At 38.9% G+C, this 288358-nt stretch overlaps 6 protein-coding genes and 2 pseudogenes across 10 annotated transcripts; 6 read left to right on the forward strand and 2 right to left on the reverse strand.

Annotated features, from left to right (window-relative positions):
- Window positions 1-10113: 10113 nt before the first annotated feature.
- On the forward strand, window positions 10114-12690 carry LOC149024479 (L-type lectin-domain containing receptor kinase IX.1-like; annotated as a pseudogene).
- Window positions 12691-27589: 14899 nt separating this feature from the next.
- Window positions 27590-30123, forward strand: LOC149024480 (L-type lectin-domain containing receptor kinase IX.1 pseudogene; annotated as a pseudogene).
- Window positions 30124-35307: 5184 nt separating this feature from the next.
- LOC149024481 (uncharacterized) lies at window positions 35308-47227 on the reverse strand. Its single transcript, XM_089144707.1, has 2 exons — window positions 46504-47227; window positions 35308-36285 (listed from the first exon to the last, which is right to left on the reverse strand). The coding sequence occupies exon 1, from the start codon at window positions 46672-46674 to the stop codon at window positions 46528-46530; it is 147 nt and encodes a 48-aa protein (XP_089000833.1). The 5' UTR covers window positions 46675-47227; the 3' UTR covers window positions 35308-36285; window positions 46504-46527.
- Window positions 47228-65147: 17920 nt separating this feature from the next.
- Window positions 65148-90485, forward strand: LOC149024482 (binding protein). Of its 2 annotated transcripts, XM_089144709.1 has the most exons (17): window positions 65148-65322; window positions 65425-65741; window positions 65832-65992; window positions 66086-66162; window positions 66277-67271; window positions 67397-67588; window positions 70703-71368; window positions 71519-71695; window positions 71853-71920; window positions 71989-72211; window positions 72299-72398; window positions 72475-72590; window positions 72674-72731; window positions 79144-79295; window positions 79489-79690; window positions 89750-89926; window positions 90006-90485. In XM_089144709.1, exons 1-17 carry the CDS (start codon window positions 65190-65192, stop codon window positions 90101-90103), a joined length of 3912 nt encoding a protein of 1303 aa, XP_089000835.1. In that variant the 5' UTR covers window positions 65148-65189; the 3' UTR covers window positions 90104-90485. The 2 variants fall into 2 exon arrangements, with proteins under 2 accessions (XP_089000835.1, XP_089000834.1); XM_089144708.1 differs by having other exon boundaries at window positions 66086-67271.
- Window positions 90486-103389: 12904 nt separating this feature from the next.
- On the forward strand, window positions 103390-118526 carry LOC149024483 (arogenate dehydrogenase 2, chloroplastic-like). Of its 2 annotated transcripts, XM_089144711.1 has the most exons (3): window positions 103390-103606; window positions 103766-104880; window positions 118244-118526. In XM_089144711.1, the coding sequence occupies exon 2, from the start codon at window positions 103775-103777 to the stop codon at window positions 104861-104863; it is 1089 nt and encodes a 362-aa protein (XP_089000837.1). In that variant the 5' UTR covers window positions 103390-103606; window positions 103766-103774; the 3' UTR covers window positions 104864-104880; window positions 118244-118526. The 2 variants fall into 2 exon arrangements, with proteins under 2 accessions (XP_089000837.1, XP_089000836.1); XM_089144710.1 differs by lacking the exon at window positions 118244-118526 and having other exon boundaries at window positions 103766-107961.
- A 4957-nt stretch (window positions 118527-123483) lies between these two features.
- On the forward strand, window positions 123484-164247 carry LOC149024484 (F-box protein At3g54460-like). Of its 3 annotated transcripts, none has more exons than XM_089144712.1 (9): window positions 123484-124185; window positions 141893-144481; window positions 144568-144781; window positions 144871-145161; window positions 145252-145311; window positions 145401-145531; window positions 145756-145870; window positions 146112-146260; window positions 163937-164247. In XM_089144712.1, exons 1-8 carry the CDS (start codon window positions 123620-123622, stop codon window positions 146256-146258), a joined length of 4113 nt encoding a protein of 1370 aa, XP_089000838.1. In that variant the 5' UTR covers window positions 123484-123619; the 3' UTR covers window positions 146259-146260; window positions 163937-164247. The 3 variants fall into 3 exon arrangements, with proteins under 3 accessions (XP_089000838.1, XP_089000839.1, XP_089000840.1); XM_089144713.1 differs by lacking the exon at window positions 163937-164247 and adding an exon at window positions 163717-163914; XM_089144714.1 differs by lacking the exon at window positions 163937-164247 and adding an exon at window positions 163757-163914.
- A 2177-nt stretch (window positions 164248-166424) lies between these two features.
- Window positions 166425-209330, forward strand: LOC149024485 (pyruvate kinase 2, cytosolic-like). The gene is made up of 16 exons (XM_089144715.1): window positions 166425-166635; window positions 167567-167663; window positions 167757-167854; window positions 176208-176363; window positions 176470-176547; window positions 176646-176777; window positions 183914-183994; window positions 187635-187703; window positions 187818-187907; window positions 189884-190028; window positions 190128-190216; window positions 207565-207660; window positions 207742-207809; window positions 207919-208018; window positions 208173-208229; window positions 208576-209330. The coding sequence occupies exons 1-16, from the start codon at window positions 166570-166572 to the stop codon at window positions 208726-208728; spliced, it is 1575 nt and encodes a 524-aa protein (XP_089000841.1). The 5' UTR covers window positions 166425-166569; the 3' UTR covers window positions 208729-209330.
- Window positions 209331-239610: 30280 nt separating this feature from the next.
- LOC149024486 (iron-sulfur cluster assembly SufBD family protein ABCI8, chloroplastic-like) lies at window positions 239611-243021 on the reverse strand. The gene is made up of 2 exons (XM_089144716.1): window positions 241524-243021; window positions 239611-239885 (listed from the first exon to the last, which is right to left on the reverse strand). Exons 1-2 carry the CDS (start codon window positions 242955-242957, stop codon window positions 239667-239669), a joined length of 1653 nt encoding a protein of 550 aa, XP_089000842.1. The 5' UTR covers window positions 242958-243021; the 3' UTR covers window positions 239611-239666.
- Between the last annotated feature and the right edge of the window lie 45337 nt (window positions 243022-288358).

The raw sequence follows: 288358 nt of genomic DNA on the forward strand, positions 1-288358 counted from the left end.
ACCTGTGGGCCCCATGTATTTGTGTGGTTGGGAAGCCGTCGGGGAACAGTCTGTGCTCCCCGACGGGGTGAGGATCCGGACTCGTGGGGAGGGGGGCAGGGACAGGGGCAGAAGCACAACAATTCTCTACCCCTGCTGGTAAAAGGGACAGAGGATCGGACCTCCATCATATATTTAGATGGAACTCCACTCTGATTCACCTTATTAGTACTCAAAACTTCCCCCTCCTTCCTAGATGGGTGGTAGAGGGCCGTAAAGAGAGCACATTCTTCTACCTCTGCTGGTAGAGGAGTAGAGGTTCTAAACTCAATGAGAGCCGTGTTTAGTTATAGTTTACATGCTTGATTAGAAAAGTCACTTGATTAGACATCAAGCTTTTCTCTTATTTGTAAATATTTATCACCTTAATTATTAATACTGTAGTTCCTTGCGAGTCAAGGTACAGGAAGAAAATTGTATTCTCCTCACGCTTTTCAATGACATACTTAGGAAGAAGTACACATGTGATTCACTCTATCAATGCTCAAAGATAGGTCCCTCTCCTATGAGTGGTGGAGATTCGTGAAGGGAAAATAAAGTCAATGAGAGAAGTCTTTGGTTATAGAATTCAAGTACTTGAATGGAAGAATCACGTGATCAAACATGACTCTCTTTTTCTTATTTTGTAAGTATTCACCATTTTATTAATACTACAATTCCAAGTGAACCGGGGGAAGGAAATTTTTTAATCTTATCTAATTGTGAGGTTGATAAAATTCCATACACAAATGGGAGGGATGAAACACGTAATGAAAAATTGGAAATATCCAAGATCCCCACTTATTTAATTTAGAGCAAATTGCACTAACACCTCAAAATTGGGCAAATTCCACCGGCACCCCAAAAAATGTTTTTTTTTTTTTAGGGATCTTTTTTGAATTGAAAGAAAATAAACAATGATTTAACGGTTTTCAGTGATAAATTGGATTAATGTATCTAATGAAAATTCAATTTTGGGGTGTCTGTTTTTTCAAATATAAAGTGGTTAGTGCTTTAAGGCCTCCATTTTGGGATGCCAGTGCAATTTGCTCTTTAATTTATATTCAAAAGTAGAAGAAAAATGGAAATTCAGCCGGCATCATATTTGATTCTTCCTTTGAAGGAAATCTTCCAATGAGTGCCTAATCAGTTATAGGATTCAATCATTTGTAATATTATAATATAAAGTCATCCATTAGATGTATCTTAGTCCTTGGATTAGAATATTGCATGTGGTTGATTCTTGTATTTTAATTTTGCAAATTGATAGCTTTATATTAAGGAGTTGAGATTATTACATACATCACAAGGAGTGTCAAACATGTGACTTTCGGGTTCACTTGAGGCTGGATTTCTCTGAGGGTAATTGTTGGCACTGTCTTTGGATGAAATCCTAGTTCATCCGAAAAACTTGTATCGAATCCTGGTTCAATGTTTAATGCTTATTTAAAGGGGGGGGAAACCCATAAATCTAAGTTCACACTTAGACAAGAAGGTGAATTCATTTCATTGTCCCCCAACGGAATAGATCTCCCATTTGTGAATCCGGGCGATCATGTACCAAAATGGCTCTTTTTGGATGAATTCTCATTCTCAAGCTTTAAATAAATAAGTACAAGAAAATAAATTATTGAATGAAAAATAAGTTTGGTGTCAAAATAAAAATTGTTAGAAAATAATAGTAAGAAAGTGAAAAAATAAAGAAAAAGTATGCCTTTTATAAAAGAATGTGTATTGACTATTTTACCCTCATCTTAACTATAAAATTTTAAGTAAACTTGTGTATAAATGAAGAAAATGAAATTCTTACCTTAATCCAAAATAGACAAAAAGTCTATTATAGATTTTGGAGGTTTTTCTATTATTTTAAATAAAAATAAAACTGATAATAGATTCCAAACAATTTAAAATAATGAAAAATTCTCATAATTGAGAATGATAATTGATACAAAAAAGAGCCTAAGAAGTGTTGATCATTATCGATTGAGCAATTGATCGATGGTGTAAAAGTTAGAAATGTAGAGAGAGAGAGAGAGAGAGAAGCGGCAACAAAAATGGATCTCTTACTCACACTTAGGTCCAAGCTAAGTTGATGTTTTAGTTGAGTCTTTTCGTGTTATGAAAGAGTTACTGACGTGTAACCATTAGGTTGTGCGAACTATTACATTTATCATAGGAAACGCCAAACCTGTAATTTCTTCATTAAAAGGTGTCGATCATTACCGATTCAGAAACCTTTCAATGATATACTAAGTCCTATAATTCATGGAGTACTTATTAGAAAACCCTCCAAGAGAGGATCCAAATTGATCCTATAACTGATCAGTTCTAGAATGAGTCATCCACTTGATTAAAGAATCAAAGTTAGGAACATATGGGTCTAGTCCAAAAGAATTTTACTGTCCCCACTGAAAAAGTAGAGAAATGGATGACAATAATAATAAGTGATGTTGGGAGAGGGAGGACCACAGGGAAAGGACCCGGCCAGTTTAATCCAACCTAATAACCACCAAACGACAAGAATCGATTGAAGTTATAAAAGAAGGCCATGAAAGATGTTTGGAATGATAGTAAAGGCTTTAGGAAAGTTGACTTTGCTGTAAATTAAATCTGAGTAAGATTCCTCTTTAATTTGCAATGAACCACATATCACAAAAGATACGTGGGACCACTTTTCCCACTCTATCTGAAATATTACATTCCACCCAACCATATTATTTTTCATTAATTTAAAATTTCAAATCCTTGAATTTCCATGTCTTGACCCACAAGAGGGGGACTAGGTGTTTGGGGTATGGTGGTGTCTGTTGTCCACTTGTGGATGTACTGTCACGTGAATTTCATTAATTTTCAGCCGCTCAAAACACCATATGCACATTTCACGAACTTAAGTGAAATAAAATCAAATTTTCTTTCAAATGAACTTGATGCGTCCAAAATTTGCTCAGCCCTTAGATCTCCTGAGAATAACCTGCAAAACAAAGCGTCAGATGTGGCCCGACCGCTGGGGTCGGGAGTCCACCTCCGAAGGCTAAGTCAGTTGATGAACTTAATTATCACAAACGATTCTGCTAGAACACAGAGCTAAGGAATGAATAACTGGAATACGATTCAGATAGTAAGCATCTGAGTGTTTTCATCCGTTCTCACCTTGTGAATAGGTGATGTCTTATATAGAGTGTACCTTCGAATCTTCTTCGTTGGATGTATTTGAACCTTCTTCGAATATATGTGAAATTACATTCCACCCAACCATATTATTTTTTATTTATTTCAAATTTCAAATCCTTGAATTTCCATGTCTGGACCCACAAGAGGGGGATTAGGTGTTTGGGGGTATGCTGGTGTATTTGACGTGGTGGTGTCTGTTGTCCACTTGTGGATGTACTGTCACATGAATTTCATTAATTTTCAACCGCTCAAAACACCATATGCACATTTCACGAACTTAAGTGAAATAAAATCGAGTTTTCTTTCAAATGAACCAAATCATGTTTTGAGTAGTTAGTTAGGATTGAATGAAATTTATGTAACATGCATCCAACAGTAGGCATCACAGGCACTACCATGTTAGACGTCTTCATAAACTGCTTCGCAACTCCGGCATAGCCCCTGCTATCATCGCTTAGAGCATACTAGACATAGAAATTTAAATTTATAATGTATTAATTAGTAATTAAGATAAACACCGAATAAAAAGGGTCAAACTAATCTCTTTTATCTAGTTTCAGGATGAGTTGGTTTTACATGTAAAAGAATATCTCTAAAATTCCTACAAACTATATTTTACATGTAAATTTTCTCTACAATTTTCTTACTTTCAATATTACTTTTGGCATTCATAAAAACTTTGCAAATTTTCAATGTTAGTTTGTTTAAGGTAGAAAAATACTAACAATTTTTTTTTCAATATATATTGTAAAATTAATTATATAAAATTTTATTAAAATAAATTTGAATTGACAGTTGATCTTGCTTGTTTAGGAAAACAGGTAACGTAGACTACACACGATTTTTTACATTGTTGTGTTTTCACACACGGGAACAAAAACTATGAAGGAATATAAACGATCCAAAATAGTTAAAAGAATCAAAACCTCATACTTTGGGTTGAAACAGATATCAACATAGAGGGAATAAAAACTATGATCAGGTCTCCTTTATCAGCAGATCGAAGAGTTTCTCTATATCATCATTATTGTCGTCATCATCATCATTATGGTCATTATTATGAGAAGTAATTCACAATAACCATGGCTAATTTCCTCAATTTATGAACATAGTTATCATCAGAGTTACTAACCTACTTTAATACCCCAATATTGGGCTCACGGTTCGCTAAATGACTTGTAAAGTACGAGATTCTCCCACTTGATCTCAATATTTTTCAGTGTGGTTATCTGTAACACCCGTAACTAAAGCATAGGGGTAGTCTTGGCATTTTGTATTGATATTCAAATAATTACCGTTAAAGGCCAAACTGGTATGGGATTAACATAGTTACTATAATTTATTAGCTAAATGGTTAACAATCACCTTAAATAAAGAAAGAGGTGCAGGGTTCAATGCCTCATAGCTATATAAATTATATTACACATTTTGATATTGTTTTAACCCCATCCGGATTTACTTTAGAATTTAGGGGATTTCATGCGTGGAAGTCATAAACATCGCATAAATAAAAGAATGATTAAATGATAAAGAAAATATTGCATAAATAGGGAATAAAAAACAAATCAAATATTGCATGAGAGAGAAGATATGTAATCAAATAAAAAGAAGAATCCAATATTGAGAGAAACTAAGTATGTGAATATAAGGAAAACGTGGGAATTTAGGAGGAGATGGTTGATGGAATCGTGGAGTTATGAGGATGTAATATTGAGGAGAGAGAAATGAATGGTAAGAGGAGGGAATATTGAGAGGAGAGAGAAATTGATGGTGAAAGAAACGTGGAGTTTAAGAGGATTTAGGTGTAGTTTAGGAAGAGACAATCTTGAGGAATATTGAGGGGAGAGAAGAAAGATGATGAGAACATGGTATATTAAAGAAGAGAATTGAGAGCCTATATTGGTTAAGCAAGAATAGAGAAGAAAAACAAGGGTGCAAAGAAAAGAAAAATATAATTTAGAGCGTTAGAATGCCCTCTATCTAAGGGTGATATTCTTTTTGTGATTTCTCCACGGTAAGTACAATCTTCATACTTTCAACATATTATTGTTTTCTTTTTCTACAATCTGATTTTTAGTTTTACGTGACTTCTTAGTGATTGATTCTTTTCTTGAATTTATAACTTATATTGATTATGAATACGTTTTATATGATGTTTGATTTACATAGTTTATTAGTATATGATTTATTTCTTTGATTTAATAATTTGATTTTGAGTATGAATACGTTTTAGATTTTGTCTATCTTGATTTATTAGTATCTTGTCTTTGAGTATATAAATATGTATTCTTTTAGATTATATTTTATGAAATTATTATGATCTATCAATAATTAATCTCTCCCTTGAATTTATTAATCTTTTCTATAAACATGAATGTATATTTAGATTTGTGTTTTATTGAGTTATTTTATGCATCGATTTTATAATGGACTATATCCAAAATTCATCATTTTCATATGATCTTGCATTGTTTGCATATGATTTATCAAGACATGTCATGATCATATTAGCATTATGTGTGATGTTGAGTTAGTAGATGTTTTGGATGAGAATGTATGTTAAGGCTGTATAACGCGCGCATGCCATGTAACGGCATGGAACATACATTGATTCTAAAACATTTGGTTAAGGTAGATGGATGTTGAGCTGTGTAACGCGCGCATGCCATGTAACGGCATGGGACATCCGATCTACCTTAGACCATGTATGCATGTGAGATGGTAGTTGTATTTTTGGATGAGAATGTATGTTAAGGCTGTGTAACGCGCGCAAGCCATGTAACGGCATGGAACATATATTGAGTTTGGAAACATTTGGGTTAGGGTAGAAGGATGTTGGGTTGTGTAACGCGCGCAGGCCATGTAACGGCATGGTGACATCCTATCGACCCTAGATCAATGAGGGTGTAATTTATTTCTATCATTTTGGCATCATTTAGTCTCATTTATATCATTGGGCATGTCATGACTTCATTTTCTCATTTATACATGTTAGTTAATTTTATTTGTATAAGATTCTATTTAATTAAATATTAAATATAAAAAGAAAGGAAACTATTGATATTTGTTAGGTTGTACTTGCTAAGTTTCTTCCCGAAACTTACCTCTTACTTCTACAGATGATGGACTTGATCAGAGGGATGATGGATATTCGGAGTATGAAGAACAAGATCATGTCTACTACATCTCTTAGGATAGATAAATATTGAAATTTCCTATTAATTGTAAATCTTGGATTCTAGACCTTTACTTGGATTTCATTAAAATTATGAGACAATTCATGAAAGCATTTTGATTTATATTTGAATATTTTTCGCTGCGATCATTTGTAGTTTTGGTGGATTTTATTATTCACATTGTCTGTGGAAACCCTCTTAGTGTATTTTGGTTCACTACCTAAGTAACGTCGATCATTGATCAATGACGACTTTCTCCTTACATGGAGATTGGGGCATTACATTATCATATCATATCCACATTCTATTCAATAGATAAAATAAATAAATAAATAAAAATAAAAAACATGAATCATGGCGACAAGTCCTCTTAGAAGAAGTATTATCTTCCATATATTACAATGCATTTTCCACTTAACCTGCTCATATGACTTAATGAATAAATCCTATGTTTATTCAAGGTCCAACAATAATTGTTTGTTCTTAATAATGATATGTACACTTAAATTGAAAAAAAACATCAAAATGAACAAGTGTTTCATTAAAATTCATTCATATAAAGAAATCATATTATGAAACCAAGTCCCATTTTAGCTACATGATCCTTAACATTCTTTAGTGGCATGCCTTTAGTTAAGGGATCAACTATCATCAATTCAATGCTAACGTGTTCAATGACCACTATGTTTCCCTTAACTCATTCATTTATGGTTAGATATTTAATGTCGATGTGTTTGCATTGACTACTACTCTTATTATTCTTAGCCAGGAAAATAGCAGTCGAATTATCACAAAATATCTTCAGTGACTTAGAGATAGAATCTACAATTTTAAGCCCACAAAATATACCATGCGAGGAAGCCTTAAAAAAAAAACAAATGCAAACTCCATAGAGGATGTTGCTGTCAAAGTCTACTTGTCACCTAGGTTTAAAGTATCCCACGATACCATACGATACTAGTCGATACGTATCCATATTTGACCCAACTGATACGATACATCTCGATATGTCTCTCCATTGAATTAAACTAAAATACATTAGCCAGAACGATATAATACAGAATACAGGATGATACGTCTCTTAAAATCACCTGACCGATACAATACTCGATACTGATACTGTAATATGTAACAGGAGTTAGCAGGGGCAGTATGGTCTTTTTCATGTAATAGGATAGCTTGTCTTATTATTATGTTTTGAGGGCAATAGGGTAATTGCATACCTTATTAGAGGATATGTATTTGGGGTTTTGAGGATCTCATCTCATTCGCACGATATCACTCTCTCTCCTCTCTATTTTGCTCTCTGGTTATTGCTCTCGGTCTCTGCTGGTTCTTCATCTGTTGTTGAGGGTTTCGGTTAGCCCTGATGTGTTCTTGGTGATGATTCTTTGCTCTTGTACAAGGCTGAAGCAGTGTATACTGTTTGGTGCGTGTAAAGGCTTCGGTATTTGATGCTCTTGGATTCACGCAGGAGATACTTGAAGCTCTGGTTGCATCTTGATTCAGGTGTGGTTGTTCCATTGTTTCGGTTGTTATCTCTAGTCTTTGTATAGAGTTTTGTCACTGTTTAGGGCTGTAACCTTCCTCTGTTATTTGAAGATTGCATATGCTTGGTGAGAGCATATCTCATCCTTGGATGTAGGTCTCTCTGACCGAACCAAGTAAACCTTGTGTTGTGTGTGTGTGATTCCTTCTTCTCTTCTATTGTGATTGATTATTCCGCTGCGTTAGGTTAGTTTCCTTAACAGATACTTTAAACCTTGCTTGTCACTTCTCTATGACATGGCTCGGCCAACGAGCATAATGTCAATTTATGAGAATTAACACAATCAGCAATATTCAAATCACAGTAAGTGACTACCTCTAGATTGTCAGTCCATCTATACATAAGCATGTGATCTTTAGTACCTTGAGGTGCCTGATCAACTTCTTTGTAGCTTTCTAATGGTCTATACTAGGGTTACTCTGATATTTTCCCAACATTCCCAAAATGAAAACAATGTCAGATCTAGTGCAAACTTGAGCATACATCGAGCTTCCAACTATAGAGGCATATGAAATGTTGATCATTTGTTCTCTTTCTAGATTATTCTTTGGGCATTGATTCGAAGTTAACTTGTCACCCTTTATAATGGGTGCAACAATTGGAAAACAATTAATTCTTCATTTTCAAAATCTCTCTAATATTTTCTTGATACAGGTTTCTTGAGATAGATCTGAAATCCCTCCAGATTTATCCTATGAATCTTAATGCCAATGACATAAAAAAGCCTCACCCATATCTTTCATGTCAAAATTCTTAGAAATTGAATTGTTTAACCTCATTTAGAAACCCTTTATCATTGGCTGCAAGTAAAATATCATCCACATATAGCAGCACGAGGAAACAATTTACATTATGTAATAGAGTTCACCTCTAGCGTTCTGTTGAACAAGCAGCTCAAGCAGTTCTAGGGGCCATCGATTGATTGGGGGCAATGGTGAATCTCTTGTGGCGATTGCATGAACCTGGCCAAGTAGAAATCCCCACAAAACATGGTGGTCGAATATGCATTCATTCCCTGAACTATGAGTGAAGTTCCAATAAGTCATTAGTTAACCCTGGAGCTAACCATGCATGGTATTTGATGTCCACCTTTTATCATCTGCTTTACCAATTGAGAATCTGAGCAGAGGTAGGTTCAAATGATGTATTAATTTGATGGCAGATTGCCAGGGATAGTCCATATGGGATTCCTCTCAGCTCCATATATATATACGAAGGAATTAGTTGGGTCAATTGTACCTTATATATGACTCTGCCATCGCTATTTCCACTAATAAACTGTTAATTAATCTGATCATGCATGTATTAATGAATATATATATGTGAATAGTTACTACTAACTAAGAGTAAAATCGTATAATCTAAGGGATGGAAAAGTGATAGTTTGCAAAGTGCAAGTTTTGGAGCTTGCAATGGTTGAAACATAAGGTTCATAACTCAATTATATATCTTGTATTTTCTATTGCAAATATTTTATTATGATATTTTTTTTTCTACATGCCGTATGCATCTTTGACTATTTCTCTTTGGAATTTAATATTTCTATGAAGCTATATTTATAATTACTTAGTAATTAAAATAAACACCAAAACATGAAATAACATTCTTTGACTTAGCAGTAGGCAAGGTCAAACTAATCTCTTTTATCTAGTATAAGATGAGGTAAACTTTCTCTAAAATTTTGTTTACTTTCAATATTACTTTTTGGCATTCATAAAACCTTTGAAACTTTTCAATGTTGGTTTGTTAAAGGTAGAAAAATACCATCAAATTTTTTTTCTTCAATATATTGTAAAAATTAATTACATAAAATTCTATTAAAATAAATTTGTATTAACAGTTGATCTTCCTTGTTTAGAATAAACATTGTTGTGTTTTCACACAGAGGGAACAAAAACTATAATCTTTCATTTATGAGGAAGGTGCGGTGGGTTCAGATCTCATTTCAATTATATATATGTTCAGGTGTCTCTATATTAACAGAAGAGTTTCATCATAAACATCATCGTTATCATCGTTGTCATCATTATCAATACATGCCTTCTGTTTTTCAGCATGAGTCTTGGAAATTAATAAAAGCTATGAAAAAAAATAATTATTCTGATGCATGCAATTTTTTTGTTGGGTTGAAACACGTACGAGATGTTCCTTTCCCATATGAACCTGGAAGCTTGATCGATTTGATCCTAGTTATTAGATATGAATTTTTCTACAGAGAATTTAATTGGTGCCTACATGAACAAGCATAAATGGTTCAATGTACTAAAAAGAAATCAAAACCTCCTGTTTAGCTCTTTCTCATATCAACCAGGCCTTCTTTGTCCTCCAAATTTCTGTTTTCTTTTTCTTCAGATCAACCCATGCTCTAAATTCAACTCCTTCAGTTTCACCGCCAGTTTCCAATCAAACACAGAATTTCGAGGGAGATGCTCATGTATCTGGTAACATCATTCAACTCACCAGAAACCAAGCCAATATTTACAATTATGGTCGACCAACATATGCTCAACCAGTTCAGATATGGGATTCAACCACAGGTATGTTAGCAGATATCAACACTCATTGCACCTTCCTCATAAATGGAACCATTGCTAATGGTCTTGCCTTCCTCTTCACTTACCATCCAATTTTCAGCAGGTGGCTTCCTTGGTCTTATTTCTCCGTCCACTGGTAGATTCATTGCTACGGAATTTGATGCTTATCAGAATTCCTGGGATCCAAGCAACCATCATGTGGGGCATGAACCTCGGTTCCATCATATATATCTAATAAAACTATTAACTGCATGGAACACTACCATGACAAATAAAGTAGCTAATGCTTACCTTACCTATAATGCTAGAACAGTGATGCTGAGTCTCTATTTAACTTATGCTGCAAATTCAGTATTTTGCGTAGATCTGTAAATGGATAGCCAAAATCTGCCTCTGAATTCACATTCGCATTCGTATTTGTATTCGGATTCGGATAATTGCTTATCGGATTGGAAAATATTCGGATAGAGTAAAGTATTCAACATTTTTTCTTCTCTAAAAATGGATGATAATCGGATATCCATAAAGTTCCGAATTTGAATTCGAATACCTTCTCTAAATTTTTGGAAGATTCGAATTAGGATTCAGATGGTGATTTTGCTATTCGGATTTGGATACTAGTGTATCAAAGCCGAATCTCATCCGTTCACAAGTCTAACTTAGTGGGCAGACTACCCTTAGTAAGACTATTAATCTGGCTGATTATTTACCAAAGTGGGTTACAGTTGGTTTTTCAAGCTGGCACAGGCAACTCGAATGAGACACAAAAACATTTACTCTTGGCAAGGAAATCATCACCACCACCACCATTACCATCATCTCATACGAACAGGTTGATAGACGGGATTGTTTTCGATCGGTTCAGTTTTCTTGATTATTGGGTTGATTCTTGCTTATTGGTATCGGTGGAGGAAGGCCAAAGAAGGGAAACAAGAAAGTGATATGGCCGTCGATTTGGCCATGGAAGAAGAGTACGTTTGAGAAGGTAACAGGACCTGGGAAGTTCTCCTATCATGAATTAGTCAAGGCAACAGAAAACTTCAGTGCTACAAGGACGCAGGAGAGGGAGGCTTTGGAGGTGTTTAATTATAAAGGCCATTTGACTTGAGTGATTTAGAATCAAGAAGGATTCTAAACAGGGCGTGAAGGAGTACGTATCAGAGATAAAGATCGTTAGTCAATTAAGACATCGGAATCTGGTTCAACGTGTCGGTCGGTGCAATGAAAGAGGCGATCTTCCACTAGTTTATGAGTACTTGGAGAATGCAGGCCTTGATTTCCATATCTTCCGTGGAACAATGGTGAATTTAACTTGGGCAATTAGGTACAAGATTGTTCATGGATTGGCTTCGGCATTGCTTTATCTACATGAAGAATATTGGGAACAATGTTTGGTTCATCGCGATATCAAATCCAGTAATGTGATGTTGGATTCCAACTTCTTTCCCAAGCTTGGAGATTTTGGGCTAGCCAGGCTAGTAGACCATCAACTGGGGTCACAAACAACAGTCTTGGCTGGCGCCATGGGTTACATGCATAGCCCCTGAGTGTGTCACATCGAGCAAGGCAAGTAAAGAATCAGATGTCCATAGCTTCGGAGTTGTTTTGGAAATTGGTTGTGGAGGGAATATTGATATCTGTCGATCGATCCCGATGTGACCACCCAACGTTATAAATAGGTAAACAGATATCTGTTTAACACAAGATTCTTCAGTTTATTCAAACCTAAGATATACAGATAGGAATACAGCACGAGAAGAAAACAAGAAAATATGTTGTTTTGGAAATTGGTTGTGGAAGAAGGGCTGTTGAACACAAGGAGGAAACAAGCAAGGTAGCCCTAGCTTGTAGCTTGGGTTTGGGAGCTCTATGGCAGTGGAAGGCTTCTTGAAGGAGCTAATCCAAGATTGGAAATGAATTTTGATGAGAAACAAATGGAGAGATTGTTGGTTGTTGGGTTAATTATTGGTGTGCACACCTTGACCCTAATTTATGCCCATCAATCATGCAAGCTATCAATGTTCTAAGTTTTGAAACTGAGATGCCTAATCTTCCTTCAAAGATGTCTATGCCTTCATACTTCTCTCCTTTGAACTCATCTCCATTCTCTGTTGTATCATCCAACCATACTGCTACAACCGATATTTTGGTGAGAGAACATCAAACACAGAATTCAACTACTACCTGCACTACCAATGATTCATCCATGCAAACCATGTCTAATAAGAGAACCAACATATAACAGCAAAGATAATTAGGATATTGTGCACTAAATAACGTACTTCAATCCGTTTCTCATCTGTACATCCTTAATTGTTGAGAATGATTTTGGCAAAGCTGTGTGCACTTTCTTTACCAAACAAAAACTGCCAAAATGTGTGAACAATAGCTTCCTCACGCTTCTTCCAGAAATGACAGGTGCATCCTCGATCGATAAGTTCAAACAAATGGAGGTCTCATTCTTCATTAATGGAGTTTTTGAAGTGGTGGAGAGAGAAATCGCAATGGATCAATTTGAAGGCTGTGTGGCTACAAAGGGCTATTCTTATTCCTTATTTCCTAAGGTTAGAAAGTTGTTCAAGAAGGTATGATGGAGGTCAATGGTCAGTTGTTTGATTGATTCAGTGGAAATAATCAGCCATCATGAGATATTAATTCAAGGCAAAGAACATATTACCAAGCAGCTATGAAAATGCCAAATTACTAGGTTTAAACCTGAAGTTGTTGAGTTCAAGTATGCCACCAGAGGTTTTCTGGGTAAGGCCACCAGAAAGGTGGGCTAAGCTAAATGTTGATGGGAGCTCGCTTGGCAATCCAGAGAGGTTGCGGCAGAAGAATTTTTCAGGATTCATCTACAACAGTGAAGAGGGTATTTCGAGTGCTTTTAGGGGTAATGACAAATTTGAAGCTAAGTATAATGCATTGGTGCAAGGTCTTGAATGGGCAAATGAGTTGGGTACAGGGTATATTACTAAATTGTGGGTTGAGTGTAATTCTGTGGTAGGGGTCGTCCTGACTCAAAAGGCTACACTGTTGTGATTCGTAAGGTACTAGTGGTGGGATCTCCAGGCATACCAAATCTGGATCATCAACCCGTCAGGGGAGGACAGTTTTACCACCACAAATTCGGTGGGACCTGTTACGGTTAGTCCCACATTGGTGCCTTACAAGCACTGACGTGGACTGATATACCTTGGCAAATCCCCACTTGGTAAGCCGGTTTTGCAGGTGGTGTGGAGCCAAAGTTCGTATCATTGGTCCGACCTGCCAGATGGCTTACTCGGTCCAACCCCTGAGTCCTGCATTTATGGTGGTAAAGCCATCGGGGAGCACAGACCGACGGATATCCAGACTCTACTTTATGGGTACTCTAGTGGAAAATAACACTGTCACATCAAACAAATGATGTGACAGACTATATATCTGGCAACTTCTGTGACACAAGAACGGGTGGGTGGCAAGCTGCAATATACCATATGGCCTCATTCAAGCTAGATGGAATTACACAAGGACGTGGTAGGTCCTCCTAGGTTTAAATTCTGATACATGGTTGTGAGTAGATGAGTGCTCCTTCATATTTGTATTCTCAAAGTTGGTTACTCATGTATGTATACCTTTTTTCACTTCTCTTTTTAATGAAAGTGACTTTTTAGGGAGAGGTTATATATAAAATTGAGTGTGCTAATAATACGTTATTATATAGATATTCCAGACGTTCTAATTACTTCACTCAACTTGCAATTAACTATATTATGGTTTTCACAACTAACATCAGAATATCATTGATTGTGTTATTATAGCACCAAAATGTGCATGCAACTAAATTAGTATATATAATTCAATTAACAAAGACATGTAAAGAATGCAAATCTCTTGTACCGCAAGCACAGTCGTCACACGCACAACAAGGATCAATTTGCACGCGCCACGAGTATATCCTCAGAGGAGCTTTTATATAATTAATATAGAAGGGGGCTTTGTTAGATAGACATAATAAGATAAACATCCGCAAATTTGTTACTTTTAAATTATGTTGGTATCTTAAGCTAACTAAACCTCTAATGCCCATAAACGCAGTAATCACGCTACAATAAAAAGATCAACAAATTTGGTAGCTTTAAATCATGTTTTACAATCACAAATTTCAAAGTTAAAATAGGAAAATTTTACATTAAGGTCCTTTTAGTCTCTAAAATTATGTCTCAGTCCAGCTGAAACTAATATTAGGTGTTACTATGAGACATAAAATAATCATAATATATCTTTCTTAAATAAAAAATAAGATTACAATTTTACTCCGAATACCCTACTCTTAAATAAGGACACAAATGGGTGAAAGGATTACCTATCTTCTTCCTTCACCTCACTAGAAATCTCGCCCACCTTGTTGGAAATCACTCACTATAAAAATAAAATTAGAAAACAGCAACAAAGACCTCATCTTCCTAAAAGTCTTCCACACCACCCCAAATTAGGTTTTCCTTTTCCTTTTCCTTTCTAGCTCAACAAAGACCTCATCTTGCTAAAAGTCTTCCACACCACCCCAAATTAGGTTTTCCTTTTCCTTTTCCTTTCTAGCTCTCTTCTCCAAAATCCATCATTAATGAACCAGTTCATGGGGATCTCCGAAAGAGAGACAACATCTGGAATCATTCCAATTTCCTCCTTTGAGCTGAGATCTTCTTTTCTTAAGCAAAATCCCACAACTCCCTAACAACTTCTTTCCATGAATCTGGCCTAAACAAAGAAATCAAAATAAGGCCGAAAGAGACAGAAAGAGACAGAAGGAAGAACTGACAAACAAGACCATCCAGAAATCTGGTTGAAAACTAAAATGAGAAGAAATTAAGGTAAAAAATTATGTTCTTCTCGCATAAGTAGCAGAAGCTAAGGAAATTTTCTGAAGCGTGACCAATTGGAGAAGTTTTTCCCTCCTCAAAGCAGAAGCCCAAGTTTCTCCTTCCTCAAAGTAGAAGCCCATTAGCTCCACAGCTTTAGAGCAATAAACCACTATGCAAACATTTGGGGCAATTTTTGGTTTTTTCAATAACTTTGAATGCAAATAAAATCCAAAAGAATGAACTTCTGCTTTTGGATCCCATCAAGTAACTCACAGCCTTTATGAATTCTAGGTAAGGTTTGGATACTCGTGTTTTTGTTGTGCTGCTACCCTCGGAGGCTCAATGGAGAACTCAGAGGAGATGGGTTTTACTGAGATTGTGGAGAAATTTTCTTCCTCTTCATAAAAAAACTAAACTAAAAGGAGGAAATTGGACTGATTTCTTCTTTGTGACCTCCTCCATTTCTCCACCGTTTCTTGTCTCCCTAAGCTCTTTGTTGTGAAACCCCTTAAAATCCTAACCTAACAAACCTTCATCTCAAATCCACGAACCAGTAGTGCCAATAGAAGGCAGTTGTCGGCCATTAAAGTTGAAGCCATGGGTCCGAAAGTTGAATCTTTGGACACAACGATAATGGAGATGACTGGACTACCATATTGGACTATTAAGAGGAGAGAGAAAGTTAACATGCATGGGTTAAAAAGGCGATTTTAGCATGCACGGAAACCAATGCAAAAGGTCCCCCAATGTCAATGTCAAGTATACCCTTGAGTCAAGCATGTTTAGAGGTTTCTGCCCTCCGAAGCCTACCAAAAATCGTATTCGTATGAAGAAGCTATAGAGCCAGTCTCCCGAGGGCAGTTGAGCAAAATGACTGACTACCCCCACCTAAAAAACGGTATTTTCAGTTTTCAAGTCTAGAAACCCTATTTTATTGTTCATACATGAATTGTTTATGTTCTTTAGAGGCTGAGAGATTGCGAGCGGAGAAAACTTTGGATTTAGTAAAATCTTTACACATTTGGCAATGTCGAAGTGTGAATCATATGGATAATCGCGTGTTGAGGTAAAGAAACCTCTACAACCCTCTTTGCAACCATTCTTGTGAGATATTTAAGATGATTATATGCAATGATGATGGTGATTGTAGTAATTTGTTTAAAATGAATGGTTGTTTACGTTTCCCATTGAGTCTTCAACCCCAATTGGTGATAGATTGTGTTATTCTTTCATTTGAAATAGATTCATCATCTCTGAGATGCCTGCGGGCAGGACTCTTTTAACCAAATTAGGGCTTTTTAGTTGGAGAGTTGTTTGGGTGTTTGGAATGTGTTTTTGGGACAACACTACTGTTTCATTGAAGTCCTAAATGTTTGGGTTTCAAAATAGGGCAAGAAGAGGCCTTTTGGTTCACAACCAACGGGGCGGTCAATAAAGGTAGGCTGCCCGTGGTCAACCGGCTCTTACCAACCGGCCCTTGCTTGGGTACACGTTTTTAGTCCAATTGGTGTTTAGTTTTATCCCCAACTTGAACCTAATTTAATCTAAAAGTTTTCTAGGGTTCTTTCAGCTTGTTAGCACTATGAATAGTGGATTTCCTTGGATTCTTGAAGATCATTTTGTCATTGATAGGTGAGGAATACTTCATCATGTATTTGTGTATTTGGCTCAAGTTCTATTTCATTATATTATAAACGTTGTGTGCATTCTTATGATTGGTATGGTAGGACTTTGCACGTTTAGATCGTAACATGACTTTATATGTTTATGTCATTTATTATTCAATTCATTTCATAATATGATTGTGAATGTGATGTGTTGAAAATTAGATGGTAAGTCATTACTTATATATCAACCTGGGATTGTGGGTTCACCCATTGCCCCTAGTGGCTTTGGATACATTTAGTCATTTATATGCATTATATTTTAGTGTCTAGACTCATGGATAGATTACTTTTTGCATGCTACTACCCATTCGGAATGGGTATTGAAGTTGAGTGACCTATGATAGTAATGGCTAGGTCCTATATGCTTTCAAAAGAGGTATCTAATCCGTGAGGAGGCATAGGTGTCACACCCCACCCAGCCGGATCCGGTCATACCCGAATACCCGTGGGGGTGATACACCACAAGATTTAGGTTCAGTGACAATTCCACACAAAACATGATATAGCATAATTAAATGGACAAGAATAAATCAAGTTTATCATATTAAGTTATCAAAACCGAAATAATGGTTAAAATCATCCATTACTTCAAAATAAAAGTATAAGATCAGAGTTTTGTAATGAAAAGAGAGTAATTTTATTTGCAGCGAAAAAATAAACTAAACTAGTTCTCTAATGGAATCCATACGGACATTAAGCTCCAAGTGCGTCCACTTCTTCTTCAGTCACTCCTTCAAAAAGATGTGTCGGCAACGAATCTTCCATTTGGAAAGAGTCCTCATAACCTGCAGTATATTCTAATAGAAAAAGACATATAAAAGGAATGAGTTCAACAGAACACAGTGAGGTCAACTCAACATCATATCATACATTCATTCACAAGATTCCACGCCACACATATAACATGAATATCGATAACGTAATTAATGACAATGATATGATATATGAATGATTATGCTCCTAACTCTATCATGAAGTCTCTATGGTAGACACGCATTAAATCACACACCAGTCTTCTTTGGGCGGTCTCATCACTCTTCCCTCACGGCACTCAAGCACATCTGTTGGGTTCTCCGCGGTTGTTGGGTAAAGTCCTGTCAAGCCATGGTTGGGGATTAGGTCACCACTCTCTCACATCACCATTGGTATAAGATTTGGCGCATGTCAAGGATAATCCTAGGCCCAATGCAAGGTCATACAGTCTCGTATTGCATATGGTCTGGATATCTCCCCTCACGCCTAGTGCTCTGTTGGTTCAATACTTTCCCACCTATGAATGGAATCCTCAAAGGGAGGCATCTGTTGGACCACATTCATTAACCCAGTGGTCACCCACATATAATGGACAGGATGATCTCCATGTCCTCTCACGGGTCATTTCACCGGTCTTGAGCATCCATGAGACTTTATCTATTATATGCAACCCTACCTCTCTATGACGATAGTGGGCCTGCTTGACACACAGGACCCAGCCACTAGCATCATGGATTAACCGGCTTCAATACCCCTACCGAAAGGGTAGTAGTACTTATGAGGTCACCTAACCAAACACTTCTAGACATGCCCTAAATATGTAAATCAGTAATCGGGAAAGAGCTAAGGACACCATAGGAATGCCTCCCATACCGCCTTCTCTGGTATCCTATGGCAAAAATGCCAAAAGGGCATTCCCCATTCCCAACCACAATATAAGCAATCATATAATGTCACTAGGGCAATAGGTGAACCCACAACCCTAGTTTGCAACATGAAATAGAATGAAAAATTTAATTCAATATCATCCATATATTTTTATATCAATAATTTAGGATTTAACCAGAAAAACTCAATCCATACAATCTCATACATTCTCATATCAATATTCAAAGATATTAAAAAATAGAAGATATAATCACAAGATAATACTAAAAGCAAGTCAAGATATTAATAATAAAAATTACTTAATATAACTAAACATGCAAGATAAGGTTAAGTATATTCCTCACCTTTTACTTTGTTCTTTTCTCCAATGATCAGTAATTCATTCTCACAAATTAGTGATTAAAGATATATTAACCTATTCATGCAAAAGAAATAATTATCACAATTCGAGCCAATTTGGGTTTCAAAGGATATCTTAAAATCTTCCCACGAAAATCTAAATCTGAAAAACTAGGTTAAAAAGGGTAGTTCTCAACCTCACTAGTGAATGGTCTCTAATTCGCCACCAATTTAAAGTCTATAATGAAGCAAAACTTTGGGAAAGTCTAATTGGCAACAAAAGTATCCTACGGGTACCTTCAATTTGATTAAATTTGACCCATCTCAAAAAGCCCCAAATTTGGGTCTCATAAATCACCCGTGGGTGACCTAGAGAGTCAAAATGCATAAACCTTAGCACGGGATCTTACCATTACTCCCATACTCAAGGGAAACATTAATATAAGAAAAGATAAGCATCTAGGATACCTATCATTATTCCCTTTCATAGATCCCTCAAAAGAAGAGAAGAGAAATTACTCCCATAAACTAGGATGTGACATTAATACAAGAAGGGAAACCATCCAAGATACCTAACAACCTTCCCTTTCAAGATCTCCACGAAAGAAGAGAAGATAAACTCTCGCCATTAAAGAGAAGGGTTAAAGAAAACTAACCTTTCCTAGTGATTCTGCGAAGATTCGGATCATAAAAACCTTCGAAAGGATAGAAATCGCTCCTCTCATACGTTTTTCCTTTTCTCCAAAGCCTCCACCTCTTTCTAGCCTCCACAAATGCGTTTACGGATGAGATAAAATATAAATAGGGTTTAAAATTTTAAAATTCCAATTTTGCCCCTAAATAGAAAATGGGGTGGGGGTTGGTTCACCCAAACGGCTCAAAGTTCTGGTCCATGGTTGGACCCCCAAACGAACTTTGATTTGATGATTTTTGGCTCGTTGGAAAGGTCTTTTGACGATCTCCGATTTGATATCTTATTCGCATCAATCGGATTCTCCATCATTGACCTATGGACATTTCAAGATCACCATTTTTACACTATCGTGATTAATCTTCTCTCTTCACTTAACTTAAACTCTAGGAGAGTTTTTGAGTCAATATAAGGGTCATCTACCAACATTGGTTCCATTTCCAATCCTTTGGGGTTGACTTGAATGGTCCACGATTGTTGCCGAATCAAGGCCCAAGTTCTCGGTCTTAAAACCATGGGTTAAAGGGGTAGAAATCCAGGGGATTTCACAATAGGCCCACTGTTATCATGCAATGGTAAGGTTGCATATGTGGAAGGTTTGGGCTCATGGTCGTCTAATAGAGGTAGCCAGTCCGTGAGGAGACACGAAAGCGTTTTCCAAAGCATATGTAAATGACCATAGGGTAATAGAATGTAATCCAACAAAAGTAGCCAATCTGTGAGGAATAACATTCCTAGGTGGAGAAGGATGTGCGGACCAACAGGGTACTAGGCATGAGGAAATGTATTCGGACCACATGTAGTATGACACGTAGTTGACCTTGCATTGGGCTAGACTTATCCCTGACACACGTTAGTACTCATACCAATGGTGTGGTTAGAGAGTGGTGACCTAATCCCTCAACCATAACGGGATCCCAACAAAGGTGGCCAGTTCGTGAGGGATCAGAGTGACAAGACTTCCAAGAGCAGGCTATTGTTACAACAACGTGTATCCACCATAGAGACTAGCACTTGCTAGAGTATAGGAGCATACCTGCACAGATACATTAATCCATTTCATTTACATTCATATTTCATATATGGTACATGTATTGGATGCACAATATGTGATCTTGTTGACTTTATTGAGTTCTGTGGAACTCATTCCTCAAAGATATATTTTCTCTAAACTCTTTTAGGGCCTGTTTGGTTACTTGAGTCTGTAGATTTCAAAAATTTAAAGATTTCAAATCTACAGACTTCAAATCTCTAGAGTCATGGTTCGTAAAATTAATTGTTTGGTTAGTTTGAATTTTTGGAATGAAATTTCTAGATTTATCCTAAAAAAATATTTATTGAATTATGGTTCAAATCTTTAACGCTTTGATAGTATGAGTGAAATCTCTGGATTTCACCTCATACCCATAAATCTACAGATTCATGTTTTTAGTGTATAAATGTGAATCTCTAGATTTCATGAATCTAGAGATTCACACAACCAAACAGGTAAAAATCTCCCATTTGTGAATCCAGAGACTTGAAATCTCTGGATTCGCGTAACCAAACAGGCCCTTACAAGTTATAAGGACTCCATCATTTCGGAGTATACATCACCAATCGAGCCTTATGACATCCCGGCGGGCGAAGATGTGAAGACCCATGGAGACACATGACAATGCTTGGACTACTCATACGGTGTTCAACCTTTTGATTGTCGTTTGATTATTTTAGAGATGTGGCAAAGTTTGACTGAGATTGTGTGACTCTCATCGGGAAATTGAAGGATTATACTAAATACTCTTAAACCTTTTTGTAACAATATTAATACTTTTGTTGTTAAACATTAACCTTTCTTTTAAACTTTGATTTATAACTTTCATTATCTTTTGAGGATGACTGTAATAACTTTGCTATTTGATACCTTTTTTATTCATGTGCTCTTTGGATTAATGCTATGTTATATTGTGTGGTTATGGATTGGCATTGAACCTAGATCCTATAGTATATATCACCTCCACAGGTATTTAGGTAAGTCCGAATTTGGCTGGGGGGTGAAATTTGCTAACCCTAGCCCTCTAGGGTGGCGGCCAAAGAGTGGGGAGGAGAGGAAACAATAAGGGAGACAAAATCTTTGGTAGCCAGAGGAAGATATTATTCTAGAATTGCATGAGAGGATTTGGAGACAAAATTGGGCTAGGTCTTTGTCTCGACCTCCCATAAGACGACATAGGGATGGGATCGAGAGTAGGCTCAAAGAAAGGAGGGGGCATCTCTATGCAAGGATAGTGGCCAGAAGTACCATAGGTAGTATAATGGGGGCCTTCTAGTCAAATTGAATCTCTTGTGCGAAATCAAAATTAGATTCTTCCCTGACTAAAATCATAGAAGAAAGGGGAGATTTTGCTAAAACTTCAATGCAGACACATGTGAATGAGAGTTGATCCCTAGCTTAAGTTCTTACATCCAAGGAAAACAAATACCAAGCACGGAGCTTACAAGACTCAACTTCTCTAAGCACCAATAGTGGAGGGGGAGCCCTGGGAAGGAAAACCAGAGGCGGCAGGGAGGACAAATCTACATTGGTGAGCTACAACTCACAATGCCATTGTCGGAGAAAAATGGATTTTCTCCCCACCATCCAAGGATCTCTTTCGAGGACCTTTCTTTTATCATCTTCGACCAAGAATTTGAACAAGAAGAAAACCACGATTCAAAATGAATGTTTCCATCCCTCTAGAAGGGTTCCATTGCTTGGACATGGAGGAGCTTACAATATGGAAGAGGGGTGTAAAGTCGAGGAAGTGGCCCACTATGTAGTTGCTCCGAAGAGAGATCTCAACATCAAGATGCTGCTGACAAAAAACAACAAGATGGTCGTTGACCATCGAGGTGGGGATAAGGCGAAGGGGGAGGCTAGCACAAGGGTTTGAAGTGGAGGAGGCAAAGAGTGGGACTAAGATGGAGGTTGGGAAGGCTGAGTAGGGGGAGTGGATGTGAAATCCCTCACAACCCTAACCCGAAAATCTATATTGTAGGTCCAGAAAGCTGAAGTGAAGGAAGAAGACAGCTATATGCCATCCAAATTGAAATCATTGGATCTAACTTTGAACCAATGGAACTAGACGATGATGATGCTATGATAGAAACATTGTCGGATTCTGAAGAAGATCTAGCTTAAATGATGACGGACTTGGTAGATGGACTAAAGAATATTGATGACACAATTGGAGGTTCCGAAAAAGCAGGTAAGACCCTTATAGAACTTGGAAAAGGACCCAAGAGGAAGATAGAGCTTTCAGGGACCAAATTCAATTTTTGACCAAAGAGGTATAGGTTGGTAGCTTGCTTTGGTCGCCCCAAGCGACCAACCAGTACCAGGGCAGATTTGTCACTTTTTGAAAATTAGGTTTCCAAAGCCCTATTTAATCAGTTTTCGTTCTAATTCATGTCATTTTGTCATAAGGCGGTCAAAGAATGCTAGAGGCACTCTAGAACTCTCTATCCAAGGCCAAAGAAGATTTCCAAGTATCCGTGAAGTTTTTCGCTCAACGAATCTTCTTTTTCTTCAAGGTTAGCGATAACTCTCTTTCTTCTAGTTTTATATTCTCTTATTGATTCTTCCTATTGGAGAGATCATGAAGAAGGTCTTAAGCTACTGTAATAACCAACTCTTCTACTCTCTTTCTTCTAGTTCTATATTCTCTTATTGATTCTTTCTTTCTCATAAGCCTACACCATAGAGATTGAAGGTATGTAGTTCCCATACTTTTTTTGCCAACAAGGTCAAATTCAAATTCATTCTCTGCAAGCTTTTCAAATTCAGACATCCTTCTCTTTTAGAAGAGCAAATGGTACTCTAGTTAATTGTATGCACTAAGGATTTCTCTTTAGATGACCAGAAGATATTTATATTCATGGCATAAATAGATTGAAGGATCGAAGAAGGGAGTTTGAAGCAACTCATGTAGTGAAATGGCATTGTAAAAGATGAAGATTGAATAAGAACAGATTACCTGCAGTGCTCTTCCAAGACTGCAGTCTAGAGTTTACTCGTTAGATTAGCTTTTCGCAATGTTGTTGTCCCAACTTACAACTGATGAGTGGAATTCTCAGATAGATGTCTAGTTCTGAAGTTAGAGTGATATGATACCTTGAAACTAAGATGAAGTTTGAGCTAGGGCTGAAGTGCTCTCGTTTTTTGATAATTGATTTGTTGACCCAAATATATGCAATAAGTTTGAATAATGGACAGAAATTGAGAAGCTTCATAAGGGGTAGCTGCACCAAATAGGGTTAAATTGTCGGCACAAGCTAGATGATATAATCTTTCACCACCCTTGAAGAGAGTTATGCCTTTGACTTTCTTAGATGTAAGAGCACAATCCAAATATGAAGAAAGAGTCAAAGAACTAAGGCACAAAGGACAAATGTATAAGAAGATAAATATATATAAGGAGAGAAAAAGTCCCTATGTTGGTTAGTTAGGTAAAACTAAAGTTGATTTTAGTTAGTTTTATTAATTGAAATGTTGTGATTATTTTTGTAAAAGGAAACCTAAAAGTAGCTAATCATGTAATTTTCCTTTAAATCTGTTGTGTGTTTGACTCTATTTGTGTTGGGAAAAAATATGAATATATGACAACCTTTGGAAGGAAAGATTGTTGCTTTGTTTGTTTGTAGTTTTTTGTTCTGTTCATTTCTAGATTCTTTTTTATCAATTTTCAAATAAATAAAAAAACAGTTTGTTGCTCACTCTTTATTTTATATTCTGATCACGTAGATCCATCATGAATGACACCATTCTATAACACTTTTAACAAGTTGTAATTTACAACAAATAGATGATAAGGCTACAGCTTTTTTATTTTATATCCTTAAGGTTTCCCCCCCAAAAATCCCATCAAAAAAAATTTCCTGTCCTTCATGTCTGGATTCACTTTTACACAACGGAATAGTTTACAAGCAAAGAACCATAACTAAATAATTTTTAGGATAAATCAGAAATTCATTCAAAAAATTCAAGCTAACCAAACAGTTAATTTTATGAACCATGACTTTAGAGATTTGGTATGATTTGAATTCTTTTTGACAGCCAAAAGCCCTAAGAAAATCCCTTGTGTAAAAAATTACTAAGTTGTAATTTACAACAAATAGATGCTAAGGCTACAAGTTGTAATTTTTTTTATATTTTATATTCCTTAAGAAAATCCCTCTTGTAAAAAATTACAAGTTGTAATTTACAACAAATAGATTAAGGCTACAAGTTGTAATTTTCTTTAGTTTATATTCCTTAAGAAAATCCCTCATGTAAAAGATTACAAGTTGTAATTTTTTTTGGTAAGAATTACAAGTTGTAATTTACAACAAATAGATGCTAAGGCTGGCCTGCTGGGGCCAATATTTCAACTGAAAATATCATCACCACGGAAATTTGATTTCTATCCCCTAGAAGAAAAAAAAATTTAAAATAATAATATACCATCTTTATGAAAAATAAAATGAACTTTCAATTTATAAAAAAAATCAATTTAACCATTGACTTGCACTTTCAGGAACAAGTTGATGCAGAATTCCAAAATTAGGGTAAAGAGATGGAGAGAGGACGATTGAAAATGATCAGCTGCATAAGAAAGCAGTCATACAGCTCTATTTTCACACTCTGGGAACAAAATATCAAGGTCTGGGAACAAAAGATCTGTTTGCACTAAGGATTTCTCTTAGGATGACCATAAGAAATTTCTATTCATGGCATCAACAGATTGAAGGACCAAAGAAGGGAGTTTGAAGTAACACAGGTAGTGACATGGCATTGTCAAAGATGAAGATTGAAAAAGAATAGCTAGTTCACCTGCAGTGCTCAAGATATTGCTCTTCCAAGATTGCAATGTTGTTTTCTCAATTTACCACTAATGAGTGGAATTCTCAGATAGATGTCTAGTTCTGAAGTTGGAGTGATATGATACATTGAAGAGAGTAGTCTTTTAACTGAGGATGAAGTTTGAGGGCTGAAGTGCGCTCTTGTTTTTTGATAATTGATTTGCTGATCGAATATACACAATAAATTTGAATAATGGACTGAAATTGAGAAGTTTCATGAGGGGTAGCTTCACCAAATAGGGTTAAGTCGTCGGCAAAAGCTAGATGACTTAATCTTTCACCTCCCTTGTAGGGATTATGCCTTTGATATTCTTAGATGTAAAAGTACGATCCAAATATGAAGAGAGAACTTAGGCACAAAGGAGGACAAATATATAAGAAAATAAATATATGCATGAAGAGAGAAAAAATCATTGTTTTGGTTTGTAATGTAATCCTAAAGTTGATTTTAGCTAGTTTTATTAATTGAAATGTTGAGTCACTACTTTTATAAAGGAAAACCTTCAAGTAGCTCATGTAATTTTCCTTCGAATCTGTTGTGTGCTTGACTCCATTTATGTTGGAATATGACAACCTTTGTTCGTTTGTCGAATCTTGCTTTGTTCGTTTCTAGATTATTTATATCTTTTTTTCAAATAAAAAGAAAAGCGGCTTGTTGCTCGCTTTTTATTTTGTATCCCGATCATGTGGATCCATCATGAATGACACCGTTCCGTGACACTTTTAGCAACACCTTAAGAAAATCCCTAGTGTAAAAGGTTTTTTTTTTTAGATGTAAGAGCAAGATCTTAATATCAATAGAGAACTTAGGTACAATGGACAAATATATAAGAAAATAAATATATAAGGAGAGGGAGAAAAAAAATCACTGTTTTGGTTAGTTATGTAAACCTAAGGTTGATTTTAGTTAGTTCAATTAATTGAAATGTTGAGTGACTACTTTTGTAAAGGAAAACCTAAAAGTAGCTAATCATATAATTTTCCTTTGAATTTATTGTGTGTTTGACTTCATTTATGTTGGAATGGGACAACCTTTGGAAGGAAAGATTGTTGCTTTGTTCGTTTCTCGATTCTTGTTTTGTACGTTTCTAGATTCTTTATATCCTTTTTTCAAATAAAAAGAAAAATAGTTTGTTGCTAGCTCTTTATTTTATATCCCGATCATGTGGATCCATAATGAATGACACCGTTCCGTGACACTTTTAGCAGCACCTTAAGAAAATCCCTAGTGTAAAAGGCTTTTTTTTTTTACATGTAAGAGCGCGATCTTTATATGAAGAGAGAACTTAGGCACAATGGACAAATATATAAGAACGTAAACATAAATATATAAGGAGAGCGAGGGGGGGGGGAAATCACCGTTTTGGTTAGTTAGGTAAACCTAAGGTTGATTTTAGTTAGTTTAATTAATTGAAATGTTGAGTGATTACTTTTATAAAGAAAAACCTAAAAGTAGCTAATCATATAATTTTCCTTCGAATTTGTTGTGTTTGACCTCATTTATGTTGGGAAAAAATATACATATATGACAACCTATTAAAGGAAAGATTGTTGTTTTGTTTGTAGATTCTTGCTTTGTTTGTTTCAAGATTCTTTTATATCCTTTTTCAAATGAAAAAAAAAAAAAAGCAATTTGTTGCTCAGCTCTTTATTTTTATATCAAATGACATCGTACCATAACACTTATAGCAGCTCATTAAGAAAATCCCTCGTTACAAGTTGTAATTTACAACAAAAATGTTAAGGCTGGGGACCAGTATTTCAACTGAAAATATCATCACCAGGGAAGTTTGATTTCTGTCCCAAAAAAAAAAAAAAAAAGTAAAATAATAATAGCATCTTTATGAAAAATAAAATGAAATTTTAACTTATAAAAACTCAATTATGAGTTAACCGTTGACTTAGACTTTAAGGAACAAGTTGATGCAGAGAACAATTCAAAATTAGACGTGAAGAGATAGAGAGAGGACGATTAAAAATGATCTGCCGCGTAAGAAAGCAATCATACAGCCAGCTCTGTGTTCATACTTCACACTCTGGGGACAAACTATGAAATAAAAAATTATTCTGACGACTCGGCTTTTTGTTGGGTTGAAACATGGATGTTCCTTCCCCAATTGAATCTGCAAGTTGGACTTGATCAACTCAAAAGTTGGATTTGATCAAAGTAACTAGATTTGAGTCTATCCAAAGACAATTACTTGCCTGCACAACACATAAATGGTTCAAAGCATTAAAAAGAAATCAAAAACTCTAGGTCCAGGTCTAGCTCTCTTCATCAAGAGAAGTATTTCTTCTTCTCATCATCAGTTCAGGCCTACTTCTGCTCTCAACATGAATCCTCAAGGCCTTGTTCTCCTTCAAATTTTTGTTTTCTTCTTCTTCTTCTTTAGATCAACCCATGCTCTAAACTCAACTTCATTCAATTTCACCAGTTTCCAATCAAACACAGTTGATGTCAATTTCGAGGGTGATGCACACGTATCTGGGAACATCCTTCAACTCACCAAAAAACAAGACAATATTAGCAATTATGGTCGAGCAACATATGCTCAACCAGTTCAGATATGGGATTCAACCACAAATAAGTTGGCAGATATCAACACTCACTGCAGCTACCTTATAGATGGTGGTACCGTTGCTAATGGTCTTGCCTTCTTCTTCGCTGCCAATGGATCAACTGCTCCTCCAAATTCAACAGGTGGGTTACTTGGTCTAGTTTCTAATTCCAATGTTTCTGGAAGTAAATTTATTGCTATGGAATATGATACTTATCAGGATTCCTGGGATCCAAGCAACCATCATGTGGGCATGAACCTCGGTTCCATCATTTCTGATCAAACTGTTAACTGGAACGCTACCATGACAAATAAGGTGGCTAATGCTTGGCTTACCTATAATGCAAGTACACTGTTGTTGAGTCTCTATTTGACCTATGCTGTAAATCCAGTTTTCAGTGGGCAGACTACTCTTACTAAGACTATTAATCTAATGGATTATTTACCAGAATGGGTTACAATTGGGTTTACAGCTGGTACAAGCACCTCCAATGAGACACAAAACATTTACTCATGGCAATTCTCCTCCAGCTTCAACACTGCGGTCAGATCATCATCTTCATCATCGAATAACACTGGATTGATAGCAGGGATTGTTGTCAGTTCAGTTTTCTTGATTGTTGGATTGATTCTTGCTTATTATTATGGGTGGGGGAAGGCCAAAAAAGGGAAACACGAAAGTGATGTGGTCTTTGACTTGGCCATGGAAGAACAATTTGAAAAGGGTACAGGGCCTCGGAAGTTCTCATATAATGAACTAGTCAAGGCAACAGAGAACTTCAATGATAAAAGGAAGCTAGGAGAGGGAGGTTTTGGAAGTGTTTATCAGGGCTTTTTGAGTGAATTGAATGAGAACGTGGCAGTCAAGAGAATCAGCAAGAGCTCTAAACAAGGTGTGAAGGAGTACGTATCAGAGATAAAGGTCATTAGCCGACTGAGACATCGCAATCTGGTTCAACTTGTTGGTTGGTGCCATGAACGAGGCGATCTCCTACTAGTTTACGAGTACATGGAGAATGCAAGCCTTGATTTTCATATCTTCCGTGGAACAATGGTGAATTTAATTTGGTCAATTAGGTACAAGATTGTCAGTGGATTGGCTTCTGCATTGCTTTATCTACATGAAGAATGGGAAGAATGCGTGGTTCATCGTGATATCAAATCCAGTAATGTGATGTTGGATTCAAATTTCAATGCCAAGCTTGGAGATTTCGGGTTAGCCAGGCTTGTAGACCATCAGTTGGGTTCACAAACAACAGTCTTGGCTGGCACCATGGGTTACATGGCCCCTGAGTGTGTCACCACTGGCAAAGCAAGCAAAGAATCAGATGTTTATAGCTTCGGAGTCGTTGCTTTGGAAATTGCTTGTGGAAGAAAGGTTGTTGAACCCAAGGAGGAATCAAGTAAAGTAGCCCTTGTAGCTTGGGTATGGGAGCTCTATGGCAGTGGAAGGCTTCTTGAAGCAGCTGATCCAAAACTGGAAATGGATTATGATGAGAAACAAATGGAGAGATTGTTGATTGTTGGGTTATGGTGTGCTCACCTTGACCCCAATTTACGCGCATCGATCAGACAAGCGATTAATGTTCTCAGTTTCGAAACTGAGATGCCCAATCTTCCCTCAAAGATGTCTATGCCTTCATACTTCTCTCCTTTGATCAACTCATTTCCATTCTCTATTGTGTCATCCGACGCTACTACAACAAGTGCTGCTGGGACAGAACAGTATACGACTAGTACCTGCACTACTACTGATTCATCCATGCAAACCAAGTCTTCTTTTGCTTCTTCAACCGGATCTGTTTCAACTGTCATGCATGCTTACAAGAAAATCAACATGTAAAAGAGTTCCCAATTATAACAGTGTATTTTATGATATTTTATTATTTATGTCTGAGATTCAAGTGATCTATTGTAGTTCATTTCCTTTCTCATCTGTATGCACTTCAATTAGATTTTTCATTCTATGCCACTTATTTGCTTGTGTTTGTCTGAAATTCTCAATTGGGCTTCTTTGTACAACCTTTTAGACTTTTTTTTGGTGCTAATGAAGTTATGGGTACTAATACTGCAGTGTCAAAAAAGTCAAATTTTAATATATATATATATATATGTTTCTTGATAGATAGTTTTATACTTAACTTGCAATAGAAAAAAATAAATCTACTTGTTGGTTATTTAATGTTTCGGGTTTGGTATATTCTGATCTCACCAACTATTTAAACTTTTTAAATAATATACCTTGTGGTCAGAAATTTGGTGCTGGATTTGAAAGCGTCAGAAATGTGGTGCTGGATTTGAAAGTCAATCCTACATAAACTCGCCTTTCTTATCATCTTGTCCGTTGAAATTCCCCAGCTTCTCTCTTAAGGGTCTCCTTAATTACTATAAGCTTTCTTTAATAAATATCTTCTCCATCTAGTAGAGCATATATAAATATCTTCTCCATCTAGTAGATGTTTGTCTATATATAGGTGATGGGAAGGAAAGTCGGGCTCCTATGTGATCGACGTATTCCATTAAAGCTTAAACAAAAATTCTATAGTACCGTCATTTGACCAACTATGATGTACGATGCAGAGTGTTGGGCGGTTAAAAAGAATCATATAGATAAACTTGGTGTAGCAAAAATGAAAATGCTAAGATGGATGAATAGCAAAACTAGGAAGGATAAGATAAGAAATGATCATATTAGAGTTGGTCTGGGAGTTGCTCTCATAAGTGATAAACTTTGGAAAAGTCGTTTGAGGTGGCACGGCCACGCTCAACGAAAACCTATAAATGCCCCTATACGGAGAAGTGATATAATCCAAATTGAAGGGACTAAAAGAGCTAGGGGTAGACCTAAGATAACGTTAAGAGAAGTGGTGAGAAAGGATATGCATAGATTAGGCCTTGTATATAGCATGGCATCAAACAGAACTGATTGGAAAGCAAGAATCCATGTAGCCGACCCCATTTAGTTGAGACAATGCTTATTGTTGTTGTTGTTGTTGTTGTTGTATGAGAAGGCTATAGTGTCCCATCAAATAGATAAGTTCTTAAACTTAATTATAATTCACTAGCAATCACTGAGAAGGGGTTGAATCAGTGATTATCTTCTTTCAACCTTCTTCACAAACTCTTGGTAGCTATTGTAATACCTGGAATTAATTACAAGTCATGCACACACCGTAGCTAGACTTCAAGGTTTTACCTAGGTATGTATTTCCATTCTGTAATACATCTCAAATAATATATATATATATATATATATATATATATATATATATATATCAAATATATATTTGGTATCTATAAATTTAAACCAATACGCACAACACCTGATATACATGGTCCTATAAATTGTCGGCTTTGTGACTTAAAGGTTTTACCCAGGTATGTATTCCCACTCTGCAACACATCTCATATATATATATATATATATATATATGGTAAGTATAAATTTAAACCAATACACACAACACCTGATATATACATGGTTCTATAAATTGCCGACATCTACAAAGCAATGCCATAAAAGGTTGTGTATTTACTCAAAAGTTTATGGCACTTACACTCAAGTTTACTCAACACAAATCTGAGAAGTCATTAAAAATGTTTACACAAATAGCATCTACCAGCTAAGGACAGCAAATCTCAATATTTAGCATTCACTAAATACAAACACACTACGATAATCTTAAGAGAAGTGGTGAGAAATGACATGCATAGATTGGGCTTTGTACCTAGTATGGCCTCAAATAGAGATGATTGGAAGGCAAGAATCCATGTAGCCGACCTGATTTAGTTGGTATAAGGCTTTTTCTTGTTGTTGTAAATACAAAGACACTAACAATAGGATTCTACCATTCTAGGCTTATGGCAATGCCTTACACTTGCAATAGGTTTTTTTTTCCTGGTCAACAACATAAAAATTTCATTAATTAAAAGCATCTAAAGACAAAGGCTTGGAGAAGAACAAGTTTGGGGAAACAACAAAAAAAAAGGTGGAATGCCCCACCAACGTCTAGAGAGTTTAAAAGGTTTAGCTCCCTGAGCTAGATAATCAGAAAAGCTATTTCTAGACCTATATATGTAAGCAAATCTAATATGTGTGAAATCCAACGCAATTGTCCTAATTTTAGATATAGGGCTTAAACACCTTATTCAAGAGAGGTACTAAGATAAGACCTTGAAGAGCTTGAATGGCCGGTTTGAAATTCGAGCTAAGATGCACTTTCAAAATTCTCAAACCTTTTGTCAAAAGGAAACCATCCCTAATTGCCTCCAATTCAATCAAAGTTGTGATGAGCCTTCATTTCCAATACATTGGGCTGCCACGAAAACCTATTGAGCATCCCACAAAATGCATCCTTTGCCACCAAATAAAGATCTAGAATCCCATGATCCATCGACAAAAAGATAAAATAACTCCAAATCATCATCCATGCTTTCCACTCTATGCAAAGGGTATGTTGCCCTAGTGTCCCCATGAGAAGTATTAGTACAAAAATATTGAATTTATGCACATAAAGTATGAAAATATGTGAGTGTATGTCCTATGGAAGGATCACTTCCATTAAAAAGAATGGAATTTCTAGGGGCCGGTGGGTAATTTTTTAAAAAAAATTTTTTGGCCCTCTCTTTTGGTAGGGAGGAAAAAGGAGGGGGGGTGGGGTAAAAAAAAAAATTTTTCCCCCCCCCTCTTACAGCAACCCACCAAAAAAAAACTAATTAAACAACCCCTAAACACCAACAAAAAAAAAATATATTAAAAAAAAAAAAAAAAAAAAAAAATAAATTAATTTATCTAACAACCACTTCACCATCAAACACCAAACTAATTTATATTATAAAAAAAAAAAAAAAAAAATATATAAAAAAAAAAAATCCCCTACCCCAAAAAAAAAACAAATAAAACAAAAAAAAAAAAAAAAAAATTATTTAAAAAAACAATTTATAACATAAAAAAAAAAAAAAAAAAACTAGATTTCCAAATACACCACATAAGAGAGCTCCACACTTGATCTAAATAATTCAAATTCTCACATTCTTTAAATTTATTAGATATAAAATATATCCAATCATGAAGGGATTCACCACGGAAATCTGAAACATCAAGCCTAAGAGGAGACATTCTCCAACACTCTTTTGCCTGAGAACAAAATAGTAAAGCATGACCAAAATTTTCAACATTCTTATCACATATAAGACACAATGGTGTTTAAACACTCTTTCTATGCAAAAAGAGAGTTTCCTATAGCAAGCGCCTCATAAGATGTTCTCCACAAGAAGTGCTTAATCTTTGGCAAGGTAGGAATATTCAAAATTCTGTGCCAACAAAAAGATGGTGATGATGATGAAGATATATTACCTTGGAAGTCAGACATTGCCAAACACTGGTAGTAGGCTAATTTACCTTGAAAGTTCATTGCTTTGATTTGTACCACATCCATGTATTCATAGTATTGGGGGAGAGGATGGGAATTGTTAGAATAGCAGCAACCTCCAAGTGAGAAAACAACAGGCCAATAAGTCTCTTTTCCAGTGAAGATTCGGCCAATTAATCAAATCATGCATGAGTGAAGGCCCATTGGCTTGTGGGGGGCTGGATATGTATTTAAAAGGAAGAGAGGGAACCCATTGGTCATGACAAATGTGAATATATAAGCCATTGCCAACCTGTCTAATCAAACCATGTCTTAACACAGCTCTACCCATTAAAACACTTCTCCAACCCCAAGAGCAATGTGACAGTGATTAAAGCTCCAAGATGGATTTGCCTTTTAGATATTTGGCAGACGTTACTTGGGTTCATAGAGAGGCTGGATTAGTCAAGAGTCTCCAACTTTGTTAGGTTAATAGGTCTATTAATATAAACCATGTATCTCAATATTAACAGAGATATAGGATACGGTAAAGAGAATCTTACCACCCTTTCTCTGTTATGACCCTAAAAGATACCAGAGTTCACTAGAACATTCAACTCCAACCTCGATGGAAAGATTTGAGCTTTCTTTTTTCTTTTTCTTTCCTTTTTTTTTTTTTTTTTTTTTTTTTTTTTTTGGGGGGGGGGGGGGTGTAGAAATTTGAGCTGTCAATTATGTATAATTCTTATGGGTGAGTCACAGATTTCACAATTTAACTTTCTCTTGGGTATTTTCAGAATTATTAAGAATGCATATCAGCTAATCCAGTGTGTGCCGGTCTTCAGTTGGTCCCATCAACCTCAAACTAATACCACTATGATAGAGGATCCTTTCAATTCGACATCAGTGTTCTCAGTCAATTCTGTGAGTGTATCTACTCAAGCAATGGCTTGGCACTCCTAGGATACTACCCAATGCTGCAAGCAGGGAGTTGAGAAAACTCGATTGCTTTCATTCCCTCTAAGGTGCTCAATATGTTTGCGTTAATTGTTCTTTGTTCTTTCTTCGTTCTTCTTCTGCTTGACAATTAACGAAAGAAATATGCAAAGGATTACCTTGAATGTTTTTTGCACTCCCTTATGAATTGGGGTACATAATGACCGGAGGAAAGGCTCAGGGAACGTTGTGGGTTGCACAGAGGCGCTTGCTGTTGTGGATATAAGGGAAGATTCAAACATGGAGAATAATGCAAGGGAACTTCGAGGGTTTTGAAGGCTTTGTCGTTTATGGAGGAACAATGCCATGGGGAGATTGTTGTGCATGGGATTTGCAAGTTTAGGTTGGCAAAGAAGATTTGAAGAGATGGAGGGTAGTGAGGTGGGAGTGCAAGGGTGAACACAATGATCCAAGAAACGGGGGAGGTGGAAGGGTGAAATGGGAAAATTATGGAGGAACCCTGTTTGGGTAATTTAGCAAACCCTAAACCCAATATAGTAATCGAACAGTTCTGGAAGGGAAAAGTTGATTTTATGACATTGGATCCTCAAAACTATGGGGCACAAGCAAAATCCGAGGGGGCAATTTCCTACAAAACCTTACTTCAATCATTTTTAATGAAAGGCTGTTTCAATGCTTTAACCTCAAACTACCCCAACCATTGTGCAATGGCCCACCCCTATTCTCAAAATTATCATCCCTTTGAAAACAATATTGCATCTCATTTTACAGATCGACAACATTGCAAAGAGAATCATCTCACCTCATCTCATACATTTTCTGCAACTTGCCTGTTACCACACACACTTGCAGTGAATACCTAATGTCAGATACTTTTGACAGTCACAAAGGAGGTGAGGAGCTCAAAAGAACCATGAATTCAGAAAAATATAGCCTCTCTTAGCATCAGAAGTTGAAGTTAATGGAATTATTCTTAAAAGATATGCAAGATCAACCAGTCCAGGAGGCATAAAGCAACCAATTACTCATAATGTGGCATCTGAATCATCCAAATCTCTCGTTAACAGTTTAGTAAACAAGAATTTGTAGCAGATCAATAGCATGGCTGACTCCCTGGCTCGGAAAGCTCTCTCCTGTGCAGGCAGGACTGAGTGGAATCCAACTTCTTCATGGTTGTCTGAACCTGTAGAATCCATGCTGCATCCCCATTTGAATACTGAATGAACAGTTTTGTACCAAAAAAACAAGAATCCATAACTCTTATAGTACTTGCATAAACAAGACATTTTACAAGGTAACTGGGAAGACATTGAACAAGATTTAGCGTGGCCGGAGGCAAATCTTCTATCTGGAAAAGATGCCAAGGTACCAAGTAAACATTTTCTCTCAAGAACCACAAGATACTAATACAAGGATCAGCTAATAAATCCAATTAATTTGTTCCAACACGATACAATCCCATGTCTTTGATTATGGTACTAATCAACTTGAATCTGTTTGCTTCTTTCATTGAACACGGAAAAACTGACAACGTAGAGAACAGTAGATTAACCACAACAACTTGACTAGATTAATCACAAGCCTGATCGCAATAGATCTTAACACACTTGTTTGCTTCTTGCTTCTCCAAGTGACAAAATCACCACTAATTAAGAATCTGTGGTAGACCTCCTATCACCATCAGTTCCAGCCCAATCTGCATTGTAGTATCTAACAAAATTAACATGGCTATGGGATTAATCCGTTTGCTTGGAACCCCTTCAGATACCTTAATATCTTTACATGCTTCCTCCCCATGGGTCTTCTTGGTCACTCCACAAAATGACTAACTCAAGGCAGTGAAGGAGGGCCTAATTGCTTAGGCAATTGAGTGCATGTGTTATTTTTTACTTCCCGTCTTCCTTGACACTATTCGGTATGTTACAAGATATACCTTATATCATCAAAATCAACATTAAGCCACATCAAGTCATCAAAAAGTTTTAAATGAAAAAGAGACATCAAGCCATCATGAACATTAAGCTACATCAAGTCATCAAAAACCAAAATAGAAACTAGAAGAAAAAATTAAGTGAAGAAGCAAGGTATTGGAAGTTGAAACCGAAACATGCATTTGGTTTATACTGTAATTGCAAATGATTGTTGTCCTGGTATACCTAGTCTCATATTTGGTTTATACAACTCTTGGAAAATATAATGTTATCTATGAGTAATTAAAACTGCTGTCCATTTAGAGAAATGTTCTTGTAGCTTGTCAGATCAATGATTTTACTTATAAAAGAATAAAACCAGTTTCCAACAAATCCAAAATTGCTATATTCTGATTTATATTGAAGAAATTATATTCCAGTCAAACGTTCTTTGGTGTGCATAATGCTGTTTAAAATCACCTTCACCTTGAGCCAAGACACGATTCACAACTTGGAACTGTAGCAATTGGATAAATGATAGGCTATAGTGCCAATGGATAGGGGAAAGGTCATCAGAAGTACTAGTGGCAGCAATAAATGGTAGTGTAATTCAGGTAATGGAGTTCAGCTTGGTCAAGCCACCCCCAAACCAATTGTCCTCCTTTGCCAGAAAATCCTGAGAACACAGTAAGGGAAGAAAATACCAGAACAGATGAAAGATTTAGCAAATTGAGTTACAGAAAACAGACCCAACAATACGGCAGCACATTAAGGACAAAGGGCAAGTGTCATAAATGGGATTGGACTAGGAGAACCATGGCCAATTACATTGGTGGAGGATCCATTAGCAAGAATTACTGCCAGGGGATTACAAAGCTTTGAAAATGAAGAAAACAAATCTGACTTATCATATCATATGAGTTGATGCACTTGAATAAATCATCCAAGCAGAGGAAGTAGGAAGTAAAAAAAAGAGGATTACCTGTGGGGGGAAGTAGATCCGGACGAAGAACAGCCCATCAGCCTATGGATGTCCGAAGATTTTGAAAAAGTAAAAAGCTCTTTGATTGTAATCATCTCTACACACAGGACCCATGAAAAAATTCCAGACAAGGAGGCAATATACTAGTCAGCAGAAAATACTAGTGCATTATTACCACCAAACAACAGTACTAAATAACTGGGAGAGCCACTCTGGTCAACCATGTTTATCAGAATATGAATCAATAGCACAGGATGATTGGGCTTCCCACAATGAGTATCGTCTAGTGGGCTGGTCACCTTTTTTACGCCTATACTACCCCCACTACACTGAGAACCTCCCCATGAGTCGTGAACTATCCCAGTGAAATTAGAACTTCGGCCATGATTAAAAGAAGTGCAGGAATTGTTCCAAATTACTACTCAGAGACTGCTGAATGTTTAGCTCCTCTTTCATCCCCCCAAAAAGCAAATTACCCATTCAATGACCTGTTCCCCTGCCTTTTTCCTTTTCTTTCTTTTTTTTTTTTTTTTTGGGGGGGGGGGGGGGGGGGAGATGATTACCAGTAAATCATAAATAAGGGAGATTCTTCTCTTGGGGAGGAGTTCCATTTCAAGTTAACCCATACTCCTTTGACAGTGGTTCTGGAACATAACATTGGATGCAATAGCAGGTCAATACTGTTCCACAACCATATGACTAAATTTCTCAAGCAGCCATTCAATGTCAACTCACACTCCTTTGACAATGGTTCTGGAACATAACATTGGATGCAATAGCAGGTCAATACTATTCCACAACCATATGACTATATTTCTCAAGCAGCCACTCCATGTAGAATTATGAATCATAAATGACAAGAAGCCTTTTCCCAACTAAGTGGGTCTGCTAGAATTTTGAATCAGAAAGTTCTCCCAAATAAGTAGGAGGTTCAGATCAGATATGATTCGATTTCACATCATGCCTCCACCCTCGTAAAATTTATTTCAATTATGGATATTGTTCATCCTCTCTGCTGTGACTTTCTGTCTTTATGTTCATAACTAATTTTCTCTGTTGTGACTTTCTGTCTTTATGTTAATAACTAATTTAACTTTGTTTCTGTTTAGGTTTATAATGCTATGTTTCCCTGCATTTACCTTTCATTACATGCTCAATCTCAACCCTTAGTTTGATTTCTCTATTGATTCTGCCCTTCTTTTTGGAGATAGCTGTCAATAGGAAAACATGTATGCTTGAAATGTTATAGTGCTTGGTGGCTTATTACTAAACAATGTCTATCACACAAATTAGGAAATTCAATCCTGAGTCATTGTCTGTATGTGAAACAAATTGCAGAACTCATGCATTGTTTTCTCTACTTGGACTGACCTCTTCTTATCATTATATTGCTTATATTGTCAGTGAAGAGGCTAAGGTGCAAAAGGAAGGCCTTTAGGCTTTGGGATTAGCTTAGCTTTCTTTTACTAGTATCAGCATTAAGAGTCATTTCATTAGCCTTCATTGCAATGACCCCACATATGGTGATTGGTTTCTCATATATGTTTATTCTCTATCAGTTCACTTTTTTATCTTTGTGGTGAAATTCCCTAGCCCATTCCAACCTTAAAAGCTGCACGTTTGATCAATCTCCTTGCTGTATTAACTTCCCTGCCTTGCAAATTCCTCCTTATTGGAGACTTCAATGAAGTTTTAAACCCATTGAAGAAAATGGGAAGTCCCCCATTTCATCCTTCTCTAGCAGCTCAGCATCTACTTGATGTTATTTGCATCTTTTTTCTGAAGAAAATTAATGGTTCTTTCTTTACATGGACTGGTAGACAAAAGCTTCTTGGACTAATTAAGGGAAGTCTTGACATTGCTTCTCTGGATTAGGTAGCATGTTTCCTGTTGCCTCCCTAAGAAAACTGCATGCCTTAGGATTGAACAATTCCATTTTGTTTAGACTCTCTATGGACACTAAAAATTGGCCACAGCCGCTGACAATAATGACATGGTCAAACACAAAACGGGTACTGATCTTTCTTGGACATCCCATTCCTCCTGTAACCCGGGAATCACCCACAGGAGTCCTGAAAACAAAAATCAGGATTTTCAAAACCCTAAAAGTGTAATCATAACTCGAGTACTCAAGACCAGATATTTGTGGGGGCCATGGGATGGGCCCTAACCTAGGTGGCAACTCTGAACCATCTTCACATTCCCCCCCCCCGGCGGCGTTTCAGGAGTCATTATGTATAATCAAGAATGCATTAACACACTATTACAACCAGATCACATGATGCCAATGTTAAGAGTGGCAATAAAGGTGTGATGACCAAAGGAGGGACCAAACAAGGGATGCAAACTCTCCTCTTGGATAAAATCTCCCTCTCACCGGGCCCTGATGGCTGGGCACCCCGTAGTCCAAATCCCCACACTCTCATGTTTCTCAACCTTCACTTAGAAAACTCTTTCATCATCTAGAGGTGTGGACCCACCACCCAGATTCTTTATCACTTTGTACTTCTTATGTGCATACTTTGGGCTCATCGCTTGATCATTATATTTCTTGGTACTCCCTCAGTAAGTCCAAAGAAGCTTAGGAATTAAGCGTATCAAGGATATGAATGTGGCAGGATGAAACAGGTAACAGCAGACGGAGAGAGGGGTGATACGCGAAAAGAGACCCGAGGAGAGGACCAGGCAACAAAGAAAGAGGGAAGAGGAGAGGCCCAAAGAAAAATAGGGGGATGAAGGGAGAGGCACCGGGCAGGACGGCGACCATAAAGCAAGGAAAAATAGGACGGCACCAGCAGAGCGGGCGAGGGGGCGAAAAGAACAAGAAAACCGGAGCAGAAAGGGATGCAAGATGGATGAGGGCAAACAGGAGGAAAGAAGAAAACAAAGGGGCGGGAGGCCCCAGGAAAGCCAGAAAGTGGAGGGGCACGGCCCGCAACGGAACCAAAAGCCCAGACGGAGAAGTGATATAACCAAAGAGGAACGAAGAGCAGGGGAGACCAAGAAACCTAGAAGAGGGGGGAAAGGTATGATAGCAGGCCGATCTAGCATGGCCTCGAATAGTTGGAGGGCAGAATTTGAGCACCCATTTAGTTGGGACAAGGCTTATTGTTGTTGTTGTTGTTGTAAGGATATGAATGTGGCAAGGATTCTTCTGCAAGTTTGGTGGGTTGCTTCTTGTAAGGAGAGTCTCTGGGTTTAATTAGGTTTAGTCCAGGTACTTCAAAAATGATTCTACTAGGACAACCCAACCAATCCAAAATTGCTTTTAGATGTGGAGGAAAAATCTCAAGTACAGAAACATACCGAAGTCTAGTACCCAGTATTTTATTGGTAACAGCAGGTCAACTAACTTACAGCTGGATAACTGGCAACCAATGGATCTGCTACTGCAACAATTTGGAAAGAGGATTCCTTATCATGCTGGGACCATTCAATTTGCTAAGGTGAAAACTATTGTGTGACAAGGTAATTAGACATCAGGAGCCATGGTGTATTCTAAGATAGAAAATGTGTGGAGGGAGTTACCCCTTGTACCTAGGCTTTATGACTTTCAGGAAGATATGATTGCATGAAAAGCTACAACAAATAGACAATTCACTACTAAATCTGTTTAGAATTTGGTCCAAAATCAAGCAGGAAGCAGGGCACCAATCAGTTTTTTGGTTGGGGGCATTCCAAAGAATGCCTGTACAACATGAAGAGGTTTATGGATGCACTACCAACAAAAGGCTAGCTCATTAGATGATGGATACACGTAAGCCCTAACTGTGTTTTTTGCCAGGTAGATGTAGAGCCCCCTAGAGTAGAGATCGCACGTTTTTGAGTGTCCTTTCCCTATGATGATGTGGTGAGAGATCCCAAGATGCTTAACCCAATGACAGCTGCTTCAGAGAACTAATTGAATGTATAGGAAGCCTTGCTAAAGAGGTGGGCCAACTTCATGTGATGAGCAAACCTACAATCTGCTATATCTGTTGGGAGAGAAACAGAGAAACAAGAGAAACTTCAAAATTCTGCAAATCGTTGAGGCTGTCAAATTCGAAGTGACTACTAAGTGTTTGGTGATAAAAATCGTAGCTGATTCAGGTAAGAGAAGCAATTTCTGGTAAATACTTGGGGTGGCACTGTAAAGTGGCAGACTCCCATCCTAAGATCCTGCTTTTGGGCTAGGCCACCACAAGCTATGATAGCTCTGCATTGTGATAGGAGCATCTCTAGAGATGCTGTTTCCTATGGCAGCATCACCAGAGATTATAATGGGGAAGTAATTGTTTGCATTCGCTGGTAAATGGGAAACCCAATTGGTTCTGCACATTGATATGATGGCAATTTGGAGAAAAGTAACCTTTGCCTTGAGAGGTATCTGAATCAGATGCCCATTAGGTCAGCCTCACTGTTAGCTATTGAGAATTCAAACAGAAAAATCATGGGCCCAAGGAATATCCAGGTAATGGAAAGTAAGATCTTGAACCTCATAAAACCAGCTTTGTAGAGGAAATATGATACATGTTTGGAGGCAAACCAATAGACCAGTTGACTACATGGCAAGCTGGGAAACTGGATGAGGGGAGGTCATGCTAGAGCATGGTTGTCAAAGCGTCCACTTAGGCGTCTAGGCCCAATTTTGGGTCAAGGCGACCTGGTGTCACTTTGTCACCTAGGTGACGCCTCGTCGCCTTGGTTTTCATTGCCCTTTGTCACCTCACCTCACCTTGTCACCTTGACAACCATGTGCTAGAGGCATCAGAATTCTCAGAGAACTTACAAGGTTCGAGGCTGGATGATAGGATAGGGGTTACCTATTATAGAGAGTGATGTAATTGCTGTACTGAGGGTGCAAGGGTGCAGTCCTTGCTTTTCCCCTCACAGCTGGTCCTGTGAGATGAGGTAGGGGTAGACTTCTTTCATATTGTATTTCCTACTGAATATTATACTGCAAATCTACCTAATAAAATATGTAAATACTCAGATAATGATTCCTTGATTCTCAAATTGGCAAACTTTGCCAGACTTCATTAAGTTTGGAATTAGTTGGTCCAGCCAGATTGACATAGATTGAATCTCATCTCTCAGTATTCCAAGCTTAAGGAGGACACTCTAGACTAGATAATCTCTTTGTGCATCCCATAGTAAATGGATTTTTGAGGCTGAAGAGACCTTTTTGTTACAAAAATCAAGACATTTCTACATTAGTGATATAGATAGAAACACCAGCATCTACAATTCTACATCTAAGATTAACCTGTGAAAAAGAAGAACAGGTCTTAATCCTCAATGATGATTTTAATCTCCCTAAAAGAATGGAGAATGCTTTTGCTTCTCACTTGAGTAGACATATACATTGAGATCCCTGGACCCCAATTTTATGGAATGCTTATTTAATTCAACGATTTGTGACTGTGAGGGGTCTCATTCCTCCCTTTGCAATATCCTTGAGATGGACAAAAAAATTAAAAGATATTTTTTCTTCAAGAAAATTATATGTACACCTCTAGACTAACTAAAAGTTACATCTGCTGCCCCAGGAAAAAATTCAACTACAAATGTACCCTTGAAAGCTGACACTGTTAGCTTTGAAATTAGAAAGACTGAAAAACCCATGCTAACCCTTCTAATATTAGTTGAAATGACCCAACTACCTCTACTATTTTTTTGGTTAATTGAAAAGAGGGAATTAGACAGTAATTATTAGTTGAAATGACCTAACCACCCTTCATGGTCTTACACATCTCTGCTGTCCAGGGTTTGAAGACAGACCCTAATATTTCTGCTCTAATTGATCTGCTAATGATGAGAGATGAGCAGCAAGGCTCCCATCAAAGCACTGGATCATTCACAAAGCCCTTCCTCTATTCCTTTGTTTCAATGCAGGGTCAAAGCTGCATTTCATCCACTGAAGAAATCATTGGATAGATGGGCTGCTCCTCCCTTCTCCTCCATGTTCTGAAAGGGTCTCTTGAAAGTAACAAAATCCCTTTCTCAGAGATGAGTATTTCTATTATTTCTTTTTGAGATTCGCTGATGTGTGTGGTTTTAAATTATAGTGAGTTACATTTGAGATTTTTAGTTGTTTAGTTTATAACTGAAGGTTACATTTTGATTTCTCTGTTTTAAATTCTAAATATAAAAAATGTCACAGTATTTAAACTCAGTCCAGGTCAGCTTTTGTTTGCTGATTTCTGTGTCTTATGAACTCTAAAGTCTCTTACGTCCGAAAACCATTTATCCAATCCTAAACACTAAGATTTTGGAACCTTCTGCAATCAAGATTACTCATGGCAGATTTCAATATAAACCAGCCTGTTGGATCGATCCAATTCATGGTTTCTAAACCGAGAATGTCACATAATCAACAAACTAAAATAATGCAAGGAAAACAAGATAGAGAAATCTTAGTTTATTTAATCTTCGATGAATGTTGTGCTGATGCCATTGTCTATGGATCTGGTGCTGATTTTCTTATGGATTTGATAATTCATTTGACAGATTTCATAGGCATGGATTTGAAGGCCTAGGCAAAAGATAAGATCCAAAAGCTAGAGCTAAGTGTGTAGATCGAGGTGTTATGATATCAAGTGGTAGGATAGCAGGTGTAGGATAACCGGTGAAGGGGAAGAAGAACAGAGGAGAGAACTAGCAGCCTGACAGCTTCTAAAGGGAGGATAATTTTGGGTCTCTAAAATATCCTTTGGGAAGGTAATCACAAGGGAGGGGTAAAAGGGATAGTTTATTAGATACTTTATAGGGATAATATCATCAATTAACCCCAGGAGTTAAACAGTAGGGGTATGCTTGTAATTGAAGTTCGGGGGTAGTAGTGACTTTCAACAAGTCCATGGAGTGTATACATAATTAACTCTTCTTTTGCCTTCTTTTTTTATTTTTTTGTTTTTCTCCTTCTTTTTCTTTTCAACTGGGTCCCTAATGGTTCCAGTAATAGATAATTTTCAAGTTGCTTTTACCAAAAAAACTCTGTAATCTCATTCATTTAGAAAGCCCAGGTTACAATTCTATATCAAAGATTAACCTATAAAAAAGAACAACAAGTTTTCAAAATTAATGATGATTTTAATGATCCTAGAAGCATTGCTTCGTCTTGTGCTTCTCACTTACACCCTATATACCACACCCAATCCTCTTGACCCAACTTTTGTAGAATGCTATTCAGTAGTTTGACTATGAGGAGTCTCGTTATACAGAATCTAGATCAATAACCAACCAATAGAAAGGATTGAAGAGTAGCAAGGAAAGGAGAAAACGGAGGGAACACTAATCCACAACAGACTCAGCTTTGTCTATCACAGTTATACTCCATATATTTATAAGAAAGTAAATAGACCCCTAGTAGGAACACTACTAATAGTCAAAGAACAATAGGAAAATCAAGACTTAAAGCAAGACTTAACTACTAACTGAACCAACTCATAAAATGATAGGGATCCCCTTTATCATGACAGCCACTAACCCACTAATGTATTGCAGGATTATTAGCCTAAGGTACCTATCTGAATAGCATACATGTCACCCTATATGTGTCACCCTCACCCTAAATAGCACAAACTTGCTATAAGGCAACAATTCTCATAGTTCAGCTTTACTCCACCCAACAGCTTGCTGTATTTGTGCCCTAGTTAATCTACAGCTAAGGAAGCAACAGCATAGAAGTATTCGGTATTAAAGTATCAGTGTAATCCACTTGCTGGATCTGTACCCTAGTTGATATGCAACCAGGGAACCACCAGCATAGAATTTTGGATACTAATATATCAGTTTATTTCACACAATGTTAGGTATGGACATCTAGATAGGTTTAGCACCAATTTTCTCACATATCACCTACACACTTGTTGTGAACTTAGCACATAAAGTCAGTTATATAAATTCTAGTTGATGTGCTTTTCCTAGACAGCACATTTACACAATATGTGCCATGAACCAGAACATGGTATTGTCGAAGGCTTGGGCAGTATTTCTGATCTGTGCTATTATGTCCAGTATCTCCACTCATCATTTGAAAGTTTAAAGCATTGCCTCTAGATAGTCGATCAGAAGTTTTAGAGGTAAACAGGGAACTTATATAAAGAACATTAACAGAGTTCAAGGTCAATCAACAGCATGATATATTTAGTGTGAAACACGTAAGGAAACAAATCACCCATCAGAAATTGAACGAGTAGAGGAAAAACAAGGTCACAATTCTCAAGTATAGGCTCAAAGACCATAAAGGTCCTATGTCTACCACATTATTGAATTTAAGTGTATACTGCTGCTAGATTTTACATTTTTTTTATCTAATCAAATCTAGTAATGAACCATGGATTATGTTATCTATCTTATCTATCTTATCTATCTTATCCCTCCTCTCCGTGAAGCTGGGACAAGGCTGCGTACATTATCATCTACCCCAGATTCTGCAGGGAAGAAACATCATGTGGTGCTAAGAATGCCCTTCTTTTTTCAACCAAAATATTTCAGTAGACACCAAGGAATGGTGATCTAGGGGAGCCCAGTCCACTTCCTCATTCTAAGCACTAATTCCAAGTCAAAATTTATAAGCGCTAATTCAAAGTCAAAATTTATCTCCTTCCTGATAAGCCAGTTGTAAGGGCAGGGGGTGTATTGGCAAAAGTTAATGACTGATTGTATTAAGTGAATACTGCTGCTATGTTGGATATCCTTTTTTATTCCTCACTAAATTTAGCAATGGACAACTGAGATATTTTACACGTCTTTGTAAACACCAGACGTTAGGAACAAAGGAAAGCCCAATCCATTGCCTCTTCCTAACCAGTAATTCTTTATGTCACAAGGTTTATCTCGTTTCTACATCTCTATTCAACTTGATGATTATGGAAATAAATAGCAAGAAACGTTCCTCACTTCCTCAAGAAATCTAGGAAGGGAAGGGAGTAAATTGGAACTTCCTCAACAAATCGTATGCACTATGCAAGCACAGTGTGATTCATCATTCAAGTCGATCATTCATACCGAAACTCTTGTTGACTCTCGAGAATCAACATAGATGGGATTTCTAAGGAAAATATAGCAAAAATTTAAAAGGATCCCAATACAAAATCAACAGAAAAACCCATAAACAGAAATGAGAGAATTTAACGATTGAACATGAAATAGTCAATTTCGAGCCCAAGACATCCATCGGATAACGAGTAAAGAACACATGAACCCAGAAGAAAAACTCGATTGCAGAATCAACTTCAATGGAAAACCTAGAGGGAAAATGTATCCAACAACGAACCTGAATTATAAATTATGAAGGGTTTTAGCCAACATGGAAAGGACCGACATCCCCGCTTCGAAGAGCACGAGCAATCTCATCGGCAACAGATAAACAGGAAGAGACCCAACCTCTCAAAACCAACATCACCAAGTTGGCTAACCAGAGAGTCATGCTCCATGGTAGTGCCATTCTTATCCTTCACTTTGCCAATGATTCTTCTTCAGCTACCATTAAAAATCACTACGCAATTATATTTGCTCGAGGGTGAAAAAGCACATCAAGATCAATCACATATGCAAAAAACAGTATTTGAAAAGGGGTGGCATCAATCAACTGGTTGGATTGACTGTTGGGGGAGGGAGATGAAACCGATGATCGTTGAGGGTCAGTAATTAAACCAAAGAAAGTTGTACAGGTGGATCTAAATCCTATTTGTTAAAGTAATCCACACCCCCAAAGCATTGTCATTCACCTTCCAAGTGTACGTAGATACAAAATTGTAGGTGAGCGTCGGCGTGCGCTGGCAATGCATGCCCGCGTCAGCCCTGAGAAACGTTGCATCTTTCAACACGAGAATGCGAGAATCTTAACGAAATTGGTGATTCTCCCAATTTAACGAAAATTCATAGTGCAAAAAAGTCCGCTTATTTGGGGCGCAATCGAGATTCACGTGAAAACATCTCAGCTTCCTTTTTAAATAAAATCAAGATTCGCTTTGCCAGTTGGAAGGCTTCAACCTTACTTTCACTGGCCGAGAAATTCTTATTAAATCCATTCTTCAACCCAATATTCCTCTTTCAAATAGGGTGATTCATATTCTCCCTCTTACTTTGTGTAAACAAATTGATTCCCTTTACCTAAAATTTTGGCTTTGATAATTTATTTAAAAAGAAAATGAACCTCATTTCCTGGGGATAAGTGTTACAAACCAAAACACCAAGGTGGTATAGATTTTTGGAAAATGGAGGATATAAACACTGTTCTCCTACTCAAACAGGTTGGAGGCTAATCAGCAACCCGAATTCTCTATGGGGTAAAACTTTGATGGCCAAATACTTCCCACATTGCAGTATTTTTTAACCCCAAAGTGAGAGAAAAAAGAAAAAAAAAAAGAGATGGGGGAGGATTTTGGCCTTAAAGAAGCTTATGCAGTATTATTTCAAGTCTAGAAAGTATGGTAAGAAGCCAAGTGGGTAATGATAAGAATACTTCTTTCTGGTTTAATCCCTAGTTGCCCAATACAAAAAGTGTTATCAAAGAATATCCCAACACTGAGATATGAACCCCAAACACTACGGTTCAGAGATGGTTATCAACATTCAAACCAACAAGAAGTATCTTTCCAACTTTAACCTTTCAAATTCCTTATGATATATGGGTGTCTCTTCTTTTAGCAAATGGCGAGTTCTTTGCCAAGTTGGTGGGACATGTGCTAATAAAAAACAAATACCCCACAACTTACAACACTTTAACTCCATGGTGGAAATTTTTTTGGAAACTACCACTCCATCCAAAATTTAAACATTTCCTTTGTCGTTTTGTGAATGCAAGGTTACTAGTTAGATCTATTTTATCTTAATGGCCAGAGGTGCACAATATTTGTGAACTGTGCGGAAATAAGGTAGAGACTCTCTAGCATGTATTCATACCATACGAATGAACGAAGAGAATCTGGGTTGCGGGACCGCTAGGACTCATAATGGATCTCTTTTCCCAAGAGTCGATCTTGCATCTATGCAACGCCTTTTCTTTAACTTTGGTCTTCATGGACAACCCAATGGTTTTTTTCTATATTTGTCATAAAATGCTATTTTATTTGGAGGAAAAGAAACTTGGTGATGTTCACCAAACATAAACCCAACCCACACATGGTGTTAATTAATATCAATAAATGACTGAGAAACTTAACAAAACACCTCATGCATTACCAAAAATATGTTTTTGTAAATTTCAACATTACTTAACCACAAACCACTCACCCTTACTATTATGTGTAGGGGCCTATAACAAACTCCTAAATAGTACAGGTTGGAGTGCGGGGCTGATAGAAGATGGAAAGGTTGAATTTATTCTTACCAGTACACTAGATTATGGCAAGACCACGGAAGCAATGCTAATGGCAATCTTGGAAGAACTTCAACAATGCACAAAGAAGAACAAACATTCTCGAGCAATTTGGTTCATAGAATAGGAAGCTACAACCCAATTAACAATATCATATTGGCCGCTTCATCTAATTCCAACACTAGTGGATCTCAAGACAAAATTAACCTCCATCACTTTTTGTAATTTTGAATCCCCAACTCTCCTTAGTATCTTTACTAAGTTGCTTTAGAAGCAACTTATAACTATGGACCTAGCAATACTCCTAACCATAGTAAGTATTCTACTAGTTATGCAGACATGGACATCCGATGTATTTGTTCTAATAGCTATTAATATCTACTTTCTTTTTCCTATAAAAAAAATATAAAAAAATAAAAAACTCAAAACCAAGGTAGGAAGTGTCAACAAGATTTAACCTTTTGCTAGTTCTCGAAACCATAGAAAAAAAAAATCGAGGGAAACTCAAGTTTTGACCAGTGAAAATGGGCAACTTAGGTGAAAACATGGGAAATTTTGATGAAACTTCATGCAAGTTTCGACATCAAGTTTTGACACGTTTTAGGGAGTATTTGGGATGGAGTTCGGATCGTCTCCCCCGACAGCTATCGATCACGAATTACAAGGGGGGCTCACAGGGTTAGGGTGATGGGATTTATTTATTTTTAATGTTTTATTATTTTGTCCTTGTGGGGCCCACATAATTTGTTATTGTAACGCCGTCGGGAGAGCATAGAGTGCTCCCCTTTAAGGGGAAATGATCCACACTCTTTGGGGTGGGACTTTGCATTTAAGCTAATTAGAGCATAAAGAACACATTGGCACATGCATTTCACCAAAAAAAATCAATGTAGATATGTCATTCAATATACATATATAACATCAATGTAGAGTTGTCTGAGAAGTATATTATAAAACTTAATTACTTAAGTACATAACATTCAATATATAATTTTTAAGCTCAAAACATCAAATACAAAGTAACTGACAATAAAAGGGAAGTACAATTCAATGCCAAAAGGAGTGCCTCCATGGATCCATCCCTTGAGCTGAGTAGTACTGTGTCTGTAATATCCTCTCCTTCGACCAACAAATATAGACATCTCATGACATGTTATGCCTATAGTTGTCAAGGTAATCGACAATTGCAGCTCTATAAATCTGGTCATCAACATGCCTAAGATAACCAGTCTGAGAAAATACACAATTTGGATAGAGAAGTCTGATGAGGGGGTATTGGTCATGGTATTTGGGGAAACATAAAAGAAACTAAAAATAAAAAATTTGGAGAAACCACGAAACTTGTAGGAAAATGTCCTAGGTTTCAACAAAATTTCCCAGGTTTCCATAAAATTTCTCAAGTTTCTTTCGATTTTTTTCTTATAAACCAGGTTTCGTTTCAAGGTTTTTCTTATAAACCAGGTTTTTTCCTAAACTTGGGATTTTTTTTTCCAGTCCCCCAAAGTTTCGTTTCAAAGTTTCAAAAATGCAAAATTTCCATAGTTTCACCAGATTCTGTACGATGGCCAAAACCAATGAATCGGCCAAGATTTCGTCAACAATTCGTCCCACAAATAGAAAATTCACATCCACCATTTGATCCGTCCATTAAAATCTGATCCATCCATAACAAAAGAATGCTTCAACTATAAATAGCACCTGTCGGGCTTTGCGGTCTCTGGAGCAGGGTTCTTTGTTTCGACGACCTCAACAATGAAAAATTGGCAATCCTGGGAAGCTTAGGAGGCCCACTGGTGAGTGTAATGTTGACGGAGTCTAAGATTTCAAGATATTGAAGGCAGGCATTAATGATACTAGCGGCCTAAAGAAGCTGTTGCATGCTAGTAGCTTTCTTGGCGGTTTCAATATCAGCTTCGATGAGCGACTTCTTGGTTTTGCTTTGTAGTGAATTCGTCAATTCTATTTTTAATCGATGAGACAACGATTCCAAGCTTCCAACGAAGATTTAGATTTCGAAGCTTCTTTCTTTGCATCTCCTTCCAATGACTGTGATCCTTTCCGCAGTTGCAGCGGCAACGTTGCCGTCAAGGTAAAAGATGGGGCATTTTCCTGGGACAATGATGGTAATGAAGTGTGAGAATTAGAATGAAAGAGAGAGATACCAGCAAGGTTTTGCGAAGTTTCAGCCATTTTCGCTGGTATTTTGCCGGTTCACCTGAAAATTGCCGATTTTTTGGCTACTTTGTTTTATTTCGTACCCTATCGAACCAGGCTAATTTTGCCTAGTTTCGAGCAAAATTCGCCGAAACTTCCTACCATGCTCATAACTGTCTTTTTTTTTTTTTTTTTTTTTCCTCCTCTCCAAAACATACGCATTTTGAATTGGATTAGGATTGCACTAGTAATGCTTTGTTTTTTCCCAAGTTTTGTACACAGTGCCCACCATTATTAGGGTGAAACTAGTGATCATCCACTATAATGCTCTAAATTACACGGCATCCACTCTCAAAATTACAATTTATCCACAGTGAAGATTTTTTTGTTAAGTGATAGATTAAATGACCTAAATGCCCTTACTCCCATTTAACTCATTTTAAATTTAAATTCAAATTATCCAAATTAAAGGGCAATAACCCGCAATTTAGTTGACTAAGTTGATAAAATTTTACCATCAGTTGGGTTTTTCTGTAACTAGTTTTAGGGTTTATGCTCAAACCGTAGATGAAGAAGAAGACATTGTTCTGCACTTCTTGGGTTCTCAAAACAACAAAAAAGACATAGCAAGGAAGGAAAAAGAAGGTTTTGAAATTTCCATCTTTAACTTAATTTATCATCTCAACATAGCCCAAGTAGTAGAAGGATTGAAAACAGGGGAAGTATGGCAAGGAAGAAGAAAGGAAAGATATATGTCGGGGTCATATTTGTGTTTTGAATTTCTTATCAATGGTCAGACGAGGCAACGGCAATTCAAATTTGTAGAGGCCTTACATGGCTATCATTTAGTTTCCAGAATTCCCTGCTCCACTAGATCTCAAACCCTTTTTGTATGTTAGGGCAATTCTTGCCAGAGTAGAGAAACCAATTGAACCAAGCCATTGATATGGCATGGCAAACCCATTTTGAATAAAGTATTTGATTAATTGTTTTCAAAATCAAAATCTATACAGAAATCTCATCAGTAGTAGAAGTTATAATTAGAATATTTGATTAAATATATATTAGGGTTTCGATCATTGTTGCTCTGACTCCACCGACCGCAAGGTTCCAGCTACGAGAAAAATTATCAAGCACCATGGGCCTCTTCTACAGGAGGCAATGGGGGTGGGATCGATGATTTGACGACTGTTCCCTCTGTAAAGTGGATATAAAGCGACGGCTCTTCGAGTAAAATTGATATATATTGGACCTTTCCTTCGCTAAAGACAGTCCCATGTTTGTCTTCTTCTTCTCCTAATCCCTTTTACCACCTGTTACGTCTAGAACTTCTTCGAGAGCCGGATAGGTGAATGATCTCTTGGAGGCTTCTCCAACCGAATAAGAATAGCTAAGATGCCTGCACTCACAAAGATAACAAGAACGGACCGGCCAAGTCTTGGCCGGGGAACTGCCTCCGACGCCCAAGTTAGTCTAGGCAACAATAGAAGACCTTGAGAGAGTTCTCAAGGCGTAATGAATAATCATAAGATCAATCTCCTACCTTTCTCCTTGTAGGATGAGGGTTTATATAGAAGATACATGGAGGCAGCGTCTCCTCAAATTTCGCATATTCAGTTGAAGAGTGGGTGAGATATCTTAGGAATCATGTTCCCTTCTTTGGCGGGGCTGATAGAGCCGTTATTCGCTTATTCACCTCCCCAATTCTCGGAACGGATATGTTGAATAGTTATCTGTAACTAACTCCTTTGACTTGGTCTTCTTCAATGTCACTCTTGAACTTAGTTTGGAAGGCCTTCTTGAACTTACTTCAAATATGGTTCTCAAAGGAATAATACACACCTACCCGAGTGGGTGTGTGTTTTCTCCCGAGGCACCCCCCAGCTTCCTAAAGGGAGGGAACACACCTACCCGAGTGGGTGGTTGTGTTCCTCCCGAAGGGGCTCTTTGAGTCTCTCATGAGAGTGGGAGCACATCTACCCGAGTGGATGGGTGTGTTTCTCCCAAGGGGGCTCTATAAGTCTCTCGTAGGGAGACCTCTCGGGCTACATATTCTCCACAACACCACCTATGTTCCATAATTTGTCCCTAATTTTGGTGTGGTGCCTTGTCGTCTCGCTGATGAGCAAGTTGATTTTGGTTCCATAAAGGTGGTTTCTGTAAAAAATTGAAACCCATGCCATTTTGAGCCTTGAGAAGGTAGTTCTTGAAGCATTCAGCCTTCAGAGAAATGGGTTCTTAAGTATTTTTTTTTCTTCCAAATTCTCTAGTTTGTTTGGGTTTAGTCTCTATTGCTAAGGAAAGATCAAATTGTGACTGATACTCAGTAAAATTAGAGAAGAAGTCAAAGAAAAACGGTGGTCGTGGTGTTAGGATGAGATTTCCCTTCATGTATTGGTGAGAAATTTCCCTTCTTGTGCACTTCAACCGTATACAGTTCGTCTCTATTCGACTTTTCCCTTCCATGGACATCTATGATCTCTGTCAACCATACGCTTTGACTGAAATCAAAATCAATTAAAAAAATGAGGAAGAAAAATAAAAGAATTTGAACTGTACTTTTTTCTTTTTTCGGGGGGGGGGTGGAACCTGAACTGTGCACCTCAACCAAGAACAGTTCAGCTTTAAAATGGTATGCAAAATTCATAAAGGAAACCCAACCAAACTATGCACCTCAACCAAGAACATTTCAGCTTTAAAATTGTCACACCACACCCAACTAGTATTAGACTTACTCAAATATACATGGAGGTGATCCATAACTACAGAGTCTAGGTTCACGGCTAATCCATAACCACGTAATGCACAATAACACAATCAAAGGAGCAAGCATTTAAAAGGTATCAAATATAGGTTATTACCATTATCCAAGATTAATTTCAAAGTTAAAATCAAGGTAAAATTCAGAGTTATAGTTAATACAATAGAAGTCTCAAAGTAATATTTATTAAAATGTTTTAAAAGGGTAATCCTTCAATTTCCTAAATCATAGTAATGTAACCCCAATCAAACTCCACGATATCCCTAAAAAATACCACACAGTGATCAAAACAGTTGGACACTGCAAGAACAGTCCAAGCATAAACACAAATCGCCATGGGTCTCCATCTCCTCGCTTGTTGGTGCATTGTACTGCTCCGGCGGCACTGGGTACTCCTAGATGATAGTGTCCTGCTAATCTTTATAAGAGTCTAAAATAAATATTTCCACACGAGATGAGTTCCAACAAACTCAGTGAAGTCAACAACATCATATACCATGCATTTAACACATGTAAGTTTTATTAAATGCAAATGCAAATGCATAAATGTAATGTAAATGTGAGTATGCTCCTATGAGTCTAACCATGCTAGTCTCGATAGGTAAACACGCAGAGCACCAACCTCCTTTGGGAAGTCTCACACAAACCCCAATAGCTCCAACCAAATTGGGTGTCATGACCGAGGTATAGGGATAACAGTTTCAATCATCGACCATGGCTAGGGAATAGGGCCACACTCTCTCACCACGGCCATTGGCATGAGATCTAGCACGTGTCATGGAACTTCCTAGCCCAATGCAAATAGTCATCTACATAATCATGACATGCTATATTTAGATATCCTTCCTATGGCACCAATCAACTTGATCCGATATCCCCTCACCTATCTAAGAAAGGTCGCATCCTATAGCACCAACTATCTCAGCCTACACCTGGTTTAACCCTATGATCATCCATATGCAATGGGCCATGCCATATCATATAGCTCCAACCAACTCGGACTACCCCACCCTAATCCATATGCAACCCTACCATGAATGACGCATGGTTTATTGTGTCTCCTCACCTACTATAATAGCATTGTTGGGTGACCACACCCAGCACCACTATCATGAGTCACTCAGCTTCAATACCTTTATTGAAAGGGTGATGGCATGATATGGGTTTCTAGCCATACATCTAGACACATAGATAATATGCAACATAAAGAGTATATATGAAATGCAAGGTACCATGAGAAATGGGCAAACCCACACCTTTGGATAGAATATGCATGTATGCATTATTCTCCCATTCCCATCATATCATCATCATCATAATTGTAATGAAGTAGATAACAAAATACTAAACATAATTGAAATCCGTGTTACTACCCTTGCATGCATGCCCTACAACAAAGTCATACAACTCACAACAAGCACAATAACTATAAGACAGAACATGAATTAAACACATGATAATATAAGATTGTTTGCCTCAGCTGTCGTGATGTTAATACTCTCTAAGAGAACTAAAACATGAACAATTAGAAAGTCAAAAGATCACCTAAGAACTAACAAAATCACTTAAAGTAGTTTGATTACAAGTTAGAACCAAATCGAGCAAAGACCGGACATTGAACAATGTCACCTGATTGGACCCAGGGAGGGCCAGTCGGTCAAGCTGACCAAGACGGTTCGACCGCCGCCCTATGGCTATGAACAGATTTGGTATTGTCTTGCTCATTCAAAACCCAAACTTTTGGGGCTTCAATGGAATGGTGACAATGCCCCAAAAACACCTTCCAAACTCCCAACCAAGTCTCCAACTAAAAAACCCGAAATGGGTTAACAAAGAGTTACCTGTGGGTGTCTGTGAGATGTTTGATCATTCTCAAATGGAGGAAATAATACCAATCAACACACAATGGGGTTTGGAAACATGTTAGGAACTTCAATAGGCATTCAATAGCATTTAACTAACTCAACTACTCACATTTATCATTATCAATACCAACATCCATCTTAAATAACTCAAAGAAATAGATGAAAGAGGGTTTCCTTACCTCCACACGCGATGATCTTCGTGATTTGCGCTTTGGCACGCCCAAACCCCCAATGATTTGACACAACACCAAGCTTTTCTCTTCTCCCAAGCTCTTAGCCTCCAAAGAACATAAAATATTTGTTTGTGAGATAAAAGAACAATAAAATATGGTCTCAAAACCCAAAATCCCGAAATTGCCTTTTTTGAGTAGGGGGCGGTCAATTAGTTGGATCAACTGCCCAAGAGAGACCGCCCCCAAGACTTCTTCATCCAAATGTGGTTTCCCTTGGGCTTTAGAAGGTAGATACGTTTAAACATGCTTGACTCAATGGTATAGTTTACCTTGGCATTGAGATCTTCTAGCCTTGGTTTTCGTGCGTGCCAAAATCAACTTTTAACGTATCTAGGTTGACTTTTTCTCTCCTTCCAAAATCAAATATGCTAGCCAAGTCATCTCCTTCATTATCCATGTCCATGGGTTCAACTTCTGGATCCATGACCTCGACTTGGATGGCCACAGTTGCCTTCTACTGGCACTCCAGGTTTGTGGACTTGGAATGAAAGCTTCTCGAGTTAGGATTCTAAGGGATTTCACATCCTCCCCCCTATAAAAAATTTCATCCTCAAAATTTGACATACCTGAGGCCCCAAAAAGATAGGGGAACTTTACTCGCATTTCATCCTCTTTCTCCCACAATGGTTCTTCAAAAGTGTGATCCTTCCATTGAATCTTCACTAGTGGTATGATTCGATTCCAAAGTTGCTTGTCCTTGTGGTCCAAAATTTCAACAAGTTCTCCTTCATAAGTCAAGTCCGCACTCAAACCTATGGGCTCTAGCGGTAGGAGTTGTCCTGGGTTCTCTATGCATTGCCAAAGCATAAAAACGTGAAACAAATAATGCACACCAGATAAAGCTAAAAGAAGTGCTAACCGATATGCAACTAGTCCCACCTTCTCTAGAATCTCAAATGGGCTAATGTATCTTGGACTAAACTTCCCTTTGATATTAAACCTCATCACACGCTTCATTGGCGATACCTTCAAGAAACCTACTTGAAATTCAAGATCTATCCTTCTCTTGTTTGTATAGGACTTATGTCTAGATTGAGCTGTCTTGATTCTATCCTTAATCAAATCAACCATAACTCCTGTAGCTTCTAACAACTCAAGGCCCAAATATCTACACTCTCCAGATTCATTCCAATACAAAGGAATCCTAGATGTTTGTCCATACAAAGCCTTGAACGGTGCCATCCTGATGATGGACTAGTAACTATTATTATAGGCGAACTCTACCAATGTTAGGTGCCCATCCCAATCTCTGCCCATATCAACCACACATGCATGAAGCATATCTTTGAAAATCTGAATTTGTCCTCTCTCAGATTGTCCATTAGCCTATGGATGATGAGCAGTGCTCAAATTCAACTGAGTAACCAAAGCTTTCTGCAAACTATTTCAAAAATCTCAAAGTAAACCTCAAATCTCTATCTGATATAATGCTCATTGGCAAATCATGTAGTCTCACTACATTTTCCACATATAATCTTGCCAAATTATCCATGGTGAAGATAATCTTCATCGGTATGAAGTGCGTCGACTTCATCAACCTATCCACAATTACCCACACAACATCATTTTCTTTGTTAGTCCAAGGCAAACCTGTGACAAAGTCCATCGTGATGTCTTCTCACTTCCAACTAGCACAGGGAGTGGTTGCAAAAGACCTGCAGGTGGTTGTCTAATAGTTTTCGCCCGTTGACAAATTCCATACTTAGCTACAAAATCTTCAACATCGCTCTTCAAACCTATCCACCAATAATTCTCCTTCAAATCCTTGTATATCTTGGTCCTACCTAAGTGTACAGTGGACATGGAGTGAGGTGCCTCTCCCAAAATCTCCTTCCTAAGCTCTTCATTAACTGGCACACACAACCTTCCCCTATACATCAGAGCATTATCCATAGACAAAGAAAAATCTAGCACCTCTAGTAGATCTAACGAAATGTTCTTAATCTTCTCCTTCAAAACTGGATCCCAATACTGCAAGGTGATGATTCTATCTCACAATGTCAGTCTCACTGACAAGACTACAAGAATCAAATCAGAACCTTCTGGTACAATCTCCAACTCTAACTCCATAATGGAGTTCAACATAGGTTTACTGAGGGTTGTAAGATCAATCACTTCACGGATGCTCTTCCTACTTAGTGCATCCACAACCACATTTATTTTCTCCGAGTGATATTGAATATCATAGTTATAATCCTTCATTAGCACCAACCACTGACATTGTCTCATATTCAACTCCTTCTGGTTGAAGAAGTACTTAAAGCTCTTGTGGTCGGTGAATATGGTTATCCTTTTTCCGTATTGATAATGTTGCCATATCTTCAAAGCAAAGACCACGGCTGCCAACTCAACGTCATGAGTAGGGTAATTATGCTCATACTCCTTAAGCTGTCGCGATGCATAAGCAACCACCTTTCCATGTTGCATCAACACACACCCTAGACTAATCTTCAATCCATCAACACAACCTCTCCATTGAGAAGTGAGGTTCTCAACCATTCCACTAACCCCTCCATTGGCTGCTGCAAACATTTTCTTTCTTTAAACTTTGATGATTAATTGAATAACTTTGGATAATGATTTAACTTTAAATTCTCGGATGACTGTAATCGTATTTGATAATTTGATCATTATAACTTTGAATCTTTATACTTTAATTTACTCTTGTCCTTTGATTATGCTATGTTGTATGGTGGTATGGATTTGACCATGAACCTTGGTCCTGTAGTGTATCACCCCCACGGGCATTCGGGTATATGACCGGATCTGGCTTGGTGGGGTGTGACAAGTTCTGCATGAATAGTCCAAACATGCCCACATGTCATCGTGCACATCATCACTGCCATAATCCGTATCTCGTAGGCATTGGTGGCCAGCGTCTCACAAGCTTGAGGCACTGAGGCATCCTATTCTGTAACACAATCTAAAAACATATGTTCCACAAGGGATGAGTTCCACAAAACTCAGCAAGACAATCAACATTATATATCCACATATTTAAGAACATGATAAACTCATATGTAATTGCAATGAAATGTAGTGATGCACCTAAACTCTAACCAATTCAAGTCTCTAACTAGGTAGACATGCATTAAGTTATGCCATTAGACTCCTATAGTAGTCTCACACAAACCCTAATGGCTTTGACCGAACTGGGCATCACAACCAAGGTATAGGGATACCAGTCCTCTTTTCGATCATGGCTGAGGATTTGGGCCACACTCTCTCACCACGACCATTAACATGAGAACTGCTGCATGTCAGGGAAATGCCTAACCCAATGCAAAATCACTTACTTAATTACATCGTTCTAGGCTCAGATACCTCCTCTATGACATCAACCAACTCGATTCAGTATCCTTTCCTATCTAAGGTTAATGCATCCTACGACACCAACCAACTTCTCTTTGGCTTTGTTTTTGGGTTTCCAATGACTTCAAGATTACCCAAAGGTTCTCAAAACCTTCCCCAAAAATGGTTTAGCACTATAAATAGTACTAAATCTCAAATCTACCAAATAATTAAATAGATTATAATCTAGGTATTTTCCAAAATCTTCCCATGAAGGAAAATTCAACAACTTAAGAGTGATTGGAGAATCACTCATATTATTATATCCATTCAGGGTTAAGGTTCCTTGATTGAATGGATCTTCCCTCGTTGATTTCTTTCGTCAATAATATCAAAAGTGATCAATCAAATAGTTGGAAGAGTAACTTACCTTAAATTTTGAGAAACAAAACTTGGATCACTTTCGGATCAGTTACGCAACTTCCTCCTCTGACAAGTACTGGAGTTCTCTGATGGCTGGGTAATAAAATACTACATTTTAGGGTGAAAATGACTTTAAATAGGTGTCCACAAACTCCAAACCCGAATTTTCCCTTTTCCACCAGTGGGCACTAGGTGGTCACTCGGGGCAACCCCACCCAATTGACGCGGCCCCAAAATTACACCAGCGGCCGGGGTTCTTAGGCTGGTTGCTCCGTAGCACTGTCTTACCACTTTGCACACACCATTGAAGGGTCTTACCTGAACTTGAGAACCTTCCAAATGCATCATCTATGAGCTCTTTATCCGCCTTCATAGTCCATCCATGTTCGTGCCAGATCTTCTTCTGAAACTCAGTAAAATACCCGACTCTTCATCCTCATCATCCATTTCCATTGGTTCTGGTTCCAATCCAATGGTCTCTACTTTGATGACCCACAAATGTCTTCTAATAGCATTCTGAGTTTCCAAACCTACAAAATGGGTCTCCCGTTAGGATCCTAGGGGATTTCACAGTTATGCTCCCTTTTCCAAAAGGGTTACAAAAAATTTATGCTGCGAATTTTCTTAGTTAAGTGATACCTTTGCTATTAAATATTTTTAAGAGTCTTGATTTAGTTTTTGACATACACCATGCATTTTGATGGTTCTTTTGTAAATTTTTATGAAAACCAAGGATTTCTTCTACTTCTCTTTAACTCAATAAAGATAGTTTGGAGGGAAGATCTAGCCCTCAGATTAGAAAAGGGACCGTGTTCAACCACCACAATTATAGATTTCTATAGCAACTTATTCCAATTGGAGGGTATAGATAGTGATGCACTTGACTAGGTATTGAATTCGGTGGATGCTTTTGGTTACTTCGAAAAGAATGATAGACTTTGTTTTATACCAAGTTTGGAGGAAGTTTGAAATATCCTTTTTGTAATGTGCCCCCTCAAGTCTCCAGATCCCAAGGGGTTTCCTCCAGCCTTCTTCAAACACCAGTGGAACATCATTCATTTGATCTATATGCCCTGGCATGTTGGCATGTGAATTCTTCAAATTTGGATCCATAGCTCCTCTTCTGAATGAAATTTTGATCTGCCTTGCCCCTAAGGTATCGCATTTAGAGATGGCTAACAAATTCTGCTTTATTGCCTTGTGCAATGTGGTGCAAGGTCATGACTAAAATTTTAGCTTCTCATTTCCGCAACATCCTTCAAGAGATTATTTGTCACACCCCACCCGCCGGTCTCGGTTACTCGCCCGATAAACCATGGGTGCGAACTGTCACAGTATCCATGGTCTTACCCATCAATAATAATAAATGCAAGAAATAGATAACAAGAGCAAGAGCAAGTTCAAATAATTAATCAAAAAGATTACAGGAGCCCAAATACTCTAATAAAAGAATCAAAGAAAGAATCAAATCAAAGTAATCAAGTTCAAGAATTAACAAGTTTAGCGGAAATAATAAAATAAACTAAATTATTTTCTTTCCAGAAGACTTTTTTAAAGCTAGAGTCTTCTCCTTTAAAACAACAAGATAAGGAGTTCTACAATTCTTCACCAGGGACTTTTCAAAATGCCTGACGATCTGCCTTCTCCGGCCATCAATGGGTGCTATAAGCGCACTCCAAGCATCCGCAGGAAGCTTCATGGACCACAACTCCGTCTCCCACTGACGATGCCACATCCTCTTCATATAAGAAGTTGGACCCATGTAGAACTTCTCCGGTTTCTGATGACGTGCTACCATCTGTACAATATAATATAACATACAAAGAAAGGAATGAGTTCTGACGAACTCAGTAAGGATAACGCATTTCTCATACATATGTCGACATATCCAACAATGCATATATGAAATGAATGATATGCAATAATATGAATGCTACTAAGACCTAACTATGCAAGTCTCTAGACAGTTGACATGCTTTAAGATATAACACCAGCCCTCCTCTGGGTAGGTCTAGTCACTCTGATCCCTCACGGACTGGTTACCTCTATTGGGATCCCGGGTAAAGGGGTTAAGTCCTCACCAGTAGTCCATGGTTGGGGTTTAAGTCAACACTCTCTTACCACAAACATTGGTATCATACCCCACCCGCCGGTCTCGGTTATCCGCCCGACAACCCATGGGAGTGAAACGTCACAGGATCCACAGTCTTACCCATCAATAATAATAAACACAAGTATAGACAATCAAGAGCAAGAATAAGTTTTCACCCAAAAAAAAGAGCAAGAATAAGTACAATAATTAATAAAAAGGTTACAGGAGTCCAAATACTCCAATAAATATCCAAGAAGGAATCAAAGGAAAGAGTCAAGAATCAAATGTAGTATTGAGTTTAGCGGAAGCAAAATAAATAAAATAAAAAATCCTCTTTCCGGTTTTCTTTTCTAAATCTAAAAATTGGTTTTCTAAATTAGCAAGTAAAGGGGGTCCTCCAATCTTTCTCCATACGATCATCAAAATCGCAACAATCTGCTTCCATCGGCCATCAATGGGTGCTATAAGCGCACACCAAGCATTTTCAGGAGGCTTCATGCTTTGCAAGTTCATGTATCATTGTTTGTGCCACATCGGCTTCATACGAGGAGGCTCTTTCATACAAATCATCTCTAACTTCTGATGTTGTGCCGCCATTTGTACACTCATATAATAAATACAATGAAAGAAATGAGTTCTGATGAACTCAGTAAAGAACAGACAATTCTCATATATATGTCAATACAATCCATGAATGCATATATGAAATGATATGGATGGTATGCAGAAATATGAATGCTACTAAGATCTAACTATGCAAGTCTCTAACAGTTGGCATGCTTTAAAATATACACCAACCCTCCTCTGGGTAGGTCTAGTCATTCTGATCCAGCAAGGATAGTTACCTCTGTAGGGATCCTGGGCAAGGGGTAAGTCCACACCTGGCTCTCAAACCATGGTTGGGGTTAAGTCAACACTCTCTGACCACGACCATTGGCAATGAGTACTGGCGCATGTCGGGGTTTCTAGTCCAATGCAAGTCATAACGGTAACATACTATATGAAGTCCAGATACTTCCCCTATGGCACCAACCAACTCGGTTCAGTATCCTTCGCAACCTAGGAGTGAGAACCCTCACGGACTGGCTATCGCTGTTGGACTCCACTCCTTAACCCTATGGTCATCCACATATTATTGGGGCGGATGCTCTCATGACTCCTCACGACACCCGGTCCGCTCCTTGGACGTCCATGAGCCCAACTCTACCATTGCATGACCAATAGTGGACCACTAAGTCTCCGCACAGGACTGGCTACCGCTATAGGATGAAACAGAGTCACATCACCATTGTCACGGGTCACCCGGCTTCAATTCCCTTGCCGAAAGGGTAATAGCATGTGGGGTACCTAGTCATGCAATTCTAGACTCTCCTAGGTATGTCATCCAGTAATCATGATAGTGCTAGAGGCATTAGTGAGCATGTGTCCCATACCACAGCCCTTTAATATCTCCAGCCAAGATATCCCAATGGAATACCCCGTCCATCACAACTACACTACATCACTCTTTATCATACCATAAACAGTTGTGCAATATCATAAAAGATAAAGTACATAAAAGAACATTTCAAACTGCAAGTATACAATAAGATTCACATGCTTTATACAATTATAGCAAGATACATAATTAAAGAATAGTAATTAGAACAGCTGATTCATCATGTATATGTAATTGCATATAAATAAGAATGCATGTCCTTAATTGTAATTTAGTAGAAGTCCTTTAAATTGCAATCCAAACACAATTATAAAACTTTAAGTAGAAACAGAGGACACCTATATGCAGGGTTACAAGAATGTATAAGAGTCAAGAGTCAAAACAAATCCAAAATCAAACTTACACAGTCACTGGAAACCAGCCAGTTGCTTGTGCCGATCGCTTAGGGGTTGGCTCTAATATAATTTGTTTGCAAAGGTGGGGTGGTAAAAAAAAACATGTGGGCCCCATGTGTAGTGGGGTGAGGGAGAAGGAAAGAAAAGAAAAGGGTTTTGTGGAAAAGTTATAGTGGTGGGTCCCACTTTTTACTTTTTCAAACTTTACCACAAAATTCCACCAAATTTGTGGGGTTTTAAAAAACCTTGGGGTGGAAAAGTTGGGCTGCCATCTCATCAGACAAATTTCCTTGGTTCAAGAAAGCTTGTCTCTCATTTTCCCACCCAAGCAACCAAACAATATACATTTTTAAGAAAAGTAGAAAAAGTTTGTTTTTTTCAAGCATTTTCCCACCCGACCTTTATTCCAACAAACATACGCAGCCTAAATGTTTTAAAGTTGGTAAACTTAGTATTCCAAATTCCAACAAATAATGGTACTCTTGGGTCACAAGAATGATATCAATCATTTTTCAATATTTTTTTAAGAGAATACTCATCTATTTTGTGTATAAACATAATTTTATTAAGAAAATAAATCATCTATTTTGTTTCCTAGGAGTCTAGGTCCATGGAAAAGAAAATTTTCAATCTATATGGTTGGATGCTTGACATATGACTCGTTTAAACACAAAATCTTCTTTTTTAAAGGAAAGTTTCAAACCTGTAGGAATCCAAATATTTCTATCCTTTTATTAGTAAGAGGATTTTGTGTTTAGATCAAACACTCGTCAATCATCTAACCATGTGGATTGAAAATTTTCTTTTTCATACAGGTAGAGGATCCAAACTCGTTTACTGCATATTACAATATAAAGTTTGCCAAGCATTATGACTGAAGTTAATGTCATGGCTATTAAGGGTATCAACGATTGGGTTGGGTCGAGCTAGCCTTGAACCCTAAACCCACCTTAAAGAGTGAAATTGAAACCCAAGTCTTACTTACCCCTAACCTTGATAGGGTTTCTCTAACCTCAGACTGCCTTGATAATGGTTAACCCATTATACATTTTAGACGATCACATTATTTACAAACAAAGACATGGTTACTCTAAATCATAAGCTATTTACAAAAAAACAATATCTCCTTTACTTACCAGTTACTTGAAGCCTCTTACAATATTACATTGTGGTTGTTTGGAAAAGTGAAGATCCAAGACTTGGGAGAAATGGAAAATAAGACCTAGAATCTCTTGAGTGACACTTGGAGGCAAGGTTTAAAGTATCTCACGATACAAAACGATACTTGCCGATACGCCTCCATATTTGACCCAACCGATACGATACATCTCGATATGTCTCTCCATTGAATTGCACTAAAATACATTAGCCAGAACGATACAATACTAGATACAGGACGATACGTCTCTTAAAATCACCAGACCGATACGATACTTGATACCGATACTTAAAACCTTGCTTGGAGGTATAGAGTTGAAAAGCATATACCACTATTAACGTGGGAATGTGAGGTTTGTGGAAATATATTTAAGTGGGATACTCATTGAGGGATATTCAATATTTACTTAGTACTTACAAAAAAAGGAATACTCGATTTGCTTAAAGCCGATTTAGATATAATTTTAATTAAGTTAAACTAACACAAGGTTAGGTTGGCCCGAGGGCTAAACCCGAACTTGACCCAACCCTCAGAGCTACTTATTTTATAATCCAAGCCCGTTTTTCGGGTTGAAAAATTGGACTCGGATCAGGCCGGGCTCAAGGAGGGTTTAGGCCGTTTCGGGCCAACAAGATTTTATTGACACCCCTGATCCGCTGTCGGCTTGAATCGAATCGGATCCCGATTCCTTGAGCCGTGCTAGAAGCGGATTCCCGCTTTTCTCACTTTTGACAACATTTGAATTGTTAGAACTAAAGAAAACAAGTACCTCATTTCTAACCTCCATGTAAGCTCTGCACTTTATCTTTGTCTCTCTCTCTCCCCGTCCATGGCTCCTGTTTTCATTTTCCCGCCAAATCTTCGAGACCTTGAAACAGATTGCGATGACGACCGTCTCTCCGTTCAAACTCCAGTCGACATAAGCTCACTTCGTCCTTCTGAACTTGAAGAGTTCGTTAAAGGTCAGTTTGTTTCAGATCTCATCTTCCTCAGTATCTACCCGCCTAAAACCCTAAGAGAACATGTTTGATTGTTCTAATTTTCTTTTGATTTTATTTAAACAGGCGTTTCTTTCGACCTATCCGACAAGGAGTTGTTCTGCGTTGAGGAACAAGAAGTATTTGACCGAGTGTATTCTCTTGTCAGGAATTTCTCTCTTCTCACACCGCCCTGCAAATTGAATCTGGTAGAGAGTCTCCGATCTAATTTCAGTGTTCTTCTTCCCAATGTTGATTCACTCTCAAGAGCCCCTCAGGATGATATACCTCTTGTTGACCGTATCGCCTCTCATCGCAATGCTTTCAAAATCTACACGTTCTTTCTACTCCATATTGTACTCTCTGTGGAGTCTAACCAAAACCCCAGTAACCACAGTTCAAAGGTGAGTTTTTATTTATTTATTTTTATTGAATTCCGTTGTGTGGTTTACGGTGATAACATCTTTTACTAGTTCTCTGGATTCTGGATTTAGGCTGCAGCAAGTAGTCGAAAGAAAAATTCTACACCTTCGTGGAATTGGGAACCACAGCGAGTTCGTATTGTTGGTCTAATTGCTAATTCACTGGAGATCAACCTCGGGTTGCTCTTTGGATCAACAGATCCCGATGATAATTATCTTTCTTTTGTTGTCAAGTAGGTTGACTAGTTTATCTTAGTACATATGTTGTGTGTATTTAATTCTTTTTGACTGTCTTATTTTGATTTGTCTATCATGGATTTATGTAGAGTTACGTTCTCCATGTTTGAAAATGTGGCACTGTTGAAGGACTCAAATACCAAAGATGCTCTTTGTCGTATTATTGGTACCTGTGCAACTAAATACCATTATACTGCACAATCATGTGCTTCAATCCTGAACCTCATCCACAAATGTGATTTTGTTGTAACTCATATGGCTGAAACTGTTGCTGGGGCAGAGAAGAAGTATGCTGATGGTAGCTTAGCGGTTTCTCTCATCAGGGAGATAGGGCGGACGAACCCAAAAGACTATGCTAGGGACACTGTTGGGGCAGAGAACATTGGGCGTTTCCTAGTAGAACTTGCTGACGAGCTGCCAAAGTTAATGTCAACAAACATAGGAATCTTGATCCCTCATTTTGGTGGAGAATCTTATAAGATAAGGAATGCTCTTGTAGGAGTGTTGGGAAAGTTGGTTGCTAAGGCATTTAAGGATGTTGAGGGTGAAGTAAGTTCCAAGTCTACTAGGCTGCGTACCAAGCAAGCTATGTTAGAAATCTTGCTTGAACGGTGTCGTGATGTCTCAGCCTACACCAGGAGTCGAGTGCTTCAGGTATGGGCTGAGCTATGCGAGGATCATGCTGTTTCCATTGGTTTGTGGAATGAAGTTGCTGTGATTGCTGCTGGGCGGTTGGAGGACAAGAGTGCAATTGTTCGAAAATCTGCATTGCACTTACTTATTATGATGTTGCAGCATAACCCATTTGGGCCACAACTCCGTATTCTCTCCTTTGAGGCTACATTAGAGAAGTATAAGGATAGGTTACGAGAGCTGGAGCCAGCTGTTCCTGTTGAAAGTGTATTGGATGGGTTACCATCTGATAATGATGCTGGTGAAGCAGATGGTGAGATTGATCAAGCAAATGCTGAGGGGGAGGCTGCCAAGCAGCAAGAGAGTGTCTCTGATAGTTGTTTACCTCATGTTGAAGATGGTAATATCCAGGATCCTTCAGTGCTAGATGTTGGGAACTTGGAACAGACAAGGGCCCTAGTTGCTTCACTAGAGGCAGGACTGAGGTTCTCAAAATGTATATCAGCAACAATGCCAACTCTTGTCCAATTGATGGCTTCTTCTTCTTCCACTGATGTTGAGAACACAATCCTTTTGCTCATGAGGTGCAGACAGTTCCAAATTGATGGTTCAGAAGCTTGTCTGCGCAAGATGTTGCCTTTGGTAATGCCTATGACTTTGGTTACATTTGTTACTTGACTTGGATTTTTGTACGGTAATGGTGGTTTTTCTATGTTACCTAGTTGGAGCATTGCCAAACAGCTTAATACATATTTTTCTTTATTCAGGTATTTTCACAGGATAAATCCATATGTGAAGCTGTGGAGAGTGCATTTATTACCATATACATAAAGAAAAGCCCCAGTGAAACTGCAAAGAATCTGTTGAAACTTGCAGTTGATTCAAGTATTGGTGATCTTGCGGCATTGGAGTTACTAGTTGATGCTTTGGTGGCCAAAGGTGATATCTCTAATAGCACGGTATGTTCCTTTCATCTTTGGATTAGTTTTTGTTTCCCCCTATAGGAATCCTTTTCTTTTACTTTCTTGACTTCAGAATTAGTAACTAATATTTTTCATTGATTTAAGCAAAATCAAGTTCTTTTCTCTACTCTTACGTGGATTTCATGTGATTATTGTTACATATTTTTTATATGCTACAGTTATTACCTTCTTGTCTAATGCGATCCCATAAATGAGTTGGTATTGTGAGCTAGGCTATGTAACAAGCGGGAATCTTGATTGGCTTGCTTAATGGAAATTTCTGCTGTATGTGAAAATTTAGAATTATTCGTTAGTTGTTCCGTTGTATTGGGATTGCCCTTTTCTAGATAGAGTGGGGTTAACCCTTGAAAATTTAAGCAAAACTAAATACCTAAAAATTTTACCTTCTGATGGCCATGTACTATGCAATCGTAAGATCTATCATTTGTTGATCCGAAAGTGTATTGTTACAGCCAAGCATTTCTCATATCATTCTGAGTCTAATAGTCAAATTACTTTCTTCCTTGAAATTGCTAAATTCATTTGAGGTCTTGAATTATTAACTCTGATACCTTTATAGTACACAAAAGTGCCATTTCATTTGTCATATAATTTGACTATGAGAAAGAAAAGCTGAATAAACACAATTCTGGACAGGATCAAAATTATCTAGATTTTTACTTTGAAATTATTAAGTTCAAGTGTAACTTGCCATCTAGGATTGTGGAGCCAATGCTACCATGGCGCAAGGTACTTTTTTGAGTTTTTATCTCTGGTTGGTAACTTCACTCCTATTTAATCATATGAGGAAGAAACAAAAAAACTGTGTTTCTTGCGTATTTGCTACATTTGTATTAAGACAGAATCAGGGTCATATATTAGTTTGGGTATCTACTTGAAGCACCTTATACTTTATAAGTTTATAGGGAATTTTCAGTTGTATTTGCTATTTGACTGATTTTGAAGACTACAACCATTCAACACTAAGAGAGATTTGAAGCAAATCAATTGGTAATATTTGGATACACAATAGATAAAAATAATGGCAGTTATCAGCCAGTGAGTACTCTGAAGTCTGACAGTCCTCCAGGGTGAAGAATATCTCAATGCTTACCGTAATTGCTGTCCTTTCTTCCAACAAGTGCTCAAGAGCTCTTTTGTACCATAAAGTTAATGGCTTCATGTTCTTGAAAAACTTAGTTTTGCTTCTTTTTCTGACAGAAATGCTTATTTCTGAGCTTTAGTTTAGGCTAAGGTTTTATTCTTTTTTTGAAGCTTGTATTTAGATAGGGATGGACTTAGGTTTTCTATTTTTATTTTAAATGATTACAAGATTTTGGTCTTTATTTTGTAGAACTCTAACTAAGTAGGTGTTTTGTTTACTCTGGTTGTCTCACAGCAATTAAGCACAAAGCATGTTGGTTTTTAACTGCAAATGGCAGTATGTCTTGGCACAGGGCATTGAATTGAAAATGCTCCCTACTGACTTGAATGCTACTTTTATGTTCAGTAACCATTTAGGTTTGCTTCCAAAAATGATATTTTGATGCTTTTAATTCTTGAACATTTCTGTAAAACAAAAGTAAAATAGTATAAATAAATAATTTACAACAGAATTAAATTAAGTTTAAAACAGACTATTATAAAATCTAATGCAAGATATGACTTTAAACTTGAAATGTATAAAGAAAAGAGAGTAGTTTGTTTTCTGTATCTCCAGTGTAAGGTTTTCTGGACTGCAACTGCTGGAGTGCGTCTATAAGTGTCATGAGAACCGTCCAATTCAGTGAAATGGCACTTCTTTTTCTTGGATCTTCCCCATTTATTCTGCAACTATGGCAGATTTAGCTTTGCCTCTTGAATATTGGTATTCTCTTTGTAAGTCCAGTGCTTGAGAGTACTTCCTTTCACATTCACGTTCATTCTCCAACACTTCCATGTTCAGGTTTCAAAGGTTTCTTATTTGATGGTTTTTAAGCTTTGAGGTTTCACGAATTTAGGGTTTGGAGTTTCATTGAATTTAATGTTTTTCGGGTTTAATGAAGTATTTTCAACGATTTCTCTGGAGAGGAGAAAGAAGCGCAAGCAGACGGATTGCCAAACAATGATAAGAGGAAAAGATAACTGGCTGTTGGCCAACTAATGTTGCCAATGGAAAGTTGCAGATAAGATGAGGCGAATAGGGTGAAAAAATACATTAGGGATGCAGAGGTTGAAACTAGGAAAAGGAGCACTCCAATTAAATCAAGAGATTCCTCTCAGGGTCATGCTGTTCAAAAAATCCATCCATTCAGTGCCATCTATGCTTCATTTCATGACTAAAATAAAATATTTCAACCTTTTTCTCTAAAGCAAAATGGATAGTATGACTAAATGTTTTCCATTTGCCCCTGGTGCATGGAAAAGAAATGCTATTAAGTTGCTAGGGTAATTCATAACCCTAGCTACATGAATTTTTGGCTCTTATTCAATAAAGTGATTCGAATGTATAATGGGAACTGCAAATTTAACAAATTCGATTAACTTTGATTTGTGATTTGTAAGTTTTGTGTGTGAATTCAAAAATATGATAAAGATAGATATACTTGATTTACTATTGCTCAAAAGTGGTTTTTTCCCCCATCCCCTTCCTGGGTAATATCAAGTTATATCCTCAGAAGAGAAACTTAAATATAATTATTGCCTCATATGATATTTGTGTAGTAGTCATTCTTAGTTCATGTATTGAAAATGCATGCTTGTGAAGCTTACACTTCTCAGAGTAGAAGGCTTCATGTTAGTATTATATACGGAAGAACTTGACCAATTTTCATTCTGTAGGATGCTGGTAACATGAAGTGTTTAAGGAGGCATTACCAATTTGCATATAGTTGTTATGAGCTGTATATTTCATTTTGTGGTACTCGTCAATATCATGAGTTTTTGCTTCATTCTTTCGTCTTGCTACCAAAGAGTTGCCTGGAATGAGTAATGACTAGCTTTCTAGATTGTGGATGTTGAGATAACCATGCAATGATAATTCTTGATAAATCATCTGTTGTGTTCTTGTGCATTTGAATCAGACGTCCTTCATGTGGTGTTCTCTCTCTTCCTTTTTTCTTCTTCCACCAGATATCAGCCTTGTGGGATTTTTTTAGCTTTAATGTGAGTGGAGTCACAGCAGAGCAAAGCCGTGGAGCATTGTCACTCCTGTGTATGGCGGCCAAATCTTCTTCTAGTATTCTTGGTTCCCACCTTCAGGATATTATTGATATTGGGTTTGGTCGTCGGGCAAAAGAAGATCCTCTGCTTGCCAGAACTGCATGCCTTGCCCTTCAAAGATTGTCTGAGAATGACAAGGAAAAGCTTTTGTCAACTAGTGGAGGCCGAGTATTCGGTACTTTACAAAGTTTAGTCACTGGTTTTTGGTTGCCAGAAGGCATATGGTACTCTTTTGCAGATAAGGCAATAAGTGCTATATATTCCATTCATCCAACACCTGAAGTTTTTGCTGCTAATCTGGTGAAAAAGTCTCTTCATTCTGTATTTGATTATAGTGGAGGAGATGAGTCCCCAGTTGATACAGACTTTGGCAGGTTGAACTTCCTTTCCACCATGCAAGTGACGAAACTTGGTAGATACTTATTTGTTATAAGCCATGTTGCCCTTAATCAATTGGTTTACCTTGAATCATGTGTTCGGAAGATCCAAAAACAGAGAGCAAAGAAGCAAATGTCACAACCCATTTCTGAGAATTTTCAGGGTGATTGTACAGAAGTGACTGAGATCCCTATGAAGGTTAGAATAGGAATTTAGATTCTGATTCACTTAATGGAATCCTTTGTTAAAAAATTCAATATTTTGTGCAACACAAAGCTTTTAAAACTTTATTTCCTGTTTTGTTGTACGTGACTTCAGTATTAATCATCCTTTGGAGATGATTTACAGGAGAACAGTATAAATGCTGAACTAGGTCTTGCTGCTTCTGAAGATATGGCACTTGATGTACTTGCTGGAAATGCAGAAAAGGAAATTATATCTGGTGGTTCTGTTAGACAAAACTTAATAGGACACTGTGCACCATTCTTGTCAAAGCTTTGCAGAAATTTTAGTCTGATGCAAAAGGTGGCTGGTTTTCTTCCTTTATTTTGTATCTTTCAAAATATCCTGAATTAATGTATAACTCTGAAAATGTTTCCTGGTTATTTTCATTAATTGTTGGGAACTGTTGTTTTCCTTTTCACGAACTCATGTATGCAAATGTTTATTATGCCTTTTTCAGCACCCAGAACTTCAGGCTTCTGGAATGCTTGCACTTTGTCGGTTTATGGCAATTGATTCAGATTTTTGGTAAGACCTTGGGGTATATTAATGGTTCGGAAAAATGTTAGAATTGAATTTAACTATCCGTATTTCAGTGAAGCAAATCTTCAACTTCTGTTCACTGTTGTGGAGAATGCACCCTCTGAAACTGTTCGTTCCAATTGTATCATTGCCATGGGAGACTTGGCTGTTCGTTTTCCTAATCTTTTGGAACCCTGGACTGAGAATATGTATGCTCGACTGAGGGATCCTTCAAAATCTGTTAGGAAAAATGCTGTCCTTGTTCTTTCTCATCTCATTTTGAATGACATGATGAAGGTTTGAGAACTTCCTGCCTACTAGATGCTTTTTCTCTTCCATCAGTGGTGGACTTGATGGTCTAATATTGGAGCATTGCTTGGTCAGGTAAAAGGTTACATAAATGAAATGGCTGTGCGGTTAGAAGATGCTGATGAGAGGATTTCAAGCTTAGCAAAGCTCTTCTTTCTAGAGTTGTCAAAAAAAGGTACATTGTAATGTTGCATATCGAAAATTTTTCTGATGGTCAGCACATAACAGGGGATGTTCCTTTGTAACTGCAGGCAGCAACCCTATTTATAATTTACTTCCGGATATCCTCAGTAGGTTATCCAATCAAAACCTGGAGAAAGATGCTTTCTGTAACATCATGCAGTTCTTAATAAGTTCTATCAAGAAGGTATGGATGGCTTAACTGATATACTGATAGAAGTCCCTGGTGCAACCTATAACATGGTTCTTTTTGCTTTGAGCTTCCTCTAGGACAAGCAAATGGAAGCTTTAGTTGAAAAGCTTTGCAATAGGTTTGGTGGAGTCACAGGTACATTTGCTTTTGATATTCTGCAGTCTATTTATGCATCTCCTTTTAGATAGAAGCATTTGTTTATATGCCGAAGTTATGAAATACATTTGTTATGTCTTGAAGTTTCAAGGATACTTGAACAACATTATTCAATCAACTACGATAGTTGAGATCCTTGGTTTCAATTTCATTTGTATTTCTGTATGGTGATAATGACTAGCAGTGCAGTACACCATGTCTTCCCTGGCTCTGGTCCTCCCTTCTCCCTCAGATCCTACCCCCACCCTGGTCCCCCATCTGAATCCCAATCCTCTCCCACCCATTCCCCTCCAGCAGGTCCTCCTTCTTGGTCTTCCCTTTTCTCAAGCCATACTCAGCCCTCAATCCAGAAACTCTCCTCTCTACATATAACCAGCCTCTGATGGTCCCACCCCCTTATGCCTTTTACGCAAAAGTGTCCCTCCTCTCTTCCTTTTCTAAGTGGAAAGCCTGTTTGGTTGGTCAATGCATTGGGCCAAGTCCTTCCTTCAACATCATGCAAGCTTCACTAGTAAAATACTGGAAAGCTCAAGGTGCTCTGAAGACTTACCTGCTGAACAATGGCATCTTCATTTTCAGGTTCTATGATAAATCAATTAAATCTAAGGCTCTTGAAGGTGCCCCTTGGTTCATTGGAAACAAGATGCTTTTCTTGATACAATGGGCTCCCATCTCCAGTTGAGCAAGGTCGATCTTAGTTCTGCTCCTTTATGGATTCATCTCCCATGCCTCCATCTCCATCTCCAAAATGAAGATTGCTTGGATATAATACATTCTATGTTGGGACAACTGCTGTACATGGATGCGAGAACTTAGCAATTGGGCAGGCTCACCTTTGCTAGAGTTTTGCATAGAGATTTCTGCTGCTAAATCTCTTCCCCTTTCCATTCCAATTAAAGAAGAAGATGGCAAACATTTTGACCAACGGATCATATTTGAAAGCCTTCCCTTGCACTGCCATGTTTGCTTGGTGTCCCATCAGTTTCCCTCCAACTGATAAAACCATCCTCTAGCCACCAATTCAAACCCCTTTGCTACCACCTCAATCCCTTCTTGCCACCACCTTGATCCTCTCTCCTTTGCCATCTATGGATCCCCCATTTTTCCATCTGTACCTTGGTCACCCTCACCCTTACTGAGAGCCTAATCGAGGAAGCATGCCTCATTGTCGCTTGTGTTGCAGTTGTAATCAGGGAAAACCTACATTCGGCTCACCTCTTGACCGATAGAAATCATCCTTCCTATCATTGATGGCACCCTTTTGCCTGTTCTCTTTTCCAGAACTGTTTTTACTATAGCCCCTGTTGTCGTTGACACTATTCCTTCACCCACTGCTTTGAGACAAACTGCCATTGTTAAAATGGCAATCATTGTTGCCGCCTCAAAAGGGGTCCTAATCCCTTGCTTCCACCACCATTGTCATTGCAACATTGATGTCACCCCTGTTGCAATGCTTGTTGCATACAATGATGCCTTCATCTTAAAACCCTGCCACAACAAATTTTGTAGATGTTGCTCGAAGGAATGAGAAGGCTGCTCTTCCCCTGCAATTGATTGTCAACCAGTCTTCTTTGATGTTCAGCAACCCTATGTCCTCGATCGTGATGCTTGGGACAAGATCTCTTGTTAGAAGTGCCTGATACACCACTGTTGCCTCGTCAATTCCCTACAATCTCGATGAAGATGACACCTGCTTTGCACTCTTTAAATTGAGTAACCTTAGTGTCGGTCCATGCCGCTCGTCATGTCCTAGTTGAACCTCTAAAAGGTTCCAAGGCGTGTATGTCTCCACCTTGGCGAGCTCATTTTTGTAATACCCAACCCCTCCACACATTTTGTTGCCTCTCCCTCCCATACGTCCTCCTTAGTCCTTTTTACTCCTATTGTTAACCTCCTCACTTGGCTAAACCCATTTAACCATTTTTGACTTCAGAATCGAATCGGCCTCACCCATCTCTTCCATATTTGCTTCCCCCCCCCCCCAAAAAAAAAAAAAAAAAAAAAAAAAAAAAGGCCCACCCACCCCCATTGCGATAACATTGCTTATTCCACTCTAGGAACTCTAGTCCCTCAACTATGTTGCCCTTCGTCTTGACACTCTATGATTAGTGGGATCTTTTGGAATATCCATAGGCTCAACTCCATTGCTAAGGAAGCAGAAGTCAAGGCTCTCATTCATTCTTCCAAGTCTTCTTCTTTACCATCCTTGAGACACATGTCACCTTTGACCTAACCTGTTGGATTGCCACTTCCATAGCCCCGGCCTAGTCCCTTTTCTATAACTAGTAACCACTACAATTCTCCTAATGGTCGCATCTGGTTTCTTTGGGAATACAAGGCTGTCACCCCTACTATCATCCTTTCCTCTCTCAATTTTTGCATCTCAAGATTTGCTTCCCCAATTATAGTACTCCCTTTTTTTCACCATTATCTATGCCTTTAATAGTGCTTGCCCCTTTGGGAAGCCCTTGAGTGCATCTCCTCTATTGGCACTCATCATTGGGGCCTCGGTGACGGCTTCAATGTAGTTAGATTCCCTTATGAAAAACGACGTAACAACTCTATCTCTATGAGGTTAACGCCTTTAATGATTGCTTGGATTCAACCGAGGTTGATGACCTTTGCTAGTGAGGCTCCCACCTTACTTGGCATAATAAAAAGATTGGCCAGAATGGGATTGCCTCTAAGCTGGATCAGTTATTGATCAATGAGGTTTGGCTCTCTTCCTTTCCCTCCTCCAACTCCTTTTTGCTCCCTATTGGGATATCCGTTGTTTGCCCTTGCGACTTCACCATTCAAACCTATTCTTCCTTCGGCCCCAAACCTTTTAAGTTCTTTGACATTTGGACTTCCCATCCTCTCTTCTCCCTCGAGGCCCTTGCTGCTTGGGTCAAGTAGGTAACCCACCACTCCTCCCAGCTCTTGGCTTTTAACAAGCAAGTTTTGCAATGTCAAGTTGCCCTCAAGGCTTGAAACTTCTATACTTTTGGCAACATCTCCTCCAACATGGAGTCATGCCAATTTGGGCTCTCCCAAATTCAAAATCAACTTCCTATTGACCCTCTTAACTCCTTCCTTGCCATCTAGGAGAAGTGTCTTTCCGCCACCCTCTTCTCCCTTGTCTCTTATGCAGAGAACTTGCAATGTTAGAAAGCTAGAATTAAATGGCTTCAACTTGGCAATTCCAACACTAGCTTCTTCCACAGTTCCACCAATCCCTTAGAGCTTGAAATAATTTCATTTCCATCCTTTCTCTTGTGGGCTTTGATGGATCCACCATCTTCTCTATTCCTAGTATTAAAAATGAAGCCATTACCTTCTGTTCCCTCCTTGAGCCACCCTCTTTCCTCCCACCGCTCCCCCTACCTTTTAAACAAATTCGTGCCCTCCTCCTTCATTTATTTTCTTCAAGCCATTTCGTCCCCTGACAAGATTTGTCAGGCCATCCGCTCCCACTAAGCCAAAGAAGCCCTGGGGCCTTATAGCTTTAGTATGGCTTCTATTTGGCTTGCTGGGACATTGTCCAAGAGGATCTCATTTGAGTCATCCAACATTTCTTCCTCAATCCGAGTCAACTTGGCCAAATCAATCAGTCAAACTTTCCTTTTCTTTATTCCCAAATCTATTGGAGCATCTTCCTCATCTGGTTTGGCCCTTCTCTTCGTGTAATCTCCTCTATAAATTGATCACAAAAATTCTTGCCAACTGCCTCAAGCTAGTGATCCCCTATCTCATAAATCCCAACCAAGCTGCCTTCCTTGAGGATCAAAGAATTGCCGAAATATCCTCCTCTATAGCTAGATCATTCAGGGGTTTGATAGGAAATCAGCTTCCCTTACTGCCTTCCTTAAATTGATCTTCATAAAGCTTTCGACTAGCTTCTTTGGGTTTCATTTGTGATGTGTTGGCTGCCACGGAGTTTCCTCTTGTTCTCATACGCTGGATATCTCCACCCCCCTTTCTATCCTGGTTAAAGGCTTCCTTGTTGGTTTCTTCCCCTCCAACACTAGAATTCATCAGGGCTTTCCCCTCTACCCTACCTTTTCTCCGTTGCCCGAGGTCCTCTTGAGAAGCCTTCAGATGAAGTCCAATCATTTGATCTCCCTTCTCCCGAAATTCAAATCTACCAATCTCTCCCATCTTGCTTTCACCTATGACATGATGATCTTCTACAAAGCTGATCGTTCTTCCATCTCGACTATCATGCATAGTTGTCAAGGCGTCGCCTGCGTCGCCTCGGTGTCTGGGCTCCTTCGGAGCGCCTCAAACTGGCATCGCCTTATTTTTAGGCAATAAAGCGTCCGCTTTTTTTTTTTTCCTTTTTTAAATCACGAGAAAGATGCCTAATCGAAGGCATATATTGAAATACTTATTAGATTCCGATTGTAAAGTATCTATTGTTTGAACCTATATGCATATGTATAATGACGCTACATGTGATCAAATGTTAAAATAAAAATAAAAACAAACAAAATCAAAAGAGAATAAGTTCTTGACTCAAGTCTCACACTCTCACTCTCACTCTAATCCCTAATCTCTTTCTCTCTTCCTCTCTTCTTCTCTTCCATTCCCGCGATGACACTCCGACAAGCAGTGGCCAGCGACAAACAACTTCTTCTCTTCCTTTCTTCTCGCGACTTTTTATTTAGGACCTATTATGTGTGGTTTGTAGTATGTTGGATGACTTGAGGTATTCTGATATTAGTTTTTATTTATTATATAAGATATGATAGATTTAGAGTGAATGAGATGTACACTATAAATTTCACTTAAAACGCCTCAACCGCCTCAAAAGCTCCTCGGAGGGCGCCTCATCGACTCATCGCCTCAATTAGCCTAAACCACCTTGCATCGCCTCGTCGCCATGACAACTATGCTATCATGTCCTTCCTTTGCCTTTCAAGTCCCTTTGTGACCTTTATGTCAATCTTCCTCAAATCTAAGCTAGTTCTTTCTGCCACCCCCGATTCTGTTACGACCTCACTCCTTCCACTGGTTTCTCCCTGGGCTCGCTTCTTGTCAAATACCTAGGCCTCCTCTTTATCCCATCTCATCTCACTACTCACCATTGCTCCCCTTGCTTGATCAGCTTTGGAATATCTACAACTCGGGAAAGGAAAGCTCCTCGCTCCTGGTAGGCAAATCCTGCTCCAATCCGTTTTTCTATCCTCCTACATTTATTGGTGCAAGATCTTTGCCCTTCCCAAGTCTACCATTTGTGCTATGGAATTCTTGTTTTATAGCTTCCTCTGAAAGGGCCAAGAAACTTTTGAATTCTTTCACCCTCTCAAATGGGTTGATGTCTATAAGGCTAAAGTTGAAGGTGCTCTTGGTATCCGGTGAATCCAGGGGCACAATTTAGCAGGCCTCCTCAAACTCCTCCGGAAAATCTTCTCTAGAGATGACTCCATCTGGACCAATTGCATCCATTCCTATCTCCTCAAGAAGGATTCTCTTTGAAGAGAAAGCTTCTTTCCCTTCACCCCCTAGCTCTGTCTGCCTTCTCCGTCAAGGTCGGAGACAGGATGATTTACTACTAATGTTCTAAGACTTGGGGTCAAAACTAGCAACCCAAAAAGTACACTTACATGAAAATAACCATGGGCATTTTCATGGGCTAATTTTAACCCCAAAACCCAATTACACTGAAATAACCTAGATAAAATTAAAATAAACCAAACTACCAAAAGTAATCCACATAAGACTTAAAAGAATCAAACTAAACCTAAAGTTAACCAATAAAACTGCCTAGGGGCAGTACTCCACTCTGAACCAATGGACTCTAGCAATTCAGTATCCTCTAAACTTGTTGTTGACCCACGTAGGTGCTGCCATGGGCTGATCTCTGAATCAGCATCGCTGATAGACTAAAGACTGTTGCTCCTTAGGGAGGATGTTGTCATCAGGTAACGTGACAGACAAAGCCAGGAAGTAGGAACCTTCCAGTTGCCACAGTCAGATACCCTATCAACTTATCCAATAGTTTATAAACCAACAATGCCCCTTTTTTTTTCTTTTGAATATGATTTTAGTTGCTGGGGTGGAAAATTACTTGTAACTAAATTTAAAAAATTCATACCCAAAAAAAATAAAAAATAATAATAAATAACATACTTGTATTCTAGTTTTTACTGGAAACTTTCTCTGACATTTTTTTTTTACCTGGAAGAAATAAAACTCCAGTGAAGAATCTGAATTTATTCAATCATCCTTTTTTCTGGATCTCTGATCATTCAAGAACACCTGTTCTAATCTACTTCTGGTGGTTAGTAACAACATTGATGAGTTCCTTGGAATTACTGAAAGCTCATTTCCTTGAAGGCTAGAGAACTGATACTTCATGCTAATGATCAGGAATTCACTTTGACTGCTCTGGTACCATTTTTTGCAGATATCAAACAGTGGGAATACATTTCGTATTGTCTTGCACAACTGACCTTCACTGAGAAAGGAATAAGGAAGCTCATAGAGTCTTTCAAAACTTATGAACATGTTCTTTCTGAGGATTCTGTGATGGAGCACTTCAAATACATTATAAGCAAGGTATTTTTATTCATATTTACCTCGGGAATGCCTGGGTGTCCAGCATCCTTGGTCACCTTGCTGCCTTGTTGGTCCACTTGATTTTGAACCCTCTCCAACTCCTTGGTTGCCTGCCCACTTTAGTGTCTATGTCTTTGTTTATTTAGTTCACTTGGCCCATTCTCCTGCTTATATAGTTTAATGTTGCAATCAGGGTAAGAAATTTGCAAAGACAGAGGTCAAGGCTTGTATTGAGGAGTTTGAGGAGAAGATTAGTAAGTTCCACCTGGAGAAGAAGGAGCAAGAAATGACTGCCAGAAATGCTCAAGTTCACCAACAGAAGGTTGGTTGTTTGGAAGGTCCTATTGTGGGTGAGGACAAGGCAGAAAGAGATGCGGAAGGCGATGATAGCCAGGGTAGGTTTAGCATATTGAAGCCATACTTAGTTTATAATCCTGCTTAATACTTGTGTTGCTTTATTTTGAGGTTTGCCTTCTGATGGGTCTTTATGCAATAATATATATGATTTAAGTAGAAATTTACTGTTTGACCTTTTCTTTTTATATGAAGTTAATTGTTTGTAGCTAATGAATTTTCTCCTTGGAGAAAACCATGTTGTTGTTTCTTTTGAATTTTACCCCAATCCACTGTAGAGGATTGGAAGGGCATAATGGGATTCTAACATGTCTGTTTACATTTCCTCATGATTTGCTGATACTTCTAAATTACCAAATCAGTACCACATTTCCATGCTCTTTAATGTCTCAGACAGTTTTCTGGGTTTGTGATTTAATCTTTTTAAGATATATTCCAAAGTACCTTTATTGCCATATTATATTTCCTCCATGAAATTTGTCCTTAAGGCCACATATGGCTTAATGGGTTCTATGGGGTGGGAGAGTTCGGAGATGGCTTCCATATGTAGTGGAGTGGGACAACAGGTAAGTTATGTGGAGAGAGTTACCAACTGCATTTCCTTTGGTTAGATTTATTATGAATCTCTAGTTCATTGGTGCCAAGGACACTTCATAGAGTGGTTTCTTAAAAACAGGTAACAGTATCTTTGCTAGTCCATCTCTCTTTGACTGGTGAAACTCCTCTGCTTACTGCAAGTCATTGTCCATCTAAACTGGGAAAGTGTTCCACTTCAAATTAATCTCTATTTAAATAGCCATTATCAATGTGTCCATTAGAAGATGAATCATAGTGTAATGTCTACTACTCAGAATAGCTTTCAGTACACCTAATAAGATTTAGGAAACACATTTTCTGAATTTACGTATTTGCCTCTCAAGTTAAAATCTTGAAATTGCCCCTGATTGATTTAAAACAAATTTGGATTTTAAAACCTTGGGTTATTACAGTCCCCTTGGGACATTTCTCTATTTGTTGCTCATTGAAATCATTACCTTGTGCAATCTCTCAAACCATGCCTGAGGGGGCTGCTTTAACCAGTAAAGTGCACGCCTGAGTTTCGCACATTCCCAAATTTGTCTTTACCTGAGATGCCTATAGGAAGCTCTATGTAGACTTAGTTCTCTAACTTGCCCATATAGGAAGACATTATGTAGCGCCCACCCTAGATTTACAGCACATGACAATAAAACTCTGGCAATGCTTAATTTGGCTACTGAAGCAAATGTCTCCTGATAATCAATTCCAATCCTTCAACATATGGTTTTAGCCCAAACAGCCACTTAGAGTTACAGCCAACTGGTTTCTTTCCTGGAGGAAGAACTGCAAGCTCTTATGTCCCATTTTTGTCTAATTCTCTCATTCTATTGTAGCAGCCTTTCATTTTGGATCTGTTTAGCCTCCTGCCACTTTTGTGGAATTGAAAGAGAGGAAAGAGAAGACACTCAAAACTTACAGGAAAGTGAGTGTAGCAGCATGAGATATAAGATAGGTGGATTTCCTTAATGCCCTTACAGAGGGCTACAGGTAATTAAGTGAAAGATCCTTATTTGTTAATTGGGGCGTTGGTGGAGTAGCAAGGTATGATATGGGGAGAACTCTTGTATAGGTAAAGGTGTTGTAGTAGTAGTTGTCTTCAAAGGTAAGGTGGCTACCTCTTAGATGGATGTATCTGTGGTTTTGGATTCCCCTCAAGAAGCAACTGTGGGCGCCCCCTCATTTGTAATATGGATAGGTTCCCCCCCCCCCCCCCCATCAGTAATAGGGATGAGAATATGAATGTCTTCTATGATTGAAGAATTAAGTGGAGGATCTGACACATCTTGAGTAATATGCTCCTCCTAAAGAGGCGGTCAGGAGTAGTAGGATAAGGATTCATGCAAAATGACACCCAAAAAAAAAATTGGTGGATGGTAGCATTGATATACCTTTTGTGTAGGAGGGTAACTTGCAAACATAATCCAACTTTTCACTGATTAAGCTTCCCATGAGATTGGTGACTGTGGACATAACACACAACCAAACGCCTTAGTGAAACAAGGAAAGTATTGGAACAATGAAGAAACAGATATGGGTGCTCTAAAGTTTAGTATGCGGAAGGCATTTGATTGATCAAGTAAGCTGCTTAAGGATTGCATCACCTGATATTGAAAAAGGCGCATGACAGGCTAATATAGTCATGGCAACCATAGAACAAAATTCCATCGAAACTTGCGAAATTTCCCATTTTGGGAACCTTGAAACAAAAAACTAGGGGACTGGAAAAAATCCCAAGTTTCGATTGAAACTGTCGAAATTTTGTCGAAACTTGTCGAAACCTGGTTCAACTCAGTGAAACTGGCTGGTGGTTCATGAGGAAAAAGATTCCTAAATTTCTAGGGAAACATGGGAAATTTTGTGGAAACTTAGGACTTTTTCTTGCAAGTCTTGTAGCTTTCCCATATTTTCAATTTTTTTGTTTCTTTCATGTTTCCTCAAATACCCCCTCCATTAGGACTTCCCTATCCAAATTGAGTATTCCTTCAGACTGGTTATCTTAGGCATGTTGATGACCAGACTTATAAAGTTATAGTTGTCGATTACCTTGACAACCATAGGCATAAAATGTCATGGGATGTCTATGTTCATTGGTTAGAGGAGAGGATGTTATAGGCATAGTACTACTTAGCTCACAAGATGGATCCACCGAGGCACTCCTCTTGGCAGTGAGTTGTATTTTCCTTTTATTGTCAGTTACTTTGCATTTGATGTTTTGAAGTTAGAAATTATATATTGAATGTTTTGTACTTAAGCAATTAAGTTATTATTATTCTTCTCGGACTACTCTACATTGATGTTATATACATTAAATGACATATCTACATTGACTTTTTTAGCAAAATACATCCAATGTGTTCTTTATACTCTAATTAACTTAAATGCAGAGTCCCACCCTAAAATACTCCCTAAAACCTGTCGAAACTTCATGTCGAAACTTGCACAAAAAAATCCTAAGTTTCTTCGAAATTTCCCAGTTTCCCACCTAGGTTTCCCATTTTCACCTAGTCAAAACTTGAGTTTCCCTTGAATTTTTTTCTATGGGATTTATAGAACCTTGTAAATCAAACTCTTGGAGATTGCTTCAGCCCATATAATGCCCTCTTCAACTTGCACAATTTCCCACGAGTCTCAGTGGTAGCACACCTAGGTGGCACATCCATACACACCTCTTGAAGTTCTCCATGGGGGAAAGCATTCTTTACATCTAGCTATTGTAGGCTCCATTTACTACACATGAAAGGACAAATCGAATTGTGTTCATCTTGGCAACAGGGGCAAATGTTTCCTGGTAGTCGATCCCATTAGTTTGATTTCAACATATATATGGTGCATTTGTGTCTTGTATGCTGCATTTGAATCTGGTTTGGATTGAAATGGACCATGATGGACTATGGAGTGTAGATATAGAAGAATACCGTAGAATTGTGGGCTCGTTATAAGCTCTTTCCCCTATACTTTATTATAAAAAAGGGATTGGTACAAGATTGGGCTAAGAGAAGAGGAAAAGATGAGCGGAGAGTGGAGGCCTTTTGCAAGTTTGTGCTTAGTTTTACTTTCCCAAAGTGAAGCACTTCTTGTTTCTAGGATGGTCAAAGAGTTTAAGGAAAGACAATCACTTCATCATTAGTACTTGGGAGAGATGTTCAATGCAATCATTGTATTAAGATTAACAAGGTAAAATAAAAGGGCACAATCATTCTAGTGAATAGGTTTTTTTTTTTTTTGAATTTTTGCTCTTTATTTGGGATATTATCCATATGGATCAGGTTAAAAGTTTAAAACTCCCATTCTTAAAAATGCTGCCTTGCACAGTTGGTGATGGTGTGATGCACTAATCCAACTCCCACTAGGAAGTCTTGAGTTTGAGCCTCACAGCCGTTACCTCCCCCTCCTCCTTGGCTATATGTAATAAGAACGTTGTCCCAACTAAATGGGGTTGGCTACATGGATCCTTGCCCTCCAACCAGCTCTATTTGAGGCCATAATAGATATAAGTCCTAAACTGTGCATATCCTTTCTCCACACTTCTTATAAAGTTATCTTAGGTCTACCCCTAGTTCTTCTAATTCCTTTAATTTGGATTAAATCACTTCTCTATATAGGGGTACTTAAAGGTCTCTAGTGGACATGGCATTGGCCCGCAATCGACTTTTTCATAGCTTATCATTTATCAGAGCTACTCTCAGACCAACTTTAATATAATCATTCCTTACTAGTCCTTCCTAGTTTTGCCACTCATCCATCTTAGCGTCCTCATTCTTGCTACTAAGTTTATTTATATGATGATTCTTAATGGCCCAACACTCTGCACCATACATTATAGTTGGCCGTACGATTGTCCCATGGAATTTTACTTTAAGCTTTAAAGCAATAGATCTCAATTAAACAATACCCTGGACATACCTCTCTACTTTATCCACCATATTTTTTTTAATTTGTTGGAAAACATCATCCTCTATATCACCTTTCATTATTTATGATTGAGCCAATGTACCTAAAATAATTGTTTTGTGGAATCTCCTCATCAAGTTTCACCACCTCATCATTCATTGATTACAACCGAAGTTACATACTATATACTGTCTTCTTTATACTTAGTTTAAAGCCTCTTGATTCCAAAGTTGCTCTCCATATTAATATTGTGTCCATCTACCAAAACAATATCATCATTAAAAAGCATACACCAAGGACCCTCATTTGGAATGTGTTATTTTGAGAAAGAATAAGGTGAGGAATGGGGGAGAGGAGAGGAGAGGATGGAAGCCACGATTGTGTTGTGGAGTCTCTTAAATCTTGGGAGAACTCCTCAAAGTAACTTTTCTATATATAGGCTAATTTACAAGTCTATTCTATATAGGAAAACATAAACCTATTTCAATTGGTATAAAGCTCTTAATTCCTACAACCCTTTCCTATCGAGAGTTAGCGCAAAGTACTAACTCTCGATGGATCAATCCCTTCCTAAATTGCCCTTTTCTAACACTCCCCCTCAGCTGGAGCATATATATTACTCATTCCCGACTTGTTACAAATATAGGTAACCCTTGTATTCCCTAGAGCTTTGGTGAACAAATCGCAAGTTGTTCTCCGGTCCTCACATGCTTGGGGATATTATGCCTGCAGTAACTTCTCACGAACAAGTGGCAATCTACTTCAATATGCTTGGACGTTCATGAAAGACTGGATCTTGATGCTATATGAACCGCAGCTGTGATTATCACACCATAACTTCATTGGTGTGTCATCAATAATTCTAATTCTGGAGTAATTGTTTTATCCATACCATCTCGCATGTACCGTGCCATAGCACGATACTCGATTCTGCGCTTGATCTTGCTACCACAGTTTGTTTCTTACTCTTCCATGATACAAGATTTCCTCCAATGAATGTGCGTAGCTGTAGTCGATCTTCTATCAATAGGTGATCCAGCCCAATCAGCATCGAGAGAATCCTCTACATTTTTATGTCCATGATTAGTGTAAAGAAGCCCGTGTCCTGGTGCTTTCTTAAGATACCTCAGAATTCGTATAACTGCATCCCAGTGTGATGTTCGTGGGGCAGACAAAAATTGGCTCACAACACTGACAGGAAAGGCAATGTCAGGTCTAGTCACAGTCAGATAATTCAGCTTCCCAACAAGCCTTCTGTACTTCTCTGGATCATCAAGAAGGGTTCCATCTTCTGGCATTAACTTTAAGTTACATTCCATGGGAGTGTCTATAGGTTTTGATCCCAACATTCTTGTTTCAGAAAGTAAATCCAGTACATACTTCCGTTGAGATAAGAAGATGCCCTTTGTTGATTGGGCAACTTCAACTCCTAGAAAATACTTTAACTTGCCCAAGTCTTTGGTCTGAAATTTCTCTTGTAAGTAGGTCTTTAACCTATCAATTCCTGAAGTGTCATCTCCTGTAATGACAATATCATCAACATATACTACAAGAAAGATCTTGCCTGCATCAGAGTTTTTAAAGAATACAGAGTGATCACTTTCACAACGAGTCATCCCAAATTCTATTACAACAGTAGTAAAGCGTCCAAACCATGCTCGAGGTGACTGCTTGAGACCATATAATGATTTGCGGAGGCGACAAACCTTATTCTTCTCCCCCTGAGCAACAAACCCAGGTGGTTGCTCCATATACACTTCTTCATGTAGATCTCCATGAAGGAAGGCATTCTTCACATCCAACTGAAACAAGGGCCACTTGTATGTAGCGGCAAGAGAGATTAAAATACGGATGGAAGTAAGCTTGGCAACAGGCGAAAAAGTATCAACATAATCTATGCCATAAACTTGAGCATAGCCCTTGGCAACGAGACGAGCTTTCAGGCGAGCTAACGAACCATCAGGATTAACTTTCACAGTGAATATCCACCTACAACCAATAGCTTTCTTTCCTGAGGGTAAAGGCACAAGATCCCAAGTTTGATTGTCTTCTAAGGCTTGTAATTCTTCGTTCATTGCACTGACCCAATCAGGATTAGACAAAGCTTCAAGAACATTCTTAGGAATAGGATAATTCTCGATAGTAGATAAAGCAGTAGAGAACCCGGATGATAAATTAGAATATGAAATAAAGTTAGAGATGGGATACCGAACACAGAACGAGTACCCTTCCGAAGAGCAATGGGAATATCAAGGTCAGATTTGGCGGGGAACGTCCGCGGGATCAACAGACAAAGTCGGCACGGAGGAGAGACCGTAGGTGCGAGAGGGGGAGCTGGTGGTTTTGGGGCGATGTACACTTTGGTGATGTCGGCGAGAGGTGGAGGGGAAGGAACGACCCTGTGGAGACACACTTTGAAAAATACATAGATCATCATTTAGGTCGGTTAAACTATGAGATTGGTGGAAAAAGAAGTTGACTCAAAAAATGACACATCTGCAGGTAACAAAATATCTTCGTAAGTCGGAAGAATAACAACGATATCCCTTTTGAGTGCGAGAGTACCCCACAAAAATACACTTAAGTGCACGTGGATCAAGTTTAGAGATCCTGGGCGATGATTACGAATGTAACACACACAACCAAATACGCGAGGAGGTAAAGTAAATAAGGAGATGAAGGAAATAAGAGAGAATGAGGAATGCCACCTTTTAAGACAGATGAAGGCATCTGTTAATAAGATAACAAGCGGTTGAAGCGCATCAGCCCAAAAGGATTTAGGAACCTTCATCTCAAATAAGAGAGAACGGGTGACCTCAATAAGTGTCTATTTTTCTTGCAACCCCATTTTGTTGAGGAGTATCAACACGGGAAGATTGGTGAAGAATCCCATTAGAAGCCATAAATTTACAAAGCGGATCGAGAAATATTCTTTGGCATTATCACTACGAAAAGTACGAATAGGAACACCAAATTGAGTACGAATTTCAATAACAAAATTGCAAAATATGTCAAATAATTCTGAGCGATTTTTCATTAAGTAAAGCCAAGTGACTCTTGAAAAATCATCCACAAATGTAACAAAGTATCTCGAACTGAAGTAGAACTAACGGAGACGGGGTCCCCACACATCGGAATGAACGAGAGAGAAAGGGTGGTCCGATCGGTGTTCATACGAGGAGGAAAACTCACACGATGAAGTTTTCCAAATTGACAAGACTCACAATCCAACTTTGAAAGAGAATGAAAACTTTTATCTACCAATTTTAGGGTTTCCAGAGAGGGATGCCCCAACCGACAATGTATTTGATGGGGGATGGAAATACTAGAACAAGCAGTAGAGGATATCTCCTCGAATAGATACAACCCCCGGACATACGGCCTCTACCAAGTATCTTCTTCGTCGTAAGATCCTGAAATAAACAATAGCCAGGAAAGAATTTCACCAAACGAGTTATTAGTGGAAGTAAATTTTTGAGCAGATAATAGGTTAAATGGCAAATTAGGTATGTAAAGAACTGAGGGTAGGGTAATGGATGGAGTGAGTTGAATTGTACCCACTCCTTTAACATTGATATGAGAACCATCAGCAAGTGTAACCAAAGAGGATGATGGAACAAAAGAGGAAAATATACTGTAGCCCGGTCATATGATCGAAGCTCTGAATCAATGATCCATGGGTGAGATGTGGTTGAAAGGCAACTAGTAGCATTACCTGTTTGAACAAGGGTGGCGGCGGCTGATTGTGGTTGAGTGGCACAGGCGAGTGAAACGAATATAATCTTCCTCGGTCATCTTTACAGTCTTACCCTCAGGATGAACTTTAGTGGTTGTAGGCGCTGATTCAGAAGTGATAATTGCATTCGCCATGTGTGGGGGCTTCCCATGAAGCTTCCAACAGTATCGTTGAATATGTCCTGGACGACCACAATGATGACAAGTCTTAACTTGTCCTGGACTGTCAGTAGAGTTGTGTGAACCTGGATATTTTCCAGTATTATTTCCTCGAGTTCGTCCTATATTTTGTCCACCAAGGACCCGTCCTCCGGAGGTGCCTCGAAAGCTGTGCCAAAGCTGAATTTTACGCAGAGTTATTGGTACTCTCCCTGCAACACGAAGAACTCTTGAAAATGTGTCGGCTAACGTGGGTAATGATCACTACCAAGAATCTGTGCTCTAACTGCCTCAAACTCCTTTCCAAGACCTCCCAAGAAACCCATAACAGCTAATTGTTCTCTTTGATTTTGCATAGTTTTGACATCAGAGGAGATAGGTAGAATAGAGTTTAGTTCTTCATACATTCTTTTAAAATCTGCAAAATATTGGGTAATATCTCTACCTTTTCTATCTACTCGATAAAATTCCTGGGACAATTCGTAGATTCTAGCTAGATTATTCTGACCAGAATACAACACATTCAAATACTCCCATAATTCCTTCACAGTTTGTAGGTGAGTCACCAAATCTATAATGTTATCTGCCAAGGAATTAAACATCTGCCCAAGTATTCGTGCATCAACAATTGCCCAAGCATCATCATCTATGGGTACAGTCTTAGTCAAATGATCTATCTGTCCCCGTCCAGTAAGAACAATTTTAACTATAGCCCTCCATTGGTGGAAATTTGATCCACCCTCCAATTTCTTCTCAGTTAACCGATGAGAGGATGAAGAAATAATTTCAGTCATAGTATTTTTATTTGAAGTTTCTCCCATATCAAACAATTTTAAAATCAAATCCCGAAATCGAATCGAAATCGAAACAGAATGAAACAGAATCGAAACAGAATCAGAATTATTCCCAGATTAATCCCAGATTCAGATTAATCTCATAAACATAAATAAACCAATTTAAAATCAAACCAAACCAGAAAACTTGATTCAACTTAAAATCAAACCAAACCAGAAAACTTATCTCAGTCTTTTAACTCGATCGAAGTCTCCTTAAACCACCGAAACTCAAGTCCAAACAAGAAACCAGATCGCAAGTCTTTCAACACAATCGGATCACTCTTGAAGTCTCCTTAAAACCACCAAAACTCAAGACCAAACAGGAAAACAGATCGCAGCTTTCTTTCTTGAAGTCTCGAAGTCTCGAAATCTCAACACAATCGATGCTTTTTCTCCTAAGAAGCAGAACTTACAGCAGCCACACCAGCAACGATTGCTTCTTCTCCTAAGAAGCAGAACCGAAAGGAACCAGCTATCGATTCCTTCTTCTCCAGGTACAATTTCTTTCCTTCCTATAGAATCGAAAGGAATAAGAAGACCTACTGCTCTGATACCATGTTATTTTGAGAAAGAATAAGGTGAGGAATGGGGGAGAGGAGAGGAGAGGATGGAAGCCACGATTGTGTTGTGGAGTCTCTTAAATCTTGTGAGAACTCCTCAAAGTAACTTTTCTATATATAGGCTAATTTACAAGTCTATTCTATATAGGAAAACATAAACCTATTTCAATTGGTATAAAACTCTTAATTCCTACAACCCTTTCCTATCGAGAGTTAGCGCAAAGTACTAACTCTCGATGGATCAATCCCTTCCTAAATTGCCCTTTTCATTCATTGTTTACTAATTCTCATTCTTTTCTGCCAAATTGATGTCCTATCTTGTTGATTCCCCCCCCCCCAGATGAAGCTAGTGAGGTTCTAGATTCCTTAACTGAAGAGGATGTATCAATGCAAACTTCAAACAATGGATCAGAAGAAAAAACTGCTGTGTCGGAAGGAAGTTCAGGTGCCTCCAGTGAGGTCATAAAATCAGAAACAGGTGACATGGAGGTTACATCACGAAAGATTTCTCAGAAAGGTGATCAAGATTCTTGAATTGTTAGAACAAAAGCCAGTTTAGAGCTTCTACCAACTTTGCATTCTGCCACTGTTTACAGGTGTCTCGAGGTTGAAAGCCAAGAGTGGTGGGGTCGTTGTGAAAGATAGAAAGGATGCTGCTTCTGTTAGAAGAAAAACCCGGGGAAATAGACTGTAACCTTCATGTCCATTTCCACTAGCAACATAGTTGCTGCATTCTTCAAGTTGAAGACAGTGTCCTTTTCTTTCATGTTATCTCTCTACTTATGATGCACATGAGAAGTACTTAGCAGGTTAGAGAAAATATCTGCTGCTTTTAATATACTAGTAGGGAGACCTCGCGTTTGGATTATTTTGCTCCAACAGACTGGACACTTCGATTGGAAATTATCTTCTAAGATTCTCTGCCAATTATCCATTTCTGTTGGTTAAACACAGCACTGTAATCTCTGTGAATTATAGAAAGTTGTTGTAATTTGGAAATCCCCCCCCCCCCTCTTTTTTTGTGGGGTGGGGGAGTGGACTTCTGTCTTTGAATGTATTTGCTATTTTATGTAATGTGATCTGATACGTCAAACTGCCTTGGTTCATTGTGCTAGATTGAGGTTGAGTGAATCATTCGTTGTCTTTAATATACTCAAGTTTCAAGTAAAGTGCTGGCTGCTGTAATGTTGGCAAGTGATTATTTCTAATCTCAACGAGGACTGTAGAAAGAAATTGGGAGAAAGGAGGGTCTTGAGAGAAGGTTCAAGTAGGATTGATGAAAACTTGTTCCTGACTAGTCAACTAGGAATTCACAGAGGGATCCAACTCTGCACTTAAGAAGGGTATTTGGAGGTCTCCATCAGATCTGGTTTCAAATTAGCAGTGGATATTCTTAATGGGACAATTCAAAGACCTTGGAAGTGTCAAGCTATAAAAGGAAGAATACTGTAAGTGGCAGCTATGCTAAGAGAAAGAGTTTAGGCTTGTGTGGAGAGAACAAAACCAACCAGCAGAAAATATGACAGAGGTTCAGCTGGGGCAGCAGCACCTTTGGTCGGATCCTACTCAGGTTCCTAAAGAGCTGGATGATCTAAATAATAAAGGATGCAGAACCACATGTTTATTACAGATTGTAATTGGGCTAATTCTCCTGTTTTGGGTACTGGTTAGGAGGGAATGCTCATCTGGTTTGGATTCTTTTAATTCCTCTTACTAGAGGCTTCTAGGAGAATGCCTTTCTAAAAAGTCAACTAGGAAGAACTTGTTTTCAACTAGTCAACTAGGAACCAAACTCAAACTCCACAGCAGGGCCATTATGTATGGAGATGATAAAATCCGTAAATTGCAGCAGATAGATCAGCAATTTAAAGTTATGCAAGAGAACCCTACAGAGAATGATTCTAGCTTATTGCATGACAGAGAAATGCCAGGAAATTCAGAAGACAGTGGTTACAAATTACTAACCAGGGAAGATGGGATTGATATCCCACTGAGGGTAGGTCTACTAGGTCTAAACATCTCTTCAAAAGTTCAGGTTCAACTGATGGTTAGGTACTGAAGTGCGGCAGGCTTATGAAAGGTGATAAGTAAAGGTCCAAATACAACTGCTGGATCACTTTGAAACCAAGATCGAAGGAAGACCTTACCAAAGGTTGTACAATACCCAAGTATGGTGTGCCACAGATGAAGATATCCACAGTTCCTTGAGCTTGGGTGTTTCGTGAAGGTAGCAACAATCCAGGAAGCTGTAGGAGTAACCTGCAGTCTCCCGGCAAGAGAGTAAAATGGCTGCAACAGGTCTACACTTCCATTGTTTAACAAAAATAAAAGGTCTCTTGATGTCTTACATAGAAAAACAAAACAAAAAGTAGGAAAGCAATGGTGTGAGAAAAATGGGGAAGAAGATAGGGATGGGAAAGGATAGTGGATTCAAGCCTACATTCTCACAGCTGCAGAGTTGTAAACAATTCTTTTTTCTTTTCACTAAACTGTAAGGTGGGGGTTTGACTCTTAAGGTCTTGATTACATATAGCTACTGCTGATAACCAGGAAAGTAAAAAATAATAAATAAATAAAAGAAGGTAATACTTTTACAAGACAATATTGGGACTTGTAAAAGAGTAAACCGACATCTTTGCTATTAAGCAAAATAGGAGTACTAAAGAGAGAATAGAAGTGAATGTAACAAAAATTGAAATTTTCATTAACATAGAAATAGATACCTAGTGAAAAGCAACAACTATTCAGGCTTTTCCCAATTAAATGGGGTCATATGGAAAAAATGATTAGAAGAGATTAAAAAACTTAGAAATGGGAAATGAAACTAAAAGATGGATAGCAAGAGGAAAGAGGGTAGTCCAAGAAATCAGAAAAACCTCAACAACATGGGGCCAACATTGTGAGCCTTACCCTCCAGTAGGCTCATTTAGAAGTCATGCTTGGTACAAGATACAAGCTCGGCATTTCATTCTTCACAACCTCAGCTAGGATCCATCTACTCTGCCCCTAGCTCTTTAGAATCTAACTAAGAAGGATACTTTATAAACCTTGGCAGCATCTGGCTTCTAAGGCAAGCTGGCATTGAGCCAGCACAACTTGTTCATGTACAATAAGTTGTGAACAGTGTGGATTGAGCTGCCACAACTGTTCACGCCTGTGAGCAGTGTTCAATGAATGGTAATATAAACAGCAGCTTGTCTTTCTTCATGTATCAACGTACTTCAACAAGACTGGCTTACTTCCTAGAGAATCAATGGAGCAAATTATTTAATGTTTGTTGTAGGTTACCTGTTCTTTTTGAAGCGACTCATAATGATCCCTCTACATACTGAAACTTTGTGTTGCAGACTTGGTTATCTCATAGCAGAAGGACCCATGCCCGAGTTATTCCATTTAATGTTACATACTGGTTTGATGAACTATTGCCTGACATTGAGCAGTCACTGCCTTGAGTTTCATAAATACCAGAATTTTTTGAGTGGAAATGTTATCTATGAAATGCAGAAAGCCTGGTAACAATTTTCTGGTTTGGTGTAGTTCTGGTTGGTTATCAAACTTGCCTTGGATCCTTAGTATTGTTTTAACCTCTGCAGTCAATCAAAATCTGGGCCTTCATTCTGATGTACCTTCAGCGTTAGTGTAAATGTCACCTGTTTGTGGATTTTGTATTGCTACCTTTCAGTAAAGAATTGTTTAAGTTGCACCTCAATGCAAGGACTTCAATACTGGGTTTTGAACATTGGTGCAACACTTAAAAGTGTAAATGAAAAATTAGCTAAGCTGTTGTTGCTTCCGCATATCCTAAGCTATCCATTTTCCTCCAGTGGTGAGAGTTCCAAGGAATTGAGTTCTTTGTGGACATTACCAAATGTAGAATCAAAGGCTGTACAGAAGAAGACAACAGAGCCAGAGCCAGGATCTAATGGACTATAATTGAATCACTCATGTTCAAGCCAACCCAATCAGACTTGCTGGTCTTCTAAAAGGGCCAAAACAAGCTAACATGTAGTTCATTTTAACACTGTCAAGACATTGTTTTGTAGCTTACCTTAGGAGTTCTGTAAGCTAGGGGATAGTAGGCATTCTTAGTGGGGGACTTTCTAATACAGTAATGCCTGTTTGAGGTCTCTCCATTGATTTCACAGGATGCATAAGGCCTTGGAAACATGGCTATTGGCCTTGCCAGGTACCTATGCATTTGGCACAAGTCTAGTTGTGGATTATGCTAAGAAGTTCTAGAGAGGACGTTATTTCCTTCAAATTTTAATGCACAATGGAGAAAAAGAGCCCAACAATGATTATCTTTTTTTTTTTTTTTTTTTTTTTTGGGTTAAGAGCCCATAATGTTTCCGTTTTGTTTTGTTGTCATTTCATGGAAACAAATGATTTATTGTCTTCTTAATTTTTACATTTGTACCCTTAGCCGTATCATACGGTTTGTTTTATCAAACTTATATAAAAAACTTTCTAAACTATTTTGTCTTGCCTGGATAATCAAGATTTTTTTTTTGATAGAAAAATAATAAAAATACCAATGGTTGTGATTAGTCACCCTTCACTAATTTGGTAATTTCCATCAAACCCAGGTCTAATACCCACAATGATAGCATCAAAGGCAGCCCATTGATTGCATTCACTTCATCTGATACTAATGGAGAAATTTTAATATTATTGTTGATACATGGACAATATTACTAATAATTTGTGAGAAAATTTTCCTTTTCATTTTTATGTCATATGATTCACATATCATATTTAATAAAAGTTTAAATTTCAGAAGTTTGGTCGGTTTTTTTTTTTTTCCAGCCAAAACGTGAAGAATATATTTATATGACTAGTGAAAAAGTTAATACAGGAACTACTCATAAGGTTTCATCCTACCAGATTCATATTATATATATTATTTTGAAAGCCTAGTTTCATTTTGTGTTACAGTTTGATAAATAATAGGTACTAGCTTTTCAGAACAGTTGAAACACCTCTCCCTTTTCTCTCCAAAATTCTTGCAATTTGTATAATAATTTAGTGAATTGTTTTTAGTGCAAATTATATATATAGACCCCCTGTGTTTGTAATCAATTACATCTACTACCTCTAAAAAAAATCCATTACAAATGTGCCCCTATTGGAAGATGACCATATTGTTGAAGTTAATGAGTCCTTAACAAAAGTGGAAGTATCTATGATACCAGAAACATGTCAAGCCATGCAACATCAATAGTGGTAGCACATGGAACATAGCTCTAGAAAGACAAGTTGAGTGGGGCTTTAAGGCAACTAGCACCTTGCTATGGTCAAGACGATTTGGACCCCTAAACTAGAGCGAACCGCTCGAGCTAGACCAAGGGCCTGAACCCGATGCGAATAAAGCTCACTGACAAGTCTTAGTAGTGGCACTTCTCAGAGCATATGACAGCTGAGAAGTCAGGAATCACATGTTTCGATGACACATAGCTGTCGCCTTATGACTTTTCAGTTGAAATAGCGCTGGCAGGGGTTTCAACATCCTCACCCAAACATCAAAACTTAGCATTTAGTTCAGCATTGAATGCACTAAGTCTCATTAAATGCCCATGGACAGACTGGAAGTTTCTCATTCATTCCAAGACTGCCTCGAGTACTACATACTTGCATTTTGTCCCCTCAACTGAGAAACAATGTCACATCGGGATCAACTCAACGTTGATCCCTTGATCCGCCTGTGAGATCACCAGCTGTCATGAGAAACATGCTTATCGACCAGCGGTGTCAGTCACATCCCGAAGCCATCTCAACCGCCCGTCCAAATCATCCTAATCAAAGTGCTAACTCGAACCTATCACCATTTTAGCTATGGATCCGATGCATAAATAGCGGAGGGGCATACAGGTAAAGACCAAGTGAGCTTGAGTTCTCCAGCCATTACTCTCCTGCATTTATTCTTGAGGAACATTCTCTCCTTCATTCTCCTTGAGCAATAACTCCTCAAGGGAGAATCTTCGGCTTTCCTACAAAAACTGACTTAATCATTGGAGGTGGCTTCCCGTCCTCAAAGGCGGCCCACTTTCACTTTTATTTTGGTCTCAAGAACCAGGATCGGACTAGGAGCAAACCAAAAGAGTTGAGAATATATTTTTTACCCTAACACACCTAACCAGGAATCTCTGATCCATATGGACCTAGATCTAACCAGAGCAGATTGTATACATACCCTAAGAACTACAACGTGTCTAGAATTGTATTAATAATGGAGGGGGGGGACAAGGAGGTTGTTGTCTACATGCAAGACTCTACAAGACCTGAGGAAGAAAGAGAAAATCAAGATCCAAATTGAGGAGGGGGTGATTCGTCGATGGCTGACCTGGATAATCACATGGATGTTGATCAGTTGGTCCTAAGACTAGAGAAGGGGAAACCACCAAATGAAGATTTGATGAGAAAATTACAGTCCCAAGACAACTAGGTATACAAGGATCCCTCTCATTCCCATGGGGATGATGAAGTTATTATGGAGGAATACCAACCTTGGAAGCAAAGCTTTTGCTTCCACTCTAAAATTTTATAGGAAGGAGTACAATCCTGATGGTGTTATTATTGTGAAAACACACATTAGCAGCAGTAGGGCTGAAGAAGTAATTAAGAAAATGAGAGGCGTGGTTAGCTTCATGAATGAGGCAGTGGGCATGTTAGGGGAAATATGGTTTATCCTATTTAACTCTCTTATTAAAATTTCCCTTGTTCAAGTTCAAAGTCAATATTTATTAATGGAGAATGATGACCAAGTTGTCAAGACTAAGTGGAAGATGGTGGCAATGTATGCTAATCTATCTGATGGTTTGAGACAAATAGGGTGGGACGAGCTCCATGCCAATCTAATTTGCACAGACCAACCATGTATGGTGATTGGTGATCTTAATGATGTCCTAAGCCAATCAGAAACCAAAAATGGAGCGTTGGTTCTTGGAGAACCTAGACTCGTAATCTGATGGATATGGGAGTGTCCGGACCCAAATTCACTTGGCGCAGTCCAAAATGGAGGGAACTTAGACGTACCTATAGAAGACTAGATCGTGGGCTCTATACGGCAACTTGGCATCTGTTATTTCCTAATCTCGTGATTAAGGTCCTGGCTAGAATTAAATCGGATCATCACCCCCTTCGGTAGATTTTGGCCAGTACAATAGGTCCTCCCCGCCAACGACCATTCCTTTGGAGGCTATGTGGTTTACACATGATCAATTTGAAGATGTTGTTGCATAAGAATGGAAGCATAAAGTAGATCTTTCAACTGCCCTGCCACATATGCAAGATAGATTGAAAGATTGGAATAAAAATACTTCTGGGAGATTGGAGAATGAAAGAAGGCTGCTTTATGCGAGATTGGGAGGGATATAGAAGAAATTAGTAGATGGATCCCATAACCCTTTTCTAATCAGACTTGAAAAGTCTTTGAGACTAGAACTGGAGAAGGCATTAAGCAAGGAGGAAATTTTATGGGTCCAAAAATCTCCCAAAAATTGGATTCTTCATGGAGATAGAAACACAAGATATTTTCATATCTTTACTAAATCTCGCAAGAGAAGGAATATGATGGAAGCTTTGAAGGTTGAACGGAACATGTGGGTGCAAGATGAGGTTTCTCTTAATGCACACGTTGTTAACTTTTACAAAAATCTGTTTAATGGGGATAACTACGACCTAATACCACTCAACTCGAGTCATGGTTACCCCTCTCTTGATGAAGATTGGCTTGTTGCTTGATGCAGAAGTGACATAAGAGGAAGTTTATAAAGTTGTGAAACATCTTGGACCATGGAATGCCCTTGGACTAGATGGATTTCAAGTTGCTTTCTACCGAAAAACAAGGGCCACAACTAGAAAGCTGGCATATCATACTATTTGTGAAGCTGTTGCAAGAAGCATGGATGGTAAGCTAAATGAAACCCTCCTTGCTTTGATTCCTAAAATAGAAAACCCTAAAAAAATCTCTTAGTTTTGTCTAATTTCCTTGTGATATAATGTGAGTTTCAAAGTGATCAGTAAGGTGATAATGAATTGATTGAAGGAATTTGAGCCTACCCTAATTGCTCGCAACCTAGCTAGTTTTGTCTCTGGATGTCACATCCAGGACAACATCATAGTTGCTCAGGATCTGTTTCATACCATGAGAAGGAGGGATTGCAAGACCAATATACAACTATAAAGATTGACTAGGAAAAGACATGATAAAATCCAGTGGGATTTCATTGCCAAATCTCTCTTAGGTGTTCCTCTTAACCTTATACAGGTGTCATGATGTGTGTCACCACTTTCATGTAGGAATTATGTGGCCCAACACATGTTATTATTTTACTTGCACATTCACATTGGACATTTGTAAGGTAATTTTAATCATATGTGACATTTATTGTTTATGATGACTTATGTGATTATTTGGTCCATTGGATTGTTTGGAATCATTTTATGGATGATCATCTAGTTTAACCACATTGTAGTCCTTGATTTGACCGCACCCATCATAATGTATTATTGTTTAAATATACATTGTTGGACTATGATGGGTTTGAGGGGTGCAAGTTAAAATTGCTTAGACTATGGAAGATATGAGGACTAGTCTCTCTATGGTTAGTACACTTTAAATCTATGGAGTCCATCCATGTAAAGATTATGTATACATTGAGTGTTGATCTTAGTGACTAGTGCTCCATTGCCAGTGACTTGACAATTACGAAAGTGTACGCGTACCTACAGACTGCATTTTGAAAGAATTTATTAATAAAATGGTTTTGCAAATTTGTGTTTATTTATTAGTAAAAACTTATATATTTTCTTCTCTATTTTTTGCAAAACCAATTTGTTTTGTTTTATTAATGGCAGTTCTGTAATTTTGTTCCCTAATTCTTTTGGGGGCTTTTTAGTAATTGTCAAGGTAAGCTTTAAGGGCATTCTAGATATGAGCATTAGTGGGCTAGCATCTCACTTAGGGTGGACTTTATGGCTGTCATTTCCACCCTAGAGATATATATATATATATATATCTCAAGGTCACACAGGCAAAGGGATTAGAATTTTTTCAGAAGCTCAAATACCAAGTGATGGTATACATGTCCAGCTGGGGTGAGCACCTTGCTTGTGAGATCCTTGGCTTCGTATGTGTTTCTTATTGTGGTGTTAATCTTCAAGTCTCATTCTTCACTTTTGCTATAGTGGTGCTAGATCTTCTTTTTCTTTTTATATCATCTCTACAAGTTTGGAATTTATCTTCGAAGAGGTATGTTAATTCTATCATGAGTTTGTCAAATAGTAATTTCTTATTTTGTAGATTAATTCTTCTTGATTCTCTCTTTTAACTAGTTTATCTAATATTGCAAACTTAATGTTTTGTGGAATGCAGAGTTGATTGAATATTTCCAACCTTCAAGGGGGATTCGGCAGGGAGATCATCTCTCACCCTACCTTTTCGTTCTTTGTGTGAAAAGACTCACACATATTATTCAAGATGCAGTATCTACAAGGAAGTTGAAGCCAATGCAATTCCATAAGGGAGGAGTAGGGGTTTTGCATTTGATGTTTGCTGATGATGTTGTGCTTTTTGCGAGGCATCCAAAAACCTAATGTCAATATTATGGAGTGTTTAAACAATTTTTGTAATGCCTTTGGTAGCAAACTTAGTATGGAGAAGACTCAAATTGTTTTCTCTAAAAAGACGAATAAGCAGAAGACAAGGGAAATAATTCAATTGAGTTGATTTTCTACTACTGATGATATTGACCAATATTTGGGAGTTCCTTTATAGACTGAGAAAAATTGTAAAGCCAACTATAGGTACATTGTCAATAAAGTTTAGGATAGGCCCTTTATGCAACCGGTAAGGGTTGAACCCACAATCTCTCCATTGATAAGTCAGGTTCCTAACCATCCTACTAACCCTCCATTGGCCTTCGCTTGGAAAGTTAATTCTCCGTCTCTAGCTTGATGAATTATTTTAGCTAAATTTGTGATCCAAAGATCCCTTATTATACTATGCAGTCCAATGTGTTCCTATGGATATTTTAAAGGAAATAGAGAAGGCTACCTGATCCTTTGTTTGGGAAGACAAAGAGCGCAAAAGGAAAGAACTTACCTAGTTAGCTGGGGAAGTTTATATATGTACCTTGTTTGGGGTTTAGAAACCTTTCATTGATGAATAGGGCATTTATTATAAAGCTTGCATGGGGTTACTTGCATCAGAATGCCATGTGGGCAGAATTACTAAGCGATAAAAGGGCATTGTGAACCGGTCGGAGGAAATGGGAGAACCATTCTATTATGGAAGGACAACTGACTAGAAAAGGATGATGTCACTCTGGAAAAATCTGAAGGAAGTTGATTCCTCGGAATAGAAGGAAGCCAACGATCATAAGCAAAGTGTATGAATTGACAAAGGTTCTTAAGGTGCGGAAGTACTTGTTTAAGTTCATGCAGACTCCAGATCCATATTTTTTTAAGGGTTGAAGGGTCAAACAGTGAGGAGACGAGCCCAAGAATGTTTGGTTGAGAGATCAGTCTCCCAGCCTGTTTGAGAAGAAGAAGTGGTATTATGGGTATGATCAGAGAGTTTTCATTTCAAAATGTAGAAGAAGTGGTATTCAGTTTCGAATATATGGAAGGTGGAATGTGTTAGAAATTATTGTTAGAATATTGGGAGATTGTACTTAACTTTCGTCTTGAATAGAAGCTGATTTTTTATAATATATCATTCACCGACCTTCTTGATCCCTGTAACAAAAATTATTAGAAAAACCAGGTTGGGCTAAGTCGTGTCAAATGACATTGTCCTTAAGACCATAAATGCCCCCGTATGATGCAATCGAGAAAAATGTAAATTGGCCTCTAAGATAAAACAACCCATGACTCCCCTTATAATTGTGCACTCAACTATTAGACATGTTCCAATGCTAAAGGGTTATACTTAATTAGCTTATAATAAAATACTATTTATAATAGTAATAGTTCCCAAACCCAAAACTCAACATAGAACAACAATATAAATGTAACCTATTTGTGTCACGAAATGAAGAAAATTTTCTCAAGAGACCATATTTTGATCTCTTCATTCACCATAAGTAGGAGCTAAGGAGCCTTCTATTTACAGTTGGAGAATGAAGAAGCAGAATATATAAATACAAGAGTTAAAATATTAATTGAAGAATATTGAACTCAAAGAACTCAACTACTAAATGAAAATACAGAACTTAAACTTGATTAAATAAATAAAACATATTTGAATCCTACTGTCTTTTAATTTTCAATTAAAACTAACAGAATGTCAAAGAGAGACAGTAGATAGGGATGGACAAGAGAACTGCTTCCACTAGAATGGTCCTCGCCGCATAGCTCAAGCTGGATGGTTTCCATGATTTTAATTTGCAGAAAAAATATAAAGAAGGTCTTCCAGAGTAGCTCTTCAAAATATAAAGACATCATCTACAAAGAAAAAGGTAAGTGATCTTAAGGGCTAAACTGGCTACTTTTGTACCATACAAAGAATTTAGAGCCCTGTATTCCACTGGGAAAGAACTTCCATGATCCATTGAGTTTAATATAAAAAGAAGTAGAACTTTATTTGTTAGTTAGACATCGCATTTTCAATTTAACTAAGTTTATGTTAAACTTACTAGATCAAGGCCAACTCGATTTGATCTGACACAATAAAAGATGATCAGAGTTGAGATTGGGCTTGACTTTCGGGTTCGAGTTTAGGTCGAAATAAGATTTTTAGACCCTGAATTACGTTCAAGGTTGACAAGGTTTAATTAGAAATATTCAGACTGAATTTGGATTCTAAAAACTTGGTCCACCACAACTAGTTGCAACCTGTTAACAATGGAGAAATTTCACCCAAAAAAAGGGGCATATTTTTCCTATGTCATTGTTGTTTCAAAAATTTTTATAACAACATTGAAACAGGGGTTTCTACCCAAAAAAAAAAAAAAAAAAAAAGAAAAGGAAATTCAGGCTACCTCTGAATTATTAGGAGTTAATGTCACCCTTCGAATTATCCAATTTATCAATTAGACTCCTTATAGGGGGGAAAAGATATTATTAGAAAATCAAAGTTAAGTGTTGAGTTGTAAGCAAGTTAAAACTAAAAAATAATAATAATAATAATAATAATAATAATAATAATAATAATAACAACAATAATAATAATAATTATAATAATAACCTTAAATGAAAAACCCCAAGCTCTCGTCTTTGTCTTCCTTTCTAATCGTATACAACTACTCCTCTTCTTACATTCTTACGTCTTCATGATTTCTATTCTTGTGAGAATATCCTCTCCCCCCTCAATATCCCCTCCCCCCTCCTTTGCCATAAACTTCCCTTAGAATATGGCGGGTAATATTGAAAATAGATACTAAGGCTATTGGTGTTAGTAACAAAGAGCCAGAGGTAGCATTAATATTAGGGAAAAATTCTTAGATGGTTAGATTTTAAAAGATTTACTCAATAAGATATTCAAGATGAATTATATTTAAAAAAATAATTATCAAATCACAATTTTTGTGATAATTTTTCTTGCCTAACTAATATTTTATTATGAACTACCCAAATTACCCTAAGTCTTTCACTACAAACGACAAAACTGACGAATGATAGGAGGACTACAACTATAAAAGATAGACTGTTGTCGGCCCTAGAATTGCCAAGAGATTGAAGAAACTGGTAAGCACTTCTAACAAGTTTTTATATAAAAGACTATTAGTTGGATAGAAAAAATTATATGAAATATTTGATAATTATAAATTATCAGAAAAAATATCATGAGATAAAAAATTGATGATTTAAATTTAACGGCCAAACATTGAGTTGTTGACCAGTGGTCCGTGGTATTTGTGGATGAGCTCCCTTGGATCGGAAGCTCATGGCTGATAATCCACCCTCCTCTTGCTCAAATTCTCCGGCGGCAAAATTGGCAGCAATGTCGATCCGCCTCTGAGAGTCTATGTCGTAGTTTGAGCGAGAACAACAACCATAGGCAAAATAAAAGGGCGGAAGTAAATCAAAATGAACAAGGAAAAACCCTAGTTTTCAGAAAGACAGTTATAAAAAAATTGTAGTTAAATTAAGGTTGGTGGTACTGTTGATGGAGAGATAGAAGACATTAGAAATCATTGCAAAACAAACGGATGTGTGAATGATTCATGCGAATTTAAAGATTTTTCTTTATAGATGTTTTGATCTTGTTTTTGTCATTTGAATCAAAGATCTCTTCTGTTTTTTTTTTCGCCAGTTCGTTGCCATTGAGAGTAAACCAAAATAAACAAGGAAAAACCCTAGTGTTATGTTTTTTCTCCAATTCGTTGCGATTGAGAGTTCAAAAATTGAAGGAAGAGGTGAACGGAGCGAAAGGGAGACGGAAGACGACGAAGGAGGAAAGGGATGCAAAACCTGAGAAGTTCTCGCCGGAAGATATTGCTGGTTAGCAGCTGCCGGCAGAGATTCCAATTCAGCTACCTACAGGGGCTGAGTTTGTAGATTAGTAAATTATAAAACTTTTAAAATGCCAAAAAAAAAGTCATATATTTTTTTAGTGTCTTAGGTTCATTCGGACTAGCTTGCGCACACCTCCAATTACATCCTTAGTGGGTGCTTTGTCGTCCACTAGGGTCAAACCCATTACCTCTCCTGAGAAGTATGGATCTTACCACTCTATCAACTCGTATTGACCAAAAAGGGTTCAACAGGAAGACTTCCCAAGAGGAACCTGAATTGTTAAATATTTTTTTTGGATTTGAGGTTCATCTGGACAGCTTATGCACACCTGAATCGTTAAATATTTGTATATAATATCTTTGAATTTTTTATCTGAACCGTTAAATATCAAATTGATGACGTTGTTGAATCTCGACGGTCGGCTGTTGGCAGCAGCTGTTGCTCCAAATAAAAATTCCAGAACGAACCTACACTATACAAAATACTTTATAAATGTATAATGCAGCAAGTCAGCAACGGCAACACTGAGGTGTGAGTGTCAGATTGAGAATTGCCACCTGCGTACCACTGCGCCATGTAGGGTTGGGAACGCCTCCTCTTACGCACGCAGTTCGAATCATAACGGGCATTTTCGCTTAGTCATCGTAGACACCTTTCCCCCACGCACGGACCAACACAGAGCTCCCTCTGCGAAAACCTCTCTCCGCAGTCCGCACCCAAATTTTCTTCGCTCCAACGGGTGGGTTTTACCTTCTCTGTCGGAATGTCAATGGTTTTTTTTTTTTTTTTTTAATTTGAATATTATTTAGTTTTTATTCTTGCTCTGATTCAAGTGTTAATGGTTTCTTCATTGCGAATTTCGTTCTTCAACTTCATTTCTTATCCTGGTACTTCACAGGGATTACAGATGACGATCACATTGCCTGGCCTGCAGCCATCGAAAACCAGAGCAGCTATACCTCGTGAGTTTTATCCAACATCTCACTGCTTCCATCGACATTCGCTTCCATTTTCAGTCTATAGTACGAGGAATCAATCTAATTGGCGTCGGAGCTTCTGCATCAGAGCGATAGATGCTGCTCAACCCTATGACCTTGAGACCCATATACATCAACGCTTTGAGCAAAGCATGAAACTGAGGATTGCCATTATCGGTTTCGGCAATTTCGGCCAGTTCCTTGCCAAAACGTTAGTTCGGCAAGGACATACTGTGTTAGCGCACTCCCGATCCAACTATTCTGATATTGCTGCCAAGTTAGAGGTCTCCTTCTACTCTGATCCCCACGACCTTTGCGAAGAACACCCCGAAGTCATTCTCCTCTGTACTTCCATAATGTCCACGGAATCTGTTCTCAAGTCATTGCCCTTGCAGCGGTTGAAACGAAGTACCCTTTTTGTCGATGTGCTTTCCGTGAAAGAGAGGGTTAGGAAGTTGTTCCTCCAAATTCTACCGCATGAATTTGACATACTTTGTACCCATCCTATGTTTGGGCCTGAGAGTGGGAGAAATGGCTGGGCAGGTCTAACTTTTGTGTATGACAAAGTGCGCATTGGGAATGAGGAATCGAGGGTTAATCGGTGCGATAATTTTCTCAATATTTTTGCACAAGAGGGCTGTCACATGGTGGAGATGTCTTGTGCAGATCACGATAAGTATGCAGCAGGTACCCAGTTCATCACCCACTTTATAGGAAGGACTTTGGGAAAGGTTAACTTGGAATCGACACCCATTAACACTAAAGGTTATGAGACACTCCTGAATTTGAGGGACAATACTTGTGGGGATAGCTTTGAACTTTTCTATGGCTTGTTTATATACAACAAGAATGCTCTAGAGGAACTTGAGAGGTTGGACAATGCTTTTGAATCAGTAAAGAAGCAGCTTTTCAGCCATCTGCATGACTTACTTAGAAAGCAGTTGTTTGAAAATACTCAAGACTTATTGGAAGCGCCACAAAATAATAATGGTGCTGTAGACGAATCACCACAGAGATAAGGAGCTAAAAACTACAAGTATGAAGTTCTTTACCTTTAGTTTTGTCACTCCTCGCACAGTTGTCAATTTGTGTCCATGGGGTTATGCTACTCTTTTATGTTCACTTGTGAACCAATGGTAGTTTTGCTCTGTGGAAAATAGTCTAATGGAAGAGCCAACCAATTGCTATTTTCAATTTGTCATTGATGCAGCTGTATATTCCAAGCGCGGTATTGAATAAAATTGTCGCCTGAATTATTTTTTTCCTGCCTCTCCTGCTAATTATTTAGTTTGATTGTGTTCTTATGTGAGTAAGTAAACATTTTGGCTATGAGCTCAAAGGCCCAGATTTAGAGTTTGAGGGCAGCCAGCTCTAATCTTATACTTTCTAGGAGTTTGGATGGTCTGACTATGTTCTGCCCCTTTGCTGTCCAGTGGATGGCATTTGTTTCCTTTCAAGCATATAGATTCTTAACATTAATCTAGTATGGGAATTGAGGGGTATAGTGGATTACATCGGATATGCTTAGCTGAAAGTCAATGTTGGCCTTTTTGGCTACTTTCTCTAATTCTGGTGTTTTAGTTGGCTGGAACAAAGCTCTGAAGCAAATGACAGTATGGAATTGGTATGGTTGTTGTGATTTGCAAGTAATGTTGATCAATTGAATGACTAAGCTTAATGTATTTCCTTTCAAAGAATGATTGTTTCATTTGTTTAACAAAAGAGCTGCAATAAAGAGTCAGTATAGAAGATGAACAACAACTGCCATAGGCTAATTAATGCAAGCTCAATCTTGAACTGGAGAAACCAGTGGGAGATCGATTACAATCAGCATCAATATACTGATGAAGACAAAATATAATAAGAAGAACATGGAAGGAGAGGAAGAAGGGGATGTTGAAGAAGGAAAGATAGAAGAAAGGGGGTAGGGGATGGGCTATCTCAGCCCTAGGTTTCTCACCAAAGCTATATCAGCTTTTGAACATGTATTTTACTCCATAACCGAGGTTACTAGGCCACAGATCAACTTGTCCAAAAGTCTTCCTTTCTATTGCGATGTATGGGCCTATTTATAGCTTGGCTAAAGCTTTACAAGAATAAAAACTTCGTAGATTGGAAATAGAAACTAATATCTTAGTAACTAGTGACAATATAATCTTATGAAAATAGAAACTAATTCAAATTAGAAACTAATATGCTTTATATTTCAGCCACATGTATATAATATCTGAAATATGAAAACTAAACTAAGGTCCTAAATCTCCCAAGAATAAAATCTTCCTGTTAGGCCACAAAATCCTCTACGAATATTCTCAATATGCCAAATAATGGGCCGTGACACTACTCAAGTGAACAGTATTTTGGCCTTCCTTCTTCATGTTTTGTCTCATTGTAGCAAACCCGGTTGACTAGTCAAAATTATGGAGCAAGGGGACCTTCTTGTTGGACCAGCTGGCTGGTTTGAGGTGGCCTCCAATGCTGGTTTGAATTGGTCCTAGTTGGTTCATTTCTTGCCTGTTCCAATCTATCCAAGTTCTACATCAGCTCTGCCCTCCTGAGGGAAAATTCATCCTTGAATTTTGAAAATGGAGGGAGTGATCTAACATGTTTCTCTTTATTTCTAAGTGGTGGAGGACCTTTGCTCTCCTCTTTTGCTGGCATCTCCTCAAGAATGGGCTTTAAGAGTTTTTGGCGTTTCACTTGGGCAGCTTTTAGCTTTGGTTTCATGGCCAGTATGTTGAGGGGGTTAAGTACTAATGGTTTTCCATTAGAATCAAAGAAACATTGGCTTTACCAAGATGTTGATTTTGTAGATCCATGGCCTTCCTAACAACACATTAGTCAGAACCATGCCATGGGTATCAATCACATCACACCATACATCTGCATAGTTGGAAAGCTGTAGTGGGACAGAACACCCTTGGTTGACCTTTAAAGTGCTGTCATTAAGTAGAGACACTTTGTGAGGCTGTTGATGTACTTCAAGCTTGAGGTTTCCATCAATGACAAATGCTTGAGAGACTACTATATCCATACAACTCCCAATATCTACCATCACTTGAGCTTTCGACTTCTCACTGTTCATCAATGTATTGAAGAAGATGGTATGTCTCTTTCAATCCTCTCCTTCAGATTCAGTAAAAAGAATCCTTGGGACAATGTGTACGTCTGCAATAAACCCTTAATGGTAATTACAGAGATGGCTGAATATCCTGGTTCAAACTTGAATCTGAGGATTGATCTAATGGTAACATCTAAGTAACGAATGCACTTCGTGGTAATGGTTGAACTCCCAAAACTTGATGTTGGATGAAGAATTACCAAGGGAAAAATAAAACAGAACCAACGGTGATTTTGGTTATTGGCATAATAGGATGGATGAAGAAAAAGAAGAATCAATGAAGGGTGAAGAAGAATAGATGTAAGAGAAGTTAGTGATGCAGTAGCCTTAGCCTGGATGGAGCAATATGAATTACCTTGGAAACCCAGTCTAGGGGCTGGTCCTAAACTGGTTTTCTGGTCTGGCAAGGGTTGATGAGCAATATTTTGTTCTCTTAATAGTGTCCCATTCTTGAATATGGGTTATTGTGGTAGTTTGCTATTTGAAGTCATTTATGTTCTAGTCTAGTTTTCTAGTCTGGCAAGGGCTGGTGAGCAATTATTTTTTTTGGATGACTAAATAATTAAATAAACAAGGCGAAACACCAAAATACAAGAGGATCCAAACAGGGAAGGATCAGAGAGAAGGATGGAATCGGGAGTTGAGACCCCAGGCAACAACAATGAGCCCGTTCCTTAGGGAGTCAACAACCGGGGGATGGGAAATAGCTATAAGTCTAGAAGATACATCAAAGTGGATAGCATTCCAAATCGAGTCCAGAGACCGAGAATTGGAAGTCCGGCGCCTGAGATTATGCTCCCACCATAGATGGTGGATCATGGCACCAAAGACAATCCTATCAATCCGGTCACAAATTGGGGTATCAGGAAAATAACTTAATACCCAAGACCAGTCACGATCAAACCGAAAGGAGCGGCAAAAGCGAGGCCAAATGGAGGCTGGGACTTTTCTCTAGAGAGAACTAGAGAAAGGGCAAGAAAGGAACAAGTGTGCAATGTCCTCAGTATCATTCCAACAAAGGATACAATTGGGGTTCATAGGGATTTGGCGGGTGATAAGGAAAGCTTGGGTTGGGAGAGTAAGATTAAGGGCTCTCCAAAGGGTGAGGGAGTAGCGGGGGATGTGACCTTTGAACCAAACCAGGGGGGCCAAGGGAGGGAGGGGGAGCGAAACAGTTTCAAGCCAGAAGATGTGGTGAAGGATTTGATGGTGGAAGGGAGCCAAACAATGAGGTCATGGGGGGAGGGAGTTCCAAACTTGTGTCAGACTATGGTGGGGAAGAGGGACCCAGGATCCATTGGAAATGAAAATCGAGAGGGGTGGATTTGGGAATGTAGGTTTCATAGACAATGCGGGGGGGGGGGGGTCCCATCAGATGCCATAGATCTAGCCAGAAGGAAGTAGAGGAACTAGAGGAGATGTGGGTGATGATGGCAGTGAGGGCTCGGGGTCTGAGGAGGAGAAGTTTCCTCCAGATCCAGGAGGAGTTAGAAGGGATAGGAACTGTCTAGAGAGAATCAGATTTAAGAAGGTAAGAATGGACCCAGTTAACCCAAATGAAATCTTGTTTGGAAACAATTTTCTAAATGAGCTTGAGCAAAGTAGCAGAGTTGACCTCATGGATCCGGGTGATTCCTAGGACCCCTCAGTTTTGGGCAGACAAATGTTAGACCAACTAATGGGGTGAAGGAATCAAGAGGATTCCTGGCCCTTCCAAAGAAAGGCATAGGAGAGAGACTCCATTACCGACGAGATAGACTTGGGATTAGGGAAGATGCCACACCAATAAAGGTAGGAAGATTGGAGGACAGACCTAATGAGCTCCACCCTACCAGCAAAGGAGATAAGATGGCTTTTCCAAAGCTGAAGACACTTACGGATGTGATAAAGCATAGGGGAGCAATGATGGCGGAAAAGTCTGCTGGTATAAGAGGAAGACCAAGGTAAACCACAGGGAAAGATCCAACCTTAAACCCAGAGAGGTTTAGGAGATTTAAGCGCAGCGGATCAAACACCCCAAAAAGGAAGAGGGTGGATTTGTCAATGTTTACCTTGAGGCCCAAGATGGACTCAAAGAAGGAAAGGGCAGAGATGATTGAGGAGATGGAGCTATGATCAGCTTCGGAGAAGATCATAAGATCGTCAGCAAAGGCGAGATGGGTGAGATTGAGGGTTTTGTATTTAGGAATGGGATGAACCCAGAAGCTGGTCCATTTTGGATTGAAGAAGACAAGAAAGGACCTTCAGCGCTAGAGAGAAGAGGAAAGGGGAGAGGGGGCAACCTTGACGAATACTGACACGGGAGGGAAAGAAACCAGTCGGGGAACCGTTGGTGATATGGAGAAGGAAGGAGTGGAGATACAAATTTCGATTCAATAAATGAAGGAAGGCAAGAACCTTATAGCAGAAAGAACATCACTAATAAAATCTCAACGGATAGAGTCGAAAGCTTTGTGGATTTCAACTTTGAGGAGAGTAGTAGGGGAGTGGGAAGACCTCTCAAACCCCTTGACAATCTCTGCACAAAGAAGAACGCAATACTTCGACCCGAGATGAAAGCAAATTGATTTGCATTAACTAAATTAGGCATAACCTTTCTTAGCCTATTCTCAAGGATTTTGGAGATGAACTTATAGAGGAGGTTACAGAGGGAAATGTGATGGAAATCAGAAAGGGAGGAGGTGCCTGTCTTTTTAGGAATTAGACAGAGGAAAGTTTGGTTAATGGAGGGTTGCTGAGAAGGATTGAGGAAAAAGCTACGAATAACACGAACTAGGTCATCCTTAATAAGATCCCAGACACTAGAGAAAAAGCCCATACTAAATCTGTCCAGGCTAGGAGCACGATTGGATTTATGCGAGCGAATGGCCAAAATGATCTCATCAGAAGAAGGGATGGCATAGAGAGGGGAAGGAGAATGGGGGTCAATGAATTTGTTTATGAGATTAGCAGGAAGAGGGGGCCGAATCGGGAGGAAAGGAGGGGAAAGCAGATTTGAGAAGTAAGAAACAACTTCAGCTTTGATTCCGGAATTATCAGAGATCCAAGTGCCATTACTAGAGAGGAGAATAGGAATGGAGTTATGATTGTGGCGAGCTTCAAGGGACTGGTGAAAGAAAGTGGCATTGGAGATCAATGAGGCTAGAGTCATCAAGACAAGAATTGAAATCCTCAACCACAACGGGATTGGGGGGCGACCACCAACTCTCTCATGGGAATAGTGGACGATATTAAAATCCCCCCCCCCCAATACCCCAGGGATGGCCCACACAAGTGGAAGAGATAGAACGAAGGAAGTCCCACAGAGGGGCACGCCCAGAAGCCCTATTAAAACCCATAGACAATGGTGAGAAAGAAATTAGTAGAGGCATTGGAAGGGGAGACCAAGAGATGCATGAATTGGGGGGAGGAATCAATGAGAGAGACATTGAAAGAAGAAGGAAATCAAGGGTCTGAAGAAGAAGGAATCAAGGGTTTGAAGAAGGAGTCAAGGGTCTGAGATTTTAATAGTGTCCAATTCTTGAATATGGGTTATTGTGGTAGTTTCTGTTTTAGTCTAGATTCTATTTTATGCAAGGCTTATGGCTTAGTTATTGTTGTAACCGTAAGAAGTACTTAGGTGTGAGATTTGATTATTGAAGTTCAATAGAAAATAACTGCGTAGCTATGCGAAAGTGATTTTCCTCCTTCCCCTTCTCCTTTTCATTCTTGTTCTCAGATCAAAAGAGAGTAAAAGACGGGGGAGATTTCAGAGGAGTGATACAAGAAAGTGCCACTCAACCTGCTGCTATCATACCAACCTGGTAACAATTAATAACGCAATATTTACCCTGCCCCCGCCCCAAAAAAAAAAGAAAAAAGAAAAAAATAACAACTCAATAAAATCAATTCATCAAATTTGAAGATTATTTAGGGATAAAATAAGAGGCTCCTAATTCAAATAGTCTTAATCGGAACTGGGGCTAATTAAAAATAAAACAAAAAATTACATGATAAACCCAACTAATTAAAACCTTAATACATATATAAACTAGATATTTACTGAACCTTAAAATCCAAATTGACCAGTTTCATCTTCAGTTGGTTCTCCCAATGAGGAAACATTTTTTGCTGTTATCATTCATGTAATAGGGTGTTAGTCCTAGGTTATATGTAACTCAGCTTTAGTTGGATCTCTATTTCTTTTTTTTTTTACCTTTGACCCTACCAGGGATGTAGTTGTGATTTATCGAATATTGCAAGTAAGGGGAGCGGGCACACTCTTGCCCACGATGTTTAAAAATCTCTCTCATCATCCTGTTGTTGCCTTCTTTCTTCATCATCTTCTTTTACTCCTTCAATATTAATTCTTTATTCCCTGTTGATCCTCTCTGTAGCGTTTGGTGATGTTTCTATGCTAGGAGTACAGTTCTTTGCAAAAACCATTTTTGATGTTTTCATGCTTATAGAATGCTTCAGAACATATTGAGCCTTTGATAAACATGTTTCTAAAATGATTTAGAAAAATTTCCAAAACACAGTCATTTTTTATAAATATATTTTAAGAAATCTTTTATTGGCACAATTCCACTTTTAGCAAGTATTGGTAATTACAAACATGACTTTATCATCTAAAGTATGACCACATACTTGTCATTTCCATACAGATAAAGTACTTCTAAAATTACCTAGATGCTTAATGCACATAAAAATAATATATAATCCAAATTGTTACACAGTCACAAAATGACCGAGGATTGCATTTCCATCAATATTGTACAAATACCTTTTTTATCATTAAAAACACATCCTGATCAAAAGTCGGTCTCTGCCATTCTTCAAAACCTAACTTTATAAGACCGTCAGGACTTCTTTTGATAGCTGCAAGTTCCTCTCCTTTTATCTCTCCACACTCTACTGTCTAGAACCCAACCTGCAGAAACCGTAGCAAGAGCTCTCCCCACCCACCCACCCAAACTCTTCCCCACCCCAAATAAAAAAGAAATAGAAAACAAAACAAAAAAGTGTGTGTATATATATATATATGCACATACGCATAAATATGTAAATTAATATTGGTTTGAGTCTTGAGATCAAGGCCTATTCACAAGAAAGGTCCACTAAATCCTTATAATCAACCACTAAAATTTGAAACCAATCTGATTCATCACTGGATAGTATGAGATCAGCTAGAAGTATATCATTCCAACTCTTCAACCTCAAGGAAATAATTTGAGGTCTTCAACACTGAGGGTTTATAACCACATTACCGCTGGAGATAAACGAAATTCACCCAATAAAATAACATAAGCATTTAAACCATATACTTGTGAAAAAACCAATCTCATTGAAACCACCTAACTATCAAGAACTAGTGGTAGCATTATCTGCACATTCTAGTGAAGAACTTATTCATTTGTTGGTCAAGGTCCAATTAAATCTGATTTTTGGAAACAGAATTCAGAATTTCGATGCCTTTCTCTTGATTTTCTACAATCTGTATGAGTAGAACCAATTTAGATGGGACAAAGCCTCTTGTTGTTGTTGTTGTGTTAGTAGGACCAAGTATGTTGACTAGCTAGTTTTGATTTAGAAGGTTATCTGACAAAGGGATAGAGGGAAATATATATACCAATACTCATTGAAATGTCAATTTGGAATAAGATGGATGACAGCAGGGCTGGGCAGCTTTAGTTTTGTGTAAGGTTCAATGCAAGCATTCAGGTTTATTGAACATGAGAAAGAAGAAAGTAGGTGTTCATCCATCATCTCTGGTCTGGACTTGTGCACTGGGATCACCAATAACCAGACCATGTCGATGGAATCTTTTATCAGTTATCATGTGCCTTTACTCTTCCATAGAATATGTATTGGCTGTTCAGCCTCATCCTTGTTTGCATACCAACTTCATTCTGAGGAGTACCACAAACTCACATTCTTAAGGCATTTTTTCTGCTTATCTACTTTAACATCTACATTTTGAACAATCTTTCTAGCCTTTTTTCGTAACACTTGTATGGTTTGCTATGAATAGGGTAGCAAAGAAATGTCTTTGTCAGCCCTGTCCTCAGAACTTCCCCAAATTATTGTCTGTTCTTTGATATAGCACTTGCAAGTTTCTACCAATCTGAAATATTTTGTTGTGGTTTCCTTCCCAAACCTGAGGCCATATGAGGTCTTGCTTGTGTCATCTCAACATATAACCATTCTGGATGTAGACTGCTGAATGTATTGCTTCCTGAATATCTCTCCCCCACCAGTCAATGTAGTTTGGGACACTCCTATAATGTCTTGTTCTTTCTCTCTTTAACACCATTTTGCAGTGGTGTTCTAGCAGCTGAAGTTATCTTCTAATCCCATTCACATAACAATACTCCTTGAGATTAGCCTAGGAATACTTGCCTCCTTTATTTGACCTCAGACACTTAAGTTCAGAAAATATCACTTTAGGCATAGAAGCTGGACCATAAAATTCCTGGCGACATATACTGAATCAGTTACTTCAATAGCGGGACATGCTAATTTGTCTTTGGTCTCCATATAGATCTTGAGGCTTGAAACTGACCAAGTTAATGGTATCCTAATAGAAAATAGTAAACGAGTCCACTCAAATATGGACAAATTATTACATCTATCTGAAATAACAAATATTCCTTACTATTCTATCCCTATTCCACAACTCCCTCTAACCCTTGCCTATGCTGGATGAAAACATTCTGCCAAATCATAGTTTATGCATTCCTAATAAAGATTAGTTAAAAACCAGGATGTAACCCAATCTCCTTTTATCTATTCTTAATTTAGGGGAAGGAAAAATCCTTAGTTCCGTTAGAGATAATTTTGTCTCTTAAGGAAAATACTTATGTATCATATAATTTTTTGTTCTTCTATAATTGAAAAAGGTAGACCTATGACGGTTCCTCATTTAGAACCCAAATCATCCTTCGTAGTTCTTTCTAAACCACACAGCACACATTTTTTTCTCCCTTAGTTTCAAGATAAGGAGAAAAGCTCTAAATGTAACCGTTAGAAAGAAAAAAGGTAGTTCATTATCATTTCCAAAATCCAGTTACCAAATAGCTGGATAGGAAAAGAAAAAGAAACATGACTGGTAAGGGAACCAAAAGATGGAAATTGATAAAAATAGAAGATAAAAAAGAAGGCAATATATATTAATCCTTGAAGGGCCAAGTGTAGATGTTGACACCAGAAGAGGGAAGGGATTGCGTCTTGATGCTCTTTGGCTTCTTCTTCTTCTTCTTCTTTCTTTAAAGACTTCAACAGCATTATTGAAGCAACCTAGGCTTTACTGCATAGGGGTCCCTCACCTTTTTTTGGCTCCAAACTTTAGAGCAGTTCTGGGTTTGTTTGCTCAGACAACATAAAGCTAATATTTCTAAACGTGGCCATTAGCTTCAATGGGGGCAAATCAAGTTTGAAACTTTTATTTTAAGATCTCTTTCATTCAAATACTTGTAAAATTGGTTTCCATAAAATTGTTTTGCTGAATAGCAGAAGGAAATAGAACCAGGAGCAAACCTTGAGGTTACATGCTTTTGGAGAGAATGTGGTTGACAGTAAGCCGATGATCTGCACCATGATTTTCCACTGATTAGTAGGGGATCTTTAGGAAATAATGAGATATCTATTTCAGTAAAGATAATATGCAACCCATGAAAGTGCTTGTTACTTGAATTTTGAAAATGTGGCACCTTCAGTGAACTGCATAATGCAACAGCTTTATCTTCAATTGAAGCCTTAGGCAAAACAACGGATTAGCTAGTGGGGAGAGCGATCTGCATGAGACATGAGGTGAAGCAGTTAGCAAATCCTTAGGACGAAGGTGCAATGGGCATATTTATAGGAAAGAACTTGTTGAGTCAGGGATTTTGAACTCAGATACAGTTTCTCCATTGATGTTCTGAATACTTACAGCAAAGACGATTATTACTAGGTTTTATATTTGATTAGTCTGCTATATATTCACAGCAGGGTTGTCAAAACGTCCACCTAGGTGCCTAGGCCCATTTTCAGGTAAGGCAACCTGGTGTCACCTTGACAACCATGATTCACTGGGTGAAAAGATGTGCGACGAAAATGGAAAAGAAAACAAGAAGGAAAAGTTAGAAAGACATCATTATCCGAGTATTAAGAAAATTAAAAAGCAAGAATGACCATTTTACTTGCAAATGTCTTTCAAACAGTTCTTCAACATGAGGAATTTTGGAGTTTTAGGTGACTATGGCATCATCTTTAGTTGGTTGCCTCTACTGTGCTCTACCTTTTTCTTTCCAAAATAATGCATTTAGTCTCCCGTTTCTGTAAACTTCCTTTGTTTACCTTTTTGTTGCTTGGGTAGCTGGGTTGGTTTATGCTTCATCCTGATATATGATGTAGAAGGAGAAGAATAATTCAACTAGTACTTTTTTTAGGATACCTGAATAGGTTCTGGGATTTTTATGATGTGTTTGTGTTGCATCTGTTCATCTAGGGGCTTGGTATGATCCCCACCAGTGCAAACATATGATTGGGTTTTCCAATCTTTTGAATTGATTTTTGTTTGCATCTCTTTGCTTGTGTAGTCTGCGGAATCTAGAGAAGTGATATGCAATCCAATATTCTATAGTAATTGATAAAGTTAAGCTCCTTGAATGGTTCCACATCCATAGGAGTTCATCTCTGTTAAAAGAATCCTATTAGTTCCCTAGTAAAGACACTATGGCTTTGTGGCTGTAATCTTGCTGTGAAATACATAGGGAGCATAATTTTGTTTCTTCCTTTACCTTGTACCCAAGCATAATGGTTGGGGTATTATTTTTATGCAACTGAACCATATGGTTTGGGGACTTCAATCTTCATGCTGCATATAATATACTTTCTTATGCAGAAGACATTTGTCAAATAAATCAACTATGGCTTTAGCCAGGATTCCCTCCTGTAGGATTGCTATCTGTAGCTATTCTTTAGGTAAATACTCCTTAAGAGTCCTCTCTTTGTCATTCAACCCTTCCTTTTTTTTGAGGTAGTGCTATTTTTGACAACAGAGAAGCCTGATTGGTCCTATGTTTTCTTGAATTCTGTTATTTTTTCCTTTATCTAGTTAACAACTTCGAAACCTAATAATAGGTCGGGTATTGGAGAAGTAAGTGGAAGTGTAGATGGTAGATCTTTTCCCCCCGAATAAGTTAGCTTCGTATTTAGAGAGAGGAAAGGTACAAAATAGGCAGCCCCCTAGAAGCGTCAGACGTGAGGGGAGAGGACTCCAAACCAAGAAGGGCATTCCCTTCAAACCAGTGTCCCTAACAGCTACGAGCACCTAGTTACACACTGTAAAACATGTATGATTTCGTATCCTTTTGAATCATTTCTATAAGCTCCATATGAAAGTCCTCTAGAGTCCACACCATCTCCCTATTTCTTATTTCAGCAGCTGCCATGTAGTGTGCTGGTTGGTTCAGTTCTCTCCACACATACCTAAACTCACTCTCATACATCATATTGGCTTTATGATTGATTTGCCACTCTTTCCCTTGCATTCTCCAAGGGCCTTTCTATTTTCCTATTGAGTATGCTGGCAGCCAGCTGGAAGTCAGATCTGATGGGACAACCCCCATAAATCCTCTTTCAATACAAAGCCGATGCTCTTTAAGAATCGCCATTAATTCCATAACATTTCAGGCAATGTGCATTCTCCACTTCTCTGCAACATACTCTGAATTTGCATTCCTCTCTCCTATAATGTTTAAGGCTCTACATTTGATCATGACATCTTCAATAATTGCTACCACCACTTGATCCTTATTTTTAGTTCTCTTTGAAAAAATTCGGAAAAAAATATATTAAGTCAACACAACCCCATGGAGATTGAAGACTTGAGTCCAGACCCTGTGACTTTGTGGGTGGAATAAAGCCAGACGCCAGGACCAGCCAACCCCACTGAGATGAAAGACTCTGTGAGGTAAGGTGAATAAATATAAAAATACCTAGACCAGGCAGCTCCTCTTATGTGGAAGCCCTGTGAGGTAAGTTAAAGCAATATGAAGATACCAAGAACAGGCAGCCCTACTGAGATGCAAGATCCTGTGAGGTAAAGTAAAGAAAGATACCCACACTAAGCAACCGCACTGAGATGGAAGACTTGTGAGGTATAGAATTTATACCAAGACTAGGCAACCCCATTTTGACTGAAGACCTTGTAAGATAAAGTAAAGCTAGATAACAAGACCAGGCAGCCCCACTGAGATGGAAGGCTAGTTAAATAAAGTAAGATACCAAGAACATACAACCACTCCGAGATGGAAGGCCCTATGGGTCATAGCGAAGTAAGGCACTGCGTATAGGTAACCCTGGTGAGGTTAGGAAAAGTACAGTAATGTAACCAAAAGAGATGAATGATACAAGGTCAATAGATGAGAGTTTTAGTTGCTACAGGAAACAGTAGATTGATAGACATAGGGAGTCTAGAAAGAAGAAAAATCAACCAGTGAGAGTTCCATTGTCTGCAAGTCATTGGCTCTAAACTATTGTTGGGTCCCCTATGTATAAAAAAAATTTGGGTCCCAAACCAACACCCTTTGAGAGGTGTTAAGTTTTTTTTTTTTTTTTTTTTTTTGGTTGGTTGATAGAGAACGATGATTTTCAGATTGTGAGAGGGTTTCTTTTCTCTCTATCTAGAGTAATCCATCCTCATTTTTCTTATAAATCTATCTACTGCAACTCTATATAGTGAAGATAACTTACTAGAAAAAGTTTCACCTGTCACAAGCGAGTCAAGATTCAGCACAGATTAGGAATCCTAACTTAAATAACTAAGGGGAAAAGAGTTGTGCTCGAACATTACAGAGCCAGTCTTTTTGTTGGTGTATCCCATGTAATTCTACAAACAGATTGAGCTCCATTTCTTTGTTGAGTAGGTCTAAATATAATCTCAAATTCAGATGGAACTCTGATGACATCAAGATGGATAAAAGGAACTGGGGCTGCAGGTTCTACAACAAAGAGTGGAGAAGGAAAACAACGATAAAAGTCAAGAGAAACAAGACATTGCAGTGCTCAAAGAAACTAATCCATTATTAGTGTGTGAATTTATTTCTTTTGTTGAAACAAAGAATTTTCTTGCAACTCTATCTGGACTTCTTTTTTTTTTTTTTCAGATCTGAGCAAACCCTAGTTGCTATTTCCAGTGATTTGCAGTTTGAAACCGAGATGAAAAGTCATCTATTAAATGCTTATTTATTTCCAGTGTTTGCAATTTCTCTGGTGATAATTACTAGCGGTTTTGGTTTGTCCTTTAAACTAGGTGACCTTCCTCTTGATGAACAAGCTATGGTGTCTCCTGGACTGGAGTTGGCTAATATAACCTCAAGTCCTTGATGGAAATATAGAATGTCAGATAGATGCAGATGAATAGTTTTAGTGAACCTTCTTTTGTAGACTTCAATGTTTATAAATTGTCATGTAAGTTTCAATCAAGGTTCGAAATTTCAGTCATGTTGGTACTATCCTAGATGATTGATATTCCGAAAATTTTGAACTTTTTATTTTATTTTATTTTGACCCTTCATCTCAATGGGTTGTTGGTATCATTTTAGCTTGGTTTTCAGTATCTAGCCTAATTTGCGGCCGTAAATACACTGTGAGTGTTATTTTTGCCAAAAAACCTAACCTAAAGTGATGTTCTTGATTAGCACACGTTTGGGTATAACTGGAAGCCTGGAACGTGAATTTCAACCAATGTAAATACGGATATGATGCAAAAGAATACTAAGATCTTTATTAAAATGCAACAAAAAAATACAATAACTAAAATATTTAGTTATTTACAAGTAGTTAAGTACAAGAGTAGAAGTCAGTAGTCAGTAATACATTGTTAAAATAGTATTAGTGTATAACATAACATTATATGGATAAACTATAGATTACAAATTTACAATGCACATCTATGAATCACTTAATGATAGTTGTTGTGCCATGGCGGCTCCATTGTCTCAATCCCATGGACTTGATTTTGGAACGGTGGACATACTCAGCTCATGTCATTGAACCCACATAGTGTTCCATGTAGTTGGAGACATTGCCTTTTTGTAGGTAGCATCATCTTCATAAAACAATCCATCTTAAAGTGTCATCAAGGTAAGGAGTGCCATGATGAAATTTCGTAAATTTTGCCGAAATTTTGACTTTTTCATCTCGAAGCAAATTACTTTTTGGTGTTTACCGAAACACCAAGATTTTATGAAATTTAAAACATTGATTTCAATTGGAAATGAACATAATGAACAAACAATACCATGATGCTAGAATGGATTTGTGTCATTTTCCTGATGGCATTTGTTCCTTATACGCTTATACTACTAGGAATAGGTCAAGGTTTTCTATCAAATGAATTAAGAAATTAAATAATAAATTGGTTGAATATATTGAAGGGGTAATCGGGTTGGTAAGGGACTATCGCTTAGTGAAGTATGATACTTTGAGTTTAGTCACAGTTTAGTGGTTCTCATGATCCATGCGACTGTGGGGTTTAACATGAATAGATGGATATATTAATGAATACCACTATTTGCTAATGGTAATGAATATGAGTTCTTAAATACTCCTTAGGTTCCGGATCATCAGCAACAACTTCTTATTGCAAATCACTAAGGAGATGTTGTTTGTTTTCAAGATTTTGTGAATGGTTCTTGGGAGAGCAACACAAGAAAGGGAGGAAGAGCTAGATAGCTTAAATTCTATGGGATGCCAATGAATCTTTATTGATGGAACTTCCAGCTGTGAGAGATGGTTTATTTCTTGCACTTTCTCTTGGGATATCTCACATCCAAGTGAACTCCGATTGTCTTCCAATCATCTTGGCACTTCAAGGATTTAGCGTTGACTTAGATTGGTCTAGTATTAGTCTAATTTCTGAAAATCTTCAGATTATTATGGGCTTTAGGCTTTTTTGGGTATCAATTTTCATTCTCTATTATGTCTATTTAAAAAAAATACTTTACCAAAAAAAAAAAAAAATTTAAAAAAATAAGTACAAGAATTCATTATTGGTCATGGAGAATGTCCTACCTTTAAAAATGGTTGATGTCGTCGGATTATTGTCCTAAAATAGATTATGGAATGAAAAATAAATTTGTGTCAAAATAAAAAATTGTTAGTAAATAATAGTGAACAAGTGATAAAAGAGGGAAAAAGTAAGGTTTTTATAAAAAGATGTGTATTGACTATTTTACCCTCATTTTAACCATAAAATTTTAAGTAAACTTGTGCACAACTGAAGAGAATTCTCTTCATAATCCATAATAGACAAGAAGTTCATTATGGATTTTGGAGGTTTTTCTATTATTTTAAATAAAATAAAACTGATAATAGATGCCAAATAACTTAAAATAATGAAAAAACTTCATAATTGAATGATAATTGATACCAAAAAGAGTCTTAATGTAATTCTTTTTGTTTTTTCCTAGAATTTTCAATCAATGTTTTGCTGATTTGCTTGTACATGATGGGACACGTTGAGGGTCTTTCCTGTTTTTTCAAAATGTTGTGAATGTATGCACCTTTATTTATGGTTGATGTCATCTTATTATTGTGCTTACACTCTCTTACTTAATGATATGCTTTTTAGTTGTTTAACAAAAAAAATAAAAGAAAAAAGGATGTTCACAACAATGTTATAATGTTGTTATTGGACCGAAACACCAAGAAATCATGAACAAGAACATAAGTAAATTTAAGGAATACAAATATTTTAATGTGGTTCATACAAAGTTGTGGTATGCTACGTTGTTATTGGACCGAACACCAAGAAACTTTTGCTATGAGAAACAAGGATATAAGTATGATCTAAGGAACCCAATTATTATAATAGTGGCTCAAACAAACCGCAGTGGTAACAAAACTTGAATGGGCACAAGGTACATAAAAAATATATAGATATGAATATAAATATATATATATGGGGATATACAAATATATATTTATATATATAGTTCTAAATTCAAATATTATCCAAAACCACGTATTTAAAAACTTAGAACATAAGATATCTCACAACTCACGTTTTACAAATCAATTTATTCAAGTTGTCTACCAAAATATATTGATTTGAATCAATCTTCAAAGTCGGATACAAGAATTTGAGTCACGTGTGACAATTATTTTACTATTGTTGGTACCATAATCAATTACAATTGACGCTTTTAATTATCATCGAACTGGTGAAGTCTTGAGAGTCAATCAATGGAATGTCCTTGATTTATTCTATGCATGATGGACAGTGCCTTCATTGGGCATAGGTGGAATAATGAATTTTTCTGGATGAGTGTTTTTCAGCCATTGGTCATGGGTCTTAGAGTTTGAGTCTTGAAACAGTAATGAATGAATTTTGTGTTAAATCAGAATATCTGATTTTACACATATTTATATAAAGCGTATGGTTAATAGGAAATACAACATACGTAGAGAATATACAAGAATATGATGAAATACAAGAAAGAATAATATACAATATTATTCCTTAACAATGGGATAGCCGGATAGCACTTTTTTTTTGAAGCTGAGATTTTCATCATCCAAAGAGAGGACTAGATTATACACAAATTTTCTCTCTTACCATATTCATGATATGATGTAGCAGGATAAGCTATTTTTGATCTTCTTCCTACACCAAGGAAATCCTAGTGACCTCATAAACCAATCTTATGTTTTGCCAATGGAAAGATAGTGGAAGAGTTGAGAACCTCACCTTTGAGGAACTGGTATAGAAAATTGGCTTATGATGCTCTTGAGAACCAGTTTTCTCATAGATGGGATGTTGTAAAGAACAAATCTTTTTGTACATGGTGGTAATTAGTAATTGTTTTTTCTCAATTTTAAAAAGAAATATCACGCTATCCAATCACAGAACTCATGATCGATCTTGCTAACGGAAGGGTATTGTAGTGGTTAAAAACATTACCTCTCAGTGGAGAGATTGTGAATTCAATGCTTACCTGTGGCATATGTAATATCCCATCCTCAATTTCCTTATATATAAAGCGCTTTTGTTACCAAAAAAGGAAAGCAATCAATCCTCTGAATGTCTATTAATAGGATGCGAATATCATATACCTCTTTTTTGACTGATTATCATTGATAAAATTATCCGATTAAGTTACTTATTTTGATTTATTTTTCTTATTTTTATATTTTTTTACTTGAGATATGTGAATATTTTTCTAAATTTTATACTAAAATAAATATCAAAATTATTAAATTCTTAAATTTAAAACCTAACAGTTACAAATAAAGTTGTAAAGATTTTAACAAGTAGTCGAAAATTGTGTTCAATTTGTATTCATATTCACTTAGAAGAATCTATTTAAGAAAATAAATATCCGACTATCATTCGAACTGATTGAATCCGTCCAAAATATGATAGGACATTATCCAAATTCGTCTAAATATAATAGGATGTTGATATGAAATTACTACTATCTAATCCAAATCCATTTACACCCCTATCCATGGAACTTTATTTCGGCGAATTTCGCTAGTTTCGCCAGAAGGCGAAATAAAAATGCCGTCGAAACCGATATTACAATATGTTGCGGAAAATCGTCGATTTTCCGGCGAAACCAAGATTTTCTAGCGAAACTTCCAAATTTCTCCGGAAAATCGTCGATTTTTCAGCCAAACTTCAAAACTTTTTTTTTTTTTTTTTTTTTTGTTTCTACTGCTCTTTGAGTCGTGGGTAGCTGGCTAACAACCACTGCTATTTCTGCCGGAGAAGAAGAAGACGAAGAAAGAGAGAGAGAGAGAGAGAGAGAAAGAGACCGATCTATTTTGCCGGAGAAGAAGAAGAAGAAAGAGAGAAAGGGAAAGAGACCCCGAACGAACTGAACAACTTCTCGCCACCGAGATCTCGGCGATTATTCGCCATTTCGCTCGGTTCACCGAGCGACGAACCGAACAAAACCATCGAAGCATCGTTCCATGCCCCTATCACCCTTTAGGATTATGGAATCCAAACTCCAACCTTTCTCCTGTTTTCTTACCAAAAAGAAAAATCCTTCTCGGCTTCTTTGATCATTCCAATTGCAAGTTTTTTATTCCTTTTGATATTTTGAAAAATTAGGACTAAAATTTTCAAATCCAAATTCCTTTTATTTGGAAAACATATAAAAAACCAAGTATGAGAAATACCAATAACAAAATCAAATACAAATTTTATTTTATTTTATTTTTTATTTATTTTTTTTTTTAAGATTTTTGTTAAATAAATTTCACTTCTTTGAATTTGAATTTTGAAAAACTTCACTAATTCTATTATAGTGAAACATTGATCGCATACTAAGCAAGGAAGTAATAAGTGCAACGTGTCCTTCCCTGGACTCTTGATATTATTTACCGTACAAGCCAGATTATATAATCATCGTACATGTCCAGATCAACGGCTATCAAATGTGAAAGTATTCTAATATAGTGTCTCGCGTTATTCTGTATAAGATTTTCGCTGTCTTTACCTTCCACTGGTCGCTGCCACCAAATGCTACATGACTCAACAGTTTTTGAAACTCGTCAGCAGTTCAGTTTCGATCTTTCTTTCTCTCTCGATTTCTCTACTAATTGAAATTGTTTGATGCAGAAGATGAAGAGTTTGAAACCCTAAATTACAGAAATACTGTTTTGAGCTTCAGCAATGAAAGGTGGTAGAGCAGAAGAGTATCTTCAGCAACAAAAGCTGTGTGGCTTCTGCAGAATAGTTCTCGCTGTGAATTCACCTCAACAAGATCAACATAACGACCTTTCGAAGATTCTACCTTTCGGCACTTGTTGTTACCTATCTGGAGTTGGGTCTAGTGTTGGTTTTCAATCCGAAGATGGTACAGAATTGTCTGTGATTGATTGCAGCGGTAATTCAATTTCTGAAAGTGGAGTAGAGGAGAGTACAGAGGCTAATTCATTGTCGTTGACTCCGAGTTCAAGTAAAGATAAGGTTGGTCAGAGAAGATATGGAATTTTAAGGAAGAAGAGCCGTACAGTTGGTCTTGTGAATGGTAGCATGAGTGTGGTCCACCAGCTTCACGCTTTGACAGTACACAAGCTATTGGAGATTGTTGCTAAGGTAGTTAAGATTTCAATTCACGATAGCAAGGCAGCGAGGGTTGTGCTACTTGTAGATGTGTATTTGCCGGTTGCAGTATGGTCCGGTTGGCAATTCCCCAAATTGGGGTCGACAGCCGCTGCTCTTTTTAGGCACTTGAGGTATACTTCCTCTTTAAGTTCTTGATTGTTATCTTGTGGCATTGGATATGTAGTTGAAATTTCTGACTATTGGTTGCACATCCTGTTTGTGATTAGGCGCTGGAAAAAAAGAGGGGAGGGGGGGAGGGAGGGGGGGGAGATAGTTATCCTGTGATTGGAAGTAGTTTCTAGGACGGCGTTGGCTTTTGGTTAATTGTGTGAGAAATTGCATTAGATTTAATGCAGAGGAATGATTATAGGGTATCTGGGCAAGGGTCCACTAGTAAAAAGCGATGGACTTAATTGATTAAAGATGGATACTTTCTGAGAGCAAAATGAATCAATTGGCTAGTTATTGAGTTTTGTGTCCAAATGTGAAAAACTTATGGCTGAATCCTGGTCCAAAGTTCACGCTTTGAAAATCTCAGCCTGCAAAAAATACAGGATTCTGAGTTTGAGGGAAGACATTGGCTTCAAGTAAATTCTACGTGTCAAAATTCAAGCCAGATACTCCAACATTGAACTCGGAACAGTTTAGACTTATTAAATATTTATTACACACTAATCCGTACATCCATTAAGTTGAACTTTATAAGATAATATTTCTGAAATCATGTCCGTAGCTTTAAAGAATGACTTCAACTGGGATTTGCAAGATCTCTGCTTCTTATGCAGGGATGACTGAACAGCTTCCATAAATCCTAATGAACCCACAAAAATGTCTTGAACCATGAAAACTGGCCTAGAGAAGCCAAACAAAACTTAAAGCAAGAACCACTAATCCTGTTTGAAATGATATAAGAAGACACTCGAAAAACCAGTCACTAACATAATAAAACTATCCAGATTTTGCCATACCACCATAGAAGAGAATAAACAGCCCTATAGAATCATGTCTGATATACAACTTCTGATCAAATTTGACCAAATTACTGTCTTACTAATTCGAGATATCTACATTTATGACTGAGGTTTAGAACCATGTTTAATAAACTGCCATTCTTGGGTTTGGTTATGTTTGGAACTCATGCGGTGATTGCTTAATGTTGAACAAGGAGAAGTAGTCAAGAGCATTGGGTCTTCACCTATTTCACTGCTCATTCCTCTCTCTTCACTTGGGTTGCTTGCACTATGCTTCCTAGCTTCTGTTTTGTGTCTTCATAAGTTTTTTCCTCTTTTCTGCATTTTTTTTTCTTTTGGCAGATTGGGGGGAGGGGGTTGGGTGGAAGGGGTAACTCCAAGCACTCTGCTATACATCAATGTTGGTTTTGGTTATACATTGGGTAAGGGTAATGCAGAAGTCTTGGACCAATGCAAACCCATTTCCAAATAATGATGACCCAGGTTGATGTAGAACCTGGACAGAACTCAACCAACTTAAGATGTACCAGTTCAAATCAGCCCAGCTGGTTTTTTCAAAGGGCCAAAAAGAGGCCAAAACACTGTTCACATGGACACTGTCATGGCCCCTTCTTTTGTCCGCAAAGGGATATTATTCAAAGTTTTTGTGGGGTTCAAGACCAGGTTATGCGAAGGACTTTTGGAAGGCTGAGGATCTTAGTTTATATTTTAGTTATTTAGGCATGTGGCTGAATTTTAAAAACATAGTTTTTTATTTTATTTTAGTAACTTCCTATTTTGATATTGCTGAGAATATTGGCTAAATAACTCAGAAAATGCTAGCTTCTAGATTAGTAGTAGAAGTTTCTAAGTTTTGTTGAGCAAACCCTTTAAATATGTAATTGGCTGTTCACCACCTATAAAGATTTTAATGAACTGACTTTTTAATGCTCTACTTTGAGTTTATCTCTTATTTCTTGCATGAGGGGTAAGAAGGGCAAAGACCCTGATGTGAGAGCTGAACTCCTAGGGTCTAGGGAACCTTCCTGTTGAGAGCTAGATCAATCTGTTCTAGCCCCCCAACCGGGGGGGGAAAAAAAAACCCAAAATTGTTCCTGCTGAACACCATTCTCTCCAAATCTGAGCTCATTCTACTGGGTAAGCATACACTGATGCAGACTAGGCTGGATCTCTAGACAGGAAATCAATTTCAGGTTACTGTACCTTTGTTGAAGGTAATCTAATTACTTGGAGATGTAAGAAACAGAATGTGGTAGCTTATCCAGTACCGAAGCTGAATATAGAGCTATGGTTCGTGGAGTTTGTGTGCTACTATGGTTGAAAGGCTTGCTACAAGATATTGGAGTCCAAGTTCCAAACCCTATGTTGCTATATTATGACAACAAGTCTACTATTAGTATTGCTAATAATCCGGTGCAACATGATCAAACTAAGCACATTGAAATTGACAGGTTTTTTGTCAAATGAAAGGTGGAATAAGGGCTTATCTGCATGCCTTTTGTGAGGTCTGAAGACCAAGTGGCAAATGTTTTCACTAAGGGTTTGAAAGAAAGAGATTTCCTTCCTATTGTAGGCAAGTTGGGCATGACTAATATCTATGCCTCAACTTGAGGGGGAGTGTTGGTTGAGTTATACTAGGAGTTCAATTCTATTAGAGTTTGTGTTCATGTAAATTTCTATTTCTTGTTATCCAAGTAAGGGTATGTATGAAATAGTTTTCTTTCCACTTTATTATAAATAGAGGGCTTGAAATCACACTAATCACAATAAGCCATTCTTCCAACATTATGTTTTACAACAATTTCTTATATGCATTGTTTAGGATGTCAAATTCTAGTGTGAATGATTGCATGGGTAATGATTTGAAGTATAAGAACACCAATTGCAAATGTGGGAGGAAGCAGTTGTGAGAATTTTAAAGTCAGCTAAGCATCTCGATATGCTATATTAGTCATGTGAAAGCTTTCCGCATGGTTGTGGGTTTTTTAAGTGGAGTTGCCCATTAGGCAAGCTAGCACGCCAAGTGTTATGATACCCACTACCATAGTTGTCAAGGCGTTGCCTCGGTGTCTGGGCTCCTTCAGAGCGCCTCAAATTGGCGTCGCCTTATTTTAGGCAATAAGGCGTCCGCTTTTTTTTTTTTTTTTTTAAATCACGAGAAAGATGCCTAATCGAAGACATATATTGAAATACTTATTAGATTCCGATTGTAAAGTATTTATTGTTTGAACCTATATTCATATGTATAATGACGCTACATGTGATCAAATGTTAAAATAAAAAAAAAAACAAACAAAATCGAAAGAGAATAAGTTCTTGACTCAAGTCTCACACTCTCACTCTCACTCTAATCCCTAATCTCTTCCTCTCTTCTTCTCTTCCATTCCCGCGACGACACTCCGGCAAGCAGTAACCAACGACAAACAACTGCTTCTCTTCCTTTCTTCTAGCACTTTTTATTTAGGACCTATTATGTGTGGTTTATAGTATGTTGGATGACTTGAGGTAGTCTGATATTTAGTTTTTCTATTATATAAGATATGATAGATTTAGAGTGAATGAGATGTTCACTAAAAATTTCACTTAAAACGCCTCAACCGCCTCAAAAGCGCCTCGGAGGTCGCCTCGTCGACTCATTGCCTCAATTAGCCTAAACAGCCTTACATCGCCTCGTCGCCGTGACAACTATGCCCACTACCCACTAGGCCTGTAAACGGACTGGATTCGGCTCGGATACACCAGTATTCGAATCCAAATCCGATTAACAAATCTGCTATCCGAATCCGAATCCGGCAAAAATCTTGAGAAGGCATCCACATCCGAATCCGAAACTTTATCGGATATCCGATAATAATCCGATCCGATAAAATATCCGATTATTGATTGATAATTGTCACTTTTGTACATTTTTATTATAGATTTCTAATTTCCGATTACCGAATATCGCTATCCGAATCCAATTACCGGTATCCGAATTTGATTATCATCTATTTTTAAAGAAAAAATGTTAAATACTTACTCTATCCGGATAAAAATTTATCCGGATATTATCCGATCCGATAAGCAATTATCCGAATCCAAATCCGGTTGCTTAGCGGACGGATACGGATATTTTCCGGTAAGAAAATTTTCGGATACGGATACCCTTAAATGAATACGAATGCGAATTCGGAGGCGAATTTCGGCTATCCATTTACAGGTCTACTACCCACTACTAGAGGAGAAGAAGCAGATAAATAGAAGCTATTAAAGAGAAGAGTCAAGCAGCTGGAGAATGATGTACTGTTAATGAAAAATGACAAAGCCTCAATCAAGAATGACCAAGCCATATTGAAGAATGATCAAACATTAATAAAGTCTAGGTGTTTGTTTGGTTTTGATGATTATTGCGATGTTATGTGGCCATGCATGGTCCCAATAGGTTGCTGGGATTTGGTTTTTGGATTATAGGATTTATTTGTAATGGTGTATTGTTGTAGTTGGTTCATTGTAGACAATGACTTAAATGATATACATGGTTCAATGTTATGGAATAAGATAGAAGTTTTAAGTTTTTTGTTTTTTATTTTTTATTTTTTTGGTAATGATCACAATAGAATGAGATAGATGTTTGTTGGTAATGAGTAAATCTTTTGATGATGAGTTCCACATTACATTGTGCAGCAGAGGTCACCACTTTCAATACTAATCTTACTACAAATTTGAAAAAGCTGGATATAGGTGAATAATATGAGCATGTATTCATCCCCCCCCCCCCCCCCCCCCAAGGGAATAATATAAGCGACCCCCCCCACAAAAAAAAAAAAAAAAAAAGCATGTTGAGAGTAAAGATGTAAGAGATTTCCTTTCTGATAATACAAAGCCACTTTGAGTTTCACAAATTATGATTAATTGGCTGTTAAAAGATGACCACCTGGGAAGGACAACCACTGATAGTAAATGACCAAATCAAACTCTTATATGGCTAAGATGTAAACATCCTTCAAAATTTAATGAAAGCTGTACATTAGAGGCAGTAAACAAGGGTATTAGAAGCTGTACATTCTTGAAGCTGTACATCCTAAGCCTTGGAATTATTGAGACAAATGAAGACATTAAGTTGTACATCTTAAAAAGTTCAGATTCCTAGTTATTAGATAATCATACTATGACTGAACAGCTTACAAGAAGATCTGAAACTGAACAGCTTCAATCAAGATCTGAATTTGATCTAAAACCTTAATCAAAAGGCTGCTTATGGATTTAACTCAAAAAAATAGAAGACTCTAAATGTATTGTATTGTTACCAGCGTAATCCACTTGTACATGTAAATATAATGTATTCTTTACTCATTCATTCATGCAGTGAATCGCTATCCTCCTCTGTCAATTATAATCTAATACATACAACATTCACAACAAAAGAAATAAAAATTCCTCTAATCCACTGGTTCTTTTACAACAAAATAAAATTCCTTGGTTCTTTTGGTTCTTCTGAATACAAAATAATTTGCAGCAAATTAAATACAAATTCCTTGGCTCCACTAGTTCTTGTATAGCAAATTAGTTGGTTCTTCTTCATAATTAGACACGTGTTGGTTCTTCTGGTTCTTCTGCATGAACTGGAAAACAAGCATCTCCCAAGGTTTGGACTGGACTGAATTGTGGGTACATTCGCATTTGTGAGTATCCATTACAAAAAAGCCAGAAAAAAAAAGTCATCCAAAAATTGATAGGAAAGAACAAAATACGAGACTACATATAACCAAGTATTTGCTCGAAGCATATGTAGAGACTGAATGAATCACTCATTTGTGATGCATATAAAGATTTGTTCATATGCATTCATGCCATTACCCTATATTCAAGCAATTAAATACTAATTGAAGTGTTGTCATGGCACCTATGATGCAGTTTGATGTTTTGAAGAATGTCTTTGTTGGTTGTTTGAAGTAGCCTTCCTCTTCACACGCTTTGCTGCTGCATTAGATGATCGCTTTTGGATTATTCTCTCTTGAACAGTTACTTGTGCACTTGATGGTTGTGGTTGGGATCTTGTAACCGTTGGCTCCCTTGGCTCCCTTGGGTGTCCTGATTGTTGTTTCCCTAAATAAAAGAAAGCATGGAAAATAAAAAATAAATAACTATATATGGTGTTAAGTATATAAATGCAATATAATAAGTGATCGTGCATATACCCTTAATCCAACAAGTGCTCTTTGACATGTCCTCTTAGTGTGTCCTCCATCCTTGCAAATGCTACATGATTTAAACCTTTGTTGTTTCTCATCCTCAGCTTGTATTCTTTTCTTCTTGGTCTCCCAGGCATCCTATGAAGACGGGGCGGTTATAATGCTTGAGTAGGAGGTGGAGGTGGAATTAGATAAGTCGGGTATAGGTGCCACAACAACATTATACTTGTGCATGTAGTTGTCGACAATATAGCAATCATCACAATATTACTCGATGTTCTCGTGCCTTTGCAATATCACAGCTGTCGCATCTTATATGGGATCCTTGTAAGCCCCCAAGCCCCATAGTCACAGGTGTGATCCACTAATCTTACAATGAACATTTTACCTGTTATGTCTGATGTCTTGTACCACTCTAGAATGCAATGATGGATCACACATTCCCTACTCGTATGCTGAATAATGTCTGATGTGGTACGAACATGAGGTGTCGCCAATCCAATAGCTCCATACCTCACTTTATCTGCAAATCTCTGGGCAATTTTGTCATTCACTTTCACTTTAAACCCATTAAAGAAGGAGGTGATGGTGGTGTGCCGAAGGTCACCAAGCCAATGGTTGAGTCTTTTTGCGTTGTTGCTAGTGACATGGTCACTTCTTGCCATCCCATTGAACACATGTCTTGCCCAAAGATGTTTAGGGGGTCTTCATTAGCCAATCATAAGCCTCTTGGCTTATTTCTGTAATCTTCCCCATCTCTATATCAACTTTTTGCCTAGTATACAACTTGCAGGCTCCCCAAAAATGTAACTGCGACATGAGTCCTGGAAATGTCTTCCTAAAGTTTTCATAGTAGTGTTTGCAACATATTCTCTGTTTAGCCTTAGGGAAGATTAGGTGTGTGGCATTTGCTAGGCCTTACATCACAATTAGAAAGGTTCAAATGAACATAAAACATTAATTAATTAACAAATCTATTAAGTACTTGTAATGAATGTGAGGCCCAGTTTTGTGTTACCTAAAGAAAGGTCACGATGCAACGTGTGGAGGAAGAATAACCAATTATCATTTTTCTCGGACTCGACAATTCCAACTGCCACAGGGACTAGTCCATTGTTGCCATCAATTGAAATGGCAGAGAGGCAAACTCCCCCATACTTCCCCTTAAGGTAGCAACCATCAATAAATAGGATAGGCTTACATCCCCTCTTAAAAGCATCGCCGGGTAACAAACAAAAGCACGCTTGAAAACTAGTGGGATATTAAAATCTGCCTTTCCTCATATTCAATAAACATAGATCACAACCATGTTCATCTAATAGATCAGCATAACCAGGAAGGATTGAGTGAGACTGCTCCAATGATCCCAACAACATCTTTGTGGCCATCTCCTTTGCCCTCCAGATTTTTGAGTAACATGTGTTGTCGACACCCATGCTTTTTAGTATAGACCTGATGGTCTTTATAGATATATCTGGATTTTCTCAAACATGTTCCAAAATCCTAACTGCAATCCATCTTGATGAGGTACTTTTTTGGATGCCTGTCCTTATGCATGTGTGGAGCTTGTCATAACACTTAACAACGTAACTCTTGTCAATCATGCTACTAGGCTTACTAGGTGATGCAAATATCCTCCACTTGCAATGGTTCAACTTGCAAACCGTGATTACCTTTCTTGGCTCATTCTTAAGATATAATTTCTCAAACCCATTTAGAGTTACATACGTTTCTAGGGCATTTCTAAATGCATATACATTTTCAAAGACATCACACACCTGAAATTCCATTCTTCGGGTGGACGTTGGTGCATCATTTGTCACATCATCTGCATTACATACTAGGTCATCCTCTTGTGTGTATAGAACCATGCTACCCTCATTACCAACCTCTTCATCAAGTGACGTATAATCTTCAGAATCAGTCTCATTATGACCATTGGTAATGTAGTCATCAACTTCATCTTCATACCAACCCCCATCTCCTATATCCATCCCATCATTACCAATTTGATGATCACTCTTAACACCAACGTATGTGTAGGATGATTCTGCAGCATGCAAGTGCTCAACCGTGTTGATTACATTCATTTGTGGGGGTTGTATCAGCATTCCAAAATCATCTGATATGGGGGGAGCCTCACTTCGTTGAATGATATCACTCAACAATCCATGGGTGGTATGTATTGATTTTGAGGTGTTACCACTCTGTACATCACTGACTTCGACCCTCACTAATATCCAAGCCACCCAACATAAGCATTCAGCTTGTTGTTGGATCATCTATGACATTGAGTGAATGCCCATCAGACAAATGAGCAGTTACTTTGAAGTCCAACTGATATCTGGCTTCAACATTAAGCACAGTGTTGTATATGTCAGTAACCAAGTCTATATAGGAATACATGTCTGGGTCGACCCATTGTCTATGATAGCTGCCATTGCATTCATCCATTTGCCTGCATAATTAAAAAGAAGTTTAGTACCATAGGAATACCGGTGTCGAGTGCCATTCATGCTCATATGCATGTATATTTTGGGAGGTATTCTTTTCACTATGTCACCAGCATATCAACACTAATATTCTATTAGTGTATGGCATTTACATATGTATGAATGAGTGGTGTCATGTATGTCAAATATGAAGACATAATCAGCAATAAGAACCTAGAAATAAAGATGAATCTTCCATTACTTGACCACAATAATCCTCTGATATTCGATGCTACTGTATAGATGACTGGTAACAGATGTATAGATGTAAAGATACCTGGTAGCAGATGTATAGATGACTGGTAACAGATGAAACACAGAACAATGTTGTCATTTTAATGCTACTGTAGATCTGAAAATGCTAACAAATGCAACACAACAAAACGTCAAATGTTCAACATTAGGTATCATTATTTAAAACAAGACATGATTTTAAACCACTGTTGTTCATTCTAACCCTTAACCTTAAACAAATTTTAGTCTAAAAGTCTATGTCTGAATTGATGATTGTTCTGAAAAAACATAGGGATGGTCATTTTTATTTTTTTTTTGTTGGGGGGGGGGGGGGGGAGGGTGTTGTATCCATTGTGCATGGCAATGTTATATTGTTGAACTACAAATGTGGGTGTGTGTGAATGGCAGGGGATTTGTTTCACTGATGAGGATCACTTGACTTGTTAAGCTGAGTGCATAGATCGAAAACACTTAGGCATTCATAAAGCATACTGTGCTTGAGACCCTTAACCCCCTTCCAATCACTTTGTTTGAAATCTCAGAACTTACTTTGTTGTTGAGCAAAAGAAGACAATGAATGCCTTTGTGAAGATGACTCGACCCAGAAATCACCCAAGTTAAACTAACCTTTGTAACTTAACCCAAGGTAAATACCCTATTTTACACTGAGTTAAAATATGCTCCTCACTTTTACTTTCAAAATTTGATACTCACATTTTTGTCAACTTAAGTGAACCTACATTGACGAAAAAACCCGTACTCATTGTATTGAGTTTCCAAATAAGCCACACCTTAACAAGTGTTCAACAAATTGCTGAGAAACATAACAATGTAAACCCTTCTTTACATGTTGGTTCTTCTTGGTTTTACCATTTTGAACTTAAATAAATGTCCATTTACCAAAATACCCTTACCCATTGTATGGAAAATACCAGATAAACTCATAAACCACACCTCACTAGGTGTCCGACATAATGCCTGAGAGAAATTTCTGGGTTGGTTTCGATGTTCCTTTGATCTTGGCCTTAATTGGATAGATGTTCCTCTGATCTTGGCCCTAATTAGATATTCTTTTTAGCAATCTTTTCACTTCTTGTATTCTTTAGTAACTAAATCTTCTACACCACTTAAGGTTGAAGTGTATAAACTTCAATAACTTGGATGTATGGAACATCGCTGCTGCATCTAAATAACCTAAAACAAACAATAGGAATGTCTTCCTAGTACATAATCTTGCTGTAAATCTTCTAGCTGTAAATATTCTACACCACTTAAAATTGAAGTGTATAAAGTTCAAAAGGTTATATAATCGCATCATATTTGACGATGGAAACATTACTGCTGAGGGTTAATAACCTGAAAGATCAAACATTTGCACACTTAGAAACAACATGATTGGCAAGTTGCTTGGCCCACTCTAGTTTTCCATGTTTGGCCCTACAAGCTTCCACCAAGTGCCCTTGTTTTACCACAAGGAGTGCAAAGCCAAGATGTTTTATCACACAGCTGACCACTGCAGTCTCTTGAAGATCTACTAACTCCCCTTGAACCGTGATCACGTCCCTTTCCACGAGAGGTAGTGAAGGCTGAATTTTCTCGTTTAAAACTTTTTTCAGGATAACTCCTTTCAGGCAAGGCAATATGTTGAAGTCTAGAATATGCTTCACTAAGGTTGGGGACATGCTCACTAGCAAGAATGTCCTTTGACAGATTTCAGTTTAGGATTCAATCTTGCAAGAAACTTGGATACAAAAAATTCATTCTGTTGTGCCTTAAGCTTCTCTGTATCTATGGTGAGAGGTTATAAAACATTCAACTCCTCCATCATGCCTTAAAAATAGTTGTGATAAATTGATAATCCTGCAGAGACTTGTCAGCTTGCTGAAATTGAAATAGCTTTTTAGAAATACTAAAAATCTGAGTCATATTTTTAGCTTGGGAATGGGTTTCTTGCAAGTCATCTCATATTCCCTTTGCAGTCTAATGAAACATAACATTGGCTGCAATATCAAGTTCCATGCTATTCCACATCCAAATTTTGATGATTGCATAATCTTGGATCCAACTAAAATAGGATATGTCAGTCTCAGCAGGCGGTTAAGCTTACCTTTTGCGAGCATGTAAACCTGAACTGCTTGTGACCAAAGCAAATAATTAGAACTACCTTTGAGTTTGATGGACGTAATTTGAACGTTCACATGATCTCCTTGAGATCCTTTAGATTCAGCCATACTCATGGTTGAGTCACTTGTAATTGAAAACATTAAAAAACTGAGGTAGATATCACTCGAATCAGTTTTCAGAAGTTAAAGTAGAATTAGCAACAAAAATTCTGCAGAATTCACGAGCAAATAGGGGGAAAAAAAGGGATCTTCAAAGTGCAGAAATAAAGGCTAATGAAGATAGGTAAAAACCAGGATTTAATCCAAGTTCTAGAACTTGTAAAAGTAAGGTAGTAAGTAGAAAAGATCAGTTCACATGAATTAGATACAGCATTAGGTGGCTGCACACAAAGGAAAATTGAGAAAAAAAGAACTTGAGAAAAGAACAGCTCTGATGCCAGGTTAGAAAACAAGCTTTAAACAATCAAAACAGTATCTGAACTTGAAGAGAGAAAAGAGAGAAGAAGAAAGAGAAGAGGGTGAAGAATTAGTAGGGAAGGCCTGCGATTCTAGCTAAAGAGCTTAGAATCGCAGGAAGCTTGTATTTATAGTTTTCAAAGAGATCTAATACAACTTGAGAGACAAGTAATTGTCCTTTCAAAAAAGAAATAAAAAATTATAGCTTAAGACAAAACTTACTAATTTTCTGGTCCCTAAAATCTGTCCAAAATAGAAAGTTTTGAAAATAGAAACTATCACCAAAATAGAAACAATCACGGAAATGGAACAAGCACCAAAATAGAAAGTAGAGTGAAAGAAGGCTGCTGCCAAGGCTTGCACACCAAGGCAGCATCCTTGGATTCTACGCATTTCTCAACACAAAGCAACTTGTTTCTTTTCCTCAGCCAGACGGATATTGATTATCGAATTGAAAAATAATCAAATGCCGACGAGCTTAAATCTGGAAGTTTCAGACTTTGACAGCACCATTCGCATTACAGAGCTATCTGGCTGAAGCTATAGGTGGGGTAAAATGAGTTTCTCTTTTTCTACGACGAGGAAGCTTTTATGCACACGAACAAGTACAGGTTCTATCAAAAGTAACAGTTCAAAAAGGTACTTATTAAACAAATATGTTTCCATCATAGCATTCTTTTTTAATTTATTTTTCTTCTGGTTTTATTCTTGTTAGAAAAGGGCAATTTAGGAAGGGATTGATCCATCGAGAGTTAGTACTTTGCGCTAACTCTAGATAGGAAAGGGTTGTAGGAATTAAGAGTTTTATACCAATTGAAATAGGTTTATGCTTTCCTATATAGAATAGACTTGTAAATTAGCCTATATATAGAAAAGTTACTTTGAGGAGTTCTCACAAGATTCGTGAGACTCCACAACAAAATCGTGGCTTCCATCCTCTCCTCTCCCCCATTCCTCACCTTATTCTTTCTCAAAATAACATGGTATCGGAGCGTAGGTCTTCTTATTCCTTTCGATTCTATAGGAAGGAAAGAAATTGTACGGAGAAGAAGCAATCGATAGCTGGTTCCTTTCGGTTCGCTTCTTAGGAGAAGAAGCAATCGTTCTGGTGTGGTCGCGGTTCCGCCATAGGAGAAGAAGCAATCGATAAGAAGCAATTGTCGCTGGTTAGCGGTTCCGCTCTTAGGAGAAAAAGCATTGATTATGTTGAGATTTGAGACCGACTCGAGAAAGAAAGCTGCGATCGATTGTTAAAGAGTGAGAGAGATCGATCAGGTTGAGACTGAGACTTCAGAAAGAAAGCTGCGATCTGTTTTCCTGTTTGGTCTTGAGTTTTGGTGGTTTTAAGGAGACTTCAAGAGTGATCCGATCGTGTTGAAAGACTTGCGATCTGGTTTCTTGTTTGGACTTGAGTTTCGGTGGTTTAAGGAGACTTCGATCGAGTTGAAAGACTGAGATAAGTTTTCGGTTTGGTTTGATTTTAAGTTGATTCAAGTTTTCTGGTTTGGTTTGATTTTAAATTGGTTTATTTATGTTTATGAGATTAATCCGAATCTGGGATTAACTGGGAATAATTCGTTCGTCGATTCGGTTTCGATTTGATCGATTTGATTTCGGGATTTGATTTTAAAATTGTTTGATATGGGAGAAACTTCAAATAAAAATACTATGATTGAAATTATTTCTTCATCCTCTCATCGGTTAACTGAGAAGAAATTGGAGGGTGGATCAAATTTCCACCAATGGAGGGCTATAGTTAAAATTGTTCTTACTGGATGGGGACAGATAGATCATTTGACTAAGACTGTACCCATAGATGATGATGCTTGGGCAATTGTTGATGCACGAATACTTGGGCAGATGTTTAATTCCTTGGCAGATAACATTATAGATTTGGTGACTCACTTACAAACTGTGAAGGAATTATGGGAGTATTTGAATGTGTTGTATTCTGGTCAGAATAATCTAGCTAGAATCTACGAATTGTCCTAGGAATTTTATCGAGTAGATAGAAAAGGTAGAGATATTACCCAATATTTTGCAGATTTTAAAAGAATGTATGAAGAACTAAACTCTATTCTACCTATCTCCTCTGATGTCAAAACTATGCAAAATCAAAGAGAGCAATTAGCTGTTATGGGTTTCTGGGGAGGTCTTGGAAAGGAGTTTGAGGCAGTTAGAGCACAGATTCTTGGTAGTGATCATGTACCCACGTTAGCCGACACATTTTCAAGAGTTCTTCGTGTTGCGAGGAGAGTACCAATAACTCTGGAAAATTCAGCTTTGGCAACAGTTTCTCGAGGCACCTCTGGAGGACGGGTCCTTGGTGGACAAAATATAGGACGAACTCGAGGAAATAATCTTGGAAAATATCCAGGTTCACACAACTCTCTGCGATCCAGGGACAAGTTAAGACTTGTCATCATTGTGGTCGTCCAGGACATATTCAACGATACTGTTGGAAGCTTCATGGGAAGCCCCCACACATGGCGAATGCAATTATCACTTCTGAATCAGCGCCTACAACTACTAAAGTTCATCCTGAGGGTAAGACTGTAAAGATGACTGAGGAAGATTATATTCGTTTCACTCAGTTTCAGGCCACTCAACCACAATCAGCCGCTGCCACCCTTGTTCAGACAGGTAATGCTACTAGTTGCCTTTCAACCACATCTCACCCATGGATCATTGATTCGGAGCTTCGATCATATGACCGGGGCTACGAGGTATATTTTCCTCTTTTGTTCCATCATCCTCTTTGGTTACACTTTGCTGATGGTTCTTATATCAATGTTAAAGGAGTGGGTACAATTCAACTCACTCCATCCATTACCCTACCCTCAGTTCTATACGTACCTAATTTGCCATTTAACCTATTATCTGTTCAAAAATTTACTTCCACTAATAATTGTTTGGTGAAATTCTTTCCTGGATATTGTTTATTTCAGGATCTTACGACGAAGAAGATACTTGGTAGAGGCCGTATGTCTGGGGGGTTGTATCTATTCGAGGAGATATCCTCTACTGCTTGTTCTAGTATTTCCATCCCCCATCAATACATTGTCGGTTGGGGCATCCCTCTCTGGAAACCCTAAAATTGGTAGATAAAAGTTTTCATTCTCTTTCAAAGTTGGATTGTGAGTCTTGTCAATTTGGAAAACTTCATCGTGTGAGTTTTCCTCCTCGTATAAACACCAGATCAGACCACCCTTTCTCTCTAGTTCATTCGATGTGTGGGGACCCTGTCCTGTTAGTTCTACTTCGGTTCTGAGATACTTTGTTACATTTGTGGATGATTTTTCAAGAGTCACTTGGCTTTATTTAATGAAAAATCGTTCAGAATTATTTGACATATTTTGCAATTTTGTTATTGAAATTCGTACTCAATTTGGTGTTCCTATTCGACTTTTCGTAGTGATAATGCCAAAGAATATTTCTCGATCCGTTTTGTAAATTTATGGCTCTAATGGGATTCTTCACCAATCTTCTGTGTTGATACTCCTCAACAAAATGGGGTTGCGAAAGGAAAAATAGACACTTATTGGAGGTCACCCGTTCTCTCTTATTTGAGATGAAGGTTCCTAAATCCTTTTGGGCTGATGTAGTTTCAACTGCTTGTTATCTTATTAACGGGATGCCTTCATCTGTCTTAAAAGGTGGCATTCCTCATTCTCTCTTATTTCCTTCATCTCCCTTATTTACTTTACCTCCTCGCGTATTTGGTTGTGTGTGTTACATTCGTAATCATCGCCCGGGGATCTCTAAACTTGATCCACGTGCACTTAAGTGTATTTTGTGGGGTACTCTCGCACTCAAAAGGGATATCGTTGTTATTCTTCGACTTACGAAGATATTTTATTCTGCAGATGTGTCATTTTTGAGTCAACTTCTTTTCCCTTGAATCTCATAGTTTAACCGACCTAAATGATGATCTATGTATTTTTCAAAGTGTGTCTCCACGAGGTACAGTTCCTTCCCCTCCACCTGCGACATCACCAAAGTGTACATGCGCGGCCAAAACCACCAACTCCCCCCCGCACCTACGGTCTCTACCTCGTGCCGACTTCGTCGCTGATCCTGCGGACGTTCTGCCAAATCTGACCTTGATATTCCCATTGCTCTTCGGAAGGGTACTCGTTCTTGTGTTCAGTATCCCATCTCCAACTTTATTTCATATTCTAATTTATCACCAGGTTCTCTCTGCTTTATCTACTATCAAGAATTATCCTATTCCTAAGAATGTTCTTGAAGCCTTGTCTAATCTGAGTGGGTCGGTGCAATGAACGAAGAATTACAAGCCTTAGAAGACAATCAAACTTGGGATCTTGTGCCTTTACCCTCGGAAAGACAGCTATTGGTTGTAGGTGGATATTCACCGTGAAAGTTAATCCGATGGTTCGTTAGCTACCCGAAAGCTCGTCTCGTTGCCAAGGGCTATGCTCAAGTTTATGGCATAGATTATGTTGATACTTTTACCTTGTTGCCAAGCTTACTTCCATCAGTATTTTAATCTCTCTTGCCGCTACATACAAGTGGCCCTTGTTTCGATTGGATGTGAAGAATGCCTTCCTTCATGGAGATCTACATGAAGAAGTGTATATGGAGCAACCACCCGGGTTTGTTGCTCGGGGGAGAAGAATAAGGTTTGTCGCCTCCGCAAATCATTATATGGTCTCAAGCAGTCACCTCGAGCATGGTTTGGACGCTTACTACTGTTGTAATAGAATTTGGGATGACTCGTTGTGAAAGTGATCACTCGTATTCTTTAAAAACTACGATGCGGGCAAGATCTTTCTTATAGTTTATGTTGATGATATTGTCATTACGGGAGATGACACTTCAGGAATTGATAGGTTAAAGACCTACTTACAAGAGAAATTTCAGACCAAAGACTTGGGCAAGTTAAAGTATTTTCTAGGAGTTGAAGTTGCCCAATCAACAAAGGGCATCTTCTTATCTCAACGGAAGTATGTCCTGGATTTACTTTACGAAACAGGAATGTTGGGATCAAAACCTATAGACACTCCCATGGAATGTAACTTAAAGTTAATGCCGAGAAGATGGAACCCTTCTTGATGATCCAGAGAAGTCTGGAAGGCTTGTTGGGAAGCTGAATTATCGACCGTGACTAGACGACATTGCCTTTCTGTCGGTGTTGTGAGCCAATTTTTATGCCCCCACGAACATCACCGGGATGCGGTTATACGAATTCCGAGGTATCTTAAGAAAGCACCAGGACACGGGCTTCTTTACACTAATCATGGACATAAAAATGTAGAAGGATTCTCGATGCGATTGGGCTGGATCACCTATTGATAGAAGATCGACTACAGAGCTCTGCACATTCATTGGAGGAAATCTTGTATCATGGAAGAGTAAGAAACAAAGCGTGGTAGCAAGATCAAGCGCAAAATCGAGTATCGTGCATGGCACGGGTAACATGCGAGATGGTATGGATAAAACAATTACTCCGGGAATTAGGAATTATTGATGACACACCAATGAAGTTATGGTGTGATAATCAAGCTGCGGTTCGTATAGCATCAAATCCAGTCTTTCATGAACGTACCAAGCATATTGAAGTAGATTGCCACTTTGTTCGTGAGAAGTTACTGCAAGGCATAATATCCCCCAAGCATGTGAGGACTGGAGAACAACTTGCAGATTTGTTCACCAAAGCTCTAGGGAATACAAGGGTTACCTATATTTGTAACAAGCTGGGCATGAGTAATATATATGCTCCAGCTTGAGGGGGAGTGTTAGAAAAGGGCAATTTAGGAAGGGATTGATCCATCGAGAGTTAGTACTTTGCGCTAACTCTCGATAGGAAAGGGTTGTAGGAATTAAGAGTTTTATACCAATTGAAATAGGTTTATGCTTTCCTATATAGAATAGACTTGTAAATTAGCCTATCTATAGAAAAGTTACTTTGAGGAGTTCTCACAAGATTCATGAGACTCCACAACAAAATCGTGGCTTCCATCCTCTCCTCTCCCCCATTCCTCACCTTATTCTTTCTCAAAATAACAATTCTCTCTAAAGCATCATGTATATTCTGGTGCAACTTTTAACCAAGTTTTCTTTGCATAGAGTCTGTGACTTAGAGTAAAAATATTGCTCCAGAAAAATATTATGTAAACGTTTACTCACAACAGAACAGGGCAATTCACCTTAACATAGTAGATTCACTTTAAAAAATCAAAAGAATCCACCTGCTTTTGTTGGATTTCTAAAGCTTCCCTTGGAATAATACTTTGTATACATTCCTTGTGTATGATTATTGGCACTATTTTAGGTATTTATACTGTAGGTGTACCTTCCTATACTTCCAGTTGGAAAATTATATTGTTTTTTCTGACTTGCTAATATATTCAGAAACATTTATATGCAGCTGTGACTGGGAGAAGAGGAACTTGGTGCTCAGTGGTGACAAAAACTATTTTATATGTAGTCAGAGAGATGATGAGGGCATTTGGAGTGACTCAGATTGTCATGTTCTTGGATGTAAACTGCACCAGATTGTAAGTAGAGCTTCAAAGAAGAAGCTGTTTGAACTCCATGAAATTTTCAAGAGTTTACCTGGTGTTTCAAGGGAAGGAAAAAACTCTACCAGAATCAAACCTGAGGATGATTCTCTTTGTTCAGGCATTTTTGAGGTTTCTGACGATGTACTCAGTGGTATTCTGATTCTGCTTGGCCCCATGGATCTAGTCAGAGTTGCAGCCACCTGTCGCCATCTAAGATCCTTGGCATTATCAATCATGCCATGCTTGAAGCTTAAGCTTTTCCCTCATCAGCAGGCTGCAGTCGAATGGATGTTACAGCGAGAGCGCAATGCTGGGGTCTTGGGACATCCTCTATATATAGATTTCTCAACTGAAGATGGGTTCCACTTTTATGTAAATGCTGTTTCTGGTGAGATAGTATCTGGAACCCCTCCCATCATCAGAGACTTCCGTGGTGGTATGTTTTGTGATGAACCAGGCTTAGGTAAGACCATAACTGCACTCTCTCTTATTCTGAAGACTCAAGGAACATTGGCAGACCCCCCAGGAGGAGCTGAAGTAACATGGTGCAAGCATAATCCTGAGCAAATTTGTGGCTATTATGAACTGAGCTCTCTTAATATTTCTGCTGGAAATTTGATATTGCCATGGAAAGGGTTCACGAGTCAAAATGGGCAAAGGAGACCAATGTCTCCAGGTGTGACTCAGATTCAAGGCTCAGCACCCTCCTTGTCAAAGAGAGCAAGATCAGTAGTTTCGGATGAGCTTTCTTTGAACACTGCTGATTCCTGTCCTAGCAAAGTAAGAACTACATCCTCCACAGCAGCATTTTCTTCTCTGGCAACATGTGTCTTTCGATGCACTAGGACTTCAGGACTTGCAAAAGAAAGCAGGGTCAGAAAAAATGCAAATAAAAGAAAACATGGTGCAGATACCCCAACACATTTATTTCAGAACAAGCAAGATAGTGTCCCATTGAGATTACCCAGTGTTTGCAAGAAGCCTCGTGCCGCTGGTATTGATCATTGTGAATATGATGAGACTTGGGTTCGATGTGATTCTTGTCACAAGTGGCGGAAGCTTTCTGACACTGACGTGCCAAATACTACTAAATCTTGGTTTTGTAGCATGAATTCTGACTCTTTCCACCAAACTTGTGCCAGTCCTGAGGAATGTTGGGACTATAGCAAGCCCATAACATACTTACCAGGGTTCCACAGGAAAAGAACCCGGGGTGGGAAGGAGCAGAATGTGGCATTTTTCATGAGTGTGCTTAAGGAGCACTATACATCAATAAATTCTACAGTAATGAAGGCTTTAACTTGGTTGTCTAAACTTTCCGAGAACAAACTTTTTGAAATGGAAACAGTTGGTTTGACAGGTCCAGTTTTAGATCCTTGCATCACTTACAAAGGAGGTGCAGATGGATACCGTAAAATTTTTAAGGCATTTGGTCTCATTGTAAGAGCTGAAAAAGGTACCAACAGATTATATTACCCACACCAACTTGACAATTTGGCTTTTGATTCTGTTGCATTACAAATTGCTCTCACAAAGCCTTTAGACTTAGTAAGGCTATACTTGTCAAGAGCAACACTAGTTGTTGTCCCTGCAAATTTAGTTGATCACTGGAAAACTCAGATTCATAAGCATATCAAACCTGGGCAGCTGCGTCTTTATGTCTGGACTGATCAAAAGCCCTGTGCACATAACTTGGCATGGGAATATGATGTTGTAATAACCACATTTAATCGTTTAAGCATAGAATGGGTCCTGCGTGAAAAGAGTGCATTGATGCAGGTGCATTGGCTTAGAATAATATTGGATGAAGGACACACTCTTGGTTCAAGTCTTAGCTTAACAAACAAATTGCAAATGGCCATTTCATTGACAGCTTCCAATCGGTGGTTGCTAACTGGAACACCAACTCCAAACACTCCCAACAGTCAAGTTTCTCATCTTCAGCCCATGCTTAAGTTCCTTCATGAGGAAGCATATGGGCAGAATCAGAAGTCATGGGAGATGGGCATTCTTAGGCCATTTGAAGCAGAGATGGTGGAAGGCTGGTTACATCTGGTGCAGCTACTTCATAGATGCATGATCAGTTCTAGAAAGATAGATTTGCAATCTATACCTCCATGCATCAGAAAAGTAACTTTTCTTGATTTTACTGAAGAACATGCAAGATGTTACAATGAATTAGTTGTTACTGTTCGGCGCAACATTTTGATGGCTGACTGGAATGATCCTTCACATGTTGAGAACCTTCTGAACCCAAAACAGTGGAAGTTCCGAAGCACTACCATTAGAAATGTTAGGCTATCATGCTGTGTGGCTGGACATATTAAAGTAACAAATGCTGGAGAGGATATTCAGGAGACAATGGATGTTTTGGTTGAACAAGGTCTAGGTCCTACATCAGAAGAGTATGTTTTAATAAGACATTATCTCCTGAATGGTGGTAACTGTTTCAGGTAACACTTAGCATTTTTAATTTTGCATAGTCTACCTTGTAAGCAGTTTGCCTAGAGGCATAAAAATTGTTTTTCTGTATCTTTAGGTGCAAAGAATGGTGCCGTTTACCTGTCATCACTCCATGTAGGCATCTTTTGTGCCTTGATTGTGTTTCTCTGGACAGTAAGAGGTGTACTTTTGTTGGGTGTGGGAATTACTATGAGATGCAGCCTCCTGAAATACTATCCCGCCCAGAAAATCCAAACCCGAAATGGCCTGTACCTAAAGATCTTATTGAATTACAGCCTTCATATAAACAGGCATGTTACCTGGAGTATGTTATTTTACTTGTTTTATATTTATATCTTAACTTCATTTACCATCTGTTGTAAATTGTAATCTTATACAGGATGAGTGGGCTACTGATTGGCATGCAACATCAAGCAGCAAAGTTGCTCATCTTGTGAAAAAGTTAAAAGATTTGAAGGAGGCTAATGCAAAGGTGAGCTGCTCTTTGGGTGACAATGAGGTTGTTAAGCCCTCTCGTGATCATCTTTCTCCTTCTCACAAAACAAATCAGAATGAGTTACTACACAAGGAGCCCTGCAGCCCACCAGATGTGAAGTTTTGTGACAAAATTCTACAAAAAGTGATAATATTTTCACAGTTTCTTGAGCATATACATGTCATTGAACAGCAGGTAGCAGTTTCTCCTAAGAAATGCCTGCCATTATGATTCTTTTCAACTTTTAATGACCCCAAGGCTTAAATCATGATTCTCCTTTCCCAGTTAACAGTTGCTGGCATCAAATATGTTGGAATGTATAGTCCAATGCATTCCACCAACAAGGTATTGATCGTTTACTCTCTTTTCATTTTCCAGTTAATTTTTTTATCTCTACAGATGCGTTAGGGTTTGATTTACTTGACTTTGTTCAGATGAAATCGTTAGCAATCTTCCAGGAGGATGCAAATTGCATGGCTTTAGTGATGGATGGAAGTGCAGCACTGGGTCTTGATTTAAGCTTTGTTACACATGTATTTTTAATGGAACCTATCTGGGACAGAAGGTAATGCTTCGTGTTGTTCCACAGCTCTGGACCTTATTCATTTACCCTTCAATGTTTTTAAGAGCTTCGATGAAGTGCTCGTGCAGCAATGCTATGTATATTTCGTACAAGATGCTGTTGCACATGTTTCTAATATGAACTGCTGGAAGCATCATTCGTTTATTACACTAACAGCTACTTAACGACTATCTGTTGACCAACTTGTGTAATTTCTCTGTAATCAGTATGGAGGAACAAGTGATTAGTCGTGCTCATCGAATGGGTGCAACTCGTCCTATTCATGTCGAAACCTTGGCCATGCGTGGTACAATAGAAGAGCAAATGTTGAACGTCTTACAGGTATTTCTATCAATCTGAAATTCCTGACCTATGTAACATACATATATTGGAGAATCTACGGGTTTTCTAACTAAGATTGCACATGACTTGTAATTGAGCATACATATATTCAAGTAATGAGAATGACTGCCTTTTAGAAGGATTTTTTTTTTAATGGAGTTGGGGTCATGGAGCATTTGACTTCTTGCTGTTCTTTTTTCGATGCCTTCATTAACTAGTTTCTGTTTTTCATTCTTTTTAGGATGCTGAGGAGAGTAGAAGAACCTTAGGTGAAGACTTTGGGAGAAATGACCATGATGGGGCACGGGCACATCGCACATTGCATGATTTTGCTGAGAGCAATTATTTGGCTCACCTTGGCTTTGTAAGGACTACTACCATGTCATGAAGGTACTGCCTTTCAAATTTATTTTATTTCCAGTCCTAGTAAAAAGTTTATTTATCCTTTTAAATTTGCTCTGCTTATTACTGCTTTTAGCATGTGTTAGAGGTTTGCAATATATATAATAATCATTTTTTAGTTGGAACCATAGAAAAAAATTCGAGGTAAACTCAAGTTTTGAGCGGGTCAAAATGGGAAACCTAGGTGCGAAACTGGGAAATTTTGAGGAAACTTAGGACTTTTTCGTGCAAGTTTCAACAGGTTTTAGAGAGTATTTTAAGGTGAGACTCTACATTTAAGCTAATTAGAGTATAAAGAAAACAGTGGCACATGCATTTTGCTAAAAAAAGCCAATGTAGATATGTCATTCAATGTACATAACATCAATGTAGAGTTGTCCGAGAGGTACACTATAAACTTAAGTACATAAGATTCAATATATAATTTATAACTTCAAAACATCAAATACAAGGTAACTGACAATAAAAGAAAAGTACAACTCAGTGCCGAGAGGAGTGCCTCGGTAGATCCATCCTGTGAGATGAGTAGTACTATACCTATAACATCCTCTCCTCCAACCAACAAACATAGACATCCCATGACATTTTATGCCATAGTTGTCAAGGTAATCGACAATTGCCAACTTTATAAGTTTGGTCATCAACATGCCTAAAATAACCAGTTTGAGGGAATACGCAATTTGGATAGGGAAGTCCTGATGGAGGGGGTATTTAGGGAAACGTGAAAGAAACAAAAAAATTGAAAATTTGTGGAAGTTATGAAACTTGCAGGAAAAAGTCTCAGGTTTCCACGAAATTTCCCAAGTTTCCATGAAAATTTTCAGGTTTCCATGAAATTTTCCATGTTCCCCATGAAATTTGGGAATTTTTTTTCTCCTAAACCAGCCAGTCCAGCTAGGTTGAACTAGGTTTTGAGGTTTCGACGAAATTTTGACAGCTTCGATCGAAACTTGGGATTTTTTTCAGTCCCCTAGTTTTTCGTTTCAAGGTTCCCAAAATGGGGAAGTTCTGAAATTTTGCAAGTTTCGACCAAATTTTGTTCTATGGTTGGAACAGAGGTGGCCTTTTTCTTGTCTTCTTTTTTTCTTCCCCTCCCCCCCCCCCCCCAAAAAAAAAAAAAAAATAAATAAAAAAATGAAAGATCTCTTCCCTAACCGCTTCCCGCTGGCAGGGCTCCTTGTTGATCCAATATCTAAATACTAACTCGATCGGGCTAGGGTTTGGAAAGCCCTAATTTCTTTATTTGAATCATACTCCATTCCTGAAATATTACAAAACGCAAACTTCCACAGTAATTGGCAAAACAGATTACTATGTAAAGAAAATTATTGTACTCTATTCATGTAATTGGTGCAGTAAGAAACTATTTTTTAAAATAAGTTTTGAGGAGGAATTTCTTGACAGAAAGGAAATTGACACTTGGTATTTTCTGTGTTGATTCTCTCAAGGATCAACGGAATCTTATGTTTTAGTCATTGGAGGTATTGAACTGCAACTCTGGTTTAAAGTCTGTTATAAGCTGTTATTGGATGTCTACAAATTGATGATGGTTCAGATGGCATAGTTCCACGTATGCAGAAACTTTTGAGAAGGTAGGGCTTGTGATGATGTTAAGATCGGAATCAACACTTGTAAACTATCCAAGAATATATAAACAGTAACAGGTAAAGAGAACGGAGAAGAAAAAAGAGAATCTGAAGGAGAAGGAAGAACAATGGGCTGTGCGATAGAATGTGAGTTCTGCCATGCCAGCTAATACATCCATTATATTAAGCAAAAGGAACATAACTCCTACCTAATTAAGCCTCAAGTTATAGAAAGCTTACTTTACTGATAATGGAAGACCAAATGCAATGAGGAAACCACAAGATGGGGACTATCCCTATCGTGTTACATCTGCTAGCTGGAGTAAATGCATATCTGAAGAAAGCTCCAGCTTGGAAAAGCAAGAACAAATATGAAAGGCAGCACTGGTCTTGATTCTTGAACTCATGTAGTAGTCATGGTTGCTAGCAAGTTGACAGAAGTACTCAATCAATTTCATAAATCCATCAAAAATAGCAATGCAGACACATCCAATCAGCAACACATCAACACCAAAAGCTCTTCCCTGAGAAGACAACAAAGTGCAGCCTCCAACGGCTACGTAAAAGTCCATAAAGTCACACTTCCAAAGTCTGCACATTATCTTCAAAAAAAACCATAAAAATGCAACTCAACGGCTATGTAAAAGTCTGTCAAAGTGTAACTTCAATGTTTACACAAAAGCCTATCTCAAGGTCGGCACTTCAAATTCACTCATCAATGGGTACATGGAAGCCTATCTCGAGGAAGGCAATCCAAATTCATTCATGAGTCCCCAACAACGATACTAGAACAGTACCTCGCTCCGGAGCATAGTTGTCAAGGCAACGCCTCGTCCAGTATTCCGTTGGTCTCCTAGGCAACACATTGTTGCATAGCTGGTATGACCTTATTCTTAATCCACCTTGGGATGCCTTTAAACCGTGTCAGCTATGCTCTGAAACTGTAAAATTGCTTGCAGCATCTGAAATTTCTGTGTATGTGTTACAGGACCGTGAATAAATAACAACCGCAATTCGTATCTTAAATGATAAACTGTTGGATTCTACTAGGAGTTCAATTAGAGTTTGTATAGGAGTTAAATTAGAGTTTGTATTCATGTAAAATTCTATTCCTTGTAATAGTGTACTTTCCACTTAATTATAAATAAAGGGCTTGAGATCATCCATAAGCCATTCTACCAACATGGTATCAGAGCTTAAGTTCGATTAGGGACAAGAAAAAAGAGAACAAATCAAAAATCTCTCTCTCGCTTCTAATTTTTCGCAAACCCAACGCAACCCATCGGCTCCTTTTTTTTTTTTTTCTGGCAGTTCAGTTATTTTTCTCTGTTCTTCAATTCCGCTACACTACAGTGGGTTCAAGAAAGCCAAGAATAAAGGAAAGAAGAAGAGAAGAAAACAAACAACATCTGCAACTATTGCTGCTTGCTGCATCTACTACCTAAATTCGAGAAGAACGGTGACAGAAAAAAAATATATAGAAGAGAAGCTGCTGCTGCTGCTGCTGCTGCTTTGAATCAAACCAGAAAAATAGAGGAAAGTAGAAGAGAAGCTACTCTGCTTGAATCAAACCAGGTCTTTCTCCTCCTCCCTTCTCCATGGAACAAACATCGTAAGTTAAAGGGGTTTCGTTTTGTAAAATTAAATTCTTTTTAGGGATATTTTGGTAATTCTGCATATTGTCAGGGGCTTATTTAAAAATTTTATAAATTTCAGGGGCTTATGTGTAAATACACATAGTCTCAGGGGCCTAATTGAATTTTTTTTAGTTTTCAGGGACTTATTTGCAAATGTACACAATTTCAAGGACTTATGTGTAAATTTGCATAATTTCATGTACTTAATTGTAAATTCAGATTTGTTAGGGATGTATTTGTCATTTTCTTTAAAAAAAATCATTATTCACGTTTAGTTTTCTTTTCGGGTATCCTGGAAATGTATATTGAGTGATTAAGTGCATGTCTAGGAAAATTTTGTCTAAGGAGTCTGGTATTTAAGTGGATCGATTGTGTCCCTCCAGTCTATCCTATAAACTTTCTTGGTGTACTGTGGTTCAACAATATACTAATTGGAGGTAACCTAAGGAGATACTTTTCACGTGTTATCATTGCTTAATTGTTTTTGGGTTGTTCGGCTATTGCATTCTATGACATATCTATTACTTCGAAAGGTTGAAGACCTGAAGAACTGCAGATAATTTTGTCAACATGACAACTATTGATGGTACTCCTGCTCTCACTGGCTGCGAACATTACCCCACTCTTCACCCTCTTTCGGTAAGCTTTGATGGGACAAATTATTTGATTTGGTCCCGATATGCTTACCTAACTATTGCCGGAAGAGGACTTGTTGGACACATTACGGGCACCACTATCAAACCTACTACCACAGGCGTTTCACATGATAAATGGATCTCGAATGACTCTTTTATTATGTCATTTATTTTGAATTCCATGATTCCAAATATTATTTGTGGATATCTATTACTTGATACTACAGCCCAAATCTGGAAGACTACTACTGAAACATATGGACAGTTGGGGAATGATGCACAGGTTTATGAGCTACGAAAGAAGCTTCATGAGACTACCTAAAAGGAACTGATTGTGGCCTAATATTATGCCGCGTTGCGATCTCTTTGGCAGGAGTTGCATCATTATGGGGATTATCATCCCACTAACTCAGATGATGTGACTACTTATAGGAAACACATTGATAAGATTTGGGTATATGACTTCTTAGCAGGTTTGAATATAGAGTACGATGAGATCAGAGTGCAAGTCTTAAGTCGTTCTCCCTTTCCTACGCTAGAACAGTCTTATGCTCTTGTTCAGTGTGAGGAAAGTCGTCGATTAGCCATGCTTCATACTCCTATTATGGAGAGATCAGCCTTACAATTTGTTCGCACTAAATCTGATCCGGTTAAGGAGATTGTCAAGTGTGAGCACTGTCACAAACTATATCATGCCAAGGCAAATTGTTGGAAATTGCATGGGAAGCCTGCTGATTTTGAGCAAAAACGAGCACAAAGAAAGGGAAAACCAAAGGCTAATCTTTCTGAGATAGTATCCATCACACCCTATGCAGACATTGGTTTTTCATAGGAGGAGTTCGCTACTTTGCAACATATTCTGCAGTCTTCTATTGTCGGTGCAGCCTCAACCACTGCTTCCTCTACTACCTATACCAACTCCTACCTTGCTACTTCAGGTAAACTTTTACAGGCTTTCAAGTTTCTTCAATTTCTACTCCTTGGATCATTGATACAGGAGCCGTAGATCATATGATAGGTTTATCCTCCTCTTTCTTACAATATTCTCCAAAATCTGGAAAAGATAAAGTTCGAATTGTTGATGGCTCCTATTCTTTCATTGTTGGAAAATGGACCATTCAACATTCTCCATCACTTTCTTTGTCTAAAGTTTTAAATGTTCCCTCTTTCTCTACTAACTTGCTCTCTATCAGTAGTCTTACACATGACTTGAATTGTACAGTGACATTTTTCCCATCTTATTGTGTCTTCTAGGATATGGTCACGGGGAAGGAGATTGGACGTGGAAAACTAGACAATGGACTTTATTTGCTCGAGCCGATTGAAGGATCTACTTTTGCTTTGACTACATCTTCTAATCAGGTCCATTCGGTAATATCAGACCTTCATTAGTGGCACCGTAGGCTAGGTCACCCGCCTCTAGGAACTCTTGAGAAAATATTTCCTGATTTAGTTTCTTCTTGTAATAAGGATGATTTTTTTTGTGAAGCCTGCATTTTTGCGGAGCAGAATCGTTCTACTTATTTGCCTTCTCTTCATAATAGTAAAACTATTCATTTTATGCTAATTTATACTGATGTGTGGGATCCCTGCCGACGTGTGTCTATTATTTGCCACAGGTACTTTGTCACTTTTTTTATTGTCACTCTTGTTCTACATGAATTTATCTTTTAAAACAAAAAAAATGAGGTTTTCTGATGTTTTCATGATTTTTATAATATGATTAAAACTCAGTTCAATGCCACTATGAAGATCCTCCACGGTGACAATGGCACATAGTATATTGATGGTGAATTTCAGAGATATCTCTCTAACTTTGGCATAATACACCAGACCAGTTGTGTTGATACGGATGCCCAAAATGGGGTTGCTGAAAGGAAGAATCGACATCTTTTAGAGATAGCTCATTCCATTATGATTGCTATGAATGCACCTAACCAATACTGGAGTGATGCTGTACTCGTTGCTTCTTACTTTATGAATAGGATGCCTACTAGGATACTTGGTTTTAAATGTCCTAATGAGATTCATCAGGGAGTCTCTTCTATTGTTATCCCCCCAAAGGTTTTTGGATGCGTGTGTTATGCCCAAATTACAGCCCACCCGAGTAAGCTGGCTCCACGCGGCCTACGTTGCATATTGGGGTATTCTGCTACTCAGAAAGGGTATAAATGTTATCATCCTCCTTCCAGGAAAACCATTGTATCTATGGATGTAATTTTTTATGAGTCTTGCCCTTACTATACACCTCTCCAGGGGGAGAGTCCTAGAGGAGAGGTGTTCTTTCCGACTCTAGATCTTCCTATCAAACACCAACACAACTTAAGAGTTTCCTGATCAGGGGGAGACTTCGGCCATTATAACTGAGGACTCTAATCCTCCCCCTTCATTTTCTGAACCATGTGAAGAACCTAGCCAGAGGGAGACCACTCCTGTGAGACACACTGTTGGGGTCTTTCAAAACCAGATTGACCAGAATAAGGAAGTGCAAACTTGTTAGAGGAAGAATTACAACCGACTAAAGCAGGTGGAGAAAGGTGACACGTTACCACTTCAGTCTCCTGCTCCAGAATCAGATTCTACTATTCCCCTTAAGGTATCTTCTTTTAATCTTCCTATTGCTGTTAGAAAAGGGGTCAGATCTTGTACTCAACATCCCATAGCTAAATATGTTTCTTATAACTCTTTGTTTAACTCTTACCATGCTTTTATATCCTCTCTGTCATCTGTATCTGTTCCTAAAAGTTGGCAGGAAGCCTATGTTGATAAGAGATGGAAGGCAACTATAGTAGAGGAAATCTAGGCAATGAAGAAAAATGACACTTGGGAGCTGGTTACACTTCCTCTAGGAAAATAACCAGTGGGCTGCAAATGGGTATTTGTGGTTAAACAAAATATAGATGGATCAGTCAACAAGTTGAAAGCTAGACTAGTTGCAAAGGGGTTTACCCAGACCTATAGGATTGATTATCAGGAGACCTTTGCCCCTGTTGCGAAACTAAACATTGTCAGAGTTTTGTTGTCTGTAGCTGTGAACAAAGACTAGAACTTGCACCAACTAGACGTAAAGAATGCTTTCTTACATGGGGAGTTAACAGAAGAAGTCTATATGGAAATTCCACATGGTTTCCCCGATGACAATACTACAGGGAAAGTTTGTCGGTTGAAGAGGTCAATTTATAGGCTAAAATAGTCTCTTAGATGCTGGTTTGGACGCCTCCTAAAGGCAATGACTTTTTGTTGAGAAACACTATTTTGATAGAATGGCTTATGGATCAATGATCTCAAGCCCTCTATTTATAATTATGTGGAAAGTACACTATTACAAGGAATAGAATTTTACATGAATACAAACTCTAATTTAACTCCTATACAAACTCTAATTGAACTCCTAGTAGAATCCAACACTCCCCCTCAAGTTGAGGCATAAATATTAGTCATGCCCAACTTGCCTACAATAGGAAGGAAATCTCTTTCTTTCAAACCCTTAGTGAAAACATCTTCTACTTGGTCTCCAGATCTTACAAAAGGCATTCAGATAAGCCCTCTTTCCAACTTTCCTTTGACAAAAAACCTGTCAATTTCAATGTGATTAGTTCGATCATGTTGCACCGGATTATTAGCAATACTAATAGCAGCCTTGTTGTCACAATATAACATCAAAGGGTTTGGAATTTGGACCCCAATATCTTGCAGCAAGCCTTTCAACCATAGTAGCTCACAAACTCCATGAACCATAGCTCTATATTCAGCTTTGGTACTAGATAAAGCTACCACATTCTGTTTTTACTTCTCTAAGTAACTAGATTACCTCCAACAAAGGTACAGTAACTTGAAATTGACTTCCTGTTTGGAGATCCAGCCCAGTCTGCATCAATGTATGCTTATACTTTTAGATTATTAGTGGGTGACAAAAGTATTCTTTTTCTAGGAGTTCCCTTCAAATATTGTAGTATTCTGGTAACAGCCTTCATATGAGCTAAATATGGATCATGCATAAATTGGTTCACTATCCTTACAACTTAAGTGATGTTTGGCCTGGTGTGGGACAAGTAAATAAGCTTCCCTACCAGCCTTTAGTATCTTCCTTTGTCCACTGGTGCTCCCTCTTTTTCTTTAAGTTTAGCTCCAGCTTCAATAGGGGTATCAATTGCTTTACACCCCAACATTCCTACTTCTGATAATAGATCTAGGACATATTTTCTTTGTGTTGGTAATACTTCAAAAATAGTTCAATTCAATTAATTGATGGGGAAAAGATTCCTTACCTGGATTCGCTTTCCCTTACTTGAAGTATTCGCAGCGGAAGTAATTCTGGATCCACGTTCTCGTTCCACCACCAAATCTCTACCGGGATGATTCCACAATCACAAGGAAAGGGAATAATTTCCACAACCCAAATGCCGTGTGGAAAGGATGGGATAGTGATCTAAAGCAAAGGAAGTAAACCTCTAAAGGATTTCTCCTTCCTGCGTTTCTTGGAGAAAGGGAGAGAGAGATGGGAGACGCCATTTCTGGAAAACTTACGTAATACAATCACACTCGTACTCACTAATGCGGTGGTTACAAATATATAACCAATATTCTGTAACCTCCCTAATTGTGAGTTTCAGGATTTGCCCTTGGGCAACTAATTTATTAATTATATTAATAAATTCCAACAGCTCCCACTTGCACAAGGGCAAGTGATAATCTTTCAATGTGTCCCAGACACACATGTATATCCTAGATATACACATTCAATCTATCTGCTATGTATCCCAGATACATAGACCTCTTGTGTCCCAGACACACATGTATATCCCAGATATACATATTCAATCTCTCTGCTATGTATCCCAGATACATAGACCTCTTGTGTCCCAGACACACATGTATATCCCAGATATACATATATATTAATCTCTTCACTATGTATCCCGATACATAGACCACCTGTGTCCCGGTACACTAATATCCACAAGTCATACTTGGAAAAATGGGTTGTGCGACCGGTGATATACCTGCACGCGTGAGCCCCAAACTAGAAACCTTCCCAGAAGGCCAGAATGGCACATCACTCATAGAAACAAATCAAATAAACATTAGTATAACACAATGTCCTAGGTTTATTCAAACTCACTAGACTGAAGGTATCTCGATCCCTCTGAGAGATCACCTTCTTGTCCTTAAAATGTTCACTACCGTAACACATACGGTTGGCGCCAAACAAACACTTTTTAGGGTGCGGTTGAATCAAACCTTTCCTTTGGCCCCAAACCATCACTACACTTAGGATTGACTCCTTTCCCGGTAGTGCCCCTTTAGGTCGAATCAATCATGACCATAGGTAACACCCCAAAGTAGCCACATCAACCCTTCGTTTCATGATGTCGTCGAAAGTCACTAAGAACACTAATGGTACCATAAGGTCCAGGACTCACACAATGAGAGGAGCAGGGATCCATCCTCTTATTTCCAATGATCGCTCTCGAGCACAGGTAGGTTCGACCTCAATGGGAAAAAGGAGCACCTAACAACGCATCTAAGCACACATAGTATGATATACGTGCTATGGTGGAGCATTCTATATACAATAGAACGTATGTCCATCTCAACACCATACAGGTCTTAGTCCAGTCGCAACCCCTTGCGCCTAACCCGAGTTTCTTTATTGTCGCCACCCTAGCGCCACATAAAGTACTCGCACCTTGCTCCTATAGGCAACATGAATAGTGGGAACATTCATGTCGATTCTCTTCACAATAGAGAAACTCATCTTGATTCCAAATCAAGGCGACATCATGATTATGAATTGACCTACACAAAGTCATTCACAATCCGTCTCATCTCTGCTCGCCTCCAAGGCGCCAGAGCCGAATGCTCGTGTGAGTGAGCCATTCTCTTGCCTATTGACATATCTTGTTTTATGCTAGAAGAAACACAATCACACAGAAAGTGAATACAAATAAATGCTGGAATGAACTCATATTACTCAATAATAAGAAAGTCTCAGTACAAAAATAAGTCACAATCTACGTAAGCCCAAGGATTTTACATGAGAAATAAAAACATCCTTGGCTATAGGTTTGGTAAGAGGGTCAGCCACCATCTGACTAGTAGATATGTGCTTAAGTACAACTTTCTTCCTTAATGTAATGTCTCTAACAAAGTGATATCTCAACTGTATATGTTTGGTCTTCCCATATACTTGGGGTCCTTGACATAGCTAAGAGTTGTCGTACTATCACAATAGACAAGGGCAGCCTCTTTGGATGTCATCACAATCCCAGTATGTTGAAGGAATCTCCTCAACCAAACAGCCTCTTGAACCAAAACTGAGCATGCCCAATACTATGCTTCCATGGTCGAGAGGGATATGCAAGCCTGCTTCTTGCTACACCACGAAATGGCCCCGCCATTCAGCAAGAAAGCATATCCAGAGGTTGATTTGTGCTCATCGATGTCTCCAGCCTAGAGATGTAGTTACTCGTTCCTCTGAGATATCTCAATATCCTCCGATCGCTTTCAGTGTGCTCTATGCCTGGGTTTGATTGGTACCAACTAACCAAACCCACTGCATAACAAATATCCGGCCTAGTACACATCATAGCGTACATAAGGCTACCCACTGCACTGGAAAATGGAACACTTTCCATCTTGGTTTTCTCCTCTAGAGTCTTAGGACCCATATCAAGGCTCAAATGCAAACCCTTCTCCATTGGAGTATCAATTGGTTTGCAGTTGTGCATCTGGTATCTCGTCAAGACATTGTCAATATAGGTCTCTTGAGATAATCCCAGTAATCTCTTTTGCCTATTTCTGACAATCTTGACACTAAGCGCATAGCTTGCTTCACCCATGTCCTTCATATCAAATACGGAGGACAACCATTTCTTAATGGTTTCCAATAGCTCATTGCTATTGCTAGCCATAAGTATGTCATCTACGTACAATGTCAGAATGACATAATTATTATCAGATCTCTTGGTGTAAACACAGTGGTCTTCCTCAAGCATGGAAAAACCATTTTCCATCATAGCTTGGTGGAAGCGCACATTCCACTGTCTAGATGCTTGCTTTAAGCCATATGTTGACTTCTTAAGCTTGCACACTTTGCACTCAAGTCCATTTGCTTCAAAGCCTTGAGGTTGATCCATATAGATCTCTTCCTCAAGTTCTCCATTGAGAAAAGCAGTTTTTACATCCATTTGATAAAGCTCCAAGTCCAACTGAGCAACAATAGGTAGTATGAGGCGAATTGAGGCCAACTTAACCACAGGGGAAAAAGTTTCCTCATAATCAACGCCCTCTCATTGGGTGTAGCCCTTAGCCACTAAACGAGCCTTGAATCTCTCAATAGATCCATCCGCCTTTCTTTTGATCTTGAGAACCCACTTGTTCCCAATTGCCTTTCGGCCTGGCGGCAAGTCAACCAAGTCCCAGACATGATTAACTTTCATCGACTCCAACTCTTCCTTTATTGCTTTCAACCATTCCTTTGAGCTTGACCCCGCAAGAGCTTCCTGCATGCTTTTTGGTTCATGCTCATCGACTGAAGTCATCTCACAATCGATCTCTTCAGGAGTTACCATGTAGGCTTCATCCTCTATGTCGAAACGTCGACGAGGAACTAGCCCACACCCACTACGGCGCAAGTGCATGTCAGATTGCTCATCGTCTAAGGTAGCTATCACATCTGCACTCCCACTCCCACTAGGATCTTCTGGATGAAAACCAGGTTCATTATCCGGAATCTGAATCCCCGGAGTGACAAGACCACTATCTTGTATCTCAAAGAATTCCGACAATTCTTTGTTAACTCCCCGAAAGAGATGGAAAAACATTCTCCAAGAATGTTGCATCCCTAGACTCAAGTTCTGTTCTCCTCTCACTCTCATCTAGTCCAATGAAGACATGGCCCTTTGAGGGTTCAGAATATCTCACAAAGATACACTTTTTTCCTCTGGGGAGAGAATTAGAGTGAACATATGCTGCACATCCCCATGCGCGCAAGTAACTCAAATCTGGCTTCCTTCCGGTCCACAACTCATATGGTGTGGAAGGAACCGATTTGGTTGGAACTCTGTTGAGGATATAGGCCGCAGTCAGCAAAGCATCTCCCCAATAAGAGATGGGTAGATTTTCCTGCGCCATCATGGATCTCACCATGTCTAGTAAGGTTCTATTCCTCCTCTCAGCAACCCCATTTTCTTTGTGGAGTCCCCGGAATAGTAAGTTGTCTAGATATCCCCTTTTCATCACATAACCCTTTGAACATATCGGAGAGATACTCTCTACCTTTATCCGTTCTAAGAGTTTTAATCCTTTTATCTAACTGATTCTCAACTAAGCTCTTGAATTTCTTAAAACATTCCAGAGCTTCTGACTTATGAGAAATTAGATAAATGTGACCATACCATGTATAGTCATCTATGAATGTGATGAAATAAGACAGTCCTTTTCTAGTATGCACATTCATGGGTTCACACACATCTGAATAGATAAGTTCTAAAGGAAGAGAGGCTCTCAAAGCCCTTTTAAATGGTTTTCTAGTTGCTTTTCCTGCTAGACATGACTCATAGGTTGGCAAATCAAATAGTGAACCTTGGCCTAAGAGACCTTCTCTTGCCAACTTGTTCATCCTATCTAAGCCAATATGTCTTAGTCTAGCATGCCACAAATTAGAAACAATACACACAGTATCTTGGCAAACAAAAGCACTACTAGAATTAAATAATCAATTGTATCCAATACAATGAAACCATTCAGAAGAAAACCATAACCATAAACTGTATCACCCAGATACAAAACCAAAGAATTGTTTTCAAATACAACTCTAAAACCATGTCTCATATACCACTCTTGTTTCTGTTCCCACCTCTGTTACTTTGCCTAGACCACTGAGGTTGAGCTCTCTCCTTCTTGCGCTTGAAGCCTGCACCCTTACTAGTGCTTGCTTCAACAACAACTACTTCAGTGTGAGGGACATCGGCCAACATCCGATCCTCCTCTAGCTCAAGGTGCTTGGCAGCTTGATCAAATGTCTTGACCTCATCAACATGAGTCAAGAAGATCTTCATTTTCTCCCAAGACTTAGGCAATGACCTGATGACGCAGAGACTTGCTCCTCATCAGTCTTCTGGCGCCCACATGCACTCAACTCACTAATCATGTTAGACATGATGGTTATATGCTGCCTCATGGTGTGACCCGGCGCATCTTATAACCGTCAAAGGTGAGTCCGAGCTGGCGGCCTCTTGTGGTGGAAGTCCCTCCATACTGGAACTTCACAGCCTCCCACAAAGACTTTGCAGTCCTATGCTTCTCAAATCGAAGCATCAGGTCATCCCTCATGGAGCTTAGGATTCTAATCCTAGCTACCCAGTCTTTCCTCTTTTAGGCATTGTAAAGCTCAAGGTTCCTGCAATACTGTGCAGTGGTACCTTCCTTAAGTGGGGACATGGTCTAGTTAATGGTTTCCAGCATTTTCTGTTCTTTTAGGAGATACTGCAAGGTGCCAAAGGTCATAATACCTTTTATTCAGTTTATCTCCTTTCGCGAAGTTAGCAACAATGCTCTTGGTAGCAGCCATTTATTTTAGAGACATTACATATTAGGATGAGTTCAACTATTCTAGCATAAAACACAACTCAAGCAACAACAAATCACACTAGCATAGTCAACCTATGGGGTAAGCATTTAAACCAAAAGAGATGCTAACAAACATTCAATCAAATTCTCATGCAAACCCACATAGACTTATACATTAGTTTCATTCGTGCAAGGAAACATGATTGATAGACCCATAATAAAAAATAGTTTTATAAAAATAAAAATGCAATCATGTAAAAGCTATGAGGTGGTTCACACAGAACTCTTCTACCTCATTAGCTCCCACTAGGCCCCATTAGGCCCTTAATGCCCAAACATCACACAGATTGTCGGGCCATTGGTGTCCAGTAAGTTAGAAACACATTCTGAACTGGACAGACCAATATCCAAAAAAATCCATCTCCTCCCGTCGGCCAACGGAATTCCGTCTGCCTTTTATGCCCAGACGGATGACCGTCTGGCATTCTGTGACCAGACGGATGACCGTCTCCCAGACGGAAATTCCGTTTGGGTCACTGTGATCTGACTGACAATAGACGGACGACCGTCCGTCTGGTCCACAATGACCAAAAAACGGCGTTTTTTTTTTTTTTTTTTTCATGAACGGAATTTTTTTCAAAAAACGGTAAAACACGTTTTTTCACTATAAAAAAATCATCAAAAAACACATGAAAAAAATCCAACAATAAATTTTAAACAAAAAATTATCATCATGGATTATCAATTCATGCAAATCTTCATTAAGGAAAATCACAAGGATCCTCCCATTCGGATCCGAACCTAAAACATAAGGGTTTCCAAAAACCCTATCAATTCTCCCATGGGTTTCATATTAAACCCTGGATTCTCCGTAAACCCTTGATCCTCCCATTGGATCCATACAATAAAATTAAACAATGGGGAGGAACTAAAAACCGTGGGAACCAACAGCTCTGATGCCAATGTTGGTAATACTTAAAAAATAGTTCAATTCAATTAATTGATGGGGAAAAGATTCCTTACCTGGATTCGCTTTCCCTTACTTGAAGTATTCGCAGCGGAAGTAATTTTGGATCCACGTTCTCGTTCCACCACCAAATTCTCTACCGGGATGATTCCACAATCACAAGGAAAGGGAATAATTTCCACAACCCAAATGCCGTGTGGAAAGGATGGGATAGTGATCTAAAGCAAAGGAAGTAAACCTCTAAAGGGTTTCTCCTTCCTGTGTTTCTTGGAGAAAGGGAGAGAGAGATGGGAGACGCCGTTTCTGGAAAACTTACGTAATGCAATCACACTCGTACTCACTAATGCGGTGGTTTACAAATATATAACCTATATTCTGTAACCGCCCTAATTGTGAGTTTCCAAATTTGCCCTTGGGCAACTAATTTATTAATTATATTAATAAATTCCAACACTTTGGGATAGGAATATACCTTTCTTTGATCGAGCCACCTCAATCCCTAAGAAATACTGTAACTTCCCTAGATCTTTAATTTCAAACTCTCTGCCAAAGAAGTCCTTCAACTTTTGAATTTCTTCACCATCATTCCCTGTGATGACAATATCGTCTACATAGACAATGATAAGTGTGATGTTAGTACCTGACTTCTTGACAAATAGAGTATGATCAGCATTGCTTTGCTTGTACCCAATAGAAGTCATTGCTTTCGGAGGCGTCCAAACCCAGCATCTACGAGATTGTTTCAACCTATAAATTGACCTCTTCAACCGAAAAAATTTCCCTGCAGTATTGTCATCGGAGAAACCATGTGGGATTTACATATGGACTTCTTCTGTTAACTCCCCATGTAAGAAGGCATTCTTTACGTCTAATTGGTGCAAGTTCCAATCTTTGGTCACAGCTACAGAGAATAGAACTCTGATAGTGTTTAGTTTCGCAGTAGGGGCAAAGGTCTCCTGATAATCAATCCCATAGGTTTGGGTAAACCCCTTTGCAATTAGTTTAGCTTTCAACTTGTTGATTGATCCATCCATATTTTGTTTAACCATAAATACCCATTTGCAACCCACTGGTTTTTTTCCTGGAGGAAGTGTAGCCAACTCCCAAGTGTCATTTTTCTTCATTGCCTGCATTTCCTCTACCATGGCTGCCTTCCGTCTCTTATCAGCTTAGCTTCCTGCCAACTTGTAGGAACAGATACAGAGAGGATATAAAAGCACGGTAGGAGTCAGACAAAGAGTTATAAGAAACATATTTAGCTATGGGATGTTGAGTACAAGATCTGATCCATTTTCTAACAGCAATAGGAAGATCAGAAGAAGATACCTTAAAGGGAATAATAGAATCTGATTCTAGAGCAGGAGACTGAAGTGGTAATGTATTACCTTTCTCCACCTGCTTTAGTCGGTTGTAATTCTTCCTCTGATAAGTTTGCACCTCCTTATTCTGGTCAATCTGGTTTTGAAAGACCCCAACAGTGTGTCTCACAAGAGTGGTGGTGAGAGACTTGTCAACTTATAATGTCATCCTCAACCTACCAACCCTCAATGCCTTGGAAGCAATATTGTCCACTATGCACATGAAGATGAAATTCCAACGAAGAATGGTACCGGGGAATGCAGTGCCTACTAAAAAGCCAGTCGACTATGTTATGTCAACTACATGAAGAAGAGAGCCAAAACATGCTCCACCGTGACAGTAGAGATAAGGGATGATTGGGACAAAGAGGCCATGCAAAGGGCGGAACCAGTAGAAAAATTGAAGAGGATCCAACTTAGCTCAAAAGATTTAGGTCGAGGTACAATGATTGGTGCCGAGCAAGAAGCAAATTTCAAGGTTTGACTAACCAAATTTCTAGAAGAAAATTCCGATGTCTTTGACTAGTCAACAGATGATATGTCAGGTATTGACAGAAGGGTGGCAGAGCACCAATTATGTATCGACCCTCAAGCGATTCCAGTTGTCCAGAAAAGAAGAAACGTCTCTGTTTAGAAGCAAGAAGGCAATCCGAACATAGGTCCAGAAATTGAAGAAAACCAAGGTTCATTAAACCTATAGACTGCCTGACCTGGCTAGCCAACGTCATAATGGTCCAAAAAAAAAAAAAAAAAACTCATGGCAAGTGGCAAATGTGTACTGACTATACCAACCTCAACAAGGCTTGTCCAAAAGATTGTTACCCTTTTCCAATGATTGACCTTCTCATAGATGCAAATGCCAACCACGAGATGCTTAGTTTCATGCTCAGTTTCTACGGGGGTTTCTATTAAGCACTTCTTTTCCTACATTTGTAAATTCTTTGAGAAGATGAACTAACTGTCTGATGCATGAAGGTAACCTGTTCTCTTTTGGGAGCAGTATCCTTTCTATCCATCTAATTGACTTTTGTTTTTTGCCCTGCTACCACTCTAATTTTGTTTCACTCAGAAGTATACCAAATTTATCATTTTAACAAGTTCAACTGGCCAAGGTAATACAGTTTGCACCTGCTTTGAGAGATTTTATCAAATGGACAGAGAGGGGCTATTAAACTGCGGCAGAGACTGTTTGATAGTTAGTTTGAGTTCTTCAATAATAAAGCCCTATCTTTTTCATTCAGTACGTGGAGTAAGAAACTTCTCTTAGCACCAGACCTTGAGTCAAATTGATAGGTCATGTGCAATGTCCATCAATGATGTCCCACTAATGTCCATGGATTTAGACTACTTTCCCCTTCCTTTGTATGAATAAATTGAAAGGGACCCAAACCAAGAATGTGAATTTTGATTATATCTTTTATCTAATTTATTACCAAATACAAACAGTAACTAGGAAACCTTTACATTATATTGATATTATTTTTGGAGATTCTTGCGACCATTATAATGGTTTTCAGAAACTTCTGAAGAGTTTATCATGCTTTGCAATCTTTTGCTCTATGGTTACATTGTTGTGAGCATTTTGTAGTGTCATTTGAAAATAAAGTTTACTTGTGGTCTAGAATGTTTACATAAGTGGGGAGTTTGGATTCTGAATAAGAATTTTCTTTTTGTCTTTGGTTTTCAAGCTTACTTCCTGTAATTTTTGGCTACTTGTTCTCTCTTTAGAGAAGAGATGCTCCTCCCTTACTTCCTCTTGAACAAGCATAGGCTAACATGACAATCCAGATAAGTTTTTGATTGCTCTGATGAATTTATGTCGTTACATCAGAAGTCAGATGCCTAGATTGGCTAATTATATCTGATGATTATTATTTAATTTTTGCCAACATAATGTCTTTTTTGCAGTTTTTGCTGATGTGAAGGCCAAGGTGTCTTCTGTTTTCTGGTTAGAAATTGCAATGGAGCAAGTAATTAGGTGGCCCACCCTGCTCTATGCTGTCTAATTGGGCTCAGATTTTTCTTGATCTACCTCCATTGGTCTCAGGTTGTTTGTATGACAAAATTATTTAGGAAACGTGGTTTATCTCTTGCTGCAACCACCTCTGTTTCTGCATCGGTGTGGTGAGTACCCACTTCTTACCAGTATTCCTTGTATGTTCTTCCTTTATTAACTCTTGCCTTTAGCAATCTAATTTCTTGTTATTATTGGTATTGAAAAGCAAAAAAGAAGAGGGGGCTTGTCAATACTGCCAAATTATCTGAAATCGTGGTTCTCATAGGATACACTTTTTAAGGTTTCCTTGGTCGTTCTAATTAAAAGAAGAAAAAAAAAATCCATTAAATTTATTATTTTTTGTGAGAAAGAGTCTATTTTCTATGAAGGATTGAAGCTATAGAAATTCCCTTCAAGCTAGTCAATTTTCTTTGTCAACATATGAAGGTGAAATGCTAAATTGAAAGCCTTATCTTTCATCCAATTGTCTTATGAGTTACGAAAGTAAATTTAAAATTTAAAATTAACCTTGAGGGGTGGCTCAGTTGACAAGATTAACCCAACGTTTTTACATAGGAGGTTAGAGAAGTTACTTCTTGGTTCAAGAGTGAAATTTCATCTATATTAATTATATACAGTCTCTCCTGAGGGTGTAGTTGAGGTACACGTAAGCTGGTTCAAATGAATTTTAGATAAAAAAATTTTAAAAAAATCTAAAATGAAAATGAAAATGACTATTAAAACCTCAAAAATTACTATCAAAGGAATTGATAACAAGGGGCAATGAGAAAGTAGGTTAAATGCTTTTGCAATCGGGTCAATTTATCTACATAAACCCTGAAATTATTGCTTAAATCATTCCAAGAGTAGAAGGTTTGCCTCCATATATATATATATATATATTTCCTCCATTAGACTTTTGTAGGCAAGGTTTAAAGTATCCCACGATACCATACGATAATAGCCGATACGTATCCATATTTGACCAAACCGATACGATACATCTCGATACGTCTTTCCATTGAATTACACTAAAATATATTAGCTAGAGCGATACAATACTCGATATAGGACGATACGTCTCTTAAAATCACCTAACCGATACGATACTCGATACCAATACTTTAAACCTTGCTTGTAAGAGTTGCACACATATCGTACGGGATTGACACTGTGCTTTTGTTGGAGCCCTTGAGGCTTATTTGAATCACCGTGTCAATTCGTAGTGGTGGACTTTTTTTCTTGTGGTGTTTTAAAAATGGTAAAGAGAGCACAATGTTCTGCGTAAACGATCGAAACTTGACACACGTGTCTCACCTGCCCAACTCAAATTCCAATCAAATCGGAGCATGGTCCATCAAATTAAAGTCTGGTACATCAAGCGTGTCCACTCCACTTCCCAAAGTGGTAGCTAGGACCGAAGTAGATACCTACCAAACATTAGATTTTATCAGTTAGTTGAACACGAGCTGTATGGTTGTCCCTTACCTGAATTTACAGTTTTGTTGTTGGCTTTTTCTTTTATTCCTTTGGTCCATTACCTAATTGTGCCCTGTGGCAGAGAGGTTGATAACTGGAGTTACGGATCAAAATTTACCTTCACCTAGCTATATTTAGGGCAAATTTGATACAAAAGATTTTTGCAAAAGCAAAGTTTGGGGTAGTTTTCTTATGCATTATTATTTCCAAAAATTTTTGTCCGGAGGCTAATTCGATGTCTTAACCTCTTGAAGCTAAAATTGCATTTAATACTTATCAATTAATTTTTTGGTATATATTTTATTCAACATTTTAGTGCATGAAATGAAAGAGAACCCATGTCTCATGATGGGATTAGAATTAAATTTTGGGTTAAAATCAAGGTCACATCAAGGGGGAAAAATCAAGAAAGAGTCGAGATCGATCGACTAGGACAAATCTTGATCTTAGATTTATCATTAACCCTGATTCAGATCTAGAATATTTAAGTTTTGATCCACTCTAGGATCAAAATTTTGAGCTTAAACCTAATTAAATTCAAATAAGTAAAAGACTATCATGACCAAATTTGCACCCCATTGTCCTTATTATGTCTGAGGGCAATGCCAATGCCAATGCCTACCCTGTGAAGAGTGAAGGCTGGTGAGCATATTTTGGGCTTCAAAATGAGGAGGGACAAAATGGAATAAAATTCTGAGACAGGGTCTTTTGAGTAATTCCATGTCATTCATACCTAACCGGCTAACCGAGGTCGGTTCGTCTGTATTTCCAACTTAATTCCGAGTTCCAACTTCCAACCACGTGAGGTTCCATAAACAAAAGTTATATTCTACTTACCAACCACCTGGGATTTCATACGCGAAGATGGGCCCACCAAACTTCTTCAGACATCTTTTTTGTACTTAAAAATAAAATAAAATAAAATGCATCACTCTCCTTCCCTGCCAAGAAACCTCTTTCTTCAACTTCTCCTCCACCGATCCTCCTCTTCTCTCTGTGCAGGTCTCTCAGTTTTCACATAGTGATCTTGCATCTCCCTCTCTCTCTCTGCGCAAAGCCAACTACAATGCAAAGCCAAATGGTGGTTGAAGAGCCCGTACGGCTCGCTTCCGTACTCACATCTACTAAACCGGTAAGCTCTTCTCTCTCCTTTCTTGTGATCACATTTCAAAATATTGTACCATTATAGTCTTTCTCTTTAGATTTTAGTATTTCGGTCGTTACTGGTTTGTATCGTATAAATCTAGAGAAATTTGTATTTTGGGCTCAGTTTTCTGCTTCTCTTTGTCTTAATTCCATCAGTTGAGTTTTACTAATGATTTTTTCTTTGACACTCTCCGATCGGTGTTCAGTATTGTGGTTTTCTCTTGAGGTACTTTTTGATCACTGCTTAACCTTGCTGGGTTTCTTTAGTGGCTTTCTCTAAGATGTTTGGTTTAGTTGATTTTTTTTTTCTGCCTTCTTTTCTTTTTTTATTTCGGGTGCTTGGGCTGTTTGGTTTACCATAGCATATAATAATTCAATTTGATGATCTATATATTTATTCTATTTGACATTTTCTTTAATTGTAAATGATCCTTGATGGACGTTGGAACACGATTAAGTAAAAGAATCCAGCTACATGATGAGGTTATGGCCCTTTGCGAATGGCTATCAGAATAATGATCAAGATACCGTCAGCATTTGGGCGAATAACACCTTCAGTTTGAAAAGGATTTTAATTTTAATTTTTTTAAAAAATTTCATCTGACTAAGACATTTCCCCCTTTTTAATCCTTATACAAGTGTTTTCTGATTTACAACTACTCCTGTAAAATACTTTGCGGGAAACAACTGCAGCATTGGTGAACTTTTGGCAGTTCGGAATTTTAATCATGCATGATTTGCTTTCTAAGCCCCTGCTTTTTATTTTCCTGTTTTATGATTTACTTGTCATTCTTCAATAGTTTTGTTTGTCCTACCATGCTTGTCATTCTTCTGGGCAACTGGTGCAATAAAGGATGTAAGCAACTTGTTCATTTCATTACAAGGAAGTATTCTGATAGGATGCTTGGAATCTGCAGAACTTCTTACCTTCACTCACAAAGATAGTTGGGACACTTGGCCCAAAGTCACGCTCTGTAGAAGTGATTGAAGGATGCCTAAAGGCAGGAATGTCAGGTGATTCTAAAGTTTGCTTCTGAGTTCTGATATGTAGCAACAATGAAAGGTAGCTTTATTCTGATGCATTCTATGTGTCTTTGGTTTTGGCAGTTGCTAGGTTTGATTTCTCTGGTTTTGATCAGAAATACCACCAGGAAACTCTTGACAATTTGAGGACAGCAGTGAAAAATGTTAATAAGCTATGTGCTGTAAGTAATAGTCTAAAGATTTTTTCACCCAAATCCATTCTTGAATTGCATATTATGGAGTCTGACGGTTATATCATTGTTCCCATATGAATATATATTGCTTGCTAATAACTCAGTTTCTTTGTGATAATTTGAGTGTGTACCTTCATCTACTTTTGATTCTAGAATGTTGAAGTGCTGCACCTTGGTCTTTCCAATACAATCTTTGAAGCATTACTATTTTATTGTGGCAGCTATAGTCAGTAACATGCTGCATAACTTAACAGTTAAACTTGAATTTTTATTTTGTGTGGTCTGGTTGTGTAACTGTATAAAATGTCCCTATGTCGTGTATCGTTGTTTCTCTATTCCTTTCGAATATACATAATTTGTCAAATTTCAGAGATTCGGTCAATAATATGGTTCCCTTTTTCTTTCCTTTCTATTGGACAGAGATGTGAGGGGTATTGATGCAGACAATAAACCCATGGAAGAACAAGAGAAAAAAAATTCACATCTGCATTTGGTTCAGCTTTTGGTTTTGTAGCAAGAGTTAAACAATAACTAGTCCTTAGTAAATTGAAGAATAGAAGAGAAGAGGAGAAAAGAGGGGGTTGGGGGGGGGGGGAGAGAGAGAGAAAAAGAGAGAGAGGAATCCAATAGGCCACAATTGGATTCATTGAGTTGCTATTGGGGTACACCTACTTTATTTATGATAAACAACTAGCGACTCTTATTAGGTTTCCTACTAAGAATAGATGATGGAGATCGAATTGGACCTTTTTCCTTTATTGTAAATCTTTAATTGATTGACATGTGTGTTGGGCTTTTATCTCATAGGTTTATGTGGTCATGGGCCTAATAGTTGTATGTCTAGTCTATAAGGATGTACTAGTTTACTGAGTGGTTTAATTGGTCAGTTAGGAAAATTCTGTGCAATTTAAGTTCAAAGGACAGAACAGTATTTTTCTCGTGTATTATTTTAGTTTTTCTATAATTACCTATCATGTTTGGATGGAGAGAAATTGTTGACGACATGAGTGGCTAAAGGAGTGTGCTTGGGTGTTCCAAGAAATAATGGTGGACTTGCAGTTTGATTCTTTCAAACTCCAGGACACTATGGGGCAGCAAGAACTCATCATTGTCCGTCGCTTGGGTATTCATGTTCAGGTTAAACACAGAAGTAAGCCCCTTGAGGTTCAGTGGCTGCTACCCCAAGGTATGTGGTGTAAATTGAATATAGATTGGTCTTCTCTTGGTAACCCAGGCATACAGGGGCTGGTGGAGTGATAACAAATAGCGAAGGAATGATTATTGATCACTTCTGCTGTTACTTTGGGTGTGTGTTCCAGTGTGATCACTGAGTTTGAAGCCTTGCTGATAGGACCTTGGAGGATAGTCACGTGGAGGAGAGAGAGAGGGTTAAGGTACGGGAGGGGATTATAAATAGAAAGGAAAGGGAGATGAAAGGGGGGAAGGTTATGGGAGTGATGTTTGGGCAGCCATAGGCTGAGGGGGCACCGTGAGGTGTTGGGGGTGACTGGCACCATTAAAACCAGCTTTATCCTTCGTGTAATTTTTTTTTTATAAGAACCTTCAAACTGACAATGGAATTCAATCTCAAACAGATAAATTACACGAAGGATAAAGCTAGTTTAATGGTGCCAGTAACCCCAAACACTTCACGGTGCCCCCTCAGCCTACGGCTGCCCAAACATCACTCCCATAACCTTCCCCTCTTTCATCTCCCTTTCCCTTCTATTTATAATCCCTTCCCATACCCTTAACCCTCTCTCTCTCTCCTCCACGTGGCTACCCTCCAGGGTCCTATCACTTGCTTAAGGGGCTAGCTTTGGCTAGAGCTCATTCTAATCACTAACTTATGGGTGGAAACTGATTCTGCTGCAGTTGTTTTGGCAGTGAATGGTAGAAAAATCCCATGGATTGTTTTGACACGATGGCATGGGCTGCAAGGGTATCTAGATGCAATTCAGTGGAGGATAACCCACTGCTATCGTGAGAGAAACCTTGTGACTGATTTCGTGGCTAAGTAAGCAGCAACGGAGAGGAGCTCAGAAATAAATTAGTGAATGGCCAGCCATTATGCAATCTGAAGTGGGTTGGGATGCAATGCAAAGACCTAGACATCGTTTTTTTCAGTCTGGTTTTTGGATTGTTATTTTGGTGCTGCTGTTTTTCAGTTTGATTTTCTCTTCTTGTGAGTGAGTGGTCAGTTTTCTTAAAGAGGGTTCTTGGTTGGGGGATTCTCCGTCAACTAAGTATATGACTTGATAAGGAATTGGTGAGTGATGGATGTATGGGGGGCAATTGTTGTTGTGGGTTTGAGTGATTTATGTTCCTTGTAGTCTTTTTTACCTTCTTTTAAGAAAGCTGGTCTTTTATTCAAAAAAAAAAAAAAAAGAAGAAGAGGATCACTATGTCCTTATTTCTTCTGGGACTTGTAAGGTTTTTTAGAAGCTTTACTTATAACACCATGAGGGAAGCTTGGAGACGGACTGGTTTTTGCTTCAAGCTTTGCTGCTATAATTTGTGCATTTTCTGATTTACTGCTGGTTAATGTCATAGCCCCCAATTGACCCTTTTGGACATTCTTAACCACATCAGGTACCTTTACCAAAATTTGGCCCATGGGTGGGTCCTATAGACATTAGGCTTATTATTGAGTTTATTGATGCAGTGGGTCTAATTTATAAGCTTATAAAGTAAGGGTGGTGCTAGTAGACAGAACTCGTGGTTAAAAGCAGTGTTTCATTTGATTAGGATAACTTATAGCTAGATACAATACAATTTTGATTTTATTTATCTTATCAAGTTTTAGAGTGAGATTAGGAGTCCCTTTTTGAGCCAACTAGGAATTTTGGAAGGTGTATATATATGTAATGCATCACCCATCAATTATACATGATTTGGTTAATTAATCAGATTGGGTAGGTTTAGGGTTAGAGTAATGGTTATGCTGGTGAGAGTAAAAAGGAAAAAGGAAAAGCAAAGATCTCTTTATCTGGCAGCAGCTGGTAATGGCAGATCAGTTCAACTGATTCCACGGCCAGACCTAGGAACTAGGATTTTTACCACATAGCATCCAATTGGAACCCTCCTGGACCTTGAACGACCAGTGAAAAATCAACTCTCAACAGCTCTACTTGAAGAATTCTTGAGCTGTTTGCACAGAAAAGTAAAAATAACTTCAAATTTTTTATTCCTCCCATCTGATGGGGTATAAATATGGGGCTTAGTAGCCTTATAATGGGAATCCCTCATCCAATAGGAACTGAGCTTGGAATTAAAACAGAAATAGTTGGGGAGTAACATGGACTAGGTAACTGACTTTGACAGTACATCTCTTCATGCATGGAGGAGCAATACTTACCTAGTCATGTGACCACATAATTGATTCACATGATCGCTTAAAACTGACCCAAAATAAAACCCAGCTAACTTAACAAGCTGGTCCAATTGGAATTACATTGAAAGATCTGAAATAGAACTAAGTATGGCACCTACTGCCTATTATTATACCATTGCTACTGCTGGGCAGCAAGCTTGACAGCTAGATTTGGGCCTTCTTCTTGCAGTTTAGGTCTTCAGGCCTGCATTAGTATGTTTGTTCATTGTCAATATGATCATCATCTTGGGTAGCATGGGTGTATACTCCCTCGCATGTGAACTACATCCCAGCATAAGACTGTAAAGCTACAGTGCCCCCCACCATCACCAGCGTCGCTCTTATTACTATCATGTTGAGTTTCTCCATACTGATGACTTACCTCACCCTCCTAAACTTTATTAGGGGTTCAGTCATCCTCTTCAACATTAGGATCTTGTATGTAGGATGGTGCTTATGTTTCATCATCATCAATTAGTTTAATTATGCTATTGGTGACTGAATCAGATGTGGTTGCTGGCAATCCTCACTTAACTGAACTATCACAATTACCATATCAATGTCCTCTATTCATGCTCTAGTTGGACCTTTAAGTGTGTGGATGATTTTGATTGGGTTGTTATCTACTTGACCCCTTCTCTTTCCAACTCTAGATTTTTCAGCTTCAACTTCATATTGTAATGTATATGAACTAACTTCTCCAGTTTTGCATATTTGAGATGTTTGTAGAGTTTTCTGTGTATCAACCCTAATGTACTCCAATTACATTTGCTACCACTAGATGATGTTGTTGGGGATTATGCCAGAAGTGCAATCCTCATCAAGTATAAAGCACTGGTGCTGTGTAATTGAGCCACAAATCACAGCACACTGATAATTTTAATATTAGAAGTTTGAACAAATCTATATATAGTAAATTAATAGTCATCATATCAACAAAACCATGATTAACCTCGTGCAAATACTAAGGTTGGAGAGGTTTTTTAAACATTAGATAGCCACTCAAGTTATTTGATATATTTTTTCTCAAAATTAGTGTATTAGTAACCTCATCCATGTCAACTAAGGCGTTGGGCACGTCTTGCTCCAATATATTGACAACTTTCCTTAGGAACTTTAATAAATCCATTCTATGCCCTTTATTATCATTGCATTGCTGCACGTGGTTTGTGATTAATGATTAGGTTAGTTGAATAAATTGGAAAATTACATCTAGCCCCTTATATTTGCAAAATATTATGTCGACCACATTAGATTTCGAAAACATTTTCAGTACTGTTGGGAACTAACACCATTAGTTATGAAAAGATAACAGTTCTGCCCCGTTTTTCCTTCTTACTCCTCTTACAACTCCACTACAAACCCAACCTCTATGATTTTTGTTCCTCTAGTAACCACCTGCTGCTCCAACCCCTGTTCCTACCAGTTTTGCATATTTGAGATGATTGTACAGTTTTCTGTGTATCAACCCTTATGTACTCCAGTTACATTTGTTACCACTAGATGATGTTGTTGGGGATTATGCAGGAAGTGCAATCCTCATCAAGTATAAAGCACTGGTGCTGCATAATTGAGCCACAAATCACAGCACACTAATAATTTTAATATTAGAAGTTTGAACAAATCTATATATAGTAAATTAATAGTCATCATATGATTCATATCAACAAAACCATGATTAACCTCGTGTTACAACTCTACTGCAAACCAACCTCTATGATTTTTGTTCTTCTAGTAACCACATGTTGCTCCAATGCCTGTTCCTACCAGTTTTGCATATTTGAGATGATTGTACAGTTTTCTGTGTATCAACCCTTATGTACTCCAGTTACATTTGCTACCACTAGATGATGTTGTTGGGGATTATGCCTGAAGTACAATCCTCATCAAGTATAAAGCACTGGTGCTGCATAATTGAGCCACAAATCACAGCACACTGATAATTTTAATATTGTAAGTTTGAACAAATCTATATATATTAATTAATAGTCATCATATCAACAAAACCATGATTAACCTCGTGCAAATACTAAGGCTGGAGAGGTTTTTTAAACATTAGATAGCCACTCAAGTTATTATTTGATATATTTTTTCTCAAAATTAGTGTATTAGTAACCTCATCCATGTCAACTAAGGCGGGCACGTCTTGCTCCAATATATTGACAACTTTCCTTAGGAACTTTAATAAATCCATTCTATACCCTTTAATATCATTGCATTGCTGCACGTGGTTTGTGATTAATGGTTAGGTTAGTTGAATAAATTGGAAAATTACATCTAGCCCCCTTATATTTGCAAAATATTATGTTGACCACATTAGATTTTGAAAACATTTTCAGTACTGTTGGGAACTAACACCATTAGTTATGAAAGGATAACAGTTCTGCCCTGTTTTTCCTTCTTACTCCTCTTACAACACCACTGCAAACCAACCTCTATGATTTTTGTTCCTCTAGTAACCACCTGCTGCTCCAACCCTTGTTCCTACCAGAGTTGCTTGCATAGAGCAGTGGTGAATAGAGAGACACAAAAGAAGTGTTTTAGTGTTCTCCTTGTGTCCGGCGATGGAGGAAGTAGTGAAAGGCTCCAAAGTGGATGGATAGACAAGGAACACCCAAGGAAGTACCCTGACTTCACATGGTCATTGTAATAAAATAGAGAAGAGATGGAGAGACGAGAGGGGAGAATGGAGGAGAATAAGTGAGGAGGAAGATCTGCAATTGGTTGCAGGTGTCTTCCTCATGCATAGCATAAATAATGATAGAATCAGGTTCAGTTGAGGAAAGTTTCCTAAACTGAAACCGATTCCGTAAGAAAATAGAAACATAATAAACCTATTTCCAGTTTTCCTTAATGAATTTCATAGGAAATTTAGAAACATATCATTCCCATATCAGACCTGCAACACCTTTCTTGACACTCGAGTAAGGTAAAAAGGTAAAAAACCTACTTTTAACCTATCGTTAACAGTCATCACTGCTGGAGTTCACCCAGAAGCATTACAAGGCTGACATGACAACCCTGGCTGTGTTCTTCTGGTGATGCAGTTCAAAAAACCCACCCAAGAAGATTTCCAAGGCCCAAAGAAGGTCCTAGCTTGCTGCCCAGCAGCATAAGAAGCCCAGTTTGACATCAAGGGTATTTTGGTAATCTGGCAGTCCCATTTTGCCCAGCTGGGCCTAGTTTTAATCAGGAGTTTATTGGGAGTCCAAATCTGTTTTTAGTTTGTTTTTGTGTCGATCTAGGTTGAGGTAAGTAGAAATCCTATTTAGAATAGGAGTCCCCCTTAAATTTGTTTATTATGTTAAGTGCTGTTAGGAGTCTCAAATAAAGGCTATTAATATACAGCTATGCTTGTAACAAGTCACAATTTGATGAAGAAAATTTTTGAAGAGAGAATTACAGTAGGGATCAAGGATCAAGTAGGGTTCTCAGGGTTTCAAGTGCGGGAAAAATCCTGCAGCACCTTAGTTGGTCTGCTTTTTTCACCTGTCCTTCAACCCCAGCATTTCTAATCTGGTAAGCAACAATCCTTAGCCTTCCCTTATCTTACCCTTCCATCACACCTTGATGTTTCCCTTCTGCCCTTCCCTTTCTTTGCTAAAACCCTGACTTTAATATCTCCCAAATCCCTTCACAGAATTTCCTTGGCTTCTATAATCATCCCCCCAGCCATAGTTACCTTCTAGTAACTCTAGAATTTGAAACCTAAATTTCCAAAACCCTCAAACCGAGGAACTTGAATCTGAAGCTGAAAAAACAAGGTTCACATTTATGATTCAAGAACCCTAACCCTATAACTCCTAACTGAACTCTGTACACCCACCCTACCAAACCCTAAAATCCCTTAGCCCCAGGGTTTTGCAATTTTGACTGCTGTTCATCGATTTGATATTGGATTTTGGCCCTCACGCTGTTGAGGCTACATCACCCAGTGGCTTCAGCAAGGAAAAATAAATAAATGCAGCAGAAAGTTCATCCTGATCCACCCAACATTTGTGGTGACACTGCACTTTCAATACTAGTTTAAATTTTGTCATCTATTTTTCAGGACAAGATAAAGAAGGAAAAAATGCAGATAATGAAAAGTAAGACAGACAATCTCACTTATCTGATAAATAAGATATGAATGCTGAAATTTTTGTGTGTCAGGCTTCACTGAAAGAAACTAGAGGAAAGGAAAAAGAAAATAAGGTTTGACCTTCTAATTATGGAAGGAAAGCCATTCCCTAACCCCAGTATCGATGCTTTGTCCATTTCAACAAGACCAGCGAAGTCCACATGTATATAAAGTTAGAGCTAGATAGTGTTAACCCCTTCAAGCCAGTTAAAGTTATAAACCTACTAATTTAAAATATGAAAAAAAGCGTAGTCCTACTTTGATTCAAGTTCACCTTTTTGGGTCCAAACTCACAACACAGGACTGATGTTAAGCTCCTGAGCAAATAGTTTCATTAGCCAAAACCCTAAAGCGAGTAAAGAAAATAGGAGAAATAAAAGTAAGGTCCACTTGTACCTTCCGGCCATAATAAAACAAGCCCCCCACTAAATATGGGCCACAGCTGTTATGAATGATGATTAATTTGTTACTGATTGTTACAAACTTATTTTAGATCCAAGGATGCCGGTTCTGCAGTTAACTTCCTGGATGGTGAATTCCAAAGTTCATGAGGAACAAAATCATCTTTGTTGTGGTTTTACCTGCTGTTAGCCCCAGTTAGATTGATCAATTATATCCATATTTTGTAAATTTGTTTAAAGCCTCGGACCATCTTTGTTGCCTTTTCAGTATTTTTATTTTCTTTTTCTTGCCCCCACCCCCCAAAGTAAACTGATTTTGCTACTACTGTTATACTTTTCTTTCTGGTTTTGCAGTTGCGTTTTACCTTCTACAAGACCATATTTTTCTGAGCACATTTATATTACTTCATTTTTTTTTTTGGCTAATAACCAATTCATGGCTATCAGGTTATGTTAGATACTGTGGGACCAGAACTTCAAATTCACAACAATAGTGGGGACTCAATTGAACTGAAGGCTAATGGTAATGTTACCATTACACCAGATGTCTCTAGAGAATCTTCAGCTGAGGTCCTAACTGTTAATTATGCCGGACTTACTGAGGTATATGTCAGATTCTGTCCTGAAAGGGAAAACTTCAAATGGAAAACATGAAATAGTATTCATGGTTAATAGTTTTTTCTTTTTATCCCAAATTTTGGTATTGTAGACAGTTAAAAAGGGTGACACAATATTTGTTGGGCAATATCTTTTTACGGGAAGTGAGACCACCTCCGTATGGCTTGAGGTGAAATTTTCAACTACTGTGCTCATCTTACTTTTCAATCAGACAAGAATTTTAATTATCTGAATTACAATTGTCAATTGATCTTTTGATCTGTGCAGGTGTTGGAGACAAAGGGTTTGGATGTCATTTGCTTGGTGAAGAATACTGCAACTCTGTCAGGCTTCGTTTTCACCATGCACGTTGCCCAAGTTCATATCAATCTGCCTACTCTAACTGACGTTGATAAAGAGGTAAGCCCTGGTGTTGTAACCCAAGGTCTGGGCCAGTCTTCAGGATCCTCTCAAACATAACAAGCAGTACAATTAGGATTAAATCTCACCGTTCAGGTCTGATCCTAGTCAATTCTCAATGGTCAGCAGCTGTCAAGGGTCAAATATACCCTGCAGTTGTAGGTCTAGGGTTTATTTTTTAGGGTTTCTAGTGTTGGAGGCTGACTTAAGGTTAATTCGGGTAGGGAATGGGTCTTGGCCAGCAGGGTTAAAGCTTGGAAAGCTAGCGAGTTAAATCTGATTCTGTGGAATATCAGTTTCAGATTTGATTCCTGAGCTAGGGGCTTAAAATTAGGTCTCCTAAATTGTCTAGGACTCTAGGGAGGTTGGCTAGGGCTGAGAGGAAAGGGTCTATAAGGTTCAGCCAGGGGTTTATGATGAGGAAATTGGACTGAAACTGAAGTTGTATTTGCTGCGTTGCAAGTTCAGATTCAATTCTATGGTTAGGGTTTCGGTGGAGGTTTGGGAGGATGATTCTAGGGTTTTCTGGCTAGATTTGGGGCTGGTGCTTAGATTGAAGGTCAGTTCGGGTGGGATGGAGCTATATCCTAGAGGAGCTGGGGTTTAGGGGGGGATTAGGATCTGCAAAATTTCAGGTGAGGGAGGTATCCTATGGTGCTGCAAGGTGAAAAGGGAGGTTGGGAGAGTTGGAGAAGGAATAGGGGATGGGGAATGGGTTTGGGGTTGTGCTCACTTGATGCTTGAGAAGAGGCATGAAGAATTTTTGAAGAACACTGTTTAGAGTTCCTTCAATGGTGCTGCAGGTGAATGAAGAAGAAAGAAAATCTGGAATTTGCAGAAATTCATGAACACCAAGGCCGTGGGCTTCCTCCTAGGAGACGACGACTTCCTAAGTCTTCCTGTAATTCTGTTTTCATTCAATTAATTGTAATCTGATTTGTTACATGAGGGGATGGCTCTATTCTTGTAACTTTCCACTGAAGGAATATTAAACTAGGACCCAAAAAGAAACCAACTCGAACTCAACTTAGGAAACTTACTTGGAAATCGGATTAGGAAATCCAGTTTGGATAAGAATTCCCTATTACAAGTAGACTTGACTTCTAAACTAGAAAAGGACTTTTAAGTAAGAGTTCCTAAACAAATACAACTTGCAAAATAAGAAATCAACTTCCAGAAGATATCCTACTTGAAAATTAGACTCCTACTTAGATAAAGACTCTTCAATAACTTGTTATTGAAAGACTCAAACTCAAAACAAAATTAGCTCCAGACTCCTCGTAGAATGTGGAGTACAACTAAGGAGATCCCTCTTCCAACTGGTCCTCCTAATCAGACTAGGATTCCAACTACTTGTCCAATAGAAAAACAAAGAGTAGATCCTTGCTCTTTGAATTGTTCTGGAGCACTTTGGAGCCCAAAGGAGGTGGGGGAATAACCAAAATATCCCTAGGGTAATTCAGCCAGCTCTTGGTGTCCATGATTGTAGGCTGAATATGGGCCTAAAATATTAAGGGCCCTATGGTTCCCAATCCTGGTTACATTGCCTGATTCTTTTATTCCATTACATAAATTGCAAGTTTATCCTAATGGCAAAGTCATAGGCACATATTAAACTTTTAGGAACTAGGGAGGTTTAGCTGAAAGTTTTCAAACTCATGGTGGCAAAGCAATAGAAGTAATCAACCCTAAAGGGTTTTTTTTTTTTTTTTTTTGGGAGGAAAACTGAATATTTTTCTTGAAGTGTGGGGCCCTTTTAAACCACCAAAATTAGAAAGATCCCCATTCCAACTGATGACAATTTTAACCATCCTATACTGCATGCAGTCTTTTAACTTGTTGCCATCACTGTGAAACATTGACCCTAAACCTAACCATAATCATTTCAGTGGCTTCTTAAGGATCCCGTTATTAGCCCTTAGATGAACTCTAAAGTCTGAGGCTACACCATAAATATTATTGGAAGATCCTGTTGGTTGAAAACCATATTATAAGGGTCAATCCTGTGTAAGAATTTAGTTCAGTTTTTGGTTATTTTATCTTTCTAGCTTAGAATTTTTTATGCACATCCAAGGATCCACATCTGCAAGGACAGTCCCAAATAGGCCCAGCACTTTGCTGGCTGCCCTGAAAATTCAACAACTTAACAGAGGGCTCTAGTTAAGTTTAGAGGTAGAGACTGGGGAAGGAGGAGGGTGATTGATATGACCACGATTCTGAACCATGGCTGAAACCCTAAGTGGGGCCCACTAGATGGCTCCAAGAAGCCTCCCTAGGCTGGCCGAAGCCCCTTAGGAGGATTATTTTGGGCATTTTCAGCCCCATTTAGTCGCTGGAAGTTAATCCCAGTTTAAATTCTGGAGTCCAAGTTTGTTAAAGAGTCTTATTTGAGTTGTGTTTGAATTGGTTAAGTTGTGGATAAGATAAGCTCATTTACAAGTAGGGTTCTTATCTTTTAGGATTTTGCTTTTGATTAGAATTTGTCTTTATTAGTTGTTGACTGTTTAGTAGTTGAGTGTACTTAGGAATTCTTTTTCAAGTGAACTTCCTTAGAGTTTTAGGTTATCTAATCTTTATTTTCAGCATGTGCCTTTTAAATATTTAGATTCTATTTCAAGGGCAAGATTATGTGGTGGGATCCTAATCTATAAAGGATTCCCACTTAGAGTCTAGTTCTTTTAGTAGGCTATAAATAGCCTATTGTTGCTTTGTAATTTTTAAAGTCTGACTATTGAATGAAAAGCTATTGAGTTTGTGGAGGGGGGTTCTTGTTGAGGGAGCCTCTTTAGTAAAGATCTTCTTCGTTATTCAGCACCATTCAAATTTCCAGCAAGAGTTCTTCAAGCATTCAAAGTACAACAACTCCAGCTCGTTTCTCTCTTCCCTACCCATCGCCAGCCCTAGGATACACCCCTAACCCCATCACAGCCCCTTTTCCTCCATTCCCCTGCATTCACAGCAGCCCCTACCCCTTCTCCAGGCCCACGCAAGGCACCCCTTCCCCCTTCATTGTTCTGCACAAGAATTCCCACCCATTCCCCTGCTGCTGCAACTTGGCAGGAGGCATTCCCCCCAAAAAAAAAAAATCCCACACTAGCCTTAGCCCCTCTTCCACCCCCTGCAAGTCTTCTAAAAGCCCTTCCCCACCCCTGTGATCATTGTAGGACCCGCCCCCTTCTCTCTCAGCTCTAGCAGCACCCCCTCCCCTCTCGACTTGCGGCAACCTGAAAAAAGGGGAATAAAAGAAAAGAAGGAACGAAAGAAAGAAGGGAAAAAGAAACGAAAGATAAGAAAGTTTGCCCAAGATCTTCAATCCCTTGAATTGTTTTCCCTCCAAAGTTTTTTCTAATTTTACTAGTGTTTCATTGAATTGCTTACAATGAGTTGGGGGCTTTATACAGCCTTACACTTGAGGGAGTCAGACTTAGACTCAATCTAGGAAACTTAATTGGACTCAATCTAAGGAATCCACTTTGGATTAAGATTCCTTTACAGCTCAACAGCTTAATAACTAACTAGAAAGGAGTCATCTAAAGATCTCCTACTCCAAAAATAAATTGCAAAAACCAAATAACTAACTTTTAAAAGGAATCCTCCTTGAAATTGTATTCACTCCAACACAAACAAGGACGCTAACCACTAATCCAATTGAAAAATAAAAAGTAGATATAGGATCCTAAAAGTATGAAGGAATTTATTGGACCCTTTTAGTGTTCAAAGGTGCTAATAGGGCCTGTTTTGTTGTCCACATTTCAGTGGATTTGATGTGGGTTGGGTCTGGATACATCAGGAGTTCAGGACTACATCTGACTGGATGGAAAAAAGAAAGAAAAAAGAAATGCCAACCAATTTGTTCCTTGGGGGTATCCAGGACTGTGGGATTTGGGAACATCTAAAGTCTAGCAGAAACATCAAAGCAAATGACTTCCAAATCAAGTCGAGAGATCTGGAGTCGGACTTCGATCTCTCAAGGTCCTGTTCCCACCATAAGTGAGAGATCATAGGGCCAAAACAGGGGGGAAATTGGGGGAGAAGGTTTATGGTGTTTGCTTCAAGCTTACCTTGTCTGGAAGCCTTGTCTTCAAGTATGGATGTCAATGTGAAGTAACTGTAGGTTGAATCCACAGCCAAGGCCAAACCATAGAGGTTACTTGCCAAGAACCTAATATAACAACCTTTAATATGACACACCAAGGATCCAAGGCCTCCTGATGTAACCACGGTCAGTAGGCCCCAAAAGGGTTGAAAATTGGGCCCAAAACAGTCACCTAGCCATGCATTAGCGAGAGCTAGTCAAATTCCCTAAGGGGTATTTTGACCATTTTCACACCCTCCTTGGGGTCTCATGAGTCCAGTTATGTCCTGTCAAGAGTCAAGATGTACATGTCTTTTTTTAGTTGATTATGTCATGGTCAAGTTATTGAAGAGTCTTAGTCCATGTGGGAGTTGTAGTTGGATATGTTTTCCTTCTTGGTAATTGTTATTTTATTTGGTAATTTTGTGGTCCATAAGAGACTCCATTTTTTGGTTGTTGGTTACTTATTGAGTTAATTAGTTGTTAGCTATTAAGGTATTTCCAATTAAAGTCCAAGTTTGTTCGTCAATTAGTTTGAGTCCAAGTGTCTTTCATTGTTTATAATTGGCTATTTCATGCCTTGCCTTACAATTTAGATTGGATTAATAAAATTGAGCATTGAAATAATTGGAGTCGTGGGTTCCAAGAGTATCCCCATGGCTGAGTATGAAGTTCTACAATTTGTCTTCAATCTTCTTAAACCCTCAAGAGCCTGCAACAGTCTAACACCCTCTACAGCGGCCTAAGAGTGTACCAGTCCACTCCCATCAAGTAAGTGCAACCCCAGCACCCCTTCCCTACCCCCTTCCCTCCCCTACCCCCGCCCCTCTTCTCCCTTGCTGCAGCAAGTCCTCTCCCCTCCCTCTTGTTTCCTCCCACCTGCAACCTTTCAAAGATGATCGAATGTAGAGAGAGAGAGAGAGAGAGAGAGAGAGAGAGAGAGAGAGAGAAGGTAGAGACTGTATTTGATTGATCAAAACAATGGCCAAATAAGACCTTTCACAGGGAATCAAGTTCAGATTTGATAGACTTAAGATGAAACAGAATTTAGATGTGAAAAAGGGCTGAAACCATAAAAATATAGGCTGAATAGATCTTCAAAACAGGGGCAAAACTATGATGAAGAAATTGAAAGGACAATATGAGGGAATTGAGAATAACAATGTAACACCTAGGCTTCACACTGCAAGGTGGATCAATTGGATCGAACGCCAACCTACCTTGATCAAACACAAGGACTATCCATAGAGAAGGAATGCTAACAAAGCAATTTGATTTCAATTGATGAGTTGTGTCTCACCTTTTATATAAGTCTTTTTATATAGCATTCTAAAGAGACATAAACATTAATGGTAACATCCAACCACTAGCTAACACCACCTACCTATTAATAACTCAACTACTACCTAACTCTTGACAAAGGAAAACTCCTTTGACAATGAGTTCTTTTATTTTCAAAGCACAACCCCTTTTTATTTGATTTTTCAAGAACTAGACTTGGGCTTAGGTCTAGACCATGAAGAGCAAAATATGTGGGCTAACTTTAACCCACTAAAACAATCCTAGCCCATGAAAGTCATGGGCTGATTTGGATGATAGCTTTAGGCCTTTGATGGGCTTGACCCAATGGGCTTCTTCTTTCTTAAATATGTCTTCAATTCTGCATCAAAACCCTTCCCCATTCTTCCCCTAAATTATTAAACCCTAATCCATCCCATCTATATGATTGTTTCCCCATCCGATCCTACCTAGGGTGCCTCTGGATATCCCAAAACCATATCTTCCCCAATCTACCATCCCACTTTGGCATTTGTTAAAACCCTAACCTTCCCCCAGTCTTTCACTACCCAAGATGCAATTTCCACAGATAAACCCTACCCACCTTACCTTAAATCTTCCGCATTTTCTTCACCAAAACCATTTTGGGTATAACTAACTCCCAAATCATATCCCATCTTGTTGAGACCCTAAAATTCTGCATCCATCCCATAGCTATCTTGTCCAAAATTCCTTCCCATGGGTTACGAATTTTGAAATAAACTTCCCAAGGATTAATTATTTGTAAGCTGGTTCACTTTGAAACGGCCCTAAAGACTAGCCCAAAACCTGGGGTATGTCACCTCCAGATGTTACTCACTGCAGAGTTGATCTAATCTTGTTCAAAAGTTAGAGAATTCTCACAGTAAAGCAGAAAAGCTGAAAATAGCATATGGTCAATAATCAGTCTGTTCAGTGATGATTTTGTTTCTTCCTTATTCCCTTCTCTTTTTTTTTTTTTTTTTTTTGGGGGGGGGGGGGGGGTTTGCTTTCTTTGTGTATGACAGCCTTAAATGAAAAAGGAAACATAATGCTAATAAAACAGAACACTAACTTGTGTTGGAAGGCATGGTTCCTAATTAAAAGTTAATTAAATACAAAAACCTAAGTAAGACGTGGAATTCTATGGCTTCAACTCCCTAACTCAAATTGAGCCAACATGATGCCCTAATCAACCTATTTAAGCAATAGACTCATGGTCCAATTAAAACAAACAAGACTGAAACAAACTAAAATAACCTATATTCAAACTTGAACTAGATACCCCCATTATGGGCCCATTTCACTTTAAAACCAAAGGATCGAATGTTCATGAGTCTATGGCTAGGTAACCTGACCTAAGGCTTATTTTTAGAGGAAAAGGCCCATATGCATTGCATTAATCCAAGTTTCAGCTTTACAACAGACTTGCTGCTTCTTTTTTTCTTTTTGCTTTTCATTTTCTATTTTGGACTCAGCCATAAGAGTCCATTTATGGATGGCCCATGGTAACTCAAATCTTATGATTGTCTCAACAGGGAAAGAGTTGAAGTTTTGCTAACCCCATTTAACTTGTCTCAAAAAATTAATGCTTTCATACGGTTTACAATAGATCTATGCGGGCTGCTGATTTTTAATATCATAAACTTACAGTCATTTCTTTTTAATTTCCTTTTCCTTTTTGAAAGAATGTTGAATGCCACCTCCTCATACTAATATGTGATCAGTGCTTGACCTGTATGTTATTGGTTTTCACTTGTGACAGGTCATTTCTACTTGGGGCTCTCATAATAATGTTGACTTCATTTCGCTTTCATATACTCGACATGCAGAGGATATCCGAGAGGTGGGGTATTTTTCTTATTCATGCCACTTGTTGCTTTATAGATGTCAAGATATGTACCAAGAGTAAGGGTTGTCCCTATTTTGATTACATGGGATAGTTTAGTTTTTTCTTCTTTTGGTAATTCCTGGCTCTGTTTCCTACTCTAGGTTAGATTCTTCTTTTCTGTTTACTGAGGTATTTTTGCCTCATCTCTCTCTTTCTATTCCTGTTTCTCCTCTTCTCTTCTTCTATAGTTCTATTCAGTTATCTATATAGATATTGGGTTTGTTACATGGTATTAGAGGGATTACAGATTCTCTAATACCAGAAGAGAATAGGCTGCCTGAGGATACAGGTTCCCTGGCTACCCATCAAGTCTTCTCACTCTATAGGTTGCTGCATACTTCATCTGAGGATGGAAGAGGAGGCTAGCCTGATATTTTGTATTTAAATTGGCTGATGCTTTTGGTTCAAACCGCTAGGGAGAATAAGTACAAGCTTCTTCTGAAGTGTTTTGTAAAGCTTATGATATAGCCCTGAATTGAATTGGATCAACTAGGGGTTCCAAGATCTCAAGATCTCAATCAAAACCAACTCAAATTTGGGAAACAGAGGGCTCCTAGTAGAAACAGGAAAGAACTAAAGGGTAAAAGGTTAATTTCAGAAAATCACCTGTCAGATTGCAACCAGATTATAATGGTTCCGATAGGAAAGGGGATGAAGTTCCCATGGTTGGATTGGGATGGGTAGGTTCTCTGTCGAAAAGAAACCTTGTGTATGTTGTTGCAGGTTTTCAAAACAGCAGCTGGTTAAACCTGAAACCTAGGATTATGGTGGTTGAATGGGGGAAACGTGGTAGATTATGATATTGGCATGCTGTGGGTTGAATTTGGAGATTTCTGATAGTGTATGTGGACTGTGGTTGGATCCTTGAGAATTCTTTTTTTTTGGGTTGGGGGGGGGGGGGGTATCCAAAAATAAAAGTTAAATGGGGGTTTGATCTACTTACTAAGACAGCAGCTTGTAGTGGCAGATCTGTGAGGATTGATTCCACAGTTAGAAAGAGAAGTTAGGATTTTAAACACTAAGTACCCAGATTAAACCACCAGGGGAACCAGTATGTGGGCTCTGAAACACCAAGCTCAAACAGCTGCCTGGACTTTCAACACCTGTTAACTATGTCTGGAAGAGACAGAAGGCAGTAGCCAAAGCTTTGCAGTCGGCAATTTGAATAATCAAATTTGTGTTCAATATTAGGCCCTGAACTTTATATAAAGGTCCGGTCCATGTGCAAACCAACTGGCATTCAGCTGAGGCAGGGAGAGGTGGACAGCGGGAATCTATGGATTTTCCAAGTGAGTCAGCGGAGCTTATTCAGAAGGATGCAGAAACTCATGTTTATTCAGATTGTAATTGCAATTGGGTTTTCTGGCTTGTTTGGGACCCTGGTTAAAAGGGAATGCCCTTTTTTATGGAGTCTCCTTCCCCCATGGGTTCTAGGAGATTGCCTATCTTGTTTCTTCCCTCTTTCTAATAGAAAAATCACTTATCAGAAAAGAAACTTTATATGGAAGACTCAAAAATAGACTCCTACTCTAAAAGAAAGGGCTAACCCAATGCTTCCCATTAGGTAACTTGAAGTCCTAAACAAACTACTGAACTAAAGTAGAGTTAAAAGTCCTAATTACATTCTACTAGTTAGGCTTAGGCACGTACCAGTCACTTGCTAACTTAATGAGCTGCAGAACCGATTCAATTGATCTAAAACAAAACAATTTAACAAAAAACTGAGTACTGAGCTATTTTCAGTCTCAACTCAACTACCCATATCTTAGGTCCATTGAGCCGGCCCATTACCTTGGAGACCAATCCAACAAAGGCTCAACCATGATTCAAGTTTTGATCAAGATGAGCCGACATTTTGGTTAAATTTGATTTTCCAAGAAACTCAAACAAAACCAGGGTTAGTTTTACAAGTCCCAAGTTTCGACAATATTTCTGAAATTTCAGTAGTTTCGACCAGTATTTTGAAAATTTCAGTAGTTTCCACTAATAGATGTCAAGTTATGACCAATTTCTACCAACCCAGTTTTCAACTTTTTCAGCAAGTTTCAGTTGTTTTGACCAGTTTCAATCATTTTGACCAGCCGATCACTTGTTGACCTTTACCCCACAATTCCCTGGTTTCAAGTTTGAACATGGTTTTGACACATCTCACCATAGGTCGAAACCAGCCTTGAATCTGAGATCTTGATCCTTGGGCCCAACCAACGAATATGTTAACCATATGTTGTTCCTAACCAAAGAAGGCCTCTTTGGTGCTGGACCTGCATCATTCTCTTAATTGGACAATTAGAGGTCCCTGTATTGATCAAATTTTCCCTGGAATCCGATGGCTGTATTATAATACTCAGAAATGGTCTTATCCCCCGCTTGCGTTGTAATAACCTTCTAAAGAATTGATAAACCTTAGTCTAGTCCCACACTGTCAAAAGTTTTAGAAACAGTGTCCCAAAATATTTTTAGCAATCTCCTTTTTATAACCTCCTCCCAAGCTTCGGAAGTTAGGCTTCGCAGAAAAGATAAGCCAAATTATAACAGTAGAGTTATCGATCTTCCAATTCGGATTAGTTGGGTAAAAGATTAGGAGCTTGATGGTGCTTGCAACATACCCTACCTTCCCCCTACTTCGTAAGGAAAGCTTATTAAAATAATAGCCCAAGTAGTTCGTGTTTTCCAACATCTTGGGTATTTGGGTTATCAATATCCATCTGAGTAGGATGAGCACTACTTGAAACATTAATAGGTCCATTAATCTCAAACATATCATAGAAGCACACAAACGCACACACAGAATTTGGAGTACACACTCTACCCCAATATGTCGTCCCAACATACAAGGAAAAGAACTCCAGCAAGGAGACCATACAACTTGAAGACGTCCAACTTAAATGCACTCTTCGAGGTACAAAATCACCTCACACCAACTCAAGAGGTCCACAGAGTACCGTCCATAACCCAAGGCAGCTATCAATTATCACACGCAGCATTAACAAGGGAATAGTGTTAGTGATTTCTTAAAATCAAGGAAGAAATGAATTGTGGTTCAATAGCCCTTCTCCACTTGAACCGAGCGGCTAGGATGATTCCCATTGACCCTACCCCACCAGATGGCAGAGAGAGGGAGGGGCCAATTTCTAGAAGAAAAAAATGCTGTTGATAGTAGGGAAATGCTGCCCTGGTTTAGTTTGACTTCATACCTCTATTTCCTCATATGAGACTACCTGCTGATATTTCAATGATCTTCATACTAGTTCATCTCATGATTCCTCTAAACTTTTCACATCATATTCTCTTCCTTGTGACCCCGTTGTAATGTTGGGTCCAAGGAGAGGAAATAGGAGAGGAGAACTTGAAGCAAGATTCTCAAAATAAAACAATGTGCTGTAATACCAAGTTCTGTTGTGTTTCAACTGAAAACTCGAATTGTCAAGCTTCCATCTATACAGCAACAGTTCTTTATAATTACTTATCATCTCTTTCATCTAATCCTGTATTTATCTTCTAATTCTAACTACGATCAGCCACTCCCCCTATTGAAAGTGAACCTTCATGTTTACATTGTTGTTGAGGTAGTCCTACATTTTTCTTTTCTGTGCAGCTTAGAGCTTTCCTCAAGTCACAGAATCTTCATGAAACTCAAATATTTGCCAAAGTTGAGAATGTGGAGGTGAGAAAATATATTTATGTGGGAAATCTATCACCATCTTTATTGGTTCTCTAGGTTAAATGTAATGGCCATTTGAATGAATTGACATCTAATTAAATTCTCTGTCTTTACCAGGGTTTAAAGGATTTTGATGAGATCCTCCAAGAAGCAGATGGTATCATACTATCTCGTGGGAACTTAGGAATAGACCTACCCCCTGAAAAGGTAAGATTTGTTTTTTTTCTTCTTTTTCTTTGAGTGGAAAATTGATAACACTTAACTATCTATTTGTCACTGTAGATCACAAATAACTGTCTGTTACTTAGATAGACTATACTTTTCACTGAGTTCCTTGCAGTGCCTTTTAGTATTAATGTTTTTATGATAATGCATTGAATAGTTTTTCATATATGCTTATGATGCATATTACTTTTAATGGTCTTTAAAAAAGGTTCAATGGGGAAACAAGATTCTTGTAGCTAACTCCATTTAGTTGGAAAAGGTTCAGTTGAGTTGAGTTGAGTTGATTTGGGATGATTTACATTGTGCTGCTAACTGCTTTATGTTGATTTCTTTATATGCTTATAAGAGTATAAATACTTCCTAATTTTTGCCTTTACATGACATCATAACGGAATGTTATCCAGCAGCAGCCAGGTCTACTAGTCCATGTAATGCAGGATCTGACTCTTAGCAAGCAAGCTATCACTGACAAAACTTCCAATCCATTTGACCCAGGATTCAACCCAAGTATTCACAACCAAAATTACAAGCACCTCCAAAATAGTATAATGATCCAATGGTTGGATCTCAAGTTATTAGCACTAAACAAATTAGAGGCCAGTATCCAGAATTTGAAACAGTGTATGGAATGCATGTGAATGGAATCAGTAACTAAAACATTTGAAAGTAAGTAGTAAATTGTGTGGATGGAATCAGTAACTTACTGGTGTCTCATAATCTGCAGATCAGAAGGCCTCTTTATATTGCTGCCGAGTTCGTATATTGATAGTGCTTCAATCCCAGAATATGGTTCTGTTCTGATGTTTGGACAGACTCTAACCAGTAATCTGTAACCAAATAAAGAGAAACCTGCATATAATAGCTGCTACTGGGATGTTTGGCAATGATTAAGAAAGTTTCTGTTTGATTTCCTTCATTTCACTTTGCTTACAACCAGATGATATGCAAACATGTCTGCCTATATTGCATGTGGACATGCGTGATAAACTTATAAAAGCTTGAATGTCAACATTTTGACTTATATGGATATGTATTGTGCTGGGGACATGCTTGAAGTTTGCATGCATACTATTCTAAATGGGTCCACACCTGAGTCAGGGTATGTGTCAAGTTTTGACACACCAACAATTAATGGTATGATCCATCTGAATTTGATTTTCTCCTCCACTGCCCTCACTCGAAGTGAATATGAACGGACATTTGCTGAAATATGAGTTGTCTTCCCATAAGACTTCTGTATATCTGTTCATTTGTGCCCTTGTCTCTATATATGGATACAGAAGTTAATTGCTTTAATGTAATAAGATGCCTATGATGTAATCATTTTCACATTCATTTTTTTCAGGATAAGCAAGTTGGTAATTGGTTTATAGGACCGGTTCAATTGCACAGCTTATAGCTTATAAAAACTTGACAAGCTAGAGGCCAAGGACCGCCCTACTTTTTGGTTTATGGTGTTTTTTTGGTCATTTTACAATGTTTTAACCTGAAAACAGTTGGAAAGTAGAATAATGGAATCAGGGCCATTCTTGGTTTAACCTGCAGTCCGTCCAGCTTTAAAAGCTATATTCTATTGTATTTCTGATCAACAGATCATTCTTTCTCTTTTTCTTTTGGGAATTTGTTGACCATATCAAACTCTGAGAATCGCCTGTGTCAATGTTAGATTGATACGTCTACATGTTTAATATCACTTCTTACGCTATGCCCTGATGAACTTCTTACTAGTTACTAGTACTAGATGATATAGTGTTAGTAAATAATTTTATAATTTAAGTGATAGAGGGAATAAGCTATTCTGGATATGACAAACTTTTGTGCTTTGGCTTCAGGATGAGATAACAATGACAACACTAAGTAGTAAGCAATAAATATTATGTGATACTTCTTGTATTTTCTGAAATTTCTGCATTACTGTTTTACTAATACATGAGCACTTAAAATATCTCCCACTGTAGGTATTCTTATTTCAGAAGTATGCTGTTCACAAGTGTAACATCTCCGGGAAGCCTGCCATAATTACCAGAGTGGTGGATAGTATGGTTGACAATCTACGGCCTACTAGGGCAGAAGCAACTGATGTCGCAAATGCTGTCCTTGATGGTTCATGAACTAAAACTGCATAATTTACCTGTAGCTAAGGTTTTATTTTCCAGTTTGATCAAAGTGCTCAATACTAAGATATGTGTTTGTATTTCTCAGGCACAGACGGTATATTATTGGGTGCAGAAACACTTCGAGGTCTCTATCCTGTGGAGACAATTAAAACTGTTGGGAGAATTTGTTTTGAAGTAAGTATTCGTATCGGCTTTGGTAGATTTGCTATTAAAAGGGGAAAGGATCTTTTGAGTACTAAATTTACTCTTTCCAGGGGGCTAATTCTCTTTGGTAATTGTGGTGAGCTAAAGTATGAAAAGAGCTCTTCTTAGTAATTATGGTGAGTACAAATATTAGGAGAACAGAGATTCAGTTCTGCTGCAGAAAAAGAGAGAGTAGGGTAGGAAAGAAAAACTTAATGATGAACCCACAATAATAATTCCTGAAAATGAAATAGTTTCATGACTTGTATCGGTACTTATTCAGGAGGGAAGAAAGAAAAAAAACCAGCCACTAACAAGCACATTATGCTAGAAGTACCTCAAGCTAATGAACTGATGCTTATTAATTTCTGATGCCTTCGTCAGTGGTTGACTGAAGAGTGCATTTTCTTTGGGTTGGGGACGGGGAGGTGGAGGAAATGACCAGTTAATGGATAGAAGTGAGACACTATCATCTTCTTTTTCCTTTCTTTTTTTTTTTATGGACTGCGTCTTTTCTTCCAATTTGGAGACTTTTAATTGTTTCCAATAAAAAGGTAAGCAACTTCTGGAGTTTGATTTTCATCTTAAGCATCCATTCTTCTGGGTGGCATTCCCATAGGCATGCCATGCAGTGCTACTCGGGGACCAGATGGGGTACAATAAGCTGTTATTCTGATGTGAACCAAGTCAAGGACCATCCAAAGAAGGCCCAGTGACGTAGCCAGCAGCCCAGGAAAATTCAGCCAGCATAGGGGCATTTTGCTCATTTTGGGTGCCCCTGGTTTAACCCAACTTGATCAAGTAGAACCAGAATTTTATTGGGATTCTAGTTCTAATCTTATTTTGTTATTTGAGTTAGTCTTTGTTAAGTTATAAAAGAGTCCTAGTCTAGTTAGGAGTCCTAATCAAAGAAGGATTCTTTTAGTTGTAGTCAAATTCCTCCTAGGAGACTAGTCCTCCTCATATTTTGTAATTGTTAGAATTTCAACACCTGCGATCAGCCTAGGGACTGAAAGGAAATTTAGGAAGAAGAACAATAGAAAAAGAATAGAAGAAGACTCAAGAAGAAGAAGAAGAAGAGAAGAGGGAGAGAGCTTGCATGTATATGTTGGCTCTCCCGTGGTACTTTATTTATAATGTAAAATCAATTCTTAGTTTAGGAAAGTTTCCTAAAATGAGTTACAGCAAAAAGAAAATTACATACTGCATAGAATCTACTAAAAATGAAACAAGCCTATGGAGATTACGTGTCACCAAGCAATAAGAAAAATAGAAAGTAACCGAAATAGAAAGCAACTAAAATAGAAAGTATCCAAAAAGGAAACTCCAAGTTGCAACGTGTAGCAATAGTAGACGCCAATAAACACTAAGAGAACTTTACCCAGGAGATAACCAACATCAAATAAAAAAAAAAAGGACAAAAAAAAAAAAGAAGAAGAAGAATTGAATTCTTCATATCGAACAATCCATCCAATAATGAGACCACGATCCATAAGTATAGCAACATCAAAGGCACTATACAAATAATGCTAATTGTATGGAGGAACCTCCACACTACATAAATTACATCGTGGGAGATCTCGCGAGATATCTTGCTTTTTCAAATAAACGAGACGAGATGGAGATCGAGACAAATAGTTGGGATATCTCGCTTGAGATCTTGCCATATCTCGCTGGAACTCTTAATTTTTGTCGACTTTTTTGCGGATTTCGGCTGGATTTCCACTTGCAATTACTCTTAGCACATCTGCTTGTCCTTATGAACTTTGATTTAATGGCTTATATAAAACTTCTAATGGTTGTATAATTTTTTTATTCTATTCTTGAAAATTGAGATTGTGATACTCATATGGATGGAATTTTGATGATATTTAGGTTATTTGATACATTTGATACACTTGTTTTTCATTTATATTCCTTAAAGATTCTATATTACATGTTGTATAACCTTGCATTCCCTAATCCTACAACATTTTGGTTTCACACTATGGGTAAACTTAGAAATCATATTTAGGGTTATTTTTTGACAAATCCAAGGCCACCAATGTGTTCAAAAGGCCTTAAATAGGATAAATACCAAGTTTCAGCCCAATTGGGACTGAGTTGATGCCCAAAAATCGCATATCTCGACCGAGATGGTCGAGATCTCGCTACCATTAAAAATTGTAGCTTCAGTGTCTGCACATAACCTTTTTCAAGAAGGCAAAGTAATAAACAAAAGTATGCGTAGGTAAAAGGTAGTATTGGATACTGTGGACCAAGTAGGCGGGTAAAAGGTAGTATAAGTTACTGCAGCCCAAGTAGGTAAGGTAGTATGGGTTACTACGGACCAAGTAGGTAGATATAGGTAGTATAGGTTGCTACAAACCAAGTAGGTAGGTAAAGGTAGTATAGGTTACTACGGACCAGGTATGTAGTTAAAAGGTAGTATAGGTTACTATGGACCAAGTAAGTAGATAAAAGGTAGTATGGGTTGCTACAGACTAATCGATAAAAGTTATAGAATACCATCTTCAAGTAGGTAGATAAAAAGCAACCAACTATAGAATACCATCTTAGGAAGATAAAGATCTTCACAAATAATACTCTTCAAAAGACTTGAGTAGATATAAAATAAGGCTCCAATCTCCCCTTCACATGTAGCGTTACACATGGACAAATTACTTGAAGGAACCATGTTACTTGATGAATCCAAGTACAAGAACTTCCAATTATTATAGTTAAAATTCTAAAGCACTAACATCAACTCAAATGGGTTAGTAGCAAAATTAGTAAACCCCTCAGCAGTAAGGGAAGCACCAACAATATCAAAGGAAGAGCGATGACAACTAGTATGTCCCAGACATGGTGGGAGATCTCGCGAGATATCTCGCTATTTTGAGATAGTGAGATGAGAGGAGAGGCGAGATCTGCGAGATGGGAGATCTCGCCACATCTCGCCGAGATCTCGCCATATCTCGGCGATTGGCGAGATCTCGCCTCTCTCTCGCTGCAACCAGAAACTTGATTTTTGGCCGGAATTTGTTGGGGATTCAACTTCTAAACATCTTTAAGACATCTACAACATCAAGTTATCATTATTCAAGCTTATTTCAACTAGATTTTCAACAAAGGTAAGATTTTCCCCCAAATTTGAATTTTTTCAAATAGAATGTTCTACAATGGGTGTGTAAGTCTAATGTAAATATATGTTGATCCACAAGCTTTGATCTACACTTTCATGGAAACCAATTTAATGTGACATTTAAACCGATATGTGACATACTACAGTGATGAGTTGATTTAGGAGTCATATGTGGCCATTGTTCAGAATCAGTTGATGCAGAATGCTAAGTGATACTCTTGCTGTCTTGTAGTCTTGTAATCTTATTACTCACATACTCTTGTGATTGTGAACTTATGGATTATGATTTTTGACTTACTAGAAGTCTAAAACTTCTTATGGTTGTAAAATTTTGAAGACATTTAAGTTCTTTGATAGTTTGATGTGTAATGTATTTGATACTTTATAGTTGATAACATGAATTACTTGATATCTTTACATTACATGTTGTCTAACCTTGCATTTCACAGCACTTTGATTTTACACATAGGGTCGACTTAGAAGACATACTTAGGGTTATTTTCTCACAAATCTAAGGCCACCAATGTGTTCAAAAGGCCTTAAATAGGCTAAATACCAAATTTCAGCCCAACCGGGGCCCTAAAACCCACCGAGATTACGCCAAAATTTTGGTAGATCTCGATCGATATCTCGCCATCTTGGTCGAGATCTCGCTATTTTGGAGTGGCAAGATCTCGCTCGAGAGCGAGATCTCCCACCATGGTCCCAGAGATCCAAAATGTAGCAAATTAACTCAGAGGAAATTATTCCAGAACTAGTGATCAGTAATATAATATTCCATCTACCAGAAGAATAACACCATCGAAGTCGATTCTGGTAGATAGAAAACAAGGGAAAAAACGGGGCTGCTGTCAATTCAAGTAGGACAGCATTACCATGTAAACAAATTTTTTTTTTAAGTGTTGTGTCACCTGAAACAATCAATGGCAGAAATAGAGAAGCAATACAATACCAACAGAAATTATTCAGAGCAGAAAAATTGAATAGAACTGGGGCAGTAGTAGTGTGACTAGTAGCAAAATTCATATGGCATCAACAGATTTTTCCAGAGCGAACAATTCAGTAAAACAGGGGCAGCAATAGTATATCTTGCAGCAGCAATATAAGTAGTGCTAGCATCACAATAGAGTACGAAGGCAGCATAGGTTAGTAGCAAACATAGGGCAACAAAGATAACACCTTGCAGGAAACCATATAGAAGCAGTCTAGCAGCAACAATAATATCAATGGGGTTATGGCATTGAGGTTACCAATTGAAGAGTAGTAGCAGTTGAAGAAATTGCATAAAAAAAGAAAAAAGAAAAATTAATCTAGGCAATAGATGCAGTCCAAACCAAAGTAGAGTTAATGGATAGAAGAATAGATGTTGTTTAGGTCGGCACAGAGCTATAGCAAGTTCAACAGGTCTTCTTCTGTATAAAAAGCTTAACTGGTCTTTGGATTCTGCAGTATTGGTAATAGTAGGTACATAGATCTCTTCATGAATTGTGAAGAAAGATCTAATATATCATATGCAGCAAGGGGTGGCTACGCACCAAGTAGAAAGGAAAAACCAAGAAAATTGAGAGAGGAGTCCCTAGGCTGATTAAACTCGCTCTGTTACCACATTAGAATTTCAGCACCTGCGATCAGCCTAGGGACTAAAAGGAAATTTAGAAAGAAGAAGAACAATGGAAAAAGAATAGAAGAAGACTGAAGGAGAAGAAGAGAAGAGGGAGAGAGCTTGCATGTATATGTTGGCTCTCCCCTGGTACTTTAATTATAATGTAAAATCAAGTCTTAGTTTAGGAAAGTTTCCTAAACTGAGTTACAGCAAAAAGAAAATTACATATTGCATAGAATCTGCCAAATTTACTAAAAAGGAAACTAGCCTAACGAGATTACTTGTCAACCAAACAATAAGAAAAATAGGAAGTATCCAAAAAGGAAACTCCAAGCTGCAGCTCCAAAACTTGTGTATTAAGGCAGCATCTACATAGTAGAAACTTGTGCAACTTGTGCACCAAGGCTGCTGCAATTCTCAACTGTAATTTTGAATCATCCTAGGATGAGTTAAGTAAGAATCCTTAGTGGAGTAGGAGTCCCAAATAGAGTAGAAGTTTTTCTTTGTTTTGGTTTCTAACTTAGAGTCCTATCCTAAAAGTGATTCTTTCTCAAATTAGAAGTCCTTTTATGTTTGCACTTTGTTTAGTTAAAGTCCTAGTTTGTTTTTCTTTCCAATTTGAGTCCAAGTAGAAGTCCTATTTGAATCACCTTCTAATTGTTGAGCCCTAGTACGAGCCCATTCATGTATATAAATATGGCTCTTAGCTTTTAAAGAAGACAGGCTTGATTATTTGAATAAACTTGAGAATTGAAGGTGAATATTGGAGTCTTGGACTTCCTGAGGAAGGAGGCCTGCAGCTGTGTTGGTGCTCTGATTTTGCTACAAGTTGTCGTCTCCCTCTCCCCCTTTCAAGCAAACATTCCCCCAGCCCCTGCCCCTACCTTTCTCCTTTTTTCCTCTCTTTCACCTTATTCTCCTTCCCCCCTGCTTGTGGAAAACCCTCCCCGTTCCAAACCCTTGTTTTCGTAAAACCCCAACCCTGCCCTATCGCAGCTCCATTCCACCTCTCCCCTACCCTACGGCAGCTTCACCCCACCTCTCTCTCCCCAACCCTAATTCTTCATCACAGCCTCTGATGAAGCACAGCCAGAAGTTACTGTTCATGCTCCAGTAACATGAACAATAACCTAAAAGATAATTTTCGTATTTGTTGGGCCCAACTTGAGCTTGCAAGGAGATAAATTCATATTTGGTGGGCCCCAAGTCCAGCCTGTAAGGAGATATAATAGGAACTATTTTCATGGGAGTTTTAAAGAGAATTTAGGATTGCTATTTATTTATTGGGATAATTATGCATTTAGATTTTTAATTCAGGTAGGATATCTAGGATCATTTTTATTATTATTATTATTTTGCTAGTTTTAGATTACTTAGAGTCCTACTATAGTTGTTTTCGTATTGAAGAATGTCTCTTTTATTATTTAAACACTTGTAATCAGCTTATTGAGGATGGAATAGAAAAAATGAATTGAAGCTTTAGCTTTGTGCGTTTGCCCCTCTATCCTCTTTTCATTCTTCTTCTTATAAGTGTTTTTCTCCCTCTTCCCCTTCTTCAAGTCTAGTTCTTCTCAGATTTCCCCTATCTTTTTTAACCTTCTTCTTTCTATTTTGTCCCCTATTAATTGGTATCAAAGCCCAGAATTGGGAAAATCTCTATCTGTTCAACCTTCTTGTCTCTCTTCCCTGCTTTTCTTCTCCACCTTGAGATCTTTCTACTCTTCCTCCTTTCTTCCCTTTCCCCGAATTTATTTTATCAATGATTCTAAACAATGTTGCAGCAATCCATCACTTGTTTTGTGGATGCAAATCGAGCAAGGCAAATATTCTTTTAATGAAACTTGAGGACAGGAGCTTCTTTTTTTTTTGGTGGGGGGGGGGGGAGGGGAGAAACTAATGCAGCACAACCAGAAGTACTGTTGACGCTACAGTAATGTGAACAGTAACCTAGAAGATAATTTTCATATTTGGTGGGCCCCAAGTCTAGCCTGCAAGAAGATTAAATAGGAATTGTTTTCATGGGAGTTTTAGAGAGAATTTTGGATTTTGTTATTTATTTGTTGGGATAATTATGCAATTAGATTTTTAATTCAAGTAAGATATCTAGGATTAGTTTTTCAGTTAGTTTTAAATTTCTAAGAGTCCTAGTACTATCAGTTTTTTTTCTAGCTTTAAATTACCAAGAGTCCCACTATAGTTGTTTTTGTATTGAAGAATATCTCTTTTATTATTTAAACACTTGTAATCAGCTTATTGAGGATGGATTAGAAAAAATGAATTGAAGCTTTAGCTTTGTGCATTTGCTGCCCCTCTCTCTCTATGAGTGTTCTTCTCCCTCTTTCCCTTCTTCAAGTCTACTTCTTCGCAGATTTCCCCTATCTTTTTTAACCTTCTTCTCTCTATTCTGTCCCCCATTAGCCTCCCCCCCCCCCCCCCCCCCCCTTCTTTTCCTTCTCCTCTTGCAGCAGCATAGTATTTCCTAGGTTTTCATTCCCTTCCCCAATCCCAAAACCCTAGTTTTCCCAATTCCCCACCCTATTCCCTTCCCCTTTTGGCTGCAACATCCCCTCCCCCCCCCCCCCCTAGCTTCAACCCTAACTATAGCCCTTTCTCCTCACCCCCAAAACCCTAAAATTCCTCAGCTCTTTCTTCTTCACTAAAACCCTAGAAACCTTAACCCTCTCTTATTCATATCGTTCAAGCCCTTAAACCAAAACCAATCTGTTTTAGAATTACCAAGTCCCCCTGGGCATCCAAATCATCTGGGCCATATAAAAAAATTACATTTCCAAATATTGGAATTCACAATGTCAAGTCTGTTAGGAAGAGAGAATCATTGGTTCAATGGGCTCAAATATGGGCACGTTGTGTGGTGAAGGATTACCTTTGACTTTAGCCCCAACCCTAGCCAGCCCCTAAAAACCCTAGAAATAGGAAACCCTATTTTCTTCCAAACCCTCTAATTCTTTAACCCTAAACCTGAATTTCAGTTCTGAATTCTAAATTACAGCAAGGATCTGAATGAAGTTCTACAAGCCCTAGATCCCTAGCCCTACCTGAACCTTTGCCCACCCTTTTCAAACCCTAGAACCCTCAAATCAGCTCCTAGTCCTAAACTGCAGGGTTGTAAAACCGTAACTTTACTGCTGGTTCACTTGGACTAATCCTGAAGACAAACCCTAGAATTGGGGTTTACATAATATTTATTCTGGAAACCTGTTTAGGTAACTCTTCAGGTACAAGGCAGACAAAGCAAGACTCCATGTTGTTTCTTGGTATGGAAGGAATAGTATTTTGATTTTCCTCCCATAGGGAAAGAGGAATTTGGGAGTTGGGGAGGGTTTCGGGTGGCAGATTGCTTGTAGTGATTGGCTTGTATGAGTTTAGCTTTGTAGGTTGCCTTGGTATTTGTGTTTATTGGTCCTTAACAAATTTTTGTTCTTCCATTGACACAAAAGGACTCGAAAAAGAAAAAAGAGAGGCCATGTGTTAGGGCCCTAGGATTACACCATATGGAGGAGAGAGAGAGGGTTGTTGTGGGTTGGTGGGCTATAAATAGGGGGAAAGGTGTGAGGTAAGGATATCGGTTAGTTTATGTGAGGTTTCAGCAGCCTTTGGGCTGAGGGCAGCATTGCGTGCTGCAGGGGGTAACTGGCACCATCAAAACCAGTGTTGTCTTTTAGTTTATTTGATGTAATTCATGTTTTCTGGTATTGGATTTGCAGGTTCCTATCAACTGGTATTAAAGCATGTTTCAATCTAAGTGAAGGAAGACGGAGACCGGATTATCCATGTTTTTCGGTATAGAGAGTGTGAAAGGCTTATGGAGATCACATTTTTCTGTTGGCAGCATGAGGTTGAGTATGATTATTGGCTGGGTGTGGCTCCCCAAAACCTAGAAGGGGATGCATTGGACTAGGTTTAGTGAAAATGGTCGGAGTTCGATTGGGCAAGCTTTAAGAAGGCTTTACAAGTTACAACATGATTTTGGTGAAGCAAAGATGATACACGTAATTTGAGACTTGGAGTACTAGAGAGAGACTATTGTCGCGGACCAAAAATTGCCTTTAGAGACTAAGGACCTACAAGTTTTCGAGGTAGAAGGCAAGGGTGGAAATGGGAGGCCCAAAAAATAGTCATACAACAAGGGATAGAGTCCAGGCTCGAGGAGGAGGAGAAGGTTGATCAGAAATACCAAAACAAGGGGTCGGTAATAGTGAATCTAAAAAAGGAGGAGGGCTTTGAGAAAACATGAAAAGAGTAAAGGGGAAAGGAGAGTAACCGACGGTTATTAGGCAAAGACGGATTTTGGGACCATCTATTTTGTGTAATGGGAAATCTAGAATTGGGGGAGTTGGAGGTCGAGATTCCTTTCATGTTCGAAGGAAGAAGTGTCATCTGCCCTTAGTGGAGATCAAATTGGTAACGTAAGCGCCGACAAAGCCTCCTTGGATTAGGGTGACAACAATGGAAGGGGGATTTGCGTGCGACATGGCAGCGGTTGCCGAGAGATTTTCGGTGTCATTCCATCTACGACCGAGAGAAGACGGTTGCTACAAGACTGGCAGCGAGATTTGGGGAAAGCATTAGGGAATAGTTGTTGTGTGCCTCGATGGGGAAAAAACGGTTCGAGGGGGTACTTGGATAGACTGATGGCTAGGAACCAACCGGTGGGTTGATTGATTCTTGCCTTAACTCCTGGTTAATGGATACATTTGGACCAGCACATTAAAACAAGAGAGTGGACCCAACATATTAAAATTGCTGAAATGGGCCTTAAGGGCCTCAACTAATTTGCAGGCCTAAAAGATGCCGCATAAGGCCCATGAAGTGAAAACCCGTAAGTGGGCTCTAAGGTTTAAAAATAGGCCCAGCCCAGCGATTGTGCTAGGCAACATGCAGGCGGGAACCCAGGAAGTTTATGACCCATCAGTAAGAGTTTTAATTAGGGGCATCTAAGGAAAGCTGCTGTTCCCTCATCCCCTACCCCCATTCTATTGATCAACTCAATGCATGAAAGGAGGCAGCCAAGGGAGACGGAGCACACTCACATGAAGCCAGCGGGCGGTGCCTCCCCAAAGGAATTCCAAAGAAATCATGTTAAGCGGAGTTTGTATTAGAAAATCTACTTACCGGTGGAACCTTTGAAGATAAGGTGCCTGCAGGAACATCATGGCTATTCTGTGACGGGAGTATTGTGGTCTTAGATGTCGAAATTTATGGGCTAATATTTCCTCAAAACACGGACAGCTTTGAAGGTCTTACGATTGTCAATTGCTGCAGAAGAGTATTAGGCAACAGCGTATCTCCCAGCCGTGGAATCGTAGTTCCTCCTGTTCCAGCGAGACGGAGCGTGGTTCAGTCTGTGACATTGTGGGTGGGCACCCTTGGCAGATGAGAGGGTCCTAGGAAGACTTTATAGGCAATAACCGTTGCAGCATGTGGGTGTGGATTCTACCTGGCTCTGGTTCTCACCATTTCCTCCTTATGGTTAATTGGTTACATTGGATGTCGAGGACTCATCATGGACACAATACACCTTCGGTGGCTATTGTTGTAGTTTTGTCTCAAGTGTGGATTTTGCAGGAGAGGAGGTTTGAAGCTTTTCACCAAATTGCTTCAACACATCCCTACTAGAGGGCACATTTTGCTTGCATTTGCAAAGATTGAGGACATTATTGGCAGCCATGAAGATTCCTAGGTTTTCCTCCATATGGGATGCAAAGAGTTTTTTAGGTACCAAATCTGTTGGATCGCAAAGAGGTCTGTCCTTGAAGACACTGAGCTGGCATGATTGTGAGGAAAGCATGTGAAGACCAAGCTTTTGATCCTCCTTCACCTTGAGGAGAAGGTCAATTTCGAGGGGCCGGTAATGTTAGGGCCTTGGGATTACGCCATGTGGAGGAGCAAGAGAGGGTTATTGTGGGTTGGTGGGTTATAAATAGGGAGAAAGGTATGAGGTAAGGATGTTGGTTAGTTTATGTGAGGTTTGGGCAGCTTTTGGGTTGAGGGCAGCATTGTATGCTGTAGGGGGTGACTGCACCATCAAAACCAGTGTTATATTTTAGTTTACTTTATGTAATTCATACTTTCTGGTACTGGATTTGGGGTTCCTATCACTGTGATTTAGAGTACAGCCTAACTTGAGGATGTCAGTCAGTGACCAGTCAAAATGAGGACTGCTAGTGGATCATCTGATTCTGAACTATAAGTAGTATAATCATATTTATGCTTCTGGACAGTTGCAAGTGAGATTGATTTAGCCCTAGATTGAAAGGGATCAACTTGGTGCAGTTTTCCAGGATCTTAAATGAACCAACCAATTCAAGTGGACCGAAACTGAATTTGGGGCCCAATTGAGGGTTAGGGTTAGGATAGAGGTGAGGGTGGGGGTTATGTCAAGCCAGCATGGAGTTAAATCAGGTTTGTTAAATCTGGAGTTATGGAGGATTACCAGTAGACATAGAAATGAAATTGGACTGGGTCTCCCTTAGGGTTAGGAGAAGATTCAGTCAAGTCTCACGGAAAACAACTTGTATATGTAATTATCGATAATATTTGCAGGTTTTCAGAGCAGTAGCATGTTAGAAATTGAAACTTAAATAAAATTTATCTGTGGGTGTGAGCTTAGTAGAGGACCAAGCTGCCAAGATTTGGTTAAAATTAGCTCCAGGCTCCAAAAAATAGGGTAAGGATAGAGGTTTGGTTATAGACCATGGGAAGAGTTTTTGAGACATGGGTTCAAATGGGCTAGAAGTTGTAGCCTCTAAGGTTGTGCTTGTGTCTGATGATTCATAATGTGTTATGTATGACATGGTTTAGGTTTGGTTTAAAGATATTAGAGTTGGAATTTAACAGGTGTGAACAACACTGAGAACAATGAAGGAGAACGGTTGAGAAAGGAGATGGAGTTAAGATGAGAACTGAGGTTGGAACTGGTAGAATATTGTGTGTTGGAATCATTCTTGAATATGCCTGAATTGTGTGACTAATAGAAAGGAAGAAATTGCATACACCTCTCTAGGGAGTTAAAAAGGTAAAACAGTGTTACATAACTAGGCAACTAATTAATAATTCCTAAAATACCCCTATGTTCCAATGAACTCTGACGCTCTCCCTCAAGGTAGAGAAGAAAAATCATGCATCCCCTGCTTGGATATAGCAAACTGAATGGAAGAAGGTACCTTGGTGAAGATCAGAGTTCAACCTTCAACGTCCACTAAGTTATTCCATCTACAAGGCTCCATTCAGGTATTACTGGCTGCTTGCATCAATCCCCCCCTCCCCCCCCCCCCCCAAATTCCCTGGTTTGATCCCTTCTTTACCACCCACATCAAAAACAACCATATCTCCCTAACCAGCACCAGTTTCACTCCAGTCACGAATCCACCTCCATACCTTTTACCTTCTATCCATATTTAAGCCTAAACAGACCAGCTAATCTCTAGATCTGATCATCTTGTTTATGACTCAATTTCCCTCCAAAATCAAGAAACCTAGTATCTCAAGAACCTACCTCATCCAACCATACACCCATCACTCCAAACCACCCACCACTATCTGGATAAGTCTAAACCAATTACCCTAAATAGGAAATTCGAAGACCACTAGTTCAAACCCAATTGGGGAACCATCCTATACACCATGCCTGAAATCAAGATTTGAGCCTGGAAAGTACAGCATTAGAGATTTTGGAAGCCCAAACCTTGTTAGAGTGTGGCTGCACCACCCAAAGGGGTGGTTGTGGAGTCCAATGACTCACCACATATGATCTTGACCTTAGTATCGAATACCAATCACTAGTAACCATATAGAAACTTATACTACGAAATACTGAGGGATTATTAAAAAAAAAATTCTGTTGGACCATTGGCACCCTTTTGGTATCCTTCCTAGTAGCCCATGCAACCTATGGCTCTCACATCCTAAATCCCCCCCTCCCCCCAATGGATCCTTCAACTCTTGTTTATCTGGAAATTGCCCTGCTCCCATGGTTCCCTAGTTCCCTATCACCTTTTTATTTGGTCAATGGCCATATCCCGTGCCATGCTTTCACAGTTTGGAGAGCCTTAAACCTTTACCTTCCCACGCAATCCTTTCTCCATCGCTCTATCTCAACTATCCCTAATTGCTTTCTGTTGAAAGAAACGATTGTAGTAGAATGGCTTATTGATCCATGATCTCAAGCCCTTTATTTATAATTAAGTGGAAAGTAGAATATTACAAGGAATAGAATTCTATATGAATACAAACTCTAACTTAACTCCTATACAAACTCTTATTAGACTCCTAATAGAATCCAACACTCCCCCTCAAGTTGAGGCATAGATATTACTCATGCCTAACTTGCCTACAATAGGAAGGAAATCTCTTTCTTTCAATCCCTTAGTGAAAACATCTGCTAATTGGTCTTCAGATCTTACAAAAGGCATGCAGATAAGCCCTTGTTCCAACTTTCCTTTGACAAAAAACCTGTCAATTTCAATGTGCTTAGTTCGATCATGTTGCACGGATTATTAGCAATACTAATAGCAGCCTTGTTGTCACAATATAACATCATGGGGTTTGGAACTTGGACTCCAATATCCCGCAGCAAGCCTTTCAACCATAGTAGCTCACAAACCCACGAACCATAGCCCCATATTCAGCCCAGACTAGATAAAGCTACCACATTCTGTTTCTTACTTCTCCAAGTAACTAGATTACCTCCAATAAAGGTACAGAACTCGAAATTGACTTCCCGTCCGGAGATCCACCGCTGCACCGGTGTATGCTTCTACTTTTAGATTATCGGTGGGTGACAAAGTATTCCTTTTCCAGGAGTTCCCTTCAAATACCGTAGTATTCTCGAAGACCCCATATGAGCTAAATATGGGTCATGCATGAATTGACTCGCTATACCTACAGCATAAGCAATGTCGGCCGGGTGAGACAAGAGAAAGCCAAGCCGGACTCGCCAGGCTCCCCAAGTTAGCCAGCCAAAGGGGATCAACTACACACCCCAACATCCACGAAAAGATCAGGACATACGGGAAGGAAATACCAGAGAGCCACCCAACCAAGAAAACGAACCCAGATCTAACAAACCGCAAGAAGTCCAACGAACCACCACACCCCGTGATGACAAATCGACATAGACAAGAGAAGGGATGAGACGACCGACAAATAGGAGATCAGATTGGCACCCAAAGAAGCATGCCCAAGGCCAAACCAGACAGAGACGAACCAAAGACCCAAGAGACTCCAGAGCACGAAAAACAGGGAAATAGACCCCCAACCCCAGAAGAAGGCACACGAGTGGGCAAGTAGGGCACAGAAAGAAGAAGAACAAAGGCTCCGAAACAACCCAAGGCGGAAACCCGCAACTAGAGCCAACGGACGATCCATCCATAGAACCACAAAACCCAACAGGCGGAGGAAGGAAACCCCAAGTGTCATTCAGCGACCAAAGCTCCCACAAGCAAGGCGCAACAGGAACAGAAGATGAAGAGAGGATATAAAAGCAGGAGGAGCGACAAAGAGTTATAAGAAACATATAGCAGGAGGAGACAAGATCGACCCCAACAAGAAAGGAAGATCAAGAAGATACCCGAGAAGACGGAGTAGGAGAGAAGGGAACGACCCCCCACGCAGCGGGATCGAAAGTGACTATGGTCAACGGGAAAGACCCCAACGGGTGCCAAAGGAGTGGCTCCCGAGGTCACATGGGAAATGAAGGGGAGGATAGAGTCCGAGTACCGGAAGCTCCCCGGTGAAATCGGGACCTTAAGTGTGTTGGGTGGAAAGGAAGATCAGAGGGAAAGAAACCCAGGACCCCCCCGAGAGGTGAAGAAGGCAAAACCAGAAAAAGACACATGGAACAATGGCGAGGGAGGATGATAACAGACCCCCGAGAGCAATACCCAAAAAACACAGGCCGGGACAACACCGGTGGGACAAACACACGCACCAAAAACCTGGAAATAACAAAAGAAGAGGCCAAGAATCTCAAGGACAAAAACCAAGACCACGCATCCACAAAGGTAAGAAGAGGAGAAAGCACACCGACGACACAAGAACATAAAGAACGGACACTCAAGAGATGCCGACCCGGCCACCCAGACGACAAAACAGCCGAGAACAGGAGAGAATCGAAAACACAATATACGGCAGTCACGAAGGATCACGGGCAAACCGAGAATCATATATGAAAATCACAAAACATCGAAAACCAGAAAAGATAAACCAGAGAACAGAGTGACAATCAAAAAAGAACAAAGACCAGGCCGGATAGACACAGCGGCAGCCCACAGAGAATAACATAAAAGGAATAAATGAAGAGAAGGTAAATAAGTAGAACGAGCGCGCAAAATGCAAGCCAAAAAAAATCACCTCATACAGAAGAAACAAATCGAAAACAAGAGTCGAGGGGGGACCAGCCAGGGCACGATGAAGGCGAAACCGAATGGACCGATAGAAGATGAGTGAAGAAGAGATCCTCAAGCCGACAAAAAAGTCCAGAGACCACGCAACTCCCCGACGATCCGAAAGACACAAAAGATGGGAAAAATGTCACTACAATTTAAGTCATGTGTAAGGCCGAAGAGAGCAAGAGTAGAGAAAGAGGGAACAGAAAACTAGACAAAGACAGGAATGGAGAATGTGAATGGTCCCCAAGAATGGAAGAATAGGAGCCACAGAAGAACACCCGAGTTGGAGAATATAAGAAAAAGAGGATAAACCGCATATGATCGCTCGGATCAATAATCCAAGGAGTAGAAACCGAAGAAACTTGGAAGCGAAAAGTTACCGAAGAGCAAGGAGGAGTGGTTGATTAGTAGAGGAAGCAAGGAGAGGACGGAGAGAAGAAGAAACCGCAAAGAAGAACTCCCCGGAGAGACCAACATCGAGAGGGCCGTGGAAACTGCTCAAATAGAGCGACCGGCTCCCAAAATCAACCCATGGAGTTCCAACAACCTAGTATGATAGGGTTGGAAGTCTCACAGACAATCTCCAGCGGACAGATAGTGCAAAGACGAAAGCTGACTCCAAAATAGGAGTATGAAGCAGGCAACGACGACTTCCCACACCGAACAAGAGCAAAGACGTCAGTGTAGGAAAGGGAGAACGGCAAGACCACGAGATCGACTCCACGCAAACGCCAAGAAGCATATACGAACCACAAGTGCTAAAGTGCCACACACCGGATAGGGGGGATAATCCCAAAGATCCAACCCCAAAGAGACAACCAAAAAAAGCCAAAGGCCGGGTAGTCTCATGAAGCTTGAGCTCAAAAGGCACACCCAAGCCAATGTCGAGAGCCCCGATGGGCAAGATAAGAAAGAATCCACGGGCAAATGGAATCATGAACAAGAGAAAGACATAATAAGAGAGTCATTGAGATCACCGGGAAAGCGGGTAGAAGGTGATAGTGGTGCCCGAAGTATCCAACAAGTCCCCCAGAATAGTTAAGTAAGAGATGGACCAAATCAAATAAGTCCCACAAACACCGAAAGAGGATGAAAATGGGTAATGTTGGTCCGGTGGGAGCAAGAGTACCATCGATAGTGCCATGTTGAAAAAAGGCAGTTATCACCTGTGAAAAAAACTAAAAGCACAATGCAAAGCCAAACAATGATAGAAAATTCCCGACCAAAGAAAAACGCAATAAACCAAGACAAAAAAAACGAAAAATATGCGGTCTAGTCTATGGACAATGAACCAAGAATTGAACCAAACAATGAACTAAAGAACCAAATCAGAAGTTGAACCCAAAAAACCAACCAAATAACAATGATATCCCCACACACCAAAAATCAAAGATTATGTTCGCACGATTGGAAGATGACAGCAGCAGCAGAAGGTGAAGGCGAGAGGGGCCCCGCCAGCCCAGGATCAGACCTAATCGCAAAAGCAGCAGAGGTGGGGGATCGCTAATCGCAAGAAGCAGCAGAGGTTGGGCCTCGGCCAGGTGGAACTGAAAAAAGGCAGCGGGGGATGGGTTTGAAAAGGAAAAACTGCCAAAGATGGTTGCAGAATTAGGTTGTTGAAGACCAAGAAAAAACGCGAAGGGTTTTGGAGAAAAAATGCTGTGGGTTAAGGTTTGAAGACACAGAAAAAAAGAAGAACATACAATCGAACTAGGCCGATGCCATGTTGAAAGAAACGAAGTAGAATGGCAGACCAGATCTCAAGCCCTATTATAATTAAGTGGAAAGTAGAATATTACAAGGAATAGAATTCTATATGAATACAAACTCTAACTTAACTCCTATACAAACTCTTATTAGACTCCTAATAGAATCCAACACTTTCTTATTGGAATGGTGCAGTAGATGTTGATCACTGATTCTCCTGTTGTGTGGAATTCTGATATCAGATATGCAGTAAATGATTGTTCTGAAATGAAAACCCGGCCTTTAATCAAATCAAGAATCCAATTTCATATTCAGATCCTTACTAAGTAGTTTTATATCAGACTCATCTAACACATTGACAATTTAAATTGTTTATCATTCCCATTCAACTTAGTACATGGCTTTCAAACCCCATTGGTCTTTTATACTAGTTTGCTTTGTTATAATTCTGAAACTTTGAGTTTTGCTCTCACCTGGAAAATAATGTTCATTGCAGGCTGAATGTGTTTACAACCAGGGCCTGAATTTCAAGAAAATACTCAAACATGTCGGAGAGCCAATGTCACAGGCAGAATCTGTTGCTTCTTCAGCGGTATTTAAAATTCTTGAATTGGTTGTTTGCTTTTCCTTACAGCCTTAAGCAGCACCATGATTCTCCTCATGCCTTTCAAAGGTACGTGTTGCAAATAAAGTCAAGGCAGCAATCATTGTTGTATTCACTGCATCTGGGAGAGCTGCAAGGTACTTTTCTCAATGTTTATCATCTCCATGACTTGCTAGTTATCAAGTACAAATTGATTCCCCAAAAAATGGTGACTTGAGATCTTGATTTCAATGTTCTTATTAATAGGTTGGTTGCTAAATATCGGCCTTCTGTCCCCGTGGTGGCTATTTTGATTCCTCGTCTTAAGACAGATTCATTGAACTGGACTTTCTCTGGCACATCACAGGTATGACTAGCTGTCACAAGTGAGTTTAGGCCCTAAGCATTTGCCGTGATTCATTTTGGGTATTAGAAAAGTCAACAATGCTATAACTTTGGGAATACATTGGATTCTCATCTCTTTCAACATTATCCATATTCCGTCTACTCTTATACTGCAGGCTAGGCAATGCCTTGGTGTGAGGGGAGTCTATCCTATATTGGCTAGTCCCAATGTGGTAAGTATCTCCTTTTGTATAGATCAAAGCTCTGATTACCTTTTTCCTAATCAATTGATATTGAATAGGCCCAGTGACAATTTTATTCCACTAATTCAGTTTGGTAACAGAGAAGTAAATAAAAAAATAAAAGAAGTTAAAGAAGGATGTACCCATGTATCAATCTTTCTTAATTCACACCTCAGAAACTGATTGCTTTTAACTATCCAGAGTATAAGGGTCCCAGCAAACAACAGTGAACAGTCTGTATTTCATTTTATTTTAATGTCATTTTGTCAGGATTTTCGGCCTATGGAAACATTGTTTGTTGCCTCTATTTTCTACTGCTCCTTTCTTTATCTTTCAGGCATCATCAGGCCGGGCAACTGAAGAGTCTGGGCTGGCACTTGCCCTGAGTCATGGTAAATCTGTTGGCTTGGTCAAGCCTAATGACCAGATAGTGGTCTTCCAGAAGATTGGGGACGCATCAGTTGTCAAGATTGTTGAGCTTCGGGAATAGTTATTGCAAAATTTTGAGAATACTTAAGAATTCCTTACCTAGATACATGGATGATAACGTCCCATCTTTCTATTTCTATGTTGTTTTAGTGGCTCTTTAATAACCATGCCCCATCTGCTGAGACATCTATTTAATTTTTTTTTCTTCCTATGGTCATTATTTATTTTGGATTTTTTTCTGACCAAGCAAGGGGTTTGTTGACTTTATCTTCCTAAATATGGTTATTCTGGAATCTGGGTGCTGAGGCAAGTGCGAGGCTTGCTCTGTGAAAAGTTACCCATGCTAGCCTTGCTGGGTGATTACTACCAGAAGCTCTATGGTCATTTTGCTTGGTGTGGTTTTTGTTCTTTCTTTCTATTTTGCTTTGGTAGCTCTTTAATAAACCAACCTTTTCAAATCGGGTTATAATGGGTTGGATTTTTTAATGATTTGGTTAGATTAGTAGTTTTCCATTTTTTTCTTTTTTTTTTGCCCAACAGATTAGTGGTTCGGTTCATTCAATTTGGTCATTTTGCTCGCTCCGTCCAACGATTAGGGCATCTTTTGGTTCTCCACTTCCGCTTCCCTTCTCCTGTTGAGCTTTGTTCAGAATTAGCATGTATTCCTCTTTTGCAGCAAATCTTTTTCTTGACTATTATATCTCTCATTTTTATTCAAATGTCATATTTAGTCTATTAATTTTTTTATTTTTTTCCTTACAAATTGTTGGTACTTTTTGTAATTTTTTTATTTCTTTTAATTTATAAATTAAATTAAATTAAAATTATGGAGACTTTCCTCCCACTGATTTTGTTCACTTATAGCAATCTTTAATAAAGAAAAATTTTCAAATTAGGTATTATACAAAATAACTCATAAATATTGTTATTTTAAATCCAATGCGATTTAATCCCTAATAAAAAAATTTTTGATCAAATTCCACAATCCATATCATGTCATACTATTCGAATATAGTTCGAGATAGGAATTTTGAGATTCTTTAAGATATGTTCTTTTCTTAATAAATGAAGAAAAATATGGTGTAATTTGGTAAATTCTTAAAAGGTAATTAAAAAATTAAAATTCTCTTCCCTTTTTTAATATAATTTTATATTTATAGAAACCAAAATTCTTTATTTGAGATTTGATTATTTTTTATTTTTAAGAAATAAGATCTTATGGATTTATCTCATCCACCGATTTGAGTTTAGCTTCAATTTTTTTTAATTAGAAATTAACAGAATATTCTTGATAGATTAGTTGCCATAAAAAACATTCTCCTAATTTTATTAAATTCTTTCTATTTCAAAAATAAATAATAATAATAATAATTTAAAATCTTTTTCTAAATTTGAATCTCTCGATTTTTATATCTATTTTTTAATTAGAAATCTTATTCATCTTCCTAAAACTTTTTTTTTTTTTTGGTTTGCCAACTCCGGTTTATAAACTAGTGGTTCGACCCGCGTCGCACACCTAGCTGTGGTGGGTGAGTCTCCCAGAGGAGATTTTTTGCATCCACTAGGATTCGATACCGGAACCTTGCTTAAGCGAACCAAGCTGCTTACCACTTGGACCAATCCCCGTTGGTTCTAAAACTTTATTACTGTTGACCAAACAACTTCATTTTATTTTATTTATTCTTCGTATTTTTTTAAATAATAATAGAATATGAGTTGAGATACGAATATTGATATTTTGTAAGATATATATTTTTTTAATAAAATAATAAATATTGTACAATTTGGTAATAAAAAGTAGTATAAAAAAAACAAACAAATATAAAATCATATCCAAATAAACATCTAAGCATTATAATGATATGAATGAAATAACAACTTTATTGTTATTTAGGTTAAGCAATATCATTGAGAGTAAAATGTATGATGTTATAGATATCAATTAATTATTTTGAAATTCATAGATAAATTACTGTTTAGTATGATGGTCTTTTTATCTATTTTAAAAAAAAATTATACTTCAATATTTTTCTTTCATTTTTTTCTCATATATAGTTGCAAGTATAAATTTTTACTATATATAAATAAAATCCTCTTATCAAACTAACTTTATAACACAACAATTTCAATATAACTCTACTCTACAATTGTAAATTTTTAACTTTATTCAACTAATTTATATAATAATACTCAAAATTATAGTTCTTTTTTCTATTTTAGTTAAACTTCAAAGTTATAATTCATAATAAATAATAATCTAAAAACACCTAATATATATTGAAATAGGTTACATTTTGTAATTGAAGAATTTGGAAAATCATTCAACTAATTAAAAATAAATAGTATAATTTAATTCATATTGTTAAAACACTAGAAATAAAATTTTACCTGAGATTTTCTTCTTATAGGTTAGTAATATTTCAATTTCCTCCAATATGTCAATCATATTCTTCAAAAAAAAAAAAAAATTGAAAATCATTGTGTTGAATTATAGCTAAATACATTGAATAACTAAATACAATAGCCGCAAACATTTTGATTATTAATGTGATTTTTGTATGAGTATTTATTATCCTCAATTATGCATAATCTATTTCTTAAAATAAAAATAAAAAAAAATTTAGGAGACACCTCAAAACATTTCACAAAAATGATGGACACTTCAAAAAGATATCAACTTGACAAAGACAACCAAAGAAGTCTCTTAAATTTTTATAATGGTACACTCCCGTTAACAAATTTCTTTAAGTCATCCTTAGATAATCTCATAATTAATGCATTACTATTAATCTCTTGTTACTTTACAATGTTGCCCTAAAAAATGTTGAAATCCTTAATTTCATCTTGTTGATTCATCTTTAATTCTTCATTTTATATTATAAGATCTAAAACAATACAACTAAGGTATATTTGTCATTTATTTTAACTAATCAATGTTTCTAATGAAAAAAAAAAAGAGGAAATCATTGTCAATTTGGCATAATTTTGGGGTATTATGCTTTTCGCCAATTATTTTAAAGTGTCCCTAAAGTTTTTTTCCAATAAATATCATGCATAGTGTATGAACAAAGTAGTTCAAAATTACTAAAAAACAGTAAAAAAGAAATGATATATTCGTAAAAGCATCCCACTATTAAGGATTTAAAAAAAACAACAAAATATTAAACACATTTTTTTGTTCACTTAATTCCCTCCCCCCCATTATACACCCCCCCCCCCCCCTTATACAGCTCAAAATATTTTTTCCCCCCCTAAAACCCCCCACCAACATTATAACTATAATTTAAAGAGGGGGTGCTCCCTTGCAAGGTTTTTTGGAATTTCAAAAAATAGGATTTGTGATATTTTATATAAATTGTATTAATAAAATTAAAAAACAATTTTATTATTTTTTATATATATATATATATATATATATATATTTTTTATATATTTTTTTTATATATATATCATACTACTATTATAAAGCATGTACTCTACCTTTTCGCAAATTTTTCTTTACTTTTCTATCCTTATCATTGTTCTAAATACCAATAATGTTGTACTATTTGCTATTTCTTTACTTATTTTTACAAGGATAATTTAGACATTTAGTCATAAATTATTATTAATTTATCACTAATTTTAATACCTCTTTCAACTCTCTCAAAGTCGTTACTCTCTATATCCCTCTCCCTCTCGAACTCTCTTTGACTCTCTCTAAATCACAACCCCAAACCCCAAACCTCAACTCACCACTCTCTCTAAATCTCTTTCAAAGTCTGCGCTCTTTATATCCCTCTCCCTCTCGAACTCTCTTTGAATCTCTCTCTAAATCACCACTCTCTCTAAACTCTCTCTAACTCACCACTCTCTCTAAATCTCTTTCAAAGTCCTCTTTATATCCCTCTCCCTCTCGAACTCTCTCGAATTTCTTCGAATTTTCCTTTGAATCTCTCTCGATCTCTCCGAATCTCTCTCAATCTTTCTTTTCCGGTCGTTGATTTTTCTCTTTCATCTAATTTTTCCAAATTCCCAGCTTTCAATTATTGCGAATTTACCTCTGCAGAGAACAAAGTAATAATTGAAGAGATATTCGCACCTTCCGCTGAATCGAAGTAAGAGCTTCTTTATTCTTTGGGTATATTATTGTTAACAGATGTTCACAGAAAAGCAAGCTATACTGGGTGAGGGAGGTCGAGCTCGAGACGTCTCTACTAAAAAAAGAAAAACGAGAGCGAAGCCGAAACCAAAGAAGATTGGGGTTGGTAACGATGGCCATGGCGAGCTTTTCTAGGTGAAAGGCTTATATGCTGTCTAAGGAACATCTATATCAGATGCTCTAAGATATTCTCTTTCTTCTCCAGAAAATTTTCTTCTTCTTGATCCGAAGACAATGATGTCGTGTTGATCGGCGGTAGACCTGGTAGCTATGTTGATGCCATTAAATCGCTCGTTGAACTCAAGACATATGTGTCGATAAACATGGGTTCTTCTCTATCTGTTGAATCGGACGAGTGATGTGTATAACCTATTCTTATCTTGGATCAACTCGACATGTGAACCGGTCTCCATCACCTGTCCGTTTTGCACCACAGCGATCACATCAGCGTTGCGGATTGTGGAGAGTCGGTGGGCGATCATTGTGAAGGATTTTAGGTGATTTGATTATGGCTTTCGCTATTGCTATCCTCTATATCAGATCCCGACATTCCTCACTCACCTACCTGGGTTTCATACCAAAATTATGAGCATTAGCAGCTTTTGCAGCGGCAACAACCTTTCAATCATAACATCTAAAGGGTTTGTGGCTATCTTGATTCTCGCATCCTGGGTACCAATCATCGGTCATGCTGCTGTTTGGGATGCACAAAATATCGGGAAAGCCAAAATAATAGGGTTGGCCTTTCGTGTACGGTGAACAGAGGAAGAAAAATTGAGAAATTCTCTTTGAAATTTTTAAGCGATCGTGGACTCCACTTAGGCAGAAAACACAACACCAAGATGGATTCTTGGAGAAGGCGCCATGGCTCGTTAGTAGCACGAGTACAAAAGTCCTCTTTCCGTGCTACCTCCAAGTGCCAAAAAAATAAAAAGGCATTTTTATTTCATGCATTTGCTTGATGAGTCTGGAGGACAAAATGGAGAACCATGGGATGGACAAATCAACTATAAAGTTGACACCAAAGATATAGATCTACTGCTGGCTATGGGAGATGAATTGGCAACGATATACTCATTAGGCTCCCTTTAAAGATGCTTTTTAGATTTAAGTGGTTCTCCACTCATTGGAACTGCTTGATCTCAGAATCATATTTTGCCTATAAATTTGTTAATAGACAAGCATGAGGATCACATACACATAAAACCACTCCGGTCAGTTTCTTTTGCCATTTGGATCCTCGCACATGATTATGGATATTATCCTTTAGAGGACCCGGGACTTCACTTTCTTCGGCTTGACAATGGTGTTAAATATGAAAGTGATGACAATAATGTCATCATGCAACACAGATTGAAAAGACCGAATCCATATCAAAGTGGTGGAAGAGATGAATGAGAAGACTTGAAAACTGCGAATGTCATCTATAGGAGATATAATCTTCTTCCTCAAGGCTCCTTCCGGCGGCAATTACGGTAAACTAAATTGATTCCGTTCACTTTCTCAATTTGACAAATTTAGAATTTTATTCTTATCATTCATGGCCTTTTTTGGTGTCTATTTACCATGCATATCATCAGTTTATTCGATTTCCTCTTCAATTCCGTCCATTGTATATGAATGGGAATTAGAAGACAAACATGGGCTAATTAAGATTAGTATTCCAATGCCACATATTTATTCAAACATATTTATCATGAGACTATTCAGATATATTTTTCGAACTCATCATCACATCTATAATCTTGTTCAAGAATCGTTTTTATTTTGCTGCTTTTATCATAATCATTGATGCATGATTACACAATAGTGGCCATGGATTTAGTTCAAACACTATTCATATGGGTTCTTTATTGTAGCCAGAAGTTGGCAATGGCCCTATGCCTACCACATTCACTTACAATGTGGTTTTGGACAACCTTGCAAGAATGGGTACAACGGGGAATATAGCCTGATTTTGTTACATATGTATCATTTATCAATTGTCTTTGTAAGGGAAGACATTAGTTGCCCTCTTTCTGCAGGACCAGATGTTAAAGGTTGGGATTAAGCCAACTATCACCATATGCAATATCTTATTGAAATCCATGATTCAATGTCGCAAACTATGGGACATCATCTTGCTATGGAAAGAAAGGGTTGTAATTGAAAGAAAGGTTTGATTAGATATTTGACGGAAACTATCTATATCTAATATCCATATCCGATTGAAGTTTAATTTTGAGGAATACATCATATCCCTTCATTAATATTCATTAATAGTAGCTAATTCCATTAAACTAACAATAGTTACTCTAATTGGATGTCGTATATTCGAACTACATTTGAATTTCTTTATCGATTTGATTACTTTGAATTGGATAGAATATTATCGAAAACCGATTAACTAAACAAATTTGCATTGGCTATAAATTTACTTATCCAATGGATATCGGATTCAAATTTGTATAATGTGTTTAATAATTGGATTTGAATCTGAATATTACCATATTTGAGGCGAATGATCCATTTACAACCTTATCTCTCTTATAGTCACGTGCATATCCATTTACAACCTTATATCTCTTATAGTCACGGCATTTGCACGTGCAAAAATAAACAAAAAAAAAAAAAAAGAAGAACCCCAACATCACCCACCAACCTCCCGAGGGGAGAAGGTGGTGGTTTTGTTTAAAAATAAAAAAAAAAAAAAAAAATAAGTTTTGTAATAAAAAATGGGTGATAAAAAATAAAAATCCCCCACCAACAAAATAAAAAAAATAAAAAAAAAAAAAAAAAAAAATAAAGTTGAAGAATAGAAAAAAAAAAAAAAAAAAAAAAAAAAAAAAAAAAAAAAAAAAAAAGATTGTGAATGAGGGTGGGGTGTGTGTAAGTGAATTAATAAATTTAATATAAATAAAATAATAAAAAAAAAAAAAAAAAAAAGAAAAAAACAAAAAAAAGACACCAAAAAGATATCAACACAAAACAACCAAAAAGTCTAAATATAATGGTACACTTTAACAAATAAGTCATGAATAATCTCATAATTAATATACTAAATCTCTTGTACTACAATTCCCTAAAAATTGAAATAATTCATCTTGATTCATTTTAATTTTCATTTTATATTATAAGATCTAAAACAATACAACTAAGGTATATTTGTCATTTATTTAACTAATCAATGTTTCTAATGAAAAAAAAAAGAGGAAATCATTGTCAATTTGGCATAATTTTGGGGTATTATGCTTTTCGCCAATTATTTTAAAGTGTCCCTAAAGTTTTTTTCCAATAAATATCATGCATAGTGTATGAACAAAGTAGTTCAAAATTACTAAAAAACAGTAAAAAAGAAATGATATATTCTTAAAACGTATCACATTATTAGCATTTATAATTAACATCAGAATTTTAAACATTTTATTGTATTCATTTAATTCACTACTTCACATTATACAGTTCACTACTTCACATTATACAGTTCAAAATATTATTTGCCTTCATAATACATCCAACAACGTTATAACTAATGTCATATATGGAGTACATGCTTTGACAAGTTTTATCGAATGTTCGAACATAGAGTATTATGAGATCTATTAGAAATTGTGTACACAAATTTGAAAACTAATTAATTATCATATATATATATATATATATATATATATATATATATATATATATATATATATATATTATATAAAACATGTACTCCATTTTCATCACACATCTTTCACTTGATTATTGTATCTTTTGTTTTTGTTTAAATGTCATATATTTTATACTAATTTTTCTGTCATTTTATTTTATTTTTCACAAATTCTTGGTACCATTTATTTTTTTTTCTTCTTTAAATGCATAAAATCAAATAAATAAATAAATAGTTTTTTAGAAGGAGAGTAAAAGATACATTTTTTTTTTCAATCCCAAACAACTATAACTTTAAACCACTAATAAACATCTAATCAAAATCTCAAGGGGTGGCTCAGTTGGCAAAAGACTAACTCTTCAACATAGGATGTCAGAATTTGAATCCCTTTAGGGCCAATTTTTTAATAAAAGTAAGAGTAAAGATAATATTTCTTTCTTTCTTTCTTTCTTTCTTTTTCTTTTTTTTTTTCTTCTTCTTCTTCTTCTTCTTCTTCTTCTTCTTCTTTTATAATAATTATTATTATCTTTTATATAATAATCTTAAACCACATTCTTTATAAACCATTTTTTTTTTTCAAAAAAACCTCAAACAAGTTTCCATACAAACTACGATCTAAGTCCATTTTGTTATAAATAATATTGATTGTGGATATCCATCACCCTCCAATAAACAATACTTCCAATTGAAGATCTCAACCACTTCAGCATACAATCTTGGTGATTCACATTCTCATCTTAATTGAAGATTACAGTGATCTCAACACGCAATGTTGGCAGTCAATATTTCCATTCTATACACCTTCCATATCAAGAATATCTTATTGTGTGCAAGAATCATATAATGTATTTCCATATCAGAGTAGATGCTCCTACTATAAATATGTAATGCACTCAACTGAATGAATTAGTTCTAATTGAACTCATCTTGTCTTTTTTCTTTGTATTCAATATCTTCTTTATTTTATAACACGTTATTAGCACGATTCCGCTCGAAGAACGAATCTGCTCGAAGTATTGTGTTTTGAGAAGAAAGACAGCAGACTATGTATCATTATGTTTTCTATTCCAAAGTGAAAAGAATGATCGACCTCCTCGCACGTTTTTGTAAACAATGGAGTTTACCTTGTCCATCTTGAAATGTAAGTGCATCATGATAAAAAGGTATGTGTTTTATTGAATCTAAGAATCAATCAAATAATAAGATATTATGTTGCTTTAACGATTGTGATTTTATGTATTGTATATAGTGGTTGCTAGCTTTGCACCACAAATATTGTTAAATGCACTTGAAGTTGCAAGATTTGAAACTGTAAATGAATACAGTTCTATAGATGCACATGAAGTTGCAAGATTTGAAACTGTAAATACGTACAGTTCTGCAGATGCACTTGAAGTTGCAAGATTTGAAACCGTAAATGAATAGTTCTCTGAGATGCACATGAAGTTGCAAGATTTGAAATCGTAAATAAATACGATTCTGAGATGCACATGAAGTTGCAAGATTTGAAATCGCAAGATTTGAAAGCGTAAATAAATACGATTCAGTAGTTTTTGAAATTAATTATCTTTTGAAATTATAAGGAGAAAATATTATTCTTGAAAATATCCCAGCAAATTTTCAAGTTTCAGATTTGTTGTTATAATAGTAATATTGTAAAATGAGTTTTAAGAAATACTCTGAATGATATCATGCCTATTTGTAGCTGAGTAAAATAATGGACTATTAATGAAAACTCATGAAGCTCGTCTTATTGGTTCTGTTCCATTCCCTGAAGTGAATGCAACAATTCATGATATGCCTGAAAGAAGGCAAAATTAAAATTATGGTCATGACTGTGGAAGAGGATGAGACAAAAGACGGAATACTTACCGTCATTATTATGGAAATAAATAAGAGAATAATAAGGATTCTTAGTATAACAATTCAAAGAGTGAAGATAATATTTGTTATCGATGTAGTATGAAAGCCATTAGACATGTATCTGTCGTACTCCACAATATTTAATTAAGCTTTGTCAAGCCTTAATTAAAGAAATAAAAATAATGTGGAGATAAATTGGATTTTACAAAATCATGATACTTGAGCAATTTTTACCTATAAAAAAATGATGATTTTAATGGCTTCATAGATACTACACATCTAGATGTTGCAAACTCCTTTGAAGATAATAGTTGAAGATTTGGTTATGGTTATTTTATTTGATGACATGGAAGCCAATGTTCATATAAGAATTGTTAGTACAACATTGATTGGAAGCTCCGGAAGAGCTAATTTATTATTATATGGGAGATAAAATTGGCTATGAATAATTCATTATTTTGTAGTAAGTCTCAAAGAAACTTATTAAGTTTCAAAGCTATTTGCAAAAATGATTATCAGATTGAGATAGGGGTGTCAATTTTCAACTCGAACCGTTCCTTAATGGGCCGTAATTGGGCTGAGGGTCCTCAGCCCAAACGGTTTCGGGCTGGCTCGGCCCAGCCCGTGTGCTGCCCCCGTCAGCCCGTTAGTCTTTTACATAAATAAAATTAAAATATTAACTGTAATTAATTTTTTTTGGTATTGTTTAAATGTAATTAGTGATCCATGAATTTCGATGTCTGAGACGTTGAGACGAGTTTGAGTAATTGAGAGTTGAGTGTTAACACGTTTAACGGTTTAAGTTTTAAGTTTTAACTTTTTAATTTTCAAATTTCATTTAGTTTTATTATTTTAAAATTTAAAAGTTTTAATTGATAACTCTTAACTCTTAAGTCTTAATCTTAATCGTTAACTTTTTAATTTTCAAATTTCATTTAGTTTTATTAATTTAAAATTTAAAACTTAATTGATAATTCTTAACTCTTACAAATTCAATTTCATTGGGTGAAAATTGTGAGGTTGGTCTACACATGATAGAAAAATCTAAACTCTTTATTTTTTGAGGGTGAATGGTGGTTTGGATCAAGCTAATGCCATCACTTATCGTTGGATCTATTTGGAGTCTTCATCCTCTATCTTTTGTAGTTTTGTGTGTGAGAAACTAGGATTTGGAGTTGAGGAAAAAATAAAAATAAATTTCAATATTGATTTTTAATTTAGTCCAAACCGTTAGCCAAACCGAATCCAAACCATTAGGCTAAACCGTTAGTCAACCCGAACCCAAACCGCACCAAACTGAAACCGCACCGAAACCGTTATCTTTTAAATGGGCTGGTTTGGGTTGGAGGTTTTTCAGCTCGAAACCGCACCGTTGACACCCCTAGATTGAGACTACAAATAATGGTATAAGTAAATATCTATACAAAAGTATTAGATATTTCTCCCAATTTGTACTACACAAATATCACATGGTTGAAACACATACTTGGATAAATCAAATGGACATTAATTCCAATAATTTTATTATTTGATATGACCGGTTGGACAATCCCGGATCAAGTATGATGCGAAAAACTCTTGAAAATTCAATTGTCATCTATTGAAGAACCAAAAGATTCTTCAATTAAGTGAATTTTTTTGTATTGCTTGTTCTCAAGAAAAATTTATTATTAAATATTCACCAGCTAAAGTTGAGATTGAACATTCTACGTTTTTAAAACGTATAGAGGGTGAAATATATGGGTCCATTCACCCATCATGTGGACCATTCAGATAATATATGATTTTAATAGATGCATCTATAAAGTGGTCACATGTATGTTCATTATGAACTCGCAATTTGGTGTTTCCAAGATTGTTTGCTCAAATAATGAGATTAAGAGCATAATTTATGGATTATAAGATAAAAGACAATTTGTCTTGATAATGTTGGTGAATTTACATCTCAGGCTTTTTTGATTATTGTATAACAACTGAGATCATAGTTGAATAGCATGTTGTTTATGTTTATATCCAAAATGGTTTAGCAAAATCATTTATTAAATGTCTCCAATTAATAGCTAAACCATTGGTTATGAAAACAAAGCATCATTTGTACGTATCAAGCCAAAAGGTTGTCATAAATTCTCCCTATTACAATTGGTTTATGGTCAGAAGCCAAATATTTCTCATCTTAAAATTTTTGGATGTGCGACTTACGTTCCAATTGCTCCACCACAGAGCACAAAGATGAGTCCCAAAATAAAGTTGGGAATATATGTTGGATATAAATCTCCTTATATAATTCAATATATTGCTAAGGATAGGAGATTTATTTAATGCAATACTTGCTGAATATTAGTTTTTCCAACATGAGGGGGAGAAAATAAACAGTTGGAAAAAGATATTGATTGTATGCATTATCATTATCTCATTATATCCTCGCATTGAGAACTGTGAACTTGAAGTTCAAAAGATAATGCAATAAATATTATAAATCAACTGCCAGATTTGCTGACCTGCTAAGAGTTACTAAATCTCATATTCCAGCTGTAAATGTTCCAATTAGAATTGATGTCCCAGCAAGACAATCTATCAGTGCAAATGAAATTAAACCACGTTTAAAACGTGGAAGATCAATCGATTCCAAGGATAAAATCCTAGAAAAAGAAATGAGCAAATGATCAAGATGGTTATAAAATGAAGACAATTGATTATGAAAATCTTGAAGACATAACTTTCTATGAACCCCAGAAGAAGTTCAGGTACCTGAAAATAATGAAGAGATCTCGATTAGTTATGTCATTGCAGGAAAAAGATGGAACCGAAAAGATAAAGTTGTCGACAACATTTTTGCATATTATGTTATTGTTGAAATAATACAACAAGATGAGGATCTTGAACATAAATTTGTTGATGAATATAAATCAAGAAATGATTGGCCAAAATGTAGAGATGCAATTCAAACAGAATTGAATTCGCTTAAAAATAAAAGTTTTTGGACCTGTAGTCCAACATCTGAAGGTATAAAGCCAGTGGGATACAATTGAGTTTTCTGCGAAAAATGAAATGAGAAAAAGAATGAAATCGTGATATATAAAGTATGAATATGACATAAGAATTTTCGCAGATGCCTGGCATTGATTACATGGAAACATGTTCTTTTGTGGTGGATGCAATCACCTTCAAATATCTTATTAATCTGGCAGAATATGAAAATTTTGACATGTGTCTAATGGATATTATTACAGCCTATTTATATGGCTCACTCGAGTGTGAAATATATATGAAAATCCCTGAAGGATTCAAAATGACTGAAGCATATAAAAATTCTTAGGAAGTTTGTTCAATAAGGCTTCAAAGATGATCAGGGCATATATGGTATAATCTCCCTAGTGGATATTTACTAAGTGAAAAATATAAAAATGATCCAATTTATTATTGTGTCTTTATTAAAGGATATTGATCTAATTTTAGTAAGTATATATGATGATGATTTAAATATCATCGAAGCTCTGAAGAGTTTCCAAAAGCAGTAGATTATTTGAAGAAAGTTGAAATGAAAATCTTGAAAAGACAATGTTTTTTCTTAACTTGTAAATTGAGCATTTGACGAATGAAATATTCGTTCATCAATCAACTTATATAGAGAATATTTTGAAGCGATTTTATCTAGATAAAATACATCCATTGAGTACCCCAATGGTTGTGAGATCGCTCAATATAAAGAAAGATTAATTTCGATCCAAAGAAAACAATGGAGAATTTTCTTGGTCCTGAAGTACCATATCTTAGTGCAATTGGGGCATTAATGTATCTTGCTGATAATACACAATCGGATGTGGCATTTTCTGTAAGTGTATTAGCAAAATTTATCTCTTCTCCAATACAAAGACACTGAAATGTTATAAAACATATATTTCAGTATATTTGAGAAATTATTGACATGATATTATTTTATGAATGTGGATATCAATTTACTTGTTATGTAGATGCAAGATTTTTATCTGATCTATATACAACTAGGTCTCAAACAGGCTATTTATTCACAAGTGAATATTAGCTATTTTATATTTGGTTTAGATCAATGATACAAGAAGCATGCAGTTTTCTACTAGAATAAGGGGTTTGAATTATATTATATGAAGATTATGCTGCATGCATAGCTCAATTGAAGCGATGATAAGGAGATGGAACGATACATATTTCACGGAAATTCTTCTTCATTCATGGTCTTCAATGAAATGGTGAAATCGATGTTCAACAAACTCGTTGAAGTGATAATTTGACAGATTTATCTACTGAGAAGTTTCATACTTCAAATCTTGAAAAGCTGGTATATGATATTGGAATGTACGTACTTAAAGATACTTAATGATGTTATCATTCGGGGGAGTAAAATACGTTCTGCACTCTTTTTCCCTTCACCAAGGTTTTGTCCCACTGGATTTTCCTGGTAAAGTTTTTAATGAGGCAGCTATCAATACGTATTATTTAGATATGTATATTTTTTTCCTTCACTAAGATTTTTTTCCCACAGTGTTTTTTCTTAGTAAGGTTTTAACGAGGTACATTATCTATTGATGGACATCCAAGGGTGAGTGTTATAAATAATATTGATTGTGGATATCCATCACCCTCCAATAGACAATACTTCCAATTGAAGATCTCAACCACTTCAGCATACAATCTTGGTGATTCACATTCCCATCTTAATTGAAGATTACAGTGATCTCAACACGCAATGTTAGCAGTCAATATTTCCATTCTATGCATCTTCTATCTTGGGCGGCAATCTATCTTTCCATATCAAGAATATCTTATTGTGTGCGAGAATCATATATTGTATTTCCATATCAGAGTAGATGCTCCTTCTACAATAAATATGTAATGCACTCAACTGAATGAATTAGTTCTGATTGAACTCATCTTGTCTTTCTTCTTTGTATTCAATATCTTCTTTATTTTATAACACATTTTTTTTCTCTTTATTATTTTTTTCCTTGTAAACAACAATTAAAAGCCTTCTTTTCTCTTTTCCTTTTATTTTTTATTTTAAATGTATAAATCAAGTCTATCTCAAACTAAAAAAGAAGTTTTTTTTTTTTTTTCAAACCACCTTCCCAATAAACCATTTTTTCCCAAAAAATCTCAAACAACCTTCCTTACAAACTACGATCTCAGTCTTTCTCTTTTATTTTCTTTATTATTTTTTTCAATCTCAAATAGCTTTTCTTATTAACAGCAATTTGAAGTTTCCTTTTTTTAATAATTATTTACTCTTTGAGATTGAAACTTAAACTACTCAAAGCCACTTTGGCTTCTTTTTTCTCAATCGCTCTCAACTTCCTCAGATAATGGAAGACGGAGCAAATATTTCTCTACAAATTCTCTCAACTTCTTCTCACAAAGGGAAAACGGAACAAGGGTTCCTCTCAATCTCTCTCAACTTCTTTAGTTTTAAAACAATTTTTCTCTCAAAGGGAAGACAGTACAAGGGTTTCTCTCGGTCTCTCTCAACTTTCTCAGTTTCGATGTTCTGTTTTTTTAATTGGTATTGATCCATAGAAAATTTTCTGAATTTAATGTTTTTATTTTGGCTTGGACTGGTTAGCAAACCTTCAAAATAGAATATTATCGGTGAATCGTTGATGTCTCAGTCACAATAAGTTGTGCAATTCAATAATATTTTATATGATTTAGAGGTACATCTATTGAATGTATTTTGTTTTATGATTCAAAAGCACATCTGCTAGATTCTAAATTGTTACTCAGATGGTTTCCTATGTGCACCTCTCATTTATTATTATTCTTTCCTCCAAAATTATATTACAGGTCAGAATATTTTACACTCTTGTATTTTGATTTTCTAATGATAATAATTTCTTTCAGTCATATCTAATAAGAAAATGATTGCTATTCAGTTATATGTAACAATCAATCTTCGGTTTTAAGGAAACCATTAAGACCGTTGAACAAACAATTCGTGTTTCTTCTGAATTGGAAGAAATTCCTTTTCTACAAAAGCAAACAATACTCAACCTTAAACAACAATACAATTACATCCATTTTGGGTGTGTCCAAATATCAATTAAACCTCTCCACCGAGAAGGATTAAACACTTCCCTCATTTTGGCCCTTAGAGACCAAAGGTTTACTCAATTTCAAGAATCCCTGTTAGAAGCGGTCTAGACAAGTCTTTGTCGTGAACCAATCTTCTTTGACCATTTTCCAAACTTAACAATATCCCTTTAATAGAAACATTTTGGACTCTTTGGTCGTCAACCTCCAAACCAGTGGTTATGACATAAAGCCCAGATCCATACCAATTTCCTTAGTGTACAGAATTCAATACAAAGTTATGAAATCTGTAGACCCTAAGGCTCTTAAAAAAATCCACCAGAGGACGAACAGAGTTCTTTGAAGGCTTTGATAACCAATCAAGAACAATTCAACCCAAGTACGTTCGTTGGGAAGATGATAGTTTTCCCGCACAATGGACCTTTCAGGCTGTGCAACCTCAGGTCAGACTTGCCTCTACCATTGCATCAATAACCCAGGACCAATCTGGACTGGTAACAATGTCCTTCAACCGGATAAACCTCTCCGGTAGACTACGAGGTGAATCCTCACAGTCTATCAAATACCATCAACCATCCAGAGCTTCTTGCTCAAGCATTCCCTCTGACTCTAGTAGTCTAATGTCAGAACCTACTATTAGGCTTAGCTAGCCGGTCACCAATAACCAAATTGCCCATGGTGTTTACACTAAGGAAGACCAATGTGAACAATCTAAGGAAAGCCAAGCTGATCCCGAGTCACCCACTCCTTCGGCTATGGAAGTTCCTCCAATGAATTCATCATTAATGATGATTATGTCCGATCGACCTTTCTCGATCGATAAAGAGTTGCTCCGGCAAGACTTTATCAGCCCTGACAATGCCCTTAGGAAAGATTGGTTTAACAATAAATTTAATCTTCCTGAAAAAATTCAAATTCTTAATGCTTGGTATCATGATATGGAAGAATACAAAATTAACATGAGATTCTTTGTCTAGTTTGCCTCTTATGCTGAGGAACATCAGATAGATCATCTGTGGAACAATGGAACAATAAATCAAACAATTAACCCTTTCAAAAATTGGCTCATCAATAGAATCAAAGAACCTGAGCAGGTCCGGTGTTGTTGGGCAAGACGTTGTATGCTGACAAAAGATAGTGAAGGCTTCTGCGACAAAACTTGGTAGAATTGCTTCAAGGGGTCCCATAGTTGCCCACCATTGGTTGAACCAGTAAGGAAATGTTGTGTTAACAGGGAATTTGTGTGCAAAGCAAAGGAACCAAGAATGACGATTTGCTTTTTGAAAGAAGAATGCATGCATCTATGCATCAATATAATCAAAATAACGATATTGATTGAGTTGGAATTCGGAGTTGGAGAAAGTCCAACACCGAAGTGGTGCTACACCCCATTCTTCAGGTGTGATAATCTTTAGAATGATAACAGTGGTGTGAGTCACCAAAGTAGGGTTATTTCTATCCATTGTTTGCTTCCAGATGACATACTCAGTGTCAACTAGGATGTATTCATAATATTCTTGGGATTTCCCTGGGTTGGTAGAATAAAAGTCCCAGCCTTGCCAAAAGAGCTTTCGGACAATGGTTAAAGGATCAGCGGCCCAATTGTTCTGGGCCCAAAAGGATTCACATACTGACTTTTCCTAGAGGTGTTGGTGGTGTTGGTTTGAGACTGGGTAGTCATTTTTGTTTGAGTTGTTTCAGGGACAAGAGAAGAAGTACTTGTGGGTTTGGAGTTGGCACCAGCAACAATGTGTGAGTAGGGTTTGTTTGAAGCAACGATGGTCTGGGTGTTGTTTTTGGCTGCAGAAGATGAGGCTTGAGTAGACTTGTAGCCATAAGAGGTCTTTTGTTTGATGGCAATATTGGAAGAGGTGGTTTGAGTGGGAGTATGAAGATATATATATATATATATATATATATATATATATATATATATACATTAAAAAATCAAATCAAATAAGCAAAGAGAATTATCTCCTGCAATCTTAAGAAAACCACAAATTATAAATCACCTAAGATTGCAAAATCAAATGAAGAAAGAGAATTTTCACACACTGATTTCATGGAAATCACAAATTAGAAATCACCTATCAGAAAATAAAGAAAAACCCAATCCAAACTTCCTTTTATGTAGAGACAATAAATAGTTACTTTCTTATTGCAAAATCGAAAATCTCAGGGTTATCTTTAAAAACTCTAAAAAAATATAAAGAAAATTTTTACGTATATTCTATTCTTCCCTTCATGATCCTTGATTTTATTTTTAGTATCAAAATTTTACCATCTCTTGAATTGTTTCTCACCGGTTACCAAAAAAATTCATCTCGTGTTCTCCTTTCCTATCATTATGTTGTTGGTATTTTATTTATTTTTTCTCTTTCTATTCAAAGATCTAAAATATTTTATTTACTAAAACTGCTACCAAATCTTGGAGCTTGGTGTTCAAATTAGCGAGCAAGGACTTAAGATGTCATTCTAATCCAATACCCCTTTATTTTCAATTCTTATCAAAGAGATATTATCCAATAATAATCTTACAATTTCTTAGACAAGTAGAAAGCCATAACTCGAGAAAAGATAGTTTTTCAGGGCTCCTTTGATCCATGGAGCGCATTCGCAAATTGAATTGGTTGAAGAATGGTTTTAGAAAATAGAAGGTTGGAGATCGTTGGTCGTCTATTGATGTTGTGCCATTACGATCACAAAGTTGAGTCAGTTGTGGCTTTTAAACTAATGGGGAAAAAAAACCTTTTGTTTGTCGGCATTTTCAATTATAGTTTTTTTTTTATTATAGTTTGATGTCTTCCCTTGCAATGAGTCTTCCCCTAATTTCCTTCTTTTACAGTGATTAAATGCATGTTATGTAAGAAGTAAGAATTCACTAGCTGTGATTAACAGTTATATGGTTACTTTCAGAGCTTTACAGAGACAATTTCAGAGGTCACAATATCAAAATCGGTCAATTCAAATTACTTTTTGGGTTGCCACCATCCTTTGCGTGGATGTTGTTTATAAGCATGCAATCAGGTTAGTATTTTACTTCATCTTAGAGTAGCTATAAGACTAAAAATTAGAGTTTCAAGAGACTTTTTTCGTATTTTACTTATTCTTCTTTCCATAATAGATATTTTGTTTGGATGACCTAATCAAACTCTTGCAATGAAAAAATACTATAAGAGAGGTATGGTTGAAACCCTAATCTTCAACTTTATTTCGCCTTTCTTGAATTTTGTGGTTTTTGGGCTTCATTATTCTTAACTCAACATTATGGGGTTAGAGTGTGTAGATTACAACTCATTCAACTCATCAAGGCCCTATATGAGGCCTTGAAGCTTTAGCAACGTGAGGATACGATTAGCATTTTATATTTATTGGTATTAATTACTTGAATTGCAGGTGGATATCGCATATGCTTCGTTTATTGAAAGATTTTAACGGTTACTATTGGAATTGAAGAATTATATCTTCACTAGTGGCAATGTACATAAAGAATCCTTGAAACCATGAGCTACGACATATTTTGAACCATGATTTATAAAAGAAAGTCACTTTTCCTTTATAGACTTGTCTTGTAGATATTTATTTATTTCTGTTTGATTCATTTTTCTTGCTTGTTTTTATAATGTTTTTCCTTCTTTTGATAACCGATTTGGTTATTTTATTGGTGTACTTCTCTGGGAAAGAACTAACGAATTAGGCAAGATATACATACAACAACTTAAATATCTTTAATAATGAGTGTTTTCTTACTATTGTTGGTTGATTATGACTGGCATATGTGAATTCTTGTGTGGAAGGAAAACATTTATTCCTTTCTTATTGTATTCGTCTACTAAATAGCCAACTTGCTGCACTAAATGCGGAAGATTGATATAGAGATGGCATAATAACAATACAAAGTGAAATTATCAATTGTCAATAATTTAAAAATTATTTTATATCTTTATCTAAACTTAATTTATCAAAAATAATTGATCTCACAGGTTCTCTTATTTTGTGTTCTGTGATATTTTTATTTCAAAATATTCTTTTGCTTATAAAAGTTGAATTCATCAAATGTTCTTTCCCGAATTTCTTCGAATAACCTGGTAAGAAATTTGTTATTGAGCTTCTAGGGCAAGAAACTGAAATGGGTTTATTGTTTTACTTTTATGTAATTATTCAGTTTGAAAGCCTTTAGCAAGGGATGAGAAGCTGGATATCTTTTAGGATGTTTTTTTTTTGGTAATAGATCTTTTAGGATGTTGAGCAGGAAGAAATGGGTTTACTAATGATTCTGTAAATTAATAAACTTTAAACCCTTAAAATGTAAAAATAAAAAATTATATTTGCAAATAAACGCCCACTATTTGATTATCAACCGTTCGATCATATCTTGATTACATGACACAATCAACACCGTTAGCAGCAGCCAACAGCAATGGTCTAGCTCTTCATAAAAATAACAATATGTTCTTAATTAACTTTTCAGATACCACAATAGAGGCAAAAAAAATGCTTATAAAGTTAATTGAAAATCTTAAGAGGAAACTGATAACACATGACACCTGCTGTAACCATCATTGGTTATTGATACTGTATTCTCTATTTTGGCAGTACACGTTGCCTCAGGGCACTTTTGTATAAATAAATGTAATAACCAAAGTTTAAATTATCGGTATCGAGTATCGTATCAGTCAGGTGATTTTAAGAGACGTATCGTCATGTATTGAATATTGTATCGCTCTGGCTAATGTATTTTAGTGTAATTTAATGAGAGACGCATCGAGATGTATCGTATCGGTTGGGTCAAATATGAGTACGTATGGGCTGGTATCGTATGGTATTGTGGGATACTTTAAACCTTGGTAATAACTACGGACTAGTTATATGCAGAATCATCTTTCATCGTAAACCAATTGATAGCAACTACAAGCATACTTCTATTTAAGTTCAAGCCTCAGCAATTAAACTTGAAAATTGACAAAGAAAATTTAGCAGACTTTTAGGACAAATAAACTAAAATGAACAAAACAGAGATGAATAGAGAGAATCACAAAAACTAACCCATGGTTCTCAGGATATTCTTCCTGAGGAAGAGGGATGTAATGGAAAGAATGTACTTCATTTTTTTTTTTTAAATTCAAAAACCTAGAAGAAATCTACCTTATACCAAATTAGTGTATCACAAATACTTGCATGTAACCCAAAATAGAGGTCACCACATTATACATTATTTTTGTTGAGAACACTAACTGAAACTGCTGCACAACAGAGAACTGTGCACAGCAGATGATGTTTTTCCATATAAAATAGGAGGATCATCAACCAACATATTGATGCTTGAGAAGCTTTAGAGTTTACATTCGAAGGGCATCTGTATCTGGTTTCAACATCTGTTTTTCCCCCTTTTTTTAAGCGTCCCCACTTCTATTTCTTCTTCTTCTTAGTTATTGATGCTGCTGTAATTGCTTTTAAGCTTTGAGTTACAGGCGCTATTTACTGATGCTGCTGTCTGTTAGTTTTTCTGCCGGCTTTTTAGCTTTCCCTACAGGTTCTATGGTAGGCTAATCCTCTGCCTGGGGGGCTTGTGGCGGGGAAACAGATTCAAATTCTGGTAAAGACAGGCATGTCGGTGTGACGTTGAGAAGTTCTTAAAGATGGTGGCGTGGTCCTCTGGCAATCTCTGCTGTTTAGCACACCCCATTTAAGACCCACCATTTTTTCACATCAGGTAATTGCACCATTAATGGCATCACAAACTGCTCCACAATTCTCAGCCTCTCATTCTAACAACCTAAACCATCGATATCTGTCTTTACCTTTTCCTTTGGAAGGGTAATACAATCAAACCCCACAACCAGTCCTTCTCATGCTCGAACTCTTTTGGGAACTCTGTTCTGGCCCAACTGCAACTCCTCTACCCTTTGCAACGATCCAACCTTTTCCCCATCCTCTCATTAACAACCAACTCACCTTTGAAATGAACAGGCAAAGTGGGCGTGTGTCCCCCACACATCCTACATCTCGATCCACTGCTCCCAATGGTCCCCATACTGGAGATAGTTTCAGGTTCCCCTCTAAGAACTCTGCAGTTAGAAGAGGCGCTGAAGCTGCCTCCTGGAAGGCAGTGGATCCTCCAGGAGGTCATGCCCGCCATTCTACCTTGCTCCATGTCGATGATCTGAATTCTGGCCTTGTCCTTTACGGCTATGCTTTGGGATTCCCAAGAGAGTTGATAACCATTACCAAGCAGAAGCTTACGGACCTCTGGTCTCCTTTAGGAGCCACCTCCGTTTCAAGCATTGGTAGGGAAAACTTCAAAGCTAGCTTCATTTCTGAAGAACACCAAAACAACGTCTTGTCTCTCTCCCCATGGCGGATTGGAAAATACATTCTGCACTTGGCATTGGAACCTATCCCAGAATGTAAGAAGAATGTCTCTCTCCCGCCAATCATCATCTAGAGTCAACTAAGAGGAATCCGACCTGATTGCCTCACCTATGAAGGTGTTCTATCTACTGCAGCTAAGCTGGGACAAATTATGGAAGTTCAGCTTAATCCCAAAGATATGGGTCTGCCTAATAACTCTGCTCAAGTGAGATTGGTGTTTGACATCAATAAACATGTCCAAACAAGAACCTCAATTAGAACCTTTAAGAATGAATGTGTCCCCGTGGAAGTGAGGTATGAGGTAAAGGTATTATGTCTGCGATGTGGAAAATTTTCACATCAAACAGGATACTGCCATAAGTATGAAAGAGATGAGGCAATTACCATCAACAATGCCATTCAACTGAAGTTATTTGAAGGAGCTACTACTGACCCATGTCCAGGAGGCTTCTCAAAGCTTCTCACAACCAGCAGCATACACAGCCTGCTTGCCCTCCTGATGGAGTGTCAGGATAAAATAAGCATTGATGATGAAGATGACTCGGGTACTCAAATTGTTCCAACTGCACTACGGGTGCAGGCCAATATCACTCTTCGGATGAAGCATCATCCAACAATGGAATGAATTTTGATGAAGCCGACAGAAGGCAGTGTGAAAATGTCAAAATGCAAAAGGAAGTAGTGGAAGAAAATCTAGTGAAAATTACAGCAACATCAAAGAAAGAAGAGGGGGTATTGGGTAAAAATGCAGAAACAGATGGTGAAAGACATCAAGTTCAAATGATGAAGAAGGACAAACAGTTGATAACCAAAGATCAAGAAGGAAGGAATGATGAGATACAACTAATGTTAGAAAGACAAAACCGCATTGAAGAGCTTCTTAATAAGCAAATTCTGCTTCAACAGAAGAAAAGCATGGAGCAGAATTTAAAGGAAACCCAGGTTGGTAACACTCTGCTTATCAAACTGATGGAGCGGGTGGACAACCTTGAGAACTGCTTACCTTTGCCAACCAAAGCACATGAAGGAGAGCCGGATTCGATCAACAATCTCACAACTGCAGAGCTCAATGATGGACTGAAAAATCAGGACGGTGCTCCGCCTCTTGCTGCTGGAATTCCTAAGGGGAATCGTGGACTGACCTATAATACTACCTCAGATTATGGCCTAACCTCCCGCAAAAGATTGAGATCGAGTGAGCTGACCCCCACCCAAACTACAGTCGCCTCTCTGTCAAAATCTTGACTCAACTCTTCATTCATGCGTTGAGCCATTAACTGTCTTCTACTTGTTCAAAAGTGAAATGGAAGCCCGCCACAACATCTTTGAACATCTCAAGAATATGAACAGTGTCAGTCTTCAACAGCCAATGGAAGGTGTTCACTTCAATGAGACTCACACCGAAACTCAACCTACCTCAACCCAGGAGGAGAATCTGTTTCCACATACCACAGCCCCACAGATATTCCCATACCATCTTTACGCTGATTTCTTTGACCAGTGTATCGTTTACTTTGTTTTATTGTTTGCCATCATTTATAGTTGGTTTAAGAATAGCCTTTTGCTTACCAAAAACCTCAATAGATACTCTGCTTAATTTTCTAGGTCTCTTAGAACTTTTGCTTGTTAACCATAGAATGCTTGCTGTTACCTTTAGTTGGATGTTCTTGGTTCCTTGTTTTTCTCTTGCTGTTTCTGTTGCAATCCTTAATACAAAATTATCTGTTGTTGTTACCTCAATACTGGTTTTTCCCTGTTTTCTTGTGCAATATCTTCACAATCTCTCCTTCAACAAACTACCTTCCAGATCTGATTGTTCAATCTCGAATTCCAATTGGGGGATAGTTTTATTGTTCTTAATCCATCTCTTTGAAATCATGATGATTTTGTCTTGGAATGTGAGGGGCCTCAATGGCATTTTCAAAACTCAATGCCTGTCCAAGCTACTTAAGAAACATAATCCTGCCCTTGTCTTCCTTTGTGAAATAAAATGTCCAGATCATGCTGCCTTTTTTCTCAAAGGGGGCAAATTCTTGAGGCAGTACTCCTCTATAGGATTCTGCTAAAGCCAAGGTTCGAGAGGCTTGAAAGGAGGAATTGGGCCCTACAAAGGAAGGGAGCTAAATGCAACTTACTCAAATCTGAATCCTCCTTTTTGGCCATCAATTGCTCGTTCGAAGGGAAGGATTGGATCTCAATTTTCATCTACGCACCTCCAACTTATGCTAACAGAAAAATTTTCTGGTCCCAAATCCTTTCCTTTACCCAATCTGTAAATAAACCTTTTATCTTAATTGGGGATTTTAATGAAGTGCTGACCCAGGAGGATAAGTTTGGAGGACAATTCAAACCTTCACCTGCAGTCCCTGCACTGCATAACTTAATCTGCAGCCTCGATCTACAAGAAATTTCATCCCCAGGAGTCCACTTCACTTGGTCAAATAAACAGAAACCTCCCAATTTGACCAAAGAAAAGTTAGATAGATGTTGGGCCTCGCCATCTTGGATTGCTTTATTTCCTAATGCCAAACTAAAGAAACTACCTGCTACTGGATCGGACCACAACCCAATATCTCTATGCCTGACTGATCCCAACCCACCTAGAAGGAAACTTTTCCACTTCCAAGATGCATGGCACCATCACCCCCTCTTTCGGCTAGCAGTTGAAGAAGCATGGGTAAGTGGAGGTAATGATACTTTTGATTATAAGCTTGCTAACTTCTCTAGATCTTTAACTCATTGGAATAGGTTTGTGTTTGGAAGTATTGATAATATCTTTCACAATCATCTGAAGAAATCAAGGTCTTGGAGGACCTTCCCTGCCCGGATTGGAAAGCAATTTCAGAAGAAAAAAACAGTCCATATCTTGGGCTTTGGCAGCGGAAGAACAATTCTAGTTCCAAAAATCAAGAGGTAAGTACATCAAGGATGGAGACAGAAATACAAGGTATTATCACCTTTCCTCAAAAATTTTTGCATAAGGGTACAATTGAGAACATTGAATATATGGGGAAGATGGCAAATACTCCGTTTGAAATCGCACATGCCTTTTCAAACTATATGCAAACCCTTTTTACTTCCTCCAAACCCCTAGACCCTTCGTTCATTGAATGTTTATTCCTGAATATGGCCACGACGGTTCAATTGGAAGGAATTTCGGCACCCCCATCTATGGAGGAAATAAAGAAGACTATCTTCTCAATGGACCCTCACAAAGCTTTGGGTATGGATGGGTTTAATGCTTTTCTCTATCAAAAGCATTGGGAAATTATAAGTAAAGACCTCTTTGACCTTGTTTTGTTGTTCTTCAATAACTCATCTCTACCTTTTGGAACAAATCACATGCTCCTGTGCTTCATCCCAAAAAAGGAGCAACCAAGAGTGGTATCGGACTTCAGACCCATTAGTCTGTGTAATGTGAGCTACAAGATTGTGGCAAAAATTTTGGCCCGAAGGCTAAAACCCCTCTGGATTCCTTCATCTCGCCATGTCAAGGGGCTTTTGTGGCCAATAGACAAATCTCTGATAACATATTTTTGGCTCAGGAAATATTTCATTTCATGAGAACCACTAGAGGTAAGGGCGGTTATGTAGCTCTTAAGCTTGACATGTCCAAGGTCGACGATAGAGTGGAATGGAATGTCCTCATCAAGTTGTTTGAGTTTCTAGGGTTTGACCAAAAGTGGTGCACACTCCTAGACAAAATAATCTCAACTGCCTCTTTTTCAATCGAACACAATGGTAACCCCTACTTTTGGCTCTCTGGAACCCGGGGCTTAAGACAAGGATGTCCTCTCAGCCCCTACCTTTTCCTTTTCATTATGGAGATACTGTCTAGACTATTGAATGAATATAGACCTCTCAACCTATTCAAAGGCATCAAAGTTGCAAGAAGAGCTCCTGAAATCTCACATCTCTTCTTTGCTGATGACACTTTCCTATCTGTGGGGGGGAAAAGGGAGAGGTGGTGGCGCCACAAGGCGGCCTTGAACTTTTTTCCGATATTACAAGTAAAAAAAAAAAATTTTGGGGGGGGGGGAAAAAGGGGGGCACCCCCCAAAAAAAAAAACCCACCCCCCCCCTCTTTTAAAAAAAAAAACGGAACCCCCCCTTTTGGGTGGGTGCGGGGGGGGGGGGGGGGAAGGACGCCCCCCCCCCCCCCCCCCTTCCCTTTTTTTTGGGGGTGTCTGTTTAGTTAATAAAAAAAAAAAAAATCAACCTATTCAAAGGCACAAAGTGAGAAGAGCCAAACCACATCTCTTCTTTGCCGATGACACCCGAAATGGAAGATGTTTTGGCACTCAAAGCCGTCTTAGAACTTTTCTCCGATATTACAGGTCAACAAATAAATTTTGAGAAAAGTGGGGCTTTCTTTAGCAAAAATGTTCCAACAGAGGAGAGGAATGCGATCCTTGACGCTCTTGAAATCAATGAAATGAAGAACGATTCAGTCTACTTGGGCACTAACCTACTCCATGGCCGATCCAAAATGAGGGATCTACAGTTTACAATTAACAAAATGAGGGAAAAAATGGCAAATTGGAAAGCTTCGAGTCTTTCTTTTGCAGGACAAGGAGTTCTACTACAATATGTCCTTTAGCCACAATCGATGTACCAAATGCAACGCTTCAAATTCCCAAAAATGCTCTGCAGGAAAATTGATTCCCTATGCCAAAAATTTTGGTTACGGAACTCGGCAAAGGAAAAATAGTTGACCCTTATCTCATGGGACCGATGCTGCAAACCAAAAGAAAGTGGAGGACTAGGGTTCAAAAAAATGGAGGAAATCAACACGGCTCTCTTGCTTAAACAAGGATGGCGAATGCTCAAGAATCCAGAATCAATATGGGCACAAAAACTGAAGGCAAAGTATTTCCCGAATACTACACCTTTCGACCCAAAGGTGAAAAAAAGAAAAGGATCCTGGACATGGAATAGCATTCGAGGAATCTTACCAAAACTTGAAAATTTGATATGGAAAAAAATCGGGAATGGGAGAAATACTTCTTTTTGGTTCGACCCTTGGATCAAGAACCCAGAGGACCGACCAATCCTTGAACCTGATACGGAGCGCTGGGAAAGAACCTCCTCACTAGCATAGATGGCGAGCTTAATCAATAGGCCCAACAAGGAGTTGCCTCCTTCCCTGAACTCTCATCTACTTCATCTTTCTAATTTAAAATTTTCAAATGAAAATGATACTTGGATGTCTCTTATTTCACGCAATGGAGATTTCTCTGTCAAACTGGCAGGGAAAGCTCTTTCGCGAACAAGATCGACATCATATTTTGGCACTTACACCTAATGGTGGAAGTTCTTTTGGAATTTACCCCTACACCCCAAACTTAAGATTTTCTTCTGGCTCTTATTAAATGCAGGTTTACCAGTCAAAGCAAAACTTGTCCAATGGACAAATATGCCCCTTGACTGTGAGTTTTGCGCAGAGGCCGTAGAAACTACATGGCACATTTTCCTGTCATGTGACTGGACAAAAAGGATCTGGGTGGCAGGACCCTTAGGGCTAATGGACAAATATGCCCCCTGACTGTGAGTTTTGCGCATAGGCCGTAGAAACTACATGGCACATTTTCCTGTCATGTGACTGGACAAAAAGGATCTGGGCGGCAGGACCCTTGGGGCTAAGAACAGAACACCTGGCAAACACCTCACTCTTGGATCTCTGCAACACTTTCATCCATGACCCTCAAATGGATAAGGCTTCAAAGAGATGGATGGTGGCTGTTTTTATAATCACATGCTATTTCATCTGGAAGGAGAGAAATAACCAAATCTTTAAGAAAATCAATCCCAGCCCCATAAGAGTGCTACATAACGTAAGAACTTGGATTCGTGATCTAATTATGAAGATTCAAGAAATTGCTCCAATCTCTAATAACCAAATTGCTCCAATCCCTAACCCAAACATTTGCCTTTGTAAAATTTTCAATAACTTAACAAATGGCCTTTTGATGGTGTGTGCAGGGTACATAATGCAGAGCTAGACAGCTCAGGATGAAGTGTGGGAATTTTTTGTGAAAGACAACTAAAGTATCTAAGCACAGGAGGACTAGGGAAGAGAAACATTTTGAGGCTCTACTGACAAGATTGAAGGATAGAATAGATCAAGCACTACAACAAAATATGCAACTACAGGAAATATGGTGTAACGATAAACAAGTTCGAGATCTACTCCTACCAACTAATCACAGCAGTTGGCCAATAACTCATGTCCCAATTTTGATAAAAATAGTTTCTTAGATTAAGGATACAAGACTTAATGTTTTTTGTGACACCACACTCCACAACTGGCTCATGTATTTAGCCTATGAATCCTCCGTAGATTACAACAATGCACTAAATGTAATCGACCCCACTACTATATGTATTTGCCACCTTAATTAATATAAAGCTTTGGTTTATTAGCAAAAAAAAAAAAAAAAAAAAACACTAACTGAAACTGAATTGAGTTAAATTGTTGCTTCTACCATGGAGAGTTTGCTGTGATTGAACGTCTCTCTTCATTATTGCTGCAGCTTCAAGATGATTGTATTGGTTAGACTTTACTCTTGAATGTGTACTGTTACACACTGAGAAGGAGAAGGAAGAGATCAAGAGAAAGGAGAGAAACCATCAGACAGGAGATCAAGACTCATGAGACGAGCCACTACATTCAGAGTTATAGTTGCAGGAGAAATGCTGATCTCTAGAGAGAAATTTTCCTCCACGGGTCCTTTCGCCTCTCCTCTTCTTCTTCAATTATCAACCTAGAAATGACAGATAAAACAACCAGAAAGCGAGAGAGAGCGCAAATTTGAGAAATCATCCACCAATTAAAAATCTCTTACAAGATTCAAGTTGCCTTTCCTTCATGATTGAAGACAAATGGGCAGTTTCCATGCATAAACCCTCCTTTGATTTCAAGCTATTCCTTGGAGCTTCTGCACCTAAATTACACAGAATCCAACGCATTAAATTTCAAAAACCTCACCATCTTTATCTTGGAAGATTGACGAGGCTTGTAAAGGATCAAGCCCATAGCTTTGAGGATTGTGGGGTCTTCTTCAAGAAACAAGTTGGGTTGTCTTGAAGCAAATTTGATGTAAAGGAAACTGCAAAAGTGCAAATGATGAAAAACGAAGAGTTGAAAGTACAACACCGACGCAACCTGCAGAAGTAGTTTCCCACAAGGAAACTGAAATCATGGAGGGTGGGAAATAAAGGATCCTTGTTTTGGTAAATAGTGGAAACTGAAATCATGAAGGCTGCATAGAACTTAGAAGAAGATCTTTTTTTTGAGGTAACTAACTTAAGGATATGGGGAAAACAATAACTACAATTACGGAGATATATTTTCCCATTGATTTACCCACAAAACGTATAATTCCAGATTAGTTACAGCCATTAATGCTGAAGTACCAAATGGAGAAAGGAAGCACATATGAAGGCTGAAGCTGAAGGGAGAAGAATTCCTGTTTTCTTTACTAGAGGCTGAAGAGAACGTAGTTGAAGGAGATGTAATCACGACTGAAAGACTGAAAGTTAGGATTAAAACAGGGTATCAAAGGCTATGGTTAACAAAGTAAGAAACTTAACTCGTAATGGCAGAGATCATCAGAATAGCAGCAAAAGAAGGTGCTTGCTAACAAGGTACCTCGGATGTTGAACACAAAGGCACCACCATGATCAGGTATGCAGCACTGTCTGGAGAGGAGCTCAATCCCTTTGTTTAGAGAAAGTTAAGATGCCTAAAACCCAAAGTAAATATAAAGAACAACAATTATTCTCAGTCAATTGTCTTTCTTTTTTTTTTTTTTTTTTTTTTTTTTTTTAATTTGATCTTAAACCCATAATCCTCATAGTTTATGCGTTTTAAACATATTACCAAATGACTCAAACCAGTTGGGCAAATGGATAAGAGAAACCACAATATGAAAAGTTAGGAGAAAAGAGAGGAAAGAGAAAAGTGAAAAAACAAAATCAAGCACTGGGAACAGAGAAGTAAATTAAAATGGAAGAACATAGGAATAACAAACCAAATCTATACATATATGGAAACTAGAAATCAATCCAGACGTATCCAGAGATATCTTTAAACAACGCAGTAAAGAGAGAAAACAAAACCAGCCAAAAGGAAATCAAGAACAAATAAGACCTTATGCAAAAGAACAGCAATTTAACTACTGGAGGATAGCATTCAATAGCAAAGAAGGAAGAATGGCAAAAGTTTGAGGCACTACCTGATTTGGAACCCAAGAAAATGGCAGTTGAAGACAACCCTTATGAAATCCAAGATGATGGAACCTAGGAGCTCTCTCCCATGAATTGATAAATACCAACCCATAAGCGAAACACCGACAGTCCTTCATCTCCACTGACAGTAGCAGCACTAAGTTCAGGAACACAAAAGTGAAGCAAGGAAAGCTTTTCAGTTACATGGTGCACTCGCCTTCACTTAATTGGAGTAGCCCCACTTAGAAAAGAGAGGATCCAGACCTATGTTGCATCAATTTCCGCATGATGGAAACCACCTCACAAATAAAGAGAAGTTAGACCTGTGTCTGCAAATCAATTTCCATGTGATTTAAGACACCTTGTCACTTCTTTTGCAAGGCCCAAGGCAACAACCATCCAGGCAGAAATAGCAAACCTTCATATACACAGTAAAATAACAATACAAGAAAAAATAGTTTCCAACTTTACCCGTGTCATCCAGTGCAAATAGTTTACAATAATTGGTCAATGCCAGGTAACAGCAGTATGTTACACCAATCTTAAGTAGCTCAACTTATCAACACAATACCTAGAATCACTTTCTTTCTATTCTTTACATATTTAATTGACACCCCTACATAGTGCCCTTCCCCCCCCCCCCCCCCCTCTTCAAAGTGAAAAACTATGGAGTACACTAACACTGTCTGGCCATAGTCAATCTTCAACCAACTGAATCCTCTAGCTTCAAGCTCATGAGCTGGTTCACTTCAGCACCAAACTCATCAGGAAGCATGTCAAAGACATCCCTACAGAACCCAGAAATCATGGCTCTCATGGCTCTTTCGTGGTCAATCCCCCTTTGCTGAAAGTAGAATAGCTGATCTTCACCAATTTTGGAGGTGCTAGCCTCATGTTCAACACGAGCTGTGGGGTTCTTCACCTGTTTCAACCATGAGAACAATCAACAACTATACACAAGCATAGAAGGTTACTACAAAAGTTCATAGTTCTACAATTCAATTTGCGCTGGTCGATACAGAATTCCCAGGATATAACTGGCGGTGAGAAAAAAGAAAAAACTACATGTTGGTTGTTGTTACCAGGAGGTCTGGGCTCTCCCTTGTTACCTGCTATTTGATTGTAGCCCCCCCCCCTTTTTCTTGCAGGTCCTTGGCTATGGGGCCTTGGTTCTCTCCTCTCCCTCACTCTTCTCCTCTTGTACATTGTCTTTCCCTTCGGGGCTTTGGTAATGGATTCTTTATTCATTTAATTCATTAAAAAAAAAAAAAAAAAAAAAGAAGAAGAAGGAAGCCTGCCTTAAATCCCGTGAAATGAACAAAGCGCTCCAGCAACAAAATTCAACTAGCTTAGGTTATCCTAAACATTATAGGACATTATAAGCAGCTATAAGTCCATGTCTAGACAAAGCTAGTCCCCAAAATTCAGTTCAATGGTTGAACAAAATCTCCCTCCTCAATAAATCCAATAACTGATTATATAACCATCCTCATTTTGTACAGAAAAAACTGAGGTAGTTAGCATTGAGTGCTCTATCTAGGCTACCAACATCATATGGTCTACAGAAATAGATTTTGCTCAAAACCACCTACATCCTATCTTGGTTGGCCTTTCATCCCTGGCCACAAGTCATCTCCATGTTTTGCCACTTATGGCTAGATAGATAGGTTTAAGAATACAAAGAACTGGGAGATTCCGCCTCTAGAAAGCCCATATACCTAATGTCTTAAGACACTGGTCCCATTTCCTCGCCCACCACCATTAAGAGTGATTGTGCCTGCTGGCTCTAAGCCCTGCTCCTTCGACTGATTCTTCATGTTGGATCTCAAGTTCTCTATTTCACTCCTTAAAGGGTTCTTTTCAGCTTTCACTCATGATACTTTGTACACTATTGGTAATTAAGGAATATCTAAGCTACAGTGCTTTCACGGTTGAAATGTCCTTGATATATTGGGTATGTTTTATCTTTCTTTATGCACTCCCCAACAAGTCATGGTTTGATACTAATTTATAAAACAATCCCAAGCGATGATATTGTATGACCATATACCTCATTTTTAAAGTGTAATCCAACATAACAAATTCAGTCCACCTTCCAAGCAGATATACTAAACCAATAAGCTAAGCAAACCCCACAACATGAACATGCAAATTTAGGCAGAACCCTGGTAATTAGAGCATTCCTGCAGTTCAGGTCTTTCCAGAACACTTTTAAATATTTCTTAAAAGAAAATTTTAGGGTTCTAGACAACCATAATAAGAAGCTTCAGTGTTTTAATCTTTTCTGCTGCATAGCTCTCATTCCACATTCTATACAGTCATGTCAAAAAAATTTAGGAACAAGCACACACAAGGTTCCAAATTCCTCCATCCCCAATAATACAATACTTAGAAGAAATCATCCCTGGTCTTCAGCAGTTAAGCTAAACTGAAATATCATATAGGAAAAACAAAAACAGTGCGCTGAATGTCAAGGGTGGGGAGGATTTATTAGTATGAAAATTGGTGAACCACTCAAATAAATATACAGATTAATAATCAAAGGGCTATTAAGAAGCACCTGGATGTAAGGATAGGTATTCGCGGCAGCATTATCACCAATAAGCATTGAATCACACTGTGATGAGTTCCGAGCATTCTCAGCCTTTGACTGCACCTGAACAAGCCCCCTATAACAATTTCTCGATTGACCAGCAGAAATGCCCTTGGAGACTATTCTACTTCTCGTGTTCTTCCCCTTGTGTATCATCTTCGTTCCTGTGTCCGCCTGCTGGTGGTTATTTGTCAATGCTACAGAATAGAACTCTCCCACTGTGTCATCGCCTTCTAAAACGACACTTGGGTACTTCCAAGTAATGGCAGAACCTGTCTCCACTTGTGTCCATGAAATCTTTGAGCGAGCTCCAGCACAGATACCCCTTTTAGTGACGAAGTTATAAATCCCACCACGCCCGTCCTCATCCCCTGCATACCAATTCTGCACAGTAGAATACTTAATCTCTGCACCCTCCATGCAGTACAGCTCCACCACAGCAGCATGAAGCTGATTCTTATCGTAAGAAGGAGCAGTACAACCCTCCAAGTACTCGACAAAACTCCCCTCATCAGCAACTATCAATGTTCTCTCAAACTGCCCGGTCTCCAATGCATTAATCCTAAAATAAGTGGACACAGGCATTGGGCATTTGGTATTCTTGGGGATGTAACAGAATGATCCATCACTGAATACTGCAGAATTCAGTGCCGCATAGTAATTATCCTCTGGAGGAACCACTTTGCTCAAAAATTTCCTGATCAAATCTGGGTGCTCCCGAATCGCTTCCGATATAGAACAGAAAATCACACCAGCCTCTTCTAACGTCTTCCGGTGGGTAGTAGCGATGGAGACGCTGTCGAGGACGGCATCAACAGCAACATTAGCTAGGCGATTCTGTTCATTCAGAGGAATTCCCAACTTCTCAAAATACCTAAGAAGCTCCGGGTCAGCTTCTTCGAGGCTGTTCAAAGTGGGTTTCTTCTTCGGTTCCGAGTAATAACAAAATTCCTGGAAATTGATAGAAGGATATTGGTTGTCCGACCACTTGGGTTCCTTCATTTTAAGGAATTTCTGATAAGCTTCCAACCTATACTGAAGCATCCAATCTGGTTCACCTTTCCTCGAAGAAATCAATCGAATAGTTTCCTCCGTAAGCCCTTTCGGAATCGAAAAGGATTCGAAATCGGACACAAACCCCCATTTGTAATCCCTTTTAAGAAATTTTTGTATTGGATCATCATCGGCTAGGGTCTTACCAGTTGATGAAACTCGATCAGATGGTATAGATATGGGTTCGAGATCTGCTCGGACCTTGGAGCGCCTCGAGAAACTAATGAATTTTCGATTTAAGGTTTTGAATGCTTGTAGCTTATGAGAAGACGATTCCAGACGTACCTTTGTTTCATAAGGTGACTTTGGGGATAAGCTCGAAATACCGTTTACCAGGATGGAAGCCATGACTGAATCCTCGCTAGGCGAAGGGAAAATTGTGGAATTTATAGAAATCTTCAAGTTCTGAAACCCCTTAACCGCCATGGAATCGTCACATTCGTCGCATGTGGCATTTGCTTGTTTGATTTCGGCCCATGAACCCGGTTCACGTCTACCGGCTTTCTTTTTCAGCCGAAGAGAATTAGCCCGGGCTAATGGATTTGATTCGTCTCGCAAACGCGCACAAATTTTGTATGGCCATTCTAATTCCATACAGAAGGTTTTATAAGAGAAAAAAAATCATTTGCTTTGCACATCTATCTACTATGCACAATAGTGCATTTTTATATCAAATGATTGGCTGCAATTAAAAATTTAATTTTAAAATTTAAAAATCCTCAATAATTTTGTATTTACTTTGTTTTCTCAACCAATCATTTGGTATATATGTGCATTGTTGTGTATAGCAAAGATTTGTCCACAGCCGAGGATGTTTTCCCCATTATTATAAGGGTCTCAATTAGGTGGGGAACCGGTATTGGTACAATATCGGTTTAGTATCGAATAAATTCACCTTATACAACTATCGCAATAAATACCAAGCGATACAAATATGTCATTACCATTATCATACCATATTCACTTAACACAAAACGGTTTTGGTATGCAGCATGATATCGATGCAGTATGGTTCTTATGTGTCATTTTGCTCATACCAATTGTTAAACGGTACAACTATGTCATATTGATACCATACCATATTTATTCGGTACGGTAAAAGCATAAGTTCGATTCCTGTAAATGATTCCCAATTAGAATTGACCCCCCCCCCCACTATTTCCCATTAAACACAAGAAATGATCTCCTTAAGAAAACTCTCTCTGTTTTTCATTGTCTAATTTTTCATTCTAGATCCATAAATAGGGTGGAGAGCCTACCTCTAATCTACGGTAAATGTGTCAATTTGGTATGCTACTCATAGTTGATACGGTGTATAATACATTTATGTCACAATATGATGCGTCCAAAATCTGCTCAGCCCTTGGATCTCCACGTGATGTCCTGCAAAACGAAAGCGTCAGATGTGGCCCGACCGCTGGGGTCGAGAGTCCACCTCCGAAGGCTAAGTCAATTGATGAACTTAATCACAAACGGCTCTGCTAGAAGCACAGAGCTAATGAATGAAGAAACGGGAAAGGTGATCTAGATAGCAGAATGCTGATAGTTTAGGTCTATCAGTATGTATCTGAACCTGATTCTCAGATAGTATTCTTATTGATCGATTGATCCCTCTCTCACCTTGTATGGTAGTGAGGTTTATATAGAGTGTACCTTCGAATCTCCTTCGTTGGATGCACTTTGAGCCTTTTTCGGGTAGTCGTTGGATCTCATCAGTTAGATCCGTTGAGCGATAGACTTCTACTAGTTTGGGCTAGTAGAGGACTCCTGAGATAACCGTTAGGTTATGCGATAGTTATCCCTTTGATAATGATTATCCGCAGCCGTCAGTTTGAGTCGGCCATCATTAGAGTGATTACCCTAATCCATAAGTAAGATTAGGGCACGCTTGCAGCCGAATAAGCTTTCTTCTTCAGCAAGCCATCTTCCGGATCCGGTTCGCTCGGGAGCGATTCGGTTTTCTCCGTCTCGACCGGGGTCGAGGGTCGGACCAGGTATGAACCCGGTCTGATCATAAACTCTCAATATCACAAGCCCCTCAGACCAAGCGTTCGGTCGATCCCGAGGGCTTGGTTTTTAACTGGGTTCGTCGTCAGGTGATGATCTCTGCGTACTTCATTAAATGTCATATCACATTTAATGCGGTGGTCACTTTTCCTCGAGCGTTGTGAGTGTAAGGCCACATGTCTCGTTGCAGTTGATCTGTCGTGGCTCACGTCATCCAAGCGACGGTTTCCGAACGCCTATTTCGGATTCGTGAGTTCAAACTTTCAAAACGTCTTTCAATCTTGATCGTTGATTTTGAATCGATCTCGATCGTTTAGATTCCCGAACACTCGTGCGGGAGCTTTAAAAGCGGTTCGTTGTCTTCGTAGGTTTCATTCTTCCTGTCTGGAATTTGAACCTTTGTTGTCTGCTTCACGCCTTCCTGCTCTCAAGCTTCCGTCTCACTGAATCAGTAAGTTTACCGGTCTTTTTCCTTTTGTAGTTTACTGAAATGAGTAATGGCGGACGATAGGGCTTCTTTAGTACCCCATGTTGGTGATAGCAGTGATGCTTTTGCTTCTCCTGCTCCCGAACAGATCGGATAGTGATAACAAAACCCTAACCGTCCCCGCGCGGGAGTTCGCTGAAGTTTCTCAAAAAGTTTTTGAAAGAAAAACCGAAACTTCTCCTGTCCTTCTCGAGTCTGGATCTTCCAAGATTGTCGAGTCTTTTAGGCAGCCTCAAACCTCCGGGTCCAATGGTGGACCTAGCTCTGTTCCTTCCATTTACAATGGAGAAACCCTTCTTTCAGCTGTCCAAGATTTTGATCTCCCTTCCTCATATCAGGTTAGGGCTCCCCATCCTGATGAGAGGGTTGATTCATCCCTTTCGGGTGAATTTTCTCTGTATATAGATGCACTGGAAAGCGGGGTTCGCTTTCCCTTTTTTAATCCTTTGTTCTCCGCAATTTTGAATCACTGGAACATTTGTCCCGGAATGCTCCTCCCCAATAGCTGGCGTCTCATCGTCGGCTTCTTGGGTTTGTGTTTTGAGCTTGGCATTACGCCATCTCTTTCTCTTTTTGTACATTTTCATGTTCTTTCTATCTCCCATCCTCCCGGATGGGTCTTTCTTTCCAAACGCAATAAGGCTGAACTTGATTGGAGGGGCAGCATCCTTGTCAAAGGAACTTGCCCTTCTAACCACAAAAGATGGCGCGAACGATACTTTTTCTCGTCGAGCGCCTCCATCGGATCTTAACTTCCCGACCACCTGGAGGAGGTTTACTTCTTCGTCCGAGAGTAACCGGGGCCTTCCCTTATCCAGAGAAGACGAGGCGGCCATCAGGAAGATCAAATCCATTCCATGGTATCAAGAGATACATGGATATGAAGTGGAGTATAACTCCATCCTTCAAGATCTTCGGGGCTTGGCTCATTGTGAGCTTCTAACCATCATCCTTTGATTTGACCGAAGTGATATGTTTTGAATTCCGATTCTTGTCCTTCTTCTTTGCAGTGCCTCCCAGAACGAATCCTGAAAGCCTGCAGGTGAAGGCCGCTAGGGCCGTTGTGACAGCCGAGCAACGATCGCCCAGGGTCTTGACCGTAGATCAAGAGGCTTCTCTTCCCTCTCCCGACCCCTCTTATAGGGGTATCAGGAATATCAAGCCTGTAGCTGATGCTTCGGGTAAAGGGAAGAAACCAATGGTGGAGAGGGCTAATGTCTCTTCCTCCGCCCGAACCAAGAGGAGGCACGACACAATTGATGCTCCCTCCAATAAAAAATCCAAAGCTTCAACGGATGGTGAGGAGGTCTTCATCCCCTAGTGGACCCCGAAGATGACCGACGAGGTCACTCGGGATCCCGAGAAAGCTGCAGAATGGAGCTCCCTCAGTCTTGCTCCTTCTGATCGCCAGGAGTTCGAAGCCCTGGATGACACCTCCCTTGTTAGTCAATCTACAAGGTACCGATCTTCTTGATACTCACGTTTTCATAATTTCTTATGACTTCTTCTGATATCTTCCGTCTTCCCAGGAATGCTGTGTTGAGATTTTATCAACACATGGAAGCATTGAGCCGGGTTGGTCGCACCAGCTCCTTGCTGCAAACTTGTGAAGAGAAATTGGCCAAGGCCAATTCGAAATAGACCAGCTGACTGCAGCCTACCGTGGAGCTGCAGAAAAGCATGAGGAAGAAGTGATCTCCCTCAAGGAAGCCCTTGAAGCTTCGAAAATTCGTGTCTCTCGCTGCCGAGCGCGAGGCCCGGAAGCAAAAGGCAGCTGCCACGTTGTTTGGTGACGGCTTTGAAATCAAAAGTAGGGAGCTCGAAGAACATCCGAAGTTGGCGATCCCTAGCAAGCCCGAGCATATAAAGCCAGAGCTTCGGAAGGAGTGCATTCGGAAATACCTGAATAGCGTACCTTTCTCCGAGTTGCTAGGTTTCTACAACATCCAAGCTTATCGCATGGGGCAGAACGACGATTGGGAGCAGATCCTTGGAACGATCCACGACTTCGACTCTTGCTCCCTTTCGTGAGGTATGCCACCAAGAGGTCTTCGGGAAAGTTGGTATGGATCTCCTGACCGGGCTCAGGGAGAAGATGATCCTTTTCCAGCTGACCCTCAATACGAGGCATATTTGAATGACGAGCCGGCACTTCCAGAGGAGAAATCACAAGCCGAGTCTCAAGTTGTTGCTGTAGAGGATTCAACCGATGCCACTCTTGAGGAAGGCTCTTCTCATGGTCCTGAGAAAAGTCCCCCCAACCAGGGTCCCTTGGGCAACAATGAAGAAAAGGCTTAGGGAGTTGTTCTTTTGTAAAGATTTACCCTCAATTTAATGAATAGACATTTCTTTCTTCACGTTGGCCTCAAAATTTCCCCGTCTCCTACAGAAATCTTGCCTTGAATATCAAAGTATGATAAAACTTATCACTTAACTTTTCATTCCTCGCCGATTAATAATCTTGTAGAAATATTGTGAAGATGCGTTTCGGGAAGATGCGTTAATCTTCCCCACTACTTCATTTATTGCAAAGTCCGCACGTTTCTCTTCGTGAAGTTCAAACGTTTTCTCGCTTTTGTATACCATTCATTGTTTCCAATGAATCGGAAATACATCCATTATTTTAATGGCGGTGCGACGATTGGAGGTATCTCTCGCATCGGTGCTCGCTTCCACATGTTTCCATGTGGCATCCTTTCGACCGTTGATCTTGCTTTTTGCGGATTTCGATCTGGGTCGTCGGTTGTCCTTTGCCTTCAACCGTCGTCTTATACCTTAGGCTATTTAAAGCCTTCGTGGGTACTCTCCATCTATCCTGACTTCTGCAAGTTAGATTTGCTAAAGTGCCAAAGCAACCTTTCGTCCTTCGGCCCGCTTCCGTATTCCTCATACTCCAACAACAGCTCTATCCACTTCTGAACAAGTGAGTTTTTTGATTACTCATCTCTTTCCCCACTTCCCCCCTGAGTAAACTTCACAGTAGTTATACTTGGGGTTTAGTTTGTTGGTTTGTCAGAAGCTGTAGAAAACTAGGGTTTCCCCGCTGTTGTTTATTTCGTCATCGATAAGGCAGGTTTTTTTGTTGTTTTGCATAGTGGCTTTCAAGATCAACCCGAACTTTATCAGAGCAAAATCTTGCAAGAAAAGCGTTCCGTCGGTGGTGGTTGGGGCCAGTGCGGTGGTTTCAACTAGTGAATCCTCCAAGCGTAAGGCGGATCGCTGGCGGTGAATCTTCAAGTCGATTCTGCCAGCTACGTTGATGTCGTCCCTGCGCCTCCTTTGCCCGAAGTGATCGCTTGTCTTTCCCGGGAAGATCTTGATCACTCCGTTGCCGATGGTGCTGCCGGCGCTCCTGTTGGTGAGCCTGTTGGTGCACCCCCGAAGGAGACTCTTCGGGCATCCGAGGCAACTATGTTGGCGTCCGATGAAGGTGTGGTCCCAGCAGGGTGCTGCTCCTATTTCTAACTCCGGTGCTTGTTTGGCATCCTCCTCCTCTCCTTCTGAGTTGGAGGATTTTGCCACTAAGAAGCGCCGTCGGGTGATAAGTGATGAAGCTCATCCTTTGCTTGGTGTAGTTCATCCTTCTCATCCTTCGCCTGAATTAGTGTCAAACGAGTTTGACGGAGCGTTGGAATGGTGTCTGCTGCTCGAATGACTTCGAGAGCGCAGTTCTTTCCAAACTTCCGGATGAAGTCTTTACGAAGTCACTAGTGATGTAAGTCTTTCTTCATAATTCTCGATTCTGAAAAATTACTTTTCTGCTCCTTGCTAACTCGGAAGTTGTTTGCGGGAGTCTTCTTTGGTAACTTCCACAACCAAGTGGAAGCAAGTTACTAGACTCGATGAGGTTGAGCAATGAAGTTTCTAGGCTTCGGGAAATCTCTGAAGCTAAAGATGTTGAGATTGCTCGCCTTCGGAATCTAGCTTGGGAGGTGGCGGGAGAAAAAATTCGATGATTGGTCGTCTTCGGTCGGACTTGGATGATGCCGGGGAGAAGATTCGGCGATCGGAGCAAACAGTTGGAAAGTCAGGAGCCAAAGGATCTGAAACGTTACCCGAAAGGCAAGCTGTCGTTCCTTTGCCCGAATCCCTTCCAACTGATGTTCGCAGAGCCTGTGTCTTCAAGTATTTACACAGTAAGCCCTTTGTTGATATGCTGAATGCTTATAACTTGCAGGCGTACCGGGATGGTGAGAATGAAGTATGGGAATCAATATTAAGGAAAGATCCTCATTTTGATACGACTCCCTACAATGCTGTTTGCCATCCTGAAGTATTTACCGACTTGGGTATTCCTCCTCCCGACTGGACCAAGGATAAGATTGATCCTCCACCTTCCGATCCAGATATTATGCAATATCTGAAAGATTCTCCTGTTTATTCTCGGCTGGAAGAAGTCAATTATGACGAGCTTGTACTGAATGCGAGTTTAGTCGAGGACCATTCTTCTCCTGGAGAAGCTGGGCAAAGAGTATGAAATTGCGGAGGATTTGATATATACCGAAATATTTTTGTAATCCTCATTTCTTCTCTTCTTTTCCTTGTATCCCCACCAATGGTTGACTCATATGTTTGTTCTAGCAAAGTCGCGTCGATCTTGTGTAACTTGTTAACAGTCACCTGTAATGACTTTCTTCTTTGATCAGAGATTGTATCCAGCTCTTGTAATTGTCTTGATACTGGCCTCTTTGGATCTTTTGAAGAAATAAGAAATTACTTTATCTTGAACTTTGCTAGCCACTTGAATCGCCGTTGTATTAGGTCTTAGTTGTCTGAAACAATGCCTTTACTTAAGGATTTCCGGAGAAATACAATAAGTCTGAGAAGGAACTCACTCGGGTTTTAAACCGATGCCTTATACTTAAGGATTTCCGGAGAAATACAATAAGTCTGAGAAGGAACTCACTCGGGTTTTAAACCGATGCCTTATACTTAAGGATTTCCGGAGAAATACAATAAGTCTGAGAAGGAACTCACTCGGGTTTTAAACCGATGCCTTATACTTAAGGATAATTCAAAAATTCAATAAGTCTCGAAGGAACTCACTCGGGTTTCAAACCGACGCCTTGTAAAAGGAACTCACTCGGATTTTCATCCGATGCCCCGACTTAAGAAAGTTCAAAAAATTTCCATAAGTGTTGAAGTGTTGAAGGACCCATTCGAATTTTCATCCGATGCCTTATAGTTGGATCGTGTTCTTGAATGTGGTGTATGATGCCCCCCAATCAAAAGATAGTTTGTTGAAAGCCAAAAATTGTTGATTGAGTTGAAAATGATTACATCGCGAACAAAATTGAAATCATCCTCAAGGATAAAACTTTTTGAGATGCCTAGCATTCCACGAACGATCCAACTCTTTCTGGGAATCGATGTTCTTCAGCCTGTAAGCTCTTGAACCGACTGGTTTCACAACCATATAAGGTCCTTCCCAGGAAGGGTCCAACTTTCTTTGGTGACGCGGGTCGGAAGCTAGGGTGTTTCTCAACACCAGATCTCCGGCTAAGTACCGACGATTCTTCACTCAAGTATTATAATGAGACGCTATCCTTCTTTGATAATGTTGAGTTCGTGCTATTGCCTTTGCCCGAACTTCGTCCAACAAATCAAGACTATCAAGCAGTCCTTGTTCATTTGCTTTTTCCTCGAACTCACGATCCCGTAATGTCCCTGCCATTATCTTCACTGGTGCTAATGCTTCGGATCCATATGCCAACCTGAATGGAGTTTCTCCTGTAGGTGTTTGAACCGTAGTTCTATAAGCCCACAGTACGTTATGTAGTTCTTCGACCCAAGAAGCTTTGTCAGCTTCGAGTCTTCTCTTTATTCCTTCCAGTAGCGTTCGGTTAGTAACCTCTACCTGGCCATTGCTTTGGGGGTATGCCACTGAGGACATACGATGCTCGATCATATATGTTCCATGAGAATTGCTCAAATTGTGGACGAATGAACCGAGTACCATGGTCGGTGACAATAATCTTTGGAATCCCAAAGCGATATATGATTGATTCAAGCACAAATTTCTCCACTTTTTTCTCAAGTAATTGTCGCCGGTGCAGCTTCTACCCATTTTGTGAAGTAATCAATTGCTACTATCGGATATTCCCGTCCACTTTGATGCCTTGGTGAATTTGCCCATGATATCAATTCCCCACATTGCAAAGGGAATGGGATTTAGAATTGAAGTCATAGTTTCCGCCGGGCACCTCGATACTGTAGCATGAATTTGACAGTTACTACATCGACGAACATAGTCCATAGCAGCTTCTTGGATCTTAGGCCAATATAACCCAAGTCTTAGAATTTTGTGGGCCAGGGCTCGGCCACCCATGTGAGCTCCACAAATTCCTTCATGAACTTCAGCCAAAGCTGATTTTGCTCCTTCGGGGCCTATACATCTCATAAGGGGTCCAGCATAAGATCTTTTGTATAGTCTCCCATTCTGAATGACAAATCTAGCTGATCGAATCTTGATCAACCTTGCCTCTATTGGATCCTCGGGTAATTTGTCATCCCTTAGATATTCGATTATTGGATCCATCTAGCAACGTTCTGCTTCAATATAAGAAATTTCTTTCTCATGATAACTTGGAAAAGTTACCTCTTCAATGTAGATCGAAGGGTCTAGATTCTTTTCCTTGGCATTGGCTAGTCGGGATAGCTCATCCGCCCTCTGAATTTTCATTCCTCGAAATCTGAGATATCTTCAAATTCGAAATTGGTTTTGAAATGCCTGCACTATCTCCCGATATTTTTGCAAGCGTGGTTCTTTAATGCCATACTCCCCCTGGACTTGGTTGACTATAAGCTGAGAGTCACTATAAATAGTAACATCTGCAATAGCTAATGCTTTTGGCAACCGAAGTCCTGCTATCAGGGCCTCATATTCCGCTTCGTTATTACTTGCATCAAATGCGAATCTCAAAGCATATCGAATAATAAATCCTGCTGGACTTTTTAATAGAATTCCAACGCCTGCTCCATCTTTATTACTCGAACCATCCACATATACCTCCCAAGTGGTTGGTATAATGGGATCCTCAATGGTGGGCTCTACCGGTGCAGTAGTTTCTACTACAAAGTCGGCTAATGCCCGAGCCTTGATTGCGAGTTCCGGGCTTAAAGCTCACTTGGAACTCACGAGCTCAACCGACCGGGATACCATCCTTCCGGACATATCAGGTTTGTTAAGAACTTTACTAAGAGGAAAAGTTGTAAATACCTCAATTGGATGAGCACGAAAATATGGCCTTAGCTTCTTGGCGGCCATCATGAGAGCCAGAGCACGCTTCTCAATCTGCGAATATCTCGTCTCCGCATCTAGCAACACGTGGCTTACATAGTAAATCGGCCCTTGTTTCTTATCTTTCTCCCCGAACAAATCTTGCGACCGACCGCCGAAAGGGATGTCGCTAGATATAGCTGTAATATTTCCCCCTTCTGCTGGTCGGGACGGGATCGGTGGTTGTCCAAGTGCTTCTTTTAATTCCTCAAAAGCTTTCGGCACTCTTGAGTCCACTTTGCTTCCTTCTCGCCCTTCGGGTCTTTAAGTGCCTTGAAAAAAGGCAAACATTTTTCTCCAGGACTTGGAGATAAATCGATTTAAAGCGACAACTCTCCTGTCAAACATTGTACATCTCGAACGGTTTTGGGAGCCTCCATATCAATCAGAGCTTGTATTTTGGCAGGATTAGCCTCAATTCCCCTCTGTGATACCATGAAACCCAAAAATTTGCCCGAGGAGACTCCAAAGGCACATTTTTCGGGGTTTAACTTCATTTGATGCTTCCTCGATCTTGAGAAAACCTTAGTCAAATCTGCAATGTGATTTGCTTTTGTAAAGCTTTTCACCAAAGCATATCGTCAACATACGCTTCAACATTCTTTCCTATCGGCTCTTTGAAAATCTTGTTGACGGCCCTCTGATATGTTGCTCCTGCATTTTTCAGGCCAAAAGGCATGACCTTGTAATAATAGCTTTCACGATCAGTCATGAAAGCCGTATATTTCTCATCCTCCTTATTCATAAGGATCTGATTATACCCTGAGTAGGCATCCATGAAACTTAAAGTTTCATATCCTGCGATCGCATCTATCAAGAGGTCAATCCGAGGCAACGGGTAGCAATCTTTTGGGCAAGCTTTGTTTAGATCGTGTAGTCTGTACACATCCTCCACTTCCCATTCGCCTTTTTCACCATCACCACGTTGGCCAACCAAGTTGGGCACTCAATTGGTTCTATGAAACCAGAATTCTTAAGTTTTTCAACTTCGCTCCGAACGGCTTCATACTTTTCAATGGAGAAATTTCTTCTTTTCTATATCACTGGTTTCGCCTTAGGGTCTATCCGAGTTTGTGCTCTGCAATGGTCCGATCGATCCCGGGCATGTCCTCAGTGGACCATGCGAATACATCTTTATTCCGTTGAAGAAAACTTCAACTCATCTTTAAACTCTTCCAAACTGTTCGGACCCGATATAAGTAATCTTTTTCTCATCTTCGGTACACAGCTGGATTTGCTCCGATTTCTCCATTGGTTTGGGCCTTTGCATCTCTGTCTCTTCCCGATCATCTCGAACTTCTATGGGGAGGGCAGTAACCTTCCTCGGACCCTCCTTGTCTTTTAAATAGGCAACATAACACTGCCGAGAGATCTTCCGGGTCGGAGGAGACTTGACCAATTCCCATATTAGTCGGGAATTTTATCTTCAGGTGTTTTGTCGAAACAATAGCACCTATTTTGGATAAAGATGGTCGCCCGAGAATCATATTATAGGCTGGTAGTTCTCGAACTACCAAAAAATTGATTCGGACAGTTGTTTCCTTAGGAAAACTTCCAATGGATAAATCCAACTGAACCGATCCTTCCGCCACTGCAGATGACCCTCCAAAGCCATATAGGTGTGTAGATGAAGGTTTCATCAAGTCCTGATCCACCTTCAATTTTTGATACACCTCGTAGGAAATTAGGTCAGCTGCAGACCCTGTATCAATCAATACTCTATGCACTTCCCGCCGTGCAATCTCTACCTTGATGACTATAGCATCATCATGAGGTAAACAAACGTCTCTTTCGTCTTCTTCGCTAAAGGTGATAGAATCTTCACCATTCAGCTTCTTCCGCTTTTGCGCCTCTCCGGCTCCAACAAATTTGGATTTTGTTTTCAGACTCCGGAATGATTCGGGCTCTGGTCCCCCGAAGATGGTAAGGATGGGTGACCGAGGAGCAGCTTCAATCACCTCCTTGCCTTTTTTAGACTTCGGGGCCTCCCTCGATCGTTCTGAACTAACCGAACGATCCCTCTTTGGAGCAGCCGCACGTGGCCCACGTGGCTCCTCCCTTCTCCTGCTAACAAAACTGGACAGATGTCCCTGAGATATCAATCTCTCAATATCTGCCTTCAGATGATGACAGTCATTAGTATAATGACCATAGTCCTTGTGGAATCGGCAATACTTTTCCCGATCCTGCTGCTCTCCGGGTTTCAAAAGAATTTTAGGCGGCCACTTCAAAATATTTTTTCTTTTGAGGATATTCAAAATATCAGCCCGAGGAGCATTCAATGGAGTGTACTCACTTCTACCGGGGGATCTTTGGCGCCAAGGCTGGGATTTTCCAACCCGATCACGAACATTCTTCTTTGGCTTCTGCTTTTGCTCAGAAGCCTTTTGTTCCTTATTGGAGACTTTATTATCTCCTTGGCGCGCATCTAGAATCTCCATGACTTCAGCCACGCTTTACGGCATCTCTGTACCAACTCAACATAAGTCGTGGGTATATCTTGTAGTAATAACTCCAGGAGTTTCCGATTAGTGAGTCCTGTGAATAGAGCGGTTCTGGCTACTTGTTCATCCAAGTTTTCTATCTCCATCGTCACTTTGTTGAATCTTTTGAGAAACTCTCGATCGATTCGTTCTTTCCTTGTTTGACGATAAACAAGGTTTCTTCCGTTTTCTTGACTCGTATCCCACTCCGGGAATCGCCCTATGAATTGGCGTGCCAATTCGTCAAAGTTTACGATCCTTCCGTAGGAGGAGGTTAGAAAACCACTTCGTGCCGCTCTAGTTAGAGATGAACCAAAAACCCCGCATAAAATTTCATCGGAATTACACGAAGCGCCATGGTCCGTTTGTAATAGCCGATGTGAGCTGTTGGATCTCCGGAGCCATCGAATGTTGAGAAGGTAGGCAAACGGAAGTTATGGGGAAACCGATATCCCGCAATTGGCTCAGCAAAAGGAGTCTTCTGAATGAATGAGTAAATATCCTCAGTTATTCTTCCCTTAGCCAACTGCCCTAACTTCTCATTGATGTTGGCCAATTCTTGACCAATCTGGGTCGAGTGATCCTTTAGCAATACGATCACGACCTCGATTAACACGATCATCACGTGCTACTCGATCATCACGAACAGCCCGTCCTTCACGAACATTCCTCTCGTCACGAACTGCTCGATCATCACGAACTGTTCTTCTGATAGTGGGTGAGTGAGTTCTTACCCCTGTATCCAACCTTGTATTTGAATCAATTGTACTCTCTTGCGGTCTGTCGAACCGATCGCCTCGCCTCGGTTGATCATCGATCCTCCGAAGTCCTCGGTCTCCTTCACGGAAATTCTGATCAACATTCCGGTCTTCAGCCATTCTCTGGTCACGTGGCAATGCACGTCTCCCTGAATAGCGTTGTGATCGGTCCGGTGAGCACGCGGAGTGCTTGGCTCACCTCCAAGAGTTGAATCTTTACCCGATCCAATTGATCTTGGATTGTATCGGGGAGGAGGATTACGTCCTCCCTGGCCATCATCCACTTCGATAGGATTTTGGCTTTCCTGGGGAATATCTGGATTATTCACCCCAGGTATCTGAACACCGGAATTGCGTTGTGCAGCGGCTGCTGCGGCTGCTGATCTAGTCACCATGGCTTTTCAAGTCGTTTCCCACAGACGGCGCCAAATGATGCGTCCAAAATCTGCTCAGCCCTTGGATCTCCACGTGATGTCCTGCAAAACGAAAGCGTCAGATGTGGCCCGACCGCTGGGGTCGGGAGTCCACCTCCGAAGGCTAAGTCAATTGATGAACTTAATCACAAACGGCTCTGCTAGAAGCACAGAGCTAATGAATGAAGAAACGGGAAAGGTGATCTAGATAGCAGAACGCTGATAGTTTAGGTCTATCAGTATGTATCTGAACCTGATTCTCAGATAGTATTCTTATTGATCGATTGATCCCTCTCTCACCTTGTATGGTAGTGAGGTTTATATAGAGTGTACCTTCGAATCTCCTTCGTTGGATGCATTTTGAGCCTTCTTCGGGTAGTCGTTGGATCTCATCAGTTAGATCCGTTGAGCGATAGACTTCTACTAGTTTGGGCTAGTAGAGGACTCCTGAGATAACCGTTAGGTTATGTGATAGTTATCCCTTTGATAATGATTATCCGCAGCCGTCAGTTTGAGTCGGCCATCATTAGAGTGATTACCCTAATCCATAAGTAAGATTAGGGCACGCTTGCAGCCGAATAAGCTTTCTTCTTCAGCAAGCCATCTTCCGGATCCGGTTCGCTCGAGAGCGATTCGGTTTTCTCCGTCTCGACCGGGGTCGAGGGTCGGACCAGGTATGAACCCGGTCTGATCATAAACTCTCCATATCACAATATTATCTTATTATATCTATTTGATATTAAACGATTTTGCTGTTCAGTGTGATATGATTTATTTGTGTGATTATGCTCATACATTATCATACCTTATCTATCGGGACTCATGGCTGCCATCCCCATCCCCCCTTGGAATTTTGGACTTCTTGACTCTCTGTTTGCTGCTCAAGGAAATGCAGCAATTCCATCCCTGCCTATATTATTCCCACACACTCAGGACCTGTGGATTTGGGGGCCCTCTTCCCATGGGAACTTTATAGTTCGATCTGCCTATCACCTACATGCTACCTTGTACAGGGGCTCCCCGTGTCTCGCTCTCCATTTTGGAAAAAGAAAATCCGGAAAATACACACCTTGCCCATGTAAGGAATCTTTTGTGGAGACTTGGGCATGGAGCAGTTGCACTCAACCAGCCCCTTTTCATAGGCAAAGTTGCCCAACCCCCCTCTGTTTCCTTTGTCCTACTGACTTTAAGACAGTAGACCATGCTTTTTTCTTCTGTGAACATGCAATGGCATGTTGGAAATATTCCCCTCTTTGAGTGGATGTACATGAATTTGTTGGAACCACTATTTAGGATTGGATGACATTTATGCATGAGACTCGTTCAAGGAGATGGGGTTCTGAGGGTGGTTGCCGCTCTCCGAGATTTGGGTTTTTCTCAAATCAGAGTCGATGATTCTAAAACCTAACAACCCTTCTCTCTTCTGCCCAAAAAAAAAGATGACATTTATGCATGCAAGATTCAAAGACTTGGAAAATTTATCCTGGGTGGACACAATTCAAGGAAGAATACCTTCTTTACATTAGACTCTAACACAACTTTCCAACCTTATTGCTGAACTATAGGTGCCTCAAAAAGGTTTCTCTCAAAGTTTATCGCATGATCTACCTCCATCCAAGCAAGATTTGGACATTGACACTTTCAGCAACTGTTATTCCAAAATCTAATTGAAGACTCCCTAGTTCACTCCTAGCCTGAATCCGGTTCCTGGGAACAAAACGAGGTGAGAGTGGGCCGCCTCTTAGAACGGGAAGCCACCTTCAATGATTAACTCAGTAAGTGGAAGAACCAAGATTCTCACAGAGAGGAATAAATGTTCAAGAGGAAGAAGAATAGAATGTCTTCCTGAGGTAGTTGCAGGTGAGTAATGGTTGGAGCTCAAAAAATTCTTGGGCTTGCCCTCTTCCTTTAGAGTGTTCGTATATATGTCCCGTTTATACATATGAGGTGATGAATACATATCGTAGCCCTTGGATATCCTGATCCCGAAAGGAGGGTGGCGATGGCCTTGGATGTGTGGCTTGATCAGCAAGCTAAGGATCTGATGTGTATTACAGTTGTGCTCGATCTCATCGAATTAAGAGGTCAACCTCACACTGACATTGATGTGACATCAATCCCCAGTTGGGCAGACAAAACGTGGGGCACTGCATTCGAGGGTGGCTCGAACGAATGAGAAGCTTCCTTGTTGGCAATGAACATTTAATGATTCTCAGTGCATTCAATGCTGAAATTAATGCAAGGATTGATGTCTGAACGAAGATACGCTGGATCCTTTCTCAACGTTACTTTAGCCGAGAAGCCCTAATATGACAAATGGGTATCACCACAAGATTCACTTCTCAACAAACATTCCCTCTAGAAGTGCCTGGCCGAGAGGTGCCAAACGAACCACCCCAGACCAGACTTAAACCCTTGGATCGAGTTGAGTGGTCTAATCCAATTTAATGGCTTGAACCATAATGGATATAACATTATCCCCCTAGTCCTCGTGACAAATCTTGATATGGGGACTAATCTGTTGAGAGTCACTAGTCAAGAAGCACAAAGGATAGCTAAGAAGTGTAAATGTTCTTTCGAGAAGCAATAAAATCTTGATAAGCATGTTGAACTCATCTTGTCTTTCTTATTTGTATTCAATATATCTTCTTTATTTTATAATAAACTATACTTATTAGAAGATGTATTGATATCCCATAAACTTAAAAGGAATAAAATATAATTTCCTAAAGCAAACCAAACATTAGATCAACATAAATTGTGAAAATTAAACTAGAGAAAAGATTATTTACCTTCTGTTAAAGTTCCAAATTCTATAACCCTCAACTTTGGCTGATTAATTCAAAGAAATAAGACAAAAGCTAACATTTTAGGATCCAACAATCAAACAAGAAGATACTAAGTTAAAAAAATAAAAAAATAAAAAAATAAAAAAAAGAAAAGAAAAGAATAGAGTTAAATATGACAATAGTCTTTGCATAAAAATGGTAAGAGGAGACTGCATTCCTACATTCTCCAAAACAACAAAAGAGATTGCAGAAATAATAATATATCAACTGACACACAAACCATAAAATCTGGATGTATAATCCAATAAGAGGAGATAAGATAATGCACAACGTTGCCTTATATTTCTAAGGAAATCAAGTAGTTCTAGCCAAAAGTTATCTTACCTCTTCATCATAAGTTTTAAAGGTAGCCTAAGTCATATAAGAAATGTTTTTGTCTAAAGATCCAATAATCCCCACAAGAGAAGTATGATTGATCTATTAAGATAATGACTCATCTCACTAGGGAATAAGGGTGTCAATTCGATACCGAAACCACATAAACCTCATCGTACCGAACCGTTTCAAAATTCAATACGGTTTGTACTGAAACCAAATTTGGTAATTTGGTACAGTACGGTTTCGATATACGGTATCATACCATCGGTATATACCGTATACCGTACCACCTAACCGAATACCAAATACCGTTTTTCATACTGTATACCATATAACTATAACCTAAATCCCTAATATTCTAACTTTCCTATGTTGTTCTTGTTCGTCACACTCGAAGAGAAGTAAGAACAGAGAGCAAAGCAGCGAGACTGATGTGGTGAATGGTGATGCCTCTCGAGTCTCGATCTTCCTGACTTCCTTCAATCCTTCCTCTCGTTCTTCCTTCTCGAATCTAAAAACTACCAGGGAAGACAAGGAAAGGATGATAAACTCTCTCTGGATCTTGGCAACTATTCATGGACAATAGATTTACTGTGGAGATGGGTAGCCATGCCAGCCATCATTCTTTGTTTAACTGAATGTTCCAAGTGAAGATTTAGACTAATTCTTCTCCATCTCTGCCTTTGTTTCATCATTTCGATCATTTCCATCCAGGCAACCAAAGGTAATTCATTTTATCTTTTTCTTCAGTTCAGTTGTTTCTGTTACCATTTTTGGGTTTGGGTTTGGGTTCGAGCCCAAATCTCATGTTCCTTCGCAATGCTTTTTTCAACTTTCAAGGGATTTCACCCGATTAGTACTTTCCCCTCTTGATTCTTTGTACTTTAAAGGTTTTAATTTGATGAAAGCCCTTGTTTGGTTTTATTTCGTCTGTTTTGTTGTCAATTTTTTTTCTTTCTTCTTTTTAGGTAGCATTTGCGAGTGATGCGTCCAAAATCTGCTCAGCCCTTAAATATCCTCGTGATGACTGGCAAAACGAAAGCGTCAGATGTGGCCCGACCGCTGGGGTCGGGAGTCCACCTCCGAAGGCTAAGTCAGTTGATGAACTTAATCACAAACGGCTCTGCTAGAAGCACAGAGCTAAGGAATGAAGAACTGGGAAAGGTGATCTAGATCGCAGATCGCTGATAGTTTTGGTCTATTAGTATGTATCTGAACCTGAGTCTCAAATAGTATTCTTTTTCGATCCCCCCACCTTGTATGATAGTGAGGTTTATATAGAGTGTACCTTCGAATCTCCTTCGTTGGATGCACTTGAGCATTCTTCGGGAAGTCGTTGGATCTTAACTGTTAGATCCGTTGAGCAATAGACTTCTACTAGTTTGGACTAGTAGAGGACTCCTGAGATAACCTTTAGGTTATGTGATGGTTATCCCTTCGATAATGATTATCCGCAGTCGTCAATTCGAGTTTGCCATCATTAGGGTAATTACCCTAATCCATAAGTAGGATTAGGGCACGCTTGTAGCCAAATAAGCTTTCTTCTTCAGCAAGCCATCTTCTAGATCCATTTCGCTCGGGAGCGAGTCGGTTCTCTCCGTCTCGACCGGGGTCGAGGGTCGGACAAGGTATGAACCCGGTCTGATCATAATCTCTCCGTATCAGTGAGGATTGGTTTTAATTCCTGTTTTAGCTGTTGTTTATGTACTTTGTTTTATGAAAAGATTACAGATTGCAGCCTGGTCAATGGACCCTTTGATTTCTCATTTAAAAATTCCGGTAGCCTCTTGATCTTGGTTTTGCATTGAATATGAAATGAGTTAGGTTAACTAGTAGACTTGGAAATTAATCCCCAGTCATTGAATATGCTACAGAACCCTGGTAGCTTTGGATTCTCAGGTTTGGAAAACTCTACGTTCTCCTACATGAACCAGCCACAACACACACAACCTGTATTTCCTAGGGCCAAAGAAGAACCCAAAGATGAGATGCTTCTTGAGTCAATTGTATGTTGAGAGGGGAGAAAAAAGAAAAATTAGTCAGTTTATCTTAACTATAAGACAGGTAAGTAATTAAAAAAAAAAAGAGAAGCAGAACCTGTCATATGATTTGTTGCTCCAGTATCAATAATCCATGGAGAAGAAACGGAAGAAGCATGGAAGCCCTTAAACACAATACCTGAAGTAGCAAGGTAGGAATTCAAATGGGCAGTTAACGAGGCATTGGAAGAGGCAGTGGCTGCGGCAGCGGTAGATGACTGTAGAATGCGCCTCAAAACAAGCAACTCTTCCTAGGAAAAACCGATATCTGGAGTAGGTGCGGTAGAGACAATTTCTGAATGATGAGCCTTGGGTGTACCCTTTTTTGTTCAAAATTAGCAAGTTTCCCATGTAATTTCCAACATGTGGCTTGGGTATGATAGGGCTTGTGGCAGTGCTCCCACTTAACCAAATCTTTGACTGATTCTGTTCGGGAGACCATACTCACACTTTGAAGAGCAAATTTTTCCACTATCGGATGATGTAGCATAGCCAGACGACGACTCTCCTCACATTGAATAAGTGCATAGGATTGTTCCAGTGTAGGAAAGGGAGAGTGACTCAAAACCCTGTACTCGGATCGATCATACTCCACATTTAATCCAGCCAAAAAATCATACACCCGAATTTTGTCAACATATTTCCTGCAGGCAACCACATCATCAGGATTAGTCGGTTGGTAGTCACCATAATGATCTAACACTTGCCAGAGAGAGTGTAATTCAGCATAGTACTGGGCACCTGTCAACTCTCTCTGTGTGGTCTCATGAAGTTTCTTTCGTAGTTCATAGATCTGTGCATCATTCCCCAATTGTCCATAAGTCTCTTCAGTGACCTTCTAAATCTAGGTTGTTGTATCCAACAATAAATATCCCCTCGCTAGATTTGGATACATGGAATTCAAAAGGAAAGACATGATAAGAGAGTCATGTGAAATCCACTTATCCTGATGAATGCCAGCATTCAAAGGTTTGGGTGTAGTGCCCATAATATGACCGACTAGACCTCTTCCAATAATTATCAAACATGCAGAACGATACCAGATCAAGTAATTAGTTCCATCGAACTTAACAGAGAGTGATGGAAGGTTAGGATAATTTTCATGACTTGTCGGAATTGTAGAAACATCCGGTGTAGTCATATCTTCAGTTCACTCACCAAAAAACACCAGCAAAAAACAATGTGGATCAAACCTTCTGAAAAAAACTGATCAAATCCTGCTGAAAGGGCTGATCAAAGCTGCTGTAATTTTCTCTGAGAAGTTGTAATCTTCTGATTCAATGTTGCAATAATTTTTTGATAACTACTGCATAAAACCTACTGAAAATTCTGAGAAAACCTTCGAAAAATCTTATCAAACTTCGCTGAAAGGGCTGATCAAATCTGTTGTAATTTTCAGATTCAATGTTGTAGTAATTTTCTGATCAATATTGCATCAAACCTGCTGTTCTTCAGTCTTCAAACTGTTTTAGAAGAGTCTGAAACATTGCAGGAGGTGTAAAAACTACAAAAAAAATTGTTTCATTGCAATAGAGAAGAGACCAACATTAAGAAATAGGAGAAAGGAGAGGAGGAAGATGCTATCAGTGGTGGAAACACAGTGAGAGAGAGAGAGCAGAGGTAGAAGACTAAAAATAAATCAAGAAAGACAGAGGTATAAAGGGGAAAAAAAAAGGAAGAAGAAAGAGAGATTGAACAAAAACAGAGATTCTGGCGATAGTAGAAACACAGAGAGAGAGAGAGAGAGAGAGAGAGAGAAAGTCTAGCGAAGGAAAAAAGAAAAGAAAATTTTGAAAAGAAAGACGCGAAAGAAAGAGAGGGAAGAAAGAGAAGCTTCTTTTTTTTTTTTTTTTTTTGAGAACCCAAAGGAACAGAAATAGAGACTCTGCTAATAGCAGAAACAGAGAGAGAGAGAGAGAGAGAGAGAGAGAGAGAGAGAGGAAGTCCAGCAGAAGAAAAAAGAAAAGAAAAAATCGAAAAGAAAGAGGCGGAAGAAAGAAAGAGAAAAAAAGAAACTTGCCTTGGTTTGTCGATTCTAATTTCACCCTAGCTTTGATGCCATGTGGAAATAATTGAATCTCTAAGGCTACTTTTGTTTGCAGAGGTGGGGTGGAAAAAAAGGGGTGGGAAAAAAAAACATGTGGGTCCGTGTAGTGGGGTGAGGCAGAAGGAAAAGAAAAGAAAGGGTTTTGTGAAAAAGTGATAGTGGTGGGTCCCACTTTTTACTTTTTCAAACTTTTTCACAAAGTCCCACATATTTTATGGAGTTTTGAAAAGGCTTAGGGTGGAAAAGTTGGGTTGCCACCTCACTAGACAAGTTTCCTTAATTCAAGAAAAATTGTCTCTCACTTTCTCACCCCAAGCAACCAAACAATTCATACTTTTAGAATTTAAAGGAAAAATAAGAAAAGTTTGTTTCTTTCAAGAATTTTCCCACTCCACCTTTATTCCAGCAAACAAACACAGTCTTAGTTGATCAATGTGACCATTAAGTTTCTTATTTATAATAATGTGAAATATAAGAAGTTAAATATTTATCCTCAGTAAACAAGTAAATAAAAATAACTTGAACCACAACTTATAATTAAACCAACCCACAAACAAACTGAACCAACCAACAAAACCAATTTCTACGATCCTTACCTTGTTTGAGCCCTTGCTTCTACAAAGTCCTAACATCAATAGCCCTTGCTGCTACAACTATATTTGCGACCACTCCAATCTCCATTATTAAACCCATGGACATAAAACCTTGGACATCTTTCAACCCATCACTGTGAGCTGCAACCATTGTTCTGAACCACATTTATTGCAACTCCTGCACACACAAGCAGTGCTGCATGTTCTGCTGTCATCCCTTCTGGTATCATCCCTCAAACCCTTTCACTACAAACCTAATAAAAATGCAGTGGAGTAAATTAATTGAATACTTGAAATATGATGAGTGATGACAGCCATGGAGCCAGCAAAGCCTCCTTGTTTGGGTTCCCAAACGATAGAGAATTAGATATTTCAGCAATCAAAGAAATGAAAAATCCATTAATGGTGAGGAGTGTGGTAGTGTTTATCCATCAACCATGGGGTAGTTGGACCTGCTCAGATCGTTCTTGATTTGGTGGAGATCATGCATGTGGCACATCACCTTGATTAACATGTGTTCCTCCTAGACCAACACATTTTCGAGTGTATAAATTTAGATTTGAATAAATTTTAAGTGTTTTAAACTTAAGAGTGCCTGAGCAGGGCATGTCAAGAGCATGTTTAACCCATAAGTTCACTCATAGTACCTACAGGAAGCTCTGGTTTTAGTAATTCTACAGTGGAATTGGAAGATACATCTCGAGTCTTAGGGGCTCGCTTGAAAACCTTTTTAATCTTTTCCACCATTCTTAGTACATTCTGCTTTTCTGTTTTATGATGGCTCTATTGTTTGAAAGCCAGGTTTACCTATTCACCTTGCTTGCCTGAAAAGGTGACTTGGCCAAGTTACAGGTTGGTCAAAATGACCACACTGAATTCATTATTATCTAGAACTTTTAAGAACACAGAGAAATGATACAGGTAACAAGAAAAGAAGAAAAATGAAGTTCCACTTTATTTTTAGTGCTCAGACTGTTGGGTCGAAGTTCAATGGACCTCTTTTTCGATTGAGACAACTTTAAATGCTGAATATCACTTTATGTTAATTAATTGACCAGCACCAGGCTGAAAACATCCACTAGGGGAATGGTGCTACATCTAGAACTCATCGTTCACTGTTGTTTTCCATCTATAATTTTCTCTCGATGAGTCTGTTCTTTAGAGTTTACAGCAGTGCTGGAACACGCTTCAGATTTGACTAGCTTCTCACATACGTCAACCAAGAAAGTAAACCAATTAAAGAAGTTCCTACATGTTAGTCATCTTTGATACATGTATTTGAATAGTTCAAAGTGACACGAAACTCTAACTTATTATCACCAGTTTCTTGTGGTAGAGATCTTTCAAATGTTGGCAATAAGGTGCTGTATTAGGCCATAGGTTCATCTGGTTAATGCACTGAATATTTTCCTGACAATTGAGGTTCTGGAAATGTAAGTTCAATTAATATTTATATGTTATGTGTACTAAACCCGATCATTCTAGGAGCCGTCTGCCAGAATACCAGAGGCACAGTACAGACAGACCAATTACAGAATCAAAGAGAAATAAATATATAACGTATTCTTTATGTCAGAATCACTTACCCGAATGTAGTAGAATGAGCGAAAGGAAAACAACACGAACTTTCACAGGGTGAGTTGAGGTGTACGAACCGTACTTTTCCTTAAGGTATTTGAACGCCCCCTTTATGCTGCTGGGTTAATTTGACCTTGACGTTCTTACCTCCAAGATACAACAACTCCTAGATCCGAAGGCAGCACTCCAACAGAGTCTACTTGCAGAGGAGATCCGAAGGTAATACACAGCACCAAATGAAAAAAAAACAAAAAAAAGGAATTTTCTAACACTAGATTTTCGAATTTCTGTTTTTCACCAAAAAACAGAATGGAATCTTGTTCAGAGCTTAACATCTATTTACTGACTCGTATGGACACCTTCAGAGGGCTGCACATGTACGTAAGGTCACCTGCAGAGGGTTGTGACTGTATGATCAGTCACCTCCCTACTGCAAAACCCAAAATCGGGTTTTCTAGATTCATGACCCGTTTTCTAGATCCATGACCCACGACCCCAAGTCCCATCATAGACAACTTAATATTATTTATATAATATTACAGTGCCCCATGGCTTAGTTAGACTAGGGTCTACGGACCACTACTGCAACCACGCCCAACTTGGTCCAGCTCGTTGCATGCGCGTGATCCACACATAGTTCTCTACCAGCATACACCCCACTTAGGAGCTATATATGATTATATAATCATATAATCATTAGCTCCATCCGATGTGGGACTAAACATATAGGGTAAATTAAATTACCTAATATACATCCAGAAGAGTCCTATAGAAACAAGAGTCCTAAAACAAAACTAGGGAGATAGAGTTTTAATGATTTTGAAACTTATCTAAATAGTATATTATATTATATTATATTATATATTTTAAAACAAAATCCAACAATCCCCCACAAGTTTCAAAATTTTCAGTAAAACGAAGAAAGTGCAGTATAAATTTTGACTTAGTAGGACACATCGTTGGAGGTGTCTTCTGGACTTGAACCTACACTAGGTCTGATGAACTATGCTACAGAGTATGGGTGAAGTCAGACTTCTTGAACCCTTCCTCTTCATCATAGCTGGCTAGCTCACCATCCATGTCCCACTAGTCGACGTCCGTATCTCCTGAAATATATCAATGGGACATTCTAGGCCCTATCCCCTATCTTGGTCTCATGAGTGGTTAAAGAGTTCGCCTTAAAACTCTTATCGAGGGCGGCCACACCCTCTACACTCACTTAGGTTAGCCCGATGTGCACCACAGTTAACACACCCCCACATTTCGTAGGATTTGGCTAATTAAGAGCTCACTGCTCAACCTCTTACATTGTGGTGGTACTTCTTTACCATCTAACCAGAATGAGCAAAACAATAGTAGTACTAAACAGGTCCCCTCGTGACTTCGTTTTTACCCTTTGAACCTAATTCAGGGTTAAAACCTCTTCACATAAGTTGGGTGTCCATCACAAGACCTTTGACACAGGCCTCACGCTCATTCCTTTAGATGCTTCATTAATTAATGAAGTTGGCAATGCCTTTGTGAACATGTCCGCTAAGTTCTTTTCAGACTTTACAAAATCGATAGCTATCGTTCCTTCACTTATGTATTGCCTAACCAAATTGTGTCTCAGCCGAATATGTCTCCTTTTTCCGTTGTATACACGATTTTTAGCCTTAGCTATTGCTGCCATGTTATCACAGTGAAGTGATATCGAGGGCATTAGTTTGTGCCATAACGGAATATCAGCCATAAAACTCCGAAGCCATTCTCGCCGGTCCCCTTCTCTAAGGCAACGAATTCAAGCTTCCATTGTGGAGCTAGTTCCACAAGATTGCTTAACTGATTTCCAGGATATTGCTCCACCGCCAAGTGTGAATACATATCCACTTGTTGCTAATGACTCATTGGTATTGGAGATCCAATTTGCATCGCAATATCCTTCTAGTACAACAGGATTCCCACTGTAACATAGACTATAAGTCACTGTTCCCTTTAGATACCGTAATAATCTATTAATGGCAGTCCAATGCTGTAATCCGGGATTGTGAGTATATTGACTCAACTTCCCAATCGCTAAAGCAATACCCGGTCTAGTACAGTTCATCAAGTACGAAACTGAACCGATAATCTAGGAGTAACGTTTCTGGTTAACCGGATCTCCCAAATTCTTTTTAAGATGACAAGCTGTTTCAAATGGTGTCTTGACCGCTTTCTCATCCCAGTAATTATACTTCTTGAGCAAGTTCTCAACATAGTGTGCTTAAGATAATATTATCTCCTCATTCTTTCGGATAATCTTGATTCCAAGAATAACATCCGCTTCACCCATGTCTTTTGTGTCAAATTTTGACATTAAAAGTTTCTTAGTTTGTTGCACTATGTCCAAATTTGTTCCCATTATGAGCATGTCATCTACATATACCAAAAAAAACACACCCTTCCTCTGGGGGGGCCTTTTTTAAAAAAATCTCTCCCCCTTGCTTTTCCAAAACCCCCCTGCAGAGAAATAGCTTTTTTTTTTTTTCTCTCCTTTTTTTTGTTTGTTTTTTTTAAACTAAATATTTTTTTTGTTTTCTTTCTTTCCCTCCTTCCCTGTTTCGTTTTTTCTTTTTTTTTTTTTTTTTTTTTTTTTTTTTTTTTTTTTTTTTTTTTTGTTATTTTTTTTTTTTTTTTTTTTTTTATTAAATTAATTTTTAATTGATTTATTATTTTTATTTTTTTCTTTTAAAATATTATAAACTGTATTTCTAACCCGAGATCCGTATTCCAGTCCGAGAACCCGAAGGTCTAGTCGGGTGAACTTGTGGAGTATCCGGATTGAAGCCCATGATCCATACCCAGGACCCATGGATCTGGATCCTATGTCTGAAAAGCCTGCCTTGGCTGGTGTGGGAAATTCTGGAAGTCATGTGTCGTTCAGAGATGTCCGGAATGAAGGTAAGATCTCCCCCATCTCTTATTTAGGGCTAGGTTGACCTTGGGTATCAACCCCCTAGTAAAAGCACCCTTGTATGGCAAATTACATGGGGGCGGTTACTAGTGGCGGTCGCTTAACCTAAGCGACCGGCCCAAGCGACCGCCCGGTATGTTTTCGGGGATTTTGCCCTATTTTGCCCCCAGACTTCTATAAAAGGTAAACTCCGTCTCATTAACGATTATTTTATTCGTTATTTCTTATTTTGGGAGTTAAGACGGCTGCGGGGAAGATCCGAAAGAGTCTCTGGATTACTGACAGTGGTTTGGAGGATCAGTTCTCTTCTTCTCTGACTTTCTGGTGTGAGGTATTGAACTAACCCTTCGTTCTCTACTCTCTTATCTCCGTTAGTTTAATTTTATCCTTTTTCCTCTTCACTGTGATTACCCCTTGGTTATTCTTTACCCTTTTTTTTTATCTGCGTGAGATGGAATAACCATAAACAGAACCCTGCTTCTGTGAGATGGAAAATTCAATAAAGGAGAGGGTTAGGGATAATCCACTGATGATAGGGGATTGTTTTCTCTTACCCTTTTGGCTTAGGGAGTATTTAATTCGAGACTTAGGATGAGATTACTCGAAAACCGGATTGAAATCGAGTAATCAGGAGCCTGAGTTTCGGATTGAAGCTCACTGTTTTTGGGGCGGTCACTAGTGGCGGTCGCTTAACCTAAGCGACCGGCACAAGCGACCGGCTGGTAAACAGTGACCAAATAGATTTCGGTTTTGATTCAATTTGGTTTATGTAACTTATATATTCTAATAACCCTGTGTTTAGGTGACTACTGTTTGTAAGAAAAGTCTACTAATAATTACTGGATTCCATTTTACGGACGTTTCAGTATATGCAATGTAAGGACAGTCTATCTTATCTATTTATGTATACTTCAGCATGTTGATTTAGCAATTGTTATTCTTAATCTGTACCAATATATACTGCTGTAGTTTCATATATAATGCTGTCATACTACTGCTGTTTACTTTAATTTCATGTTTACTTTGTGGTTTGTGATTGTTATGAGATGGTGGTAGTTGGTATATGATTATGATAGTTGGGGTATTCCTTTTGGGATATCTTAGCTGATGTTATCAGGAGGCTGTGGAATGGGACACAAGCCTGCTGATGCCTTCAGCACTATCATGATTGATTGATGACATTGTTAGGATGAGTCTAGATTGCATGGCTAGGTACCCCACATGCTACTACCCTTTCGGTAGGGGAATTGAAACCGAGTGACCCGTGATGACAGTGATGTGACTTGGTGGTCCACCGTTGGTCATGAAATGGTAGGGTTGCATATGTTAGGGTTGGGCTCATGGATGTCCAAGGACCGGACCGGGTGTCGGGAGGAATCATGAGAGCATCCGCCCCAATGATATGTGGATGACCATAGGGTTATGGAGTAGAGTCCAACAGAGGTAGCCAGTCCGTGAGGATTCTTACTCCTAGGTTGCGAAGGATACTGAACCGAGTTGGTCGGTGCCATAGGGGATGTATCTGGACTTCATGTAGACATGTAACCATTATGACCTTGCATTGGATTAGAAACCCGGACATGCGCCAAGACTCATTACCAATGGTCGTGGTGAGAGAGTGTGGACTTAACCCCTAACCATGGTTTGTGAGCCTGTGTGGACTTTCCCTTTTCCCCGGATCCCTACAGAGGTAACCAGTCCTTGCCGGATCGAGTGATGAGACTTACCCAGAGGAGGGCTGGTGTTTATCTTAAAGCATGTCAGCTATTAGAGACTTGCATAGTTAGAAATCATAGCATCATTCATGTTTTTGCATTCATTCATATTACCGATGTATCATGGTATTTTTGGATGATGGATGAGATATATGATTGTTTCCTTATCGAGTTCTTTAGAACTCATTCCTTTATTCTTTGTATGTTTTTAGCTTATACAGAGGAGGGAATTGTATTCGAAGATGGGTTGGTTCCCTATGAAGGAACCATCCCGTTTGAAGAAGACGTGGCACCGCCAGCGGGAGATGGAAATAGCATGTGCGGGAGTTCCTGCGGTTGCATGGAGTGCGCTTATCGCACCGGTTGATGGTCCTGACCGGAGAAGAATTTGAGGACTCCTCACCTCATTAAACCGGAATCTAAGTTCATTAACTTAGAGAAACAAACCGGAAAGAAACCGATTTAAACACTTTTATTCCGCTGCCCTCATTTTTGACTTGTTCATTATTCTTTATTTTCTTTCCTTTGTTATTGGAGCATTTTGGGCTTCGTAATTCATTTAATTTAGTTATTGGATATTCTTGCTCATGATTATCCGTATTTGTCTTAAATATTGTTGATAGACTAAAACCTTGGATCTTGTGACGGATCGCACCCACGGGTTGCTCGGGCGGGTAACCGAGACCGACGGGTGGGGTGTGACAGAGTGGTATCGGAGCCATGGTTTTACGAAGTCAATAATAATTAATACAAGTATTAGACGAGCAATCTGAGTCATAGATCCAGAAGTGACTCAAAAGAATTAGAGTGAGTAATAGAACACCTTTTGTTAGAAACAAACTGATAAAGTAAGTGGATCCTATTTTGAATAACTTACAATAAGTCAAGTGAAATATATTCTCACACAAGAATTATCAAGAAAATGCATAAGAGACAATAATACAAGTGCAATAAACATAACCGTGTTTCATTAATAAGATAAAGCCTTACATAATTTGGAGCGTACTCTACGCTTTACAAAATGTTAGGGAATGAACATGTGCTGAAATAAAAACTACAATAAACATATCTAAACCCTAAGGTCGCATCGAATCATAGTGAATCAAAACCTAGACCTATCTACCGCCGTGGTGGTGGTGGTGGAGCTAGTCCATCATCGGCGGAGTATGTCAAGGCACTCGCTATCCGGCCCCTCATCTCTACCCGCCCTCGCTCGAACCGGTCCATCCGAGTGAACAGACCCCTAGCCCAAGGTGGTGCGATCTCCGAAGTATCCCGAGTCCCGGATGTGCCTCCTGTCTCGAACCGGAAGGTGGTGGCGAGTCCGCATGATCCTCATCATCGCCTCTACATCCATGTCCTCCTCGCTCGGCCGGCATCTCTCGGTGAGTTTGGTCCGCCCGTTAAGTGCATCCGAGCGACCAATCTGTATCCTATGGTACCGCTATGCCCAACCGGGATAGTCTCCTCTCCCTCGAAGTCGACCCCGAAGTGCTCAAAGATCCGTGTCGAAGCCGCCCGTATCCAAGGTTTGCTCCCCTCGGATGTGTCACTCGGTAGATCATGGCATTTTGGATTATGTAAGCCAAGTCTACCCGGTAGCGAGTGTACACCGAAAAGGTCATCATAGCCCGCATGAGTGAAATCTCACTCCGATGACCCGCCTTAGGCAGCAAGTTCCGTGCTATGATCCCGGAAATGATCCCGCATGAGGGATACAGCTCGCCACCGACTCTACCCCCGCTGCACTCCCCGTGGGCAAATGCTCGAGTAGATGAGAGCTCTCTCCTCCGCAAAGGAATGACATCGTCTCGACTCAGCCCCCGGCTCGAACCATCTCCCGTCGCCGTGGATGTATGGCACGTCTAGGATGTGAGCCAACTCCTCCGTGGTGAAGCGTATGTCCGTGGTCTTCACCCGGCTCTCTATCACTAGCCTAGTGTCGTGCTCTCCATCCATCTCTCGTGGAAGGTCAAAGTTGCTGTAGAATAACCCGACTAGCTTGGGATAGGCGTCCTCGTTCAAAAACAAGGTACCTCTCCAACCCACAGCCTCAAATCTACTCTCGATCCGGAACCGTGCTACCTCTCGAAGTCACTACCGGTCGACCATACTCGATCGCACGATGACCGAAGTGGCCAAAGTATAGCTCCCGTGCCTCCAGGATCTAAAGTAGTCTGGATGGACCGGGTCATGTGCGCCACCTCTACCTCGACCACGACCTCGGCCGCGAATGGGTACTCTCCCTACCCCCGCGGCAGCCATCTAGTGAGAAAATCTGTTTTTAGGCGAAAAAAAAATGCAAAATGAGAAGCTATGAGATGTCTAATAATTACATATTTGTGTAAAAATGCGTAGTGAACAGTAGATCTATGCCTAGACATGTTATGGGATGTAAAAGAAACATTTTTGCACAAAAGAAAACCTAAAAACAGTTACACATTGTAGTTCTATCATGCAAACCATAGAAATGAAGGTTTTCATGAGATGATTACCTGTGTAGCGTGTATGCGTCGCGTGGGAAGTAAATCCGAAGCCAACGGAGTCTCCAAAATACCTTCCTAACCCTTTGCACGAAATCCCCAGAGCCCAAATCGCGTTTTGAGAAGTGTAAGAATGAAATATGACCCAAAAATCGTATTTGAAGCGTTTGTCGCCGCGTATTTGGGGGCGGTCACTAGTGGCGGTCGCTTAACTTAAGCGACCGGCTCAAGCGACCGGTCCATGCATCGTTGCACAAAATTTTGGATTTTTGGCTCTGTTTTGTGGATTTTTGGAATTTGTGCTTGCTGCTTCTTCTGTTTGTGAATGTTGGTACTGTTGTGGAATAATCTTGACTTGTGGAATCTTTTCCGGATTTAATCTTTGAGCGTTGCTAATCTCCTCGAATTCTTTCGCAGAATGGTTCAATTAAGGAATCGTGTCGTTAATGGTCAAGTTGGAGAAGAAGGTGGTGAGAATCGGAATCGTGTTGAGATACCCGCAGAAACACCGAAACCGAGCCTCCCCGTGTTGAAATTCCTTCCACGCGGTGGGAATCCTCCACTAGCACCGCAAGTAGTCTCTATTCAGATGTGATGAACATTCTCGGGAAATATGATGCATCAGCAAAGATAATCGCTCCATCGCTATGATGCAAGGTTTTGCGACTACTCGCCAGAATGCCCGTGCAGCTTTTAATCCTTATGGAGCCGGTACTTCGCAGCCTGGTAATGTTGTGGACGGTTTTGCCCCCGGTCCGCATGCAAGATTGATGGAGCATTTCTTGAAGCTTCGGATCCCAGCTTTATCGGTATTTCATCGGATGCATTGTTCCCGAACAAGTGGATCCGAGAGTTGGAGAAAGCTTTTCGCAACCTCCGTTGCAATGAAGCTCGAAGATTCTTTGTGCAGAGAGTAGATCGCAAGATGAAGTCGATGCGTGGTGGAATGCTACCGGACCTATTTTGGAAGCATCGCACCCGGTTCTTACTTGGGAAATTTTCAAGGATGCATTTTGCAAGAATTATTTTCCCGAGTCTCGTGAGAGATGCTAAGGAAGCGGAGTTCATGGCACTCACTCAAGGACCTAGTACTGTTCGGGAGTACTGAAGAAGTTTGAAGAGTTGTTCTACTTTGCCCCCGATGCTTTCAAAGGTGACCGTGAGAAGGCAAAGAAGTTCTTCAAGGGTTTGAGGCCGCCACCGAAGACTTACCCGGCAATTCATCCTATTGTGGATTATGCCGAGATGGTACAGTAATGCTAAGAAGGTAGAAGAGAATGAGAGAGAGAATTATCCGCTCCTCCGCTGCTCGTCTCGAACAGAATCATTCGGGTGACCGTAACCGGAGATTCTCTAGGCCTGCTCCTTATACCGCCCCTTCGTTTCAGCCTCGAGGAGCTAGTTCCGCTTCCACCTCTCGCTTCGAGCTATGGTTCTAGTGGTGCACCGGCGCGTCCCGTTGCCGGTAGTCGTGGTACCGGACCGATCTATGCCAACCCTCGTCCAAGAAGCTAATAACCGGAGGCCTTCTTATACTTCTTCAGCAGCCTCCCGTGGGTGGTAGGGATTTGATCTCGCTTTAACCGTGGGAAGCAGTGGTCATTATTCTCGCAATCGCACTCGTGGCCGAATCCTCGTGTGTCGCCTTTAAAGCCTCGTTTCGAGTGTTCCACCTGGTAAAGTTTACGTTGTTGTTGGTTCCGAGTCCGAGACAGATCACGATGTTGTGACAGTATCATTTCAAGCATCATCTACCTCCGCTTTCGTATTATTTGATACCGGTGCATCGCATTCATTCATAGCATCTTCTTTTGTGAGTCGTATTCCCGTTACACTTGCGAAGTTGGATAGAGGACTAGTAATTAGTACTCCAACTAGATCTCGTTGTTAGATTAGATGAAGTGGTTGAATCTTGTCCAAGTGGTTATTGCTGGTAGAACCCTTGAAGCCCGTCCGATCAAGTTAGACATGTCCGATTTTGATGTAATATTTGGAATTGATTGGCTATCTAAGTATGGTGCAGCTTATCCTTTGTTCGGAAAGGAAGGTACTGTTTCATCCTACGAATGATAGTCCATTTGAGTATGAATGTAGTCGGAGAAGTTGAGTAAGAAGATAGTGGCTGCCATCGCGAAAGTCGGCAAAGGGACTAAGAATGTTGGACTTCTTTCCTCTTCGTAGATGTCTCGGAAGGTGTGAAACGGTTGTCTGATATCGGGTTGTCGGTGACTTTCCCGATGTTTTCCCCGATGATTTGTCCTGGTTTGCCTCCAGAGAGGGAGTTAGAATTTTCAATTGATCTAATTCCCGGAGCAGCTCCCGTGTCGAAAGCTCCGCACCGGATGGCTCCGACCGAGTTGAAGGAACTTCAGACTCGCTAAATGATTTGTCAAGCAAAGGGTTTATCCAACCAGTGTTTCACCGTGGGGAGCCCCGGTTTTGTTTGTGAAGAAGAAGGACGGTAGTATGCGAATGTGCATAGATTATCGGGAATTAAACAAGTTGACGATAAAAAATAAATATCCTCTCCCTAGGATCGACGACTTGTTTGATCAGTTGAAGGGTGCCTCTGTGTTCTCAAAGATCGATCCGAGATCCGGGTACCATCGGCTAAGAGTAAAGTCCAAAGGATGTGTGCAGGATCGCATTTAGGACTAGATATGGGCATTATGAATTCCGAGTTATGCCTTTTGGTCTTACTAATGCACCGGGCAGCGTTCATGGATCCGATGAATCGGGTATTTCAGGATGTCTTAGATAAATTTATCATTGTGTTTATCGATGACATTCTGATCTATTCAAAGGACGAAGAAGAACACGTTGGACATCCGAGTTTTGCCTTGCAGCGGTTGAGAGAGAAGAAGTTGTTTGCCAAGTTCAAAGCAAATGTGACTTTTGGTTACCTAAAGTTATGTTCCTAGGTCACATCGCTTCGCCGACGGAATTAAAGTCGATCCCGCAAAAGTTCAAGCCGTGAATGATTGGGACCAACCTAAGTCACCACGGAAATTCAAGTTTTCTTGGTATGGCAGGTTATTATAGGCGCTTCATTGAGAATTTCTCCGTAATCTCAAGCACCTATGACAAAGCTTACTGTAAAAGGAGTCAAGTTTGAGTGGAGCGAAGCTCGTGGAAGAGAGTTTTCAAGAACTCAAGAAAAGGTTAACTAACACTCCCGTGTTGACGATACCGCATGACTCGGAGGTTTGACAAAGTGTATACCGATGCCTCTAAAGTTGGTTTGGGTTGCGTGTTGATGCAAAGCATGGGAAGGTGGTAGCTTATGCTTCTAGGCAGTTGAAGAACTACGAGCATAATTATCCTACTCATGACTTGGAATTGGCAGCGGTGGTTTTTGCTCAAGATTTGGCGTCACTATCTTTATGGTGAAAAGATATCTATTTTCACCGACCACAAGAGTCTCAAGTATTTCTTTACTCAAAAGGAGTTGAATATGAGACAGAGAAGATGGCTAGAACTGGTGAAGGACTACGATTGTGATATTCAATATCATCCAGAAAAGCTAATGTGGTTGCCGATGCCTTAAGTAGAAAGAGTAATCGAGGAAGTGTGGTTCGACATGTCTCAAGAAGCCCTTATTGTTCTCCATAGTAAGATTTGGACTTGAGATTTTGCCGTAAAGTTCGGGTGCTCGTTTTGGCACCAGATCGCCCCGACCAAGTTTGAGGGACCGAATTGTTGCTCTACAGCCTGGCTGATCCAGAATTGAAGAAAAAGATTGACTTGATCACTTCAAAGACTAAGGACGTGGAAGATTTCTCCCTAGCCTTTGATGGTGCTCTTGTTTTTAGAGGAAGAGTTTGTGTTCCCGCAAAGTGGAAGACCTCGTGGCGAAATCTTGATCGATGCTCATCAGCCCATCTTTACTATTCATCCCGGAAGCGTGAAGATGTACCATGATATGAAAGGGTATTTTTGGTGGTCGGCATGAAGAACGATGTGGAAGATTTCATCGCTAAATGTGGGACTTGTCAACGTGTGAAAGCTGTCCGGCAGCCTTCGTTCGCCTTCGCAACCTCTTCCAAGCACCTAGTTGGAAATGGGAAGACATTGCTATGGATTTTGTCACCGGGTCCGCCCCGATCCGGAAAAGGGAATGACTCGGTGTGGGTGATAGTGGACCGATTAACCAAATCAGCACACTTCATTTCGATGAAGATCACCTATTCCATGGATAAGTTGGCCCGACTCTATGTTGATAATGTAGTGAGATTGCATGGTGTTCCGGTTAGCATTGTGTCGACAGAGACCCGAGGTTTACGTCGCGTTTTCGGAATAGTCTGCAGAAAGCTCGGGTACTCAGCTGAATTTGAGTATCGCTCATCATCCTCGCACCGATGGCCAATCGGAAAGGACCATACAGATTTTGGAAGATATGCTTAGAGCGTGTGTCATAGATATGAGTGGTAATCGGGATGACCACCTAGCCTTGGTGGAGTTTGCTTATAACAACAGCCTATCGCCTACTATTGGAATGGCCCCGTTTAAAGCTCGTATGGGAAGACTTGCGTAACTCCTCCGTATTGGGATGAAGTTGGGGAAAGGCGTGTTCTTGGCCCCCGATCTAATCGAAATCACCGGCACTATGGTGGATATGATTAGAGAAAGGATCAAAACCGCTCGGCCTCGACGTAAGTCCTATGCGGATAAAAGAAGGTCCGACCTTGAGTTTCAAGTTGGTGAGCGTGCGTTTTTGAAAGTTTCGCCGATGAAAGGAGTCATGCGTTTCAATGTTAAAGGAAAACTCAGCCCTAGGTATATTGGTCCCTTTGACATTATTGAGAAGGTTGGACCAAAGAGCTCTATCGGTTGGTTTTGCCCCCGCCTCTTGCTGGTGTGCATGATGTATTCCATGTATCTATGCTAAGGCAATGCTTGATAAGTGCAGAACAGCTGCTTCAGCATGAACCGGAAGGGTTGAGTGCGGATTTAACGTATGATGAAGAACCGGCGGAGATTTTGGACCGAAAGGACAAGCAATTGAGAAATCGGACTATACCTTTGGTGAAGATCAGATGGAAGAATCACTCTTTTGAGGAAGCATCTTGGGAGAAAGAAGATGAGATGCGGTCCAAGTATCCTCACCTTTTGGACCTTCAGTACGTTGTAATTTCGGGGACGAAATTTCTTTTAAGGAGGGAGGAATGTAATACCCCCCGTATTTCTAACCCGAGATCCGTATTCCAGGTCCGAGAACCCGAAGGTCTAGTCGGGTGAACTTGTGGAGTATCCGGATTGAAGCCCATGATCCATACCCAGGACCCATGGATCCGGATCCTATGTCCGAAAAGCCCGCCTTGGCTGGTGTGGGAAATTCGGGAAGTCATGTGTCGTTCGTAGATGTCCGGAATGAAGGTAAGATCTCCCCCATCTCTTATTTAGGGCTAGGTTGACCTTGGGTATCAACCCCCTAGTAAAAGCACCCTTGTATGGCAAATTACATGGGGGCGGTTACTAGTGGCGGTCGCTTAACCTAAGCGACCGGCCCAAGCGACCGCCCGGTCTGCTTGCGGGGATTTTGCCCTATTTTGCCCCCTGCACTTCTATAAAAGGTAAACTCCGTCTCATTAACGATTATTTTATTCGTTATTTCTTATTTGGGAGTTAAGACGGCTGCGGGGAAGATCCGAAAGAGTCTCTCGGAATACCGACAAAGTGGTTTGGAGGATCGCCTCTTCTTCTCTCGACTTTCTCGGTGTGAGGTATTGAACTAACCCTTCGTTCTCTACTCTCTTATCTCCGTTAGTTTAATTTTATCCTTTTTCCTCGTCACCGTGATTACCCCTTGGTTATTCTTTACCTTTTTTTTTATCTCGTGAGATGGAATAACCATAAACGTAACCCCGCTTCGTGAGATGGAAAATTCAATAAAGGAGAGGGTTAGGGATAATCCACCGATGATAGGGGATTGTTTTCTCTTACCCTTTTGGCTTAGGGAGTGTTTAATTCGAGACTTAGGATGAGATTACTCGAAAACCGGATTGAAATCGAGTAATCGAAGCCCGAGTTTCGGATTGAAGCTCATCTGTTTTGGGGCGGTCACTAGTGGCGGTCGCTTAACCTAAGCGACCGGCACAAGCGACCGGTGGTAAACAAAGTGACCAAATAGATTTCGGTTTTGATTCAATTTGGTTTATGTAACTTATATATTCTAATAACCCCGTGTTTAGGTGACTACCGTTTAAAAGAAAAGTCTACTAATAATTACCGGATTCCATTTTACGGACGTTTCAAAGATATGCAAAGTAAGGACAAGCCTATCTTATCTATTTATGTATACTTCAAAGATGTTGATTTAGCAATTGTTATTCTTAATCTGTACCAATATATACCGCTGTAGTTTCATATATAATGTCGTCATACTACCGCTGTTTACTTTAATTTCATGTTTACTTTGTGGTTTGTGATTGTTATGAGATGGTGGTAGTTGGTATATGATTATGATAGTTGGGGTATTCCTTTTGGGATATCTTAGCCGATGTTATCGGGAGGTCGTGGAATGGGACACAAGCCCGCCGATGCCTTCAAAGACTATCATGATTGATTGATGACATTGTTAGGATGAGTCTAGATTGCATGGCTAGGTACCCCACATGCTACTACCCTTTCGGTAGGGGAATTGAAACCGAGTGACCCGTGATGACAAAGTGATGTGACTTGGTGGTCCACCGTTGGTCATGAAATGGTAGGGTTGCATATGTTAGGGTTGGGCTCATGGATGTCCAAGGACCGGACCGGGTGTCGGGAGGAATCATGAGAGCATCCGCCCCAATGATATGTGGATGACCATAGGGTTATGGAGTAGAGTCCAACAGAGGTAGCCAGTCCGTGAGGATTCTTACTCCTAGGTTGCGAAGGATACCGAACCGAGTTGGTCGGTGCCATAGGGGATGTATCTCGGACTTCATGTAGACATGTAACCATTATGACCTTGCATTGGATTAGAAACCAGACATGCGCCAAGACTCATTACCAATGGTCGTGGTGAGAGAGTGTGGACTTAACCCCTAACCATGGTTTGTGAGCCAGGTGTGGACTTTCCCTTTTTCCCCGGATCCCTACAGAGGTAACCAGCCCTTGCCGGATCGGTAGTGATGAGACTTACCGCAGAGGAGGGCTGGTGTTTATCTTAAAGCATGTCACCTATTAGAGACTTGCATAGTTAGAAATCATAGCATCATTCATGTTTTTGCATTCATTCATATTACCGATGTATCATGGTATTTTTGGATGATGGATGAGATATATGATTGTTTCTTACCGAGTTCTTTAGAACTCATTCCTTTATTCTTTGTATGTTTTTAGCTTATACAGAGGAGGGAATTGTATTCGAAGATGGGTTGGTTCCCTATGAAGGAACCATCCCGTTTGAAGAAGACGTGGCACCGCCGCCCGGGAGATGGAAATAGCATGTGCGGGAGTTCTCGCGGTTGCATGGAGTGCGCTTATCGCACCGGTTGATGGTCCTGACTCGGAGAAGAATTTGAGGACTCCTCACCTCATTAAACTGGAATCTAAGTTCATTAACTTAGAGAAACAAACCGGAAAGAAACCGATTTAAACACTTTTATTCCGCCGCCCTCATTTTTGACTTATTCATTATTCTTTATTTTTTTTTCCTTTGTTATTGGAGCATTTTGGGCTTCGTAATTCATTTAATTTAGTTATTGGATATTCTTGCTCATGATTATCCGTATTTGTCTTAAATATTGTTGATAGACTAAAACCTTGGATCTTGTGACGGATCGCACCCACGGGTTGCTCGGGCGGGTAACCGAGACCGACGGGTGGGGTGTGACAGAGTGGTATCGGGAGCCATGGTTTTACGAAGTCAATAATAATTAATACAAGTATTAGACGAGCAATCCGAGTCATAGATCCGTAAGTGACTCAAAAGAATTAGAGTGAGTAATAGAACACCTTTTGTTAGAAACAAACCGATAAAGTAAGTGGATCCTATTTTGAATAACTTACAATAAGTCAAGTGAAATATATTCTCACACAAGAATTATCAAGAAAATGCATAAGAGACAATAATACAAGTGCAATAAACATAACCGTGTTTCATTAATAAGATAAAGCCTTACATAATTTGGAGCGTACTCTACGCTTTACAAAATGTTAGGGAATGAACATGTGCTGAAATAAAAACTACAATAAACATATCTAAACCCTAAGGTCAAGCATCGAATCATAGTGAATCAAAACCTAGACCTATCTACCGCCGTGGTGGTGGTGGTGGAGCTAGTCTCATCCGGCGGAGTATGTCAAGGCACTCGCTATCCGGCCCCTCATCTCTACCCGCCCTCGCTCGAACCGGTCCATCCGAGTGAACAGACCCCTAGCCCAAGGTGGTGCGATCTCCGAAGTATCCCGAGTCCCGGATGTGCCTCCCGTCTCGAATCGGGAAGGTGGTGGCGAGTCCGCATGATCCTCATCATCGCCTCTACATCCATGTCCTCCCGCTCGGCCGGCATCTCTCGGTGAGTTTGGTCCGCCCGTTAAGTGCATCCGAGCGACCAATCTGTATCCTATGGTACCGCTATGCCCAACCGGGATAGTCTCCTCTCCCTCGAAGTCGACCCCGAAGTGCTCAAAGATCCGTGTCGAAGCCGCCCGTATCCAAGGTTTGCTCCCCTCGGATGTGTCACTCGGTAGATCATGGCATTTTGGATTATGTAAGCCAAGTCTACCCGGTAGCGAGTGTACACCGAAAAGGTCATCATAGCCCGCATGAGTGAAATCTCACTCGATGACCCGCCTTAGGCAGCAAGTTCCGTGCTATGATCCCGGAAATGATCCCGCATGAGGGATACAGCCTCGCCACCGACTCTACCCCCGCCGCACTCCCGTGGGCAAATGCTCGAGTAGATGAGAGCTCTCTCCTCCCGCTGAATGACATCGTCCGACTCAGCCCCCGGCTCGAACCATCTCCCCGTCGCCGTGGATGTATGGCACGTCTAGGATGTGAGCCAACTCCTCCGTGGTGAAGCGTATGTCCGTGGTCTTCACCCGGCTCTCTATCACTAGCCTAGTGTCGTGCTCTCCATCCATCTCTCGTGGAAGGTCAAAGTTGCCGTAGAATAACCCGACTAGCTTGGGATAGGCGTCCTCGTTCAAAAACAAGGTACCTCTCCAACCCACAGCCTCAAATCTACTCTCGATCCGGAACCGTGCTACCTCTCGAAGTCACTACCGGTCGACCATACTCGATCGCACGATGACCGAAGTGGCCAAAGTATAGCTCCCGTGCCTCCAGGATCTAAAGTAGTCCGGATGGACCGGGTCATGTGCGCCACCTCTACCTCGACCACGACCTCGGCCGCGAATGGGTACTCTCCTACCTCCGCGGGCAGCCATCTAGTGAGAAAATCTGTTTTTAGGCGAAAAAAAAAAATGCAAAATGAGAAGCTATGAGATGTCTAATAATTACATATTTGTGTAAAAATGCGTAGTGAACAGTAGATCTATGCCTAGACATGTTATGGGATGTAAAAGAAACATTTTTGCACAAAAGAAAACCTAAAAACAGTTACACATTGTAGTTCTATCATGCAAACCATAGAAATGAAGGTTTTCATGAGATGATTACCCGTGTAGCGTGTATGCGTCGCGTGGGAAGTAAATCCGAAGCCAACGGAGTCTCCAAAATACCTTCCTAACCCTTTGCACGAAATCCCCGCAGAGCCCAAATCGCGTTTTGAGAAGTGTAAGAATGAAATATGACCCAAAAATCGTATTTGAAGCGTTGTCGTCGCGCGTATTTTGGGGCGGTCACTAGTGGCGGTCGCTATCTTAAGCGACCGGCTCAAGCGACCGGTCCAGCCATCGTTGCACAAAATTTTGGATTTTTGGCTCTGTTTTGTGGATTTTTGGAATTTGTGCTTGCCGCTTCTTCTCGTTTGTGAATGTTGGTACCGTTGTGGAATAATCTTGACTTGTGGAATCTTTTCCGGATTTAATCTTTGAGCGTTGCTAATCTCCTCGGAATTCTTTCGCAGTAATGGTTCAATTAAGGAATCGTGTCGTTAATGGTCAAGTTGGAGAAGAAGGTGGTGAGAATCGGAATCGTGTTGAGATACCCGCAGAAACACCGAAACCGAGCCTCCCCGTGTTGAAATTCCTTCCACCACTGGGAATCCTCCACTAGCACCGCAAGTAGTCTCTATTCAGATGTGATGAACATTCTCGGGAAATATGATGCATCAGCAAAGATAATCAGCCATCGCTATGATGCAAGGTTTTGCGACTACTCAGCAGAATGCCCGTGCAGCTTTTAATCCTTATGGAGCCGGTACTTCGCAGCTGGTAATGTTGTGGACGGTTTTGCCCCCGGTCCGCATGCAAGATTGATGGAGCATTTCTTGAAGCTTCAGATCCCAGCTTTTATCGGTATTTCATCGGATGCATTGTTCCCGAACAAGTGGATCCGAGAGTTGGAGAAAGCTTTTCGCAACCTCCGTTGCAATGAAGCTCGAAGATTCTTTGTGCAGAGCAGAGATCGCAAAGCATGAAGTCGATGCGTGGTGGAATGCTACCGGACCTATTTTGGAAGCATCGCACCCGGTTCTTACTTGGGAAATTTTCAAGGATGCATTTTGCAAGAATTATTTTCCCGAGTCCGTGAGAGATGCTAAGGAAGCGGAGTTCATGGCACTCACTCAAGGACCTAGTACTGCTCGGGAGTACTGTAAGAAGTTTGAAGAGTTGTTCTACTTTGCCCCCGATGCTTTCAAAGGTGACCGTGAGAAGGCAAAGAAGTTCTTCAAGGGTTTGAGGCCGTCATCGAAGACTTACCCGGCAATTCATCCTATTGTGGATTATGCCGAGATGGTACAGTAATGCTAAGAAGGTAGAAGAGAATGAGAGAGAGAATTATCTCGCTCCAGCCGTCTCGTCTCGAACAGAATCATTCGGGTGACCGTAACCGGAGATTCTCTAGGCCTCGCTCCTTATATCGCCCCTTCGTTTCAGCCTCGAGGAGCTAGTTCCAGTTCCACCTCTCGCTTCGAGCTATGGTTCTAGTGGTGCACCGGCGCGTCCCGTTGCCGGTAGTCGTGGTACTGGACCGATCTATGCCAACCCTCGTCCAAAGAGCTAATAAACCGGAGGCCCGCTTATACTTCTTCAGCAGCTCCCCGTGGGTGGTAGGGATTTGATCTCGCTTTAACCGTGGGAAGCAGTGGTCATTATTCTCGCAATCGCACTCGTAAGCCGAATCCTCGTGTGTCGCCTTTAAAGCCCGTTTCGAGTGTTCCACCTGGTAAAGTTTACAAAGTTGTTGTTGGTTCCGAGTCCGAGACAGATCACGATGTTGTGACAGGTATCATTTCAAAGTATCATCTACCTCTCGCTTCGTATTATTTGATACCGGTGCATCGCATTCATTCATAGCATCTTCTTTTGTGAGTCGTATTCCGTTACACTTGCGGTTGGATAGAGGACTAGTAATTAGTACTCCAACTAGATCTCGTTGTTAGATTAGATGAAGTGGTTGAATCTTGTCCAAAGGGTTATTGCGGTAGAACCCTTGAAGCCCGTCCGATCAAGTTAGACATGTCCGATTTTGATGTAATATTTGGAATTGATTGGCTATCTAAGTATGGTGCAGCTTATCCTTTGTTCGGAAAGGAAGGTACTGCTTTCATCCTACGAATGATAGTCCATTTGAGTATGAATGTAGTCGGAGAAGTTGAGTAAGAAGATAGTGGCTGCCATCGCGAAAGTCGGGCAAAGTGGACTAAGAATGTTGGACTTCTTTCCTCTTCTCGTAGATGTCTCGGAAGGTGTGAAACGGTTGTCCGATATCGGTTGTCGTGGACTTTCCCGATGTTTTCCCCGATGATTTGTCCGGGTTTGCCTCCAGAGAGGGAGTTAGAATTTTCAATTGATCTAATTCCCGGAGCAGCTCCCCGTGTCGAAAGCTCCGCACCGGATGGCTCCGACCGAGTTGAAGGAACTTCGACTCGCTAAATGATTTGTCAAGCAAAGGGTTTATCCAACCAGTGTTTCACCGTGGGGAGCCCCGGTTTTGTTTGTGAAGAAGAAGGACGGTAGTATGCGAATGTGCATAGATTATCGGGAATTAAACAAGTTGACGATAAAAAATAAATATCCTCTCCCTAGGATCGACGACTTGTTTGATCAGTTGAAGGGTGCCTGCCTGTGTTCTCAAAGATCGATCCGAGATCCTGGGTACCATCGCTTAAGAGTAAAGTCCAGTTGATGTGTGCAGGATCGCATTTAGGACTAGATATGGGCATTATGAATTCCGAGTTATGCCTTTTGGTCTTACTAATGCACCGGCAAGCTGCTCATGGATCTCGATGAATCGGGTATTTCAGGATGTCTTAGATAAATTTATCATTGTGTTTATCGATGACATTCTGATCTATTCAAAGGACGAAGAAGAACACGTTGGACATCCGAGTTTTGCCTTGCAGCGGTTGAGAGAGAAGAAGTTGTTTGCCAAGTTCAAGCAAATGTGACTTTTGGTTACCTAAAGTTATGTTCCTAGGTCACATCGTTTCGCCGACGGAATTAAAGTCGATCCCGCAAAAGTTCAAGTCTGTGAATGATTGGGACCAACCTAAGTCACCACGGAAATTCAAGTTTTCTTGGTATGGCAGGTTATTATAGGCGCTTCATTGAGAATTTCTCCGTAATCTCAAAGCACCTATGACAAAGCTTACTTAAAAGGAGTCAAGTTTGAGTGGAGCGAAGCCTCGTGAAGAGAGTTTTCAAGAACTCAAGAAAAGGTTAACTAACACTCCCGTGTTGACGATACCAGCATGACTCGGAGGTTTGACAAAGTGTATACCGATGCCTCTAAAGTTGGTTTGGGTATGCGTGTTGATGCAAAGCATGGGAAGGTGGTAGCTTATGCTTCTAGGCGCTTGAAGAACTACGAGCATAATTATCCTACTCATGACTTGGAATTGGCAGCGGTGGTTTTTGCTCAAGATTTGGCGTCACTATCTTTATGGTGAAAAGATATCTATTTTCACCGACCACAAGAGTCTCAAGTATTTCTTTACTCAAAAGGAGTTGAATATGAGACAGAGAAGATGGCTAGAACTGGTGAAGGACTACGATTGTGATATTCAATATCATCCAGAAAAGCTAATGTGGTTGCCGATGCCTTAAGTAGAAAGAGTAATCGAGGAAGTGTGGTTCTCGACATGTCTCAAGTAAGCCCTTATTGTTCTCCATAGTAAGATTTGGACTTGAGATTTTGCCGTAAAGTTCTGGTGCTGTTTTGGCACTCAGATCGCTCGACCAAGTTTGAGGGACCGAATTGTTGCTCTACAGCTTGGCTGATCCGGAATTGAAGAAAAAGATTGACTTGATCACTTCAAAGACTAAGGACGTGGAAGATTTCTCCCTAGCCTTTGATGGTGCTCTTGTTTTTAGAGGAAGAGTTTGTGTTCCCGCAGTGGAAGACCTCGGGGGCGAAATCTTGATCGATGCTCATCAGTCCATCTTTACTATTCATCCCGGAAGCGTGAAGATGTACCATGATATGAAAGGGTATTTTTGGTGGTCCGGCATGAAGAACGATGTGGAAGATTTCATCGCTAAATGTGGGACTTGTCAACGTGTGAAAGCTGTCCGGCAGCCTTCGTTCGTCTGCTTCTTCGCAACCTCTTCCAAGCACCTAGTTGGAAATGGGAAGACATTGCTATGGATTTTGTCACCGGGTCCGCCCCGATCCGGAAAAGGGAATGACTCGGTGTGGGTGATAGTGGACCGATTAACCAAATCAGCACACTTCATTTCGATGAAGATCACCTATTCCATGGATAAGTTGGCCCGACTCTATGTTGATAATGTAGTGAGATTGCATGGTGTTCCGGTTAGCATTGTGTCGACAGAGACCCGAGGTTTACGTCGCGTTTCGGGAATAGCTCGCAGAAAGCTCTGGGTACTCAGCCTGAATTTGAGTATCGCTCATCATCCTCGCACCGATGGCCAATCGGAAAGGACCATACAGATTTTGGAAGATATGCTTAGAGCGTGTGTCATAGATATGAGTGGTAATCGGGATGACCACCTAGCCTTGGTGGAGTTTGCTTATAACAACAGCTATCGCCTACTATTGGAATGGCCCCGTTTAAAGCTCGTATGGGAAGACTTGCAGTAACTCCCTCCGTATTGGGATGAAGTTGGGGAAAGGCGTGTTCTTGGCCCCGATCTAATCGAAATCACCGGCACTATGGTGGATATGATTAGAGAAAGGATCAAAACCGCTCGGGCCTCGACTTAAGTCCTATGCGGATAAAAGAAGGTCCGACCTTGAGTTTCAAGTTGGTGAGCGTGCGTTTTTGAAAGTTTCGCCGATGAAAGGAGTCATGCGTTTCAATGTTAAAGGAAAACTCAGCCCTAGGTATATTGGTCCCTTCGACATTATTGAGAAGGTTGGACCAAGAGCTTATCGGTTGGCTTTGCCCCCGTCTCTTGCTGGTGTGCATGATGTATTCCATGTATCTATGCTAAGGCAATGCTTGATAAGTGCAGAACAGCTGCTTCAAAGATGAACCGGAAGGGTTGAGTGCGGATTTAACGTATGATGAAGAACCGGCGGAGATTTTGGACCGAAAGGACAAGCAAGCTTGAGAAATCGGACTATACCTTTGGTGAAGATCAGATGGAAGAATCACTCTTTTGAGGAAGCATCTTGGGAGAAAGAAGATGAGATGCGGTCCAAGTATCCTCACCTTTTGGACCTTCAGTACGTTGTAATTTCGGGGACGAAATTTCTTTTAAGGAGGGAGGAATGTAATACCCCCGTATTTCTAACCCGAGATCCGTATTCCAGTCCGAGAACCCGAAGGTCTAGTCGGGTGAACTTGTGGAGTATCCGGATTGAAGCCCATGATCCATACCCAGGACCCATGGATCCGGATCCTATGTCCGAAAAGCCCGCCTTGGCTGGTGTGGGAAATTTCGGAAGTCATGTGTCGTTCGGAGATGTCCGGAATGAAGGTAAGATCTCCCCCATCTCTTATTTAGGGCTAGGTTGACCTTGGGTATCAACCCCCTAGTAAAAGCACCCTTGTATGGCAAATTACATGGGGGCGGTTACTAGTGGCGGTCGCTTAACCTAAGCGACCGGCCCAAGCGACCGCCCGGTATGTTTCCTCGGGGATTTTGCCCTATTTTGCCCCTGCACTTCTATAAAAGGTAAACTCCGTCTCATTAACGATTATTTTATTCGTTATTTCTTATTTTGGGAGTTAAGACGGCTGCGGGGAAGATCCGAAAGAGTCTCTCGGAATACCGACAAAGTGGTTTGGAGGATCGCTTCTCTTCTTCTCGACTTTTCTCGGTGTGAGGTATTGAACTAACCCTTCGTTCTCTACTCTCTTATCTCCGTTAGTTTAATTTTATCCTTTTTCCTCGTCACCGTGATTACCCCTTGGTTATTCTTTACCTTTTTTTTTATCTGCGTGGAGATGGAATAACCATAAACGGAACCCCGCTTCGTGAGATGGAAAATTCAATAAAGGAGAGGGTTAGGGATAATCCACTGATGATAGGGGATTGTTTTCTCTTACCCTTTTGGCTTAGGGAGTATTTAATTCGAGACTTAGGATGAGATTACTCGAAAAACCGGATTGAAATCGAGTAATCGGGAGCCCGAGTTTCGGATTGAAGCTCATCGTTTTGGGGCGGTCACTATGTGGCGGTCGCTAACCTAAGCGACCGGCACAAGCGACCGGTTGGTAAACAAAGTGACCAAATAGA

The sequence above is a fragment of the Hakea prostrata genome, chromosome 2, assembly GCF_041222555.1.
Source record: "Hakea prostrata isolate BN-2017 chromosome 2, UWA_Hpros_2, whole genome shotgun sequence".
NCBI lineage: Eukaryota > Viridiplantae > Streptophyta > Magnoliopsida > Proteales > Proteaceae > Hakea > Hakea prostrata.

Bases quoted from the DNA above. Each gene is read 5' to 3' on its own strand.
- LOC149024481 (XM_089144707.1), bottom strand. From the start codon at position 46,674: ATGGCACTACCATGGAGCATGACTCTCTGGTTAGCCAACTTGGTGATG.
- LOC149024482 (XM_089144708.1), top strand. From the start codon at position 65,190: ATGGCTCCTGTTTTCATTTTCCCGCCAAATCTTCGAGACCTTGAAACA. The intron at 67,272-67,396 runs GTAATGCCTATG...TTCTTTATTCAG, and splicing joins TGCGCAAGATGTTGCCTTTG to GTATTTTCACAGGATAAATC. The intron at 79,691-89,749 runs GTAGGTTTAGCA...CCCCCCCCCCAG, and splicing joins GGAAGGCGATGATAGCCAGG to ATGAAGCTAGTGAGGTTCTA.
- LOC149024483 (XM_089144711.1), top strand. From the start codon at position 103,775: ATGACGATCACATTGCCTGGCCTGCAGCCATCGAAAACCAGAGCAGCT.
- LOC149024484 (XM_089144712.1), top strand. From the start codon at position 123,620: ATGAAAGGTGGTAGAGCAGAAGAGTATCTTCAGCAACAAAAGCTGTGT. The intron at 144,482-144,567 runs GTAACACTTAGC...CTGTATCTTTAG, and splicing joins AATGGTGGTAACTGTTTCAG to GTGCAAAGAATGGTGCCGTT. The intron at 145,532-145,755 runs GTAATGCTTCGT...CTCTGTAATCAG, and splicing joins GAACCTATCTGGGACAGAAG to TATGGAGGAACAAGTGATTA.
- LOC149024485 (XM_089144715.1), top strand. From the start codon at position 166,570: ATGCAAAGCCAAATGGTGGTTGAAGAGCCCGTACGGCTCGCTTCCGTA. The intron at 167,664-167,756 runs GTGATTCTAAAG...TGGTTTTGGCAG, and splicing joins CCTAAAGGCAGGAATGTCAG to TTGCTAGGTTTGATTTCTCT. The intron at 187,908-189,883 runs GTAAGATTTGTT...CTCCCACTGTAG, and splicing joins TAGACCTACCCCCTGAAAAG to GTATTCTTATTTCAGAAGTA.
- LOC149024486 (XM_089144716.1), bottom strand. From the start codon at position 242,957: ATGGCTTCCATCCTGGTAAACGGTATTTCGAGCTTATCCCCAAAGTCA. The intron at 239,886-241,523 runs GTGCTTCTTAAT...TGGTTGAAACAG, and splicing joins ATACCTATCCTTACATCCAG to GTGAAGAACCCCACAGCTCG.